General features: G+C 42.7%; 36 protein-coding genes and 5 non-coding genes across 50 annotated transcripts; 18 read left to right on the top strand and 23 right to left on the bottom strand.

Annotated features, from left to right (window-relative positions):
- Positions 1-3,605: 3,605 nt before the first annotated feature.
- On the bottom strand, positions 3,606-9,325 carry LOC102705408. Of its 2 annotated transcripts, XM_006648088.3 has the most exons (7): positions 8,981-9,325; positions 5,501-8,299; positions 5,359-5,412; positions 4,833-5,152; positions 4,611-4,757; positions 4,487-4,525; positions 3,606-4,250 (listed from the first exon to the last, which is right to left on the bottom strand). In XM_006648088.3, exons 1-4 carry the CDS (start codon positions 9,323-9,325, stop codon positions 4,898-4,900), a joined length of 3,453 nt encoding a protein of 1,150 aa, XP_006648151.1. In that variant the 3' UTR covers positions 3,606-4,250; positions 4,487-4,525; positions 4,611-4,757; positions 4,833-4,897. The 2 variants fall into 2 exon arrangements, with proteins under 2 accessions (XP_006648151.1, XP_015689531.1); XM_015834045.2 differs by lacking the exon at positions 3,606-4,250 and having other exon boundaries at positions 4,262-4,525; positions 4,611-4,744.
- A 600-nt stretch (positions 9,326-9,925) lies between these two features.
- Positions 9,926-11,522, top strand: LOC102701062 (xyloglucan endotransglucosylase/hydrolase protein 31-like). Its single transcript, XM_040521233.1, has 2 exons — positions 9,926-10,516; positions 10,948-11,522. Exons 1-2 carry the CDS (start codon positions 9,957-9,959, stop codon positions 11,315-11,317), a joined length of 930 nt encoding a protein of 309 aa, XP_040377167.1. The 5' UTR covers positions 9,926-9,956; the 3' UTR covers positions 11,318-11,522.
- Positions 11,523-14,890: 3,368 nt separating this feature from the next.
- On the top strand, positions 14,891-17,050 carry LOC102705136 (the record flags this gene model as incomplete). The annotated part of the gene is made up of 4 exons (XM_006648087.3): positions 14,891-15,022; positions 15,168-15,245; positions 15,949-16,047; positions 16,720-17,050. Coding segments are annotated over 4 exons (381 nt in total), but the record flags the coding sequence as incomplete, so codon positions are not given.
- Positions 16,947-19,428, bottom strand: LOC102700781 (nicotinate N-methyltransferase 1). Its single transcript, XM_040521221.1, has 4 exons — positions 18,841-19,428; positions 18,530-18,756; positions 17,463-17,527; positions 16,947-17,375 (listed from the first exon to the last, which is right to left on the bottom strand). The coding sequence occupies exons 1-4, from the start codon at positions 19,308-19,310 to the stop codon at positions 17,076-17,078; spliced, it is 1,062 nt and encodes a 353-aa protein (XP_040377155.1). The 5' UTR covers positions 19,311-19,428; the 3' UTR covers positions 16,947-17,075.
- A 1,840-nt stretch (positions 19,429-21,268) lies between these two features.
- Positions 21,269-27,670, bottom strand: LOC102704866. Of its 2 annotated transcripts, none has more exons than XM_040520586.1 (7): positions 26,527-27,670; positions 26,321-26,442; positions 23,183-23,782; positions 22,776-23,085; positions 22,287-22,452; positions 21,873-21,975; positions 21,269-21,786 (listed from the first exon to the last, which is right to left on the bottom strand). In XM_040520586.1, exons 1-7 carry the CDS (start codon positions 27,385-27,387, stop codon positions 21,669-21,671), a joined length of 2,280 nt encoding a protein of 759 aa, XP_040376520.1. In that variant the 5' UTR covers positions 27,388-27,670; the 3' UTR covers positions 21,269-21,668. The 2 variants fall into 2 exon arrangements, with proteins under 2 accessions (XP_040376520.1, XP_015689461.2); XM_015833975.2 differs by having other exon boundaries at positions 22,794-23,085; positions 26,527-27,669.
- A 5,072-nt stretch (positions 27,671-32,742) lies between these two features.
- Positions 32,743-35,596, bottom strand: LOC102704589 (aquaporin PIP 1-3). The gene is made up of 3 exons (XM_015834069.2): positions 35,510-35,596; positions 33,603-34,513; positions 32,743-33,199 (listed from the first exon to the last, which is right to left on the bottom strand). The coding sequence occupies exons 2-3, from the start codon at positions 34,371-34,373 to the stop codon at positions 33,104-33,106; spliced, it is 867 nt and encodes a 288-aa protein (XP_015689555.1). The 5' UTR covers positions 34,374-34,513; positions 35,510-35,596; the 3' UTR covers positions 32,743-33,103.
- A 483-nt stretch (positions 35,597-36,079) lies between these two features.
- On the bottom strand, positions 36,080-41,278 carry LOC102704310 (signal peptide peptidase-like 4). Its single transcript, XM_006648085.3, has 14 exons — positions 41,048-41,278; positions 40,050-40,208; positions 39,854-39,965; positions 39,243-39,359; positions 38,925-39,076; positions 38,661-38,843; positions 38,163-38,197; positions 37,867-38,023; positions 37,733-37,786; positions 37,549-37,641; positions 37,322-37,464; positions 37,031-37,101; positions 36,599-36,682; positions 36,080-36,512 (listed from the first exon to the last, which is right to left on the bottom strand). Exons 1-14 carry the CDS (start codon positions 41,186-41,188, stop codon positions 36,379-36,381), a joined length of 1,635 nt encoding a protein of 544 aa, XP_006648148.1. The 5' UTR covers positions 41,189-41,278; the 3' UTR covers positions 36,080-36,378.
- Positions 41,279-42,508: 1,230 nt separating this feature from the next.
- Positions 42,509-49,084, bottom strand: LOC102700503 (U-box domain-containing protein 33-like). 2 transcript variants are annotated; one of them, XM_040520961.1, is made up of 7 exons: positions 48,617-49,084; positions 47,094-47,215; positions 46,791-46,945; positions 46,524-46,628; positions 45,585-45,957; positions 44,408-44,551; positions 42,509-44,318 (listed from the first exon to the last, which is right to left on the bottom strand). In XM_040520961.1, the coding sequence occupies exons 1-7, from the start codon at positions 48,798-48,800 to the stop codon at positions 42,828-42,830; spliced, it is 2,574 nt and encodes an 857-aa protein (XP_040376895.1). In that variant the 5' UTR covers positions 48,801-49,084; the 3' UTR covers positions 42,509-42,827. The 2 variants fall into 2 exon arrangements, with proteins under 2 accessions (XP_040376895.1, XP_040376896.1); XM_040520962.1 differs by having other exon boundaries at positions 46,791-46,912.
- Positions 49,085-53,567: 4,483 nt separating this feature from the next.
- On the top strand, positions 53,568-59,541 carry LOC102700218 (acyl-CoA-binding domain-containing protein 4). Of its 2 annotated transcripts, XM_006649120.3 has the most exons (14): positions 53,569-53,900; positions 54,420-54,497; positions 54,593-54,712; positions 54,800-54,869; positions 55,609-55,670; positions 55,797-55,936; positions 56,023-56,149; positions 56,614-56,728; positions 56,824-56,912; positions 57,364-57,447; positions 57,684-58,013; positions 58,095-58,154; positions 58,261-58,439; positions 59,129-59,541. In XM_006649120.3, coding segments are annotated over exons 1-14 (1,566 nt in total). In that variant the 5' UTR covers positions 53,569-53,789; the 3' UTR covers positions 59,130-59,541. The 2 variants fall into 2 exon arrangements, with proteins under 2 accessions (XP_015689493.1, XP_006649183.1); XM_015834007.2 differs by lacking the exon at positions 59,129-59,541 and having other exon boundaries at positions 53,568-53,900; positions 58,261-58,440.
- Positions 59,542-59,808: 267 nt separating this feature from the next.
- Positions 59,809-61,105, bottom strand: LOC121053540 (4-coumarate--CoA ligase-like 3). The gene has a single exon (XM_040520812.1). The coding sequence runs from the start codon at positions 60,829-60,831 to the stop codon at positions 59,809-59,811; it is 1,023 nt and encodes a 340-aa protein (XP_040376746.1). The 5' UTR covers positions 60,832-61,105.
- Positions 61,106-62,753: 1,648 nt separating this feature from the next.
- Positions 62,754-66,024, top strand: LOC102699938 (50S ribosomal protein L9, chloroplastic). The gene is made up of 7 exons (XM_006649119.2): positions 62,754-62,913; positions 63,403-63,530; positions 64,766-64,811; positions 65,186-65,283; positions 65,365-65,412; positions 65,496-65,686; positions 65,784-66,024. The coding sequence occupies exons 1-6, from the start codon at positions 62,791-62,793 to the stop codon at positions 65,614-65,616; spliced, it is 564 nt and encodes a 187-aa protein (XP_006649182.2). The 5' UTR covers positions 62,754-62,790; the 3' UTR covers positions 65,617-65,686; positions 65,784-66,024.
- Positions 66,025-73,898: 7,874 nt separating this feature from the next.
- LOC102703841 (phosphatidylinositol 4-phosphate 5-kinase 9) lies at positions 73,899-79,902 on the top strand. Its single transcript, XM_006648083.3, has 9 exons — positions 73,899-74,185; positions 75,201-76,512; positions 76,981-77,148; positions 77,397-77,562; positions 77,717-77,827; positions 77,919-78,106; positions 78,499-78,656; positions 78,746-78,911; positions 79,077-79,902. The coding sequence occupies exons 2-9, from the start codon at positions 75,263-75,265 to the stop codon at positions 79,342-79,344; spliced, it is 2,475 nt and encodes an 824-aa protein (XP_006648146.1). The 5' UTR covers positions 73,899-74,185; positions 75,201-75,262; the 3' UTR covers positions 79,345-79,902.
- A 728-nt stretch (positions 79,903-80,630) lies between these two features.
- LOC102703556 (NAC domain-containing protein 53) lies at positions 80,631-84,218 on the bottom strand. Its single transcript, XM_006648082.3, has 5 exons — positions 83,534-84,218; positions 82,945-83,178; positions 81,786-82,460; positions 81,556-81,658; positions 80,631-81,411 (listed from the first exon to the last, which is right to left on the bottom strand). The coding sequence occupies exons 1-5, from the start codon at positions 84,011-84,013 to the stop codon at positions 80,993-80,995; spliced, it is 1,911 nt and encodes a 636-aa protein (XP_006648145.1). The 5' UTR covers positions 84,014-84,218; the 3' UTR covers positions 80,631-80,992.
- A 625-nt stretch (positions 84,219-84,843) lies between these two features.
- On the bottom strand, positions 84,844-90,026 carry LOC102703281 (protein BTR1). Its single transcript, XM_006648081.3, has 8 exons — positions 89,909-90,026; positions 88,054-88,292; positions 87,871-87,971; positions 87,414-87,607; positions 86,806-86,930; positions 85,688-85,813; positions 85,342-85,403; positions 84,844-85,253 (listed from the first exon to the last, which is right to left on the bottom strand). The coding sequence occupies exons 1-8, from the start codon at positions 90,009-90,011 to the stop codon at positions 85,166-85,168; spliced, it is 1,038 nt and encodes a 345-aa protein (XP_006648144.3). The 5' UTR covers positions 90,012-90,026; the 3' UTR covers positions 84,844-85,165.
- Positions 90,027-91,308: 1,282 nt separating this feature from the next.
- Positions 91,309-95,813, bottom strand: LOC102703008 (ubiquitin carboxyl-terminal hydrolase 2). Of its 2 annotated transcripts, XM_006648080.2 has the most exons (6): positions 95,685-95,813; positions 94,207-94,281; positions 93,705-93,751; positions 92,677-92,723; positions 92,492-92,594; positions 91,309-92,410 (listed from the first exon to the last, which is right to left on the bottom strand). In XM_006648080.2, the coding sequence occupies exons 2-6, from the start codon at positions 94,235-94,237 to the stop codon at positions 91,643-91,645; spliced, it is 996 nt and encodes a 331-aa protein (XP_006648143.1). In that variant the 5' UTR covers positions 94,238-94,281; positions 95,685-95,813; the 3' UTR covers positions 91,309-91,642. The 2 variants fall into 2 exon arrangements, with proteins under 2 accessions (XP_006648143.1, XP_015689294.1); XM_015833808.1 differs by lacking the exon at positions 95,685-95,813 and having other exon boundaries at positions 92,492-92,589; positions 94,207-94,251.
- A 693-nt stretch (positions 95,814-96,506) lies between these two features.
- Positions 96,507-99,983, bottom strand: LOC102702726 (silicon efflux transporter LSI2-like). Its single transcript, XM_006648079.2, has 3 exons — positions 98,233-99,983; positions 97,800-97,989; positions 96,507-97,170 (listed from the first exon to the last, which is right to left on the bottom strand). The coding sequence occupies exons 1-3, from the start codon at positions 99,337-99,339 to the stop codon at positions 96,902-96,904; spliced, it is 1,566 nt and encodes a 521-aa protein (XP_006648142.1). The 5' UTR covers positions 99,340-99,983; the 3' UTR covers positions 96,507-96,901.
- Positions 99,984-102,905: 2,922 nt separating this feature from the next.
- Positions 102,906-106,721, bottom strand: LOC102702256 (proline-rich receptor-like protein kinase PERK14). Of its 2 annotated transcripts, none has more exons than XM_006648078.3 (3): positions 106,494-106,721; positions 105,932-106,210; positions 102,906-104,672 (listed from the first exon to the last, which is right to left on the bottom strand). In XM_006648078.3, the coding sequence occupies exons 2-3, from the start codon at positions 106,040-106,042 to the stop codon at positions 103,497-103,499; spliced, it is 1,287 nt and encodes a 428-aa protein (XP_006648141.1). In that variant the 5' UTR covers positions 106,043-106,210; positions 106,494-106,721; the 3' UTR covers positions 102,906-103,496. The 2 variants fall into 2 exon arrangements, with proteins under 2 accessions (XP_006648141.1, XP_006648140.1); XM_006648077.3 differs by having other exon boundaries at positions 106,560-106,721.
- A 3,701-nt stretch (positions 106,722-110,422) lies between these two features.
- On the bottom strand, positions 110,423-113,415 carry LOC102701979 (ATG8-interacting protein 1-like). Its single transcript, XM_006648076.3, has 3 exons — positions 113,321-113,415; positions 111,729-112,537; positions 110,423-110,857 (listed from the first exon to the last, which is right to left on the bottom strand). The coding sequence occupies exons 2-3, from the start codon at positions 112,530-112,532 to the stop codon at positions 110,756-110,758; spliced, it is 906 nt and encodes a 301-aa protein (XP_006648139.1). The 5' UTR covers positions 112,533-112,537; positions 113,321-113,415; the 3' UTR covers positions 110,423-110,755.
- A 305-nt stretch (positions 113,416-113,720) lies between these two features.
- On the bottom strand, positions 113,721-116,749 carry LOC102701697 (rRNA 2'-O-methyltransferase fibrillarin 2-like). The gene is made up of 7 exons (XM_006648075.3): positions 116,661-116,749; positions 116,283-116,587; positions 116,009-116,104; positions 115,810-115,887; positions 115,550-115,726; positions 114,177-114,245; positions 113,721-114,070 (listed from the first exon to the last, which is right to left on the bottom strand). The coding sequence occupies exons 1-7, from the start codon at positions 116,674-116,676 to the stop codon at positions 113,894-113,896; spliced, it is 918 nt and encodes a 305-aa protein (XP_006648138.2). The 5' UTR covers positions 116,677-116,749; the 3' UTR covers positions 113,721-113,893.
- On the bottom strand, positions 114,839-114,913 carry LOC121053713. Its single transcript, XR_005811257.1, has one exon. It is a non-coding gene; the product is annotated as a small nucleolar RNA snoR60 (small nucleolar RNA).
- Positions 115,357-115,431, bottom strand: LOC121053712. Its single transcript, XR_005811256.1, has one exon. It is a non-coding gene; the product is annotated as a small nucleolar RNA snoR60 (small nucleolar RNA).
- Positions 116,750-116,858: 109 nt separating the features above from the next.
- Positions 116,859-119,987, bottom strand: LOC102699664 (protein DETOXIFICATION 35-like). Its single transcript, XM_040521056.1, has 7 exons — positions 119,187-119,987; positions 118,482-119,107; positions 118,345-118,401; positions 118,037-118,275; positions 117,802-117,920; positions 117,590-117,676; positions 116,859-117,485 (listed from the first exon to the last, which is right to left on the bottom strand). Exons 1-7 carry the CDS (start codon positions 119,640-119,642, stop codon positions 117,396-117,398), a joined length of 1,674 nt encoding a protein of 557 aa, XP_040376990.1. The 5' UTR covers positions 119,643-119,987; the 3' UTR covers positions 116,859-117,395.
- Positions 116,915-116,998, top strand: TRNAL-CAA. The gene has a single exon. It is a non-coding gene; the product is annotated as a tRNA-Leu (tRNA).
- Positions 119,988-122,875: 2,888 nt separating the features above from the next.
- Positions 122,876-124,725, top strand: LOC102701419 (calmodulin-binding receptor-like cytoplasmic kinase 2). The gene is made up of 3 exons (XM_040521181.1): positions 122,876-123,182; positions 123,353-123,769; positions 123,883-124,725. The coding sequence occupies exons 1-3, from the start codon at positions 122,885-122,887 to the stop codon at positions 124,593-124,595; spliced, it is 1,428 nt and encodes a 475-aa protein (XP_040377115.1). The 5' UTR covers positions 122,876-122,884; the 3' UTR covers positions 124,596-124,725.
- Positions 124,726-126,686: 1,961 nt separating this feature from the next.
- On the top strand, positions 126,687-127,268 carry LOC121053451 (zinc finger protein 36-like). Its single transcript, XM_040520367.1, has one exon. It carries the CDS (start codon positions 126,687-126,689, stop codon positions 127,266-127,268), a length of 582 nt encoding a protein of 193 aa, XP_040376301.1.
- A 7,586-nt stretch (positions 127,269-134,854) lies between these two features.
- On the top strand, positions 134,855-136,969 carry LOC102701143 (60S ribosomal protein L28-2-like). The gene is made up of 4 exons (XM_006648073.2): positions 134,855-134,930; positions 135,543-135,701; positions 135,801-135,967; positions 136,624-136,969. The coding sequence occupies exons 2-4, from the start codon at positions 135,554-135,556 to the stop codon at positions 136,750-136,752; spliced, it is 444 nt and encodes a 147-aa protein (XP_006648136.1). The 5' UTR covers positions 134,855-134,930; positions 135,543-135,553; the 3' UTR covers positions 136,753-136,969.
- Positions 136,098-136,189, top strand: LOC121053687. The gene has a single exon (XR_005811231.1). It is a non-coding gene; the product is annotated as a small nucleolar RNA R24 (small nucleolar RNA).
- On the top strand, positions 136,433-136,523 carry LOC121053686. Its single transcript, XR_005811230.1, has one exon. It is a non-coding gene; the product is annotated as a small nucleolar RNA R24 (small nucleolar RNA).
- A 364-nt stretch (positions 136,970-137,333) lies between the features above and the next one.
- On the bottom strand, positions 137,334-141,171 carry LOC121053538 (ethylene receptor 3). Of its 3 annotated transcripts, none has more exons than XM_040520778.1 (3): positions 141,096-141,171; positions 138,818-140,715; positions 137,334-138,686 (listed from the first exon to the last, which is right to left on the bottom strand). In XM_040520778.1, the coding sequence occupies exons 2-3, from the start codon at positions 140,687-140,689 to the stop codon at positions 138,144-138,146; spliced, it is 2,415 nt and encodes an 804-aa protein (XP_040376712.1). In that variant the 5' UTR covers positions 140,690-140,715; positions 141,096-141,171; the 3' UTR covers positions 137,334-138,143. The 3 variants fall into 3 exon arrangements, with proteins under 3 accessions (XP_040376712.1, XP_040376711.1, XP_040376713.1); XM_040520779.1 differs by lacking the exon at positions 141,096-141,171 and adding an exon at positions 140,756-140,836 and having other exon boundaries at positions 137,335-138,686; positions 138,818-140,634; XM_040520777.1 differs by lacking the exon at positions 141,096-141,171 and having other exon boundaries at positions 138,818-140,801.
- A 6,910-nt stretch (positions 141,172-148,081) lies between these two features.
- LOC102722352 (protein FAR1-RELATED SEQUENCE 7-like) lies at positions 148,082-150,491 on the bottom strand. The gene is made up of 2 exons (XM_040520656.1): positions 150,426-150,491; positions 148,082-150,334 (listed from the first exon to the last, which is right to left on the bottom strand). The coding sequence occupies exons 1-2, from the start codon at positions 150,489-150,491 to the stop codon at positions 148,082-148,084; spliced, it is 2,319 nt and encodes a 772-aa protein (XP_040376590.1).
- A 5,354-nt stretch (positions 150,492-155,845) lies between these two features.
- LOC121053571 (AT-hook motif nuclear-localized protein 19-like) lies at positions 155,846-157,514 on the bottom strand. Its single transcript, XM_040521103.1, has 2 exons — positions 157,250-157,514; positions 155,846-157,025 (listed from the first exon to the last, which is right to left on the bottom strand). Exon 2 carries the CDS (start codon positions 156,985-156,987, stop codon positions 156,178-156,180), a length of 810 nt encoding a protein of 269 aa, XP_040377037.1. The 5' UTR covers positions 156,988-157,025; positions 157,250-157,514; the 3' UTR covers positions 155,846-156,177.
- Positions 157,515-161,390: 3,876 nt separating this feature from the next.
- On the bottom strand, positions 161,391-164,785 carry LOC102700498 (bet1-like SNARE 1-1). 2 transcript variants are annotated; one of them, XM_006648071.3, is made up of 6 exons: positions 164,562-164,785; positions 164,411-164,461; positions 162,995-163,142; positions 162,048-162,104; positions 161,901-161,960; positions 161,391-161,827 (listed from the first exon to the last, which is right to left on the bottom strand). In XM_006648071.3, the coding sequence occupies exons 2-6, from the start codon at positions 164,422-164,424 to the stop codon at positions 161,738-161,740; spliced, it is 369 nt and encodes a 122-aa protein (XP_006648134.1). In that variant the 5' UTR covers positions 164,425-164,461; positions 164,562-164,785; the 3' UTR covers positions 161,391-161,737. The 2 variants fall into 2 exon arrangements, with proteins under 2 accessions (XP_006648134.1, XP_006648135.1); XM_006648072.3 differs by having other exon boundaries at positions 162,995-163,130.
- Positions 164,786-165,040: 255 nt separating this feature from the next.
- LOC102722654 lies at positions 165,041-168,787 on the top strand. The gene is made up of 5 exons (XM_015833443.2): positions 165,041-165,270; positions 166,818-167,101; positions 167,205-167,294; positions 167,426-167,829; positions 167,923-168,787. The coding sequence occupies exons 1-5, from the start codon at positions 165,045-165,047 to the stop codon at positions 168,185-168,187; spliced, it is 1,269 nt and encodes a 422-aa protein (XP_015688929.2). The 5' UTR covers positions 165,041-165,044; the 3' UTR covers positions 168,188-168,787.
- Positions 168,788-170,377: 1,590 nt separating this feature from the next.
- Positions 170,378-171,134, top strand: LOC102700213 (LOB domain-containing protein 16-like; the record flags this gene model as incomplete). Its single annotated transcript, XM_006648070.2, has 2 exons — positions 170,378-170,686; positions 170,817-171,134. Coding segments are annotated over 2 exons (627 nt in total), but the record flags the coding sequence as incomplete, so codon positions are not given.
- A 4,379-nt stretch (positions 171,135-175,513) lies between these two features.
- LOC102722374 (coumaroyl-CoA:anthocyanidin 3-O-glucoside-6''-O-coumaroyltransferase 2-like) lies at positions 175,514-177,205 on the top strand. The gene has a single exon (XM_040520989.1). It carries the CDS (start codon positions 175,667-175,669, stop codon positions 177,014-177,016), a length of 1,350 nt encoding a protein of 449 aa, XP_040376923.1. The 5' UTR covers positions 175,514-175,666; the 3' UTR covers positions 177,017-177,205.
- Positions 177,206-178,593: 1,388 nt separating this feature from the next.
- On the top strand, positions 178,594-181,360 carry LOC102699933 (protein KINESIN LIGHT CHAIN-RELATED 2-like). The gene is made up of 2 exons (XM_040520855.1): positions 178,594-180,306; positions 181,069-181,360. The coding sequence occupies exons 1-2, from the start codon at positions 178,670-178,672 to the stop codon at positions 181,283-181,285; spliced, it is 1,854 nt and encodes a 617-aa protein (XP_040376789.1). The 5' UTR covers positions 178,594-178,669; the 3' UTR covers positions 181,286-181,360.
- Positions 181,361-182,091: 731 nt separating this feature from the next.
- On the bottom strand, positions 182,092-183,468 carry LOC102699659 (RING-H2 finger protein ATL1-like). Its single transcript, XM_015834070.2, has 2 exons — positions 183,426-183,468; positions 182,092-183,206 (listed from the first exon to the last, which is right to left on the bottom strand). Exon 2 carries the CDS (start codon positions 183,182-183,184, stop codon positions 182,228-182,230), a length of 957 nt encoding a protein of 318 aa, XP_015689556.1. The 5' UTR covers positions 183,185-183,206; positions 183,426-183,468; the 3' UTR covers positions 182,092-182,227.
- Positions 183,469-188,583: 5,115 nt separating this feature from the next.
- Positions 188,584-192,363, top strand: LOC102699376 (serine/threonine-protein phosphatase PP1). The gene is made up of 5 exons (XM_006648068.3): positions 188,584-188,820; positions 189,012-189,234; positions 190,229-190,788; positions 190,875-191,069; positions 191,943-192,363. Exons 2-5 carry the CDS (start codon positions 189,057-189,059, stop codon positions 191,958-191,960), a joined length of 951 nt encoding a protein of 316 aa, XP_006648131.1. The 5' UTR covers positions 188,584-188,820; positions 189,012-189,056; the 3' UTR covers positions 191,961-192,363.
- Positions 192,364-192,946: 583 nt separating this feature from the next.
- Positions 192,947-194,787, bottom strand: LOC102722094 (lysM domain receptor-like kinase 3). Its single transcript, XM_040520995.1, has one exon. The coding sequence runs from the start codon at positions 194,609-194,611 to the stop codon at positions 193,298-193,300; it is 1,314 nt and encodes a 437-aa protein (XP_040376929.1). The 5' UTR covers positions 194,612-194,787; the 3' UTR covers positions 192,947-193,297.
- Positions 194,788-199,227: 4,440 nt separating this feature from the next.
- LOC102722931 (DNL-type zinc finger protein) lies at positions 199,228-202,448 on the top strand. Its single transcript, XM_006648067.3, has 2 exons — positions 199,228-199,395; positions 200,231-202,448. Exons 1-2 carry the CDS (start codon positions 199,308-199,310, stop codon positions 200,713-200,715), a joined length of 573 nt encoding a protein of 190 aa, XP_006648130.2. The 5' UTR covers positions 199,228-199,307; the 3' UTR covers positions 200,716-202,448.
- Positions 202,449-207,617: 5,169 nt separating this feature from the next.
- Positions 207,618-211,183, top strand: LOC102722649 (serine/threonine-protein kinase PCRK1-like). Its single transcript, XM_006648066.3, has 5 exons — positions 207,618-207,819; positions 208,506-208,885; positions 209,235-209,495; positions 209,653-209,775; positions 210,343-211,183. Exons 2-5 carry the CDS (start codon positions 208,508-208,510, stop codon positions 210,862-210,864), a joined length of 1,284 nt encoding a protein of 427 aa, XP_006648129.1. The 5' UTR covers positions 207,618-207,819; positions 208,506-208,507; the 3' UTR covers positions 210,865-211,183.
- Positions 211,184-213,480: the final 2,297 nt, after the last annotated feature.

Below are 213,480 nucleotides of genomic sequence, written 5' to 3'. Positions count from 1 at the left end.
TAGAGTGAGTTGTTTCAATTTTGTTGCCTAGCATCTCTGGCCTGTCTTTCTCAAATTAGTTGCTTGCCCTTGGATATATGTGAGTATGCTTTATTAGTTGGTTTCTCTGGCATCAAGTTAATTAATTAATTAATTAATTAATTAGAGCGGCATATGCATATGCAAATGCATATGCAAGATGCATGGAACAGGTTCTTTTCCCTGCAGATGAGCTTTGTTCTGTTTGCAAGCTAGCCAGCCGGCCAGTACACTAGCACTAGCATATATACATGAGCAACAAGTTAAGGAGATAATAACATATAAGCATATAATAATTTCATTAACCTCTCAAGTGGATCCCATATGCATGCATCTTCAATTCCCACTATAGTTAATTAGAGTCCTGGCCGATCATAATCTGCTTTATCGTACTTACACCTAAAGTCAGAACTAATATATTCTTGCTAGATATATAGCTTCCTCTCTCATCGATCCCCTGCATGTGTGTACTTGCAAATATCTGTTCTATTGAGAGTGCCAATTTTCCTTCTCTCATGCCAGAAGTCACTTGCTATTCCAAATTGGGCGTTTTGGATCACTGCATGCCCAACTATACACACACTGTTACACATGTCATCAGCATCCTCAAATACTGCAATTAATTATGTAGTACTATTAGCTAGTAAGTAACCAGATGATGGCATGGCTTCACAGGCTGCACTACAGCTACTAGCAAGATTAATCTGAACTGACAAATAAAACGTTAGCACAGGTGTTTTGCAAACTGAAATCAGATATTGTTAACTTTGCAGGCAGACGCAGGCAGCAAGTGATGCTAGCTGAGCCTGAGCTGCAGCTGCAGAAGTGCAGAGGTAGCTGAAGTGAAAAGGCAGGCAGCAGGCGATACTTTCCGTGACATGCACTTACTTTTAATTAATCTGACAGCAAGACGAACATAACACACATCGATCGGCCGGCCATATGAGATGAGAGAATAGAGATGAGCTAGCTCTAGCTAAGCTACATAGATCATGGATGGAATATATACTTACCTGCAGAATGCATGCATATCTGTATCGATCTATCTATACGGCATGGCATGATTGGCATCCAATCTATCTCTCACGTCTAATCTAATCTTCTACTGTAACTAAGTGCTCCTACTTCAGCCTCCCTGCCTGCTGAATAAACATGAGTTGATCGATCTAACAATCTAAGCTAGCTAGACAGAGATGCAACTCTATCGATCTGAATAAGTTTGCATGCATGCACCTGATGAATTTCTTCTTGCACATATATTATATATGTCGCTGATCAGTATCAAACTCTCAAGTTAGATTGATATGCATCAGTGATATCGATCGACTATATATTATTTGGATTTTTTTATCGTTCTCGAAAAATACCATAAGCTAAAAGGTAATAAAAATTTTGTACAAATTTTTTTTACCTCGAGGTACCATACTTTACACTAAAAAGAGTGAGATTTACTTTAGTCTTGTTTTACATCTTTGGATCTAGCTAAGTATGATGTGCACTGTTAGATCCAATAATCAAAAACAATTTGGTACCGTGAGATACTGGTATCTCACAAAAAGAGCGATAACTTGAGTTACTTTTTCTAGATGTAAAAAAGCTCATATTATTTCTGAAATAGATTAATTAGCAAGGTAGATTTGCTTGTGTCTAGTCCTTTACGTACCAGAGCTGTACGTCTTGTATATTCTTGGTAGACGTAGGTACATATAGTACATGACTGAATCAAATTAATTAATTAAGTGAGAGCTAGCAATTACTGACTTTTATTATAGTTTGTAACTTAACCAACCGGCTACAGCCAGCAACAATCGATGATCCATCTGCTGCAGTAAGATGGTGAAGTGCACGTCTTGTATATATATATGCAGTACTTTTGCTAGTTATATAGCTAGATGTTTACATATTAATTATTACTAGCTAGTTTGCGTAAGTAGACTAGCTAGCTACATGTAATTCAGTCTTACTCCTAATTAATTTCTGTCCTCCCAAAAAGAAAAGAAAAGAAAAGAAATTAAGAGAGGAGTCTTGCTGCAACAGAAGAAAACTACAAGAATTATTTAAGAGAGATGATCTATCTGGTTTGAGTTGGGAAGAGAAGGCTAGAACGTGAGGAGTTGACATTATCGCCACATGGTTTGAGTTTCTGGTGGTGGTTGCCCAAATTAAGCTTAATTAATTCCTTCTGATGGCTAGATACCTTACTTACTATACATCTGAAGCTAATAGTGCTAGCTTTGTACAATACATGGCTTAATATATATAATAATAATATGTTGCAAGAAGAAACACCACTAGTTAGTTTCAGCAGCTGATCACTAGTTCTTCGTTCTTCAGCTAGCTAGCTCGTCGATCGCGTGGGCTGATTTCGACCTCACTTAATCACGGGGTCTCCATGATTAATCCGGTGAGTTGTACTAACTAACCAGTAAGGTTAAGGTAAGGTTACCCTAGCTAGCTAATTAAGCAGGAGCTTATTGAGTACTAATCCATTAGTGTTAGCTGTTGGTAGTGTGCTTCTAGCCACTGTATGGTTTTTGTTAGTTGCCTTTGCAAGCTTCCAAGGTGGGGCCCACCCAAAATTATGGTAGGCAAGAGGAACATCAAGCATGTGCTAATAAGCTTGTAAATTGGTACTGTTAGTGGCAGCCGGCCATGCTACATCACCACTGAAGACTGAACTGAAACTCAAGTGCCGTGGCCACTCCTTTTGTGGTACTGTACAGCTCCCAACTTCCAACTCCAACTCCAACTGCCGTCCTGCACATCTAGCTGCAAAATGTCTGTGCTTTTCACATTCTTTTCCTCCTCGCAAATCACATGCATATGAATAATATTCTGCCCTCATCTAAGAAGAAATATATACATTTATCGATTAGTTTGTACTTGGATTTCCTTTCTTGATGTTCTTTTTCTCGTGAGATTGTTATTTGAGGATCTAAACGACTGAATTAACTACTAAATTATCGAAAAATTGTTTTAGAAAGATCATATAATAAACTTTTGTAGATAATATTCTCTTGCTCTCTCTCTCCCTCAAATAAATTTAATTTCCAACGAGCCTTCAAATCTTTAAGAGAGAATACGCAAAACCTTCACATGTTTTGTTTTTCAATGCATACTTTTGGTACTGGATGCACCTTGAGAGAGATAGATTACGTATATGAGTTATGGAGACGTCCCTGTCTTGAAAGCAGGTAAGATTAGCAAAGTGCTTTAATTAATTGAGTACTGGTTTCACTTTCTCCTTTTCAGCTTGCCAAGATGAGGTTTATCAAGTTGCCACAGACATGCATTAGTACTCTGCTGGCTCTCTTTCTCCTACGCATAGACAAATCGATGCCAAAAGCTGAAAAAATGTGCATGCTCTTTTTCACAGAGCTATGTGGGCATCAGGCTTGTCATTAGCCTGTCAGGAATAACTGTATTTGTTGTGTGCTTGCTAGGCAAAGATAATCTTCTTTAACAATCTTTAACATTAACAGTCACATCATTTGATTTTCTGGCTTGGTTTATTTTCAACCGTTGATTAACAGCAGAGACAAAATTCAGACCCAAAAAAAAAAAGCAAGCACTGAACTCGTCAAGCATAACTGAAGAAATTGAGTAGCTGCAAACAACTAGTTTCTGGAAGAGAAAGCAAAGGGCTCTCTCAACCAAAACTGTTGTTTGCATTTACTTCGACTTTGGTCGATTAGGCAGGGAAGTGTTCATGTCCAGATCAGTTATCGGCCAAGCAAAGGTTAGGCAGCACATCTGCTTATCAAAGCATCTGCTGATGCTCCACTGACGACTAAACAAGGGAGGAAAAAAAAAAACTCAACCAGGGCTGGAAAATGGTAGATGAGTATACAGATAGTGAAGGTAACCAACGTGTCAGACCTGGAACAGTGAGTGACAACAAGTAGCATTCTGGAATGAATGATTCTTCAGATCACGTGGAAACGGTTGTTTTGCAGGTGAAAAAAAAAGGGGCAGGCATCGTCGCACAGGCTTGGCTGCCTTGACTCGACTGTGATATCATCAACTTTCTGTGCCTTTACACTTGTCAAACAGGACTGGCTCATGCGTTTCCTTCCAGTTTCAACATTCTCCAACCTCCTGGCTGCATGAAGGGGCTGCTGCTGCCAACCTGGAGCATTCATATCTCCAATAGAGGCTGGAAAATGAACAAGTTTCTGGTTTTTTATTCTCATTCTCGAAGTTGATCCCTTGAATTCCTCAGCAAGAAATTTCTGTAGGACATATGACCGGTCAAGAAAACTATCTCAAACAAGTTTCTATAGCATTAGTTCAGTGACCAATTCTTTCTTTACAAAGACAAAGTAATATTTATTATCGTGACTAACAGTACAGAAGCATTTAGGCTGACTAAAAGCCTAAACCATTACATGGCTAAAATGGACTAACTCATAGGGCAAAATTCTCGCTGCATCAACAAACAAACATTAAATCAGCAGCGAAACTTTACCTGGCACCTGTTAATGTACAAGAAGTGATGTCCAGTTGCCTGCATCAATAACAAACATGCATTTACTAGCCATGCCATTCCATCTCGTGTATTACAGTGAAAGTTTAGAACTGCTATTGTGTACCTGCATCTCCAGTTCACTGCACGCACCCATTGTGCATCATTTATATTGTCAAGAGAACCTCCATTTCTCAATGCGAAAAGAAGCTGGAGTTGTATCCATAGCACAGCAACATAAATCCAAGAGAAGCAACATCTCTATGCAAGAGTCCTGAAATTCAATGCTGGAACCTGAAGAAACAGAAATGAATAAAGTAGATATAAAAAGAAGAGTGCACCTCCTTACCAATTACACATCACAAATGTGAATAGGATGCACCAAAACCAATGTATCTTTAGAGCCCACATTTTTCACTTCACAGTGGCTTCTTTCTCAGTAGCATGCCCTACTGATACAATCTGCAAAGCTGTGCCTCCAACAAGCCATGCTGTGAGTTCTGGTTGTTGCTCAAGGTATTTCAGGGGAGTTGTATTTCCATCTCTTGTCTCAACACCATAGACAAATGGAAGCCTCATTGTAAGAAAGCTCTCAGGTGGAAGGACGACTCGACAACCAAGACTGAACAATCCTTGTTGCTCATGATCATTTGAAGGCAAACATGAAGGCTGATGTCAGAAAGATAAAACAAAAACTGAGCTCACAGAATATAAAGAAAAATGCATGTAGTAAAAAGTTTTGATCCCATGATCCCGCTTTACAAGTGAGAGCTTCATTTTTTCAATACTAAAATATTGAGAAGAGATCCAAACTGTTTGATACTAGGACATTGAGAAAATAACATGACTGCAAGAGCAGCTATGATCATACTTGCCTCAAACTGTATGACTGGGCAGCTTGCCAGCAGGACCGGGAAATCAGGTGTCACCTGCACCAAAAAGAGTGGCCACACCATTGAAAAGACAATATTAAAGAATGGACAAATACTAGAAAGTTCAAAAGGGAGAGCAGCTTACAATAAATATTCGTTGAAGTTGTGAAACAGCAGCAGCAAACTTTGCATCTTGATTTCCCTTCATATCTGAACTCTTGCAATGTGGACAGTGCATATATATTGGCAGATTTTTGTTCAGAAGTGAAAATGCTTCTCCACCATCGTCAAGTGTAACATACTGAAGAGAAAGTCCGCCCCTTTTTTCATTCTGTGGATCTGAAAGCCAGTGAGCAGGCTCCAATGTCGCAGTGTCAACCTTGGGCTGAAGCAATTGCTGCTGGCTGTTTCTCCCTGATGAATCCGTTGGCCTACTATGCTTCCCTCCGCTGGTCACATCCATTGTTGCTGCTAATCTAGATGCATTTTGGTGCAACTTTTGTGAACCATGCTTGCTTTCTGCTTCATTATTTAGATTAGATCTTCCAAATGGCAAATAAGAAGAATCAATCTCCTTGAGATGTTTCTCTGACAGTAAGAAACGATGGCCATAGGAACACTCATGCTCAAATCCGACATATACTACAAACTGCTGTACAGGTGGATTAATTTCTTTAGTCTCATTTCCGACAACCATTGGCACTATATTGCTTCCTATCTGCAGAAAAGTCTTCCTGTCAGAACTTCCATTAGTCTTATCTCTGATTACTTTCTCTGATTCATTTTCAGCTATAGGTCCTTGACTAAGAGCTGCATGACCCTGGCCATTAGTTTGGTCTGTTATACTCACTTGCCGCTCATCTTTCCGGATACCAGGTTTTACTGGTCTCTTCTGTTGGAGAGCAGGAAACTCGGTATCTTTTGCTGTGTGGCCAGCAACAACTTCAGCAAACGGCTTCTTCATAGTAAAGTTTGGAAGACCTTTACCAAAATTAATAGAGTTGTTCATTGACTCGACTTCAGGCTGTTTTCTAGAACTTTCAAGTTTCACAGATTTAATTTCTGCCGTGGTTTGCGACACTGTCGATTTTACCTCTACAGAAACAGGGAGAGCCTGAGGGTCTGCATTAGATGCCATGGAGGAAGGTTTAGTGGTAGCACGAGTGCCGTGTTTACCATGTCCTTTCCCAAGAGATATCGTCCACCTTAAAAGATACTTTTCTTTAGAGCAAAAACCTGCTTGGAGCAGCCCTTTTGTTGGCTTGTAATATCTTGCTCCTCCAAGTCGCACCAAGCTCCAAGAGGATACTGGAAATGAACCAGCATCGGTCCCTCTTGGAAGCACGAGAGTAGGTAACAGATCTTCACAATTAGAGAAACAGTTAAAGGTCACGTTCGCCGTCTCAAAATCAAAGGGGTCATCCCTAAGGCGGCGCGACCGGCCACAGGCACATGCATGGAGAAAAACATATCCGCTAGAATGCCGTTCCACTGCATCTGATGAAGAGAATTTACCATGTCTCTGGTGCTTGCATGGTCTGCCAGTAAGACTGACAGCATCGCACTGCTGCCTTCCAGATTCCCATATTGCTTGACATTCATCTTTTAGCTTCTTGGAGAATACTTCGACAGCCGGTCCTTTAACCATTGAATGAAAGGATCGTAAAGCTTTCTGTAGCTGCACTTCATGCATGCTGGTTGGGTAAAAGGCAGGCATATCTTTCAAATACACCTCCTTAGCAGCTGGTAGCACCCTTTGGCACCATGATGAAGAAAATTTCATATTAAGCCCCTTGTTGCTTTCTAAGCAAGATAAAGCAGTTTGAATACCGTTGGATCCTGCTGAAGGAAGTTGATCATTCTTTGGGAAAGAGCTTATATGAGTAGGTGATCCCTTCTTGCTTTGAGAACTGCTCAACCCATCTTCCCCACTAATCAGCACAGACAAAATAGATGAACTTATAGACAACCATGTCTCAAAACTAGGGAGATCAGGAGCACCCATTTGCTTCCCGGATGCTGCTGATGCTGCAGCAGCAGCTGCAGCTGCTGCCACCATACCGACACCAGAAACAGAACCAGAAGTTGCATTGCTTGAGTGTCCCCCTCTCCCTCTCAGCCCATCAGATTGCCGAAATATAAAATCCTTGATGAACTGAACATCTTCATGGGTTGCTGGATGGCAATTGTTTTCCACTGAAGAAACATCCAATGATGATTTCAATGTCAAAGAGTCCTCAAACAGTCCTGCAATGATATCCAATGGCTCCCTTTTCTTATTAATTGTCCGGTCCAACAGTGCAACAACCCTTGATGTATCAAGTGAGAACAAAGGTAGATGGTTCGCATTGCTGGCACCCCTCGAAACAATATGGCCTGGCTCCAGACCCACAAGTGTCCGACACTTCTTTAGCAAGAAACGTATCTGACCTTCTACAGAGGAATGCAGCTTCTTGCTGAAACTACCATCAGATCTATTTGCTGGCCTGGCAAGCATAACCACTGAACTAGTGCCTTTTGAAGTCATGTTAGCTTTTGGCAAGCCATCAGTATTTGAAGCTTGATTTGATGAAGATGTGTCACTTGTATCATCCAGACTTGTTGCAGCACCTGGACCATCAATGATATCATCCTCAAAGACAAACAAAACAACAGGGATGCATAGTCCTGGCAACATAGAAGGATGTGAGCCGGTTCCTGACATCAGTGAGATTGCAGAGGGATGACGACCTCCACGACGTGCTGGAGGGGAGATGGATGAAGATCTGTGGGTAGGCTTTGTTGGAGTGTTAGAGCGAGCACCTTTCGATGGCATTGCAGGAGCTACTAGTGACCTCACAAACGGTGCAAAAGCATGCTTTGAGGATTGCAACAGACGAAATTTCTTCAAAATCTGTGTGTCGAACCGGAAGCCTTCTTGGAGAAATATTATTACATGGCAAACCTGGAGACATAGAAAATAAAAGTAAAACGAAATCAACATACATTGCCAAACAACTGAATCCTAAACTTTCGTTAGCTAAAATTTGGCAGTAGCTTCTAGGATCAGAGGAGCGCTAACCAAATGCTATTGCTAAATTTGAACCGCATAAGGATTTACAAGAAAGGTAATTTGAACCATATAAGGATTTACAGGCAAGGTAAGAAAGGCCCAAAAACTCTTAAAACCACAAGAGGTGAAGTTAATTGCTACAACTGGATAAACAACTTAAAGCATCATCTTAACTCTATCTCCCATGCAAATCAAGATAGAAAACAAGTGCATTTGGAGGCTAACCACTGAAAACTTTGCAGTCAAACAGTCCAGTTGAGTTAACATTTAAATAAATGATAACCCTATCTCCCACAAGATTGGCACTTTCACAAGTAACCGATCACGGCTGTCGAAGTTAAGCACCAGAAAATTTGAACCGAGCCACTAAATTACTGTGCCAAGTGTTGCACTGCTACTTTGAATCGGCAGCTAGATGGCGTGAGGCTGTAGAGCGAGATGATATTATACAAATGTGGAGACCGCTCCGAGTATGATGGCGCCTCATCACATCAAGCAAAACAAAGCTGAGACCTTCATGGCAGTTAGAATTATCATCTAATGATCTATACCGAAGCAATAGTAAGCACTCACGGAGAACATGAAGAGCAGCTCCCGTAGATCGCCGGCCCCCTCCAGAGGTGTCGGCGGCGACGGAGCGAGGTGCAGGAACACCATCCTCTTCTCCCCGTCGCGGTGGTACCTGACTCCGCCCGAGAGGGCCACAGCCGAGCCACCAGGGGAGAACACATGGCCGTCCAGGATCCTGTCGGCGAGGCGGGCGGTCCACCCGCCGCCGACGAAGCCGACGGCGACGACGCCGTCGTGCGAGGGCTGGGCCGCGGCGGGGGGCTGCGGGGAGGGGGAGGAGGTCGGCGGGGGCGTGCGTGAGAGGACGCGGACGGAGGGGGAGGGGCCCGCCTGAGGCGGCGGCTCCATCGCCGGCGGCGAGGTGGTGGTGGGTGGCGCCGCCGCAGCAGCAGCCTATGCGTCGGGGGCCTTCGGGTAGGGTGGCCTGGGATTTCACGAGGGCCCCTATATGGGCCGGCCGACTTGCTGGATATGGGCCGAAATGTAAAATGGGCCTAAATATCAAATGGGCCTCTGTTACAGTTGGATTACATGTTGGGCCGAGTTAATTTTTGTCGGTTAGTAGCTTAGTTTTTCTGAATCATCGAAAAGGAAAAGAATTACAGGCGTGTCGGCTTCGTTTCTTCGACGCTGTTAGGTTGTTTGTTGTTGTTCAATGAATGAACCAAGCAAACAAATCTCTCTCTAGTGTAGTAATAAATGGGCCTGACTGCAGTGTGTACGTGTTGTCCTCCATGGTCAGATCAGTGTCAAGCTCACCGATCACAGATTCACAGTGTAGCTTGGTAGCTTAGTTTCTCTGTTCATCTTTAAGTGAAAAAGATTTATGGTTTAGCTAGCTGATTAATTGCATTGCATAATCAAGCCGGCTGCAACTACTTATATATATAGCAGATGCCAGATGCTGCCTGCCACCCACGGCCTGGCAAGAACAAGAAGCTAAAGATTGGCAAGAACACTTAGCTAGGAACAGCTAGCGATGGCCATTCTTTGTGGGCGGCGGCAGCAGCGGGTGGTCGTGGCGGCGGCGGCGTTGATGGCGGTGGCGATGGCGGCGGCGCGAGCGCAGGAGGCGCCGTCGCCGGGGCTGTACCCGAGCAAGATGTTCCGGTCGCGGGAGTTCGGGCGCGACTTCGCGAGCCTGTGGGGCGCGGAGCACCAGCAGCAGCAGGAGACGGGGCCGCGGGGGGTGACGGTGTGGCTGGACTCGAGGTCCGGCAGCGGGTTCAAGTCGCGGCGAGCCTACCGGAGCGGCTACTTCGGGGCGTGGGTGCGGCTGCAGCCCGGGTACACGGCCGGGGTGATCACCGCCTTCTACCTGTCCAACGGCGAGGCCCACCCGGGGCGCCACGACGAGGTCGACATGGAGTTCCTCGGCACCACGCCGGGGCGCCCCTACACGCTGCAGACCAACGTCTTCGCCCTCGGCTCCGGCGACCCTCCCCGCTCCCTCGGCCGCGAGATCAAGTTCCACCTCTGGTTCGACCCCACCGCCGACTTCCACCACTACGCCATCCTCTGGACTCCCGCCCACATCATGTCAGTGCACCCACATCTACTATCACTTTCTCAATTATTTTCATTTACAACTTGATTTTATATATATTAGCTCACTAATTTCTACTGCGTACTACTACTAATTGGAAATGTCCGATGATGGATCTTGCTTCCCTGTCGGTGGCTATAGTAGGAAGAAATAGTACTATATCATGTCGATATTGTTATAATTTATTAATGCAAGGATCAATAGCATAAGGTACACGCCGTACCATCACTTTTAACACTAGTGCAGTGGTGACACGTGCACGATTGCAGTGCATGCAGCAGTTGATTGGCATGTAGCGATCAATGGGGTAGGAACCATCGGTCGCCGCCGACACTGCAAATATAAATGCACACTGATAATATGAATCTACGATGTAAATTAAATACTTTTGCATGATGAGATTAACTGAAATATATGGTCACAGCTTCTTCGTGGACGACGTGCCGATCCGGCGGTACGGGCGGCGGGGCGGCGGCGAGGCGGCGGCGGCGGCGTTCCCGGTGCGGCCGATGTGGGTGTACGGGTCGATCTGGGACGCGTCGTCGTGGGCGACGGAGGACGGGAGGTACAGGGCGGACTACAGGTACGAGCCGTTCGTGGCGCGGTTCTCGGGGTTCCTCCTCCGCGGCTGCTCGCCGCACGCGCCGCGGGGCTGCGCCGCCCCCCTCGCCGGCGACCTCACCGCGCGCCAGCTCGCCGCCATGCGCTGGGCGCAGCGCTTCCACATGGTCTACCACTACTGCCTCGACCCCAAGAGGGATCACTCCCTCACCCCGGAGTGCCGCCGCCACTAGAAAGCTACCCTACCCTACTCACTCACTCGACGACAAAGCTATACTAGCTCGACGTCATGCGTGCGTGCATCTACGTCACCCTGTAATAGCTACTAGCAATGTTGTATCTTGTCTACTATTAGCTGCTTGTACTCTTGTTTTAATAATTTGTTTGTGATCGATCGAATCATTTCTTTCTTCTCGAGGTTTTTATATGTACTGTATAATGAATGGATGGGATCAATATATCCAATTAAGTTAATTACCTAGTTTCTATGTAGTTTTTTCTCAAATGTTTGTTGCAATTATATTCTCTGATGTTTTCAGAGCCCTCACGGTCTGCCCGGTCCGTCGGTGATCCGTATATATGCATGACATATATGCATGGATGGTCACGTACGTGGCAATGGCGCGGCTTCTCTAGCTTGTGTCAGGACTTGTCATGCATCAATTAATGTTCAAATGATAGATACATGGTGCACAGTTCACTACAATGGCTATCACATCTATCAGCTGCTAGATCCGATAGATATGTTACGTTGTGGTGTGGTGTTGTCACAGACTCTCACACACCAACACAGTGCAGGTGCCTGCACACTAGGTTGAGCTTTTTTCTGGCTGAATAGAACCCATGCTTTTGTAACGGTAACCTGAAAAATATTGGATGGGAGAGAAATCTATAATCTCTCTTGTATCTGTTGTACTAGCCCTTACGGATCTACTTATAGCGTATATAGGAGATAGAAACTTGGAATACAAGATAAATATTCTATCGTATCTCTCTAGGATTTTATCTTTATCTCTAGAGTTTTTATTAGACTCTGTTATCTCTAACTGTATGTATCTATATCTCCAACATTCCCGCTCAGTCGTAACGGGAGCAAAGCGAATGATTGCGACTGGATTTGAAATCCTGTATTTCACTATCTTCTCTTCTTTCTTTCTCCATCATCAATTGCATCTTTGATGGGTAGTCCTCCACTTTGGTGACTGCGTCCCCCTTCTATGTCGTCTCGGTCCTCCACCTTGGTGACTGCGTCTCCTTCTGTGTCGTCTCTTGTCTCTCTCCTCTATTCCCTCCCGCAGTCATAACGGGAGTGGCATGGACGATAGGGATAACACGGACGCTTTTGACTGGAGTTGTCGAGAATGATTTGTTGTAATGCTTGTCGATGTAGTCGATCATGTGGTAGTCGTAGTCGTTGTAGACATGGTAGTTGATGTAGCCGCATATAGCCGAAGACCAAAAAGAATTGAAGACGGAACTGTGGTCATAAATGAGGCACCTTGCAGATGTCAGAGGATGCCCTTGGGTCATCTTGCAGATGTCAGAGAACTCTGTTGACGTCGGGTCAACAATTTTTGGTTGTACTCCATACATCGTGTAGGAGGTCACCACCATGGTGATGCCAGGTTGATGCAGTCTTTGCCCGTCGTAGATGACGCGGTCGTTGCCGTCGTCGATGAAGCGTCTTGCAGAGATTTCTGTCAGAGGACGCGAGATGAATGTCTATCGTTGTGGACGTAGCGGCATCATGTTGTTTCCATGTTGATGTAGACCATCGGTTATGTATCGATGCATGTTGGTGGCGGACGTGGAGACTTGGTGAAGGCGTCGGTTGCATGATGCAGTGTTTGCTTGTTGGTTGATTGATGTCGCCGCTCCTCTACTTCTACCGTTAGAATTTGTGGATTTTGTAGCGAGAAGAATCTAATCTAATCTAATTTATATGATGGCTAAAAAAATTGATCTAATACTAATAATAAAAAATCTAATCTATAAATAATATATGAGGATTACATAGCTAATTGAAAGAAAATAGATCCATGTGTAGCGAAACCATGGATGGATGTCGCATCCTTGCCGTCTCGCCGTGGAAAAACGACGATGCATGCGGCTGCTGTCCATGGAGGTGATCGATGGTCGCTGTAGATTGATGATCGATGCTGGCCTCTTCGTCTTGCCGTTGAACAGCCAGCCGGAAATTGATCGGGTGGGCTCGCCGGCTGGCGAGCGCCGCCGACGTGCCGGCGTTGACTCAAAATCAACGATTAGTATTGGGATCTGCTATGATACCATATAGAAAATATTGGATGGGAGAGAAATCTATGATCTATTGTGATCTATTGTATTCTGTTGTACTAGTCCTCACAGGTCTATACATTAAACTTGGAGTACAAGATAAATATTATATCGTATCTCTCTAGGATTTTATCTTTCTCTAGAGTTTATATTGGACTCTGTTATCTCTAACCGTATGTATCCATATCTCTAACATTCCCCTTCAGTCGTAACGGGAGCGAAGCGAACGATTGTGACTGGATTTGAAATCCTGTGTTTCACCGTCTTTTCTTCTTTGTTTCTCCATCATCAATTGTATCTTTGATGGATAGTCCTCCACTTTGGTGACTGCGTCCCCTTCTGTGTCGTCTCGGCCCTCCACCTTGGTGACTGCGTCTTCTTCTGTGTCGTTCCTTGTCTCCCTCTTGATACCATGTGAAAAATATTGGATGAGAGAGATTCTGTTGTATCTGTTGTACTAGCCCTTATGGGTCTATTTATAGCGTACATAGGAGATAGAAACTTAGAGTACAAGATAAATATTCTATCGTATCTTTCTAGGATATTATCTTTATCTCTAGAGTTTCTATTAGACTCTGTTATCTCTAACTATATGTATCTATATCTCTAACAGGTACATCAAATATTTAATAAATTCTTTAAGAGTGGTAAACTTATATTCTAGAGATAAAATAGGATATTAATAATGTATAGAAAGGCTATTTTTAACACAAAAGAATATAAAGTAGTTGATAAAGATAATAAAGTAGGTGGTGGGGTGACGGATCTACTGTCATCACTATCGTCTTCTTTTAAAGACTTATAGGTAAGCAGGAGAAAGCAGTACTCAATAATCATTTACTTAATAACTCATCAATTATCTTTTTCTTCTATCTCTCACTCCCAAACCTACCCTAATTAAGCTATAGAATGTATGGGCATGCACATTATTCATGCATGCATATATGCAGTAGTACTGTGCTAAGCGCAGTGCTGCAGGAGTGTGAAGATGATAGATGCATGATGCTTGCATCAAAATGGATTAATCTGACCTGCATGTAAAGGATTAAAAAAAAGAGCGAACAGAAGGATCAATCAATCGATCCGATGGGTCGACGCCGATGCGGTCACCGACGACACAGCAACAGCAGCAGTCAGCATCGCCAGTCAAACAGTCAACACGCTTTCCTGTCTGCCTGCACAAAGCTTATAAAAAATATTATTACTTATATTTTTATATTCGCACATTTTTTCTAATAATACGTACTGTCAAACTTATAACAAAAATTTAATGATATCGAAAATTAAAATATGCAGGGGGTATACCACCAGAAATCTCTGGCCCATATAATACTGGGCCGTCTGGCGCTCCTCATCGCAATCCCGTTCCGGCCCAACTAAAAATGGGCTGCTAAACAGAAAGCCCAATAAACCAGAGGCAGCCCAAGTCAATAAGGCCCAATATTGCAGCTCGCCTCCTGCTCCCTTCCCCTTCCCCTTCCCCTGCCCCTGCATCCGCAATTCCCTAATTTTCTCCTTCTTCTTCTCGCCGTTGCTCCCAACCGCGATTCGGATACGCGCAAAGCGAGAAGAAGACGAACCAAGTCAAGGGGCAAGGAGACGAGTTTCCAAAGCTTCGGAAGTCGCCTCGATCCGGCGACATGGTGCGTATGATGTTCTGTTCCTGTTCCAATCCACCGCGCAAGCTCAATTCTGCGTCTCGATTTCGAGCAGCTCGCTCCGATGTCTCCTCTCTTTTTTTTTCTCGTACTGATTTCGTGATTTGGTTCGTGCTCCATGTGCGTGCAGGTCTGCCTCGCCTGCTTGCTGCCCCTCTTCTTGATCCCCGTCGTCAACGCCCTCCCGCTGCTCGTCGATCTCATCATCGTACGCCCCCCATCTCGATCCCTATCTCTCCTTTTCTCTCTGTCAGATCTTCTCGCGGTTGTTTCTGTACCAGCGAGCGTTTGATTCAGTTGTCTTAGATTAAATTAGCCTAATCTGCTAGCTTGATTGACTTGTAGCAAGCAGAAAACCATTTATGACTTGAAATCTGCTGCGATAAAGCCTGCAATTGGAAACTATCCTACAGTACAGATCCAAAACGTGTCTTATACACTAGGATAAAGGAGTCCTGACAATTCTTGTGCTTTCCGCATAAAAGAGACAGAGTGATCGTTCTCTGTTACTACCATGCTATGCATTATGTTTCAATATTTTTGTGCTCACTGGAGAGCAAAATATCCTATAATTAAACTCCTCGTAGAGCCAAAAGATATAGGTAGTGCCAATTCATATTACTCTGGATAACAAATAATCGAAAAGCATTCTGTAGCATCTGAATGTTTTCTATTTGAGGGCAGAAAAGGTGTCAAATGGTATAATTTTCTCCATGTTTCAAACATGCTCTAGGCCATGCTTACCTTTTTTCTCAATAAAAACTGATGTATGCAGGATCCAGTTAAACCACTGCCAGAAGTAAGCCTTCATCGCCATTTTATCACGCATAATCGCTTATGTGGATACGCTCTCTATGGTCTCCTGTTGTTTGTATTCTGAAAATTGATTCATGTTCTGAATGATATTCCAGAGCAAGATATATCGGCTATTTGGATGGGAATACAGGAGACCTGAAAGAGCCCCGCCTGCTTGCCCATTTAAGCCTGCGGCAGCAAAGAAGATCGATGAAGTAAGCTTCCATGTTATTTCTACTTTTTTGCCCTTGTGCCAAGTGTGGACCATCTGATTATGCAAGACATTAAGCCCCCCATATTTTTGCTCATGCTTATAAGCCAAGTTTTGAACTTTAAAGCTTAAATTTAGAGTTGATTTGGGGTATTTTTATCGTAATTTATTTTTAGCCTATATTTTTAGATCGCTAAGAACGTTTATATAAAAGTTTTACCCATAAATTATATTTTAATCGTTAATAATATGTTTCGCTTATGCTTAAATTAAGCTATACAATTAGGCTAAAAGTTTAACACGCACACAGTCATGATTTACAGAGGCACATAGGTAAGAATAATAATTTACTTGCCTACTTGGTACTGCACTATCCTAAAATCAGTAGGTGATTTTGCAGCAACTCAGTTTGCAACATGCCATTATTTGCTGCCTTTCAGTGCTATTATATTGAAGGATAACCTTGCAGAAGGAACTTGAAAATATTAACTGCTCGGCTGACTTCTTTGCCAGTCTAGGTTATTATTGCAGCAAGCTACTATTCGTGGCCCTTATTCTTGAGAGAGATCCTTGCAAAAGAAACTTGAAAAATATTAACCCCTCAGCAGACTACCTCGCCTGTCCTGACATTAGGCTCTAATGTGCTTGGTTAACTCCTTTTCTTTTTAATGTACAGGGTGCAAGTGAATCAAAACCTCTGGTTGAACCCCAAACCGCTACTCCGGCAGAAGGCAAGAAAGAGGATTAGTGTTGTCGGTCGATGACCAGCGATTGAAACAGGAGTGTCGTGTCACTGTTTGTGATGGTAGCTAAGAAATAATTGTTATATGAGTGAAAATACATATGTTTGGGCAGTGACTGTTGATTCCCTCTTCCATCATGTACCCAAAACGTCGGTGATAGTGGTACGCTGCTAACTGCTGCTAGTAGTAGTAGTAGTAGCAGCAATCGTGTTATTGCAAATTGCGACACGTTTCCAGTTCATATATCATTCATGACATTTCTTATTGGATTGAACGGTATGAAAATGAATCACTTGGTGTACTCGAGGAGGGCGTAGAAAGGGTCGAGGTAGATGGCGCGGAAGAAGGTGAAGCCGACGGCGAGGCCGAGCTGCCGGAACTCCTCCTCGGAGCGCTCCCTCCCCTGAGTCCGGTAGGTGGTCATGACGAAGATGTCGTTCTCCAGCAGCGCCCTCGTCCTCGTGCTGCCGTCCGTCGTGTCCGGCACCACCGGCTCGCAGGCCACCAGCTTCCCGCCGGCCGGCAGCGCCGCGTAGCAGTTGCGCAGGATCGCCGTGCACTCGTCGTTGGTCCATGTCGTCAGAACCCACTGCACGCATGCAGTGCTTGTTTTGAATTCTTGGACAGGATTTGATGCAAGAAAAGAAAGAAAATGGGTGTATGTATGTATACCTACCTTCATGAAGATTGCATCTCCGGAGGGGATGGACTTGAACATGTCTCCACCAACATGTTTTACTCCTAAATCAATAATATTCTCATTATTGTTCATGCGTAGTGCATACTTTAGATAAAAATATGAGCGAATGCGTAAACTACATTGGTCGATGTGCACACTCGTGCTCCACTCAGCCACTTGCTCGATCATGTGTGCGCGTGCGCGTTCCATCTCGTGAGTCGTGATTCATGTCCCACATGATGTATAGTAAGATTATCGTGATTCTTGCCTACCTAAACCAACACTATATTCTACTCTTTCTTTACCACAGGATGACTTTTAGTTCTATATTTAACCATCTATCTAATTTTAAAAACTTTGTATAAATATATAAAATTATAAGTCTACTTAAATACATTTAATGATAAAGCAAATTATAAAAATTAATAATTATGTAATTTTTCAATAAGATGCATGTTAAAATTGATCCAAAGTTCAATAACAGAGGCAGTAGGTTTAGGGAATTATATTGTTTGTTTCTTTCCTGAAATAGATATTCTCCCTATATATTTTTAATAGATGTTTCAACATTCATTTTACTCATTTTTATGGAAATATGTAAAAATGTAAGTCATAATTTAAATTTATTTAATATTAAATCCAATCATAAGAAAATACTACATTTGTTTCATATTATAAAATTTTCTAGTCTCATCTAAATTCATCCATTGATAAATGTATATAATCTATATATATATATATATATATATATATGTCTAGATTTATTAACATCCATATGAATATAGAAATGGCTAGAAAGTCTTATGAAACGGAGGGAGTAATAATCAAGTAGGTTTTGTTTAAATGTGTGAAAAAAAACAAAGTGTCATATACTAAAATAAAAAAGCTAGTAAATCTGAATTGGTTTGCTCATGCATAGCTAGCGATTCGTGCAGGGAGGGCGAGCGAAAGGAATCCGTGTGGATGAATGTGCGTCACGTGCAGTGGGGTAGGAGTAGTAGGATGGGATAGGGCGGGATCGGGATCTTGTCGTATGGTATAGCAGCATGCATGGCGTAACGCACCGGGAATGGGCGGCGCCGCCGCCACGACGTCGGGGAGGTCGAAGTTGAGGCCCTCCCGGATGGTGCGGACCCGCCGCATGATCATCTCCAGGCACGCGCCGGAGCTTCCGCCCACGTCCACCAGCGTGCCCACCCCCTCGAACCCTCCGCCGTAGCCGTCGAGCAGCGCCTCCATGAACGGCTCCGACACCCCCGTCATGGCGCGGAGCATCACCTCGTTCGCCTCCCTGCAGTGTGGCAACCCCGTCATCCGAGAGAAGAATCGGAGATGCGGCTGTGTGCTGATTAATTACAAGATGAAGATTAATTACCTGTCCTGGCCGTAGTAGGCGTAGGCGGGGACGCCGGCGTTGGCGCGGGCGAAGGGCTCGGGGCCGGCGGGGTCGAGCACGGCCTCGTGGAGGCGGGGCCATGCGCGGACGAGCGCGTCCTGGTGGTGCTGCAACACGTAGTCGGCGTAGGACGCGCCGGAGGGGCCGGGCACGAGGGTGCGGCCGACGGCGGTGAGCGCGAAGCGGCGCAGGGAGCCGGAGCCGGCGTGCTCGGAGAAGACGCCGCGGGAGGCGAGCAGGCGGAGGAGGCGCTCGAGGACGGAGGGGTCCGGGTGGCCCATGGGGAGGAGGTCGGCGGCGGAGAGAGGGGCGGCCCCGGCGGCGGAGAGCTTGGCGGGGACGCCGAGGCGGATGACGGCGGTGAGCGCCATTGGGACGGAGATCATGTTGGCGAGCTCCATCATGGCGAGGCGTGCCTCCGCCGGCGAGAGGTCGTCTCCGGCGGCCATTTCGTCCGTCGACGACGGGATCTCAACGGCTGGGTAGTGGATACCGTCTTCTTCTTGATCCACTCCTATTGATTATTGGCCTATCATCTAATCTAATAATACCATTGTATTGTACTGCATGATATACTCTCTCCCGTTAAATATTATTTTCTCCGTTATATTGTAAGTCGGACTGATCTCGTCTAATTTATATACTAATAAATTTAGACATATATATTGATATATAGATAAATATATATAAAATCAAAAAAAATTTAAATTTATAATTTGTAATAGAGGAAATACGTAGAATATATATATATATAAACTCATTAGTATATAAATAAATTGAGACTAGAAAGTCTTATTATACAGAAAAAGAGGGACAAATCCAGATAAACCATCTTTGGCCAAAAGATCGAATGGAAGGAAACAAAGCACGTGCCTACGTGTACGTCTGCCAGGCTACTTCACTTGCGACCTCCTTTCAATCCTCTTCTAATCATGCTACTTCGGCGCCGTTTGTTTTCCTCAACTCTTTTTTTAAGCCTCTATCGTATCAAATGTTTGATACTAATTAGAAGCATTAAATATAGATTATTGATAAAACCCATCACATACTCTGAACTATTTCACGAGATGAATCTATTGAGTCTAACTAGTCTATGATTAGCGAATGTGATGCTACAGTAAACATTTGCTAATCGTAGATTAATTAGGCTTAAAAAATTGTCTAATGAAATAGTTTTTATTTATACAATTAGTTTTGTTATCGGTCTATATTTAATACTTCTAATTAACGTTCAAACATCAGATGTGACAAGTGAAAAAAAATCTCTGGATCCAAACAGCCACTTCGTTTACGTTTCACTGTATTTTCGTTGTCTCGGTCTCACTCTATCAAAGGATTTATGCAGTAATTTTGTTGGGTTCAAATTTATAGAATTCTTTTCATATGAATTTTTAAATAAATGGATTGGAGTTTCTCAAATCCTATATAATTTTATGAATGTTTCAATGTAACTTTAGTAAGAGCTCTAGTTCCTTGGATAGTTTCCTTTAGGGCCCCTTTAAATCATAGGAATGAAAAAACGGAGGAATAGAAAAAACGCAGGAGTTTGACAGGGATGTAAGTGTACAACAGAAGATTGCAAAACACAGGAAAAATGTAAGAATGGTCGTTTGATTGGTACAGAAAAAACACAAAAATTTGAAGAGAGATAAAGACAAAAGGATTTTTCCATGAGGTTCTACCTCTTGCTAAATTTTCTCGAAAACTTGTATAGGATGAGGCATTCCATAGAAATTATATAGGATTTCATAGGGTTAATTCCTTTGATTCAAAGGGTTTTGTAGGAAAAATTTCTATAGGAATAAGATCCTCTAAAATTCCTATGAATTTCATTTGAATCAAAGGAGACCTTAAGATTGTCTCTCTCGTTGATTTATGTTTTTTCCTCTCATACGATTTTTTGTGTTTTTCTTCTGTTTCTGTTCAAATGATTTTTCATATATTTTTCTAATTCTGTGTTCTTGTTTTCTCAATCCTATATTTTGAGCGCTCGAACACGTCAACTTTACCAGAACTTCGTAAGGAATAGTTCCTTTCTCTAAAATTCTCGTAAAATTCCTAATAGACCCTGAAGTTACCCAAGACGGCTTAATTTGACATTTTGTTTTGAAAATACTATGAAACTCGCCATCTTGCTTAGACTCACGCTTCAACTTAAAACAATATTGAAACCCTGCCTCCAAGGATCGTGACTCACCCTTGAACCCAAAACGAGATTGCAATGCCTCCAATCACTGATCTACTTCGGTACCATGCACATTGCATTAAGCCACCGACGCAACGCCAAAGCAAGGCGTTGGTCAAACAAATGCAACACCCTCGCCGACAATCTGAATTGCTACTGGATATAAAGGGTACACAAAGGCATGAGCATAGAAGAAGATAGATCACGATAAAGGGACACGAGTTCAGTCAAAGAGGTAGGATCAGATTAAGAATCTATATGAGTAACTGCCAGTGTCTCTTCTGTTCAGTTGACATAAATACAGGGAAAGAACTTACATTGGGTAGCCGCTCTCCTTTTTACTCCAGTCAGTCCTACCCAAGGGCAAACTCTTTCCAACAATCAATTAACACGCCCTTTGCTGTATGCGCGGCGACCAACAGCAAGGCAACAAATATGTAAACCTGTAGATAGATACACAGGAAGAAGACGAGAGAGGGCAGACAAAAATGGAAGAAGAAAAAAGAATGAAGAAGCAGCAGCAGAGCTCTTGTTTCCCCTTTTCCTGAACAAAGCTTCGTGCAGCAAAACTTCGCTTTCCATCAGTTTTATTATTCCCTTCCCTATTTGTATTTCCACAACTTTACATTACTGAATATGCCCGAACCACCTCCGCAATCGGAGCCCGGCATAATGGGCATTTGCCACCACTGCGAATTAGCTCATTTGCACATTTCGAGCAAGTACACATGTGCCCGCATCTGCAAATGGATTTTACATCAGACAAAAAGTGTTTGAGATTACTAACATCACCATCAGATCAGATATTTATAGCTGTAAAGCTGACCTGTACAATAGAGAATCAATTTGAGCATCACAGCACACACAGCAGGTTCCCTTCCTCACTTGATCCCATTTTGATCCATCGTCAGACAGATCTGTCGGATACCCTGACAAATAAAAGGAATGGATTGTTTCAGTGATTTGGGACATACATTTTCCTACCCACACGGAATTTTATAGATTGTCTATTGATGGCATAATTACCTGTAATAAAATTTAAACTAGGTAAATGCATAACTGCATCTTAAGGAAATTCAGTTTTGTTCCTATCTGCTGTAATTAGGTGTGGAATATCCTTTGCATTAACAAAGACAATCTAGTAACGATGCACGAATATCTCAGTATGGAATTAGCAAAGACAATCTAGTTATGATGCACAGATATCTCAGTATGGAATAAGGAGCAACGGGAGTACAACCTTCAGGTCCTGCAAAGCGATTCAAGGCTGCTGATACTTCTTGTCTCACTGAACGTTGCAGTTCAAGTTGCATGTCCATGCACGCCTCCAACATCCTCTGTATGCTGCTCATCCCTTGTTGAAGTCTACCCATGTCAGCTTTCAAATCATTAATGGCATCCCATTCCTGCAAGAATGAAAAGCTGAATAAATCCTCAAGATTAAAACTGTGCACAACTTATTCAACCAAAAGGGATCGGGGTTCATTTCTTAATCTCACAGTTCTGGCATCTCATGTGTCATGGAAGCTAACACAATTAAAGGATAAGATGAACGATAAAAAGGACACTTCTAAAGATGCCACAGGTCACAAATCGGTGTTAACAATATAAGTATACTTGCGGGAGAGAAAACAAATAACTGGATTCACAGAACATGGTTGAGATAGCATAAATACAAAAACCAATTATTATGCAATAGCTCCAAACATTTCATGAGGAGATAACGCACGGGATCTCTGTGATGTACCCTGTGTCTACTGCTCCAGTTGTTATTACGCAACTCTCTGTGCCATAAAGGCTGTCGTGGTGGCAAAGGTGGGGGAGGGATAACAAGCACAGGCCTGTTGACAGGAGCTTGGAATTGCCGAGTTTCAGCATTCCTCTCCGGTTCCTGATTTTCATTTGGTGAATTCACAGCTGGCATGGCTCCATCGAGGTTCCAATTGAGGGGTCCACGACCACGTCTTTGAACATATGACCTTATTAATCGCTCCAAACTTTCACCAAAACCATTACTAAGAAGATTGGATACACTTCGCCTGAAAAGTACAATCGTGGCCATTCCTTAGAATAATAACAGATTTATTATTAAAAGAAAATGTTTGGAAGAAATTCTGGGACCAAAGGTCAATATACCTGCTAAGTAATTCTCTCAGTTCCATGCTGTACACATTGTCATCATCTGGTGGGATGAATCTATTTTCAGTTCTAGGAATGGGGCCCATGTCAAGTGGAGAATCTTGGTAATCATCTTGCCAGTTCTCGGAAACATGAGACTCGTCATCATGCCATTCATCATGCTCATGTTGAAGATGACCATGTTCCCTGACATCCTCCTCCATAGTTTCACTTCGTAATTCCTCTGCATTATCTTCCCAATTTCTTTCAGCATCCTCTGCAGTTTCATTGGGCCACCTATCAAGCGAATCATCCAAAGATGGCTGCCAGTATCTTGCATCTCGTCCTGCCTCATCTTGCAGCCCATTGTCACCTTGAGTTTCATGCATCTCAACCATGTTGTCCAAAGCTACACTTGCTGACTCTATGCCCGCATTTTCTGCATCAGCCTCCGGTAAACCCACATTCTCAAGCATAACTTGGTTTGTATTCTCAGTACCACTTAGAACCCTGACCTCAGCCCCTTGTTGAGGTTCATCACTACCTAGTACTCCAACACTTTCAGCCACAGAAGAATCAGACGGGCTAACATCTTCACTACTTACAGCACTCTCTGATCTGAAAGAAGCATGTTGAGCCATTTTTCATTAGCTGGAAGGAAGCAATATCACAAACACTAAAGATATTTCTTACATGCAAAGAACTCAAAGACAAGGACGGGACAACGTTCTTTCGCTGATATTATTATCAGTACTTGTACTCGATACTGGGTTATTCATAGCATTACTATACCTTCCCTATTCATTGCGGGTTGGTTATTTGTCAGTACAGGTTTAGCTTATGACGTGTTTGGAAGTCATCAGCCAAACGAGTATTTCACAGAAAGCCAACAGGCATTCTTTGGCAGTTTGCTGTTATTTAGTTGTCAGCTTGTCTGATGCTTGATTAAACCTAACCGGCAGAGAACAAAATATACTTCCCATGCTTCATGCTGCATTATATTGTGAATTTTCACATCATCAGGTGCAAATCTGACCATTGATGCGTGTTATGTCAGCCAACTAAGACAACTACGTTTCAGTAGAAGCAATATTTCAATGCGAGTGAACTTGTACTTCATGTATTAGTGGGAAGAATTACAGATGCATGGTATAGCAATCAGGGTTATGTACTTGCCCTTCATTATGTGTAAGTATCATATGCAGCATGACACAGTTTGAGATTTGGCATTTGAAACTTTAAATATCACTCTTGTTCCATCTATTATTGCCAGATTAACTAGTTGGTATGGGTATGACCATATTAATTTCCTAGTGATGAAAAGCTCGAGATATAAACAAAGTATACACATCAAATGAAAGCGCCACTGTTTCACCTTTACAAATTACTCTAAATCACAAACAGCAGCAGTAAAAAAGCCCATATCTAGTGTTCTGCTAAAGATAATTGTTATATCATGTTGAAAAGTTGTCAGTTACATGAACGAAAGGAGCACTTGAGCAACAGAAAGAGATCACTAAAACAGCACCACTGATGAACTTACTAAGCAGTTGGGATACCAGCTAATAGATCGTACCAACATCTACTAGGACGGCTCTTAGAAGAAGATATAGAGAGGCTGAATTTAATTCAGGGGCCCTAACTTCCATCATGTGATACTAGTCAACATCATCAATACATTTCACAGTACCATTTAGGACAATTTGTTTGGTGAACAGTCACTAACGTGTAGAGCAAGACTGAGATGTTAAGGTAGGGACCAGTATAATTAGTAGAACTGGCACCTGAAATTGCTGTGATGAAAATACCCATCAGACGGTCTAGTGTTAATAGTAGTTTTAGTCCTACAGATTACAGTGCTTATGTAGGATTTAAATATAAAAGAAGCTTTAGCTTGATGATAGTGCAAAATTCTGAAGAAAACACAAAAAAACAAAACAATGTCCTGCTAAACCATAGCTTGCAAAGAGTTTCTCTTCAATGCATGGAAATGGTTTGATCATTTACATGAACAGGATTCATAATTCTGATAGAAGCTTCCTATAGAACCACTTCTACCACCACTATGGTTACAAGTACCTGCTGCTAACTGCCCAGCATTGCAACCCATTCCATATTAAACTTAACGGTCACAGATGTGACTAAACTCACCCAACCAGGCAGGATTGGCAGTAGAAACTAAATGAAGCCAACAGATGCGCCCATTTCGAAAGTCCTCAAGCCAAGAATGTACAATCAAATTTAAGCTTCTAAAAAACATAATCTTTCCAACAAAGGGAGCATGTGTCTTCAAATTCAGGATGTTGGGTATCTTCTTCTAGGCATTCACAGGTAATTACAAACAGAAAATTACTTGACACAGCAAGGGATCAACATGCAGATTTAACACTTCAAGGCTCGCCGAGGAAAACAACAAAATGTCTAAAAAGGGTTAAATTATTTTATATTGATCTCCGCTTAAGTATGTAAATGCACTAAGGGCCCCACACTCATCAAGTTGTAAATATAACTACAATTGTTCATAGATATGACTATGGGCAATCTTTGAAACATGTGTATGCTGTAATAAGGAAAAAAACAGCTCGTGTTCGAAACTAGAACACAGTCTTAAGAATAAAAGAAAGCTATCCTCCTTAAAATTAGAAAAATCTTAAATTAAGGTGGTTTTGTTAATAATCACACCAGAAGTGGAAAATGGAAGTTTTATGCCCCTATGCTCGAAACAGACAATGCCCCATCACCGCAGCTCAATAGAAGGAAGAGCAATGGATTAAACGAATAATGTGGCAGTGGGCGCATACATAATGTACCACACAAAAACACCATACAATACTAAGGGGACCACGGAAACAAATGAGCCTGTGCAAGTGGGGTCCTAAGCTACATAAGAGAGTAGCAAGTAGCAGGCGAGTCTACCAAATATCCAAGAACCAGATTTGTCAGAATAGAATAAATAATGCAAGTCTTTGTATAGCAACATTCTTTGTTAGATGTTGGTGGAAAATATGGCAATGGGATTTATACAACCAATAAATCCATTTGCACCGAAAGGATAGAACGAAAATCCCAGAAATGCTTTGCATTCATGTAAGAGCTATGCCAATCAAGATATAGCTACAATTACAACAGGGGGTTGAAACTCAGATGGTTGCTAACCTCAAAGTGGACACACGATGGCTCTGCCTCAACTGCCCGAGCTCCCTCGCTGCCACAGACGGTGGTCGCTCCTCCTCAACAGGAAGCACCACGTTCCTCAAGAACCTCCCCCTAAGCAACCCCTGCAATGCAACACATTCCTCAGAGCACCATCCTCGACAATACAGAAAATGGATTCCTGCATTGCAACACCAACAGCTTCCCACCTGGATGCGGTTGCGGCTGCGGTGAGGGAATTCAGACACAATGTGGTACCCTGATATCCCCTGCAGCTCGCGTTGCCGCTCTCGGGCCATCCGGGTGATAACATCCAAACGTGCCTGTCGGCCACGGAGCCGAGGAGGTTCCCCTCGCCTCTCCCTCTCTCCCGCGGCTGTCTCCTCCCTGCGCGAGGCCACACGGGAGTCGCGTGGCTGGCTAGCCATCTGCACCCACTCCCTGACAAGCCTAACCCTCTGCCTCTCCGTCTCGCCGAGCCACTCCCCGGTGGCCGCCGCGGCGGCAGCGGTTGGGACGTCGGTGTTGGCGGTGAGGCGGCGGGCGATCTGACGCACGCGCTCGCGGTCGGCGGTATCGGGAGAGGGCTCGCGGTCGAAGGGCTGGTCGGCGTCGGAGCGTCGGTGCTCGAGCTCCCGCCACATCTGTAGGAGCGAGGGGGGCGCGGTGGGCGAGGGCGCCTGCGGGCGCGGCGGCGGCGCGGTGGGCGAGGAGAGGAGGAAGGAGGAAGGGTCGAGGGTGGAGACCGGGTGGAGGCGCGCGAGCGCGAGGAGCTCGGCCTCCCGGTTCCGCCGCTCCACCTCGCGCTCCATGGAGGACAGCACCTCCTCGGCCTGGCGCGCGACCCATCGGCTGAGGAGGCGTGACTCCCGCCTCCGCCTCCGCGCCGCCGACGACTCGGGCTCCTCGCCCGCCTCATGGCCCGCGGCGCCCCCACCCCCCGCCGCGGCGGAGCACGACGACGACGAGGAGGGCGGGGAGAAGCAGCCCCCGAGGTGGTCGCAGACGAGGTCCTCGAGGTCGCGGCGGAAATCGGCCGCGGCGCCCATCCGGTGGTGGTACTCGTCCATGGCGCCACGCAACCCTAAGCCGGCGGTGGTGGTGGGACAGGATTAAACGGCGGAAATGGTGGCTAATGCGGGCGGGTTGGGGATTAGGGCAGGATTGGGGGCCGCGCGATTAGGCGGAGCCATTTCGGCGCGATTGATTCGCGGAAGAAGAGGAGGAGAAGGGATTGGATGGTGATCGCTAGAGAGAGAGGTGGAGGCGGAGACGCAAGTCACGGAGAAAGGGAGCAAACCAAACCAAACCAAAGAGAGGAGGAGGAGGAAGACGAAGAGGGGGAGGAGGAGGAAGAAGAAGAAGCGGCGATTTATGGATTTCCCCCTCCTTTTTTTTCTCTCTTTTTCTCTCCGTTGTTTTGGTCGAGGGAGAGAGAGGGGAAGGCGAACGGATAGCCAAGGGCCGGTGGTGTCGCTCTCTTTTTTGTTACGGCCACACGGATTCTAGCATTGGCACCTGCAGAGAGCTGAGACTGCTTGTATTTCTTTTTTACTTTTCAAAAACAAAGTAGTATATAAGCGTAGGAGTTCGTATACATGTGCACATGATTTATTTTATATGAGAATTTATACATATAAGCCTCACTCCTTCTTTCGCTTATAAGCTAAAATTTAAGGTTTCAGCTTTAAATTTAAGGTTGATTTTGGGGCTTTTATTCTTAGTTTATTTTTATGTATTGGCTTTTAGATCCTAAAAATATTATATTAAAATTTTATTTATAAATTATTTTTCTTTTGTAAGCCATCTACTTCGATAAAGTAAACCGACACAAATATTTCGTTGTCGACTAGTTACTCCTAGTCATCTAGTGTTTGCACCTGCAGGGAATGCAGTGCCAAATGATTTGTTGTTTTACTTTTTGAGTGAGAATAAGAAAAATTTTAACAAATTTTGCTCAGTGCATTTTGAAAATCACATGGTAGTTTCTCGACCTGTTCTTTCTACACTTATTTTTCTTATACACATGTACACTTTGTGGGGTATATACTTATGATAGCGTGTATTCCCAAGAAATACAAACCTGGGGCCCACTTCCAGGGACTGCAGATAATTCGACCAAACGTGGCGTTGTGCTCTGTCGTTTTGGACAGCAAACTTTCGCGGCAGATATGGCCAACGGCGGGGCCCACAAGGACACGTGGATTTGTCTTTTGCTTGCTTTATCATACTACTTTCCTGCCAATTTACAAGACTATATTATTGTATTTCCATTATAGACTTATCACGAGATTTTATATAAGGACTAGTAACATGTTCTACTAGTTAGGTTTTTTTTTCTCTGGAAAATTCTAGATTTCTTTTGCAATTATATTTATTATTTTTATTTTGTTTGTCTTAGAAACGGCCTGATGTAACGTTTGAAAACAATGATAATATTAATATGGTCTTAAAGTTCAATAGAGCACCAGCCAAATAGAAACTACAAAATACCAAAATGGTTATTTTCTAGAATGAAGGTTTGTCTACAAGAGGATTAGAGGAAGATAAAGGCTGTTTTCTCACTCTTACTCAAGAATTGATCTTTTTTTTGGAGGGAGTTGGAATGGCCATTTTCAGCTCTGGTGCAGCCTCTTGATTTTTTTTTCTCAACTTAACAAGTTTTTTAGCTGCAAAATGTTTCATTTCTTCATTTTTAATCAAGGAAGCATGTGCTACGTACTCTCTTGCAATTAATCCATGTTCTTTTCAACATAATGGGAAGGATTCCTCAAAAAATAAAATATATTTGCAAAAAAAAAAAAAGATGTGTCGGATTATAGCGGGTATATACTGGTACAATAATTCAGCTCATATCGGTGTCATTTATTCTGTTCCTTCTGCTTGTGAGTATTTTTCATGGCCAGAGTAAGTGATATTCATGTAGACAGGAGCAGCAGATGAACAGAGCTCAAATTTCACAAACTGCAGACTACAGCTGTAAAAACTGCATATGAGTCAGAGGCTTGAATTCCTTTGTCAGATCATCAGCGATTTCACCCTCTGTGAAACCTTTTTTTTTTATGCCCTTTGTTATCAGATAACAGTATCATGAATCTGTCAAACTTGAACAGCAGTTTTTGCCCTAATTACTGAGAGAGTATCTTATCAATCTATATTATGCAACAGTCTAATTGCACAGTGCATACTGCTCCATACAAAGTTGTTCTTAATTTTTGTGACTAATAAAGATGGGAGCGAAATATGTGGATCCTGAACCTGAACGCACCGACAATTCCGTGTTCAAAGTATGCACTTTTTGTTTAGTTCAGAGATCGAGTCCTAATCTTAAGGCATACGTAAAATTTATTCAAGATCTTGGAATCGTCGTATTATTATTATTCTACTACATCCTCTCGAGAAACAAGCTAGAAAAAATTTGTCACATAAGCTGGCAAACTTCAAATTTTTATATAGTTTCAACCATACGTAGGATTTCAACTGCAACTTCCATTTGCAATATCACACATTCTTCTGAACATGAAATTTTGCAGTTGAAATGTTCAGAAAGTTTGTCTGCAACAGAACAAGCCTGATATCTGATGACATTGCTTTATGCCCAAGATTGTCTGCAGTATGCATAAACTTCAACTAGCTGGTCCTCTGCAATATGAAACAATATAATGCCTCAAAAGACACTTCTTTCCGAATCATGAGCACTAATGAAAAAGAAGCCTAATCTTGCATCTCTTGTCTTGGGGAGAAAAAAGTAATAATAATCAACAAGGTGGCTGAGTTCTTAGACCCTAATCCACCTTTTCAACAAAGTGAAATGATGCAATGGACTTTTTGTTCTGCTAGGTATACTCTACTTGGAAGTGGCAGGATCATGACAAAAAAAAAGTGTGTTAATTTTTATATATCTTCTACTAATCGATTTGTGCGGATTTACCACTGGCCAGTACTGCCTTAGTAGTCAGATTGAAGGTAATTAACCTGTCCTAAATTAATGATGTAATCCCCAGCACTGTGTATATATGCAATGTTGCGTGTGTGCAGTTGTTAACAGTGATGTTGCACTTGCTACAAGGGTTGGTGTCCAACAAAAGTGTACACAGCTAGCAAAGCCAAGTAAGTTCGATAGATGGAAAATAAATATGAAGGAGAAAAAGAAATTCTAGCTATTAGGTCAACGGATTAGCATATGCAAATAAAGCTGCAATTTTCTTAATAGTGAAGTGATAACGCCTGTAGACCATTATAGTTGTTAACAGTGATGTTGCATCTGATCAAGGAAAACCCCAGAGAAGAGAAGGAAATCGAGTTATACTAGCTTGCAGTGACGCCGCACAGTTATGGTCCTTTCATTTTCTCCAATATAGCTTTACATTAACTATATCTGTATTTATATTGCAGCATTCTTAAGAATGTGAAGCTTATGGAAAATGCTTTCTAAAATTCTATTTTAAAATATGTGACGTTGGCTATTTTTGGGCATAAGATTTGACCATCCGTCTTATTAAAAAATAGGGCATAAACTCAACAATATGAAGTAATTCCTGAAATAATTTTAATGATAAAACAAAACATATACTTTTCTTGTAATAAGAGCGTCAAATGTTATGCGTAAAAGTTGAGAATGTTGTATATTTTAAAATGAATTAGTAGTACATATCTACAGTGCGAACCTATACAGTGGCGAACCTACACAGAGTTACCTGCTAAATTATCCAATCCTTACTAAATTATACCATATTAATTAGTGTACAAGTATAAAAATTAGATAACTAGTACGTACTGGATCTCCGGTAATTTCTGTTCTAGATTCGCCATTGCATATCTATGCTCCTATAAAAATGAGTACCGGTGGTGGTGCGCGGTGAATCTCCACCGCTCCATAATTCATACATTTTATTTTTTAAAAAAATGATTACGGAACTACAGGCCCACATGTCAACTGCTCTGACCAACCCTTAATTTCTTTGTTGACAGGAAAAAAGCTAATTAAGATATGATATATGCAAAAGAAATGCTAATTACGAGCTCATGATGATTTTTAACTAAAATTCCGTCGTAACGCATTGACAATATACATTAACCTCAAAGTGTTGCAATTCTATCCGTTAGCACTTGAGAGCCCACTAACAATATGGCCCAATACAGCCCATCAGAGCCATGGGATCGGAGTGCATCGGCCCACATTTGAGCCCACTCATCTCAAGATGAAGAATACCAAGCGTTGCCGTAACCGTAATCACAATGTAAGAGCAAGTAACTTCTTTTCGACTTGTTCTACTTTCTTTGCATTGTTCAAATCATTAGTCGTGTAGAAAAAAAAAGGCCTAACTTACATAACACGCTGTTTTTTTTGTTTTTCTTATACTTATATAAGCTAATATTTAAATTTCAACTTTAAACTTAGAGTTAATTTTGAGATTTTTTTCATAGTAATTTATTTTTCAGCCTTAGCTTTAAATCGTAAATAGCACGAATATAAAAGTTTTATTCATCAATTATTTTTGGTTTGTAAATATGCCGTTTAATTTTTTTCATTAAAAAAAAGTCAAAACATCACCCCTTAACTAAATGTGATGTGATCTAGTGCAAGAAGGTAGCTTGCAAGGAGTAGGATAGGTTCAGCCAGCTGCCCGATGACATTTTGGTGAACGTACCCAGAGAGGCTGGACACGCGTGATGCCGTCAGAGCGTGTGTCCTCTCGATCAACAAGCCATGGTCGACCATGCTCTCGCGATTCTGTCATTGATGTTACTTCCTTTGTGCCCAAGAATGCTGTTGGTTATGTCTCACAGCTTTTATACCTAAGCCTCGCCAATACTGCTGCTGTGCATTGGTTCGAGGCTGTCAAGTTAAGTCAGTTTCTTGGCCCAAGTCCGCTCCATAACTGATTCGCGTCTTAATTTCGAAAGTGAAAAGGTAATCTATACTGCTGATCACCTGATCAAACAAGTGTTATTCTCTACTTGTTATTTATCACATCGTTTGAGGCATTGTAATTAATTAATTTCGAGCTATATGTTGCAGATTTGGGTTCAGCCAGAATGCCCGAAGCTATTAGCACCCGTACGTATTCGACAAACTACGGTTTGTGAATCTGGTTGATCTTCCTGAAGGGTGTGATATCACTTGGACGATGTTCAGTTCATCGTTGATATTCTCTTTGAAATGAGGATTGTTGATTTGTTGTTAAGAAAAGTTATGCTGTTAGGTCAGCAGGTATACATAACCTGACCTGAGTATGTTCCACTTTGTTCTGTTAACATGTCTGTCACAGTTCACTCCTTGCTTTAGTTTTGCTTTTCTTCATGCTAGTTCAGGTAAAATGCGATGCATGATCCGGTGTAACTCATCTAGCCATATATGGGTGTGGAACTGTCAAGAAATTGCACTCGATCGCAAAGTGGACCATGGCGATAGCACAGCAATATACAAGATTAAAACACATATACGCATGCTTAACATTGTACTTCATGAGAAAGGGATCACATACCCCGTCACACTTAAAAGAGGTGACGATAGAAGGGGGGGGAAAAAAGAGAGCAAACTAAAAATTCACAGTTGGGTAGGGAATTGACACAAAGCTACGGTGCTCCCAACAACATCGCACACACATTTCACAAACATACATATTATACATAGATTTTGCAGTGGCATCATCGATCGATCACCACACCACATGGCAACACGTACATACTTATGGTGTAGCATTTGATCCATCTAGCAGCGACCTTAGATCGATTATTTCGGACTAATTTTCGCTGAAGATGATGATGATGATGATGATTAATTTAGTCCCGGCTCTTGAAGGGAATGGCCCTGATCACCACCACGTGGTAGATGGCCGCCAGAGCTGCTCCGATGAACGGGCCCACCCAGAAAATCCACTGCACAAAATCAATCCATTAATCAGTTAGGCTGTATTTTTTAAAAAAATGATTACTTCTCGAATTTTACAAATAAGTTTTTTTCTAAAATTTTTATATATAGAAGTAACAAACGTAATAGCTATAAGAATTTAGACAATTTTTTATGTTTTATGTCTGAAGTAGCAGTGGTGAAGCAACACCAACTCCCTCATATTTTTTATTGGAAAAATCATAGCACCACCACTGCTACTCTTTATAGAACCAATATATCAAACTATTTTTATTACCTCTGTTTTAATAACATGTTAATGATAATTTTTAATAAAATATTGTGGTAGGAAGAAAAGAGTAAAGGTTTTTAGTTAAAGGAGAGATTGATTAGCGGAGTAGGAGCAGGTAGTAATAAATGGATGGCGCATACGTGGTCGTGCCATGCGTGGGCGCGGTTGTAGACGATGGCGGCGCCGAGGCTGCGAGCGGGGTTGATGCCGGTGCCGGTGATGGGGATGGTGGCGAGGTGGACGAGGAAGACGGCGAAGCCGATGGGGAGCGGGGCGAGGATGGGGACGTGGGAGTCCCTGGCGTTGCGCTTGGCGTCGGTGGCGGAGAAGACGGTGTAGACGAGGACGAAGGTGCCGACGATCTCCGCGCCGAGGCCGTCGCCCTTGGTGTACCCCGGGTTCACGGCGTTGGCGCCGCCGCCGGAGCCCATGTACAGCGTCTTCTGGAACCCCTTCACCACGCCGGCGCCGCAGATGGCGCCCAGGCACTGCATCACCATGTAGAACACCGCCCTCGTCAGCGACAGCTTCCGCGCCAGGAACAGCCCGAAGGTCACCGCCGGGTTGATGTGCCCGCCGGAGATGCCCGCCGTGCAGTACACCAGCGCGAAGATCATGCCGCCGAACGCCCACGCGATCCCCTGGATCCCCACGCTGCCGCACTTGCTCGCCGACTTGCTCACCCCCATCACCGTCAGGATGCTGATGTACAGGAACAGGAACGTCGCCACGAACTCCGCGATCCCCGCCCGGTAGAACGACCACGACGCCAGCTCCTCCGCCTCGAACAGCGGCGCCGCCGGCGGCTCCCTGTAGTCCTTCTCCTCCGTGCCCTGCGCCGCCGTCCCGATCGGCTGCCTCTCCGTGTACCTGTTCGCGCCAAGACGCACGTCCTCCTCCTTGCCCTCCATTGCCACTACTACTAAACCTCCTTTGCTGATCTCGCCGGAGCCGGAGACGAAGAGGAAGACGATGGCTGGCTGTGGCTGTGGCTGTGACTGTGAGGAGAGCGAGCAGCTTCTTGGTGCTCTTTATAGCTCAGTCCAGTACACTGCAGCAATGACCATTTTTCTTCCTCTTTACTAATTAATTAATTAAGTGTTTATTAAGCGGCAATTTAGTAATTAGTGGACGACAACGATGATAATAGGGTTTTGCTTCCACTTAATTAATCAGTGGATGACAAGAAGCTACACTATTACTAGCTGATGGTTCATCAGTTGTTGTCAGTAAGATAAATAATTCAGAAGGTGATAAGATAGAATAGTATGGGTTCCATTTGCTACGGTGCAGGTTCTGGAAATTAAACCCTTTTGTTTTGAGCCGAGTTAGGAGGCATGGACAGACTAGTCAGTTTGGAACATTATCCTTGACATTTGAGCTCATCGAGCTGTCTCGAGTTGCTAACATTATCTTTTAGTCTGATGATCAATCAATCATAGCCACAAACCTGCCATGTTCCTAATTGCTAGCAGTAGGCAACATTGATAATTCAGCTTCGGTAACAACTCAACATGCATATATATTACCTTCAAATTAATACTATAATATATCTAATTTAATGCTAGGTGTTACAGTAATCCTCCGTTCATTCAAAGGAAAAAAAACCAATAAATCCCCTCTGCCTCTGAATTCAACGATCTAGTATATAATAATGTGCAATCCATTCCTATAAGTCATCGTATGTATCTAGACAATTTCATACGGAAAATACTGATAAGACTATCAAGGACTACAAGAAAAGTCAGCTGGTACGGGGGAAAATGGCCACTAGGGAAACAAGGGCAGCTAGCAGTGGGTCAAAAAGGAAAAAGGAGAGCTCACTCATTCACTCAGGCTCAGCACATTCAGTCACCACATCAATCTGCACGCAAATCATGATCAAATGGCGATGGAATCCAGGTGCACTAGCAACAAGGGCGACCAAACACGCCCCCCTACAACAGAAGCCGCAACCACTCACGAACGACGAAAAAGAGCAGCAAGAAACACAAGGAAAAACAACGAGCAGTACAAGAGAAAAAAAGGGGAGCATGGACGGTTGGACCTGGACAGCGACGCCCAGGCGTGGCGATATGGCATAATAGCAGCAGCCGCTGCTTCATCGCTGGCCACACACAAGCAGCCGCACCACCGCCTCCCCTCCACTCTCCGGCCTCACCTCACAGGCTCACATCACCTGCACACACACAAAAAAATATCATTTCAGAAAGGTGCATTAGAAAAATGGAACTTCCATTGCATTGCATGCATACATCAAAAGATAGGCAAGTGACGTACTGACATGGATAGTTTTGTCTTAGAAAAATAACTGGTCAGGGATACCCAGTAGGTTTCTGTATTTGCCGTTTGCTGAACAGGTCCATGGACAATAATAGTTGGTCGACGCATGATTCTTCTTCCTTCATGGCCTCATGCAATGTACACATCACCTGCACCGACAAAACCACCAGGCTCTCGCCACGTGTCTGCACGATAAGATGATACATAGGTCCAGAAAAAAAAACAGAAGATGGTTTGTAACTTCGTGTTCTTTTCCATCTCAAATATGACATGCAGAAGCAGTTATATACTATTACTCCAAAAGAATCCGTTCAACATGGATCAGATGCATAACTTTAAGGTTGGGAACCAGGGAGCTAAAATCTCTTAAAACTTCCCTCATTTTTTTATGTAACCACAAAACTATATAACCGATTACTATACAATAGATTGGTGACAGCAGGGAGTCACAGTTCCATACTAAGACGATGGCATTGAAAGACCAGTTACAAGTACATTACAAGTCACTGGAGTCGCGCTTCTGCCTCCATAAAGAAGATGTCATGTTACAATACCGTGAGTAATACAATTTCCACTGGACATATCAGTCGGACGCATCAGTGAGACTCTCCAAGGCCATGCTGATAAGCTTCATTACGAGCTTGCATCACAATTGGTGTCCTTTGGTGGAGGTTGCATGTGCATGTGCGTGCATACTCTCTCAGGCTGTCCTCTTGTCCATAGGTTTCTGAGTTCACCCCGTTTCCTGCCCAGTGCTATGAAGGTTCCTGCAGTATCACGGTGCCATGTAAAAATGGGGGCGCAAAAAACCCTCAAGATATGAAACTTGCCGCCAGGCACAGCCCTTACTTACCAAGGGTAAATGGCACAATGTAAAGAAGAGCTGGTTGTCCATGACCATCCATAAGATTCAGGGCAACATATGTAATCATAAGACCTAAAGAAAGGGGTAAAAAAACAGCATGTCAGGCTATAGGTCGATAACACCAACATGTTGCAGCACAGGTTGGGTTAGATGTTCAGTTGTTCATGCCTACGCATGAGAATCCCTTTCCTTTTGGTTTGTGTTAGATGTTCACATACACATATAAAAATCACTTTTATTTTATAATTTCCATCAACCGGCAGAAAATATAAGGTAAGTGTATACCATAGGTCCATTGTAATTTTGTTTCCACTATCAAAAGTATCCATTATAGGTAAATTTTGTTTAAGCTGCATCTGGCATACTGTACCTAGAAAGGTAAAGAACACAGGGAAGTGGATGTAATAAGTGATGTCTTACCAGAACCATAAGCAACCATTGACCACAAAAAGTAACCAGATTGCAAGGTCTTTTTGGCAGCCCAATCATACCTAAAGAGAGATGAAAAAATTATTGTAGAGCTCAATAGCCTACTGTGCTCAGACATGCTGCAAATCCAAAGCAATTGCTAACAGTTGTAATACATACAAACAGATAAGAAAGAAATTTAAGCCGGTTGTTCTCAAGCCTCCTATTGAGCAATTTATGATAGCCCACCAGGATTAGATAATGACTAATAGAGAAAACGGACGGGCAAAATTTAACACTAACCTTAATGCAAAAGCAATCAACAGCCCAGGAAGAAGTATATCACCAAAGCCAATGATACTGAATCCACCCCATGGATCAAACATTCGTGGGATTTTTAATAGCATGGGCACACCGTCTTCATCAGTCTTATCGCCACGGGCAACCTGCAAGTAGACTCCAGGATAATTAGCACCACACAAGCTGTGGAAGCAGAAGATCGTAGTATGAAAGTAGTTATCTGTACCTACCACAATCATCACACTCTCATGAAACCACATCTTGGAGATAAAAACCCAGAAGATATCATATAAGAAGGAACAACTGAGAAGAACAGATCCAACCTGATCATGATGAGCAACAGAGCAAGTAAAGAATTGGCATAAAAGTTCCCAACTATATTTGTAAGCATAAACAGAAGGGCAGAATAATTACCTTGAGGTTAGGTATCCTAACAATTTGGATTACAGTAACAATCAGAGCAATACCCTGAAGACAGGCACCATATTAATCAAAAATCAACCTCAGAAGAATCCCAATGGAGGGTATAAAAGCAAAACTTCACTTACAAGAATATCTTGCCCAATCCAAGCATAGGTCATCCGGCGATAAACAGCCCATATAACAGCAAACACAACGCAAAATGGACAGACTGCAATTGTAAGGTATGAAACTGCTCCAAAAAAGGGCACTTTGACGAAAGATTCTGCTGCAGGTTTAAACCATCTGAAAGATCATGTGATTGGTGGTCAGGGAAATTTCTTATGTTCTTTTGGCTGCAGCCATGATATATAAACGGACATATGAGACATGTCTGCAATATACATCTAATCCATAAAACAATTTTAAAGAGCCACAAATGTACCTTGACAACAAAGCTACCAAGCATGTTTGCAGGCCCTGCAAAAGCAAATAGTAAGAATACAAAATGAGAGAAATAAATGGAAGAACAAGTGAATAACGGTTACACCCACATAGATATTAGTTTTGAGTATTGACTAACAGAATCGAGGGTAATTTGTTCAATGGTTCTACTTGATAGACATTATCATGCTTGGTATTGAATAGAAATTCCTTGCACGATTTGGCATGATTCTTTCACATATGAAACTAAAAGTCACAGATATAAATGGAAGTGATTTACTGATTTAATGCTTGAAGAAAACAATTCTTAAAGCACAGTTATGTGTTTGATTTGCAATCAGCTAGTATTACCATTCTCCATATAGTACTGCTTCAAATTTGTGAGATTGATCATTTGGGAAGCATGCACTTTATTTCATTTCACTAACAGTATAAAAAACTTAGGGTCTGACATAAAGTTAATGAATTACAGTAGAAAACGAAATGGCATTGCACACACCTCTACACCACCAATGCAAAAGATGACCACCAGGAGCTCCACAAACCAATAAGACATCAGCTTGTAGAGCATTATCAAGAAGCAAGACGCGATAACAACAAATAATATTGCCGACGTCATGTTGATATCTACCATGCCACTAGAACCACCAGCCTCAAAGTTCAGTGAACTTTCATGGCCATCCTACACAAACCAAATGCCTGTCAGATTCTTTTCAACAAAACAAAATCCAGAGCAATAAACAAATAAGCTTTGGCTCAGAACCTTTAGAAGCTTCTCTTGTTCAGTAACTGCTTCTCGAGCACTCCATGCTGACCAGTATGATGCACAAAGAATGGTACCAACAGCCATAAGCCACAGAAACACCTCTGCAGTATCAACAAGAGGACGATCTGGAGAGTATAGCTGCACCGAAACTGAGAAATTGAAAACAAGATTCATATGTTAGCTATACTTTTTTAGATATGTTAGCTATGCTATGGCTAAACAACAACTTTTAAGACAAAATAAAATTCAAAAAACAAAACACCTACATAGGAAATGGGGCAATATTTCAGTTAGTGGGAGGTTTTTAAGGTTTACCTTTACCACTCTTGAGAAGCTGCTGCATATCATTGCCTGCATCTTTTGGCAGAAGAACTGCAGGTATATTTATGTCCAAATCTGTTTCATTTCGGTCACAGACCATCTTGTATAATTCTGCCAGTGAAAGCAGGACACATATTTATGAGTAAGGTCATGTGCCACATGAGTGTTCACCTACATACACAAACATATAGACTGAACTAATACACGTGTGTAAATACGACTAAATTTGGATTGATGCATATAGGTTAAGAATTTGCAGCACAGGTGACTTGGTGTTTATAAGAGCGCCTGCTGCAGGCATATGTTTGATCTGCCTAAGTAGGGAGAGAATAATGGCTGTAATCTTACAAAATATAGTGCATAATCTTTTAAGAGAGAACAATCACAAATGGTCAGGTAAGATGGTAATGGTAAACAGAAGAGTTATAGCAACAAAGCATGGAAATGGAAATGGATGGTAAGGTGGTAAGGCAGAATATTATGCCATTCAACTATTACAAGTTTCCAACATCTCGATCTGCTAACTAATTAGTTCCTCAACACAGGTCATAAAGCAAAGGGCATTGTACGTATAACTCACAAGGAATGTCGCATATAAGGCATACCATGGACATGATTGATGATTATGATAGCGGAAGCACCGGCAGCTTCAGCGTTCTTAGCTTTCTTAGTGAACTTACATTTTCCTCTTTGAACTAACAAAACATCTCCAGCAACCTGTATAAACGAATAATCAATCACCAGGTAGTAACTTAGATTGAGACATCACAAACAGTTAGTCATTATTTCCAATAAGCTAACCTTCTGTGTGGGGGGTTCACAACAGTCAAAAGGATCAGCTAACAATAGCCCTGTTCGGTTGGCATGCTTTTCTTTTGACTCTATAGTAGGGCCAAAACGAGCACCAACACCAACAAACTCGCCATCCTCTCTGTTATTGACCCAGGTTTGCACTTTTACCTGATAACACGGTAATGAAAACAGCACAGTTCAAAGAATGATCCCATGATGCGTAACAACAGTTTAATCAATAAAGTAGCACTGTAAACATTAAGTAAAGTAGCAAACTTCAAGCTAACGCCCTTGTGTTGTTGACCCTGCATCTCGCTGCATAGCTAACGCCCTTGTGTAGTGACCCTGCATCCCACTGCTTGCTAGGTTAGCAACCAAACAGACACCTTGAAGCAGATAGCCACAACAGATATTAGCCATCAAGACTTCAGGGAATGTAAGGACCATATCTCCCCGCATCAACGCTTGGTATTTCTAAAACCCGCCATTCTGAAACTTATACCAACAATCACCCAATTCCACAAGATTCCAGCAGGCCTAAAGTTTAACGACCAAACACTAACTGAATAGCACTAATAGGTCAAGGGTTGTTCAAGCCATAACAGGGACTCGTCGACTGAAGCCTCCAACTCCAAGCAGATCAGCCCTTATTAACCTACTCCAACCATAGACTGATGATCTCCAAACAAAGCCGGCATGCTAATTTTAGTCAATACTAGAACAAGCAAGTCCGCGACCTAGTTATTAATCACCTATTTTGAGCAGCAAATAACACCACTGAAGCGTCCAAATGGCGAATCGAACAGCCTCTATGGCAGGCCCATGATCTGAAACTGGTAAATTCTGAAATCAACGGCTCGAAACCCTAGCTTAGCGCGCGACTGAACTGATCAAAGCACTCCCGCGCGGTGCAATTCGGAACCGAAAACTGCGATCGCATCGATCGGGAGGAGGTACTAAAGAAGAGGAGAAGTCCCCGAAGTGGGGGGAAGAGGAAGGGGACGCACAAGGACGAAGTCGTTGGAGCAGCCGGGGATCTTGGGCGCCTCGTCGTCCTGGTGGACGATGTCGCCTCCGGCCGCGACGCCGGCCAGGGCCGCCATGACCAGCAGGAGCGCGGCCGCCATCTCCGGCGAGCTGGTGCCCATGACGTCACCGGCGCACGCGCTGCGCTGCGGGATGGATGAGGACGGACGAGCTCCTCTTTCGCTTCTAGACAGTCTTCTTCTCCGCTTCCGCTTGTGAGTGGGGGAATGGACTCGATCGGGTGGCGGCGGGCGGGGCCAGCTGTCAGTGAGCCAGCCACTCCCGGGGAGGTACGTGGGCCTCACATGGGTCTAAGGCCTGCTAAGAAATGGGCCTGGGCCTGGGCCGGGCTGAATGCGAAGCATAAAATTGTTATTACGCCATCGTAAAAAATAATTGACTAAATTTCAATTTGGAGAATCAAAATTTAGTCATTTTCCTCTTAGTTGAAATGTCGGTTCGAATTTGGTATTAGGTGGAAGCCATTCTTATACCAAGCAACACATTAAAATGTCATTTTCTACCCTTTTGTATATTAAATAAAAGAATTTAGCAGTATGTCACTAGATAACTTAACAAAATTACTACCGGCTCAACCTCTGTCTCACACAAAAAAGGGGATCGATCGTATCGAGTAGCACCATCTGGGATAGAGCAGCGATATCTACGGTTTATGTTGAATTTTCCAATAGTGTTGTTGCTTTTTTTTTTCCAAATGATGTTTTACCGTTATTGTTTTAAATTGTTCATATATATATGTTACTTCTTTTGTTGCTAAATTGATTTAATTAATATGAAATGTTCCTTTGTTCTGCTAGTTTTCTGCTGCCCCAAGTTTACTTGAGGTTGATTAAAACCACCGGTTTTTTTGAATTGTTTTAACCAGGAGTATTGTTGTCAGCAAAGATAGGGAAAATGGACCAAACCATTTCCATTTACAAGAAAGGAAGAAAATGATGTTTGGACAAAGTTCCTCTAGTTGAGAGTGACGTTTTGATGAATCATAAATTCGAAGTGGTGTTTTCAACCAAACACATGTTTTGATGGTGGTACAATAATAATTTTCTCAATTTCAGAACAGAGCCAAGTAACAAATACGGATAGCACTACAAAAAAGATAAATGAAAATGGAACTTGGGTATGAAGCGGCGGAGACGCCACTCATTGATGGTATCGCAGATAGGATGACTTATCATTTAATAATAGGCTAACTAGAGAGGAGAAAAGCATTAGCAGTTAGCCAAACCACAATCTAGCCATGGCTTCCAACGATCGCAAGACGTCTCCATCGTCGTTTGGCTTCTCCTTAATCGCCGATACAGTCATATGCTCAAGAGCACTCTCAAGCAGCATAAGCATTAAAACCCTACTACAAATTTCCTACCTAAATCGTTTAGTTCCAATGATATTTCAATGCGTAGGAGAGATTGAATGGTGTTCATCTGGCCTCACAACTTAATTGCTGAATTTGATGTGGTCATCCTTGCAGACAGTATAATTTCAACAGCAGCTAGGATTTTCCAAATCACATTTTTTTCCCAATCCATATCCGGATGCAAAAATGTCGGACCGCTAGTCGTGGCAGCGGCCCAAAATATGGATCAGATTGGAAAAAATGCACACAAAAGCACGGACCGGACTGTAAAAAGGAGAAGAAAATAATGTCCATTTTGCCTCCCTCAACTATGAACTGAGTCTGATATGACTCCCTCACCAATAAAAGCCCACTAAAGTTGGGCCGTACCTGTGCCAAGAGCCCATCTAGCGAGTAGCAGCAAACTTGGATCGCATGGCGCGGCGGAGGCGCCACTCGTGGATGGCGTCGCGGAGGGGACGGTTGGGGACGAGCTCGCCGCGGGGCAGCCTCAGGTTCGTCATCGGCGACGTGTCGTGCCCGCTGCGCAGCCACTCCCTGATCGCCTCCGCCTCGTACGAGAACCCGTCGCCGGCGATCTGCGGGTCCCGCATCACCTCCTTCAGTATCGGGCACAGGAAGTAGGACGGCGCGCCGCCGCCGCCGCCGCCTTCGCCGTCCGACGTCGACGAGAGTGATGACCATGACCTCCCCGGCGCCGCGCTCATCGCTGCCTCCAGCACGCCGCAGGCTTCGTCCAGCAGCCCGCGAGGTAGCCGACGCGCTCCCGCCGGGTCCTCCTCCTCCTCCTCCACGTCGCAGCATTTCAGCCCGAGGAGTGCCACCTCCCTGCCGACCTCCACCGGCCAGCCTCCGGCGCTCGCGCCCACCACCTCGTCCCACCCCTTGTTTCTGCGCGCCGCGTCCCGCGCCTCCTTCTTCGCCATGAACGGCGGCTTCCCCGTGACGAGCCGGAGGAGGACCACGCCGAGCGCGTACACGTCGCGTTCCGGGGTCATCTCCCCCGTTGCTAGGTGCCGCGGGTGCACGTAACCCACTGCCGCCCTTGCCAGCGCCACGCCGCCGGAGTCCCGCACCAGCCTGCGCATGCCGACGCCAGCCAGCTTGCTCGAGCCACACTCTTCGTCCAGGAGGATGTTCGCCGGCCGGACGTCGCCGTGCACCGTCGCCCGTGGCTGCGTCGAGTGGAGGAACGCCAGCGCGGAGCATGTCCGGTGCGCGACGCCGCACAGCGCGTGCCACGACAGCGGCGGCGCGGCTCCCTCGCCGGCGAGAGCGAGGCGGTCCTCCAAGCTCCCGCCCGGCACGAACTCGTACACCACGGCGCGCGCCTCCGGGCACGCGCCCACGAGCGTGACGAGGTTCGGGTGCCTCGCCCTGCTGATGGCTTCCACCTCACTGCAGAATCCGAGCTCGTCGACGGCGACGTCGCGACTGATCACCTTGACGGCGACCGTCATGTTGCGCAGGTCGCCTCTGTACACAGTGCCACGGCTGCCGTCCCCTCCGATCATGACAGACTCGTCGAAATGGTTGGTCGCCTCCTCCAGCTCCGACAAGCCGAGCCGCAAGAACGTCGTTCTCTGTCCGCCATCGGTTGCTTCCGCAGCGGCGGCCGCAGGATTGTCACGCCGGAGCTGGTGAAGGAGACCGTACGACTCCGACAGCTTGGACTTGAGGTCGCTCATCATTCGCTCGGAGCCGGCTATCTGGAGCTCGAGCTCGGCGGCGCGGGCGTCCACCTTGCGTGTCTGCTCGAGTATGTCGTCGAGCTCTCGCCTCTCCTGCTCCATGGCCGCGCGCTCCCTCGCCAGCCTCTCCTCCACCTCCTTCCGGTGCCTCGCCTCTCTCTGGTGCGAGCTCTCCGCGTCGTTGGCCTGCATCGATCGCATCGTCCATGGTGATTCGACATGAGCAATGGATCGAACACCCCATGACGCAGCTCGGATTCGTCTCCTCTACTTACGATTCTCGTCGCGGCGGCGAGGTCGCGCTCCGCCTTCTGACGCCGGCGAGTCTCCTCGTATGCCTCGTGCCTCAGGTTCTCGGCTTCTATCACGGCGTCCTTCAGCTTGTCGTAGGCGGCGTCGCCCAGATCACCAGCATCCTCCTGTCAAAATGGAATGTGGTGTTTACTGTCTGAAAGACTGAAACACAAGTATTCACTTGATGCTATACATGATTCTGGTGCACATCACAGTTTGTCAAAATCTTCAACTTTATGAAACATGTATTCAAAATGATATTTATGGATTATGGACAAAAAAGTTGTCATTCTAAAGATTATAGATTTTATAGGGAACTCTTTAAAATCCTTAAGAAGTAATAAAAAAATTTTAGTTGGGGAACTCTCCCCTCTCGTGACCATTAAGCAGTGGTGTATCCATGATTTTTATTTGGGTGGTCCAACTTACATAATTTTTAAATTATCATAAATATCACATATAATATATATATAACATAAAAATAATCAAAAGTGTATTTCACATATGTTAATAAATAACAATTTTCTTTTATATTTACTATACACACACTCAGGTTAAGATTTTTTGGGTGGTCCCGAGACCACCCTATGTCTCCGCCACTGCCGTTATGAGGTTATCCCTTTTGGTGTATGTCATTAAATGATTATAAAAAAATAAGATAGATTAATGTGATATATACCAGATAAAAGACATGACCCTGAATAAGCGTATAATAATCATAATTTTATTTATTATTTTTGTTACAACTTATAGACTAGATGTCGCATTTCGACATGGATGTCTGTGTTGATATATCACATATTAATATATCTTGTTAACTTTTTTATAACTTTTTTGTAGTAACAATTTGGATGACATGTAAAAACGAGAGATATCCCCTCGAGGGATTAGAATTAATTTCCCTTCTTCGCTGTTTATTAGGAGTTCAAGAACACACCAATCTGAAAAATAAAACTTGTTGCTGTGCCTTGATAATTGAAATATTATGTGGCACCTGAACAGGTAAAAGGTGTCAAGTAATCTAGAAAGTGACCTATAAAACTTCGATATTTCATACTGACCAGAAGCAGTCTTTTTCTCTTTGCAACTAATATGTGCTTTAAAACGATATTTTTCTGAAATTATTACGCTGTGTGGTTTCTGAAACATTGCACATACCGAACCATGCCCTGAAGGTGTTGGTGAGTCCTCTTCAATTTCTTGCAGTGACTGCACAGAAGCAGCACCAGCTGATCTCTGTACAGTCTCTACATTTTCAGACACTGGCACTGCTGATGAACTAGCAACAGCAACTGCTTCATGATGGTTAAAACCCTCAGTGCTGCGGTCCATAGCATTGTCCTCCCTGATAGGAGTCTGATCAACTGATGATGTTGTCGGTTCGGCTGAATCCTGAATGCTGAATGGTGGCTCGCTGCTTATGCTGTGCGCACGAGGCGAGGATTTCGACCTCGAGTAATCAGAAGTGCTCGACCTCGGACTTGTGCTAGTTGTCGATGATCCTGTTCTATTGAGTCCCTCGTTCACCTCCCTGTATAGGATCAGATAGATGGAATTAAAGGAAATATATCACTCTTTCTAATATTTTCCAGAAAAATTATGAGCTGTAACTACATGATCCCTGCTACAATTTGTTGTTTTGCATCAGATATTCTTCGCGTGAGAACAGCTAGAGAGAATATAAGAATATTAAAGTTCAGGCAGTGTCAGTGCTTCCACAAGTACTATTTCTGTTCAGGATTTGTTACTTTGTTATTCAGTTGTCACGAACACTATCATACTGATAATAGATTACTAGATGATTGCAGTTGATGATCGTGGTCTCATTCAGTTAGTCATATTTGTCTTCATGTGAGAACAGCTGGAATGCTTACAGAAGAACTGTATATTTTCAGACAATCATGTCAAGAACTGGCAATGCTCAGGTGTTGCCAACGCTACCACAGTTTCTATATGATGTACTTCAGTCTTCAGTTTTTATCAGTGCAACCATAGAAATCTACAGATACCTGTCTGTCCCACTTTGAGCTAGACAGGGAGAGGAAAACAAAAGGCGCAAGTTGCTATCACTAAGACTTTTGGGCCATGCATGCATACCTGGTGCAGATAAGGTTTCCTTTGCAGACAAACCAAATCTTGCAAGAGGGGCTCGCCTTCAGTTGCAACTTCTGTGCTTTCTTAGATCTCGGCGCCCGCATTCTCCTATCATCACACATTGTATCTAGATCACTGCCTTTGAATTCAGCAAAACCCACAGACACAAAACTGGTTCCAGCCAATTCTTGGATTGATTGATAACAACAGCAGCAGCGACAGCGAGAGCTGGATTTGTATGCATTAATGCCAAGAACAAGAGAGCCATACCTTGAATAAGACTTGTCAGATGCAGCACCCATGACAAGCTCAGTGATCCCATGATCATCAACGAGCTGGAGGAGGCCTCCCGCGGTGTCATCGCAAGAGAAGATGATCTTGCTCGCATTGACCTGCGAGTTTTTGCAACTTGTTAGCAATCCAGGCTGCGTATGGAGGAGAAGATGGAGATTGTCATAATAAGAACACAGCCATTAGGTGAGTTGGGGCTAGCATCTGATATTGACAGCAAGCAAGAGGGGATCAAATGTAAAACAATGAGCTCTTTTACATTGAACGGGGTCTGGTTTCAACCTTTTGACTTTTACAAATGTCCAAGAGATCATCTAAGACTTTGCTAATCTTCTCCTCCTCCAGCTGCCTGTATGCATTCACCTCCTCCTCTGCAAGCTGACTCACTGGGACCCATGCCCCCACTGCAAATCCACAGGTTCAAAAGATGTCACAAAAGATCACTTGGAAAACAAAAGTGCAAACTGTAATCTAAAGCCTTGTTTAGTTCCCAATTTTTTTTTTCAAAAACATCACATTGAATCTTTGAACATCTAAATAAATCATTAAACATAGATGAACCAAAAAACTAATTGCACAGTTATGGAAGAAATCTCGAGCCTAATTAGTCCATAATTAGTCATAAGTGCTACAGTAACCAACATGTGCTAATGACGGATTAATTATGCTCAAAAAATTCGTCTCGCGGTTTCTAGGCTAGCCGTGAAATTCGTTTTTTCATTCGTGTCTGAAAACCCCTTCCGACATTAGGTCAAACGTTCAATGTGACCTTTTTAGCAAAAATTTTTGCCAACTAAACAACCCCTAAAGATGCTGTAAAGGCAGGAACATAACAAAAGTCACCAACTTTCAGGTTGACAGATTTGGTGGAAAAGCAAAGATAACATAAACAGTTTAGCTAGAGTCACTTTTACAGAAAAATGCTATTACTACCAAGTGTGGTATACCTGGTCCAACATTTTGATTTCATCAAAATAACCAAATTAAAGGGAAATATTTTGCAACCTGATCAAGGTCAGAGCTTGCTAGCATTACAATTCTTAGACTGAAAATACAAACAGTGGATATGCTTTTAGTAGAAGATGGATATGCGTTCAGGAGAAACTATAGTAATGACCACTTGGCAGGGATGTATTTGTATAGGATTAAATTGAGCATTAGTTTAAGTTGTCCGAGAGATGTTGATTTAAATGCAATTTCCCCCTTAATATAATTGACGATAAGTCAGAAATCATATTCTTGCCTCAAAAGAAAAGGGAAAAAAAAAGAATGTAAGCAGTGCACGTAGAACAGCCGCAGCATCAAAAGCCCCAGTTTCCATGGAGGAGACAACAGCTTGAATTAATTCCCAGTTGCTATTTTCAAAAAGAAAAGAAAAGGATAAACTGCACAAAGGCATTTTGCAGATGATAAAAAATGAATATGCATCACAGTTCCATCTGAAAAAACAGAGAAAAATAAGTCTGTGTTAACTAACAGAAACATCTCATACAATTTAGAAATCCCTGAAACGAAAGTTGAATTCTCCACGAAGAAAGAAAAAGGACGGAACTGTCTGGAATGCTGAGAATGGTGTCATTTTCGCAGGAAGCGAATCAAAGCCTAAACGCAAGAAACAAGAACGCATTCCGAACCGGATTAATTAGAAGCAAAAGATGGAAGAGAATTTAGAACCCGTATAAACTTAAACAGAAGTAGCAGCGGCAAGAACGAACGAAGCGCAGCAAGAACAGCAGCAGTAGAAGAAAAAACAAATAAATTGGATTGTGATTAGCATCAAATTAGCGAGCAAAAGGCGTACTCACTCATATTGACCCGCGACGGGGGGCGGTGGACGTGGACGAAGACGAGGCGCCTGCTCCGGCGGAAGTTGGCCAGCACCCACAGCAGGTTCGCCCTCCATTCCTTCCCGGCCTCCTTCCCCACGGCGCAGTACACCGCCTCCTCCTCCTCCTCCTCATGCTCCTCCTCCTCCTCGACGGCTTCCATGCGATCGACGCCGGTTTCGATCGATCCGCCGGTGGGATTACTCTACCCTTGCGGCCCTACGCCAACCCCAAAGGGTAGACTAATCAAGGGCAAGATTAGCTGCTAACTACTCCCCTAGCTAGATCCTGGAGGAGATCGACGACGACGCAGGCATGAGCCACGCGCTAGCTAGCTAGTTATAACCTAGAGGTGGTCACCTGCTTAAGCATGGCGATGCAAGAAGCTACTCCAGTATATATGTGTGTGTATATATGTGAATATCTCGCGCCTGCGGCTTGGCTTCGTCGTCTTCCTCTTCTCTTCTCGAATGGTTTGCCCCGCCTCCAACTCCAATGGCCGTGGAATAAAAAGGAGGGGGACGGCGATGAGACGCTGACCGGTGGGCCCCATGCTGTCGGTCGGATATTCCCCGTGCTTTTCATGGGCCATGGATAGGAGGATCCGGATCCCCTGTGGCCATCCACCACGACGCCGTGCGCGCTGATTTTTTCTTCTTCACATTTTTAGATTTTTTTTTGGAACAAGTAGCCTCCGGTTTATATGGTAAGTCTTTTTAGCCTTGTTTAAATTTATCAATTAATAAATATATATATAATTTATATGTGTCTAGATTTATTAAAAGACTATAAAAACTTACATCGTGGAACGGACGGAGTATTTGTATTTTTGCAGCGGAACATTGAGTTATGATATATTATTAGTTATTTTATATATTCAATGGAACTAAACCCGATAAATAGATGCTAAATCAAGCAGAAAACAAAAGCTACTTATTTATTCTGTGTTTTATTTCTGAATAAAGATGTTTAAGTTTATTTATAAAAATAAATTAGTGCTAAAACGTGAAAAAAAAACATAAACAGCTGCACACGCGCAGCCAGTACTGTGCACACTTGCTACTTGCACCAGCACTAAAAGAAAGTTCAGAGTTTCAGACTTGTCGATACTAGTTTACATCTATCAATATCAAGATCAGTGATCGTAAGCCAGCTCAGCCGCTTTGTGCGACTCCATCCCAACTGTCAGTGTTCGTTCGTTCATGCATGAAACCAAAAACACCAGCCTCACCTTGTCATTCATGGGAATCAAATCAATGCTAGTACGATCGAGTAGCTATGTTTAATTCTACCATCTTTGGTCCAGCTTCTGAATCTGCATTGCATTGCATTGCATGTGGACTTCAATTCTGAAGCTTCGCTATAGCTTCCAGCTGCATGCTCTGCACGGTTTCAGTTCAATCCGACCTTAAATTCCATGGATTAATTGGTCGGTGACGTTGATGCATCGCTGATCAACGCCTGACGACCCCATATTAACTCTCTTTCTAACAGCTATTTACATACAACTATCGAGGGGGTGATTGTTACGTTATACTCCCTCCGTTACTAAATGTTCGAAGTCGTTGACTTTTTTATACACGTTTGACTCTTCATTTTATTTTAAAAATTTACATAATTATTAATTATTTTTATATCATTATATTTATTGTTAAATATACTTTTATGCATATATATAACTTTACATATTTGACAGAAAAAATTAAATAAAATGAATAGTCAAACATATCTAAAAAGTCAACGGCGTCAAACATTTTGGGACGGAAATAGTATTTGCAAACGAAGAATAATTTGTGTAAAAAATTATATATGTATCATTAGCGATCTAAAAAAATAAGGTTGAAAAATAAACTTAGATAAGAAAACTCTAAAATAAATTCTAAATTTAAGGTTAAAAATCTAAATTTTGGTTTATAATAAAAGCAAAAAAATTAAGGAGCAAATGTCCACTTAGCACACAAGATTAATTGTTCAGCTAACAAGCTAACGCTCTAAATATATCGTCTCTGATAGAGTACCTGACATGCTAGATTGTTAAGTGCGGATAATTAATTAAGTAATTAATTGCGAGGGAGAAGAGGTCGCCAACATGAAGCACGTACGGGAGACATTGCCGTATTTATACACACCGTTGACTAACAATGGATGCTTCTATACTAGGAATATCCCATCAACACAGATGGATATGCCTTATTCACCTGTATTTCTTTTTCCAAAAAAACTTTTAATTAACCATGTTTCTTAAGACAGAGGTGTACACGACAATCCAAGCATGATGTTTGCTGTAATACTATACGCCACCAAGCTAAGCTTAATTAACTAGTAGTTGTATTTTTCAAATGGCAGCACTTAAATGCTCAATGATACTAGTTACATTAGACCAGTGTATTATGAAAACATAGCTGCAAACCAAGTTTAATAGGTTGTCAGGCCACGGACATCGGAGCAAAAATAATTATCTGGGTGAGACTTGACCAATGGCAGCTGCATCTAGTGCATTCCCGACCTATAACGCTAGATGTAGTTTTTATAAACTCCACATCATCAAAAAAACTAGTACTAGACACTACTCTTCCAATGCAAACATCACTATTTCATACTTCAGTTTAATGTTACTTATCTCACATGATATCTTGAATGCTGTGTAGAAACCATGCAAGACATGGTTTCATTCTCTTTTCCTATTTATTCACTTGTCACATCATCTTTTATTCTAGATGACAAGTCATTTAATGTTATGGATACTATCCTAGTCATTGGGTTGGAAATGCCCTGATGACAGTCACGATGAGTCCTTTTAAGGACACACATGGGGCAAGGATGATCGATCATAGTCTAGCTAGACTCTTTGTTTTGGTTAGGTTTATCTACCTTCATTCTCATTATTCTGCAATCTGAATATAATTCTGACCAGTGAATTAATTCAGTTTTCTGGGCACCAGGATAAATGAACCAGATGCAAACAGATCATTGAAGAACTTTATGAATCTGTGCATGCTTCTTGGCTTCTTAATTTGGTCCAAGCTGATTAAACAAGTTGTTAAGTGACAATGCGAGATGTTATCAGAGCAAGTATAATAGCAGGCTATAGACTAGCTAAATACTTATGTAGAGGAGAGAGGAGATAAAAGAAAGTGTAAGCGAGCTGTAGCCAGCTCGAAAAACTTTGTGAGAGTGACATGTGGATCCTACATCAATGATAAATAGCTAACTAATATATGGATGGACTAAGAGCTAGATATAAAAAGTCTTATAACTAACTTATTAGCTATATTACTAGCCTTCCTCACAGGAATGGCCATCGGTGACAAAGAAACAGCAGAAGCATGCATCATGCATGGAAATATGGAATGCCAATTGGTTGGGAAAAAAAGGCAAGCTCTTCACCAACCCCTCCCTATCTGTTCTAACCTTTTCACTCGCATCTCTTTCTTTATTCCTCGTTGATAAACATGGTCTGTATTCATAGGATCCAATCTGCAGTTCAGGACTATCGTCTTTTGTGATTTCATGGTTGAAAGAAAAGCTACTTCCTTTCAGACATATATTTACCTACCTTCAGAAACAACAACCTGAACATCTGCACACCGACAGATCAGTGCAATTTCAGCAAATTAACCTGACAAGGCTAAACTATTTGACAACAGGAGAACTTATGCTGATGTATCAAGAGTTCTCAAACTGCACGCAGTATGTGCATCGATCACTGTGTGCGTGTCAACAGCCGGACAGAATCAAATCCGTTAGCTTAACCTAACTCATCTGGTTTCGATAAAAAAGGGTTATTTTTCTCGGAGCATTCTGAAGATCATTCTTCAGTAGCTTGCCTGTCGGTGTTAGCAAAACAATTCAGTCGCTGTCATCACTCGAGATGGCTAGCTAAACATTCCCAAGAGGCCCAGATTTCTAGAATTCACACTACTTTGCAGCTCATGAGTATTAGGTTAATGAATCTTACTTGACACCTAATCTGAATTTTAAACATTATTATAGAGAAGAGGGTGAGGATGCCTTGTCAACCTCAGCTCATTCTTCCGGAAGGTGTACGACGTCTTCGAGTTGTCGCATAAAGTAAAGTACAAGATATGTTTGTTGCATATTTATATACTAAAATTTTTGTACTTCATTCGTTTACGAAATTCTTGTCGGTTTTGATCGAGAATGCTAAACTTTGACCATCAAAATTTAAGCAACGTCAACCACAAAATATGTTAAATGTAATATATATCCGTAAATTGCTTTTGATTACAAACCTATGATACAATTTGATGCTAAATAATTAGATAACTTTACAGATATTGTTGGTCAACGTTGGTAATTCAAAGACAAAAACTATAATTATTTTTAATGGTGGGAACAGTAACTATGCATATTTGATTTTTGTATGTTTATAGAAGAAATATTTCAAAACAACTTACAACAATTCACAGCTCAAAAATGTTTTTAATCATTTCAACACACCTATGAAGGCAATGTTCATTAGAGCTTATGCGCTTAGTTCATGAGCCAGACAAAACGAGATAAACCATTAGCACAATAGGTAACTTTAGCTATTGCAAGCTTTTAAAAAACCAATCAATTTTACTTTAAAAATATTTTTCTATATAAATATTTTTTCTTAAGAAAAAACTCCATTGAATAATTTGGAAGCATGTTTATGGAACAAGCCCAAAAAACCCTCTGCCGAATTCCTCAGACTAGTACACTGAAATGCTGAATAACAAAGCACTCTGCGCATTCAGACTCAAAAGACGTAAAATCTTTATTCACGTCAGTAGGTCCCTGAAGCGTACCTCAGTAATACGCTTCCTAATGTGATAACACACATAGCTAAGAATACGCCTTCATCTGCCATTTACGTATTCTTTGTCACAGGGAGGCGTCAACGAACGTGATACGCAGAAACCAACGAGGGGGGAGTCCACTCCCTCCACTGTGATCCGCGCTCACTTGGAAAGCCGGGTCGCCTCCCTCCCTCAGATCCAAGTCAAATTCCGGGAGGAATCCAATCCGCCTTCCATCTCCATCCACCGAGGCGAGGAAGCTTCCGCCGCGCAGATCCCCAAACCGGAGCCGTCTCCATCCTCCAACCCCGCCGCCGGCTTCACGGCGACCCCGGTTTCGTTCGATCCCGTTCAGGTTTCGGGCGGAAATGGGGGAGGGGATCAACGGCGACGCCGGCGGCCTCGCGGCGGCGCCGTACGACCAGTGGCTCCCCTTCAGCACCGCCGGGGGTTCCACGCGCCCATCCGCGCGTTACAAGGTGCGCGCCGATTCTGCCCTCGGATTAGTTACGGCCTTCTCGCCTGATTTTGATTGTTGTAGCAGTAGTTCTCGTAATTCTTCACAAATTGATCAGCTGGTGTAGTACATGATGGCGTGTCAGTTATCAGGGTATACACATTTGAAACAAATGGGTGTGAGAATGTGACAAACCGCGCGTCCCTGTGGCTTTGGAAATGCCATGCTTGTGTTTGGTGCGACAATGCCGAGGGATTGGCAGTAGGACTGAGATGTGCCAGCAGAAGTAGTCTTCAGGGAATTTCACTACCATATTTGTGTGTGTGGCCACCTTTTGGTAATTTCCATACTATATCTATATCCTGGTTTCGTGGTTAGCTGATCGAGAGCCAATGAGTTTATACATATGTAGAATAATGTTGTTGTACCGTACTCCATTTGCAACATGGTGACATCCATGAAACCTTATGCTAGAAGATGTGCTACGGATCACATGAATGGTGTGATGCTCTTTGCTTATACCATATTTTGTATATGGCAGCATGCTGCGGAAGTGGTTCAAGACAAACTCTACGTGGTTGGAGGGAGTCGCAATGGACGTTATCTATCAGACATTCAGGTTTTTTCGAACTGCACTAATGCATTCTAATGATTCATGTTTCTCATGCCCTGTCTCCTTCTTCACCTATATCCTAACAAGGGCAAACTTTGCAGGTTTTTGATTTTAGGACATTCAAGTGGTCAGTATTAAGTCCTACTAGAGATTCAAACCAGTTGAATACTGAAAATAGTACCACAGACCAGTCATTCCCTGCAATAGCAGGCCATAGTCTGGTATGGAAACTTAATTATTTTTTTTATTAGCCGCTACTCTTCCAATCCAGATTGGTATTTCTTATGCTAACGTGTGTAACCTCTCAGGCCAAGTGGAAAAATAACATTATAGTTGTAGCTGGGAACACAAGAACATCAACATCAAATAAGGTTTCAGGTACAGTTATTTTTGTAGATACTAAAATATAGAGCACAAACATGTTTTATCATGGATCTTCTTAAGCCTATATATTGCTGCACAAACATATTTTATCATGGAACTTAAATATATAATTTTTTAAATGATTCAGTCATGGCCTTATTGGTTGCAACACAACCAGTAAACATGATCATTTATGACCTCACCTATTGTATGGATGCTATATTTTGAAGTGATCCATATCTCACATCATTAGATGGACCTTTATTTATTAAGATAATTATCTTCAATAGGAAACTGAAGTAATTTGTACATTAGTTCAGATTTCAGAATCCTTTCCTGATTTTCGTACTCACTGTTTCTACGAGCAAAATATTACCAACTACTCCTTATTGTATGCCATCTCATATGTCCCGGAAAAAGTTGAGATGAAGACAAAAATGCTAACTTAGAATGGGTATTAATTACTCTTTAGTTTCATGTGTTTAAAGGATGTTCGAATTGACTTCAATATTGTTATAAGTGCCGATTTCTTCCATTTTCTTATGTTTTGCACATGTACACACATCAATTTATCACACTGAACTGCTAGCAAATCATACATGCTTCACAACAAGTTCCACTTTCAGGTGCCCAAACTATCTTTAGCACTTGCTAGCATTTACCATCATCCTTGCAATTTTATTATTGATCTTTCTATCACAATTTGCAAGACCAGAATTTATCTTGAATGATAGTGCTGACTATTTGCATGCAGTTTGGCTTATTAACATGGAAACAAATAGCTGGTCCTCTGTTGATACATATGGAAAAGTCCCAGTAAGAATCTTTTCCTTTTGTATTTAAACAAAATATTATTCTTTTGAAATGATAGTGGTACTGAATGAGCAGATTACTTTTCTGCAGAATTTCTGAATACCGAACTTTTTTGTTTTTCTCAACCAGATATCCCGTGGTGGACAATCTGTATCCCTAATTGGTTCTCGATTGATAATGTTTGGTGGAGAGGATAACAAGAGGCGTCTTCTGAATGACCTTCATATACTTGACCTGGAGACAATGATGTGGGAAGAAGTTAAAACAGAGTAAGAATTTACTCACTGATTGCACAATGTATCATTTACATATTGGTATTGCTTAATTCACTGTTTTCTTTGCGATTGTGAAATAGGAAATGTGGTCCAGCTCCTAGGTATGATCATTCAGCTGCTGTTTATGCTGACCAGTATCTTTTAATATTTGGTGGTTCCTCCCACTCTACATGCTTTAGTGATCTCTACCTGCTTGATTTGCAAACTGTAAGTGCTGAACGCTCTTCATGTATCTTGCTATATAAACACACTTGTGCATTGAGTCATATATCAATATACCAAAAGTTTCAAAGGCAAACATTTACTCAGTATCTTGATGTATATGCATAATGCATTGATTGCTTATTGTCCAAACCACAAGTATTGGTAGTTTTAGGTTGTATTAGCCCTTGCAAGTTCAAAACTGTATCCGGTTAATAGAAACTATAGGTTTGAATTTTTAGTTGGTCCTATCCAATGTCTAAGATCCAACTACAGTATGTTATGGTCGACACTTAATATAGTAACTACTGATCTTTGCAAGCAGGTACGTGAAACATACTGTGCTTTTGAATAGAAGAGATAAATTTTGGTCTCCTTCCCTTATATCAACCCAAGTTATCACTTGACTAAGACTCCTACGAACATTGTTTTCTTTTCACTCTTGATTAAGTGAAGCTTAATGCTTACAGTTGGAGTGGTCTCAACCTGACACTCAAGGTGCACATATAAATCCTAGGAGTGGTCATGCTGGTACCATGATTGATGAAAATTGGTATATAGTTGGTGGTGGAGATAATGCAAGTGGTAACTCCTGAACATAGGATGCTCCTACTACATTTCTTTCCTTTTTTTGGCGCTACTCACACTGCTGAAGTAGCTAAGAAAATACAATGATGCAGGTTCCACTGATACAATTGTCATGAATGCTTCCAAGTTCGTATGGTCTGTGGTCACAAGTGTGTCACCTCGAGATCCGCTTGCTTGTGAGGTAAACAATAGAGCTATTAGTTCTACCATAAACTGTGTTCATATAAATTCTTATTTTAGAATTGTTTAAAATACATGGTTGGCATAGACAATTCCTTCCTGGCTTACCCTATACTTATGTAAAACAAATTATGCTGTGCTTCTGAATGCAAGTGAATAATAGTAAACTAGCAGATTTCCTATGCAGTTCCATGGCTGTATAACTCTTTTGCCTATTGCTGAAAATGAAATCGTATTTCTATAAACAATCCTTATATATTTCTGATCAATCTACACTGTCATAATCTGTACAAACCATAACTGTTGGTGTAGATCATTTTCTTTTTCCTCTGATTGATGGTGACAGCAAATGTGGATGCTTCTTTTTATACTGTCTGAACATAATAGCTCTTACATTTCTGACAATTTTTTCTTTAATTTTATCATTTCTTTTTCTTTCTGAAAAAATTCAGGGTCTCACTCTTTGCTCAACCACAGTTGATGGCGAAAAGTTCCTTGTTGCCTTTGGTGGTTACAATGGGACATACAACAATGAGGTAGGGGATTTAAAGGATTAACTTATAGTTCTATGCATATTACTTCACTTGAGCTTCGAACCGATCCATTTGCAGAAAAAAAATACTTTAGGCATCACATGCCTTATGCCTTCAATGCTGGACACACTTCCAGGATGAATTGCTCCTTTTCTCTTTTCGTGCACACTGTTCTGTTAGCAATTACTTAAGGTGCAAATACTCTTGAATACCCGAGTAAACTGTGAGCACTGCTGCAGATCTTTGTTATGAAACTTAAGCCAAGGAATTTAGTGCAACCTCGTCTTCTCCAATCACCAGCTGCCGCCGCCGCCGCTGCTTCTGTGACAGCTGCCTATGCTGTGATAACTGCTACTGATGAGAAAACCAGAGACATTCTTGCAACGGATGATTTAGATGTGAAGAGAGTTCAGCCTGCAGGTTTTTCCAAACAAATTACTACTCAAGTTGATGCACTTAATGGAGAGAAAAGCAAGCTAGAGTCCAGACTGGTAGAAGTTCATGATGAAAACTCAAAACTAAAGGATAGACTAGATATGGTAAAGTTGTCTCACAGTGAATTGACAAAGGTAAATGTTTCTTTCCATTTGTCAAAGTTAATATCTTAATTCATCTATAATAAATCCTCACCACTTTTCTTTCTTATGAAGGAGCTTAAATCAGTTCAAAATCAGTTAGCGGCAGAGGGTTCTAGGTGCCAGAAACTGGAGGTTCTGACTTATTAACTTATGCATTAAAATTAGATCTGAGCATCCTTGGTCCTTTTATATGCTTATGAATGCATGCTTACCTGTTACCTTACTCTCATTAATTTAGTCCCAAATAGCTGCCGCACATAAAAGGCTGGAATCTGCCGGTTCTTTGGAGAATGAACTAGAAGTACTGCGGCAACAAATATCTCAGGTGGAGCAAACCATGACAACTGCTCAAAGACAGAAATCTGGGGGTGTTTGGAAGTGGGTGGCAGGAAGTGCAGAGGCCTCAGATGATGAATAGTAAGTGCTACATGCAACATCCTGGAATCAAACTTCTGGTGTACTTGCTTTAAGCAATTGCCAAAACCTCATGTCATTTGCACCACTTTTCCAGTGGATCTTTATTTGAAGGATGATGTGGTTCGTGAGTTGCAAACTAGTATAACTCATTTCGGTATTGCTATTGTAACATTGACATAAAATGGTAAATATATGACGATCTGCACCATGAACGTTTCAAAAGTTATTGTTTTATTATATTTATTTGTATCTAGTGCCTTTATGAGATAACAAATATACAAAAAAAGTGGTATTTCTGAGATGTTTGATTCAAGTAGTCAACTAGTGAAATGAACCCCATAAAAGTTCATCTGGATGGTTAGCTTTTTCTTGGTCAAATTGTTATCTGCTACATATAATCATATGCAAGTCATATTTGCTAAAATACATGTACACACAGGTAATTTGAATTTAGACATGCATTTCTTCTGTACCTACACAACATAAAAGTTGTATTAAGTCCTGGAGGCTGAAGGTACAGAAATGCAAGTGCTGGCATAAATACTGCATTTTTCTCCTTTCGTGCATTATTCCCATTTCCATACAATTTGATTCAGACTATACATTCATAATTTGTTGCCACTCATTCAATTCGCTACCTCATAGTACAACTTTTGGCTATGCTTGTAACTCTTTGAGCATGCTGTCAGGTCCACCAACACTAAGACAAGCAGCTTTCAGGCACAGAATGACAGCATGCAGAGCTGCTACAGTTTTGAGATAACTTGTTTGCTGCAAGTTTCTGGGTGCTCCCTTAAGATCTTGCTCGTGGTTGATTTTGAGAGAATATCTCCCAAGACAGTCTTCTGGATCTTCCCAAGTGGCGGCACCTGGTAGAAATTTTCCATAGGCAAGTTAGACATTCAATACCAAGACATAACTTCATACAAGTATACCGAATCTTTTGTATTACATTCTAAAAATAATTGATTAGTTATTAATCTTGTTTTCATCATGGCATACTTTCCTGTGGTTGGTGTTACAGATATACAAAGTGTTCATTGGTTGTGGCTACTGAATGAATACATGTCTATGCCCCAGACCTGCAAATATGCTATCAGATGTATTTGGTTCAGGTGTCAGTACATATGTGTGCCCCATTCTTTGGTTGTGTTATTTATGTATTCGTAAATGATTTATTTTTAGTGGATCGAGTCATTGAGTCAAGAATTTTACCGAAGAAGCTGCTTCACTTGTCACTGATATTGAATGTGCCATTTCGCTGTTTTGTCTGCAAGAATTTTGACATGTAAAGAAGGTGAAACAATGCCAATTTTTTTTTGTCAGTGTCAAATATTTCTGACTGATACAATCTTCAGTAAGGTCGCACTTACTCCGAGGCTGCCTCCGTCCTCTTCTCCGGCGAGCCGGCCATCTCCGTCAGCTCGATCCACGGCAGCCTCCGGCGGAACGCCTGCCGCGCCTCCGTCGTCGCGAAAGCAGGCGCCACCATTACCCTCCTCAGAGCTTGTAGCGCCGCGGGAGCTGCGAGCGCTGCTGCCACGTCAGGCGTCGCCACGACGTCGGTGACGCCGTGCGCGGCTGCCGCCTCCCTGGCCGCCGCTGGATCGGAAGGCGGCGAGGCGAGCAGCACCGTGGTCACTCCGGCGGCGGGGAGCGCGAGGGCGAGCAGAGGCACGCCGTGGGCGCTGCAGATGGGGAGAGACGCCAGGCAGACCCGGCCATCGTCCGGCGAGCTTGCGCTTGCCACGGCGGCGATGAGGTCAGCGTGCGTCATGGCCACCGCCGTCTTGGTGGTCGCCGAGGAGTAAAAGACGAAGGCTACATCCGATGGGCGCGGCCGCACCGCCGTCGCCGACTCAGGGCAAGCCAACGCCGTCGGGTCCCCGTCGTCCATCAGCTCCTCCGCGGAGAGCGCATGGGGATCCATCGATCGTGACGTGAGCAGCACCGGCACGCCGGCTCCGGCCACCTTGTCAGCCACCTCCGGCGCGGCGACCACCATCACAGCACCGGAGCTACGAGCCACGAAGGCCATCTCCTCCGCCGTGGAGCCCGGGTCGGCGGTGACCACGACGCCACCGGCCGCAAGAACGCCAAGAACTATGGGCGGGAGAAGCAACGAGTTAGGCGAGAGCACCAGGACGGCGTCGCCACGGCGGAGCCCGAGCCCGAGGCGGAGCCCGGAGGCGAGGGAGAGCGCGGCACGGCGGAGGGCGACGAACGAGAGCGTCGCCGCACGGCCGGCGCCGGCGCCGGCGTCGACGACGAAGGCGGCAGCGGTGGAGGCCGCCGTGTCGGGGTGTGGCATGCGGGAGAGCACGAATGCCGCCGCGTCGCCGTCGCCGGCAGCGCACTCGGGGTGATACGCCGATTCCAAGATTTCCTCCATGGCGGTGCAGGTGCCCGTCTCGGAAAGATGGAGGTGAGGCGAGGTGGAAGCTAGGGTGCGGTGATTTTTAAAGGTGCCGTCCGTTTTGGCGCGCTAGCTTCGTGGAGTCCGCAGGTTTGGTTTGTCCGGTGGCGTGAGGGCCGGACGCCGGAGCCATGGACGGCTGCGCCGATGCAGCAAAGGTGCTCTGCACGATGAGGACGAGGACGAAATATACTCGATTTTATACCCCTCAGTTCGGATTGCTCAGCTCGTGGACCCAGCATTGTTCCGTCCATTTGTCATCGTCCTGCCTCTCTCTTTTGTGTTATTACTTATTACTCACCTCCATGTTTTAATATAGCTTTTATACTCGATGTTTAATCGTTCGTCTTACGTAAAAATTTAATGTAAATATTCACATATATATATATATTTTTTGTTTAAACTGCTTTTAGGGATAAAACAAATTAAAAAAAATTAAGGCTTTCAATGTTTTAAAAAATAATATGAATGTTTAAACTTCACGTTCAAAAATCAAAAGCGCCATATATTTAAATTAAACATAGGCCGCATTCGGTGAAGCAAGTTAGTTATCTTATCCCCTCTTTTCCACACGCACGCTTCCCGAACTACTAAACGGCGTATTTTTTACAAAAACTTTCTATAGGAAAGTTATTTAAAAAAATCATGTTAATCTATTTATTATTTTTTAATAATTAATTAATCATGTACTAATCTATTATTATGTTTTTCGTGCCAGGAATAAGTTAGCTTATCCCTCCACGCCAAACACGGCCATAGAGGAGTACCAAATTACTCTTCGATGTACTAGTAATTAAGATATTATCATTGCTATTTTTTAAGAACGATTTGCTAGGGATTTTTTTTTGATTCTTTTTAAAAAGTAAAACAAGTCATGTGGAGTTTGTTTTCCCTAAGAAAAAAATCTACAACACGTGACTTGATGATACGCGATGATACTGCACGATGCTCATCGACACACAATGATATTTTAGTGATACTCATTCACACACAATGGATATTGAATAATGTACCTGATGATACTCCATAATTGTCGATACTCGATACTCGTTCATGCACAATAATACCTGATGATTCTCAATGATACTCGTTGATATTTATTAGTTATTACTGCACGATGACACTCCATGACATTAATATATAATTAAGTTTTAACATAATTCTAAGAGATTTGTTTTGGTCCAACAAAAAGTATCTCGAGGTGCCGGTACCTCGTGGTACCAAATCATTTCTGATCGTTCTAACAGTGCACGTCCTATTCAGCTAGATCTAATGGTGAAAAACAATTTGGTACCTCGAGATACCGGTATCTTGAGGTAATTTTTGTTGGACCATAGCAAATCTCCAATTCTAAAGTAGTATCGCAAGACCGTGAGATATAAATCTCAGTATCACATGGGATTTTAGAGCATCTCTAACAAATGACTAAAAATTAGCCCCCAATAATATTAGATTGGGGTCACCAAAAAGAATTTAGCCCTCAAAACATGACTCAACTCCAACAATTCCCCTAAAACCAATTCCTAAAAATTTGTTAGTTGGCCATGTAGGAAATTACTGTTAGCTAGCTAGGCCAGAGCGTCGTCTCCGTCAGTCATTTGGCATTTCTCTAGCTAGTAAAAATTTCTAACAAACTGATCAACACATGCATGATCCTTCGTCACATAATAAGTGCGCTATTTTTTTTGTTGATGACTGGAAAAGAGATTAAAAATTGGCGGCAAATTCAGTAGTAAAAAAAAAAATCTAATCCAATCACAGCCCACAAAGCCTTTAATCTTGGGCCCATATGTAAAGGCCCAAAGCAGCAGAAAGCCCAAGAGAGAGAGGGCACCCCAACCCAAATCCGTTGGGGAAGTGGATAAGAAAGATGGCAGCAGCAGCAGCGCCCCCAAATCCATTCCATTCCACTCCACGCTCTCTCCAACGCAGGCGATGGCGTCGCCGTCGTGCGCCTCCACCCTCGCCTGGAGCTCCGCCTCCCCCGCCCCCTCCTCGCGCCGTCGTGCCCCGTCGCTCGTCATCGTCGCCCAGGGCAAGGTCAAGAAGTATCGCCAGGTTGGTTCTCCCCCACATTTGCTTGCAACCAGCAGCAAATTAGTCAGCAGTAGCACTTCACTTGCAGCGATGCTTGGTGATTGAACAATCTGTTGCCGGTGATGCTTTCGTTTCGCCTCTAGTGCAGCTAGAACTAGGCAAAGCAGTACTAGATCGCGATGCATATGCGCTTCATCCGATCGATTGAGCTGCAGTTATAAACTCAAAATTACTATGTGTGTGTGTGCATGCACACATGTGGGTGTAGGGAAATATACATTGCCATGGCTTCATGTTCTCATATAGTCCAGAGGCAAAACTAGGGAAAATCCAGCCAAAATGTACAGTAGCTACACCGAATTTGAAATTTGCACATGTACAACTCTCTAGAATTTTCCATAACCCATGCCATCATCTTCCTTGTCTATATAATATGCATCTCTATAATTTAGCGTCGAATGTGTGATGCCGTATTCTATTTACTTTACTTGAGTTTCCTCTTCTCCACAGGTCATACTGACAGATGACATAGCAGAGGTGGGGAGGAAAGGGGACACGCTGAAAGTGAGAGCCGGTTTCTACCGCAACTTCCTTCTGCCCAAGGGCAAGGCACAGCTTCTCACCCCCGAAGTCCTCAAGTAATCTTCAGTCTTACAATCATTTACCGCATCTCACAACGTCATAAGATGTATGGGCTATGCTTCAACCAACACGTAGGGATCCGCAGTGAAATTAATTGATGTATGCTTAGGTTTGATCATAGTTGGGTTTCACAGTATGCTGCAACTGCAAATTTGCACTGATTAATTTTGACCTGTGGCTCATTGCATTTCTTGCCTCCTAACGAAACCCTCGATTTAGGAGCACTTTTACGGTGCCCTCTACTATTAGTGGTAGTAGAGTAGTAGGACTAAAATCTAACCGTTGATTTAATGGGGTATTTTAGTTTTTTTATTAATGACTAATCCATGTTGGTAGGGGTATTTTTGGTTTTAAGCTCGCCTAACATGCGGCAACGACCGGGCGAGAGGCCGGTGCGGCATCATGATGAATGATTAACTGCCGATTACCACAGATTTGTTTATATATAGTTGCATTGGATAACCAATTGCAAATTTGTATTCCTAATTAGCAAGGATGTTACTCCATTGTTCAGTAGATCGATAAGTCTATTACTGATGGTTGGTTGATTAAGAAAATTTCTAGCGGAGAAAAGTGATTCTTTGAATCTTAATACTGTTAAGATATACTAAAATTACATATTTAAATAAAACCACATATATTTAGCTAATCCACCGAGGCAAGAATTGAAAAAGTGTTTCTAGTTGTCGTCTCCATCTGAATTCATGTTGTTGTCATTCGTTGCGCTGAATCAACAGCCTGATGCAAAGAATGCGAATCTAACAGAACTCAGCATGGGCTGTAGCAGACCATCAGAGGCACCACCTCCTATGACCATTTTCCCTTGCACATGCCAATCCGAGGATATTTCTTCCTGCAAATTAGGGTTCTAGCCAACGCAAGAACTGAATAACGATCAGGCATGTCAAACAAGGAACAGGCACAAATTACTAATATGCCCACGTGGACACATCCAATATTGCCCTCCTAATATTCCTACTACCTAATACTACCACAGGAAGTATAAATAATCTCATCCATTGGATGCGTACGATTGGATGGCTAATATTCAATTAGAGGTACATTAAAAATTTCCCGATTTAGATATAAGTATACAGACTTCTATAGATTGGTATCCTGCATTTTCTGGTTCAGTTCTAATGTGTCCAACATAGGCACTGTTCAATTTGCCTGTGTAAAAGGAAGGTGGGGAAGCTATTTTGTACTTACTTTCCTGTACTGCTCTCTGCAGGGAAATGCAACTAGAACAAGAGAGAATAGAAGCTGAAAAGAAGAGAGTAAGTAAACTTTTTAATCTAATTCTGTTGTAGACTTGGTAAGAATTGATGTAGTCGAAATTTATTATGCTATTTTCCGAGAAACTACTGTTGTAGTTATTACCTAAGACACTGGGAACGTGGAACTATGCTGCGTTCCTCGTCACAGGAACATTGTTCCCGTTCCTTGGTTGATTCGGGAACTTTGGTAACATAGGTTATTACTACTAATCCTTCCAAAGAGTAAAGTAGTTGTGTTTTAATTTATTCTATGTAAAGTCTTAAGCAAAACATGTTCCTGTCAAGTGTCAATGCTATTTTCCTTAATAGAATTTAAGTACTATCATCTAGTGTTGACATAAATCTTATCCTGTTGTGCATTTGTGCTTGAGTAGGTAAAAGAGGAGGCACAACAACTTGCCCGAGTTTTTGAAACTATTGGGGCTTTCAAAGTGCCACGTAAAGGTGGGAAAGGAAAACAGATATTCGGAAGGCAAGTTTGACTTAAGTGGATAGTCCATTTATCTACATTCTTTTTTACTGGCATTTTCTAACGATATCATATATTCTACAGTGTCACGGCACAAGATCTTGTTGACATAATAAAGTCACAACTTAATAGGTACACCCTTAGTTCTAAGTGTGTTATTTTTTTTTCTTAGAATGGAATGGTTGAGTTTGCTTGCCTGGAACTATTTCATGTAGGGATGTCGACAAGCGTCTCGTAACAGTGCCAGAAATTCGTGAAATTGGGGAATACGTTGCAGAGATTAAGCTTCACCCTGATGTCACAGCTCAAGTAAGGCTGACTGTGTATGCAAAATAAGTCCTCCAGTCGCCGATGAAACCTTTAGTGGATGCATGGTGGGCTTTGGGTGAAGTCTGATTCTCACCAGGTAAGGCATACCCACGGTTCGTTAGCTTTTGCTTCCTCCTTAAACTGTTTTAGTCAACCGTGTTAGCAGCTGAATACACGCAATGGTTTACCTGTAGAGATTTTGCTGAAACTCCAAGGAGTAGTGTCAGAACACAGGGCGTGGTTCTTTATCCATGGACTCTGTCCATCCACATGTAAAGTCAGTTTCTTGCACATTTTCTTTTGACAAATTTATTTGTATTAATGTTATGGGGTTAAATGGGCATGATGTAAAGAACGACAGGTTCACAATCCAGAGCAATTGATACTTATTGTAATCTTGTTTAAAGGTGCACCTTTTTTATAGTTATAATCATAGTATCGTAGAAGGTATAGCTAGTACTCCCACCGTGTTTTAATGTACTATGTTTTGGCATTTAGACTCGATACTTGACTATATGTTTTATTTAAAATTAGTGTAAATATTCAAAAAAAATTCTGCTTAAAGTAATTTTAGGGATAAAACAAGTCACAACAAAAAGTAATAATATTCCCTCTGTTTTTTTATTTAACATTGTTGATTTTTAATCTGCGATTGACTGTTGGTAAAGTTCTTTTATAACTAAATCAATCGTAACAAAATAAATATTCCATATATTCCATATTATAAAATTGTATGACTTTGTCTAGATTTACATGTATGTTAATAAATCTAAATCTAGTACATATACAAAATATGTATATTGATACATAAATAAATCTAAGTAAACTAAAAAAAAGTCTTATAATATGTATCGAAGAGAGAAATACTTATACAATTTTTTTAATAAGATGAATTTTGAAACGTTAACTTAAAAAGGATAAATAAAAAGAAGCGGAGGGAGTATTTTTCTAAAAGAGTAAATAAGATGAATGGACAAACTTATTATCTAATAGTTATATATTTAAATATGAAGGGAGTCAATATTTGTGAAGAGAAAAGGCCCCAAAACTTGGGCACTCCGGCCGTGAGCTGGGCCGCTTTGCTTGATGTATGATTAGGCCCAAACATACTACACAAACTATTTGGGTTAGAGTTGTCTGTGAATGAGTGTGGAAAAAAAAAGAAAAAAGGTCCAGAAGTGGTTGGGACCGTACAAGGTGGAGCGTTGGATGCTGAAGCTTGTGGTGGTCTGGTGGAGGATCAATCCGGCTGATCCGACTAGATCACATGCATAGACTGCTCAAAGAAAAAGAAATGCACAAAAGCAGATAGGTTGATGTTTTGATTAGACTCTAAATAATTAATTAAATCTTTAAGTACATAGGTGGGTGAAAGGATTAGGAGGACTATATCAGTCTTAGTCTTGGATGAAACAGTCAACAGATAATTATAGAATCTGCAGGCACAAGCTAAGGTAGCTAGAAGTGGGTAAGTGGAAAGTAGGATCGGTGCCGTCCGATTAACCAAATCCACACAATTTATTTGTCTCGTGGTTTATGTCATGTATCCATGGCCTTAATTCGCCATATGCATGGCAGGTGACGCCGATAGTTTTATACACCAACATGCTACCAATCCATCCATCTGTCTATTGAGAAATTGAGATTGAGCGCGACGGTACATATAATTGCTCCATTAATTTGTCATTTTAACAGTCAAATCGAGCAAAATCTCCATCAGCTGCCTTTGCCTAATGCGCGAATCACTTTGCTTGCATGCGTACAACCACTTGTAAAGACCCATCTCGTATACACTGTTTGTTTGACACCTGAAGTTTGTCGTGCTAAATATTAATATTAGACGTGCCATAATTTTTTAGACTATTAAGTTTTGATTGTGTTAAAGCGTTTACACTACAAGACACCATCAACAGTGATTTCTATATGCTCTATATTATGAAAAACGAGCATTAAACACTACTCTTTCAATTTAAATATTATTAATATTTAATTTTGATGTTACTTCTCTGCCATTAAATACTGTAAGTAGTGTATAAACTATATTTTATGCTAGACGAGTTTTCTTCTCTTCTTTATTTACTAAAATTGCAAAAAAAACTCCTCAAATATAACTTTTAATTTGAGATTTCTCCCTACAAGTTGATTTATTGTAAATACCCGCATCCTAATTTTCTATGGTTTAAAATTGCCCCTATTTTGGCCACTCACGCATTCTTGTGGCTATGCGCGTTTGCTAAGACGGTTTTTAACGGTAACCCAACTGAACTTGCAGAAGCTGGTGTAGGACGTGTTGTCATTTGGCTGAATGCATCAACTATTTTGTGTTTCTCAGCGAAAATAAAGACTAGCAAACAAACCAGAGATGACCATGGTTGTTCTTAGCGAGCTTGGCTCAAGTAAGCTAGGCAACTCATACTCTTGCACTAATAGGTCGACAAAGATGATCTATCTTAGTGTTATACCTGAACACCATGTCCGCAAATCGAACGTGCTAATGGACAGCGTCGCTGGACACCGGAATTGAACATAAGACTTGTGCAATAGTGTGATGAAGCTGGATCGTTCGGACATCACCATGAGAGTAGCTCCACGAACGTAATAGCCACATCCAACTCATGCAATAACTGCTTGCTGAAATCAACTGACATAGCAAAGCTTCGTAACCACGTTGATCATAAAATGCATGGGTATTCTTAAACCAAAGTAAATTAGGATATGGTATTTACAACCAATTAATTTACAGGAGTAACTCAAACTAATAGTGATATTTGGGTAGGTTGTCATAATTTTTCCTATATCTCATTTGACAAACCATCCTAATTGTAGATGTTCCGATAACTCACTCATAGCTCTTGTTTACATTTAGGACCAACAAATTATTGACATTACAAACGGTTTTCGGGGTTGTTATATCTTAAGGCAGATGCAGAGGGAGTCTTGTCTCTCAGGAAACAGAGAAAAAAAGAAAAGCAAAGAGCTATCCATGCATGGTGACAGCACGATGGTTGGATGCCAAGCAGGGTCGATCCATATGTTGTGCGTATTGTTTGCCTCTCATCACTTTTCAGATTCCGAGGGTCTCAGATGCATGGTTAACACGCACTCAGCAGCTGTATCTTCGTTGGCTGAGATTGAGAGCTGTGCAGTATTGCAGAGGGATGATGTGAAGCCCTAAAAAAAAAGCAGGTGCAAAGCGAGGATAGCACAACTTACCAGAGTTTTATGAGTTTAAATCAGTCCACATGTCACCAAGGTGCAGTACTGCAGAAATTTTATTTAGTGTTTTAGGTGATAAATTTGGCTTTTTCATGAAAAATATCAAATGTCATATTTGTGAACGAAAAATAATTTATAATAAAACTTTTATCTTAGCGATCTATATGTCAAGGTTGAAATATAAACCATGGCATTATTTTCTAAAATCAACTCTAAATCTAAATTTAAGATTGAAAAATCAAATTTTGGTTTATAGGTGTTATACTGAAACATGTCACCCAGGAGTTTATGTTCTAGATTACTTGTATTATGGTTTTTTTTTGGGAAGCGATATATCCGTCGACGCTTGGTAACTTTATCGATCTCAAAACACATTCTTTAAATATGCTAATAGGGTGTGCATTTATAGGGTTGGTGGGTGAGTTATGAGCATACAATCACTCTGTTTTAGAATAATATTATCTTTCATCACTAAGTTTATTCTTAAGCAATTATTGTATTGAATTTTGTAAATGTAGAAAAAAATATATTAGAACTAGATAAAGTATGTGTAAATTATTTAAGAATTGGTAAAATAAAATATATTATAATCTTTACCATTTTATATTAATACATATGAGATAAGTGAAAAAGAGAACAGATGAATTACATCGTAGTCTGTTTAGGAAAAAAAAAGAAAAAACATATAAAGCTGCTATTATAATTTTACTAAACTGGATATATCTCATCCCAGCCTACGTGTCATTGACTCATATGCGACTCACATGTCAGTGAGATAACAATGAAATATCTCTAACTTTATAAAATTATAACGACGCGGTTGTAATTTTTTTTTTAAAAAAACCACTACCACACTGTATCGCGTGCTAGAATATGTGCTCACTGGACTTGATCCACATTAAAAAATATATACAATGTTGATCAGCAAGTGGACACTCCATGTGTCATGGTATGTACATGTGCTGCAAAAATCAAGATAAAAAAAAATGATAGCATGATCATACGACTAAAAGGCACGGGCCACCAACCGCGCCTACGTCTATCTCTTCCGATCTTTCCATCCATCTGGAATAGCTTTCTGCTAAAGTACAATTCCAACTGATAGCGTACTTAATTTCTTAATTCGTTAACAAAAAATGGTCCATGGTTGGAAATGGCTCTCTACGTTGGTACATTGCTTAGCTTTTGTGCTCTGCATGTATGCCATGCATCCAGTGAAGCTATAATTAGGTGTGATCTTAATTGTTTTTTAACTACTTTTTTTTTTGTGCAGCGGTTGTTCTTTCTCTCCCTTATCCATCATTTACACGTAAAAATCAACCTCTTCTCTCCTAGAAATCCGTTAAAAAATGGTTTCTCAAAGAAAGAAACTATGGTATAAAAAATCGAATAGCCCAATCAACCCTAATCCTTTCAATAAATTAAACAAAAAAACTGTTAAACCCCACAGGTCTATAACTAGTTTCGGGGAAATGGTGATAGTCTTTTCTATCTTTTCTGAAAGTATAATTTCTGTACAACCAAACAATTCTTTAGGATAATTTCTCACAACAACAAAACAAGGAAATTTAGGTGATATTAGTTAATGCCAGAAGCTAGAAAGATAAAGTTGATTTGATTATTGATTCTTCCTTAGCTTGCAAGAATTTTCAGTGGAAGAAAACATATATACGTCCATGCTGTTCTCACTTTAGAATCAATCCATCCTACATTTCAACTTTCATAGATTGCCGAATATTGTTGCTATCTCGTTTTAAATTAGCTTGATCGCTAAAGCCGCAGCTTTTTTTCGCTTGTTGCAATTTTTGATCTGAAAGAAAGAAATATGCGTGTGCTCTGCTTTGCATCTATCTTTCTTTATTTGTATTTGATTAATCCATGGGCTTCGCCACCAGCTAGCTCAAATAATAAACCATTAACACAGAGCATCAGCATCTGATCTAGTACGTTGAACTGAACCGGACGGTGGATATTACTTATGCAAAGCAACATAATTAAAGATACATATATATGAGATCACCTCCATTTCCAACATGCAATTCGACCATATATATATATTAATACTAGATTAATTCCTGGCACATATTCCATGCCCATCAGTCCATAACATGCATAAATTATTCATTCATCTAATTTTGCTTGCATCACATATTTTTCTTTTACATTTCTCGGCAAGATGCATTCGATTGAAAAGGATAAAAATATAGTTCTTCATCCGTTCCATAATATAAGGCACACCCACTTTATTCCACGTGCATTAATTATATTACTATATGTATTAGTAAAATAATAAACTAAAACAAAAATAGATAGCATGCATTGATTGATTTGTACTTAGTAAATATATGATTTAATGTTTATTAGCCTTTGTATATAAGGTGATTATGTCTTATATTTTAGAAAGGAGTGAGTATTTGTTAAGTCTGGTCCTAACTACGCATACATAAACTTTGTTAATAATATTAAAAAATAAATACATGGCAGTACTTTTTGATTAATGGGAAGCTAGCTAGTTAGTGCAAAGGTCTTAATGGACCCAGAGCGTTTGATTTGACAATTAATTATTCTATCTATGTGAGTGATCTTAATTTGCATGCATACGTATGCACAATGTGCGAAACAAGTGGCAGATAACCGACCAACCGGCCGGTTAATCAGAGATGAGCTAATTAATAATAATTGGTGCATTATATATAATTAATGTCACTGTCACGATGTGTTGATTGCTGTGATCAGCTGCTATAACACCTGTGCTTTATTTACTTGCGTCTACAGTTCTAAAACATATCCACATCTACCATGGTAGCTATCTTGAACACATGTATACAGCCACAAACCATTATTATTTATGACATATCGTTTTCAATTTTTGGTTCATTCTGCAACAATATATGAGAAAGAATATTGAAAAAAATTGGAAAAAAAGAGATAGATGTTCAAAAGCAACTATATATGAGAATATGACTGATCGATCCATCTGAGGACAATTAACACTGTACTCTGCAGCTGGATATCTTATTTTATATATATTCACATTTGAATGAATGTATAATGTATGATGTTTAAAGTGACACGGAGCTAGCAAATTTTCTGCCCTCAACTTAATTTAATCGGCAGGGTATGATACTTCTTCTGCCAGATGCGCGTTAACTTGTCGGACAGCTAGCTAATTAGCTGGAAAATTCTACTAATTAATAACCGCACGACAGTGGCCGTCACTTAATTTGCAGGAGAATTAAGGCATAGTTATATATGTTGATGACATGACTGCCTTTTGCTTCGAGCAAGGCCCGGTTATTTATTTTTGTATGATTGCTAGCTGAGGATAAAGACGACTGAGGCCCCGTTCGGCACCGGGCATAAGTTAACTTATGTTTCGGTACAGAAAACATAGTAATAGATTAGTACACGATTAATTAATTATTAATTATAAAAATATAAAATAGACTAATATGATTTTTTTTAAACAACTTTCCTATAGAAAATTTTTACAAAATATACACCGTTTAACAGTTTGAAAAACGTACACGCGAAAAATGAAGGAGAGTTAGTTAACTTATTGGATGGCCCGAACGCGGCCTCAATTAGTCCGCAGAAATATGAGATGAGAAATTTTTATATAAATATTTTTAGACGAAACGTATAATTTATGAGCTTAGAAAGCGTGTAAAAAAAATCAGTTTCTCACTTAAAAAAAGGCACAGCCTAAATTACATGCATACATGTCTCTATATACGAGGTGCCACATATATATATATTAATTAAAATAATGCAAGTGGAGGCATTGAATGGTAATGTTGAACTAAAGACATACTTCCAATTTTGTCAATGGACTCGTGTGTTGAGACAAAGACAAAAAAAAAAAACATATATAATTTGTGATGTGTGAAATACGCAACTGATCTATGCACACTACTGTTTCTTTTAAAACGGGAAAAGAAAAAAAGAGAGAGAATAAGAAGAAAAAGGAGAGGAGATATTGGGACACATGAACAACCGACCGAACCTAGCAGCCAAAAATCGATTGGCTGGGCTTAATTAAAATCCTGCAGATTCCAGCATGACATGATGTCGATTCTAATTAAAACCGTGCCTAATTGTGACCCATTTGTTCTGGCCGGCCGCTCGAAAGCGACCTTTGTTGGTTTCTTCCTTTGTTTGTTTACTGCCACTTGCTGAACTGAGAGTAAGCTAACTAACTAACTATTTAGCTACTAATCTGCTTGCTTTTGTTGTGCAAGTTGAGCTTTGTTTCATCGTAATCAAGCCCGATTATGGAATTGTTCACCCACAAGATCGAGATGATGGGACCAGTGCTGGGCTGCAAATAATCTACTAAAACCCGTCTCAATTCATGTTTTATAAGATATCATAAACATTAAATAGGATATCGCGTCAGTAAAATTGCTGGCAGAGTTATTATATGAAGGAGTTTCATGAGAAGAGAAACTAGGTTTATCCCCTAAAACTTATCTGCCTTGGTTATCTAGTTTACGATCTTAGTAACTACGACATAAAACTATGCATTGGGACTAGGCTAATCTACTAATCTAATGGATCTAAAGATAATTAATTAGCAATAATAACTGCACCGGAGATCTAATCTAGCTAGCCATTCATGATTAGTGATCAAATTAGTCCTAGTAATCACTGTGGTGTCTTCCGATGAATTATTCAGATCGATAATGATGGCGAGTGACATGATTGGTGCACGTTAGAGAGGGTAATGAAAGGTTTGACCTGTGGGTTTGTGTTGAGTTGACCCCATCAGGATCCATGAATCTAGTTGCTACATGGGGAATAAAACAATCCACTTATTGGGAGGGAAAAAATATATTATGAAGAAAAAACAAAGATGGCTAAGCTATTAGGTTTTTCATTATATTTTATTTTACAGTCTTAACTTTTTAATTAATAAAAATATATATATTATTAATTAATAAATTATCTTTTGTTTTATATATATGTTGTTTGTTTTTATAAAAAATCCAAACAATCTCCCATCGTCAACGACGCAAAAGAATACGTTACTTTAAATATTAAGATTTGTGAAAAGGAAAGAAAAATAAAAGAGAGAGAGAGAAAGCTAATGGTCCCGTTGATATTAAGTGGAGTTTCTAAGTCAAGTGAGGGAGCGAGCAGAGTAAAAGATCTTGGGAGGCGGAGAGGGGACTCCACGGAGACGCCCCGCACGCCGGAGCCGGAGACGAAGCCGGAGGCGGAGGCGCTTCCACTCCCTACCAGTTCGAATCAACCGCACCCCCACCGCCGCCGCCGCAGCAGCAGCAGGAGGCGGTGCTTCTTCCGGATCGCCATTCGATCCCCTCCTCGTCGGCGCCGCACTCGGCCTCGTCTCTGCGGTTCCTCCCTCTCGGTCTCGGTACGTGCCTCGTCCTGGTGTCTCCCATCTTAACTGGCCCACGATTGGTGATTGTGATGATCCGGAGTTGATGATGTTCATCGGCTCTGCTTGCGGATTCCGTCACTCGCCGCCGCCTGCATACGTTTCAATCCTCTCTTTTTCTCCCCTCCCCTTTTTTCGTGAATCCGTCGCAGTTCACGCCCTTTTTTTTTCATTCTTCCATTTTTTTTTTTGGTTTGTGGTTGTGGACGTTCGCTTGCTGCGTGTACGGATGGATATGGTGTTCAGATTTAGGCTGTGCTATGCTACGATTTCCGGGCCGGTGATTCCATTCTGAATTTCGATCAAGCCTGCTTCATTTCGTGCACATGCTACCTCACTCTCCACCCCCAGCGATTTCTCTCAACGGAAGAAGGGAACCGATCTTCAGTTTCAGTTTCAGTACGCACATGTGCCTGCTTCATTTCGTATGCGAGTTTCAATTTCACTGCAAGTTCCTCAATGTTTCATGATGCTGCTATGCATGGCTCAGTTTAGTTGATGATTTCTTGATTGCTATTGCTTCTGTGCGTATAACCTCTACTGCCGCTAAAGTTTCCATGCCCAATTGATTTACTTTTTTCCCACCTTTTCACTGTACTGGATATAGAGCCAACCAATTGAGGAAACGATCGTGGGGTTTCAGCATCTGGTGCTAGTTTAGTGCTGCTGTTGAGTACTCGGTGTCCTTACTGTTTTGCCTTCACAACGATGTGATGACCAACAGATTGATCTGGACAATTAATAGCCGTCATGATCAAATTCCAGAGTTTCATCTCCGAGCAGTTAGGTTGGAGTTTCAAGGGATATCTTTCATCTAAATAAATTTCTCTACAGCTGATCTTGACTGTTTCTCACTTTCTTGTTAAAGCTGCACGGTCCATTCTTTGGAAAGGTGCTATCTGTGAATAGCAATAGAATAGTTTGTACATTGTATCCTCCTCACCGGATATGTTTACATAGGTTGCATTACTAATGTAAACATTTCTTGCAGGTCGTGCTTAGGACTATATCCCTCACAATTGTTGGTTAGTAGTCCTCCTCGGGGTTTTATGCATGACAGCCCCAGTGGCCCTTCCAAATGACTTAGAAGGGATCTCCCGTTCTCAAAGAGTTGAGCTATTCCGAGACACTAGTTGCAATATTGAAAAGGAGGTGTTGTCTAGTTTAGCAAATGGCCAAGATTCTCATGCTTCTGGAACAAACCCTGGCTTCAGAGTCGGAGAGCTTAGGCTCTCCAACGGGGATATTTATTCCGGCACGTTATTGGGGAGCACACCAGAGGGTTCGGGGAGGTATGTCTGGTCAGATGGTTGCACATACGATGGTGAGTGGAGGAGAGGGATGAGGCATGGACAAGGAAAGACAATGTGGCCATCTGGAGCCACCTATGAGGGTGAGTACTCTGGTGGCTACATTTATGGTGAAGGCACATATACTGGAGCAGACAGCATCATCTACAAGGGAAGGTGGAAGTTGAATCGTAAGCATGGACTTGGATTTCAGACATATCCTAATGGAGACACGTTTGAAGGTTCTTGGATTCAGGGAGAAATAGAAGGACATGGCAAATATACATGGGTGAATGGAAACACTTATATTGGCAATATGAAGAATGGCAGGATGTCTGGGAAGGGAACTCTTACTTGGAAAAATGGGGATTCATATGAAGGAAACTGGTTCGACGGCGTGATGCACGGATATGGAATCTATACATGGAAGGAATGTGGCTATTATGTCGGTACTTGGACTAAGGGACTGAAGGATGGGAAAGGCACATTCTATCCAAAAGGTTGCAGAGTTCCTGTTAGTGATGAGCTATATATCAATAATCTGAGAAACCGAGGTGTACTGCCTGACCTTAGAAGGCAGAATCATGGCTCACGTATAGTTCACTCTTCTTCGGTTGATATGGGGAACATGAAGGTTGGCTTAACTCGAGAATCTTCAGGTGCTTCATCTAGAAGGAACTCAATGGAGCAACCTCATTTGAAAAATGTATCCTTGGAAAGACGATGGAGTCTTGAGGTGGCTATTGAAAAATTCATTGGCCATGATGCAAGTGGAAGCTCTGGTCTAGAACGATGTGAGAGCATTAATGATTCTGATCTGCCTATGCTGGAAAGGGAATACATGCAAGGTGTTCTAATCAGTGAGGTAGTACTTGACAGGAGTTTCTCAGACTCATCCAAGAAGGCAAAACGGCGCCAGAAGAAAATGGTAAGGGAGACAAAAAGGCCTGGAGAGACAATAATTAAGGGTCACCGAAGCTATGATCTAATGCTCAGTCTGCAGCTTGGAATCAGGTAACCCCTTCTGATGTCGGCATTGTAGTTGCAAGTTTTTGCATGACATCAGTTTGTTATTTTCTTTGTTCATCTAGTCCTGAGCTACTCTCTTCTGTTGTTTGGCATCATAGTCTTTTCTTGACAACATATTGCGAAATGATAACAGAATTATTGCAGGTCCCTCTAGCCATCTAATTTGTGTGCTGCATACTAGTGTCCACGTTAACATTAACCTTTTGTAAGTTAGAATGCAAAGATTTGATTTATGCTGGTAGTGCTTACTGGATCTTTAAGATAAAGCACCCGGCCTTAGCTGGTAGTTTTGCAAGCAGTATTTTTTTTATCTCTCTTAAGAACTTTGGTGCAAAACATGCATATTTTATTTTATTAATTAAAATGAGAGTTTTCCTAGTGGATATAAGAATGTGATTTTGATACATCAGGAATAAGTATACCCTATAGTGACCAGTGTGTTATTGTGCTTAGGTACACAGTAGGAAAGATTACACCCATTCAAAAACGTGAAGTCCGTGCTTCAGATTTTGGTCCACGGGCAAGTTTCTGGATGACATTCCCAAAAGAAGGATCACGACTTACTCCTTCACATTCTGCAGAAGACTTCAAATGGAAGGATTATTGTCCCATGGTTTTCAGGTTTGTTGCATTTATTTAGCTTTCATGTCAATGCATATCTCTGAAGTTTGTCCATGCCCTTTTTCTGCAGATTTGCATGGTCTTTAGAATTGGCATACTCACCTAATGTAATTATCATCACTTAATTAGTCATTTGGCTTCTTAGTCTTACCGTGGAGGCGTGTGCCTTTTTTTTTTTCCTTTTGTTTAAGTTCTCTTTTTTCTGTCACATCCTAAAACTAATCGTTGAGCTTATTTTATTTATGTAGAAATTTGAGGGAGATGTTCAAGATTGATGCTGCAGATTATATGATCTCCATATGTGGAAATTCTGCACTTAGGGAGCTATCTTCTCCTGGAAAGAGTGGAAGTGTCTTTTTCCTATCACAAGATGATCGATTCATGATTAAGACTCTTCGGAAATCTGAAGTTCAGGTTCTCTTTTATATTTAGATTTTAAGAGATCATTTAAGCTGCGCCAAAAAATTCTGTAATGATAGATTATCGGATAAAATATACACTATGAGTACTACCATCCACGTAGCAAGTGAAAATCAAAACATCTCATGACTCTATATGATCCGTGCAGGTTCTTTTACGAATGCTTCCAAACTATTACCATCATGTCCGCACTTATGAAAACACCCTCATAACTAAGTTTTTTGGCCTCCACAGGGTGAAACCTTCTAGTGGTCAAAAGGTAATGAACTTATTTACACTTTTGATTTAGGTTTCTTTAGTTCCAATCCCATTTTTGCTCAGTGAAAATCCTTAATACTTGAAAATTGCAGTTCCGCTTTGTTGTAATGGGAAATATGTTTTGCACGGAATTGAGGATTCATCGAAGATTTGATTTGAAAGGTTCATCCTTAGGCCGTTCTACTGACAAAATCGAAATTGATGAGAACACAACCCTGAAGGATTTGGATCTTAACTATTCATTTTATCTTGAGCCTTCCTGGCGTGAGGCTTTACTTAAGTGAGCATATTTTCTCTGCAATCATCATTCTAAGATATGGTTTATACTCTGCTGAATCAACATATCTTTTTCTGCTGAATTGTTGTTCAACTTGTATAGCCTATAAATGCAAAATGCATGTACAATTTATTAGATGTATAATTTAATTAGTAGTAGGATGTCACTAAGTGGATAGTACATGTCTGATAGAAGATTCAAGAATGTGATGAGCAGCCATAAAATTGTCAGATTTTCCTCACAAAAAAGTCAGTTTTTTGCACTCTGCATTCTGATGGATGCCAAAAAGCTAAATACCAATTTTGGCGAATGTACAATGTTATGGTTCCATCTTTATTTCATATGTTTTCCTTCTCTAAGAACAGTAGATGACAAATCACTGTTCTTCACTTCAGGCAGATTGAAACTGATAGCGAATTTCTAAGGACACAGCGGATAATGGATTACAGCCTATTGCTTGGTGTCCACTATAGAGCTCCTCAGCACCTTCGGACTCGTGCATCTTATCATCGAAGCATGGCAGCAGATAGATTGACTGTTCTTTCAGAAGAAGGTAGGTAGATGCTCTTCCATGCTGGTACGTAACGTTGTGTCGACACAATTGAGGGGCTCATGTTTATGTTCAATAAACGATTTTTGCAGATGCTCAGGAGGATGATGCCTTTAACTATCCAGAAGGTCTAGTGTTGGTTCAAAGAGGTAGTGGTGAAAACAGTGTGGTTGTTGGCCCTCACATAAGAGGCAGCCGGTTACGGTCATCAGCTGCGGGGTTTGGGGAAGTAGATCTCCTACTTCCTGGTACAGCCAGGTGAGCATCTTCTTACCTTGTAACCAACCCTCTTAGAGCAATGGCTATGAGTTGCTTTCACTCCAAACATTCCATTACAGGGAAAAGTAGTTTTCTCATGTCACACTTTTTCTTAAAGTGGGAGGAGGTTACCTATCAGGTGTCTTACTCCCTTTTGTTTGCCAGGCTGCAGATCCAGCTAGGGGTTAACATGCCTGCAAGGGCAGAGCAGAACCCAAAAGAAGAGGAAAGCAAATCGTTTCGTGAGGTGTACGACGTGGTCCTTTACCTGGGCATCATAGACATACTGCAGGACTACAACATGACAAAGAAGATAGAGCATGCCGTCAAGTCGATGCAGTATGACTCTGTCTCCATCTCTGCCGTGGACCCCCACTTCTACTCGGAGCGTTTCCTCAAGTTCATCCAGACTGTCTTCCCTGCAAATTCATAGTTGCCCAGCAGCAGCGGCCATGCCGATCATTTCAACAAATCGATTCTTCCAGCCTTTATATTATGACACGAAATTCATTCATAGTGCCTCAGCAGCAGGTACAAAATATTTTTTTTGCCGAGCAGCATCCTGGTTGAATCGATCTGGCACTGCAAGCGGATGGCAGAGGAAAAAGCGCAGCGGCATCGTATTCGTTCTTTCTTCCGGCGTCCAAACTGAAATGTGCGAAAGGGAGTTACATCTGAGTGGATGGATGCGTTGCTCTCGATGAAAGGAAGGAAGGCACATGTCGAGGGCAATGCACTGTCGGCGCCACCACTCCTGCCATGTGCTTGTTTTGTTCAAAAGCGCAGCGCCTGCCAGAAATAGATGCATCTTCTTTTTTTAGCAACTGTACTTTTGTTTTGAGATCATACTGCTAGTTGTATAGGAGACCACGTGAATTGCCAAACGCCCACGCTAGTCTTCTTAATACCGTATTATGAAAGAGATTCACGTCCCCTCTGTCATAATGTTTTATTCGATGAAGATTAAAGAAATAACACTGCCCAACGTCATGCCTTCCGTTTCTTATGTGAACGTCACGCCGTACGTTTCTCACAGGCAGTTGTCATCTCCAACGCGCAACACTAGTTGATCCCTCCGAACTCTCGATTTTTTATGTTTAATACCATCGTTTTTTATAACCGATTCAAAAAAGATTTATGTAAGTATCATCTATCTCCGAAACTTTATGTTTAATATCATCGATTTTTAGAACCAAATAAAAAAATATTACTCCATCCGTTACCTATTATAACTTTCTGGATTTACCCCTATATATATATATATATATATATATATATATATGAAAAATTAGATCACACTATTAGCTATAGCTACTCTAACTGTTTCTGCTTCCATCCAAAAGAAATTATAAAGATATTTCTGCACCTTAGAAGTGAAAGAAGTACCTACACCTGGTAATATATATATATACATATACTAAATTCATTAGCATATATATGAATCTAAGTAACGCTAGAACGTCTTATAACGTGAAATGGAAAAAATATGTAACTATCATCTATTATCGTGATTTGTTTTATAATTAAAGAAACTTTAAATGTGAATTGTAATTTTACATCTTTACACAAAAAAGATTAAATAAGATAGGATCAAAAAAATCTTGAAGTTAAAAAAACTAAAGAAAACTAAAGGTAGTAGTACAAATCAAGCAGACCATGCTTAATTTATCAAAACGCCACAACTATCACGTACTCACACACCAACGCAACACAAATTCATGAGAAAATCGATCAACTTCAACTGCAAACAGAGCCTCTCGGTCCTTTGGATATGTAAAATGGAGAGCGCGCATTCGGGTTCAGATCATGCTTACATCGATCGGGTCAGAATTACACCCTCCCAGAGTTGGGTGAAATAAATAAAGAAAATATACAGTACATGCCACAAGAGAGTTTCAGCACCAAATTCGTGTCACTAGTTTCTCCAAGAGTTTATTGCTATGTATCTTTCGACAAAGTCAGAACGGTATACCAGCTAATAATGTAAAGAACCAACTGTCCAAATCGCAGTTCCCTCCAAGTCGAGGGAACTCTCTATGATTCCTTCAGTTTAACAGAGCCAGGGGGCAACAAAAACCAACTTACCTGCTGTAGATGCACAGCCCAACTTTGTAGCTCAACATGAGAATCATTGCCGAAACAAAGAAAAGATACATTCCACTGCGGAACACCATTGGCGTGGTACTCATCTGCCTATCTGGCTCAAAATCGATGGACTTTGTTGAGACATCGCCCTCGACAGTGAACGAGAGCACCAAATTGAAATCTCCATTCTTCTGCAAGCGCTCGGTGCTACCAGTAAAAGTGAGACTACCGAGCTGGATAATGCCAGCAGTGACACGGATTGAGCTATTCGGGTTGACTGCACTAAGTGGGCCAACAGATTTTCCTGTGCTTGGTGGGAGCTCTGAAGCCATTGCAGGTGGGGCTGGAATGGAACCCAGCATGCTCGCAAGGCGCTTTCCAAAACCTTTGTCAACAGTGTCATCCATCGGCATATCTGGACCAAAGATAGTTCCATGATATTTTTATACAGGAAGATATAGTTAAAATGCAAGTATGGTCACAGTTCCTAAAAGATACCCCCAAAGCAACGGGCAAACTTTAGTAAACAGTACCACTAAGCATACAGTAAAAACCATACCTGGTACTGCAGTGTCTGTATACTTCCCATGGGATCCAGATGAAGAAGCACCATAAATAGTATCAGGGATCCCATCCAATGTAAACTTATTGTTGTTATCATCCTGCAGAGAGTAACACAACAGTTGATTTGCAGAAATAATTCAAAAACAAATGCTGTGATCAGGAAGTGTTCTTCTGAATATATGTAAGATGACTATAGCACATAAATGTGACATATATGTGCTTTACCCTTTGGACAAAGTCGTTCGACATGTCTGGAAGTTGAGAACTAGAACCTTCTGTGCCCATAATATCAAACTTGAAATCATCCTCTGTGGCATCAAAATAAGCCATCAGATCATCCCCAATATCAAAGAGTGACTGATTTTCTACTGGCGGGTAGAGAAGGTCATTCAAATTCACATAATCATCCTTTCCATCTACCCATTTGTGATTAGATGATGCATCATAAAATGGCATGTTATCGTCCACTTGATGAGAAGTTCCCAAGCCATCATCTTGCAAATACAGGTTCTGGTTATCTGAAGGACAAATTTGTTGCTGTCCTGAATATGATATGGTGTCATTCCCCGTGTCAAAGAAACCATCAGCACTAAGTGTCCCATTGACATGGTTCTGAGTACTATATGCTCTCAAAGGCCAGTTTGCAGTATCACCATTTGAAGGGCCAATCCAATTCACAGGACCATTCTCGCCTACATAACCATCATCTTGCCTAGGGTATCCCAACTCTGCGATAGTGAAGTTATCATCAATGGCATTTTGCTCTTCATTTTTGCAGACATTTTCAGGTTCCTGCAAGATCTCGTCTAGAGAGAAAACATCACAGCTGTTACCACCACCATTTGTCTCTTTTGAATCTTGAGCTTTCAAAGGAGCGATCTCTGGCGGGCATTCTTGGGTCTGCAGTCACAATTGAAGTACATGTAGGTGTTACATCACAACAGAACACACATCACAGAGCACTTGATAAGATGAGTGGTTCTCTAAACAAATATACTATCAAGGAAAAAGCATGAAGGCATAAAGTCCAGAAAGAATTACTATTTTACAAATTTATCAGAACTACAGGGAATAGAACACAAGCAAAGCCTTGAGCAAAGAAAATAACTCTTGAACCATGATGGCAGAAGCATATACATGTATTAGAGTTAATTGTTTCAGCTACCATTGTCCTGTATTTATTGGTATAGCCACATACCAAGAAATGGTGTGATCCGGTTCAAATTGTAAGTTTAAACATTAATTGTATGCTTTCAGTTAAAGATAATTACATGGCCACTAGCATCCTCTGATGTTCATTATAGGTGTTGAATATTGACAGTACAACTTCAGTTTTAGATAAATAACATCTTGCAAAATACAAAAAGAAAATGACACCACTTACGTGCAAAGGCTCATTATTAGTTTTAAATGAGAAATTGCCGTCTTCCTCATTTGACTCCTCGTCTGCAATATCTGCGGCTGCAGCAATTTCTGTGGATGTGCCACTGGCAGGTGCATTCTCAATTGCATCGTCCTCCTCTTCCCAATCTTCCTCCAAGTACGGGGCACCATACTGTGCTCCATTCTGTGGCCCAGATCCAGTTTTCTGGAAGATTCTGCACACCACATACAGATCCTACGCACTCAACAGGAAACTAACATCAGGTATCGGAAAAAGATGCTACATCAGAGTGCCATACAAGTTTAAAACGATTAGTCCTCAGCAATTCAGAGTGATTATGAAATTTCCAATGCTAAAAAAGGCCCTTGCTAACATACAATTCTTTTTTTCCTTTCATATATAGAAGATTAAAGCTCATGCATCAACTTGGTTCTCTTTTTCTCAAGGCATGATGGTTTAGGCAAAAGGCCTTCACATACCGCTCAAGCATAGCAGGACAAACTAGTGGTCTCGAAATTTCTTAGTAGAAAAAGGTAGATCCTTGCTTGCGTATCTGAATTCAAGGATGAACACGGCATGCGTTGAATACCTGGGGGACGCCGCCGTCGGCGTCGATGAGGCGGTACTCGTGCATGACCCAGTTGGTCCTCTGGCCCTTGGGCGCCCTCCCGGAGTGGAAGACGAGCGTCTTCTTCATCCCGACTAGCTTCCCGCGGTGGTGGACGTCGCGGTCCTTCCCCGTGGTCTTCCAGTAGCCACGTGGCGTCGCGCGGTTGGTCCTGTTCCCGGGGCCGCCCCTGCCCCCGGCGCCGGCGCCGGTGACCTTGCGGTCGAGGCGCGCGAAGAAGTACCACTGCGCGTCGCGGCTCCGGATGCGGGAGAGGGAGGGGAGGTCCCATGGCTCGAGGCGGTAGAGGTCGACCTCGGCGATGGCGTCGATCCGGAGGCGGCGGCCCTGGATGCGGCGGCGGAGGTAGTAGGAGACGAGCTCCTCGTCGGTGGGGTGGAAGCGGAAGCCCGGGGCGAGGGGCACCGCGGCGGCGGAGTCCGGCGGCGGCGACTGGGTCATCGGGACGAGACGGATCGGATTCGGAGGTTGGTGGTGGGATCTCCCAGCGCCGAGGGATCAATCCCGCATAACTCCGCTTGTGCAGGGAGGGGGGGAATTCTGGTGGGGGGGATGGGGATGGGGATGGGGATCGGTCGGAATTAGGGTTTTGAGGAGGGAGGAAGGAGACGGCGAGCGCCGAGTTAGTTGGGGAGGAGGATACAAGTCGCAAGTCTGCCTGCGCGTCATGTGAAGATAGAAAAAGCCAAAAAGGAAAAAAGAAGGAAATATCCAATCGCCGCTCTGCTCTGCTCTGCCGCCGTCTCTCTTCTAGAACACTCCCGTCCGTCCGACTGACGTGGCTGACATTTTCACGTGAATTTTTCATGTTTTAGGTATTTCAATTTTACATATGATCTATTCAGAAATATTATTAAAAATAGACTCGTTTAATAGCATCAAGTAACGTAGCGTGGATTTAAAAATAGACTCGTTTAAATATGTGAAGTGATAAGAGTCTATTTTTAGATGATGTTTTCAAAAGAAGTTCATTTATGGAATGGTTAGAACGTCGAAATTTCAGCATTTACACCCTACAGCTGTTGGATCCGCATATCAACTACTGCATCCGACGAGCTGCGTCCGCATCTGCCTCGTGGCTCTCTTTTTTGCGAGATGCAAACTGTACATGTGTACTGTGCGGTTTCTTTGATTTGATGAGTATTCATCTAAACTTGTAATATAGCTTTAAATGATTTTCCATCTAAACTTTTGCTTATAAATTGCACCATCACCTTGGTAACTTTCTGAGTCATTAAACGAGTAGATTGAGACTTGAGAGACAAAAGACGGCCACCAAGAGGTCAAGGATAACCTAGGATCACAATTATCAAAACTAGGGTAGCACGCCAGTGTTGTTTGAGTTATGACAACAGCCAAACATGGTGAAATATAATCCTATTCCGAACAAAAATAAGAAATAAATAGAACAGCTGGTTGACCACTAAGTTACTAAGACTCAATCGGACTAAATAAGGAACAATAGATATCTTAAAAATTTTTTCTCAAGCTTTGCAGATACTGCTAAAACTAGAAAACACAATCTCCATCTCTCCTAATTTGGCATCAGACATTCTCCATCAGATGATGCCCCTCGTCTTCACGAGATCTTTATCACCTCTCAGAACTGGCCGACACCCTCTGCATTATCATAGACTCAGCTGCCTGAATAGCTTCAGATGTTCCGGTTATCGTCACTTTCCTGCATCATCAGCCACAGTCAATCAAGTTAGTGGTTCCGGATCATCATATAAGCATTATCCTATTTAGGTTGTGACCAAGGAAAATACCTGTCAGATGTGCCAGCTATGAAGTCACCCCTATCTGATATCTTGATCCTGGCACCACTAGCCTGCACCCACAACAAATTGCAATCTGTTTCAGTGAAAAGTGTAACATGGACATACTGGAAGAGAACCGTCAGTTTGCGGTCTCTAGATCTTTGTAGAATGACAAATGGTGATACATCTCACAAACATAGGTAACATGGTTCCCTAAGAAACTATAGAAACAGTACGTACGCGCGCGCGCACACGGAAGAATATGTGTTACAGTCATAGGAATGAGGCATTCAGCAATTGGACATCAAAGTGAAAAACTAGTTATTACTGCAGAATTCATAGCGCACGAAAGCACCTGAATGATCTCTGTAATGTTCCTTCCAGCACGTCCTACAACAGCACCAATATGTTCATCGGCAATACCAATAGTGAGCGAATCTTGGGCATCGTTGTTAGCAGGCGATCTCATAGGTGTACTGGGCTGTAAAATTTTCAATACCGAACAGTTGTTATAGTAATTTGAAGTTATCATATTTATACTTTCACTCAAATGCAAAAATACAAGAAAAATAGTCAATGATGCATGATTCGGTAGAAAACAGTACAAATTGCAGTTCTGAATTAGAATTCATAGCACTCCGATGATTTGCTTCTGATGAAAAAATATCATGCATGACACATGTGATACTTTCAATTCCTTAAAAGTTGTTCTATGATTTCCACTAACATTCCCTGCATGTACTGAAGCATATCATGGATGAACAAATGATAAACATGTAACTCATGATTAGTAATTCAAACATCACTTCATCGAACGATTCTTAGGGCCTGTTTGGGGAGCTTCTCCCAACTGCAACTTTTCCCAATAGCTGCCCTAAACGGTCCACGGCTTCTGAGAACTGTAGTTACAGATTCTAGAAAATGAACTAAGAATCCAAAAGCTGGAGAAGCTGGGTTTAGGAGCTTTTCCAGATTCTCAGAAGCTGACTACCAAGCAGCTGCTTCTCAGAATCTAAAGCTCCCCCAAACAGGCCCTTAGAAGTTCCCCCAAATGCAATATGTCAAGGTTGGTTCAAAACAGAACTATTGGACAACCACACTGTTTCATGCCATAGTTGCAGAAATCAGAGAACAGTATATCTATTATAAAACATCTAATAGTGCATGTGACTTCAAACAACTTTAATCTATTGCAGAACAAAATAAAACACACTGTGATTGGTAGCTCATACCAACACATGCATAATAATGCTGATATTGAATCCAAAAGCAAAACAGAGAACAGTATATCTATTATAGAACATCTAATAATGCAATATGACTTCAAACAACTTTAATCTAGTGCAGAACAAAATAAAACACACGGTAGATTGGTAGCTCATACCAACACATGCATAATAATGCCGATATTGAATTCAAAAGGTTTACTTTAGTGATATACAAGAAAAGAGTAAAGCACCAGCAATTACTAACCTTGTTGTTTTGGTACCTTCCTCCATACCCATTATTATTAGGTCCATAGTTGACAGGATTATTATATGGCACCTGGGGGATCATGTACCCTACAGGAACACCAGGGTAACTTGGGAAACTAAGGCCTGAATATTACAAAAGAAGGGAAATGTTTAGAGAAAATGATCATCCAGTAACTGGATGGAAAAAACAGAAGGCTCCAATGCTTGTATGGTATTCTTGGCCAAACATGTCAATGCCTGAATATTACAAAAGAAGGGAAATATTTACAGAAAATGATCATGCAGTAACTGGATGGACACACAAAACGCTCCAATGCTGGTATGATATGCCTGGCCAAGCATGTCAATGCATCCCAACATGTTCAGGAAAGCAGTCAGAAATAAATAACCATGCAGTAGATAAATGGACATTCAATTGGAAAACTCATGGCTGGTAAATGGCACGACTGACAAAACATGTCAATGCATCATAACATGTTCATTTGTTACTTGTATAATGCAATATATGAATTCCAGTAAAACTGACAAAATACAGTCTGAGAATTAAGACACCCCACAATAAGCAAGGTAGCCAATGGTAATGCTCAAATGTTGAAATTTGCTTACCTGCATATGGAAACGGGGAACTTAAATTTGGTGGGTAATGCACATCCTCCGATAACTTGCTTAATATCAAATAAATTGCACGCATCTGATGGTCCAAGGGTCCTGTGACAGTAACTAGTCTATCATGCAAACCAACAAAATTGTTATCCTGAGGTGAAATCTTAATTCCAGCATGTGAGTCTTCAATGAAAGACCTGAAAACAAAACAGGTGTCAATTCCCAGCATTCAAAGAAACATTAACCCAAGGCAAAGCAATAAAGAAAAATAACACATATGCTTGCATAATCGACAAAGGGGACCGTAATAACTTGGATGTGATTTTAAGAGAATAACCATGAACTTCCTACTCAGTTCAGATATACTTCATGGTATCCATACATTGTCACTAACTTAAGAAAACCAGCACAACGCAGATAAGAATTCAGAACCCAGAAACAATTTATCAATGAGACATACTTGATTGTTGCCCCTCCTTTACCAATGATTCCACCGCAAGAACTGTTAGGAACTACAAGCCTAACTTTAGGTCTAGCTTCAGCTTCATTGAATTCTTCCCCCTGGAAAAGTAACCAAAGAATATCAATCAGATAAAAGTAACTGGGCCCTTGATACAACTATTTGCAAAATAAAATAGTTTACCTCAGCTAAAAGCTTCTCAAGAATCAGCTCCATGGCCTTTATTACTTCATCAAACAGCCCAGAAACCATGATAATTCTGTCATTTGTACCAGGGAAAAACTCATGGCTACGTGATAACTGGATACGAGCCCCAGACTGAGACTGAAAATCATTAATGGTTGAACCACCCTTGCCAATAATACATCCTGCTGCCGTGTTAGACACCAGAAACCTCAGATGGGTTGGCTTCTCCTTGTCATCTGAGAAGGATCAATTGGGAATCAGGAATTATATAGGCAAGAAAGGAGAAAATAAAAAACTATGAAAGTAAGGAACATAATTATTTTTTTTATTTCAAATACTGCCTCTGTCCCAAAAAGACTTCATCCATCCCCATCCCACACATATCAATATATAACCAAAAAACAAAAATACCCTTCACCTTTTCAAATCCCAAAAGCCCAATGTGTTTGTCCCCAACTTTCTCAAACTTCAACAAACTTGTCCCCTCATTTTTCAAACTCCAATGCAATGATTACTCTAAAAATGAAGTCTTTGTGGGACAGGCAAAGTAGCCAAAGATGGAGTCTTTCTGGGACGGACAGAATAACATCTATGATGCATATTAAAAACAGCTAATTTTCCAACTAGGCCAGTTGACTATATGTTTTCTGTATAACTACTAGAAACTGCATCTTGGTTTCCCTAAGTATACACTTTACATGTTTGGGATATACAGTTGCATTATATATGCATGCTGGGAACAATAACAGGAGGGTTGCTGGGTTGTTGCATTATGACCAAAGTGCACATATGTTGGTATGTTCTATGATATTCTTCTTGAGCATATTAACAGATAAGTTATTATACATGACTAAGAAACAAGCATAAGGCAAGAATATATACATGAACTGAGTGGAAGCAGCAAAATCGACAGGATTGAGTTTTAATCTTTATACTCAAGCAACAATTGAAATGGTCCATCAAATTACTCCTAACTACTGAAGCATTAGAACAATCAAAGGTACAATGAGAACACTTAAGGGAAATAAGTGTCACCAAAGAAAGGAGGAAACGATTACTACAAGTTAACAAAGTAAATGGTTGTGCATATTAAAAAAATAAAAACGGTACAGGAAACTGTGAGACAGAAAATCAACATGTTGCTTACTGGGTTACTTATTTCTGAGCCGGTTCCATTGCGAAAAGTGTAAAACCTCAAATACCATCAGACCCAACCACAGAATGTTTGTCTCCTGCAGTGAACTTACGCCTAAAATTAAAAGATGAACTTAATGCCCCCCCCCCCTTGGTGCGTTTAACGGTGTTCAATTAATTGCAACAGCATTTCGTATAGCCAGATGTAACACCACTGTTATGTTTTATAAAGCTAACTGTAAATGATCACACATGCAGCCGATATTAGCCACGTCCAGCACAGCTAACTACGCCTGGCAATATTATTAACAAAGTAGTAATCCATAAAGGTATTTATGCATATGATGAACTCATCATCAGCATCTAATTGGCACAAAATCGCCCAACCAATAGACAAGTGAACAAACACCCAAGCGACAGCTGAATCGCGGATAAAACTAGGAAAACCATGGAACCGATCGTCGCATCTCTCTCTCCGCCGCACAAGGGCACGTAAACGCAGAGCAAGCAAGCCCAACCCAAAATCAAAATCAAATCGGCAGCAGTCTAGTGTAACCTACGAAACCCCGAACAGCATATTCGCCGGTGGCGCTTGGCAGATCCCGATGCCAGGTAGGATCCCGGAGGCCTAGATCTCGCGGATCCAGTCAAACCGGCGCGTCGAGGGGTCAGACAGCGAGAGGGAGAGGGAGAAATGGAGGTGCGCGGTGGGTTTTACCTTCAGAGGAGGGCGGGTGCTGTGGGGGCGGGGGGGAGGTGCGGGGGGCGCGCTTGGGGGCGGACTCCGGCGAGGAGGCGTAGGGGGAGCCCGGCGCTTCCATGGCGGCGGAGGCGGAGTGGGGATGGGGGGGAGGGAGCAGCGAGCGGAGGGGAGGGGGGGAAGCGGGGGGTAGATCGCGATGGGCCTACGCTACGCCATCGAACGAGCAACGAATCCGCCTCCCCTGCCTTCTCTCCCTCTCCCTTTTATCCCTCCCTCTTTCTCTCTCTCTACTCTATGGGCCTATCCATCCATCCATCGGCACCAACAAATACTAGTCGCGATTGGTCACGTCGCAACCGATTTTCTTTTCGTATAAACGGAGTACATACACACTATACCTGAACATGTATACGCTTGCGAGGCTAATATGTATTAAGATCAACGAATATAAAAGAATAATTAGTTATAAATGTAAACGTCCACAGGTCTAAGAGTTGCTCATGGATGCATAGGCTTAGTTCCTAATTGATCTTTTCTCTTTCTTTTTTTTTTTGGCAAAGCAATATAATTACTCTCTCCATAGATTAATCGACTGTGTCAATACGCAAATATATGAAAATGTAAGATATAATTAAATAAATTTAGCAATAAGTTAATCAGAACAAATAAATTATACTTATGCAAGTCTTTAAAATCAGACAGGGAGTGGTATTTTGTTTTCAAAACAAAATCAATCTCGTTTGGTTGAGAAAGTTTGTTTCTACGAATATCCGGTGAATTCAGTTGCATGAGTATACATAAGAAATTTCAATACAGTGGTGTTGGGTATACATCATTTTTCTTCAAATCGTGTTCAATCATTTTGGGGTGGATCGCCAATCTGAATAGGATCATAGTAACATCTGCATATAGTAAGTTACAAAATCTCCAGAAAAGCCACAAAACATTCGTGGTCCTGATGTTGGAGCAACAGATATATATGACAGTAACATCCTAGCTACAGCCTCATAGGCTGCTGCATATATACCAGATTGCTCAGCCATCATAAAAAATTATGAATCTTGACGAAACAAAAAACAAGTGTCAATACAGTATTATTCATGCCCTGTCTTTTCTGTTAACTGATCAACATAAGATGAAATCAGATGTTCTCCCCAAATAGCAGAATCACATAAACGTCAGATTGCCCACGCATATGGACTATTTCTTTAATCGGCCTAAATTTTTCTTATTTGTTTTCTTATCATGTACTCCTACAAGCCAATCCAAGCAAAAGATTTCACTCGGAAGGTCAACTCTACCATATCCAAGCTACAGCTCTCTTATGAATTGGATGCATTCACAGCATCTATCTAATTCAAGTAAGATTAGCATGTGGGCATTTCAAGACAGCATCAAGGCACAAACACTTCTCTCTTCAAAATGTATTTCTCTATTCGATAAACAATTGCCCTGACGCAAAATAAACAATGCCACCGCCCTTAAGACCCAAATGACCCCTTCTACAGTTCTATCCATCACACAAGGGCAGAAAGTCATAATAGATAATACAACACATGGAAAAAGATTGAAGAGAATGGACTCGGTTCATAAACTTAGTGATATCTCTATGCTGCCCAAGAATGTGCCGTATCAGATAGCAGAACGCATTCTCAGAGAGGGAAAATGCAACTAACCCCAGTACCCCACGAAAGTTTTCCTCAAAATGTAAACCAACGAATTTGATAGAGACAACAGCGGCACTTGGCCTCATCTGGTACTCGCGCTTGTGCTGGAAGCCTTTTGCTGCTTGGCCTTCTCCACCAATGGCTTTAGCTGCTTCTTTTCTGCCAGCATCTTGAGGAAATTGAATAGAAAGGGAATGTAGTTGTGCTTCCTCCGGATGTTCTCCGTCCTCCACTTCTTGAACTTCTCTTCTTCCATGATAATCTTCTCACTGACAGTCTCAATAGCTGATGCCACATTTACAAGTTCACTGTTTAGGGACTCTGCTGCTGAGGACTCATTCATCTCCTGCAAAAGCTGGTCTCTTCTCTTTTCCAGCTCCTCCAGCTCAGCAGTATATACATCTTTCCTATTCTTAATGATGGCCATAAGGTTAAACCTAATCTCGCTCTGTGAATAGCGCTCAATTCTTTTTTGTATAACTGGCTGCACCATCTGTAGCCAATCAAGGTCATCGGCTTCACCAGAACACTGCCCAAGGCTTATGGGCCCTTCCTTCAAGCCATCAAGCTCATAGAGGACACCTTCAAAAGGTAAATAGCTTATGAAATGGTAGACCTCATCATCCTTACCAGCAGCTTTTTGCTCATCTGAGACAAATGGCTCAGGCCTGGCAAAACTGTTGTGAGCTGTCCGGATAGAGTCACTGTTGTTAATAGCTAGGCCCTTCATGTCAGGTGCAAAAGCTCCTGTGAATTCCTTCAGATTGGATAGTTCTGGGCCTATGTCAATTTCCGGGCGGTTCATGAGAATTGACAGAATAGCTTGGGTAGCACATGCATTAGGGATGACCTGCCAATGATTGGTTTAGTTAGATCAACCGTTAAGCCCAATTCAGAAAAGAGATAGCTAAAGGAACAAAATGGAACTTACCTGGCTAGCAAAGAAAAGGTTCGGGTTTGGATCTTTGACGACAGGTCGCTCATCCTTTTCCCCAGCCATCCACTTGAATAGAAAAATTAGCCCATAAACTGGCCTATGAGAAGTGGAGAAGACCAATGCGTTAAGGCCATCCAGAGAGCAGAGACTAATGACAACAAAACATTGAATAGACTCACCGTAGTTCACTAATAGCGTCCACATCGAGAGAGTAAAGCTCTTCCACCTGTTTAAAGATATAATAGCAATGTAAAAGGCAGCTAGGAGTTGCTCCATAAACTGAAGTTAAACAGCAGTGTTTTTTTTCCTTGACAATGTCAGGTCCAAAGCCATATGCTGCAATTTTCTAGAAGTGCCTACCGCTAATAGGTTAGCACGATCTAAAAGGACAGGGCACCAAAGTGAAAGTATGTTAGATTAGCGAATATATAGCAATATGCCTAAATAAAGGTCTTTTCCTTTTGTAGCTGAGCTAACAATATTATAGATATATAATAATCCTCTGATTCCAGAGTTGTAAGGGGTGATTGTTTGGCTTTCTTATGGAAAAAACCAAATGGCATATTTGCAAAGAAAAATAATTTGTGAATACAACTTTTATATATGTATTCTTAGCGAATAAACTTTGGTGAAAAAACCCCAAAATCAACTCCAAATTTAAGGTTAAAAATTCAAATTTTGGCTTATAAGCATAAGCAGAAGCGAAAAGATGGGAGTGGTAATGTATATTCTTTTTTCCAACCCTTATTAGTTGCCCACCATATTATTCGTTTTTCCAACCTTCTTAGTTCTCCACTATATTACATTCAGAAATTATTGCTACCACACAGGTATTGTCCTACTCCACATACTTTGCAAGGGAAATGTTTTTTACAGTCAAATTGCAAAGTTTCACGGTATATGTAGTAATATGTGTACCCATAAGGCCATAAGCGTTGTTTAGTACACTCTGCTGTTCATACAGAGTTTACTTAAAAGTGAGTTCAGTCAGGTTGTGGTCAGCTTCACAACACAAGCAAATCAGATCTTCGGAAGATCAGTTTCATGTGTATTGCAGGATCAACAACAAATAGATCTAACCAAGCATTTTAGACCATCTTAGAAGTAATAACTGAAAGCCTAAGGACATAACAACAACACTTGAGTACTTGATATGAACTTCTAAAATATGTTCAGGAGAGGAAAGAAACAGGCCATGGAAGCTAACCTGCACACCTTTTACTTGCATCTCCTGGATCAACTCGGTGAAAACACCTGCAAGTCATACTACAGGTGAAACAACAGATATATTTTGTAATGGCAATGGTAGGAATGCCTGAAACATAAAAATAAGCAATCAACAATCTATGATGTACTCGGCTATTCCCAATGTATAATCAGACATGGTGGTATTTTGGTACTTCATATACAATACACATACCATGAGAAGGAACAGAAGAACCCCGAATGGATCTGAGTACAGATGATAAGTAATGAAAGAACTTTACACACCAATTAGAAACTAAGCCACAGCAAACAAATAGTAACAAAAGTACAATAATTTGCTAGGTCACTATTCCCCGCAGGGCTCAATTGATGAAGAAGCAAGACAACAATCATTGCCAATAAATAAAACACAATACTCCTACATTGGATGCACAGGAACTAGCATCCTCCGACGGACAACAGTGAACTAACAATACATAATAAACATATAAACTAAAACTCACCAGGATCAGACTCGATCGTGCACCACGACATCCTTGCAAAAACTCTGACAGATTCCGGTAATAGTGAGCAAGTTCCTGCACACAAACAGCACAGCACTCATGATGGTAACACAACAGCAAATCCCCCATCACAAGCAAAGCGCAAAACCCTAAAAAAACGAAAGGCAAGGACACAGCACAGCAAACCCTAGCCTATCAGATTCCGCTCCGCTCAAGCCGGGCCTGTTTGGTAGGGCTCCTGATTCTAGGATTCAGTGTTTCTGATTCTGATTCTCCATGAATCAGATTTAGGATAGAATCAGAATTAGTTTGGTTAGTCGTTTGGCTAGGAACAATAATCTTAGATTATAATATGAGTTTTTAAGATAAATTGTCAATATTACCTTGGGATAGCAAGAGAGTTATTTTTTAATATTTCTTTATGCGGCTTACTGTAAATTTTAATGATTATTATAAATAGCTCTTATCTCAGAGAATAAATATGTACATACAATATATCTACGTTTTATTTGGCATGGGCAATTAACAATAATCGTTTGATAAGGCAAAGAAATACTAATATAGTATTTAGTAAATAACATCACATCAAATCTGGTTTATAATGTTCTGGTAGCAGCTGATGTTGCTGCACGTGGTCTGGATGTTAAGCCGATTAAAACAGTTGTTAATTTGATACTGCAAAATAAATGGATATGCATATTCACCGAAAAGGAATAACTGGCCGTGGTTGTGATAAAGATGCAACTGCATATACTCTGATTACACAGAAGGAGGTGCTTTTGCTGGTGAATTGGTATATTGTTTGATTGCGGCAGGGCAAAACGTGCGTAATGAACTTATGGATCTGGTAATGAAGGTGGGTTTTTGCTAACCTATGCTGTTATTCATGAACGTTTTGTATTCTGTATCTTTATATGCAGAGTAAACCTGCATTCAACTTGGCAGACAGAGAATACCAGTACCGATTATACTTGCATTCAACAACAGCGTTGGCACTCCTGCCTGCAAGAAACGGCGGCGCGGACCAACTGTTCTGAGCCGGCAGCGGGGCGCGGGCAGCACAGACGTCGCCGGCGGCGCCGCGCGGGAGGGACGGGGGGCGAGCGCTCGGGACAAACCTGGCCAGCGGCGGGGCAGCGAGCGGGAGAGACGACGCCAGCCGCGGCGCGCGGTAGGCACGTCAGCGGCGGGCGAGAGATACAGCGCCGGCCGCGTCGCACGGGAGGGAGAGGGCCGGCGTCGCTCAAGGGAGACGGTGTCGGGGCGGCGGACGGGAGAGACGGCGCCGGCAGCGCCGCGCGGGAGGGAGGGAGAAGGGTCGACGGCGCTCGGGAGATGGCCGCCGGCGGCGCACACCCTTGTAAACCCTAGAGCGACACTAGAGCTCCACCGCCGCTCCCGATCCAAATCCAAGCGACACTAGACCCACCCGCAACCACAAGAATCGCAACGCCGCGAAAATCGGAAGCTTCCCTCACCTCGCAACTGCAAGGAGCGGAGGCCGCGGCGGGCAATGGGGCTGGGATTCGCGAAAAACCCTAGTTCCAGATTTTTTTTTTTTTTGTTCCCCCCGGCGCTGCTCGGCGGGTTCGTCTCGGCTCGTAGAGAGACAGCCACAGCTAATGCACGTGGCGGCGCACGGATCGGGAAGTAGGGGACCGGATAATGGGCTCGAATAGGGCTCAAGCCCACTTGGGCCCAATGCAAACGTCGCCGTTAGATATAGACGAATATTGCTTTTCTCGTAAACAAATCATTGATTGATGATATACTGCACAAGGTGCATAGGATTATAAATAAAGAAAAGAAAATGTTTTTTAATAAATCATTTGATATTTTAGCAGAAGCTGTGGTTTTATGTGATATATGGTGAAGAATAGGACGAACGACTCTGTTTTTATGTAACAGAGGTATGTAAACTGGTAAAAAAATAAATTGTTCTGAATACATTATCCATATTCAGAATTTATCTGTATTCGTGTTTTTTCTATAGTCTATGCAAACAATACCCTCAATTTTCATCCCTGTGAGGAGATAACAAGGTAGTATTTTTGCCCATAACCTCAGAGAAATAATTAACTTTTTACCACTTTTATATTTGGTTATAACAGATTTGCTGTATCCACATGTCATAGACACATGAGGATCCACGTGTCATAGATAGCGAGTGACAAATATGTTATCGTTTATTTTTAAGAGTGCCCAAAAGTTAAATGCCCTCGTGTTTTCCGTATTATCGTTTCCACGCGCAGAAATTAGTTCCCTACTTCCCATGGCGCCAATAAAATCACAACAAAGTGTTTAGCTGCATCGAGAATGGCATGCATTTCATTCATTTTTTTTCTCTCCTACCTGTAAAATAATTCGACTTCAAAACATATTTGGGATTGTTACAAGTAGAACGCTGGACCCAAAAAAAAATATACATTTCCACTTTTATGATTCTTGCTACTGCAACATGTACATCCTTTCTTCCCCCAATATAAACTAATAAAATTTACAGCTCAAAAGGCCTCCAAGCACCATGATATCCGTGCTTAATTACGAGGCAACGATAGAATTCTTATCCCACAAATTGAATCTTTGCAGAGATACAAGCGACCCTGACCTGAAAATTCACAATCTTTTCATCCTCCTTTTTTTGTACATGTTCATCGATCCATGTCCTGTGCTCATCTGTTCCTGCACCCTTCTTTCAGTTGGTTCTGATGAGCAGCAGGCCGATTCCGGTGACGATGAGCGTCGCCGGGAAGCCGAACTGGAGGTGGCTGAAGAAGGAGAGGGTGTACCCGTGCTGCTCCGACCGCCGCGCTTGCTCGCAGACGATGAGGTTGGCGGCGGAGCCGAGGAGGGAGAGGTTGCCGGCCACCGTGCTCACCCAGGCCAGGATGAGCCAGGCGTTCTTCTCTGCGGCCGGGGAGATGGCCGCTGCTGATGCTGCCACCCGAGCGCCAAGCAGGAGAACTGCAGGTAAGGATTGTCAGATTGTCAGATTTTCAGAGATATTGTCTGTTCATGGAAATGGTAGGTATGAATCAAGAAATCAAAAGAAATAGTAGCTCAAAACTGAATTCTGTACAGTTTTTTTCACTTAAGAAATAACAGTGCGATCTTTAACTGATAATAACTTCATGGTTATCAGCTACTACATTCAGACTTAGTTTTTAAACCAGTGCAAAGTTCTGACCATTGAGTGATTCTTTAATATCCTTTTCTGTTCTGACTGAAACCTATCGGAGGTTTTCGAAGTGAGAATTTCGCAAAGTGCAGGATGATATATAAAGCTTTCCTCATGTTTTCACATGTTGCCTCATTGTTCGACAACTATGGTGGTGCATATGGCACTGTGAGGTTCCCATTAAAAAGAAGCATCTTTCGTTGTTAGTACTGTTGACATCCTCAGCAGGGAAAGCTTGAAGCACATGTATCACCAAGTCTACGCTGCTTTCATGACTAGTTGTTGTTTAATCTGGATAGGATAGTGATTAACAAGGATGACAACAATTTCTTTTTCTAAGGCATGACTAGCGAATTTGCAACATGTGCCATGTGAAATTATTGAGCATGAACAGGAAGAGGGGGGAAGAACTAACCAGTTGGAACATTTGATGCAACATTTGAGAGGAGAAGAATAACCAGAGCAAGGATTACTGTCCCGCTCGGTGTATCGATCCGTGCGAAGGGTTCCATGAATTCCCAGAACGCGCTAGGAATGCCGGTCTTGTTGAATCCGTCGACAGTGATGAACATCCCACAGAAGAAGAGCAAAAGTGGGTAGGAAACCTGAAAATTTCATTGGACAACACCACAGTTTGGTATCCAAACCAACACAGATATGACAAAACAAATGGAATCCAAAAAATGTGAAAGTACAGTAGCTGGTACTGGTGTTGAACATGATTGGATCATCAAATAGCAAAACAATGAATTTGGTTTCACTGAGAATGCCAATCTAATTATGTTGCTGTGCTTGGAAAAAGAAAGAATTCAAGTGAGAATGAGAGATTGGTTGGTAATGGCGGTTACCTTCTCGAGGCAGGGGCGGGCATCCTTGAAGTCGAGGACGATGAGCGCGAGGGCGGCGGTGATGGCGCTCCAGGACATGTTGAGACCCAGCAGCAGCGCCACCAGCATGCTCAGGGTGATGACGTAGACGCACGTCTTCCACAGCGTGCTCTTCCACTGCTCCATCGCCTCCGCCTCCTTCTCCTCCACGCACCGGAACGACGGCGCGTCCTTCGCCCTCACGGCGGCGCCCCGCCTCTGGTGGATCCCGACGGCGGGGTCCGCCTTGGAGTCGCCGTTGGTGGTGGGCTTGACGGGCTCGTACACCTCGCAGCAGGAGTGGTGGTCCAAAGAATCCAGCTTGGAGCAGCCTGGCTGGTGGTGGTGGTGGTGGGAGGAACGGAGGTGGGACATGGTGGCCGGCGAGAAGCGGTGCGAGGTGACGTCCTCCTCCTCGACGACGTCGGTGGGCACGGGGGCGACGACCTCGACGCACTTCTCGTCGGAGAGGTGGCGCCAGTAGAGGCAGAGGAGGATGGCGGCGTTGACGACGGCGCCGACGAGGGTGGCGGGGAGGATGCCGAAGACGAACTGGCCGAAGGAGATGCCGCTCTGGACGGCGATGACCAGGTTCTGCGGGTTGCCGATGGGCGTGGCGGCGGAGCCGATGTTGGCGCTGGAGGCGAGCGCGAGGAGGAAGGGCTTCGGCGGCAGGTTGTTCTGCCGCGCGATCTTGAGGATGAACTCCGTGAGCACCACGCAGCAGGTGTCGTTGGTGAAGAGCGCCGACGCCAGCGCCGCCACGACGCAGGTGCGGACGAGCAGGTCCTTGCCGCCCTGGCTCCGCCATGACAGCACCTTCCCCAGGTGCTTGAACATGTCGGCGCGCTCCAGGTAGACGCTCACCACCATGGTGCCGAACAGGAGCCCCAGGATGGGGAGGTCCACCGCCGCGTACGCCTCGTCGGCCGACATGACCCCGAACAGCACCATCAGCATCGCGCCCAGCAGCGACCCCGCCGTCCTCCCGATCGGCAGGAACGGCACCGCCGGGAACACCGCCAGCACCCAGAAGATCCCGAACGCCGCCGTCCCCAGCGCCACCTTCACCGTCGGCTCCATCGCCATTGCTCCTCCTTCCTCTACCTCTTCCTCTACTCGATAAAGATTTGATCTTTTTCGAGGCCCCAACAATCTGGCAAAGAACAGACACCAGTACAATACAGATGGATATACTGCTACCTCTCAAGATAAGATTCCAGGCCTCTGCACTTAAGGATGGATATGGATCTAGCTAGGAATTTCACCAGCAAATCTGAAGAACAAAACTGATTGTATCTACAATGAATCTGACAAGAAGAAGATCTACAACTCTCTTGCTAGCTAGTAATCTGCAACATGGCTCACTTGGAGGTCAACTAATTGTACATGGAGCCTCTGAACAAGCAACCAAAGAGAACTGACCAATAATTCAAGCAAAGAAACTAGCTCAATTCAGAGAGAAATAGGGGCACACTACTGGCAGGGATGAGGAGGACAGAACTGTGCCTAATCTGGTGGTGGCTTGCTTGAGCAGATGAGCCAATGCTGGGAGCAGCAGATAATTCTAGATTTTCTAGCTCAGAATGGAACACATCGCATGGGATTCTTCCAATTCCAAGCAGGCAATGCTCACACTTGGCAAGCTCCACATGGCCTCTCCATGATCGATTTTTTTTTTTTTGGCCCTCCTCTACACCTCTACTCTTCTCTACTCATTGATGAGGATGATGTGTACGCCAAGAAGAAAAAGAAAAATACATTCTTGTTGTTTTTTTTCTTGTGCAGAAAAATGGTTGGCGCATGTGAGCTCTCCTCACCTCGCCGGCGGTCTGCTCACCTCATTTCTTTACATGAACATGATTACGTGGACTGTTGCAACGGGGGCGGGTGCATTTTACATGTATATTATACTAACTAATTTATCCCTCGATTAAAATGGGTAATTTAGGATAATGATGATATTAACCTCTTAAATTTCTATTACATCTAATATCATTGGTACTATAATTTAATCACAATCATCCGATAAAAACAGATTAATTAAATTTTAATACAATAAAATACGCTTGAGTCAGTAAAGTCGACAGACAGGTCGCCGTTGGATGCTAGCTGCACACAGAATAAAATGTTTTCAGCTGGGTCTCTATCTATTTTTTGACTGTTTCTCTTGGAAACTTGCCAGTATGATCATCGTGCTATTACCACAAACGTTTTTACAATTTTTTTTTGGACTTGGTAACGATGATTCACCACCACATGTAAGAATATTGTTTCCATGTCACTAATTTGTTTCATACTTTAATGTCACTGTTTTGATGGGCAACGTAGTACAGAGCTGGAAGCTTTCCGACATTATGCTCGATCTTAAAATATCATCAAATAAGTTACCCAGTTCCTCTTTATTACATGTGTTCAGAAGAACATAAAAATCATCTTAAAGCTTTGTTCGGTTGCCACTCTTCTTGACCCCTATTTGTTCGTTTTCCACACAAATGCTTACCGAACAATTTTTTTTTACAATTTTTTCTGTAAAAAACTGCTTTACAATCATATTAATCATTTTCTAAAAGTTTTTAGCTAATATTTTATAATTAATCATCCGCTAATAAATCATCTTGTTTTACATGCTTAGGGAGAGGGTTCGGAACTTGCTGTTCGGATGCAGCCTAATTGGCAATGTGAAAATTGTATTCTTTATTTTTTTTAAATAATGAATGGAAATTCGGCCTCTATATTCACACGCGAATAACTCATATATGAAGGTACAGTAAATTAACATGATACATAGTTATCGGAACAGTCGGTTTATTATCTACATCTAAGTTATAAAAGAGTGAAGTGCACTCGCGGTCCTTAAACTTATGTGTATGTGTCATCTAGGTTTCTGAACTCTCAAAATATATTTTTGGGTCCCCGAACTTGTCCGGGGGTGTCATATAGGTCCAATTGGGCTTCGACCGCTTCATCCGCTGACGTAGCATGCCACGATGCCGCCTACGAGAAATGAGAGAAAAGAATAAGGAGGAGAGAGATACTGACATGTGGGATCTACATGGCCCAAACAACATGTAGGCGCCACCGTGGCATGCCACGTCAGCGGATGGAGCGGTCGGAGCCCAATTAGACCTATATGACACCCCCGGACAAGTTTGGGGACCCAAAAATGCATTTTGAGAGTTCAGTGAGTGATCTAGATGACACATGCACACAAGTTTAGAGACCGCTGGTGCACTTCACTCTTATAAAAAATATTAGATCAATATAAACTTTGGCTCTTCTCTTAGTCCTTTTTTTACCTCTGGATTAGTCCAGTTACTGAGATGTTACCACAAGTTTGGAAGTTGATCTTGACTGATTCGTCCTCTTAACCATTTTAATTAGAGAGCATGATACATGGCCATGCAATGATTGAACAGCGAGAATATTAACCACGTTGCGGGGCCCAGCGACAGGGACAGAGGCCGGGCAGTCGTGGCCAGCTTAAGCTCACCGGCGGTGAGGCGACGGGGGCGAAGACAAGCTTAAATTATTGATTTGTGAGGTGAAGGAAGGGGCCACAGAGAGTTTGGTGATGGATCAACGTTATCCTCACCATTCTCTCTCTCTCTCTCTCAGCTATGGCCTCAAAATTTTCTGTTCCATTAATCTTCCTTGCTTAATAAAGTTTATCTCCATTCATGATGCTTGTTTTGACTGCAGATGCAATTTCTTATTTGGTTTTAGACCATATGAAATGCAGGGTTGAGATAATAGAGGAATATGGGATTTTGACAAAAACAGATGTGTAAAACAGATTCATAACACATTGGAAAAATATAGGAATGATCATTTGAATGTACCACATAAAAACAAATGAATTAGAATAGTAAGATAGACTTCAGGAAAATCATGCTACTTTCCAGCCATTCCATAGTAATTTTGTAGGATTAGTCCCTACTTTCAAAGGCCTAAACATGAATTTTTTCTGTGGGATTTCAATCCTACATATTTTTATTGTTTTTCTTCTAAATCAAAGGCCCCAAGAGGAAGGGTACTATGATCTTTGCTGTTTTCTGTTTCGTCTCCTCGCTTTCAAATGGACGTGGATTGATTTTTACCCAAACAAATACTAACAAATATCAGAAAAGGGCCTCTGTTTAGTTCAGGCTCTCTTTGGAATTTAATACGATTTTATTAAATTGCTGGTTCATATAGATAGTTTTTTTTCATTGATAATTATATGCAGCAGGCCAGCAGCAGGAGATTGAAAGATATGCATATGCTCATCTCTTGACGAGAATGCATGGAAAAATATGTTTGTTACAAGTGCGTCTCTTGACAAGCATTAGGGTCATTTAAGTGGTGATAGATATCGGTAATAATTATTGCTCGTCAGGTTTCTCTACATATTATGCATGATCAACATCTCGTGATCTTAGTGTAATCTCTGGCGGGCCATCAATGAATTTCGTCCAGAGTTCCAGACAGCACCAACGTGATTTCTTTTTCAGGTTCTTTTGTTCCTATCCATGCTCAGCAACTACAACAGAACAATCCCTATACATCATTAATTATGAAAAAAAATCAGGTAATCAAGTTCATGAAAACTGCTTCTGCCAAAGCAGCAAGGGTAAGATGCAGTACCATCTCAGAATGGCCATGGCCCATGGGGTATATAAGCATTCAGCACTTGGGCCAATTTAATATACAGATCACAAAATCAAAAGGTGTTGCTTACAGAATTTGTGATAAGAGCTGTTGCATCACATATGCCAAAACAGTATTGAAATTGTTGCTGAACTTGGTAAGCACAACAGAACAATATTTCCAAGTTTCTTCTGCTAACAGCAAAGCACAACTAATACAAGGGGGGATCAGAGTCATTTGCTTGCTCCAGTCTGACAATACTGCTGCAAGGAAGAGGGTTATACTCTTTTCGCTAGTTTATTATGTACATAAACAGCATCAGTAGTATCAGAACAGCAAGTCAGTTAAGGAGAATACAACAGACGCTACACCATGGAAGTATTATGGTTTTATAACAACAGGTCCCTGAATCTGCATCACCTTTAGTACCTTATGGTGATATTAGCTGGACACTGAGTTACTATCTAACTTCAACTTACCACTAAAACTGGAATGTTTTGCATAAGTTTGCATCTCCTGCAGTTATGGTGATGATATCTGGGGAACTGAGAAATAGCAGGAGCAAAAATAACAGAAGCTTAATTCTTCATCTTGTAAGGTTATGGTCCGTGCAACCGTTAGCTGACCCCTGGCTGTGCCACTGGGAAGAAGGACCAGCTTTTCCTTGGCTCTGATGTTATCCCAGCAACTTTCTCATTCGCCCACCAGTCTGATCCAACGCTCGGTTCCACACTAGTAGCATCAACATTGTTGAACTTGAATTCTTTAGCCTTACGAAGGGACAGAGAGCGCCGTGCTTTCTCAGGTAAATCATGGTATGTTTCATCAACACATAGCCCTGCTCTTGTATCATTAGATTCTCTGGGTTGAATGTGATCCCCGTTACTGGTGGGCACAAGGCGAAAAGAAGCTGCAGCAGACTCCCCAGAAATGTTGGTTTTCTTCTCAAGACAGCGAGCTACATCTTCTACTGTCAACTCAAATGACACCCGATGATCCATCGCATGATCATTATTTTGGAGTCGGGCAGAGAAGTCCACAACTGGCACAGCAGCAGAAATATGGCCATCTAAGAGGGAACCACCATTGCGCATATGGCGAGGTATCAACTTATGTGTTGCAACACTCTCTCCATCTAGTATCTTTGGAGGCTCACGTACTGGGAATGAGGGGAAAGTGCAACGTGAGGAAGCCTGCACCTCAGGGTCAGGAAACGGAGAGCAGGTCCCTGAACAAGCTGAGCTCGGAGAAATTAGGCGTCCTATCGGACTCTCAGGGTAAATCTGATATGACTGAAGCTCGCCCGTTTCAACATTTTTGCTGTTGTTGATTGATGTAAGCAACTTTGCATAGGGAACCTCTGGAGAGGAAGGGGTTGTCAGATGCACAGACTCTGGTGGGGGAGTGAAAGGAGCTGTTGAAGGTTCAGTCGTGAAGGCCGAGAAGACTGGAGGAGAGACTAACTGTGTCTCATGTGCATATGGTCCGATAGCAAAGATGGAAGGTGGCCCAGTGGGGGATGGAGAATTTGGTGAGAGAGGTGAAAAAGATGGAGCGCCAACAGGTGATTGTACAATAGAAGCACCTCCTGATTGGAGAAAAGAAGCGGGAGAGGATGGAGGTGCGACAAAGGGGAAAACAGGGGGTGGTGGATGGTTTGGAATCTCTGGCATAGGTGCATCTGTCCTTGGAGGTAAAGGCTCTGGGACAAGAACAGCATGGCTGATGCGCCGGCCATTTTTTTGTGATCCGAAGCAGAAGTACACACTCAACCAATCAGCCCATTTTCTTCGCTGCAAAAGAACAACATTATTTAGTTCAAATGGAAATTTAAATCCTCCTGAAATGTGATTTAAGAAGATTACAGTTACAGAATCAATATTTGGCACATAACCAGCATAAATATTGAGCATAGCCAGAGTACAGAAGCCTGCAACCCAACTTTTCTCAGACATATGTATTCTATATCGACTGTATTCCAGAGTCAGGATGACCAATAAAATGGAACATGTAAACTAGTTGACAATAGAAATATAGCATCGTCAAGCTTTTAGGCTCCGTGTAACCAAAATGAAAGACTAGAAATGAAATTCCACAAATCATCAAACTAACATCATAGATCTCGCATTAGCCAGTCAATGACTTCCAAGTTCCAATTCAAAATACAAGCTTTAAATAAAGTTTCATAAATGATCATAGCCACCAGATAATCTTAACTAAATAGACTGGAGAGTGGCTGTGATGACTCATGAGTACCACAGTGGCTTTCATAGGAAATTAATAATATACAAAGATGAAAACCCAACAGTGGGCCATGTAATAAAAAAAAAAGAATGACCGAGGCCTCAGACTCAGATAGTTAAAATAAAAGAATGGCTGGTTGCATATGGCCAGCACAGAGAATCTTTTGGTCCCATCTATTCCTCTGAAGTGTTCAAACTGACGGTTTCAACTATTCCCTTCTTCATTCTCACAGTATGCATAATGGTAGTTTATCGATGCATATCTTCAATGCTTTAAGGTGATACATAGGTTTAATTCAAGATCAAATATGGTTATCTATACTAGAGAAAAATAAATCCTAGATTGCTATAGATAGAAAAATCTACAGCAGGAATTAAGCCCAGCATCTATGTTACATCTTACATCGGAAGTGCTGAAAATTTCTCATGGATTTTAAATGTTAAAAGATAATGGACCAGAAATTAGTTACAAGTCAACAAGTGAAGAATAAGAAACAAATTTTGCTCCCATAGATCCACTAATGCAGTTTATCTCTCAAAATGCAAGTTTACAGTGCAATACATCAATATTCTAGCATAAAGCCACCTATAAGACTACAAAACAAACCTTCCCTACCAGTTCTTCAATTTGCCTACTAAAGGAAGCAACCTTAACTAAAGACAAACGAGTAATGCTTCCAGTAAGCAACCAAGAACCTAGGGGCAACAATAAAATCATTGAAATAAGGTACCTAAATGACTCAGCTGAATCACACACGGCAGATATCATATGTATCAAAGATCATGCAAGCAGGGAGTAAGGCACAAACCGGCTCTGCAGGAGGCTGTGTGCGGCTCTCGGCTGTAACAATGGCAACGGCAGCTGCGTTCACCGTGTCAACACTGTTGTGCACGGGTCTCATCCCGCTCCCACTTTCCATCTGAGGAGAGCTACCAGCTACCCCAGGAGCAAGCGATTATTCCCGCTCCACAGATTGAATCAAAGCCTCCGAGATCCAAACTTTATACCCAAAGAAGAAGCATGATTCCGTCTGCTTAGCCGATGAATCTCCGGAACCAGGGCGCTCCTACCAACGAGTCGAATCAACCTGCAAGTTTGGACCTTTTTAGTCAGAATAAACCAATCCGGTAAATGGATCATCACAAAAAAAAAAACTCCAACCCACGAACAGAATAAGGGAGGAGGACCTAACGTGGGGCACGGGGATTCCTTCTCCCTCTCTCAAAACACAAGCTTCTACCAGCGTTTTACTACTACTACTACTCTAAGCGCGATGAAATCCAGAAGAAACTGGACGATTTAATCGGAGGAGACAAAAATCAACCAATCAATCCAAGCCCCACCCCGATGGTACGCCACGTGCAGCTCACCAATCCAAGCAATCGCAGAAGGGGAAGCGCAAGCGCTAGGAGAGAGGAACACGCCACGAGCAGCACCTCCAATTCGATCCGAACCGAGGCCACCCCCGCGCCACCCGCTCCAAGCCTGGCCCGTGCTCCTCCCGCCGGGATCGGAGGCCTTCCGCACCTCACCCCCACGCGCCCCCTCGGCCGCCGCCCTCTCGCCGCAGATCGGAGCAAGCGGAGGAGAGGAGAGGAGTGCTCGACGCGCTGCCTGCCGGTGGAGGGAGAGGCAGAAGAGGGAGGAGGGGATTAGGGGTGAAGGGTATATTAGTCATTTCGTATTTTGCCCAAATTAAAATCTATTTATACTAATCCGGTAGAGCAAAAAAATATTTTTTCACAGCTCTAAAACGAGCGGAAAATAGGAGGAAAAGAAAATTTGGTGTTGACTTTGAGTGGCAGTAGAGTAAATTTCTCGGAATTCGGGAGGGTATTTTGGTCAGATCGGGGCCCCGGTGGCGCTATCCCACGTGTGCGTGGGGAGGCAGCCAATAATAAAATCGCGCTCGCGCCTATCCATACGCGCTATCCGTGCCCTCGGGCTGCTCCGGGCCCACATGTCAGTGAGACTATACGCAGGCGGGTAAGCGCGGGGAGGGGTAGCCCGCGACAGCGTGCCCCCTCGTGCAGTTGGAGATGAGTGGGGCCCACCTCCTCCTCCTTTTCTCTACGGGGAAAAACATTTTTTATCTTCCCTTTATTTTATTTATTGACGACCAACTCCACAGTATACCATTCGTACGCAACGCATATACGGAGAAATAAATCATATGTTGTATTCTACTATAATACGCCAAACTTAATTGGGAAATTCCGTAGAATTCCATCAAGTCGTACGTTGTGAAATTCGTATTTGTAGGATTCGGCGAAGATTGATTTCTTTTTTTATCTTCTGACGCGTGTGTAACTCAAGTCAATAAGTCAACCTGTTTGACGATTTCAAACCAATTTTGCTATTGGTGTAGGTAGCGAGGAGTATATAGATACAAAATAAAGTGATTTCTTTTCATTTGAGGGTGAGAGGAGTTTAGTGGAGTGGTCTTCTATTCTTCTCGTGTAACGTACGTATAACGTATTTTGCTCTGTTCTAACGACGTACACGACTGGTATTCTTGTGTTTTGTTTGTTGTTATTATTGGGGATAATAATAATAATAATAATAATAATAATAATAATATGGTGGCCTGTTTGCTTAAAAATAGAACTGGATACTGCTGAAGTGATTAACCAGATTCCAGTGCAAGCTGCTGTCTAATGAAATAGTACTAGTTGATCTATTTAAGAACCAGTAGTAATTGTCTAATCAACTTGCTAACATTTTTTTCCTTTGATTTATGTGTTTACCTTATTCCTGTAAATGAGTTGATTGCCACTAAATTCCAGCACAAAAGTTCACTTTGTTTCAACGTAGACTTGGTCAGCGCACTTGAACAAGAACATTATGTTGATGGTTGCATACTTCTTGTCTATCATAAGGATGACAAAAAATGGTAAGTGTGTGCTAATTTCAGTCACTGTAAAGTGATCACTGTAATTGGTTCTAGAACGCAACAACAAAAAACGAGATCTTTTGTTGCAGGTGTAACAACCATGATGGCAGTGATAATTGGAAGATGAGAGAAATCCAGCTAATGCTTTAGGGTGACACCTTGGTTGCTGTCAGTTGTTAGCATCATAATCCTAATTTATTTATTTTTTTCTTGCAAGTTTAGAGTTGGGGTTTGGTTGGTTGTCCCCATCAGAATCATCTGGGGATGGCACCAACATCCACATGTGCTGGGGCTGCCTCTAAACTCTGGTTTTTGGCTACTTCTAAGCCTAGGGAGCTATTAATCAAGGTGTCTCACTCTCCTCCTAAGTATACATATAATTGCTGGTAGTATCATATTATTATCCTCTAAGTAAGCCTGCAAACTTGGTCAGTTAACACTCCAAAAACGCGTCCATGTGGTTAGGATAGGAACATGATTGAAACAATCTTCTTAAAATCCATTGCAGCAATTTTTATTTAGGCCAGCCAGCCACCACGATTAGGACAAGATTATTCTATGCTAATACTAGCAGACAAGGAATAATCTCCAAACTGTCAGCCAATGTGTACCCAACACATTCCCCAAAAGGAGTTGTTTTGTCTCCTTCAATGTAAAAATTACTAGGTATGGAATAATTGTGTATTTTATTCATGATATATAAGTAATATACAAAATGAAATATATACTACAATATGCGGTCATCGGTTTGTTTGTTCTAAGCAGAAACAAAATAGCTTATTAACAATTAAAAATAATTTATGAGTAAAAATTTTATATACATATTCTTATAGACCTAAAATCAAATACTGGAAAAATAAAATATGACAAAAAAAACTTAAAATCAACTCTAAATTTAAGTTTTAAAATTTAAATTTCAGTTTATAACTTTAAGCCATTCATAATTCATTGACTTAGATTGCTTCTATAGAATTAAATAAGTTATCATGTATCATCAAAAGTGATTTAGCAAGTAGATAAAGAATGAAAATAAAACTATGTCTTAGCTAAGACATGGTTACTAATTTTCTATACAAAACCCAAAATATAATAAGAGATACTCCCTCCGTTTCACCATGTAAAACGTTTTAGCTATATTTAGATTTATCTATTAACCAATGTATATTGTTTATATATATATATATATTATTATCTATATATTATTATCTATATGGATGGATCTAGGAAGCTAGAAAGTCTTATATTATAAAACAGAGAGAGATAGATAGAAACTATTGCATCGTAAAAATGGTACCTAATAGCGTATATAGATTATAGCTAGTGTCTTCCTTTAAGCATAAGCAAAAAGACACGGGCCGGCTTGACCCATCGCCGCGGTAACTGGCCGTCCCGCGGAGGCTCGGTACGGTATGTACCGCGGTTTTAAGTTTGAATTTGAGGAGAATTTAAAGTGTTGAGAAAATTTAATAAAAAATATATGTTGTATAGGTTGATATATAATATAGTTTTGTCAAAGAAATTCATGAAAAAATGTGTATTTTTGACGCAATTAAAAATCATAACCAAAAATTTCGGAGAAAAACAATAAAAAATAGCTTATTGCAAATACTATTTCGTAAGAAGATAGTTAATAATATCTTGTTGTTGAGTCATTATTAATTTACACTAGACATACGTTGCATATAATGTTGAAATACAAATATATAGGAAAAATATGCATAGAGGAAAATTATATGTGCATGTTAGTACATACATAATAGTTTTATTCGTAATAATAGGTAGTAGGTATATTTGTGACAAAACAATTAAAATGAAGTTGTTGTTACTCGTTAAAATAAATTTGTGACGTAATATTAAAAATTTAGAAAATGTCATGTTAAAATTTTCTTGTTTTCCTATAACATATCCTAAATGTAACAAAATATAGTCACAAAATATTTTTCTTATTTTTCTGTATTTTTTTAGATTTTTTAAAGTTTTGTTTGCATTTGACATCTCACAAATTTTCTTGGTTTTAAATATTATTGCGGTTTTCGCAGCCGAAACTGTGTGGTTTTGCTTGGTTTCCGCCGTTTTCATGAATTATTTCGGCACACATTAGCTACGGTTGCCGTTTTCATGAATTATTTCGGCACACATTAGCTACGGTTACCGTGCGATACCACGGTTACCGCGAAAAACCGCGCGGTTACCGAATTTACCGGCAAGGTTTGAATTCAAATTTTTAATTTTTAAATTCATCGCGATTTTTACGATATCCACGGTTACCGTGCGGTAACCGTGCTCCACGGAGCACGAGAGGGATTTTCGCGGTAAGGTGAACCCTAGTTACTGCTGCTACTAAAATGTTCGTGAGGGCTTAAACAAAACTACAGTATCGATAATATAAGCAGGATCACACAGAAAGACCAAGAACATCATCAACCTAAATAATCATCAACATATATATACAAGTTTTCTGCAGCAACCTGAAAAGGTACTGCAGTTGACAAACCAGGAGCAGTACTCTCAAAAGAGCAAAACAAATCACACTAAACACATATATACAAATCCAAAAGGGGGGGGGGTTAAATCAATTACATAGCTTTTTGAGGGTATAAACACCCGGACGATTTGCGGCATTGAGTAGACAATCCCCCACTGCATTCATTCAATTCCCAGATGATGACTCAAGTGGGTACATATTTAGGATACGTCTCATAAAATGAGCATGTTGGTGGGACTTGACGGTGAGCATCATCAGCTCAATCGAGCATGTCCATGGATAGATGGAGCTGGGTGATTGCTGGCAACAAGGATGTCCTTGATGCGATTCAACGGTCCTACAGCTTCGTTAATTTTCTGAAAAGCCAACAGAAGTCTGCGTTAATTAGAACTCAGCTGCTAGCTATCACTTCATAAACAGCAAAATCAAGAATTGCCACAACACACATCAAACATGCTGGAAAACTTCTCAGCAATCATGGAGGCCAAAACAAACAGTCTGCACCAATGAAAATATCAATAGGGGCTGTGGGATGAAGCCCCTAGGAATAGGGCTGGAGTGGAGGATTTACGTGCCTCCACATTTTGGGGGCCCTAGTAGGGTCCCTGCTGGACCTAATTTGTTGGTCTCGACCCATAAAAACTGTTAGGGGGCTAGATTTAGGGTTCCTGCTGGCGATGCTCTAAGATACTTATCAGAACAGCACTCGCTTGGATGGGCCTCAATCCCAGCATGCAAGTATTGGCCAGGATTTTGGCCTATCCAGACAAGGCCTTAAAGTGTGAAGGGGTTGATTTACAGTATGTGCTATAAGACATCCCTGTGATAATAGCAATCTTCATATTGGTAAGGGGGGAAAGACCATGGCATACTTCCCGATAAAATATCTAGCCTTAACATTATCCTACAAGAGAATGCACAGGGTTCGGTTCTAACTAAAGATATCTGGTATTGGTGATGTATATCCTTACATTCCTAGTTTTCCTACCAACCTACTTCTTGACCACAATAAAATCCCTCACATTTTGGGAGGTGCGGCATAGAGAAAGATTATGGTAGAAGAAAGTGGCTGAAAATGGTAAATATCATGCGACCCAGTACCGAGAATATGTAAGAAAAGAATAAAAAATTAAGTGAGCCAACAGTGCCAATTCATCCAATATACAATCTGGTGGAAAAAGGAAGACATTTCTTTTCTGAAAAGTAAATATGTTTATTCGCAATTACCTCATTGCTGCTAGGATACAATTTGACCGGCTGATGCAGCAACTTGGTTTTCTTCCAGCGCCTCCCAAAATATGTGATTCCAACCAAAGCAGTAGCAACCACAATGATGGGCCAGAACTTTATACTTTTCCTCACATTCTTGTATTGCTTCCTCCACGAAGCATCACGTGGAGGTTCAGAATCATCGGGTTTGTTTTCGTCACTAGATGCAACAACCTTGGATGAATCAACGACAGGGTTCACATTTTGCAAAGCTGGCTCCTCAGTTTTCTTCTCATTTTTACTCTCTGTAACTGACCAACTTAACTCGTTTTTAGAATCAATTGGACTGTAACGAGATGATGAGAACCCGACTGGTTCCTCACCAACCAAACCCATCCCTTGGAAAGCTTTACCATCATCAAACTCCATGCCAACCAGGGAAAGGTTTTTCCCTTTGTCAAAGGATGGGATCCTGTGAAGGTCATCCTTCAGTTTATGCTCACAGGTTTCTTGGAATTTTCCGTCGTCACCTTCGGCAGAGATTGCATCTTGGCCACAAAGCTCCTTCTGTCGCTCTTTGCTGTCCGTGTCCCTGAGGAGAGTCTCGACCTCATTCCGTGAAATCGAGAAATGACCAGACATCAAAAGTGCCGCGGCTGAATCATCCCCTTTTGTGCCATATCCCTTGACCTCAGCCTCATCAGACAGTTCAGACATTTTTGGGCCAGGTGCAGATGCATACGTCGATGCAGTGAGTTGGACGACCTCCCAATCATTCCCACGCGGGGAGGTCTGCTCAGCAGCACTCTGGTCAGGTTCCATCTTACCTGGAACCAAAGTCAGTACACACCATTGTTGAAGACCATATATATAACAAGACGGCGAACTTAGATGATATTACGTCTTTGGGTTTTGTAACTTACAGCAGGTACTAGTAAAATCTCAAAACAAAAGACTGGACTAACTTTGGGGCAGTGACACGGTAAAAGAACCACGACAGGACTAATAAAGTACTCCGTTGTTGTGAGATGAGAAGAGTTGTAAAAATTGAAGCAACTAAAATAAATACAGAAAAAAGAACGAAGAAGTGCTATATTTCCAAACTGTGAGGTCCATCGGCAGTGTAACTAGGCAACAAAAGTACATAAACAAGCAATATTTAACTGGGCTTCCCTAAATACTACTCCAGTTTAGGAGGCGAAGAGGACAGAAAGACAACGTTTTCATTAGGGATATTAACTTAAGAGCAGTCCGATAATTACCAGTAGATGCACACAAGGATGATCACGATCCGACTGAATTAAATACAACTCAAGCAAAGCCATTGCATATACTCCACTCCACTAGATGTAAGCTAAAGTGAATGTGAAAAATCGGTACTCAAACGTAAACTAAAATCACAGCAACAACAAGAACAATCACACAGGGATTACAAGAAACAGATCGTCCCGACGCAAAAAGAAGCCCCCCACCCTGCCCACCCAGCGGTTTCTCCAGTAGCGGTTGCGGAGAAAGGGCAAAGAGAAACACAGCCACTCAAACAAACAATCGAGGCCTAATCGGCAGGGAAAAGGACGGGAGGGGAGGGGAGATCGCGGCGGCGACCGTACCGGCGGCGACGACGAGGTCGAGGGGCGCGATCGCGAGAGGGGAAAGCAGATCGAGAGAACGGGAGGCGAAAGGGAGTGGCGTTGCGTGCGGAGATTTTTCTACTACTACTCCCACTAGTCTAGCCGCCCACCCTACCCTCTCTCTCTCTGCTGCTTCTGAAACCGCCAATGGATCAGTGGGCCGGGTAGCCTTTTCTTTCATTTCGGCCCAGTAGTGTTTCACGTGCCCGGACAACCCCATTTACGTGTATCTAAATACAACTCAAAATAGATAGATTCCTAAACCGTACATAGGACCACGGTTTCATGGTTGACAAGGGAAAATCAAATCGAAAACAAATCAAATATTTACGTCGTACGAGTTGCTTGCAATGCAAATTAAGATGGATGGCTGCAAGGATAGATAAACGGTAACGTCGACTCAACAAATTTCAAGTTTTCTCCGTTCGCGATACACAGGTTGCTGTAAAACCAGCAGCAGCAGTAGCAGCATCACAACAGCATAAGCAAAATCCTAGCGCTTAAAATTGTTTCTTAGCTTACTACTACATTTGAGCACGCAGGATTTCTCTTTTAAGATGTGCCCTTTTGCTTCTTGGGCATCCTGTAGCCACCGACGACGCAGGCATGGTCACGCTCGAAGGGCTCCAGGGTCACCTGCTCCGATGGCTTGAACTGGTCTGCCTTCAGCTTCTCGACCTCGCTAGCAAACACGGCCTCAGCTGGCATCGTGGAGTCGATACAGTTCGCCTGTTCAAAAACAATTTGTTAGCTCAATGCTCTACTATCATCCTCTGTGTCTCCCAATCTCGATTCATTGACTTCAGGGTTCAGTGGAACTGTGGAAGTATGTTACCTTGATTGAAATGACAAAGTGTCCACCGTTCTTCAGGAAGTAGGATGCATTGAGGGCTAAGATCCTAGCCTGCGGGACACATGATCCATTGCAGAGGTTTCAAATTTGAAATCAGTGAATCTTAGACAGTTTTAATAGAGTGCACATGCCATACAGGGGATTTTATGTGTGACAACCTATCTCTTACTCAAACAGCATACTTAGGAGAAACTATTATGTGTGTTTATTCAATATTGAAATCTGAACTGTAAAACTTATCTTCACAAATATTGAAGCAAAAGCATATCGATGTTCAAAATTCTGGATACTGACAGAATTAGGAACTAAGTACTACAAGAGTATTGAAATGGTTCCAATTTACAATACCAAAGAGGCAGGCTAAAATAACAACAATAGGACATAATGCTATACCAGAAGTTCCTAGCACAGCTGATGTAGAACATAAAGAAAAACACCATATCAGGGTAATGAGTTTGGACAAAAACATGACTAAGCCACCAGTAGAGCATACATCAATTTATATACTAGTAAAAGTTATCCTGCGATACTAAAGAGAGAATAAACAGCTAAGCACAAGGCAAATTGCTGTAAACATAGGTAGCACAGTACAAATACATGCACAGAATACTCATAAATCCAAGCAATAAAATAATAAAACACAGTGCATCAGAAACTCGAATATGCATCATCCAATTTGATGTCCTGAAGGGGAATCCGAGTAAGCTCATCCTTTGCTAAGGACAATCAAAACATCAAATAATAAGGGGCATGGTATAGTGCTAGCACTGAAATGCAAATTATCCAGAGCAAAGCAAACCAGTAGGCATGCTCACTGTACAGACATCGAGGTCACCAAATACTACCCAAAGAAACCCATAACAAAGGTTCAACTTGTAAACCTTCAAAGCCGATTTCAAAAGGATGGACACAAAAAATAAGATGCAAACAACAGAAACAAGATAATAGAAATAATGCAGTTTGCTGTAATTATCTAAGTACTACAGAAGAATACATAAATAGTACTAAAATATGTAAGAATACAAGAGAATATAAAAATCTCGGACATAAGAAAACAAAAGCAATCTATTGAAATAGATTGCACAGAGCAACACAAGCCAACAACAAATTAAAGAAAGCAGGCCGAATCAGCACAGAAAAAAAAGGTGGTACTGGGCGTTAGTGCATCAGAAACTCGAATTTGCATCATCCAATTTGATGTCCTGAAGGGGAATCCGAGTAAGTTCATCATTTGCAGCCCAGGAGTAGCCAAAGAATGTCACAAGTATTGAACACAGTTAATTAATACTAACTAGCAACCATATTATCCCAGATCAAACTAAAGGTCATGAAATCACATTGTGAGAAAGGTATACCTGATCTGGTTGGGCAACATCAGAGAAGATAACATCAACCATTCCAACCAACATCCGGTACCTTGCCGGGTGCCTAGCATCCTCAATAATGGGAATCACATTGGTCCTTTTTTTAGCCATGTTGACAAGATCCCTACCACTCCTGTGTGAGAACTCGACAGCGTAGACCAAACCAGTCTGTAAAGCTACTCGATTAGCCGATAGCTAATTGTAGATCAAGGTGACTCAATATGAAATGAGAATGGTCCATAGGATCTCACCGGTCCAACAATATCAGACACATGAGACACAGTTGTTCCTGAGGCACCACCGAGGTACAGCACACGAGTACCAGGAGCCTGAATAATAACAAAGATTAACACATGACACTCTTCTGCACTAAAGTTTTAACATCCACAATGATTTATAGTGCTTCAACCTAGGCTAATGCACACTGGGATTCAAAAAAAAAATACTTACAATCCAGATGTTATCAACACCGCCAAGCACGGCAGCAGCCAGCTTAGAACGGAAGGGGTTCCACACCCTGTACTCAACCTTTGTTCCATCCTCATTCTGTTCACACAGAAACAATATACATGAACACATTTTGCAGTTCACACTACTCCATATATCAACAAAACAAACTTGGTTCTGTACACTACAATGGTGCAACAACATCTCGCAGTAGTATGAACTAGATAGGTAGAAAAGGGTGGCCATGAAATGGGAGGAAAAGGTAACAGAGATAGACCTGGACGGAGATGCGCTTCTCGCCGTAGACGGACTCGCCGGGGACCATGTTCTTGGTGCAGAGCGCGTCCTCCTTAGCCTTGGCGATGAAGATTCCATCGTGCTTGTGCGGCACCACGACGACCTTGCTCCCGCCCTTCATGCCACCCCTCCCACCGCGACCGCCGCCACGGCCACCCCTCGGCGTCCTGCCTCCCCTCCCACGGCCTCCTCTCCCTCCGCTGTCTCCGCCCCTCCCGAAGCCCCTGCCGCCGCCGCCGCGGCCGCCGCCGCCATCGCCTCTACCTCCCCTCCCGAATCCCCTGCCTGCGACGAAGCACAGTGTAAGATTGAATCTAGCGCGACGCGTGTGACCAGTCCTAGGGCTTCCGATGCTTACCTCGCGGTGGCCTCATGGTGTCGAGTCGACGAGGTGCTTGTCGCCGCCGCCGCCGCCAGTGAGGAGTGGACTGTGGACGTAGGGTTTTGGACGGGGTTAGGGTTTTGGACACGGGAGAGATTTTATAGAGGAGAAGACTAGGTTGACATTTGATCAGGGCCGTTGATCTGAGAAATGGCGTAATGGACGGTTTGATGTAATACTGCCATTTCCTAGTAATTATTAATAGAAAAAAAAATTAGAAATACATATAGGTCAGGATGGCCGAGTGGTCTAAGGCGCCAGACTCAAGTTCTGGTCCTCTAACGAGGGCGTGGGTTCAAATCCCACTTCTGACATTAATTTTTTTTTCAGTCATTTTTTGTTCATTCCCTATATAACTGTTGCATGTGTCAACGCCCATGGCGTGCATGTGCATTGCAAGCACCGATGGCGTTCTTTGTTGCTCTGACGTTGCAAACTGTGATTGAACAAGCAGTTCCATTCCAGTGCAAAGGTCGAACAAGCATGACTGATTTTGTCAGAAAGCATATCAGCTATGAAACCACTCTGAGCCTGAATGTATTAATCTTTTTATCATCCCAACTATCCCTAGTCCTAGACACAGTATGCACAATGTGACTGCAGACGAATTAAAGCCTAAAATCCCAGCGTACTGTGACACTCCTCGTTTCTTCTCATACTATTCCTCGCAGACTCACTATGAACTAACAAAGCAACACCAGTAAAAAGGAATTAGATCGTCTCATCCTGCTCCGACGTTGGAAGCTTCTCGTGCTCGTGCTGCCCGCCCCATAATCTCACCCTCTCCAACGCCTGCTCTGCCTGCAGGAAACCAGCATCAGCACGTTTTATGATCATGATCAATTGTAAAAATTATGATCGTGTTTATTATGCGTTATAACACAGAGTGGATTGGTGTGGTTTACCTCCGCTGTCCAGTCAGTTTGGCATACCATGTACATGAGAACTGCTGTCTGCATTGCCGTTCCACACAGCATGCCAGCCCAAATTCCCTGCAAGTTCAGTGATTTTTTCTTGCAAGGATGAGGTTTCAGCATTTCACAGGGCAATGTACATGATCTTGGACCTGGTAAATTGCATCGATTTGGTAAGATGATTCTGAACTGAATCGAATTACCTTCACGCCCCATCTGAAGAGGTAGCCAAAGATGAAGCCGAGAGGGAGGCCGAATCCGTAGTAACAGGCCAGGTTGATGTACGCCACGACGCCCTGCCATCCACCGCCGACCGCGACGCCTAAAGAACAGATCTTTGGGTGGTCAATCGAGGAGAAGAATCACCGACTCACCGTGACTGAATGATTGTGCTGGTAGAAAGATGCAGGTTGGTGTGAGATGTGAATCTTTGCTCGCCTGAGATGACGGGCTGGATGCTGTTGAGCACCATGGTGACGGCGAGGAGGTAGGAGATGTTGGCCACGGCCTTCTGCAGGCGCCTGTCGCCGGTGAAGATGACCGGGAAATGGTTGCGCGTCGCCAGGATGAGCACCATCGCCAGCAGGCCGAGCGCCAGCGACTGCACCAGCACCACCGCCACCGCGTGCATCGTCGCCCGCGGCCGCCCCGACCCGAGCTCATTCGACACGCGGACGCTGCACATGTCGTCGCTGTCAGATCCGTGGGTTGGAAATGGGAGGAAGAATCCATGGCTGCGCTGCTACCTGATGGCCGCGTTGAGGCCTATGAACAGCATCCCCTCCCATCCGTTTATGTTCATGCTGCGTGCAAGAATGCATCAAACACTTGATTTTGTGGATTGATCATATATGTATCGTTCGCCAGTGCGATGCTTGGTTACCAGATGGATATGGAGTCGACAGCGATCTCGGCGTCGTCGAGGTGGCCGGTGAGGACGACGAGCACCATCATGTACCATATCTCGAGGCAGAGCATGATGGCGGAGGCGAGCGAGAGCTTGAGGAAGGCCCAGAGCTCGTTGAAGGCCGCGCGCGACAGCCCCGTCCAGCCGTCGCGGCACCACCCGACGACGTAGGCCACCTGCGCCAGCGCGATCAGCCAGGACGACACGTCGTACGCCGCGGCGGCGCCGGCGATGCCCCAGCCGAGCGCGGAGACGAAGAGCGCGAGGAGGACGACGTGGGCGAGGAGCGCGGTGAAGCCGATCCAGGCGAGCACCGTCACCTTGCTCTGCGCCTGCAGGAACTTCTGCGTGGGGAAGTTGATGGCGAGCGCGAACATCTGCGGGATGATGCGCCGCGTGAACTCCCCGGCGGCGGCGGCGATGGACTCCTCCTGCCCGAGGAGACGCAGGACGGGCGCCGCGAAGGCGTAGAGCGGCGAGAGCAGCGCGGCGGAGGCGGTGAGGATGATCCAGGAGCGCTGCATGTAGATCCCCAGCATGGCCACCTGCCCCGCCCCGAACGCCTGCCCGCACAGCGTCTCCAGCGCGCTCCCCATGCCGAGCTGCCATTGCCAAAAGAAGCTGGTGCTGATCCGATCGATGTGGATGGAGCCATGGAGGGATGGAAGGTGTCGGACTCACGAGGAAGCCGAAGGAGAAGTTGGAGACGACGGTGAGGCCAATGGCGACGGCGGAGAGCTCGCGGTTGCCGATGTGGCCGGCGAAGATCTGCGTGGTGGAGTTGGTGCCGTAGAGGCAGACGATGTTGAAGGCGATGGGCGCGCCGATCGCCCACAGGCGCCGCGACTCCGCTGTGAACACCTCCCACGCGCCGCGCGCGGAGCGAACGACGGGCGCGTCGGCGTGGTCGTCCGGCCCGGCGACAGGGGGGCCATCGCCATCGCCATCGCCATCTCCCTCGGCGGCGACGAGCGCGCCGGTCTCGTCGTCCTGCACGGCGACAACCATATGGCCGTCCGCGGCGGCGGCGTGGCGGTGGCGGGAGCGGGAGCGGGAGCGGGGGCCAACGCGGAGGTGGCGCGGTGGGGTTTGGTTGGTGTGGCGCGCGGAGAGGAGGAGGGGTTCCGTGTAGGCCATGGCGATGGGAGGAGGAGGAGGAGATGGCGATCGGTTGGCGCGCGCACTTCACTCCCGCCCTCGATTTGCCGTTCTTGGCCTTCGCCGTGCTTCACGTCCACGTGTCAGTTGACCGTGATCGGAAGCTCACCTGTTCCCCCGACCTCTCAACTGATTTCTGTTTCTTGTCTCATGCAACAACCGAAAAAAAAACCTGAATCTTTGGCAAGAATGAAGAGGCCACTGCCGCAGAGTCGTGCGCGGCGGCGGTGATGGGGCAAGCCGGCGAGGACCACGGCGATCGCCGGCGGCAGCGACAGTTCAATGAATCGTCGTCGTGGCTTCGTTTCCGTGCCACCCCGGCGGCCGGCGCCGTGTTGTGTTGTGTTTTCTGGTCGTCGTCTATTTTAGTTGCGGCGTCCGTGTGGGCCATTTACTTCGGCCCGAAACTACATACATATTGGGCCGGAACGGATCTGTGGGTGGTTGGGCCAAAACCACCGACTGACTTCAATTACACTGATTTTTTCAGTCCAATCTGTTCTATAGCCGTTTCTAGGATCGAGGTGTGTGCATTGTGCACATAACTTGACCTATATATTGATGATAAATGTAAAGTATTTATATGGTAGTTTAATTTTTTCAGTTATTTATTTTAGTTTCGGTAAAGTGAAATATATTGAAGTTTTACCCATGGTTTTTGTGTCATTGATACAGCTTATAATATGCTTGTAGGCGAAACTATAAGAGCCATGGACCCTTATCATTTTACATTTTCAAGAAAAAACAAACAACATACTTATAAATAAAAAATAATTTATTAGTGAACCTTATATATATATGTTCTTAATGATATAAAAACATATACTGAAAAATAAAATATGGTAAACAAACCCCGTAATTAACTTCTAATTTAAGGTTGAAAATTTAAATTTTGATTTATAGCAGTAAGGGAAGGAACATGATGAAAAATACATTGAACTGATGAGGTTTTATTTTACCTTTTGGAGTGTCTTCTTCTTTGTACCCTGAGAATGACCACATGTTCGCTAGGCTCCGAGTTGAAACCCCAAAAATCTACTTGTGTGTAAAACTTCGATGAATAATCCATCAAATCTACTTTAAAAATAAGTGTAAAATTTTATAAGTGAAACTATAGGGTCACATTATCTTCAGTACTGCTCACAGGCCCCACACGCAGTCCTCAATCCTCGTCTGCCGTGAGGATTATATACTCTGTGTGTGTTTGTTTGGTCCAGTTCTTGTTCCGTCGGCGTCTGTCCTGTCAACGCATCATGCATCATCAGCCGTGCATTTAGAATTTTTTTTAAAAAAACATCGTAACAAGTATACGGACATAATCTAAAGTACTAAATATAGCGTAATATAAAATAAATTACAGATTCCGCAAAAATTCTGTGCGACGAATCTTTTGAGCGTAATTAATCCATCATTAGCACATATAGGCTATTGTAGTACTTATAGCTAATCACGTACTAATTAATTATACTTAAAAAATTCGTCTTATAATTTTCTCATAACTATGTAATTAGTTTTAATGTTCACATATATTTAATGTTTCGTTTAGATGTCAAAAAATTTGATGTGATGTTTTTAAAAAACATCCTCGTAACTAAACAGGGCCTTGGCTGACAAGGGAAAAAATGCTCTAGTCTGCCTGGTCCAAACTCATATCTCCATCAATTGTCCCAAGTCAGAACCAGATCAGCGTGCTTCTTGTCCGGGTCAATTGCTTCAGTTCAGTGCGTTTCACTTGAGTATGAACTCGTCAGTCATCATAGTTTCTTTCACCTCAATTTCTTCCCTAATCCGTTTCTTTGAATGCTAATAATCTAGTATACTTGTTGGAGCCGGTAGTGATTTATATATACCGGATGTTTGATTAAGTGCCTGCCAGCTCGAGACCTGGTTTCGCTGATGCATGTAAGCATGTTGTTTTCGTTGACAGGTAGAGTGAGCTCTCGAGTAATTGACTGCAAAAAAGGGTACGAAAAACTATCCAATTTTGTTGTTGCGTGTATGCCCATGGATTTGAACTTTGAACGGGTTAGAAAAGGGCATGAATGTTATATATGCAACAGTGTAACACGCTACTCCGTTAAGAAGACACTCCTTTAGCTAGGGCCCGTTTGGCATCTATAATTAGATCCATTAGCCTATCACAAAACGAATAATGATAAATGTTATTAGCATATAATTAATTGATAATTAAATACTAACAAGCTGATAAATGAATTTATTTGACTTTTAAATAATATTCTACTTAGTCATTTTTCACGGAACATATCATTTAACAATTTAAAAAGTATGATAATAGATATCGAGAGACTGGCTAATCTTATTTGATAGTTTATAATGCGGCCATAAACAAGTGGTTGTCCATGTTAATATATAAAAGTGAAGTAATGTTATGGAACAAAATTAGTTATGGGAAATACGAAAGTTGCTGGAACATAGAATGAAGTAACATACATTTATATAGTGGTGATTGTTTAGGTTTTTCATGAGAAATATCAAACAATATATTTGTAAATGGAAAAAAATTACAAGCAAAAATTTTATATACGTATTCTTAACGATATATTAAAACAACGTTGAAAAATAATCTCTAACAAAAAAACCTCAAAATGAACTATTTAAGGTTGAACATCCAATGTTGGTTTATAAAAATAAACAAAAGCGAAAAGACATGCTGGTACTGTGAAGCCGAAGTTAAGGATGTAGACTGCGTTCGACAGGTCGGATAGATAACCGGTACGAAATAATAGTAGTAGATTAGTATATGGTTAATTAATTAGTAATTATAAAAATTATAAAATGAATTAATATGATTTTTGAAAGCAAATTTTCTATATATTTTTTAAAAAATATACTGTTTAATAGTTTAGAAAAGCGTACGCAAAAAAAATTTGAATTTAGGTCAGTAGTAAGAGGTGAGAGGAAACCCGGCCGCAATCAGTTTAGTTGTCCGATCAAGATCACTACACCTCACTTTCACTAGTCCGAAGAACTAGTCATGCATCGTTTGCCAGGTCCAGCTCAAATAGCGAGTCACACTGGCAAGTGGGTCCCCCGAGATGCACCAGCCCCACAGACAGTGACACTGGCATGCGCCCGGGGCCCCACCCGCTCGAGCTCGCCGGCGTTGCAGCGTTGGACATGGTCGCGCCTTGACTTGCCGATGGCTAAGCTTAACTAGCTATATCTCCATACGCGCGTGCGAGCAGCTGGCCGGAGCAAACATGGAGGGGCGCGACCGCCGCCGGAGCATCTCTTCGTCGTCGTCCGGGCGGCGCACGCCGACGCCGGAGCCGGAGAGGGAGCGGTGGGCGTGGAGCCCCGCGTGGTCACGGCCGCTCTCCGTCGACGGCGGCGGAGGTGGCAGGGCGGCCTCGCTCAGGTCGCTCTTCAGGTCGATCGGGGTCTGGTTCAGCTCGCTCTCCACGCCCTCGTCGTCGTCGTCTTCCTCCTCCAGCAGCAACGCGAGGAGGACGAGGAGGAGGAGCAAGGAGGCCGACGACTTGATCAAGAAGCCGCCTTGTAAAGTCTTCTCTTGATCCATCGCCATCGCCTCGATAATTTTGAATTATCCTGTGTGCAATTTCTCAGGCGAAAAACATGATCCAATCTTGAAGCTTTTTCTAGGATTAATTCCGCAGCTGCAAATTTGCAATTCTTGATGGATTAGCTGGTTTGATGATTAATTCCAGTGCCGAGGCCGCCTGGCGGCGAGGGGAAGCCGCCGCCGTCGATGCGAGGGATGTACAACGGCAGCAGGGGCGGGGGAAGGGGCGGCAGCACGACGCAGTTCCAGAGCTCGGTGTTCTCCATGGAGGAGATTCTGCGGGCCACCAACAACTTCTCGCCGGCGCTCAAGATCGGGCAGGGCGGCTTCGGCGCCGTGTACAAGGGCGTCCTCCCCGACGGCACCCTCGTCGCCGTCAAGCGCGCCAAGCTCCGGACGCAGAACCCGCACGTGGACGTGGAGTTCCGGAGCGAGGTGAAGGCCATGGCCCGCATCGAGCACCAGAGCCTCGTCCGCTTCTACGGCTACCTCGAGTGCGGCCAGGAGCGGATCATCGTTGTCGAGTTCGTCCCCAACGGCACGCTCCGCGAGCACCTCGACAGTACGTACGTACTCCTCCTCGCCATTGGAGGAGCTCGCTCGTTTCTTGCTTGCTCGATCAATCATGCACGCCGTCGCTAATGGAGTCTGGCCGCGCCGCTGGCCGGCGAGCAGGGTGCAACGGGAGGGTGCTGGATTTCGGGGCGCGGCTGGAGATCGCCATCGACGTGGCGCACGCGGTGACGTACCTGCACATGTACACGGACCACCCCATCATCCACCGGGACATCAAGTCGTCGAACGTGCTGCTGACGCCGTCGCTGCGCGCCAAGGTGGCCGACTTCGGGTTCGCGCGGCTGGGCGTCGGGGAGGCCGGCGCCGCCGACGGCGTGACGCACGTGACGACGCAGGTGAAGGGCACGGCGGGGTACCTCGACCCGGAGTACCTCAAGACGTGCCAGCTCACCGACCGGAGCGACGTCTACTCCTTCGGCGTGCTGCTACTGGAGCTGGCCTCCGGGCGCCGCCCCATCGAGACGAAGCGGGAGATGCGGGAGCGGCTCACGGCGCGGTGGGCGATGCGCAAGTTCGTCGACGGCGCGGCGGCCGACGTGCTGGACCCGTACCTGCCGCGGACGCCGGCGACGGTGCGCGCGGCGGAGATGGTCATGGAGCTGGCGTTCCGCTGCCTGGGCCCGGTGAGGCACGACAGGCCGAGCATGGGCGAGTGCTGCAGGGCGCTGTGGGCGGTCAGGAAGGCGTACCGGGACATGGTGCAGGCCGCCGCCGGCGACGAGACGCCGCTGTCCGACCGGGCCAGCTCCTCCGCAGCCAGCACCAGCACCGGCACCGGTGGCGACCGGAGCGGCGAGCTCTGGAGGAATTAATCAAACTTTTTTTTCTCTGTAAATACGCAAGAAAGATTATATTTCTGTTCTTGTTGATGCTGTTGTGAATTGTGTGATCGGACTAATCGCTGACACGGTCGGAATGCGATTTCTTTTCTTCTTTATCTGTTCTTCTTGTTCCACGTGTCGTTGGCTAATGGGCCGTAAGCCACATCGATCATTTTCGCGCTGTTGGGCTAGGCCCTGGTATTTTCGCGTGGCGCATACAAGGAAGAGAATGGAATTTGTTTATTTGTATATTTTTTTAATATACATAGGTGTAATTTTGTTTTTAAAATTTACAAAACTACCGCCTCCGTCTCTAAATGTTTGACGATATTGACTCTTTGACACATGTTTGACTATTGGTTTTATTCAATTCTTTTTGTAAAAAAATATGAAACTATATATATGCATAAAACTATATTTAACAATAAATAAAATGATATAAAAATAATTAATAATTATGTAAAATTTTTTTAATATGACGAATAGTCAAACTTATATAAAAAAGTCAATAACGTCAAATATTTATGGACGGAGTGAGTATACTATTTGCATGTGGCAGCGATTCTAAAAGTTCATGGCAGTGATTTTTATATGAATAGGCCATGACGTTGAAGTTTTCTATGTATCGGCCTAAATGCAAGTTTAACGTATAGTTTGCCCTATAATATCTTAAAATTTTGTAAATAGGTCATACGAAGGTTTCGATGTCTAGATATTCGTTTAAATCTCATGCCTATATTCATAAAATATAATATACAAGTTAACCTCCAATGAAGACAAACACTATATAAAGGTTGTAGATCATGACCATGTCTCTGTAATTTCATAGTTGATCACTTCTTCATATAAAGGTATTCAGAGTAAATAGGTACAACTAGTTTGTAGCAGTAAAGGTCCTCTTCGAGAAATATACCTATTCACATTTAGACACTAAGAGACTCTGTTTCTGTTTCATAATATAAGATGTTTGACTTTTTTAGTTGTAACGTTTGACCATTCGTCTTATTTAAAAAATTAGTACAAACATAAAAAATGATAAGTTGTGCTTAAATTTCTTTGATAATAAAGTAAGTCACAAGCAAAATAGATGGTATTTTCATAATTTTTTAAATAAGACAAATGATCAAACATTACAAGCAAAAAAGTCAAATATCTTACATTATAAAACAGAGGGAGTAATAATGTGTATTTGACACAATTTTTTTTAATGAGAAGGTGATTAACGATAAAGTTGTAGATGTTCATGCCCATGGTTGCTAATTATCACATGTTCGCTGCCAACGTACACGATTTTACATAAATGTTTCCAGAATTAAAGTTTTGCAAATGAGAGTTTTACACATGAAAGTTTTTTTTAAGTGTGGATTGACAGCACATATGCGACAATTTTTTAGGGTGACAAATAAACAGAGAAGAATATGTTAGTGCCCTTTCAAGGAAAAGGGACTGTTTTTCCTTTTTGTAAAACCACATGATGACATGACTGCCTACCAAAGAATTGGAAACAATTAACGATCGACGTGGCCTTTTTATCAAATAAAATACCCAGTCAATAATATATGAGAGTATGGTACTATGTATAAGAAAAAGGTTGAACTTGTCGTCATATATAATGCAGCACAACATATTATATAGACTCTAATAACAAATGCTTCCAAGCACAAGATTACAAACTGCAGATGAACCAGTCCGGTCGTTGCAAATGCAGGCCGGCCAGAGACGAACAAATTAACTCAGATTAACTATTCAGCTGGTTTAACTAATCAAAATCAGAGAGAAAATTCATAAAAACAACTGCTGCGGCCGGCAGAATGACCAAGAGAAACATATGATAATGCCAGCGTCCACATCAACGCGCGGTAATCTCTAGCGCAGTGGTCATGGCAGCTGCACAAAACGCCATTGATTAGTGTAGCACTTGCGTTTCTTTATCTCTAGTTAGCTAGCTTGAGATCGTATATTTCGTTTTCACAAATCGGCTAAGCTAGATCCGATCCCATTAATCAGCTCACTGATGAATGAATCGTCGAGGAGTAGCTGATCGAGCTCAGTCATAGCAGTAAAACCCTAGCTTATTAGCAAATGAGCCAAGAAACCAGCAAGGACGAGCTGCTCGGTGGAAGGTCGCCGGGCGGTGAGCTGGACAAGGCGGAGGTGGAGATGCGTGAGGCCGGCAGCGACGACGACGAGGCCGGGACGAGGCAGCCGTACAACTGCACCTTCTGCAGGAGGGGGTTCCCGACGGCGCAGGCGCTGGGCGGGCACATGAACGTGCACCGGAAGGACAGGGTCGGAAGAGCGACACCGTCGTCGACGACGGCGGCGGCGGCGGCAAGGCGAAGCGTAAGCTACGATACGCTCGTGGGCTTGTTCGGTACTACTGGACAAGCTCGTCCGGCGAGCGGCGGCGAGGAGCAGGCGTCGTCCACGGCGGCCGGCGGCGGGAGGCTGCAGCAGCCTCGTACTGACCGACGGGCGCCGCAAGAGCTGCGGCTGTTTGGCCGTGACGACGACGGCGCCGACGGCCGCGGCGAAGGTGGCGCCAGAGATCGACGAGATCACCACGACTCCCAGGATGGAGATGGCAATGGCGGTCGTGATCGAGGAGAGGATGAATTGGATTTGGAGCTGAGACTTGGTGGCTCAGGCTCATGGTCTAATTGATACTAATCCATTGCATATTGTTCTTTCATCGAATTGAATTGAACGAGTATTTGCTACTTATATTATCACTTCATCACTTCATGCCATTTTTACTAGCTAGCTAGCTAGGCAGCTCTGATCTATATGTAATTCTCTTTTCACCCACAAATAAACTTGCGAACGAATAGGCCTTTTTTGGTTCAAATTTAGCACCGATCGAATAATGCGAATATACATTTTTCTCAGGGCTGATGGACATATTTTATCATGGATTTTTTGACGTTGTGTAGTGTAGTTGTCCAATACAAATGGTCATGACTTAAAAATAAATACAAATGGCCATGAAATCAACAAGGTGTGAAATTGCATTAGCACAGATACTATCGGAAACAGTTTTTAGCACACGGGTAGACATTCACCCGTGTGTTTACATGTCATTTAAATAGCCATAAAAATATGAAAATTTTTAATAAGATAGATTAATATGAGTTATATCACTCCACAACACTTTTATATACCAAGATTTTAGATATTTAATCACGAATACAATTTATGTGAGGAGCATAGAAGATACTGTTAGCTAGAATGTGTTTTAACTATAACTACATAGCTACACTTGCACTGTATATTCTCCACATTCTTAAGGAATCAGATGGACTCTGATTTCAGGTAATTGCAAAATGAAAGGTGTGCAACAACCTGAATCAAATTATAGCAAATGTGAAATGTTTTGATCCTCTGTTTGCCTTGTTATTAGGCAGAAATAAGCATCTCTCACCATTTTCCTCCTTAAAATCGTCAGGGTAGAGAAAGTTTGGTTTTCAGAAGATAAACAACAGATGACCTCTGGAACCAATTCATCCTATCTATGAGTCCATCAAGTGGAAGTATATATAGTACTGTGACGCGACTGGTTAGTTCAACCGAATCCTATGTGGGTGTTGACAAGTGTCTGATTTTAGTAGTAATTGCAAGTATTTGGGAATCTCTTTTGGGAATATATATACACGTTGAGACGCAGAGTAGTAGTCGAGTGTGGATGAAAAGGATAGTACTGAAGATTGTTCAGACATTCATGATGGCATCCTAATTGTTTGGAATAGTTGTTGAACCTAATTCGTTTGACAATTATCACTTGTGGCACTAGGCCCATCAATCATCACTGATATCCGCCCATTATGGTTGATTGATGTCACGCACAGAAATTTACACCAAATTTCTGAACAATAGCATTTATTAAATCTCGGTTCAGGAATCAGCTCGAGTACGCATTATGACAAATTAATACACAGTTCCACGACTTAAAAACAAATAAAAACAGTTATCTATCAAAATGCAGCGGAAAAGAAAACAAACTAAACCATCTAATCTTCAGCTTCAGCTGGCGATGACGGCTCCACACCACAGGCATTCTCAACGGCAGACTGAACCTCACTTCAACCTTGGGAATAACCTTCTGACTGGAACTCTGTCACTTGCTCTGGTGGGAGAAAAATTAAGCAAGGCTAAGTACAAACCACCATACTCAACAAGTCACACCCAAGAGAGGAAGAATAATGAATGTAATTGGGTACAAGGATAGGCTAAGGTTAAATTGCATAAAAGCGGCAGATTTAGCAATACGGTAAATAAAATAGACTGAATAAAAAGAAAGTAACATTTAAAATAATCATCCACTGTCCAACGTTACACCACGCTGCAACAGGCCCAAACCACTGTCCAGCGTTACACCACACTGCAACAGGGTCAACCGTCTGCCCAGCGTTACACCACGTTGCGACAGACCCGAACCACTGCCAATGTTACACCACATTACGCAAGGTCAAACCAGTTCCAAATTAATTAAGTTATTTAAAGGTTCACTAATCTCAGTGAACCTGTCAGTTCGCCCAATAACCGCGGGCACGTCTATTCGAATAGTTTTACTCTGCAGAGGTGTACAATTTTACCCACAAGACATGGCTCCTAAGCATGTTACCATGCCCCAACGTATCACCACGATACCTCAGTACGGAAACCATGATAAGACCTTTCAGCTAACCCTCCCTAGATAATCGCACCGCATTTGAGGTTTCACCCCCTCCTTTACACCAAGTCAGGCAGTCCCCTCTTGTGCCTTGGTGAATCCGGAAGCAGCAGAGGCTTTCGTTACACCACAATTGCCCGTCCATACTCCATTACGCTCACCCTTGCCTTGGTACGTCGAATAAGCTAGATTATGAGTCTTATCGTTGCCCATTCTGGCTTGTGGTTAGTACGTGTAAGACTTCCAGGGTTTCCTGAGAACCGGTCCTTAACTGCCATGGGCACGACTCTCAAAACCATGCACCCACAGCCCACCATATATAAGTAATATTTTAGTTGTCATTAATCCACATCGGGAAATTAAATCATGATCACAACCATTGAAGGTCTATCAAAGTCTAATCAATAATTAAATGATAATTGGTAAGCTAGTTGAACTAAGCATGGCTAAGCATTGCCTAAGCCTATTTCTATTCAAATTAACGCAGGGATAACAATGATAATGAGTGAGAATCAACGAATATAAAGTTAAACGCCCAATAGATAAATAAAATAAATAGATTTACATAAAACAATGCACGTTTGAATGTAAAGCGGAGATTTTATAATCATAGGGTCAATATGATCAAAGAAGGGTGTCACTTGCCTTGCTTAGACCAACGAGGAACATCGGCGACGACTTCGAGAACGAACGGCGCTGCGACGGGGTCAAAACCTACGACAAACAAGGCAAAATAAACAAAACAAGCTATGAAACTACTGAAACAGAGAAAGAAATTATTTTTAATGAATTCTTGGTATTTTTCTTGATTTAATGAAACTTGAATGGACCTAAACGGAGACTAGATGAATTAGCTATGAATTTTAGAAGATTAACTGTGTTTTTAAACGAAACAGAAAACCTTACTGAAATATTGCGCAATTAACCAGAGGCATGACGTCAGCAAGGAGAGAGGAAAGCTGACATCCGGGACCCACTAGTCAGTGACTCAAGGAGAGGGGAAAGCGTATGACACGTGGGGTCCATAGGGAAAGAGAGAAAGGGAGAGAAAGCTGTCGGGTAGGGCCCACGGACCAGTGAGAGAGAGGGGGACAGACAGGTGAGGCCCACGGTGGGAGAGAGTGATCGACGGGCCGGGCCCACTTGACAGAGGGAGAGAGCAAAGGAGGGAGGGAAGAGTGCAGGCGCTCGGCCGAACGGCGCGGCAGGCGGCGGGGCGGCGGCTGACGACGTCGGCGCGACAGCAGCGGACGATGGCGACAACCGACGGCGTGACGCGGTTAGGTGGCGGCCGAGGATGGGAGGAGGCACATGGCCGACGGCGGCAACGGCGCACGACGGCGATGGTGAACGGCGCGCGCACGGAGGGGAGGCGGTAAGGGCGAGGGCGTCGGCGATGCGGACGGCATGGCGGCGTGCGGCCAAGCGGAGGCAGCACGAGGCGGTGGGTGGCGGCACACGACGGCGACCAACACGACGACGGTGCCCGCTGATGGGAAGCGGCCACGTGGGATGGCGGGAGTGGCGCGACGACGGCGGAGGCCGGCGGCGTCTCGGCCACGACGGCCGTAGGCCCACGACGCCCGGCGACGGCGAGGGGCGCTCGGCGGCGGCGACAGAAAGAGGAAAACAGGGGAAGGAGCGTGGGGCGGCTCACGGCGGCGAGCCGAGGGAGAGAGGGAGGAAGGAGGAAGGGGAAGGAGAGCGGGAGCTCACCACGCGGACGGTGATGGCGGTGATGGCGCAAGCACGACGAGGGCGCACTCCGCGGCGGTGATCGGTGACGTCCTTAGGAGGCGGCGTCGACGCTCGAGCGGCGGCGGCGAGAGCCGGGTGACGCTAGGAAAAAGCGGGCGCGGTAACGGCGAAGGCCAACGACGAGCGGGACGGCGGAGAAGAGGGCGCGCGACGACGGAGTTCTGCGCTCGGTGGTGGAGATGCGGGGCGACGGCGACAGCCGAAAGAAGGAAGGCGGCGGCGTGGCTAGGGGGATTTATGGTAGCGGTCGGTGCGTGCGGGAGGTGGTTTTGACGGCCGGCGCGGGCGTAGAGGAGGCGGGGAAGTTGTTGGCGGTGGGCACGCGCATGGTGCTTGCGGCGGTTGTGCAGCGTGGGCGGGAAAATCGGCATGGCCGTTGGGCCGGCGTGAGCGGAGCGGCGGGATCGGTGGCGACCGTGGCGAGCGACGGTGCGACCGGGGAAAGCGGAGCGACGGTTGCGCGCGGGAGGAGGTGGCGTGGCGGTGGCACGGCTAGGCGGTCGGGGTGGCGGCGCGGACGGGCGCGACCAGCAGAGGCGCGACGCGGCGGGCAGGTGCGCGAGCGCGAGGTTGCGGAGAAGCGGGTACACGGCGACGCACGCGAGGCCAAGAGGGGCGGAGAGGCAGCCGGGCGCGACGGCGCAACGACAACGTGCGGCGCGAGACGGTGGTGGCAAGGCCGATGGCGCGGGCGCTGGCGCGACGCGACGCGGGGAGCAGGACGGCGACGCGGCTAGTCGGCCGGGCGATAGGCTCGACGAGCGCAGTGGTGCGAGGCACGGTGGGGCGGAGTGCGACCGACGATGAGGCGGCGCGTCGACATGGTAAGGCGACATCGTGGCGCGGGCGTGCAGCCGGAGGAAGACGACGGGGCGTCTGAGCGAGGGCACGGCGCGGCTAGCAGCGCACGACGCGGTGGTGACAGCCACGACGAGGCGGCACAGTGAGACGAATGCGGGGAGGACGCAAAGGCCGACAACCGAGCGGCACACGACCATGGCGGCGACGAGATCGATGCGCGGTGCAGCTAGCGCGCGCGAGCAGACGGACAGAGGAGGGAGACGCCTCCGACAGGTGGGCCCCACCTGTCGGCGGCCGGGAGAGGGGGAGGTGAACCGGACTTCAGGGCGCCAGTGGGCTACGGCCTCTGGGCCAGCCTAGCAGGAGGGAAGGGAGGAGAGGAGGGAGAGGAGGCCGGAATGGAGGAGAGGAGGGAGATGGGCCGGGAGGAGCTGGGCTGGCAGGTCGATGGGGAGGGAAGGAAAGGAGGAGGAGATGGGCCGAGGGAGGTGATGGGGACTTCGAGTGCAGGTTGGACCACGGCTCGGAAAATTGTGAACAGGACGTGCATTCGCATGACAGAACCGAAACGTGCACGAATCAGAGATTCGGACGACGAATTAGATTCAAAACGCGAAACCACGAACTGTTAGCGGAATAACGACAGGAGTTAACGACTCGTTAAATTGAGATTTAACGACTTGCTAAACCGGGTCTCACGACTTTAACGTAAATCTGATCTACGTGTACGAAATTGAATTTCATATTGTAGATCAATCTCACGCTAGCTAATAGATTGGAAAACCTAGGCAATTACATGGTACATTATAGATTGATTTGCATGAATAAAACGTATGCAAACCTGAGGTTTGGTGGAGAGATCAGCGATGGATTGCTGTTGTTCCTCGCTGTTCTGCTAGCAAACCTAAACAATTAAACGGTAGATTAATTTAGATTGATTCGCAAGAATAAAATAGATGCGAACCTGAGATTCGGGGGATGGAAAACCGGTGGACGGCTACACTGCTACTCACTGCTGGACAGGAGGTGGCAGGAGGGGCACGTGAGAGCGAGACGGGGAAAAGAGGCAAGGCTGTAGGGGGTATTTATAGGGGAGAGCTAGAGATAAATCTAGTTATCCATCTCCTATAAAAAGGGAATAGATAAAGTTTCAAAGGGATAAGAAATAGAATTTTAATTGATAGGAATTAATTTTACCGTGAGAGAGGAGGTGGTGGGGCTGCTCACGGCCGTGGTGGGGGGGGGGATGGGGTGGAGTACGATGGGGAAAGGGGGAGATCGTGCACGTGGGGGAGAGGGAGTTGGGTTCGGCCAGGAGGGAAAAAAAGGAAAAAAGAAAAGGAAAAAATGAGAAAAGAAAAAGGGAAAAAGGAAGGAGGGAAAAAAAGAAATTGTTTTCAATTTTGCCAATTTTTATTAAGTTTATTAGAGCAAATTTTATTGACTGTAATTCAAATTTAAATCCTGTTAATCATTTAAAATGCTTTCGGAACATTTTAGAACATTCCGAAAAGCTTCCAATTAATTAAATTAATTTATTACACTGAGTTTTTCTCCTGAACTTTAATTAACAAATTATTTTTAATACATCATTTAATTAATTCTTGACTTGGGTAAAACCCAGGACGTGACAATTGATCGCAGTAGGGGTCAAAACAACATCCATCATCAACAAATAAGAAGATCGAAACAGTGAACAATAAGACATAAAGAATGACATTTTCCCGACAGTTTCATCGGTTCTTGCTCTCCAGGCTCGCTCTCTCTATATATACTACATACCTCTACTGGGAGCATGCAAAAAATAAATGCATGTTTCTGATCTTTGCAGAGATGAATTCAAAGTTTTCAGATCAGTAAACACACTTGGGTCAATCTAAACCCTAGGCAAGACTCTTCGAAAAAAAAATCCTAGGCAAGGCTCTGATACCATTGTTAGGTTTTTATTTGGGATCACCTAGGTCTAGCATTGATCAGATATTCTATTGACATGGTAGAACAACATTTGCACGGGTTGTAAGAGGGATTAGGGTTTAGGTTACCGACCGGTGGAGCCACTTGCCGAGGAGGAGGAACCGGCCACCATCATCGTTGATCCGGGCTTGGTGCTGACGGCGGCAGCGGTGGTCGGGAAGCCCCGGCGAGGTACTGGATGTAGTGCTCTCGGCGAGATCGAGGCGCGGCGGTGGTGATTCCCGTCACTGGCTGCGCTCGCCCTAGATCGGTTAGGGTTTTGTGGGGGTGGAGTTGCGGCGACGACAAACTTAGTATTCCGTGCCGAGCCAGCCTCCACCCCCGTGTTTATATATAGCGCAGTGTGACAGGGGCCCACCAGCCTATTAGGTTGGACGCCCCCAATCAAGGTGTGGTCAAGGTTGCCCTTTAGGGCTAGAGATCAATTCCAACAGTTCTGTCAAACAGAATCAGATACTACGTATTACGTAATTAGGAAGTAAGCCAAATGTGGAGTTTTTCGCAGCTTTCTGGTACGCTGGTAGTGCAGTGGCTATATCATAGTCATGAGAAAGTTTTGTTCTGGTTTATTCCCCTTGTTCTGCACAGCTTTCACTACTATTTCTCAGGTTAGTTTTCAGTTCCAGCCTTCCAGTCTATCTCAAGTCCTGTGACTAACATTCTGTGAGATCTTTAACTTACTTTTACGTGCCATTTTCAGGAAATTGCTGCATGGTGTCTGCCACTAGAAAAAACTCAAAGGCCCCCTCTTAAAAGTGAAAATTATATTGGATTTTTAGATTATCTATTCTTTTATAGCTATTCAAGAGTGTAAACAATTGGATTTACTAACAAAAAGTAAAAACATTGCTTTGAAAAGATGCTGCTGTTGATCGAATTTTTATCTTGAGAGTAATCAAATCAAGGCGGGAGCGGGCCTTGTTCTCGGCCCGTTTATCAATTAATCCATGATGGGCCATGGAAGTATAGTATGGCCCAATCAAGCCCATCAAGAGCCGAGAGAACCTAGGGTTTGTGAGAACCGGTATAAAACCGAGCCTCCACGCCGCCGCCACACCGTTCCGCAGGCCGCAGCCACCCCCTCCGTCGCCCACCGGAGCGCCGCCGCAGCTTCGACATCTCCGGTGAGTCCACGCCCCTCTCGCGCACACCTCTGCTCCCTTGAAATCCTAAAATCTATTGTTCGATACAATGAAAATTGGTAGCTTCGATCGGCGGCTCTTGTGGTTAAATTCTGGGTGACTATTGCGCTTTTCGGCATGTAGTTTGTAAGTGTAATCTTAGTTTGAGTGATTGTTGTTAGATCACATCGCTATGTTCAAGTCGCCACCTCATCCGTGCCCTAGATCTGGTAGCTGATAGGACTGTCCAAGTTGATCGATTTGATGATGCAGGATGGATTTTAGTGGTGGTTCCATTTGCGATTGACACACTTGCTGTGGGACGTTGTGTTACATTTTTGCGTGGTCATGTTCAGGTCTGCTGGTCCCTAGATATTATTTTCGCTTATGCTTATAAATCAATTTGAATTTTCGTCCTAAAATTTAGAGTTGATTCTGTTTTTTTATCGTGTTTTATTTTTTAACCTTTGCTTTTAGATCAATAAGAACACATATATAAAAGTTATATTCACAGATTATTTTCCGTTTCAAAATATGATGTTTATCTTTTCCTTTTGAAAAAACCATACAATCACTCCCTTCCTTGGTGTAATGGTTGTTTTTTTGGTGACGTAGGGTATTGCGAAATGGCGACGGTTCCGGAGCCTTTGATCTGGGAGATTGTCAAGAAGAACAACTGCTTCCTGTTGAAGCAGTTCGGAAATGGCAATGCCAAGGTGCAGTTCACTAAGGAGCCCAACAATCTGTACAATATCCACTCCTACAAGCACTCTGGTCAGTAGTTGCTTCCTGTGACGTTGCAGCCTTTTCATGCAAACTAGGTCCATTGAGCCTTCGCAAAGACCTGACATTAGGGTTGATGTGTTCTGTAAGGCTTGGCGAACAAGAAGACCGTGACGATCCAGCCATCAGGTGGTAAGGACATGGCTGTGGTCCTCTCCACGAGCAAGACCAAGAGGCAGAATGCCCCAGCGAAGCTCAACCACAAGTCTGTGATGCGCAAGGAGTTCCGCAAGATGGCTAAGGCCGTCAAGAACCAGGTATAAGCAAGGGAAAAATGCTTCATTGCATATCCGGAAGTCCATGTCATGCTTTGTGATGCTAGATGCTTTACATGTGCTTTGGTGATTCTTTTGCGTCTTATATAGGCTTCATTATTCTTTTCTATTTACTGCTGTGATGAGCCTTAACATGTAAGAAGGCCCAGCAATTGCATTGGTTCTTCCGTGAAATACTCATGTTACGCTTGGCTTCTGAGCGGCGGCATTTATTCTCCATGTCCTTTTGATATGCACAGCTGCTTCATACATCTGGGGTTCAGAAATAAGCTTGAAACCATCAGACTTCTCTATGAAAGTACTTTTTTTTTACATCAATCGGTATAACTTGATCTTAAAATTTTCAGCAATTTGCCAATTAACCACAAACTAACTTGTAAGATCTCATGTTTGTTTTTTGTTATAGTAGAGTTTATGCCCTGTTTGATTACACTGCTAATGCGAGATGCTGCTGTGATGAGACGTAACACATAAGAAGGCCAACCGATCAATTGGTTCTTCGATGACAAATACTTGTTACGCTTGGCTTCTGAGCAGAATCTGTAGCCACTGTTTCCTCTGTAAAACAGTTTTCCAGTATGTCCTTTTCGAAGAAATCTCTGATGGTTTGTGCTTTAATTATTTGATTTTCTTTGCAGGTGAGTGACAACTACTACAGGCCTGATCTGACCAAGCCGGCTCTTGCAAGGCTTAGCTCAGTGTACCGCAGCCTCCAGGTTGCCAAGTCTGGTGTGAAGAAGAAGAACAGGCAGCCAGCAAAGCTCTAAACAGCTTTTAAGCTTGCCTTTTTTTTTTTGGGTCATGGCACCTGTTAGATGCTCATGTTTCCAGCTACCAATGTTCTGAAAGTGTCTGGACTTGAAGTGAGATCTCTGTTAGAATTGGATCAACCATGTTACAAAATGTAGTTTTTCTAGACTGTCTGCTTGGTGTCCTTACAATTGCATCTTTTGCACGTTATGATAGCAAGCTAATGTCGTCAAATTGTTGGCGCCGGTTGCAATTTTAGCGAAGAACAGTTGGGCCCAGCGAAAATGGAAATGCCATCACGGCCCAACAACGGAAAATCCGTTGGTCCAATTCATTATTGTTGGGCCGCACAAATCGAAATGCCTTCACGGCCCAAATCCAGTTGCAAAACCGTTGGGCCCAACAAAAATGGGCCGGCAAGTAAGGCCTAATCCCCTGAGCCCGTAATTTCACGAGATCGCCACCGGCTTCCTCGGCGGGCGGCGGCCGCCGGCGTGCAGCGCCGCCCCGAGCTCGAGTCCGGCGTCCCCTGCCCGGGACCGCTCTGGTAAACCGCCCCTCGCTCTCCTTCTCCTCCTCCAGGACGCCATCCGTACGTAATCGTCGAGCTCGTGGCTGGTGCTTCACTGGCGAACCGGATCTAGAGGTGGCGGAACGTCGCCGGCGGCGCTCATGGACTCCTCGCCGGGAAGGGATCAGCCCACCCCGACGTGGCGCCTGCTCCTGCGAATGCATCCGGTACGGACTGATCCTTCCTTGGAATCCTCAATCCAATCCTCCCCGTGATTCTCTGAGTGCAACGTGAAGGAAAAAAAAATCTCTCTCGATCATCGTCAACCTCCCACATGGCCACGCTCTCCGTCGCCTCGCTTCGAGATCAATGTCTCCTGATCTCCTCGTCTGTCTCTACTCGATTCGAGCAAGTCAACCATCTGGATTCTCATCTGATCAATTCCCGCGTCACGTGCAATCTGATTTCACCTCAAAATGTGGAGAGCCAGGACACATCTCATTCCAATTTTTCATGATTTGCTTTGATACATAGAGTCAAGTAGGAATTCCCTTTGGCTTCACCTGAATGCGCTGTACAGCTCGATCATCAGATCGTTAGAATGAGCAGACTACATTACAAAACTTGCATTCCTACTCACACTCTTATTACAAAATTTGTGTGAAGATTTGCAGGAGACGCCATCGCGTTGCTGCTTGCTGAATGAGCCAGCAGTGCTCACTGAAGCCTGAATAAGATGGTGGTTCATGGCCCTTCCTTTCATCAGAGATATTCCCAATTTCACCGTGAAGATCTTTCAAGTTGTTCATCCTGCAATGCTGGATGGCGAGGTCACAAGATTCACCAGTTCCACCAATTCAGAGTTCTTGATCAACAGGCCTGCAGCAGACAGCAGCATCATGTACTCTGAAGAACGCGCGCCAGCTCGTCTTTCAGTTCCTGCAGAATCACCGGCTTCTTGAGGATGCCATTGATCCCGGACTGAGCACACTTCTCCCAGACCTTCTGGTCGGACGCCATGGCCATGATGATCGGCCATCGACCGCTCCTATTCCTGTACTGGCTGATCCTCGTCGCGACATCAAGGGCGTTCGCCCTCTTCATTTCGAGGTTCAGCACGACAAGCTGGCATGATGCTGCTGAGGAGCCAACAGAGCTGAGAAATCCTGATCCTGAAGGTGGTGAGGAGACCACGCAACCGAGCTTCTCCAGGAGCTTCCGAGCAACCACAAGGTTGATGTCGTCATCGTCGTCGATGAGCAGAACTTTCAGGCCTGCTATCTGGCACGACGGCAATGACGGCGACGAGTTCTTCTGCTCGAATGATCCTCCAAGGCTGGATGATGTCAGTGGCGATTGGAGCTGAAATCTCAGCACCAGAGTCATGCTCTCCGGGAGGCCTTGGGGATCAAGAATTGCCCAAATGTTCCCTTGCATCATCTGTCAGTAGAATGAACAACAACAAGGCAGAAGAATCAGTGACTGTGCTACAATTTGATAGTAACATGCTCCCTTGAGATTGGAGTGCTAAATTTCATGTTCAGAGTTCAAATTCAGAGGAAGTGTACTACCTGCACAAGCTTTCTGCACATGCTGAAGCTAAGTCTGAGATCAATGCCCTTTCCAGTCGGCCGCCGTGAGAGCGGCGGCGAGCCGGCGTCGCTGTTCTGTTGCCGCTTGACCCCAATGACAAACTTCACTGAGGAGTAGCCAGTGGAGTAGGACGGCCGCCATGGATCCCACCTCTGGCCGGGCCTGTCCTCCGGCACGTCGTCGTCGTCAGTCCGCACCCGGAGCGTGACATGGCCGGGCTCGGTGCGGCCAATCAGGTTGCCGACCATGTGCAGAAGGACATGGAAGATCCTCCGTTCGTCGCCGACGACGAGGTCCGGCAGCATGTTCTCGACGTGCACGGCGAAGCCGAAACCCCGGAAGTCGCAGAGGCACCTGGCGACGCAGGCGGCGTCCCTGATCATGGCGTGCAGGTGGAACGGCCGGGTCTCGAGAGGGAAACGGTCGCGGCTGTCGGCCGACATCTCCATGACGTCGTTGATGAGGGTGGAGACGACGGTGGCCGTGCGCGCCATGGTGTCGACGACGAGCCTCTGCTCCGGCGCGAGGCTGTCCTCCTGCACCATGGACACAAGGCCGAGGATGGAGTGGATCGGGCGGCGCATCCCCTGGCTCATGACGCCCTGGAACGCCTGCCTCGCCTCGTTCGCCATGAGCGCGTCCCGCCGTGCCTGCAGCAGCTCGCGGTTCTGCTCCGCCAGCCGGTCATGCATCGCCCGCGACTCCTCCAGCAGCGACGCGTGCGACAGCGCCACGGCGACCTGGCCGGCGACCACCTCGACGATCTCCATCTCGTGCGGGCCCCAGGTCTTGCCGCTGGGGGGCACCAGCACCAGCACGGCGTAGCTCGTCTGGATCACCTCCGGCGTGCCGCCCTTGAAGTCCGACACCTTGAGCATCGGCATCCGTATCGCCGCCACCGGGCCGGTGCCCTCCTTGCCCCCGCCGCTCGCCGACCCGAGGACCGAGTCGGGGCCGAGCAGCTTGACGCCGTCGCTCCCCCGCACCTCGACGACGTCCGCGTCGTCGACCCCGACGACTTCGACGCCGGCGCCGCCCCGCCGGAGCTCGTGGGTCAGACACATTACACCCCTCTCCTCCGCCGGCATCCAGACGGCGCAGTTGTGGAGCTCCAGCACCCGGGAGAGCTCGATGAGGGTGGTGTAGAGCACGGTGTGGCGGTCGAGCGACTTGCGGATCTCGTGGGTGAGCATCCGGACATGCCAGCTCGCCTCCTCCTGCCGCTTCATGAGGACGACCTCGCGGTCGAGCTCGCGGGCCTTCAGCCAGAGCAGGCTCTCCCTGACCTTGATGCGGAGCAGCTGCGGGATGAGGGTGAGCAGCGTGATGGCGGTGAGGAAGGAGACCAGCGCCGTCAGGAACTTGGCGGTGGTGAGGAGGAGGACGACCATGAAAGAGTGGGGCTCATAGGTGAAGACGGTGAGGAGGTGGGTGAGCCCGCACAGCACGATGAAGGCGCCGAACTGGACGAGCACCCACCGGAACGGGAGGAGATGCCGGAGGCCGGCGACGAAGTAGAGGAGCTCCAGGGGGATGGAGAAGTAGGCGGCGGCGATGAGCAGGTCGCTCACCTTCTGCCACCTGAAGATGTTCTCCATGCTCCAGAAGCCGCCGCCGCCGCCGTTGCCGTCGCAGTGGCAATGATGGTACTCCACGTCGCCGGCGGCGGCCGCGACGGCGGTTGGCGCAACGGTGAGCAGCAGCGGCAGAAGGCGGCGCATGGTGGTGGCGGCGGAGATGGACCGGTGGTAATCCGGGCATCTGAATCTTGGAGGCATCATCCAGTGGACTAGTGCTGCGCCAATGCGAGGAAATGGACGAGCTTTGTCAGAAATAGGCGGCGAATCCATAGCGCAAGTTGCCGGAGCAAGGTAACCTAAAAAAATCGCAACTTTGGCATAAATTCGAGATAATACCATGTGGTTAGATATCTTTAACAAGATTTAGAGCCCTGGCAGCATTCACTTTGGTTGGCAATTGGCATCATCATCAGTTTCAGCCTCAGTCGTGTATTGTATTGGTTGGGGGCTTTTCCGGCTCTCTCAAATTACCGGAAAGATCAAAATTTTAGGGCAGAATTGGATCCAGCGATCGATTCATGGAACCGGGACAGCCGTCCTGAATCAACACAAAGTGAATACAGGATCAATCAAGCGACCCCGTGTAGCACTTGGATCCCCAAACAGGGCAGAGATGGAGCGAGCAAACCCCACAAATTCTGGAGCTGCAGACATGGGGAGTGGGATCAATCAGTACCTCAACTTGAGAAGCACCAGTTGCTGGCTGCAACAGTGAAGCTTTTGGTATTGGGTTCCACTTCCATGCAAGTGTGCCATCCAATTATTAATCTGCAACACAAACCAATGAAAGGTTCAGTCGAGAGGGGAACCGAGAAAGAAGAAAGGAGAGAAGAAAGGTACCAATCGGGATGAATTGGTCACCTGCAGAGATGCACCAAGATGAAGAAGAGGAGATTACGCCATGGGAGGGAGGAGGAGAGGAGCAGATGCAGAGGCAGCAAGTGATTTGGTCGCTGTTGTTAGGCATTGGCTACTGGTGGTTTTGGAGCTTCAGGCAGGAGACAGCGGTTGCCAGTGGTGAGCAAGTGGGGAGACAGCAGCGAGCATACAGCATCAGGTGGGGATCTTCCCCTGATTTACTACTGATTAATTTATTAATCTCATGAACAACGCCTGGGCCAATCGGTCGCTCCAGTTCGCTGCAACTGAACATAAAAAGAAGAGGAGATGGTAGCAGCATCAGAGAAAGAAAGATACGGTGTTCCATAAAATGTAATGTAATGGTACCCGATCAGTCCAGAAATGTCCTTGTGGATGGATATTTGCTGAGCTGATGCCGTTCCATCCAGGCGGCCATGCAGCTGACCCAAATCCAGGTCCAAGCCTGTGAAACTTTGAAGCAGCCTCTACAGTATTACATTGGTGCCAACAACATCTCTCACATTCATAGTACATGCCACAATGGGTGCATCCATATCGTTGGATAAGAATACAAGATTCCTGACCTATCCACTTACGCCCAGTATTTATTGAGTACATATATTTAGTAGGTCTTGTTGTTTTCGTATTATAGATTATAGAGCCCTTTTAGGTTTTTAAAAGAAAATGGTAAATGACATATTTTCAAACCGAAAATAATTTATGAATATAATTTTTATACACTTGTTAATAGCGATTTAAAAACTAAGGCTATAAAATAAACTTTGGTGAAAGAACCTCAAAATCAACTCTAAATTTAAGGTTAAAAATTTAAATATTGGTTTATAAGCGTAAGCAAAAGCTAAAAGATTAAGGTGAAACATGTTTATAAGCTTTCTCAAAGATGTGGCCTTTTAACTTTGTAAATTTCACCTTCCCTAGATTCTCATTTGTTCGATATTCATTTTCCTTATCGAAATCTTCATATTTCTAATTAAAGCCAATAATCTCATTTCGTGGTCCATAGGAAGGTCCCTATCTTTTAGCTTATATTTCTACTTATACACCAAAATTTAATTTTTTAATCTTAAATTTTGGTTTGCTTTTAGAGATTTTTTATCGTAGTTTATTTTCTAGACTATTTTTAGATTATTGAGAATACGTATATAAAAGTTTTATTTACAAATTAATTATTTTCCGTTTGTAAATATAATGTTTAGCAATCCTACGAACACCCAAAAATAACTCAAAACCTTTCTACTCTACGGTAAGATAATCAACGTCGTGTCGTCTATGTGTACTTTCCTTTCTCTCCGTCCTAGTCCTATTCTTCCGGATTTTTGTTGAAAACTTATTCTTCCGGATTAGAAAAACTTTGCACAGTACTCTATGCACAGTGTTCTATTGTACAAAAGTTAAATCGAACTTTGCATTTCAAAACGAACTGCACCAAACCAATCTACTACTACATCCGTTTTAAAATATTAAAATATAAGTATTTCTAGTTTATTTAGAATATACTAAGAAAACATTAAAAAATTCTCTTGTAGTCATTTCAGTGTTTAATTTTTAAATTTTGAATTGATTAGATTTTCTTTTCAAGCATTAGATTGGCTTTAGAACCCTATCTTTTCACTTTTATTTATGCTTATAAACCAAAATTTAATTTTTAATCTTAAATTCAAATTAGATTCTAGTGTTTTTTATCATAATTTATTTTTCAATTTTAACTTTTAGATTGCTGAGGACACATATATAAATACAAGTTTTATTGACATATTATTTTTCATTGTAAATATGTTGTTTGACTTTTTTTCATTAAAAATTCTGAACAATCACCTGCTAGAATGGTTAAAATAATTAAAATTAATATATAAATACACATATTGTGGTACATAATTTGGATCCCATAAATACTTACCGCATGTTATCGACTCTAGCAAAGTAGCAGGTGCCAATAGGCAGTTAGCTATCTGTAGCAACACTAATTAGTGACCGTACATCCTCATCAACGGTACGAAGAGAGAGATAAATGAAATGTTGATTTTTCAAAGTTAATTGAAATTTAAAAATTTAATTTTAAAGCTGATATTTTGTTTTTTCATCATAATTTATCCCACGGCACTTGTTTTTAATCACAATGTTATCCAAGTAAAAGTTTTACCCATAAATTATTTTTTATTACTAATATACCATGTGAATAAGCATAAACCTAATCACAATGTTGGCAAGTCATTTGCCGCAAAAGAAAAAGGGAAAAAAAATAAAGTACTAGTCGCAACTTACTCAAGGATGATTAGTATGGCGAGATGAGCAAGGATGAAGGATGATTATTATCTTAAGATAATATGCACACATCATGAGGAGCACAAAGTTAAACTACTCATGTTGTCTAAGTTAATAGAAATGCTAATAAGGGTAACGAATTGTGTTTTCTCTGTTTACAGAAATGCTAATAAATCCAAACATATGTATAAATAATATAATTGAACGGTGGAAGAATCTATGTATTAGAAAAATTGTACAATATAAAACCGAGAGAGTATTATTTAGTTGCATGAACACTCGGTCTCATCGGTTGGCTTATGCTGCTACTGATAAGCGTAAGTATAAGCAAGGTTTCACTTATTGTTTCGTGAGGTAAAATTATGTGTCAGTCATACCATGATTATTGGTGATAATCGTGATAATTGGGATAATCGGTCATACCTCTCTAGGACACCATAATAATATACCGTGACTTGCTTCGATAAATATCATGACAACTCAAAATTTTAAAAAAATCTAAAGAAATCCATAGTGATGTATCGTGATAATCACGATATATTTCCACGGTTTACACAAAACCGTGATATGAACGAAAACCGTCGTGATACCGCGATCATCGTTTCAACCAAAACGCAACAGAAGTAGCGTTCCCGTCAAGACTGATTCTCTATGGTTCTCAAGACAAAATTGTTCGGATTTAATGGGAAAAAACCTAGCTCCAACAGTAATCCCATACAACTTTCGAAAACTTAGAAATCATATACATGTAAAAGTCGTTATCTGCAACTTGAGAAATCGTGCCTCTCTCTCCCATTCCTTCTGTTCTCGCACGACATCCTGAAACCAACCAGAAACTGAAATTTCGAGATTTTGGCTAGAAACAAAGATAGATCCCGAGTGAGATTCTCAATGGTTTTCGAGAATTTAAATTTGAAACAACAAGATTCAACCAAAATTTAGAGAAGTGTCGCACATGCAGCTAGAGGTCCAAATGTAGTAGCGCTCAATCGAAAAGGTGATGTGGATTGAGGAGACTTTTCGTCTAAGAAACGCCGGAAAAGAGCAATCCACCGTTACTTAATTGCGCACTGCATGCCGTCACTAATGGCGGAATTAAATGTTTGAAAATTACACCTGACCACTGTTCACGTTTTTCTTAAGCTCCTTTTCGCTTTTACAGTTGCAACTACGTACTGTACCGTCGTAGTACTGCAACTCTGGTATGCTTTTCTTTTGATAAAAGAAAAAAAATGAACGAATATTTCTATTTTTAATAGTAGAATTACTACTTTAAACTAAAAATGGCGTCACCATCTTCATCCATCTATCCATCATTAAGATTTTCTCTTCTTTTTGAGTAAAATTTTCTTTTAGTCATCTTTATTCACCACAGTTTCACAATAGAACAAGACAAAACTCATATTTACTTTAACACCATATAAATTATCGCTTCCACTTAAAACTGGGGCCTGACAGGTTGTCACATCATGAACGTCTATCATTAGGAAGCTCGAAATTGTAAAAAACCTTGCATCTTTTTCATTGCTGTAATCTCGCGAATACATTGACATCAGATGAACTCTATGCATAAGAAATACCTACTGGGGCATGGTGTTAAGCACAAAGATATGTCCAATCCTATTTATGAAACTATGGCCAATTAATATAACTCAAGTAAAGTTTACCAAGAGGTTGTTTTCTTTAAGTTGTACCAAGAGGTTATTTTGGTGTTATACTTAGGTTGACACCATTTGTTATATTCGTATGAGTTATGGCTAACAAAAAAGTAAGCTACACTAGCAAAGAACTATTATGCTATATAATTTTTAAGTTGGTGACACATAGGACATGCTCCCTCCGTTCCTAAATGTTTGACGCCATTGATTTTTTGACACATATTTAATAATTTATTTTATTTAAGTTTTTTATAAAATATGTAAAACTATATATATGTATAAAAGTATATTTAACAATAAATAAAATGATATAAAAATAATTAATAACTACGTAATTTTTTAATAAGATAAATAGTCAAACATGTATAAAAAAGTCAACGGTTTCAAGAGGGAGTATAAGAACTAATAGAAATTCTTGCTACAGTATGGCTATAAAACCAAATGAGGTGCTAACTTTATCAAATTTGAACATGAGATGAATCAAACATAGGCTGCTATCCTTCAGATTCAGGTCGTACTACTGCTGCTGCTGCTTGGTCGATGGGCCGGAAAGAATTAAGCCCAACTGAAAGGAATTAATTTAATTGGGCCGTATCCTTCTGGTCAGCCCAACAGGAACCTTATTGACTTGGGCTTCACGGCCTCCTTTCCTTTTCCTTTTCCTTTTTTCTGTTCTTCCTTTCTTCCGTGCGCTAGCTAGCTCCTGATACATGAAAACAACTCAAAAATAAATAAATATATATATTATGAACCTATTTCTACCTTATTTATAGTATAAATATCCGGATATTTGTTTTGGCCAATATTTGCTCTGCACAGTCTTAATGTTTTAATATGTGTTTACCATTGAAAAAAAATGAAATAGAGTTTTATCTAAACTTCTACCCTGCGTACCAAATTAACTAACTTCCCCCCTGCGTACAGTTACATAATTTTCTCTCACACATAATCAGAGAGGTATAGAATATATAATTAAGTATCCAGGAGGCGAATTAGCAAATTATAAACCGTGTAACATACATACATACATACATACATACATACATACATACATACATACATACATACATACATACATACATACATACATACATACATACATACATACATACATACATATATATATATATATATATATATATATATATATATATATATATATATATATATATATATAGAGTTTTGCTACCCTGAGTTGCAACTCAGGGGGTCTTGCGTGCGTCAGGATCTGGGCCGTCCGCCGTGCGCCAAGATTCGTGCGGATGGAGGCTGAAAAATTGAATCCCGGAGGCGCCCCCTTCCTCTGCACCTCTCTCTCATTTCTTTTCCTTTCTTCGCACTCACAAGGAAGCCCTAGATCTGAAGCCTACCGGGAAGCCGCCGCCGCCGGCGGCGGCAAGGTCCGGTACAGCCGACGCTAGCTCCGGCGATGAAGCCCAGCTGCTGCCACCCCTGTCCCAGCCGTAGAAACCCAGCGCCTCCCATGGACGCGTCATCGCAACCCACCTCGATTTGATTTCGTCTTCCCATCCAAAAACCGAGCAAATCGAAACCCAAGCTCTGGTCCTCCCCTCCCTGCCTCATTCTTGCTGTCACAAACGGTGGGCACGCTCCGGCGAGCGATGCAGTGAAGTCGTCTGCCTCCCTCCGTAAGGTATGATTTTATACTGGGTATTTAAACTGCTCAATTAAAATGTGGGTGCAGTGTTTCAGTTAATTAAATACTTATTTAAACTTGGGATTTAAACTGGTTAATTAAAATGTGGCCCACGCCCCGGCAAGCGCTGCAGTGAAAAAGTGTTAATCTTTGCTTATTCAATTTATGATGAGAAACATATTACTGATAACCGTGAATACTTAAATCAAGTAATGAAAATTGTGCACATGTTGTTTACTTGCATCAAGTAATTGTCTTACTTTCTGACTTGCAAGGTGACTAGCAGTCTAACTTTCTGTATTTAAAATGAGTTATAATTGTATAAAAGTTGTAAATTGTGTTTGTTGATTCATGTTTATTGTTGTACTTGAATAGATAAAATGAGTAGCCAGACTAGCAGGAATCATGGCTGGAATACAGGTGCACCAGGCCCAATTTGCATGAGGTGCCGCAGCTATGCCACTGTCAGGATGTCACGAACAAAGAAGAACTTTGAGAGAGAATTTTTTAGCTGTCCAAACCCAACTTGCAATGCTTTCTTGGGATGGAGTGATGATGCCAATTTCAGTCCACTTGAACTTAAATATCAGCTGCAACGATTTGAAGCTAAAGTCGTTGGAATACTTAACAAAATTCTGGTGGTGTTGATTGTATTCATGGCGGTGAATGTTATTATGCTTTTTAAATAGTGTAATGTAGCTAGCTTAGATGTATTCTCTGCGTTTAGTTATGATGTAGGTGGTATCCATGTGTTCTATCATTTTCTGTTGAACTCCTGTAATTTAGCGCACGGAATTGAAACAGTGTTCAACATTTGTTTGTCCCCTGTCAGTCCATCACTGGTAGAGTATGGTTATACACGCAGAAAAACGAATTCAAACATTAAAATTGGATCATAATATCCTTAGTCGCTTACAACGAAAAGATAGCCTCAAAAACTAAAGAAACATAGTCAACATAAGTTCATGTTTCCAACGGTACTAGGAAATATTTTCAAAGCATAGTCTAATAAAAAATTTCACAATCCCCTTCCTCAACTTCGTCTTCGCTATCTTCACTGTATTCACTGTCTATTGCTTCCTTATTTTGTCCAAATCCTTTTAGTCTCTACACAACATGGCAACACAGTAATTAGAGGATTTCAAAAATCGATAAAAAATGGATAAAATAACTTTAACAAAGAAAGAGACCTGTGGGCAAGTCCTAGCATTGTGGCCTTTTTTTTGCATTGCAGATACTACAAGTTCTCATTTTTCTTTCCTTCTTGTCAGCAGGAGGCTGGAATCTGGTAAGTTTCTTCCTCTTGCCCTTGCATTGTGCGTCTGGTGGATCAATATACAAAGGTTTGCTTGACACCTCCTTCGTTCCATCTTCTGGCGGATCAACTGTCACTATGGTTTGTCCCATAGACATTAACTTTGCATCTTCCATGGTCATCAACTTCGCCATGCCATCAATAATTATCTGTTTTAAGCAATTGAATGTTTCAACAGATAATGCACCAACCTTGCCCATTTCCATCAAGCTTGACTTGATCGTAGCAAATCGCAATGCTTGTAATTCTATTGTTTGTCCCGTATCCATGCTTCTCTCACTTAAATGTTTCTTGGAGTTTGCATTGGCACCTTTAGTCCAGCGTGTCAAAATGTAGTGGGCAGGGAGGTGTGCCATGCCTATATGGTGCATTACTTTGATACTGTGAGGGCAAATAAGACCCTCAACCTCAAAACCTTTGCATGTGCAAGAAACTCTGGAAGTTTCTATATCAACCTCAATTTCGTATGACTCTGGCTTGAAATTACGAAACTGAGGATTGAAACTTATTCTGACATGGTACAATTTATCTTTAATTATCTCAGTGACAAAACCCAAGAAACTCTCCCGTACAATATCCTTAAACACAGAGAATACATTTCTGGTATATACCATGCGTGCCTCAATCTCCATTTGGTAGGGTGAATACAAGTGTGGTTGCTCATTCATAGACTTGAGATCCTCGTCGCTTTCTCTTTGCCATATGCCATCGGTCAACTTCTCAATTTGCTTCACAAACTGGTAAATCGATTTATGGCTGTCCACCCACAACTTGAGAATAGCATTCATACTTTCACTACGTTGTGTAGTTGACATATTAGCAAAAAACGTGTCTCTAAAGTAGGCTGGGACCCATTGTGTCCGAGTGCTAAACATCAGCTTGAGATGGCTATTGTCAGTTAATTTAAATTTCACTAGCATGGCTTCCCAATCCCTTTCAAATGCTACAACAGTGAGGCTTCGGTTAATAACAGCTTGTAATTCTTCTTTGAAACCCTCCATTTGGCTGTACAATAGACCAAGGTGATCTCTTGCCTTCCTCATCACATGCCACTGACAACATCGATGTTTAGTTTTTGGAAAAATAAGCACAATAGCTTTTTTCATTGCTGGATCTTGGTCAGTTATTATTGCACTTGGGTGCTTCCCATACATTGCCTCTAACCATGTCTTAAACAACCAACAGAAATTTGGTGCATCCTCTAGCCTAAGAAGAGCCCAACCAAAGGAAATTGTATGTCGGTGGTGGCTTACACCGAGGAATGGTGCCAACGGCATGCTGTAAATATTGGTTTGATATGTTGTATCAAAAGTGACAACATCCCCGAACTCCTGATACGACCTTCTACCTCGGCCATCAACCCAAAAAATATTCTTAACAGCACCATTCTCATCTAAGTCTATCGCATAAAAGAACTCTGGATCCTTCTCCTTCTTCTTCTGAAAGTAACACAATGTCGTATCAACATCAACACCAAGGAGACTGCGATTTTCAGCTGATACCTCATTGCTAACATCCTTCTTTTTGAATCTGATGTTTTGCTTACCCCCATATTGGACAGCCAAATATTCCAAAATCTGTGAAGGCTTCATATTTTGAGCACTCAAGTTACGTATAATCTTCTTATCCTCCTCTGACAAACATTTATGGGATCTCAGATTTCGCTTCTTCGATGGGCTCTTGATAACAACATGGTTGTGATTCTCTTCAAACACACTTATGCGCCAAACACCACTTTTATAAAGTCTAATTCTGCAGGAGGCCTTGCAGCCTGTCCTTGTCATCCCTTTCTCCTTCTCAGGCGTTCTCTGATCATTCACACTTCCAATGGGCTTTTTCTTCTTTTTCTGACTATCTGAAAACCCTTCCTTGTTACACACAAATCTAACTGACGACACACCGTCCCTATTTTTCGTCTTAGAGGATTTCCGCACACTAAAACCGACACGGTATGCATAATCATTGTAGAAAGTGTATGCCTCCTCAGGTGTTGAAAACTCCATGCCAACATACGGTTGAGATTTATCACCGTGAGCAACCTCGTCTGCGATGATTTCAATGCTATCTTCAATTTCATGTGGAGTCATGCATCCCACTAATAGCTCGTCCAAATTTTCCACATATGGGTCCGTGCTATCTAACTATGTCATGAAAAATAATCATAAGTGAACAAAATAATGAAGTAATTAAAATGCCCAATTTGTAACAGAGCTTAGTAGATAAATTAATTACCTGCCATGGAACTCTTGGACCATCTTCAAATGTTGGTGCACTAATATAACCATCAAATGAGGCCATGGCATCAATCTGCATAAGATGGATGGCAGGGTGCTGGACTCGATTGTTGTGTGTTGCTACGACTAGGACAAGGGTGGCAGCAGTTGGGCTTCACTGCACCCACATTTTAATTGAGCAGTTTAAATACCTAGTTTAAATAAGCATTTAATTAACTAAAATTTAAAACCCATATTGTAATTGTATAAAATCATACCTTACGGAGGGAGGCAGACGACTTCACTGCATCGCTTGCCGGAGGAGGCGCTGGGTGGGTTGCGACGACGCGTCCAGGGGAGGCGCTGGGTTTCTACGGCTGGGACAGGGGGTGGCAGCAGCTGGGCTTCATCGCCGGAGCTAGCGTCGGCTGTACCGGACCTTGCCGCCGCCGCCGGCGGCGGCTTCCCGGTAGGCTTCAGATCTAGGGCTTCCTTATGAGTGCGAGGACGCTGCAGCTAGGTGAGGAAGAAAGAGAAAGATGGGGAAGGAAGAGTGAGAAAGAAAGGAAAAGAAATGAGAGAGAGGTGCAGAGGAAGGGGGCGCCTCCGGGATTCAATTTTTCAGCCTCCATCCGCACGAATCTTGGCGCACGGCGGACGGCCCAGATCCTGACGCACGCAAGACCCCCTGAGTTGCAACTCAGGGTAGCAAAACTCTATATATATATATATATATATATATATATATATATATATATATATATATATATATATATATATATATATAAACCTGTTCAATAAAATATGAGCTGACAGTTGAGTTACATGTAAATTCTTCTGTAGTTCAGTGAGCCATGACATTTTTGCACTCTTTTTTGTTTATGTAACCCTTCATGTCTCCTATACAATACAACTAAAATATATACTTGCTACGCTATCTCATATATTTTTGTTGTGATCTTAGAAAACTATAGAATCCAGTAAGAGCAGTAATACTACTAAGGTGGTGTTTAGATAAGGCTAAAATTTTTTAAACCCCTGTCACATCGAATGTTTGGACACTTATTATAAATATTAAATGTAGACTATTAATAAAACCCATCCATAATCTTGGACTAATTCACGAGACGAATCTATTGACCCTAATTAATCCATGATTAGCCTATGTGATGCTACCATAAATCTGCGTCAATTACGGATTAATTAGGCTTAAAAAATTTGTCACGCGAATTAGCTCTCATTTATATAATTAGTTTTATAATTAGTCTAAGTTTAGTATTATAATAAAAGTCCAAACATCCGATGTGACGTAGAATAAAAAATTTTAGTCCCATCTAAATACCTCCTAAGGCTGTGTTCGGCTCTCCCACAAATAACCTCAGATTCTCTCGTTTTTTGCACGCATACTCTCTGAACTGCTAAACAATGTATTATTGTGAAAATTTTCTACAAGAAAGTTATTTTAAAAAATCGTATTAATCTATTTTATATTTTTTTATAATTAATAATTAATTAATCATGTACTAATATATGACTATATTTTTCGCGTCAAATTAATAACCAACCCTCGTACTACACCTGCCGAACGTGGCTGAATTCAGATTAAGTGATGGGTTCCTATTACATGCTGGATATACATATATAGTGTAGATCAAGATATATGCCAAGAACAAGCTGGATCAGCACACAATATTGGTGCAGTCATGACGTGTAACGATCCGGCCAGTGAAATAAACGACAACAAGCAAGCATGCTCATGCATGTGGTCACCTTTGTCAAGCTCCAGCTTTGACGTGGCATGAAAATTAACTCCAACATTTTTAGCTACCATTAATCTTCTTGCGTATGCATCGATCGCAGATACAAACAAGATTAGCTCTAATAATTAAGACAAGACAGACACGTCGTTGCACATACATTTTCTGCTCTAATTCGTGTCATAGTGGTCAATCACGTCACCCTTTTTGGTTCCATCCATCTCTGCATATATTATATACACAGTGCCCCTCTCATTCAAGTCAAGACACGGTGCAAATTTGGTGTTCACTTTAATTAGCTGGAGACTAGCTTTAATATAACCTAGAATTGGAACATTGTAGTGAACTTTACCCGTGTCTAATTAAGCTAGCTCTAGCTAGCTAATGATCGATCTGATCTGATCTGATCTGATCAGGCCAGCTGCAAAGAACTAATTATTGAGAGTTTTGGGAGCAAATTAAACTGGATGCACTTATATATTGTTATACATATACATGCATGCACAGCCTGATTAATTAGAGATGTGTACAGTGCCATGCATGTACGTGTGCACCCCCACACACATCAATAATCTCGATCTAGATCTGCCTGATCTCACTTGTGGCCATCATCTACCGATGACCATATATATTTATTATTTATACATTGATCAACTGTCTGTATATATATACTCTCCTAGCTATTAGCTAATAAGCTACATGACCTACACAACTGAATTACTAATATATATATATATATATATATATTAGTAATTCAGTTGTGTTTATTAGTAAACTTGTTAAAGCACTGCTAATTAACTAGTCTAGATTGTGTCCCCACTACATACACTGCACTTCCTTGAAAACAACTTTATGTAATTTAATTACTGATTAATACTCTATATATTTTTTGAAGTGGGATTAATACTCTATATTATACTGGCCAATTATTAAGGGCTAGCTATTAACTGTGTTCAGCTATAGCTATATAGCTATAGCATATTTAGCATATGCATGTGTAGCATAAAATCTGTAATATATAATCGTCATATACTAGGTTATCTTAGTTATATGTATTGATTTCTAAATTAATATTCACTACCTTAAATTCCCCTTAATTCATTTGCAGCCGTGGCCGCAGTACATCTCGCATATTTCGCCATCAATCTTCGGTCAGAGCATGAGTAAATTTAATTTAAGTAAGCAAGGCAAGTACAAGTGGATCGTCTCATCATCGGATGCAAAGTCAACAGGGACAAAAACTAATTAATTAAGAATTTATTAAGATATTAATCACTCTCGACAATGGCTTGCTAGCAACAGAGAACAAGAGCACATATGCAATATATGATCAATATATATGTACATAGACATCAGGAACAAACCCTAATATATACTTATATAACAATTCTTCTAGAATACGAATTGATGTCTATCATCAGACGTACGTACGCACACGTAATCACGTATACAAAATTAACTACCAGACAAGCTAGGGTTTTGATGATCCTAATTAACTATGGCAGTTTGCTTATGAAAATTAATATTAATGCCTGATTAATTTGCGCATGTGTGCGTGAAATCAATGGTATAATTTCACTTAAATTAATATTCGTTTAGTATTTAAATTAAGCAAGTAGTACAGTAATGATTAGAGCCATGCAAATGAAATTAACGAAGATATTATTGATTTAAATTTTTATCCCCGATCGAGATGCCGTTCGGTTAGGACCACGTACACTGAAATAACGCGAGCAAGCACATTAATTATATTATTGTGTCGCCTTTTACGGTGGAAATTAGTATTAATTGATGGATGCATGTAACAATATAGCGATACCAAATGCACATCACTCAACATTATCGATCCACTTAACTAGTAGCAGTAGATAGCACGTGAAAAGCGTAAACCAGTGTTTGTAAATGTTAAGTAGTACTAAATTGCACTTGACACCAGATAAGCTTTGTATCGTGCATGCTTAGCACATATTTTTAACTTCACATCAAGGTTAATTTATTGGCACAAATATCACTTAATACTAGGATACAATAATGAACCTATAGAAATTTCATAAAATTTGAATGAAACTAAATTAAATGCCATGAGACATGGTCTAGATTCAAAATATTCATAAATTTCACTAGTATTTTACAATATTTTCCTTCAATTAATAGCTAGTGCTTGAAAAGATCGACCGATCGACTGATCTAAGACAAACAAATGTAATACACATATTGCCTCATCTCTTCATGCATTTGCAAAAATGGATAAAATATGTATTCTCCCAAAAGGAGTTGCAAGTGAGGAAAGCCAGGTATCAGGTTTTGCTTAATTTGGGACTAATTTACACACAAATCTGAACTGAAAATTCAAACATCAATTTTTAGCTGGATGTTTGATGTAGGTATATGTTGATTTATTTCTATAGCAAATTGTGACCAACATTTACAAAATTCCTTGTGCTCGAATACATATACAGGTAGAAATAGAAATAAAAAAAATTATAGGGTGACTATCATACGGTGTATTGGCGTATAGTCCTTCAGCTCACCCTATAACGGCCAAACCACCATGCTAGGAGAAAACGTGCAGGTATACGACCTCGGGACAAAGTGTAAGACAACTGACTAAGCAAGGTGAAATGTATGGCTATGTGCCCCCGAGGGGAATTTATATGAAGTTGCAAGTGTTTATGATCGTTCTGTTGAAGTGTAAGAAAGATTTGACTCTAGGATGATAGGAGGGGTATTCGACCTTCTCGGGAAGGAACTCGCTCGACAAACACCACCACGAAAGAATATACCTCTAAGATATCTGGGGACCAACAATCAAATGCAAATAACATCTACGATCTATGGTATAGAACTGGCCAAGTTGCTATTCTACCCATATGGGACCATATTCATGCAAGATGTATTCTTGCATGTAACTTACACATGTATCCTTAAGGCTATAAAATTCAGGTTAAGTCCACTGTAATACAAAGATTACATTACGATGAATATTACAGTGGATTTGGAACATTACATATTTTTGTTTATCCCCTGTAAAAATAGGTGGGGAAAATCCCATTTCCGCCACTTATTTCATTTAGTGCATGCCAAAAAGTTCAGTATCTCATTCAGTATTCACCTTTACCATGCATTTGCATTTAGTATACAGATGTACGTAGCTAGCTCCTTAATCCCCTAAACTAGTCCTAGTTAGACGACATTATCTCATCTTTTTACTTGAAAAAAAACATCTTGAAAGTTGAAACCATGGAGTACTGCACGCTTTCATGCAAAGTACTGAAGTTTACTGAAAACTCAAGCTGCTTGTTAGCGCTTTCATGCATCTAAAAACACAATAAGCATATGCACGCTTACATTGAAACATTCAAACAAATTGAAGTTCAGATCATGCATGCTGGATTTATCTAAATTCTGCATCAGATTTCGAAAGATGGGATCGAGAAGACAGAGAGAAGAACATTAATAAATTTGCTCGAAGCAGTGCTAGATTTGGGACCAACAGATACTAGCTACACATACTATATATGCTAACACACTGCTAGATCGAACATGTACAGTAGCAGTTAAGATCTATGGGAGAAATTAATGATCTTTTCTCCTGAAACTTATATATTAAGTATGAGAAGCACATGTTGCACAGATCAAATTCCAAGGAAAGGAGCTAGAAAAGACCACAACTTGCACAATGTCAGACAAATTACCTCTAAATTAACTTAGAACAAGAAAAAAAACAACATCGATCAGAAACACCAAACATCGCATGCATCATCATCCGAGCTAGATTAGCTAGCTAGCTCAAATAAGTACAAATTAAACCACAAGCATCATAGATCACCTTACCTTAATTATTTCACCACAACAAATTAAGTAGCAGCAGTAGGAGCAGTCTAATCACCACTTCATCATATGTACTAACCTAATTAATGGCGCCACTGATCTTGCATCACTTGGATCGATCGATCATGTCGTCTCCCCTCCAATGGAACAGTAACCATGCAGGCCGGCCATTGCTGCCGTCGATCAGTACTGTTGGCGGGGGTGCGCCGGCCATGGGAAGCCGTCGCCGCCGCCGCCGCCGCCGAGCCCGTTGCTGGGAGGCAGGTTGAACATTGGCAGCGCCGAAGGGTCGGCGATCCCGTGGCCGCCGGCCATGAGGGGCTCGGCGCCGCCGGGCATCGGCGGGCCTGCGCCCTCCTCCTCTTCCTCCAGTGGCAGGCGCTCGTAGGTGGCGTTAGCGAACGTGGACGCGATCACCATGACTGGCCCCGCGGCGATGAGCGACCCCACGACGCTGCCGCCGACGACCTGGCCCTGGCCGCCGGCGAGGTAGACGGTAAGCCCCGTGGAGCCCGGTGGCGCGGGGCCCGGGAGGAAGGTGCCGGTGAGGGAGAGGATCTCGAAGCGGCCGTGCAGGGCGACGACGGCGCCAGGCGCGGACGGCTGGCGCAGCGCGACGTTGGCGACGGTCCCCGCGCCGCTGAGCACGCAGACGCCGCGCTGGCGGCGGCGCGAGAACTGCGCGATGGCGTCGGCCACGTCGGCGCCGCCGGCGACCTCCATGACGTGGCTGCGCAGCGCGTTGGGGCTGTCGCGCGTCACGAAGATGGGCGGCTTCGGCTTGTTCTTGGAGCCCGGCGGGCGGCCGCGGGGGCGCCGGTTGGGCGCCGCGACCACGGCGCCCTCGCGCGGCTCGCCGCCGCCGGATTCATTGTTCTCGTCGGCGTGGTCGGCCACCGCTCCACCCGTCGGGCTGGCCTCTGGCTCCTTGGCCGCCGCCGAGAGCTCCGGCTTGGGGCCCGACGAGCCGGACGGCTGCTCCGGCAAGCCCATAGGCCCCGTCCACCACGACCGGTTCGCCAGCTTGACGGCTGCTTGCAACCAGGAAGCACAATTAATGCTTAATTTCTCAGCTAATTTTGCTTTTCTTCTGCTGCAGACACATGTCACCTGCCTGCTGCTAACTATACACAATCTAATAGTATATGCAAGCTAGCAGTAGAACACAAGAAAGATTCACTCAAAAACACCAAAAGATGAGATTGCTGCATGCATAAATTTGAGGAGATCTGAACTTGAACACATATCTGCATACCTTGGTGCAGGACTTGTACTAATTGGTCTTGTAGAGGTAGCTAGAGTGATACACAGAGAGCTAGCTAGAGAAGCATGCAGCTAGCTCAAGTGATGCTCTCTAGCTCCCTTCCTCTCAAGCTGGCCAAGCTAGGTTTGGACCTAGCTTTGTATGTGAAGTGGGAGGCTTAGTAGGTGTAGCTTGGAGAGCTCAAGAAGAAGAGAGGAGGAAGAAGAAGAGTAGCTTCTGCTTAGAAGAAGCTGAGAAGAGGAGGCAAGTGGGTATAAGAAAGGAAGAGGGGGAGGGAGAAAGGTGGACATGTAAGCATGAAGACTTGATGGAGAGGAGAGGAGAGGAGAGAGACTTTGGGTGCCACTATAAACTAAGCAATTAACTTAATTAATTAGGTGGCCTTATTTTCTTTCCAAGGAGCACACACCTCTTCTTACCCCCATCTTCCCCTGCATGCTCCTCCCCAGGGTTATTTGTGGTTTTATTTTGATTAGTCATTGGTCCCCATTTGCCATGTGATTTCAAACGGGGGATATATAGTTTATGGTGTACGTTACATGTTAGCATATTACTTACTTCGGTGAAATCTTTATTTTTTTCTATATAAGATCATATGCTTAGATTGGTCCCCTGTTGAGCTGGTGGTGCGCTGTTTGGTGTGTTGATGACTGGAGTAAAAAAATAATCGTGCTCTTTAGTCATAAATGAGAACTAGTACCCGCATATTATTAATATTTATTAGAATGCGACGAGTAAGATTCTAACAGGTTGATCTGTGCCAGTGATAACCCTATCTGAAATAACCATTTTATCATAGATACCTAACTTTTAAGAAGAGATACATGTAAAGCATCCTACCGCTCCACTACTTTGAACTTATTGGTGTGATGTTGGCCCTGAATTAGGATGGTGATGAGGGTGTGGGTGGATGTAGTTTTGTTGTGGATGATAGTTAGGATTATGCCTGATGGAAATGTGCCGTCTCCATTGGAAGATTAGGGTTTTTGTGTGTGGGGGACTGTGTGCAGATGGCAGGTGGCCGGGGGCATGCATGTCCTTTTCTCAAAACTCCGACATCCCAACTAAACAAAACCAGCCCTAGCCTTGCATTCTTTTTTCAGCTACTTGCAGCCAATGAGAAAGCACTCCCCCTCTTACTTTTTTGTCCATCAAGAACAGTATTTTTCACATGAACTAATATATGTGTCTCCATCTTAAGTGGAACACAATCATTTTCTAAGAAATAAGGGGAGAAAAGGACTGTCAAGTTAGCCTTTACAATGTTGTCAATATATGTGAAGGAATGTTTGTTTCTGAAAAAAGGAACAGATTATTATTCAGTACTGTAATCTGCACTACATATATATATAATCTGTAATATGCTATGATGTAATATGCATGCAGTTTTGAAAATCTTAGTGTAGATATAATTATTGGCATGGAACAGGTTAATCAATTTTAAGTACACTCATGTTTCTGTCCGTATAAGTCCGTACTAAGATTAATATTGTTTCGTTTTGGTTGCAAATTGCAATATATAGGTTGTCAGCTGACCACTAACAAAGAACACATGCATGGTATCTTTCTTATCCGACTCTGCTTATGATCTGTTAAATTATTAGGTAAAATCCGTACGGTTTTGACCTATATATTGCAAAGTTATATGTTGTCTTATTTTTTTGTGAGGAACAACTTATTGTGTCTGATTTGCCGGTTCTTATAAATATATATGAAAGCCATGGACGTCAGTTCCTGAATTCTTCAATTGGGAGATACTTCTGAGAAAAAAAATAATAGCTGGGCTCTCCAGTCAATTAGCTAGTTGCTGCTTCTTTTTCCCCTTCTTTGTAAAGTAGTGTAAAAAAGGGGTAAAAATATGAACAATCTCCTAGCCTGTTGGAAGCTATAGCTTGAATATTATATATAAGGTTCCATTGATTATATATATACTATATAATTTAATTTATAAGCTAGACAGCATTATCTTTTCAAGAAGAACAGAATTAAGTTGATCTGCCAATTAATTCAATTGAAAAAAATGAATTAAGGAGATAGAGAGAATAAATTAAATTAAATTAAAGGACGACGGCTGTTGTAGCTGAAAATTCTCCCCATGTGTATATGAATGTCACCCTTCAACTAATTTTCGTTTAGTTTCTATCTGAAGAATGGCTATCTGAAACGCCAATAAAAAATTACATTTTCTTAATTATCTCCAGATTGACTTTGGATCATTTCAATGATGCACACACACGAGGGGCAGCCCTATTAGCTTCAGAGTTCAGAAAAAGGATGGACTTAATTTATGTCACTGACAATATGAAAATTTGAAGCTATGTACTCCTACAGTACAAGCAGGTATTGCTTTAATAATCAAGGTATAGTCGTTGTATAAAAAAAACATGTATGCTTTTTATGTTAGATCTCTCTCTCTCTCTCTCTCATGAGAGCGAATGGATGCATGATGTCTTGCGACCTTGATTATGTGCTCTAGGATTAAGAAGACTTTCTGACATAAGATTCCAACTAATAGTATCTTTCAGTAGATTAATAGTGATCAGCAGCCACGCATTAATTTGCTGGTAACGTTAACTAGGCAAACATGCAGCAGTAATATTGATTTCCATGATACAGTACACTTGCAATTCGTGGTGTATAAATAATAAAAGCCATTTAATTTAGCAAAACTTTCATAACAAAAATTATTTAAATTATATTTTTTATAAGCAATACTTCAGCCAAGTTTTCAGTATCATTGCAAAATTAACCACCAGAACTGCAATTATATTGTATTTTGCAACTCTGGATGGCAGTTACTTTGCACCGATTAAATACATATTCCATATATGGGTTGTGTAAGAATCTACAGGACCATGCCCATGCAAGCAGACTGAAATTTAGAGATAATAAATGTAAAAACCTCATGTGTAGATATAGATATATACCTAACTGATCTTGTGGTCCATTGCATCACAACAATATACATGCTATGGCTTTGCAAAGTACATCAAAGGCACACAAATAAAGATCCTGTCATGCTCATGCCTCCACTCCAGTCTAAAAAAGAAAGGGACAAAACAAAAGTTAAGTGCATCCAATTAAGTATATGAATCCCCTAAGCTAGCTTTTTTTTAATAAAGCATATTGCCCACTAATTAAACTAGTGGCACATCTCCCAGAGATGGATAACCTAAGCTTTGTCAAACATTGATGGGGTGGTGTGCATGACATCTCTAACACACCCCAAACAAAGCAGAATGCATGCACCAGATTGATTAATTAGTTGCATACTAATTACTAAACTACACAGGAGTACAGCTGTTGTACAGGTAGAAGATGGGTTTGATCACAAGAACAGAGCCAGCTCTCTTTTAAAAACTCTTTCCATAGTTAAAGTAAAGGAATCTTGCATAGATTCTCCCTTAGTAGCAAGCATTATTTGGAATATTATCATCGCCTCCAATCCCAGATCATCTGGTGACGAAAAATAATTAAGTCATCACTCCCATATCAGTATCAGGTAGTATGAAATATATGTCTTCTTAATAAATCTAACTGAATGAATCACCGTTAATATATAAAAAAAAACTATCCCCATATGTAAACACTTATTACATCATTATTTTGTAGTTAGTTCTACATATGTATACAGGAGGCAAGTTCTACATACTTGGATTATTAATTAAAGACATGGCCAAATTAAGTTGAATGATTAGAAAGAAAACCGACCAAATTGGATATTATAGCTAGTTCGAGTAAGACGGTATAGAAATACCAGCCATGAGGAGTATTGTATTTGGGGGGGGGGGGGGGGGGGGGGGGGGGAGGGGGTACATGTGATTAAGATCGGTTGACGTAATTATGTATGATAATTACAGGTGTTTGGTGCTAGCCCCCGCACGATTAAGGCATCTTGCTTCAATAATTGCATCATTGATAATTGCGTTAGTTGTGATCCCTGTGATTAATCAGCCGCTGACTAGCAGTCAGTCGTTAACTTTATAATATACAACACAAATGGCTTACGCTGCAGCCGCATTATTCCCTTGGTTTGGATTTGTTCCATGACAGGTGTCGACTTCACAACTGCCCATACAAGCTCAAGCTAAACAAGCCTACATGTAGTAGCATAGCAAATTAAGCACAATAGTTGTACAATAGTAGCATCTTATATTAGCAGTAAAGATTCAAAGTACCATCTCTTATGAAGTTTTAATGCAGATAGCATGACAGCATACAGAAGTTACAGAACACAGCAGCACAACATTTTCTGTGGAAGTATATAATTACAGCAACAGAGCAAACGACGAACACGTTGTAATCCACACACAGTGCAGAGCAAGCAACATTCGGGTCAACATATTTTGCATTGTGACAGCGAGAATTGGAGGTATAATATAGGACGCCACGGTAAATTGACACAAACATTTTTCAACGCGTTCTTGAGCAACCCCTCCACATAGCTTCATAACAGTAGATAACTAGTGATGGGTCCTTCTACCTTGTCAAGTAGTATATCAGCAGAAAAAGCGCGACGAATGATGCCACAAGGGTTCCCATCCTCCGACTTGATTTGGTCTCGAAAACCTTGATCACAGACACGAATTTTGGTCTCAGACGAATATATGGAACAAGTTAAATTGTAATATGGAGCGCTTACCATCTTGAACTTGTCCACTGTTCCAGAGAGGAAACCCCTTGACGAATCCATATCATTGCCCTGAATCGAGCATGGTGTTAAACACAATAGAACTCTAGACTGGTATTTTTCAAGGAAGCAAAGGTTAAAAGGATAAATAGAAATTACCATTCGGTCTAGCATACGGTTATGAGTCTCCACCTCTTCATGGATATCACCAGATATCTGCGAGCAGGTAAAAATAACCTCAGTAACCATCCATATATAATTGTCTGTAGATCTCTCCAAAGAGATAACAGGGTAGAAGATTCCCACATATATAAAAATTAGATACAATGAACACTGGAACGGGACCAGCAGTCAGTTGATCCATAAGTCTGAGCAAAACACCATAAACTAATGAAGATATTGTTACTCATTTCATTGATTAATTCAAGGTCCAAACCTTTAAAATGTCTAGTTTTCAAACCCGAGTATACCAAAGGCAAGACTACAAAGCAAAATGATTGGTGTGAAAAGGCTCACAGTCACACAAGAATCAGATCACATCATCTATCCAAAGATTTATTAAAATCTTGTATTTTTCTGGCTACTTGTAGCACCTCTCAAGCACAAATAATAGTTAACAGACCTTCTATAGTCTATTTTATTAGCTATAGCATTAAAATTTTTTGAGTTAAATCAGTTGCCTGTTAAAAACATGTATCGGCTGGATACCAAAAAGATTACAAAAATTCAAATGGCATTGGAGCTGCTTCCAATAGCTATCACAAGGCCAATTAGATTATTCAGATTCCTTCTTGGACATATTTAAGTGGTGATCAAAGCTGCACTGAAACACTTTCCAACATCCAATGAAAATGGTACTCGAAGCATATGGTTCACAAGTTATCTAATACTGTTGCCACAAATGAAGTCACAATCAACAATCTCTTTCGTTTTCTCTTATTACAAATGTAGAAATATTGGTTTCATGATCTATCTGCGCATTGTGGCTGACACAAGTATAACTAACACAAGCGCTCATGCCAATACTACAATTATTTACAAGTTTATGTTACTGACTAAATGAACATAGAGCAAATCAGAAGTTCAATCATTATGTGGTAACTTACCCGCTTGAGAATGCTGACTCGATCCTGCAATCCATCAATAGCTTGATCGTTCTCATTCTCATCTATCTCATGTGTAGAATAGGATGGTGCACGGATTCTGCCCTCCTCAATGCCATCAAAAAGAGAAGTTCTGGTGCTGCGGTAGTTGCTAAAATTTCCAGGAAATAACTCAGCGGATACAAACACAAATGCAAATTAAGCAAACCACTTAAATAAATGTTCAACATGTTTTCAAAGGAACATTTACTGTGGTAGTCTACATGGATATATCCTGAGCAACCATAGTTCGTGAAAGTTCAAAAAACAATAGCTTTCGACACATGCCAAAAAGTTGAAAAGGGAAAGAACATATGCCTTCGAGAAATTAACTGAAGAAAAACTATGCGCTGAAACAATCTCAAGCCATAAATGAACAGGCACATACTACTAGTTTCTATTCATAACTTCCGTAACACTACTCACTTCTATTCGTCCTTATAATGTTCAACTTGGATTTGTAGTTGTCAATATCATGACAGGTTACTATATCGATATCAAATATATTTAACTGATGTAGTTGCTACTGCATAGTTTTGACTTGGATGGGACAGAAGAAAACAAAGATACTGCACATTAGTAAGTCGTTAGTGCTAGCATGAAGTTGGCTGGAAACTACTGCATAAGTGATTGAGAGTAACAAGCTCTTAAAGCAAACGGACGCTTAAAGCTGGACATAAGCTCCATCTCCAACTGGACGTCAAGTACAGAACTAAGCTATCCCACTCTAAATAGAAAAATGATCCAATGATCATGGTGGTCAATCTACCAGGTGTTTTGTTCTCTTTCTATTCATTTATACAACAAGAGAGTTTTCTTCAATTTAGTAAACTGACAAAATGCAGGAAGTCGACTTCTTAGACCACAGATTCCTTGCTACTATAAGTATAAAAAGGCAGTACGATTAAATCGTATATATAAATAGTTGCATAATATTTAAGAGTAAAAATTCAAGTCCTAAGCTCATTGAAGGTAGTCTATACACATCAGAAAAGTAAATTTTACAGCAGTGTGGTGCATGCCTTCCAAAATAAACTTTTGGATACAGTACGTAACTGCAATTGACAAGCATGAGGCATTCTTGCAAGTTCAATCAAATCATCTTGGAGACAAAGGATGCAATCTCACAGAAGTTTATTGGCCTGCCTAATATACAATAGATTTTCTATAATCACATCGGTAATACCACCTTAGAGTTCTTTTTTCCTGAGAGAAATTCTCTTAAAGTTATAGCATCCTAGTGCAGACTCGCAAAATAGCTCAACAAGTTAGTCAATCCTAACAAATCATTCGTGGTCATCAACCCTAACCCAGTAACTCCATTCACCCATAGCATCAAAATTGAAAGCTATCATCGAACAGTTAATGTGCAGTACTTGCCTTCTGGAGTTCATGGCTTCCTTCTCCGACCTCCGAACCAAATCCACTGCCCTGCACGAGCAAACACCACGCTGATCAGAACAAATCCACAACCGGCCGTCAAAAACACACACATGGACATATGATCTGAGGTGGAATCGCTCTACTCTACCTCCCGATTAGCGCTGGATCCGCCGCGTCTCCAGAAGCGGAAGCGAGCGGGCAAACGCGTTAGGGGCCCGACGAAGCAGGTGGCGGCGGCGACCGGCGGACGACGGATGCGGTGGTTCTCCTACCTAAGAGCGGAGCGTAGGCTGGAGGCGACGCCGGAGCTCCTGGAGGCGCCGCGGCGGAGGAGATCGGCGGCGGTGCAGAGGAGAGGAGAGGAGAAGGAGAGGGAGAGCGATTTGGGGGAAGCGAATCGAACGATCGAGAAGTTTTGCTGCGTGGCAGTCGTGTAATTTCCCCCAACTCCCGGGGGCACTTCCACGAATGGCTCCCCGCAATGGGCCGCCGTTGCAACTTGGGCTTGGAGCAGCCCATTGGAAGCGGCCCATTTAGGCCTATTTAGGATTGGGAAATCGGTACGGCCCAAGAAGGCCCCATTAATATTAGGCCTATCGAGCAGTCAGAGGCAGACCACGGCACGCCGGCGATGGCTTCCGACGACCTCTTCGAGGGCCTGCCTCCGCCCGCCGCCGCCGCCGGAGGAGGAGAGGGCGCGGCGTCCCCGTCGCCTCCGCCTCCGCCGCCGCCGCCGCTGCCGCTGCCGAGACCGCCCGCGCTGAAGAGCGCTCTCAAGCGGGACAAGCCCTCCTCTTCGGATGCCGCCGCTGCTGCCTCACCCGCCGCCGCCACGGATGCCGCAGCCGAAGGACGTGGTGAGCTATCCTCTTAGGCTATTTTACTCCGTGCCGAGATTTGATGCTCCCCGCTGCTGCTGTGTCCCCTACTTTGCGTGGCCGGCTTCGGAATTTCGGGTGCATCAGTTCATACGACTGGCTCGTGTCCTCAACATTTTGGCAACGATTAGCTGTTGTTTTTTTTATCACCTAGGAGAAATTGAAAGGATTTTAGCTGGACCAGAAGTTCATGTCTTAATTGCTGGATTTGGTGTGGTGGTTCTGATGCGAGCTTTGCTGATAGGAGAATTTCTAGATCGGCTTTAGGGTTCGTTTTCCCTATTCGCATTTGCCATATCTGAGATGGAGATTAACGATAGCATACAGGGAAGTTCCAAATGGTAAGATTTGGTCTCTGTGGCTTGAGATTAGTGACTGCACCAGCCAGAGTATCTTAGCTTTGCGAATTACTTGTGCTGAACTAAGCAAAAATAGTTCAGGTTGTTAACCCTAAGGCCTCTGATGAAATCAAGAATGAATGTTTCCGTTAGTATAACAACCTGTTCGTTATACTCCCTCCGTTCTGTTTTGATCATTGTGTAAGCACAAAAAAAGCATTCCAAATTGATGGCCGCATACTACTGTGGATGTGTTATCTTTTCTCAGGTGGTATGCACACCTTAATTGCTTTGGCATACAGAAGGACGTGCTGGCTCTTTGATTGGATTAAAATCATTGCTCCTCTCCTCATGTTATGCATGCAAGGCTGCTTCTCCACTTCATGCTTATTTCTTCTCTGCTACCTGCTTCTTTTCATGTGGCATAGTAATTTGCTTCTTCGTCTTGCTGCCACAAACATATACAATGATCAAAACTGAACGGAGGGAATGTTTTTGGCTTAACATTTTTGACAAATATGGAACTCACAAGCAGCTCTGAGTATGTAAGACTTGAGATAGCTTAAAGTAAAAGATGTTATATTAGTACAGTTGTGACAAAGAAACATATTTAGCTCTAATTTACATAAACTTAGCTTGGTGTTTATTTTCATACCTTAGTGGCTTAGTGCTCGATATTTGGCACCACCTTGGTCCCTTGGAGTAACTCACTTGGGAATATAGTGAATACTGTTAAACATTATCACCACCAGGTCTTGTGCTCTGTTTGCAAGATTGCATCTTGTAAGGCTCCATGCTTTTCTATGCTATATGTTGCTACAGATGTTCACAGAATATGGTGGCATCTTTTACAATTCTGACTGGTGACCTTGTTAAGCGTTACTTTACACGAACCTGCCATCTGTCGGCTTCTATCCTACTCTACTACCTACTCTAGCATCAGATGAGATAACACTGAATGCCTAGTTCAGTGCCTATAACAAGATGTATGGATGAACTGATGTCATAATGACTCCTTTTATCTGAAATTTCTTTATCATTCATTATATTCCATGTGTTTCTGTTAATTGAAACCATCTTTTCTAGTACTATCATCTCACAATATAACTTATAGCAACACCATAGATTTTTTACTTGCTATCTGCTTGTACTCTAATCTTCTAATATTATTCTGTTTTTTGCTTGTAGCTCCTGAGAAGCGTCTTAGGTTTAGAACTACTGTTGATGCCTCAGAAATGCAAGTCATTGAAGCTATGCACAAGATAACATCACACATAGGGAAGCCTTCGAAATTCAGCAAGGCATCAAAACTAGCTCTGCAGCTTACTGAGGCTGGGAGTGTCAAACCCGGGACCATCAGTCACTTCTTTGCTATATTAGAGGCTGCAATGTCTTCACCAGGAGCTTGCAACGAGCCTTCTGTGCGTGCTGATTACCAGGCTTTGTTTAATGCTGCCCAGGGTGTAACAGAGGTGAATTTTCCAATAGTTGCAAAAGTATTAGTTTTTTTTATTTATTTGTGCAGTTCCATTAAACCATTGTAGCATGCACTCACAACTTGTGGTGGCTATGCAGCTTTTCAACCAACAACAGAAAAATCAGTTTAATATATGGATGCTGCATGCCGTGGTGGCTAATGATCTTTTCACTGACGACAGTTTTGTGGTGAGTATATTGTAGGTGGAACGCCCTGTTCTGCTTGTTTTCTGTACCAAATGTAAAAATTGGATTGTTCCTGTTATGGGATGGCAGCGCGGATTGAGTGCTCGAGTAACATACTTGCTGCTGTTTTGTAGTTCTCGAAGGCTGTAGGAAAAATCAAAGATGCCATCTCAGCACTGCCAATCGCAACAGTGGATGATGACAATGATGAAGCAGCAGCCCTGGCAGCTGTTGAAAGCAAATCTGGCACCACACATAATAAAGCAGATGATAATGTGCAAGCTGCAGCATCGAACTCGTTGCCAGATGATAGCACGCATGCTGCACCCTCCAATTCAAGAGAGGAATCCTCTGATCCATTTGGTTTGGATGGTCTACTTGAGCACAAGTCAAAGAAGTCTGAAAAGGCTCGAGAGAAGACAACCGCTACTCTAATTAGCAAAGCAGACGATAAAGAACCAAAGAGATTTCTGAAGTCACAACGAGAAGCCCTCCTGAAATGTCTGGAAATAGCTGCTCGGCGCTATAGGATCCCATGGTGAGTCCTGACAGAACATCATGTGATAAGGTGCTAGCAACACATATATTCTAAAATTTCCTGTCCAAATTATCTTCTTTTTTATGTTATCAGGACGCAGACCGCCATTGACATCTTTGCCAAGCATGCCTACGACAACATGAACCGGTTCACAGCGCAGCAGAGGGAGGCCATCACGAAGCTGTGGAATTCGATCAAGGAGCAGCAGATCAGACGGAAGCAGGGGAAGTCGGTGAGCGGGAAGCTTGATGTCAACGCGTTCGAGTACCTCCAGGAGAAGTACTCCCATGAGAAGATCAGCATCCGCCATGCTGTAGGCGGTGGCGGTGAACGGCGCGCCACTCAGTGGCTCGGCTGACACACACCCAAGTTCAGTTTCTCTCTGGTTGCTGTCTGCTGATCATCATGTAGTGATGTGAAAGAAGAAGAAAAAAAAAACTGCAAACAGCTGAGAAACTGCAAGAGGCTTGATGGTTCCACAACGACGGCGTTCATCACATCAGAGTTGTTGTTGCTGTGTACATGGACTTCTGTGTGGCATACTATACGGATGATGCAATTGCTTGGAATTTCGATGGCAAGCGTGCGGTTTATACTTTGATATCCCTGGCTCTGGCTGTGTAACATGGGGTACCTTTGTCATTGATCTGATCTCCATTCTTGTGAGCTCATCTGTCTTGTAAACTTGTACTAGTAGCTGATGAATGAGATGAGATGAGTCTCCATGAGTTTGCTCGTGCAACCGTTTGCACGTGTGGCTTGCATGCCAATCTTGTGTAGTCGTCGTCGTCTCGTAATCTGCACGGCTAGTATGGTACCAGTATTATACTGCTACTTGCGTATAGTTTTGGTTAATACGGTCAACAGCCAGTGACCACTTTCTCTGGATGTGCAACCTTTTCTCATGGACAATAACTACTAAGATCATCATATATAAATATGGCTCTAGTACCATCTTAATCTGGTGGAGTCAAGTCTGCATCATTCAGAAACCAGTCAATCGACGGTCGCAGATCATAAATATATATAGTCTTAGAGAAATTAAAGAGAGCTGGAATGCGGTTAAGGAGATAGGGGAACAATAACTGCTTGGCACTGACAGGAACAAAACACCACTGAAGAAAAAAAAAACACAAATTAAGCAGCAGCAACAGGATGATCAGAAAACGAGACGCGGAGAGGAGAAGCAAAAGCAGAATAGTAGTGGTAGCAAGCAAAGGGAAGAATCCAAAGGGAAATTAATTAACTAAGAAGGTGGGATTAGATTAGTAATAGCATATACTAATGGTGGCTAGCAGAAGAGAATGCCGGATAAATCCAGCGGCAGGTGGTCGAGAGAGAGGGGAAGAAGAAGACGACGACGACGAGGAGCTGATGAGATGGAGACGGTGCGTGCAAGGTGCGGCCGTTCGGCGCGAAATGGTTTCTTTTTTATGCAGCCCGCGTAGCGTAGCGTACGTACGTGCACACAGATCACCTCCGATTTAATTACTTGCATATTGCATTGCATTGCATTGATTGACTGATTCATGCTCATCACTCACTCACTCGCTATCTCTCTATCTCCTCTCTGCGACCAGAATGCGATCTCTGATCTGCTGCTCATTGTAGGGCTATACTGCTATGTACACACAAATCCAATACTGGAAATTTCTCAAGCTAGCTAGCCAAAGTATAGAAACTGGACTAGCAAAGAAGGTCAAGTGACACTGCAACCATTAATTAATTGGGTCATACATCGGATAGTTGAGTCGTACATATAGCAATTTCTATATATTCTTAATAGAGATGTAGATAGACTATGTGACATGACAACTGATCAATTAAGGAAGATCATAACAAATCACATGGCCATATTGTTACTCCCTTTGTTTTATACATCGTAAGATGTTTTAATGTTTTTATAAGTAAAAGTTCTTTAAGTTTTATCAAGTTTTTTTAAAACTTACAACATTTATAACACTAAATTTAACACTCTAAATATATTTTGATAGTATACTTATTTTCAAGTTGAAAATGTTACTAATAAATTAAAACTGGGTACGTAGTTTTGTCAAAACATTTTACCATAGGAAATGAAGAGTAAGTAACATGCGCATATTTTTTTTTTCCTGAAGGTGATAATGATATAGTACAGAGATAATTAGTTTAAGGTGCAGGTGGGGTTAATTAAGCAAGCAGGGCAAGTAAACCGGGACGTTGGCCTTCTATTCAACGCAGCATTAACACGTTTGCTCCCTTCGAACCAGACACCATGCCCTACTTGTCGTCTCCTCCATCGATCTCTACCATCTTCTTCTTCCTCCTCCTCCTCTTCTTCTTCTTCTTCTTCTTCTCCACCCACCTATAAATCCACCTCCTGATCTCAAGTTGCACCTCTACTATATAGCTAAGCTAAGCTACATATACACTTGGATCAGTGGAGCACGTACGTACGTAGCTAGAGTGATACAGTTTCTTGCTGAGCTCCAGCTACTGCTGCTATAGCTGCAGGTGGCAAGATCGTTTGATCGGTATGGCTGGTACTGCTGCTGCTGCGGGCGGCGCCGCCGCCGCCGCCGCCGCTGCTGCCGGGACAGGAGCGGGAGCGGGGTCGCCGTGCGGTGCCTGCAAGTTCTTGCGGCGGCGGTGCGTGCCGGAGTGCGTGTTCGCGCCCTACTTCAGCTCGGAGCAGGGGGCGGCGCGGTTCGCGGCCATCCACAAGGTGTTCGGCGCCAGCAACGCCTCCAAGCTGCTCTCCCACCTCCCTGTCGCCGACCGCTGCGAGGCCGTCGTCACCATCACCTACGAGGCGCAGGCCAGGCTCCGCGACCCCGTCTATGGCTGCGTCGCCCAGATCTTCGCGCTGCAGCAGCAGGTCGGTCACACCATAGATTTTTTTTCATCCATTTGCATGAATGCATGCATGCTCGTCGGCGGCGGCGTCTCGATCGCCTCTTCGATTTGCTAGCTGTTGCTGTTGCTGATCGATAAATGTTACTATACAGGTCGCGATCCTGCAGGCGCAGCTGATGCAGGCCAAGGCGCAGATCGCCTGCGGCATCCAGAGCAGCTCACACTCGCCGGTGAGCCACCACCAGTGGCCGGACAGCGGCAGCATCAGCGCCCTGCTCCGGCAGGACATGGCGAGAAGGCCCCTCGACGACTGCTTCGCCGCCGGTGGCGCGCTCCTGCCTGAGCTCATGGCCGCCGGCTTCAAGGACGACGTCGCCATGCAGCAACATTGCTCCAAGGCGGTGGACGCCGGCGAGCTCCAGTACCTGGCTCAGGCAATGATGAGATCAACCTCCAACTACTCTCAGTAGAAAGATCAGTTCAGGCGCCATGCATGCACTTGCAGAAGTTAGAGTGGAGAAAGAAATTCTAGACTGTACTACTGAACTTTTTTTTATCAGTGCAATTCCGATCCTAGAAGAACAAGAGTGCGTAATAGTGGCCAAGTCTGCTGCTTGATGACGATTAGTAGTACTAAATAACACTAGTAACTTCTTTGGAACAAAGTCTTGATCCTGCTCAATGGCCATGCATGTCAAACTATAATCTTGCTGACCTAGTGGATGCAAGCTTGTTGTTTTCAAATTTTGTCGAGTGTTTAGGTTAAAAACAAGCTAGACTGCTGCAGATGAATGAAACAAAGTTTTTAATTTTAGTATGTATGTCATCTGAGTCAGATCAGGCGATGAACTATTGTAAAACTGCACTAGAAACTTTCTATGCCATTGTTCTACTTCTACCATGAAAACAGTTCCCTTGTTTAATTAAATAAGTTCCGGTTCAACTTGTCTTCATATAAGATTTGAGACATTCTCCTGATTTCAGTATAAAAGGCGATCATGTGTCTTCCTGCAGAAACATACATGCAGCAATCAGCAAATGTCTGTTTTTTATGGAACATTGTTACAACTGCATCCACTGGAAACTTCTGTAGTATCCTATATTGTGCTCTTGTTATGGAAGCAGATTCTCACCACCTCATGTCCTGCCCAACATGTCTTGACAAGATTTAAAATGATCTTAGTCCTGGTTGATGTGCAAAAAGGTGTTCATGTCTCTTGTTACAGAAACACTGGCATCAACAATCGCCTTCTTTTAAGGAGCTAGCACTATTGTAACGGTCGAAGTAAAATGAAATTAGTTATTAAAAAAAATGTTTTTGATGAGAAACTTGAAGTTAACTTGAGAATGCCGAAAGTTGATGAAATATTTATTACATAACTTTGAGTTGTCACCAAGTTTTTCTTCTCTAGAGACCCTAAATCAGTTTGTATATATCCTAGACTGCTGCTGATAATCCTAGTTTTTTCATGACAAGCACAAAGATTGTCCCCTTGATTAAGGACAAGTATGAACTCCTCAGCCGCAGCTACCACTACCGTTTACTTTCCGTTCAATTTAATTTACTGGTAGGAGTATGTTCTACATAAATGTTGACCTTAGCACGCATGCACACGAACAGATACACGGTGAAGGTCCTGATCCCAATGGTTGATTAATTACTTTGCAAAATTGACTGTGTTAGGACGGTTGACCAAAGTTTAACAACTGCAACTAGCTAGTAGTTTACTCATGCTAATACATCCATGTTGTTATGCTAGGTAGGTATAAATCAAGGAGGACTTAGCACTAGCTCCAAACAAACATAATCACAGTGCCATTTTGGACGAACTGAAGAAATATTAGTTACAGGACAGTACCAGTAATTCTTTGGGATGGCAATCCCATTGCAATAATTGAGATACAAATATATTAATACACTAGTGTATATATATTACCGCTACCACTATAGTACTATTAGTGGTACATGTTTGTTTAGTTTAGTTATCAGATAAGAACAGTAATAGTGAACAGTAGATTTGTAGAAGTACTAGCATCTTGGGACTCTGCAATTTAATTCAGACATGTTCACTGAATCCATTACAAAAGGCTAAAAAGTTAAGGTCAGAAGATACTAGAAGCTAATAGCAATATCTCAAGCCAATGAGCAGCTAACTGGTCAGGCCATCAAACGGTTACATTATCTTAAGAAAAAGGTCATCAAATACTGCTGCAAGCAAACAAAACCCTGAACATATAGAAGCTTATTGTTTAGTTAATTTAGGGGCGCTGCTACAATCTGAAGAAAGCATCTGACTGAACAACTACGAATGCAAGCAAACGCAGCTGAATTAACAACTGGTATAGGCCACTGACTTTTGTGATCACTCGTCTTTATCGATTGGAGCAAAGCCGTAGATTTAACGCGTGATTAATGTGGGTAATGTATAAGATGATCTACACACACATGGAACATGGTTAGGTAGCCTAGGATGCTAGTTCAGTAATCAGTGATTAGATGGCCTAGCACTAGCTCAAGTTTTGTTCTTATTTAGTGTCTTGGAATCACTAGCTTCTTCAGCTCACCAGTTCAGCTTTTGTTTCTTCTGTGTTCTTTGCAAACCAGAGAAAACAAAATGTTTGCTACATGTAATTGCTTGGTTAATGTTGGTCAATGGCATGGGAAACAAGCACTTAAGTATGCAAGGATTGTCTGATAAAGCTAAAAGAAAATTTTCATTGTTTTTGTTTGCCTTGCCCCTTTTGTGTTTTGTAGTCTTGTCATCACTCATCAGATATACTACTCCATAAGCATTGTTTTTGTGATTGTTTGCATTGATCTGGTCAAGAAGGTGGTCACTGGTCAAACAAAGTTGAGCACAAAAAACTAAAGCATGCCAATTATGGCACTTGAGAGTAATTAGACCCCACTAATCAAGCAGTTGCTTTAGCACTAATCCCTAACCATAAAGAAACCAAAATGAAAAGGGAAAACTAGTGCTTGCATTGTGTGTTCAGTTGCTTTGTTGCAGTCTTGGATGAAAAGAAGAAGAAGAAGCAATTGGATGAGTCAAATTATGCAAAACTTTGGCCCTATCCATCATCTCCCAAGCCAATGTCTGTTCTGCCTGGACAGAAAAAAGAAGTTTGTAAAAGGAGAGAGAGGAATGAAATGGAATCTGATCAACAGATGCCTTGGAAATTGTGCATGTGGCGCCTCTCCATCATTTCAGTTAAGCCCTTTTTTAAAAAAATTTAACTCCACTTGAAGTGCTTGTTATTTGTTAGTTGAAATATTGGATTGCTTATTACAAAGTTCATAAGTTTATTGCCGTGTTGTCTACATATATCAAATGTTTTAGGCCCAAACTTGATGGGCTTTGGCTCCAAAAATGCAAGCCCAAAAAGGTTCGCTCTCGAGCTGTTTAACTGAGTCTTGGTGATTTGTAGTTAGGGTTTGCCGGTCTATGAACTCTATGCCGAGTTGTTTACCTCTGAATTTTTAATTCTCTTTGTTCGATAAATTAACGGCTTAGATACGTTTATTGTTTAGTCACTTGGAACTACGTCGATATGTTTCTTTGTAAATCCAATTTAGTTTCTGCATTGTGTGAACCTAGCTAGCAGCACGAACGAATTTTGCTGTATTGCATTCATTATCATCATCTTGTAGTTATTACATTTTCAGCATTTTTACAACTTAAGGCTAGCACTTGGTAATTGCATGACAAACCAAAAGGAATAGTTTTCTGGAATTAACAAGAACTAAGATTTACTCTCATGCTGTATGTATTAATGTTACGATGAAGGTAAGGGGGCGCTTGTTTGGCTTCGGCATATTTGCAAACGGAAAATAATTTGTTAATAAAAATTTTATATACATATTATTAACTATATAAAAGCGAATGCTAGAAAATAAATTAAGGTGAAAAAATCTCAAAACCAGCTAGGGGTAGGGTAGGAGGCAACCGTCGACGCAGCGGCGTGGATCTGAGCTCGGTGGCAGCGGGGAATGAGCTTGGTGAACGGTGGCCGAGTATCCCCAACAGTTCATCTATCTCATCCTCTATCATGAAAATAGAGAATAAATACTACAAATTGAGCTCCAACAGAACAACTATCCTATCATCTATTTTTAGATGTCATCCATACTAGGAGAGAGAACATTTATATTTAGAAGATCTCTCTCCATCCTCTAAAGAGATATAGGAGATGTCATATATGAATGATGATCTAGTGAGGTACACAGAGATATGAAGGATGAAACTAGTTTAGATGATCATCCAAATAAATATATAGATGACCAAATTTAGATGAGCTGTTGGGAATGCTCTAAGGAGCTCAGTTCAGCCGCTGGCGAAGCTCGGACAAAGATCTACGTGTTCCGCTCACTCTTTCCGCCACGATGGCTGGCGGCGAACTGAGACCACTCGTCACGTCTGCCACACTGCTAAATTGACTTTAGTAAGCCGTAACACTAGCCACGTAACTGCCTTGGATAACACGCAGCATGTGAAATAGATTGAGATGATGTTTGGATCCAGAGACTTTTTTATATTCCCTTGTCACATTGGACGTTTGACGTTAATTAGAAGCATTAAATATAAACTTATAGCAAAACTAATTGCATAAATAAATGCTATTTCATTAGACAAAATTTTTAAGGCTAATTAATCCACGATTAATAAATGTTTGCTGTAGCATCACATTCACTAATCATGGATTAATTAGACTCATTAGATTCGTTTTGTGAAATAGTCCAGAGTATGAGATATGTTTTATTAATAATATATATTTAATAGTGTCCAAATATTCGATGTGATCGGGTCTTAAAAAAAGTTACCTGTATCAAAGTCTCTGTGTGACAAAGAGAGCATTTTTTTCGCCCACACTTCCAACCACCAGTGGTGATGTGTTTGGTGGATCTGAAATTCTGAATCGCCCCCAAATCTGAAGAATTCTGATCTGCCCACCGCTTCTCTTCTTCTTCAGCAGCATCAGGGATCTCGAATTGTGAATTCCCATGGCCACCAAGGTTCTTGACAAGCTCACGGTGGCGGCCTCCCCTCCGGCCGCTGGCGGGGTGCTCCCACTGACCTTCTTCGACGTGCCCTGGCTCTTCACCGGCCCGGTGGAGCGCGTCTTCTTCTACCCCTACCCCCACCCCGTCGACCACTTCACCGCCCACCTCCAGCCCTCCCTCGTCTCCTCGCTCTCCGCCGCGCTGCACGGCTTCTACCCGCTTCTTGGCCGCGTCCGGCCGTGCCCGCCGGACGGCGGTGGAGGGTACGAGTTCTGGTCGACCGGTGGGGATGAGGACCGCGTCGAGCTCACCGTAGCCGAGAGCTCATACGACTTCGACGAGCTCTCCGGCGGCGGCCCGAGGGATGTTGGCCGGCTGTACTCGCTGGTGCCGCAGCTCCCGCGGCCGGAAGACGCGAGCTTTGCGCTCGCGGCGGTGCAGGTGACGATTTTCCCCAGCAGGGGGATCGCCGTCGGTGTGTCCATCCACCATGTGGCCTGTGACGATTCCAGCTTCATGCACTTCGTCAAGACCTGGGCCGGCCATTGCCGGGTGGCAGCCGGCGCGGACGCCGCCACGGTGCCGCCGGCGCCGTTCTTGGACCGTGGCGTGGTCGCCGATCCCGATGGCCTTGCCGCGAAGACGCTCGATCAAATTCGGCAACTGGCGGCCGGCGGGCCACCCCCGCCACCGCCGTCCGGGCCGCCGCCGAAGCTGGTCATGGCATCGTTCACGCTCACTCGCGACTGCATTGACAAGCTCAAGCAGCGCGTCACGGCGAGCGGCGGCGGCGGCGGCGTCCACTGCTCGGCCTTCACCGTGGCGTGCGCGTACGCGTGGACCTGCCTTGTGCGAGTCGACGCCAGCGCCGCCGGCAGGGAGCGAGCGCACCTGCTGTTCTCGGTGGAATGCCGCCGCCGGCTCACCCCGCCGGTGCCGCAGGAGTACCTGGGCAACTGCCTCCGACCTTGCTTCGTGGAGGTCGACATGGGCGGCCTTCTCGGCGCCGACGGCGTGGTGACGGCGGCGGTGGGGATCGGCGCGTCCATCAGAGGGCTTGACGACGGCGTGCTGGACGGCGCCGACGGGTGGTTCCACAAGATCTTGTCGATGATGTCGCACCGGCCAATGTCAGTCGGCGGCTCGCCGCGGTACGGCGTGTACGACACCGACTTCGGCCTGGGCCGGCCGAGGAAGGTGGAGCTGTTGTCCATTGACAAGACGCCCGGCACGGTGTCGATGGCCGAAGGCCGCGACGGGCAGGGCGGGATCGAGATCGGCGTGGCGCTGCCGGAGGCCGAGATGGATCAGTTCACCTCCTGCTTCTCCGATGGGCTGAAGCAGCTGTGAGGAAGAGCTTGCATTTCAGAAATTCAGAGTTTGTTCAGTTTGGGTTCTTATGTAATTCTAGCTGTTGTTCTTGCAGATTGCAATTGTTCATCAATCACATAAGCAATTGCAGTTGTTGTTCAATCACATATTCACATATGTTGTTAATTATACTACATTGCTACAATATTGGAAGATTGAGACTGTAAACTTCAGAGATAGAACCTGCATGTTCTGTTGGGTATCTTCAAAATCTCATTAGACGTCACATTTCTGTTATGATAATAAACAAGATGTATAGGAGCAGATGAAGGCCTGCTTCGATCACCTCCTGTTCTAAAAAAAAAAAAACCCGAATATTTGGCTATGCTGCATTTCTCCTTACTGTGAACGATTCTTGTCTGAAAGAATCTGAATCTCCAGTTTGCTTCAAAGAATCAAATCTACAAGGGCTTGTGACGAATTCGCCGACAGTGATGGAGCCATGAGAAAAACGATGTTTTTGTGATGATATGGATTGTTTAACCGAGTAGATCTGGTTAGTTCAACCCTTCTCATCCCTGATGCTAATGTTCAGAAGACTCAGAAGCTTGCAGCAGTGTGTTCAGGTTAAATTCTCAGCAGCATGTAGTGGAGTGTAAATGATATCTAAAATGTCATTCTGTTAATTTTTCTGAATACTTCTACTCCAATTATGAACAAGTTGCAGTGGCGACTGGCCAGTGAGTCAAAGGTCAGGTGGACGTTGTTGTCAAGTGAGCACGTCATATTCAGGTTAGGCAACAGCAATTGGTTTTTGTCAAGCTTTGTTCTCTCACCACAGCCTTTGAGCTGTTGTGAGCTTTCAGTGGTGCTGCCCAGCTAAGAGATGCCAATACCTTCGCATCCACTTATACCTTTTCGTTTTTCTTTTCTCCTTTTGGAGAAGATATTTTTAGTAACATTTACCAGATTAAAAGCACAAATTAATAGGAAATCGAAATGGGAGAAGGCCTGAAATTGAGAGGGTAGCTAGGAGGTAAGATGAAAATAAATTTAAATAAGAAGTTGTTTATGTGACAAGTATTCCGTAAATGTACTCGTAATATGTTTGGTAGGGCTTCAGTTTCAATGCTCTCTCTCCTGTGGAACCCAACCAAACGGTTTCAGCTCCATCTAAAAAAAAAGAACTGAGTGGGACTGGACAGCTGGAGTGATGATATGAGAAAAAGAAAGAAGTGAAGCGGGGTTGAGCTGCTTCCTAACTCCAATCCTAGACTTAATTTAAATGATTTTGAGTCCTACTAAATGGGAAATTATTTGGAGGAAAATTTAAATAAAAAATCATGATTATTGTGAGACAGAAGTAGTGCCAGAAGCAACAAAAAAGAGAAATAATCTTTTTAGAAAAAGAAAGAGTGAGACAGCAGCCCCACTGGTCTCCTGGGCTCCTTGCTAGCAAAATCCAAGCAGCAGCCAACCTGTACTTCGGCCCACTGAAACCTCCAAACAACTAGCCCACTAGAGCGTTAAGGCCTCATTTAGTTGGGCCAACATTTCGATTTTCGGCCCATATACCTAAGCCTAAGGCCCAGCACATCTACAACCCTTCTCAAATCACACTCCGCCTCCCTCGCCGCCGGTTGCCGCCACCGCCGCCGCTGCCGCGAACTTACAGTCAACCGCCGCTCCGCCATGGCTCTACGCCGAGCCGTCTCCCTCCTCCTCAGTAGACCACGCCTCCGAGCTCCCGTCCCGATCCCCGCACGCAGAACCCCAAACCCTCTCCTCCTCCCTCCACGCCGCCACTTCTCCCCGCGCCCGCCGCCTCCTCCAGCCACAGCCTCCACCGTTGCGGAAGCGGCGGAGGAGGCCTTCGAGGCGGCGAAGGGCACCAGGGACCTCCTCGACGCCTTCTCCCGCCTCGAGGCTGTGCTGCCGCCCTCCGACAAGCGCCTCGCCCTCGCCTGCCTCAAGCTCGGCCAGCACCTCGACGGCTCCGGCTCCGGCGACCCCTCCCGCGTCCTCTCCCTCGCCCTCCGCTCCCTCGGCATCCTCGAGGCGGCCCCCAACCCCACCGCCTCCCATTCCGACGCCGTCTCGCTCGCCATGGCTCTCCACCTCGCCGGCTCCGCCTCCTTCGACCTCTCCCGCTTCCACGACGCCCTCTCCTTCCTCTCCCGCTCCCTCCGCCTCCTCTCCCCGCTCCTCCCCTCCAAGGACGTCGCCGCCGCCGACGCCTCCGGGGAAGAAGGTGACGGCGACGTTGAAGGGTTCGACGTGAGGCCCGTGGCGCACGCGGTGCGCCTGCAGCTTGCCAACGTGAAGACGGCGCTGGGGCGGCGGGAGGAGGCTCTAGCTGACATGCGCGCGTGCCTTGATCTCAAGGAGTCCATCCTGCCACCGGGCAGCCGGGAGCTTGGTGCCGCATACCGGGACCTCGCGGAGGCTTACGCCACCGTGCTCGACTTCAAGGAGGCGCTGCCATTGTGCCAGAAAGCGCTTGAATTGCACGAGTCGACGCTCGGCAAAAACTCGGTGGAGGTTGCGCATGATAGGCGGCTGCTTGGGGTGATATACACCGGGCTGGAACAGCATGAGCAGGCCCTGCAGCAGAATGAGATGTCACAGAAGGTGATGAAGAGCTGGGGTGTGGCTGGTGATGAGCTCCTGCATGCGGAGATTGATGCGGCGAACATTAAGATTGCATTGGGCAAGTTTGACGAGGCCGTTACCGTGTTGAAGAATGTCGCTAAGCAGGTGGAGAAGGATAGCGAGATACGAGCTCTAGTGTTCATATCTATGGCAAAAGCTCTTGCTAACCAGGAGAAGACCGGAGACACAAAGAGGTGCTTGGCGATTGCTTGTGACATACTCGAGAAGAAGGAATTTGCTGCACCAGACAAGGTGGCTGAGGCGTATGTCGAGGTATCCTCGCTGTATGAGATGGTCAATGAGTTCGACAAGGCAATAGCTTTGTTGAAGAGGAGCTTGGGTATGCTTGAGCGGATCCCTCAGGCACAACACATGGAAGGGAATGTTGCAGCTAGGATTGGTTGGCTATTGCTTCTGACGGGGAAGGTGTCGGAGGCTGTCCCGTATTTGGAGGATGCAGTGGAGAGGATGAAGGACAGCTTTGGACCAAAGCATTACGGGGTAGGGTATGTGTATAATAATTTGGGTGCTGCGTATATGGAGATGGACCGCCCACAGTCTGCTGCACAGATGTTTGCGCTTGCAAAGGAAGTCATGGATGTTTCCTTAGGGCCACACCACTCAGATACCATAGAGGCCTGCCAAAGCCTTGCCAATGCATACAAGGCAATGGGAAGGTACCATTTCACAACTTTCTTGCTTTCATTCAAAGACACATAAAAAAGATGTTCTGAAAAATTACTAACAGACAAACATTTTGGATGTAATAATGATGATATTCGTTAGTTTCGGATCCAGTATAAACAAGCAGAAAACTGAATGAGCTATAATAATCTTCATGTTACCTATCAAGCCAGTTTGTTTCTGCAAGCGTGTTCTTTAGCTAGTTTTCATGATGTCCAGATGTTGCAGTGTACTACCTCTGTCATTAAATGTAAGGGATTCTGCGCTTGTCCAGATTCCTCCTTAAATGTAACTATGTAAGGGATTCTGGGACAGTATTCCTTACGCTTAAGGACATTGGTAGTAGTAATTGTTGCAAGAAATGCTTGTTGCACATATTATGCTAATGCTTTTGAAATTACGGAGTAGGTAATTGTGCTGCTTCCATAGCATTGCATTAGATCAAGAGCGAAAGGAATTAATGATTGCTTTGTTTTATATGCATGAAGTATGCATGCAGCATAGTGGCTGGCTGATATTGTAACCATATTATTCATATTTGCTTCTCCAAAATAGACTATATTGGTATTTTCAAATGGCAACAATTAAGGAAACTAACAATGCTCTTTCTACTTGTATTGATGTGTGAAATAATATTTTTTCCTTTGGCTGGAGTTGTGAGACTAACTGAAAATATTGCTTCACTTAAACGAAAGCAATACATTTTGCCTTTGAACTCTGAATAGATTGATGATATCACCTTGCTCTAAATGCAGCTATGCCCTGGCTATGGAGTTCCAAAAGCGAGTGGTTGATTCTTGGCGAAACCATGGTCCCAGTGCTAGGGATGAGCTCAAGGAAGCTATTCGTCTCTATGAGCAGATCAAGATAAAGGCCCTTGCATTCCTATCATCTGAAAATTCAGCAATTCAATTGCCTGAACCTCAAGAAAAGGAGGTTGATTCCGATTCTACCAGAGTTGCTCAACAATAACTTCGGAGTATTGTACGCATCAATTTCTTCTATTAATATATATTATCATGATATGTTGTTTAGTGGTAGAAGAAATTTTGGTTGTGAAACCACCTATTGTATGATCCTCTTTTGCTTATTACAAACTCATATCCTTTTATGCCATCTAATAGACTTAACAGTATATCAAAAGTAATCAGAACGGAATCAACATACCTTTTCAACATGACAGGAACCTTATATATATATATAATATGACGTTCCTTGTTATAGAGTCCAGAAATCAATGTTTGGTGAACTGACATTTTCCTGTGACAAGGAAAACCTGATTTGTCAAGCTATGATGTCATCTAAGAGACTAAGACAGAGGTTTCAATGTTAGATTATTAAGATGGTATTGGTGAGACATTGGGATACATAGTTTTGAAAGGTTTCTACCTTTTCCCATCCACTTTACGTTTTCCTTTTCTTTGGTTGGGCTCAGAAGTTTCACCTTCTAGGCTTGGTAACACATTTATCCTGTTATCAGCTGATTCACTTTCTTCCAAGTACTTGCATTACTTATTTGCCAATTTGAAACTTGATTATTTTTTATGTATTGTCTCCTCGCCCTCTCTCTCATCATTTTATTTGAGTCGTTGCATCGGTATATGATCATTTGGGGATCAATGCATTGCCAGTGCCTGAAGGAGGTACCTTTGACAGCTTCGACAAAGCCAGAGAAGCTGAAAAATACAGTAGCAATAGGTGCAACTTACGTTATTTAGCACAAATTTTTCAGAGGATAAACTTGCTATTCTGCAATCGGAAGTTTGGAACTTGGGACACACTCAAACCATGTTATAGGTGTCCATTAAAGAAAAAATTGGCATGCATTTTGCAGGAAAGAAAAGAAATTGGTGAACAAGATCACCAAAAGAATTTGCACAGGAATGGCCCAAGAATATGCAGGCCAAGTAATCCCTACAGTGTGATTGTGCTGCTGCTGTCACTGATATCCCCATGAAACTGGGTGCTCTTCTGCAGAATGTTCTGAACCTGCAAGTGTACCTCTCCCGCACAACCCAGTGAGTCCATGGAGAAGGACCTCCTCAATGGAAGAACCTCTCTGTCCCTCCTCTCTACAATGCACTCATCTCCCTTACTGATGCTGACATGAGATGCATCTTGGTTCTTCCTTTTCTTACTAATGACCTGTTGATCTGTAGTAGCATCACCTGCAGGATCAGAACCTGCTGTGTTGGCCTCCAGCAGCTGTACCTGATCGCCTTCGTCTTCCGCACCGGTTATCACCTGAATGACTACCTCCTCAGGTCTCAGGAGGTGATCCCATGGAAGCTGGCTGTTGTTGGTCGCTATGGCTGCCCTGCAGAGTGGGCAGTTGGCGTTTCCCTGGAGCCAAGTGTCGATGCAGTCCACATGGAAGACATGGAGGCAGCTGGGCAGGAGCCTGACCCTCTCCTCTTCTTGGAACTCGCTGATGCACACAGCACACTCGCTGGAATCAGCAGTGTCCTTCTTGAGGGCCTTCCTGTACCTGAAAGCCGGCAGGGACTGGATGGCCGCCTCCTCCAGTCCTCGTGGCTCGGCCACTGTAGGGAGGCCACTGGGGACTGTGCCGCGGCGGCGACGGGAGATGAGGCCGGTCACCGGCGTGTCGGAGGAGCTGCTGCTGTGCCAGTTGAGGCAGCAGCGGATGACGAAGATGTAGTACGTGAGCAGGAGGACGGAGGTGGTGAGGATGCCCAGCACGGTGAGCACCAGGATCGGGAAGCTCGTGATGGACGGATGGTGAGACACAAAGGAAGAAGACGACAACGAAGAAGACGAGTCGAGTGACAGTGGCCGGGGCGGTGGTGGCGGGAACAGCAGCGACGGCATCTGTTGCACCGGGAAGACGGGGTCCCTGTCTGCATCCATGGTTGCTTGCTGCAACCTCGAGCTGGGTACACAAGAAGATGAGCTAACTGGACCAGGTATGATGATGTTGGTGGTGCAACATATATAATGACTCCAGGTATGAATGGTGAGACCAAAACGGTGATGCACAGTAGCCAACAAGGTAGGAGGGAATGAATGAGGAGGCAGTAGCCGATCAGGTTGGAAAAATGAAGCAAAGAGTGAAGTTGTGAAAAAAACTGAGGAAGGAAAGAAACCCAACCTGCAGAGCAAGAGCAGCCGCCGTAGCAATGGTTGCTTGCACAAACAGCACAACACAAGGAAAATGAACTGTCAGTGCATGGCTACTCCTAACCTTAAACTGCAGCAGCTTTGCAGTTTTGCACACACATTACCTGCAGATGGAGATGCAGTGTATGATCACTGCACTGGTGGTGATGGCGGCTTGATGTTTGGAAGCGACTGAAGTGTGGGTGAGTGACAGGAACGCGGCTTTGGAGGCGAGCTTTTGCTGCTGCTGCTGCTCTTTTTTTCATGTGTGTGTGCAAGTGCAACGGACGCCGCACGCCGCCGGTGATCCCGGCCGGCCTACGCTGCTTCCTTGTACTGTTAGGCTTAGGTCTTAGTTTAGTTTTCAAATTTTTTTTCTAAAAACATCATATCGAATTTTTAGACACCTAAATAAAGCATTAAACATAGATGAACCAAAAAACTAATTGCATAGTTATGGAAGAAATCTTGAGACGAATCTTTTAAGCCTAATTAGTTCATGATTAGCCAGTAGTGCTACAGTAACCAATATGTGCTAATGACAGATTAATTAGGCTCAAAAGATTCGTCTCGCGGTTTCTAGGCTAGCCGTGAAATTTGTTTTTTCATTTGTATTCGAAAACCCCTTTCGACATCTGATCAAACATTTAACGTGACGCTTCTCCCAAAAATTTTCTTAATTTAAACACAACCATAGCAATTTCTTTCTTTGGTCTGATTCATGTCTAACCCGTACTGTATGTAGCTTGATAGTTGCGGTCAACTAAATCTGACGCTTGCTTGCTTTTGGTCTTGTCAGTACGTGCATTTCTTTTCGTCTAGGGCACGTTGGTGACTGACTGAATGACCGACTTAACATCTCCTGTTTGCTGCTGCTGCCCACACCCCATTCAGGGCTCGTTTAGTTTTCAAATAAAACTTTTTCAAATACATTACATGGAATTATGAGACACTTAAATAAAACATTAAATATAGATAAACCACCAAACTAGTTGCACAGTTATGAAAGAAATCTTAAGATGAATCTTTTGAACCTAATTAGCCTACGGTTAGCCATAAGTGCTACAGTAACCAACATGTGCTAATGACGGATTAATTAGGCTCAAAAGATCCGTCTCGCGGTTTCTAGGCTAGCCGTGAAATTTGTTTTTCCATTCGTCCGAAAACTCTTTTCGACATCCAATCAAACATTTGACGTGACACTTCTCCTAAAAATTTTTCCAATCTAAACACCACCTTTGTTAGGCAGACGTGATGCAGCCGTCTACATACTGGAGTGGGATAGTACTCCATTTTAGAGACATTTGCCTTGTTTAGTTCCCAATTTTTTTTTAAAAAACATCACATCAAATTTTTAGACACCTAAATAAAGCATTAAACATAGATGAATTAAAAAACTAATTACACAGTTATGTAAGAAATCTTAAGACGAATCTTTTAAGCCTAATTAGTCCATGATTAGCCATAAGTGCTACGGTAACAAACATGTGCTAATGATAGATTAATTAGGCTCAAAAGATTTGTCTCGCGGTTTCTAGGCTAGCCGTGAAATTCGTTTTTTCATTCGTGTCCAAAAACACCTTTCGACATCCGGTTAAACGTTCGATGTGATGTTTTTGCCAAAAAATTTTGGCAACTAAACACCACCTTTATGTTAGGCCTTGCTTAGTTCCCAAAAAGTTTTTTAAAAACATCACATCGAATCTTTAGACATTTAAATGAAACATTAAATAAAGATGAACAAAAAAACTAATTGCACAGTTATGGGAGAAATCGCAAGACGAATTTTTTGAGACTAATTAGGCCATGATTAGCCATAAGTGCTACAGTAACAAATATGTGCTAATGGCACCATAATTAGGCTTAAAAGATTCGTCTCGCAGTTTCTTACTGGAATCTATAATTTGTTTTTTCATTTGGGTCCAAAAACCCCTTTCGATATCTGGTCAAACGTCTGACATGACATTTGTCGTAAAAATTTTTACAATCTAGACGCACCCTTAGGTTAAAGCCCACTGGCAGGTCTAAATCTGCGTGAAATGAACAGACACAAGTCCAACAAGCACTAAGCACTAGTAATCAACAAGATGCTGCCAAATATACTACACACACTCACAGCCTGAACAAACTCTGCCATCAGGGAACTGACCAACATCTGACGCAGGAATTCAGGTGCACGTAGCTCTCACTGATTACACGGATTTGTAATTTAGGTTGTGATTAAGCTCAACATACTGGTAGTGCAGCAGTGGCCTGGTCCACATGTTGCTCTTCTTGTTGTTCACACGTTGCTGTCTTCCAGTTCATCAATGAGTAATTGAGTTATTTGCTCGATGAATGGGAAGCAAGGGGAGCTTGTAGCAGCAGATAAACCGAAGCTTCTTGTTGCTGTCGGTGGAGTATAGTAGAGCGGCGCCGGCCATCTTCTTCTCCTCCGGCAGGAGATCTAACGACCTCCTGCCATGGATGGTTGATAGCCTGCATGTTGCCAGTGGAGTTGCCACAAATGATCAGATCAGGATCCAGGCAAGAATATATTCTTTGGACTGATGCTCAATTCAGACAGGCCATGTTTGATTTTGCAACCAAGAAGTATGAAAAGAACTGATGGCCAGTTCATGGTACGCGTGGTCAATCTCGTCGAGATCTTCGGAAAGTGACTACCACTGAACCAAGCTACTGCAATGGCCGCCATGGATCGCAGAGAAGACGATGGCGAGCTCCCTGGCCAATAAGCCAATTGTGAGATTTAGGCACTGACTTTCATTGGATAGTGAGATCTGATGATTTTACTTTCTCTCTAAATAGAAGCCGACATATGGGCCCTACAATAATCGGACGTACATATCGGTCATCCGGTTAGGGAAAGTTAAGTCGGAGAAACTTCGTCTATTAGACATAGGCTCTCTCTGCCATCTGAAAGGCTTCCTCTACCTTGGGATGTTAATATCATTATCGATATCTGAACTTCTCTTGTGCAACTTTGAGCAACTGAGCAGAGGAGGCATTTTTTCAGTTCAGGGATTTAAGTACAACTAGAAAAGATCCACTTTGTCGTGGTATTGAGACCATTTATAATTTCACATCATACTCTGACTTCTAGTTTGTCTTAAAAAAATATCAATTCTTTGATTTGATCAGTGGGCTCGATGGTTAGTGCTTTCTGGTGACAGATTTGGATTAGTCATACGAATTTCATATTCTCTAAGGAAAAGAAAACTATATTTTATACGGTTTCGTTGATTCGTACATACTAATTTCTTTTTTCTGATCTGATTATGGATGATGGTATATTTTTCGACAGATTAGGACATGGTTTGGTGACTTTGCTGCCTTAAAAAATCGAATACGCTACAGGATTTTGCCTTCTTCAAAAGAGACCTGTACATACAATTTTCCTTCTATCCACTCATGCATCCATTAATCTATTTGGACGATTTACTTCCTGCCACGATCACGTATATATTCTGCTCACATTTTGCAGAACCTGCCACGATCACGTATATATTCTGCTTACATTTTGCAGAACAGGGGCGATATTCAATGTAATGAGGACTTAATATTATAAGAATCTGAAGAGCATCCAGATAGAATCATGCATATGTACATAAACAACAAAGTGATTAGTAAAATGTCAGAGGAGCGAATGGGAATTAAGCATCTGGGCAGGAAGCACACAAATACATGCAGATCATCCAGCTACCCCATGTATAAGTATAACAGCATAAAATAATTAGCAGATGCAACCTCTGAACTCATTTTGAATCTACAGAAAGGCTACCATATAACAAACTAACATCACATCACCATTGCATTTTGCTCATGCTACTGAATGAAACCGTGTGAATGATTTTATCTTCGCATGAACAGTATTCACAGATTGCGTATGGATCCATGCACAAGGATAGAAGACTCTTCTGAAACTGAGCAGACAAATTAACCAGCTGCTAGCCAGCTTTGACGATGGCTAATCCCAACGCAGTCTTAACCATCTCAGTTCACTGCAGCCAATGATCAGTGGGTCCATTCCATTCACTGACATGACTTTTCCATGGGCAAGCTGATCGTCCTCTTGTCTGAAAGATTCCAGAGGAGGAAGGAGGAGGAAGCCGCCGATGCGCCATCCACCACCCAAATTCTATTCTGCCCAGCGATAGGTGGATTTGCGTGTGCTGTGTTGTGTACTTGTGTTTGTGCGCCATGATCACTAAGCACCTACTACTACTTGTTTGAAAGCCCCAAGAGATTAGGTAAATCAAAACAACAGCAGGATACATCCAAACACAACAGCTTGCATCACTGAAAACAGTGAAGTGATTCATTCATCATTGGTTAACGACATAACAAATGTTACTACTACTTACAAGGATTGGATAATTAATTATGTTATGTGTTCACTGGGGTAGATAGCAACAGTCAATACACATCGCAGTAGGTACTGGTACTACTCTCTCCAATCTACATTGTCAGGTGTTTTAGTTTTATCTAAACTTCACTGACTTTGATAGAAAGATATTTTAATAGTTATAAAGCAAATAAATGTAGTATGGAGTCATATTTTATCGTGGATTTAAAATATAGCTACTTTTCTTAAATCACCGCAAACTGCCTCCTAGGAAATTTTTGTACCGTGTATGTATTTTATCGGTGAATATCCAGCAGCACTGAAATAATGTTATTTGTCGGTACATGTTGTATTTATGATAGTCAACAATTAGTACGGTATAAACAGAGTCATGAAATTGTACCAATCCGTATGAAGCTCGCAGCATTAAGGTTACAATCACCAATTCATACGACAAATGCAGGCAGGGAAAAGAAGAACAAGTCTCCCCAACACATAAATACATCCAACCATTTTTTTCTACAAACATCAGCATTGCACTTACTGTGTCCTTTGGCCGTCTTCAATTCATCCAAAAAAAATATCCACACTTTTCATGCAAACCAACAAAATTCAGACTGCATGAGAACAACAAAAAATGTCAGATAAAAATGGAGAAAGGGCCAAAAATAAATAAAACTAAGAAAAAAAAGTTGGAAGTAAATGTTCCAGTAATCTCCAACCAAGGACCCAGACAGAGTATGTGCCATTTTTAAGGGGTTTAATGCAAAAAAGCTTATGCTTTTATTCCAAAGTCCAATACAAGTCTTTGGGGAATTGGCACAGGCAGGAGAGAGAGAGAGAGTTAGAGAGAGAGAGAGGCCCATACTACCAATGCCAAGAACAAGAAATCAGAGAGCCCGAGCAAAAATCCAATCCGAATCCCCTCCCAAAACCCACCAAGAAAATCTCCCCCAACTCCAAGAACAAGATCAAGAGAGCATCCTAAAACATTAGGGAATAGAGAGGAGGAGACCACAAAGAGAGAAGAGACCAAGAAAAGGTACTACCTTTGATCCCTCCCTCCCCAAATAGCACTACTAGTCGTCACAATCCGAGAGCCGCCGCCTCCACAAATCCCCTCCTACCGAGAGCAAAGCAAGCAAGATTTTTGCTCGATCTCCGCTTCAGTTTTTGCTGTAAAGTTCGTCTTTTTTTTTTTTAAACTGGTTCTGCTCATGCGTTTCTGAGAAGTTTTCAAGAGGAGTTGGGGAGAGTTCAAGAACTGGGGAGATTGGGATGGATCCGGTGCTGCTGGACGACATCATCCGGAGACTTATCGAGGTGAAGAATCTGAAGCCAGGGAAGAACGCGCAGCTGTCGGAGTCGGAGATTAAGCAGCTCTGCGCCACCTCCAAGGAGATCTTCCTGCAGCAGCCCAACCTCCTCGAGCTCGAGGCCCCCATCAAAATCTGTGGTAATTTCCTTGTTTCTTGTCGTGCCTGAGCAATTTCTTTGTGTCGCCTGCCCCCAAAATGTGATCTTGGGGATTTGCTTGGGTGGTCAACGGGTAGCAAGTGACTTCGTCATGCTTTCTGGATGCACTTCCTTAATGTACTATGCCCGATCTTTTGATCGATGGCCAACTATTATCCAGTTTTTTTGGTGTTTTATGATTATATCGCTTGATGATCTGGTTGTTAACTGGAATAGAGGTTTACCACATACTGCTTCCCAATGATTCAGTATTACCGGGAATAGAAACCCTCATCTACTATATGTTTGCTCATAAAAAGCTCATACTTCGCGAACGATATTCATATCAAGATTTCCTAGTGATTTAGTATTGCTGGGACTGAACCCGTATCCACTATATACTTGCTGGTTCAAAGCTGCTATTTTGTGAAGCAAGCTATGGCATTGTTTAGATTTTGCTTTGTTTGTTGATAGAAAGATAAAAAGCTTCCAAGGTGGAGAGTCTACTGGGTAACTTTTGATCGCTGTAGAGTTATGGCAAAGTGATCTTTCCTGGTACAATCACATCAAGGCATTTCAAAATCTGGCAATCTGGGTACTCCATCCTGATATTGGTAGTTTGTTCAATTGTTCCCATCTCAAGAAAGAGAGAAAAAAAACTTCCACTTTCTGAGATTTCTTACTGGATCGTTTTGATAGAAAGATGCTAGTGTTTTTAGGCTATGTTCCGTTCAGGATTTGTTGTGTTACGAGTTAAGTAGAATCTTGTATCATACGTGATGGTAAGGTTGTATATTTTTCCCCCATGGCATCTTGTCATTATATTCCATGAGCGAAAATAAAATGATTCTCATAAATCAATAATATTTCAGCAAAATGTGGCAGTGCTTGACCTACATTTTTATGAATCTCAATATTGGTGTAGGGTGAACCTCGAGCAGCTTTAATAATAAATCATTAGAGTTTTCTAATCTTGCATAATTTCTTCTGATCAGGTGATGTTCATGGGCAGTATTCTGATCTTCTGAGGCTGTTTGATTATGGTGGGTATCCACCTCAATCCAACTATCTCTTCTTGGGTGATTATGTGGACCGGGGAAAGCAAAGCCTTGAGACCATATGCCTCCTTCTGGCCTATAAGATCAAGTACCCTGAAAACTTCTTCCTTCTCAGAGGCAACCATGAATGTGCATCAGTCAACCGCATCTACGGATTTTATGATGAGTGCAAGCGCAGATTCAGTGTAAAACTCTGGAAGACTTTTACCGACTGTTTTAACTGCTTACCAGTCGCAGCATTGATAGACGAGAAGATTCTATGTATGCATGGAGGTCTCTCTCCAGAGTTGAATAAGCTGGATCAAATACTCAACCTCAACCGTCCCACAGATGTACCTGATACTGGGTTACTTTGTGATCTTCTTTGGTCCGATCCATCCAATGAAGCGCAAGGGTGGGCTATGAATGATCGAGGTGTTTCATATACATTTGGGCCAGATAAAGTGTCTGAATTTCTCGAGAAGCACGAATTAGACCTCATTTGTCGAGCCCATCAGGTGTCCTATGTTCACAATTTCCTGATCTTTTTATTTCCTTACCAACATAATTGATTGATCAACTATTCTGGCCTTTTGGAATTCAGGTTGTTGAAGATGGGTACGAGTTCTTTGCTAACCGCCAACTTGTAACAATATTCTCGGCTCCTAATTACTGTGGAGAATTTGATAATGCTGGTGCCATGATGAGTGTGGATGATACACTGATGTGCTCTTTTCAAATACTAAAACCTGCGAGGAAAATGTTGGGTGGTTCCACGAATTCCAAATCCGGCTTCAAGGTATGTGAATAATTGTTATTTTTCTTGTTTATACAATATAGTGCTTCCCTACAGCTTCCCTTCCCAAAAAAAAGGTGCTGATATTTGTTCTCTCTAACATGCCACTGTTGCTTTGTATAGTCATTCTATTTAACTGTCTTTTATTTTTTAGAAAAAAATGTGAAAATGGTTTGAAACCAGTAGTGTGGTGTGTTCATGGAGCCGTTCTAACCAAACATTTGTGTGTTCATGTAGTATTAACTGAACACTTGTCTGACTGCCAGACTTTCTTCAAAATTATTAGTTTTACGAAATGAAGTGGCAGTTTTCAGTTGGCTGAGGTGATTGTGTGGTTAAGCTTATCTCCTGCAACTACCTAATCTACCAACAATTGACTTCCACTCTAGGAATATGAAACCCTACCAACACTACTTGGTTTTTACAGTTGAAATTCGTGCAAAATGTTTTGTTGTGATATCCTGCTGTTTTTGGTTGTATGAAAATCCATGAAGTTGTGTTGTTGATACAATCAGATAATTCAATTTCATTTCTTGGTAGATAATATTTCTAGTTTATTCCATGGCAATGCATGTCATAATCATTTAGGACGAAGTTGGTGGTAGACATTGACCTCACAGAACAGTTCAACCATATCTGATGTTACACCCTATTGCCTTTGACCTACTTTGTTTTGTTCCCCACTAAGTGCGCGTGGCAGTATCAGAACAAAGATATCAGTTGGCTGGGCTAAGTGCATGTCCACTTTCTGAGGCTAGATCAGATGTACAGAAGATTATATGAACACAATTCTGCATTAGAATATATATATGTGCTTGAATGAATCACACCAATGCTGAAATGTAACTAACCTCCATCTCTCCTCTGTTTGATTAGTCACTGAGAGGATGGTGACGATGAGCAAGCTGTGATCCAATCTGCCGGCGCATGTCTACAGCGGCTGCGACTAACCGGCATTTCCGCCTACAGCTCGGGGCCATAAACAGCAAGGCAGATAGATGTGTACAACTTTCCAGTCGATGGAACTGTACATCGTTCATGTTGGATTAACACTGTTGTAATGTATTATTGGTTTTACCATGCGGATCTCTTATCATATGAGAGGATGTGAATGAAAACTGTTCTCCCGTCCTCCCCCTCTAAATTCAGAAAAGTTCAGACAGAAGGACGCAAATAAAATAGCTAGAGCCGAGTGTTTTTGAACCAAATTTCCATCCAGTGAGCATCAGTGCTAACATAGTTATCCCGACAGGTAGCCCCGTTGAACCTGTTATTACTGAACTTTTATGCTTTTTTTCCCCTCTCCTGTGCCTGCTTGCATCTGAGCTTTGAGTGGTTGAAGAATCAGTGGGTTCTTTTGGTGAAACTGTTGTTTTTCATTGCGTTGATCTGATCTTCCGACGTCGTGTCTGAGCTGACTAGCTGAGCAGAATGAATGTTGATTCTATGCGTTGTAAAGTTCAGTTTTAAGGTTTCAAAAGTGCTTGGCTTTGATCTGAGATCGATTAAAAAGGAGAGAATATCATGGGCTGAATTGTGATCCTTCCTTTACCAGAGTTATTATTCTGGCTTTACACTTCACATGATGTGGGCTGTCAGTCTGATATTCGATCTTTTGTTAACGCATTAGAATATGTTCTCTGAAGTAAATGATTGAGAGTGAATTTCACAAGCAAGCAGAAGAAAAATCTTGCTGGGGATGAGAATCAGATTCGTGATATTACGACATGGCGCACTCAGGACGGATGATCAGGAGGCAACGCAAATTTTCTCTCCGTTGAAACGAAACACGACCAACAGGCCAAGAAAGCTGAAGAATTCCCAGACAGAGTACCAGACACATCCACATCAACGCTGGAGAAAAAAGAGAAGCTTTCTACGATTACAACTAATAAAGTACTCGTATTCAACATCCAAATCACCGGAGTATAAGATATATAGATATGGATGGAGATATATACATTCTGAAATCATCAGGCTCTATTTCAGTGTTAGCATTGTGCTTGCAATTCGATCTACCTCACCCACATTTGTGTCAATCATGTTAGCTAAATCTCCTATATTAACACTACTAAATCTGTTGTCACTGCAGATCAACTATAACAAGAAAAACTATCTATACATCGCCTGATTAACAACGAAACCACATGAAAAAAAATGCATCTTTTTTTACTGTCAGGATGCATGAGCCGGTGAGCAATCGTTCTCCGGCGAGCTGGCCTCACCGAACTTCACCTGGGGGCAATGGAGATGGAGATGTCGGTGGGGACGCGGAACTTGTCGGCCCAGTCCTGCGCCTCCAGGAAGAGCTTGGACACCTTGGCGGCGACCCACGACATCTCCGGCCGCGCCGCGCGGTCCTTGGCCACGCACCGGAGCGCCAGCGTTGTCAGCGCCTCCGCCGCGTCCACGGGGAACGAGTCCCTGAGCCTCCGGTCCACCCACCGCCGCATCGCCTCCCCTCCGCCCTCCGCCGCCGCGGCCTCCGCGCTCTCGATCAGCGACGTCCTCTCGTACTCCCCCGTCGCCTTGTTGTACTCGTACTTCACCGGCTCCTGCCCGGACACCAGCTCAAGCAGCACCACGCCGAGCGCGTACACGTCCGACCGCCGCGACGGCGCTCCACCGGCGATCAGCTCCGGCGCCATGTACCCTCGCGTGCCCTCGATCCGCCTCCCCCGGCTTCCCGTGCGGCGGTGGCCCTCGCCGGATGAACCCTGGTCCGTCTTGTCGCTTTCCGGGAGCTCGCCTGCGAGATCGGCGGCGCCGAAGTGGGCGATCTTGGCGCGGAGGTGCGGGCCTTCGCCGCAGACGAGGACGGTGGAGGCGGAGAGGCGGTTGTGGACGGTGTCGGCCTGGAGGTGGACGTAGTGGAGCGCGTCGCAGAGGTCGGCGGCGATCTTGAGCCGGGACTGCCACGACGCGAGCGGGGTGAAGCTTGGGTTGTTCGGGTTGCGGAGCAGCGCGGACAGCGGGGACGCGTCGTGGAGGAGCTCGTAGGCGAGGAAGAGGGAGCCGTCGGGCGACGCGGCGGCGCCGAGGAGGCGGGCGATGGCGGCGTGGTGGCAGTGGCCAAGAACGGCGAGGCGGGCAGAGACGTGGGCCGGGTCGCGGCGGAGCGGGCGGCGGAAGACGGCGGCGGAGTGGCCGCGGAGGGAGCAGCTGAAGGACGACGAGGAGGAATTACCCGCGGGGGTGAGGCGGTGGGAGGAGGAGAAGTTGGCGGTGGCGGCGGCGAGCTCGTGGAAGGTGAGGAGGAGCGGGAGGTCAGGGAGGGAGTCGCGGAGGGCCTGGAGGGAGGCGGCGGAGGAGGAGGAGGTGGAGGGGGCGGCGGAGGAGGTGGAGTAGTTGGCGGTGGTGCGCGGCGACCTCTGGTGCTTTCTTGGGGTGGTGGCCGCGGTGGCGGTGGAGGCCGATGCGGCCATGGAGGAGACGGAGGCGGCGGTGGCGACGGAGCTCTTGGTCTTGCACATCCGCCGATCCTTCTCCTTCTCCTTCTCCGGCTCCGGCTCCGGCTTGGGCTTGCGCTTCCAGAGGGCAACCATGGGCGAGGCAGCTTGCTCGCTTGCTTCCCCTTCCTTCCTTGCTACTGCCCGCCCAGATCGGAGGGCGGCCGCATGCGGCTGCTGCGAGTTGAATTGCGGCCACCTAATAAAGCTTGCGCCTTTGGCCTCTTGCTTGATGAGGAGGAGGAAGAAGAAGATGGTCGGTCAGAGACAGATCAAATGGATTGTGGCACACTGCATTTCATTTCATGATTTGCATCTCTTTTTTTTACTCCTAAAGAGTCTAAGAGGTTCTTTAGATGGGACTAAATTTTTTAGCCTCACGTCACATTGGATATTTGGATACTATTTTGAAGTATTAAATATAGACTAATTAAAAAACTAATTTTATAAATAAGAGTTAATCCGTAAGACGAATTTTTTGAACCTAATTAATCCATAATTAGCAAATGTTTACTGTCACATCATATAGACTAATCATGGATTAATTAGGCTCATTAGATTCGTCTCGTAAATTAGTCTAAGATTATGCATGGGTTTTATTTATAGACTATGTTTGCTATTTATAATTAGTATCCAAACATCCGATGTGACTAGGGGCTAAAGTTTAGCCCCTATAAAAAAACACCCCCTAAAGGCTCATCCGTTTTTAGAAGAAAAACAAAAGAAATGTTATTTGGTTTGTAGAAGTAAATTATAGGAAAACTAAATGATTTTTTCCCTTTTCTGTAGGTCACAAGGTTACATGGGGAGCATATGAAATTTTACTTTCACTAAAACCTATTGAAAAGTTTTGCATAAACTATTCCTTTACATTTCTATTCATGTGTATTAAAATTACTCTGAACAAAATGAGCCCTACTGGTTGCCATGTTTTTTTTTTCTTTCAGCATGATAGTTTCGCTGAAATTAAACATAAACAAAACGATATATTAACGATTAAAAATAATGTATAGATATATTTTTTATATATGTGCTCTTAAAGATATAGAAGCAAATGCTAAAAAATAAATTATAATAAAAACCCTAAAATTTAAGTCTATAAATTTACATTTTATTTTATAAGCTCTGCATAGGCAAAAAGACGAAGCCATTTGTTTGTTGGCGTGGATGGTTCATTCCAGTTGAAAATCAAAGAGGATAATCTATTTATCTAGTGAATGGTTCTTTTTCTCTCGTACATCAAACGATTGATCTTTTTTGTGTACTTTTCTTTAGTTTAAAGGATAATAATACAATAGTAGTAGCACCTAACTTTCGTTGCGTGAAGCCAAACACTCATTCCCCGTGGTAGATACTTGTCGTTTTACGTATACTTCTAGTCAAACATTTGAATCATTTTGTGTATTAACCTTTAAATATGCTTATAATTTCACTTTTGTTGATTATAAGCCACAAGGGTTTATCAACAACTAAAAATAACTCTTGAGAAAAAAATTATATAAAATATGATGAAAAAAACAAAAGCAACTTTAAGATAAAGTTTTAGGATAAAGTTTTAGAATTCAAATTAAGACTATAGCTTATAAGCTGAATGCTAAATGATATTGCGATTTGCATCAAAACGTATAAACGACTACAATATGATAACTTCAAGTATTAGTGCTTGAACATAAATTACGATATAAAAACAATATTTTTCACAACAATATAAGAATCCATAGGACCATAAGAACTCATACAAATTTGGATAAGAAAGAAAGAAAGAAAAGTAAACAAGATGAAGAAAGTCCAATATTTTGAGTTTAAAAAGGAGGGGGGGTATGTATTGATCCACCTTTATTTATTAGTAAGTGTTTATCACAGTACAGTATCACAAGCCCTTTTCATCTAACTAGCCTGTCTGTATTATTTTTATTTGATCTCGTTGATTTTTAACAATTTATTTTATTTAAAACTTTTTATCTAAAGATGTAAAACTGCAAAGCGTTTTAGTAACAAATCAAATCACGACCAAACGAAACAACGTAGATTCTTTTAATACAAACGTAAATCTAAATGGCGTCGAACGAAAAAGTTGGAGAGAAGAGACAATTGAATTGAGTAATCTATGTAGACTGTAGTTGACGACGACAACTGTAGTAGCCACTTGCAAGTGAACACAAACACAAACACAAACACAACTGTAGTATATCATACTGCTCCTACTAATGAGTAATTAATCAATGGTTTTAGCTTCTTTTTCAGTTGACTGGATCGAGCTCCTGCTGGCTTCCTGTACTGTCTGAAAATGCATATGTACAAGTGATCAGTGGGTGATGAGGCAGATTAAGCTAGTGGTTCATCCAATTCTGACCTAATCTAATCTCAGTGACACTGTGAGATCGATGGAGGTTATACGTACTCGTAGCTGTGTGTCCGGGATTCAGCTGAATTCATGGTCGATGACGATGCCGTCTCCACCAGGCAAGCATGCACCCGTCAACGCTTACCTTCAAATCGCACTACAGATGTGCATAATTGACTTACTACTCAACTATGGATTCAAAAAGCTCGAAGCTCGGGCTCGGATCGGCTTGGATCAAGCTTGACTTAGATAGTCTCGAACTCGTAACATTAACGAGTCTTTCAGCTTGTGAGCTTAATGAGCCAACTCACAAGCTGCCCCGTTTAGCTCGTTAGTACTGCATATTGCTATATTTTTATATATTTAGAACTTATTAACCGGTGCTTAGCACTATGATCACAATCAAACTATTATAATTAGTGACTAATTTGTTAGTTAATATCTATTCTTAGGTTAATATATGATAAATAATAAATTATAAAAATTATAAAGATAATTTAAATAAAACCTAGCTTGTTAACTATCCTAATGAGCTTAACGAGCTATCTCGTTAAGATAGTGAGCTCTAACGAGCCAAACTGGCTCGTTATCCACCCTATACTCGACTACTCCATTTATGTTAAAATATAACTATCCAAGATAAACTTTGGCCCATCTTAGAACTCTGAATCTGGATATGTTCTCTGTCTAAATTTATAGCACTATAATGGATTAAATCTCATCCTAGATAGCTATTTTCTTCATATTTCAATACATGATATTGTTGACTTTGACACGCGTTTGACCGTTTGTATTATTCAAAAAATTTGTGCAAATATGCAAAACTTTGAGTTATAAGTAAAATATATTTAGTAATAATTAAATCTAATCACAGTAAATTAAATAATAATTATGATATTTTTGTGAATAAGATAAATGGTTATATATATATGTACCAAAATATTAACTCCGAATATTGTGTTGCATCAACAACGCATGCCCAGTTAGCACTAGTTTGCACTGACTAGAGAGAGAGAGAATGAATAAAAAGGATTGATCGCTCGGTCGTTGACTCTTAATTGGCTGGCTAATAGAACTGCATGCGAGCTACGACAGCAATTAAATTAAACAGCACGCACGGTGTATACATTGGTGTACAGCGACGTGACTGCAGCATCGTCCATGCATCACACTAAACAATACATGATGCATGCGTGCGTCGTCAATTAGCTATGCAACTCCAAGACAAAAACGAAAACAACCTAGAAAAACTAATTAACAATCCACTCCTCCTTTGATTTTGTCTCCTCAGAGAACGGGAAACAAGGAGGGAGAGAAGAACAGCGACGCCTCTTTCGTCATGATCTGCTGTTCTCTGCATCAGCTGCTGCTGAATTAAGATGTGAATGAACATTGGCATTCACATTTTGGACCATATGTATACCTACCTCATCGGATTAAGATGTCTCTGTAGTTTAGTTCGTTTTGATCATCAATGATGGCCAGTTCGTCAGGACGATGCTCACCAACAACAATAATTCCAGGTCAAAATAATATAGGAGCTAGCATCAGAGGCAGGTTTTTGTGTTGAACCAGTAGTGCAGATCACCCTAGTTTTGCGTGTTGTTTTTGCTCAATCTTTATTTAGCCGCCTCTCCGGAGTCGATTGGCAGTTAATTAGGACCTGACTGTTTAGCACAAATTTTACTAAGAAGAGGATGGCGCACTGTCATTTCGTCAGAAATGAACAACTTGTTCTTCGCAACTGAAAAGATGGAAAATAACTAAGTCGACAACTGAACATGCATAAAACACAGCTCAAATGATTTAAGATAAAAGTACGAACGTCAGGACACCTACAAGGACTGTTATACTGTCTTCAAGTGAACAGTCAAAAAAGAGGCAGAGAAGGCTCAAAAACAACTTGCTATGCTCATTCCTTCCTACTTCGTCAGTGCACAAAAGTTCATTCAGAGTTTGTTCCAAAAGGAAATGTAGTAATCGTTTCGGTATTTGGGTTACTTTCTGGAGGAAAAAGTTTTCTTGTGCCTGGTACTCTGAAAGCCTGAATGTCTGAATCTTATTTCATCTTTATAGAACACATATTACTACCTTGTTCCAAAGGGAAAAAAAAAAGAGAGAGAGAGAGAAGAGAATGGTTTTGCATCCTGGGCTTAATGCAGTTTATATTACTAATAAGCAGTTTATATTACTATTGGGCTCTTGATGGGCCAGCCCTATGGCCGGATCTTGATGGGCCAGTTTGGATTGGTCCTGAGCCCAATAAAAAGAATTCAGGCCCATTTATAAAACTGGGCCCACTTTAAAACGGAGGAGAAGCCCACTCCTACTCTTCCCTTGTCTTGCTTGTTGCCTCTCTCCTCTTCTCTTCCGTTTCTTCGCCGCCGGCGGCGAAGCCGGCGACCAGCCAACCCCCGCCCTCCTCTCCTGCTTCGGAATATCTCCGCCATGGCCTCCAGGTTTCTTCCTCTGGTGCGCCGCCGGTTCGCCAGCGTCCTGAACCAATCGCCCGCGCGCGCGTCCGCGTCCACCCGAGGTGATCCCAATACTTTTGCGTTAGCTTCCTCTTTTGGCTCGGCTCGGCTCGGCCTGCATAAGCCTCGTCGTCGACCTTAGTGATGATTCTCGTGGCTGCGTGAGTGTATTCCTTGGAGAGACCGGTGATTGGAGGGGCGAATCCGGGGTTGCTTGTGGTAGTTTTGGGTACACTGCGTGTGCGCCGGCGCGGTTTGAATGATTTGTTTGCGAATAAGTGTTTGCTCAATCCTCCTAGCTCGTGGAATACCAGTTCTGTGCAAGCGAATTTGTAGCGAGGTCACCGTTTCAATCATACAAAGTGGCGTTTTTTCATGTTGTGTGTGCGGGTTGGGGAATTGGAAACTGAAGACAGGCGAGAGATTAGCTGGTTTTTGGAGATTAGTTACTGTGGTGGACATCTATTTGCTGTTTGGACTGTGTTACAACCTACATCAGCTACTCTGGTTTATGAGAACTGAAGAAATTTGGTGGCTGGTTGGCTATCTGTCTGTCTGTTTCAGTCGTAGCACATAGGCTACGTTCTTTTGTGGATGAATGATGAAATATTATCTGATTTTTTGATAGCTATTTAATAGTATAAATGATGAAATTAACTACTATAAAGCTTAATTTTTTTTACAAAAAACACACTGTTTAACAGTTCATGAAGCGTGCGTGCAAAAGCCGAGGAAAAATCTGGGGATAATCTGGTATAACAAACGCAGCCTTAGTTCCTGCCTGATTGGAAAATATGGACATCTTTTACAACCAGTACATCATTATGTATAACAGATATTTTCACCTTTGTGATAGGGATGAATTAAGCAGTGAATTGGAAAAATATGTTATTGCAGGGTTCTTGTTTCCTGCACCTGTCACCGCTGGCATACGATCTCTCCAAACGATCATGGAAGCGAGAAATAATGTGTCAGATGACGGTGCCCAGGACGTGGAGGATTCCAAAACCGACACCCCACCAGCTACTATCCCTTCCGTGGATTCCAGCTTCAAAGTTAGAGATACATCAAACTTGAAGATCTCACCAAGGCATGACCTTGCCATGATCTTTACATGCAAGGTTTGCGAGACTAGGTCCATGAAGATGGCGAGCAAGGAATCGTACCAGAAAGGAGTGGTGGTCGCTCGTTGTGGTGGCTGCAATAACCTCCACCTGATTGCTGATAGGCTTGGCTGGTTTGGGGAGCCAGGGAGCATTGAAGACTTCTTAGCTGAACAGGGAGAGGAAGTGAAGAAAGGTTCAACAGATACTCTCAACTTCACTCTTGAGGACTTGGTTGGCTCTCAGGTTAGTGACAAAGGCCCATCTGATCAAAATTAGGTTGCTCTGCAATATGCTAGAATTGGTTCAAGACAGTTTGAAAATGTTATCTTATATGGAAGTACACAATTTTTTTTCACAATGTCATCATGAGTTCTGAAAGGTGGAGTAGTCCAACTTTTTACACTTGTTGGTTATGATGTGATTGCAGTGTACTGGCATTGCTGAAAGTCATAACTCACAACCCTATGGCTAAGTACACATATCACACTGATAAAATCTATTGTAGTGGACAGCCCAATTCTGTACTAGGTTGTGGGTCAGCGTTTCATGTTCTGTGATGTTATTGACAAAACTAGTTATGGACATGTTTTCCTCTGAATATATACTAGATAGCCATGTTAACTGTCTCACTGAAAGTTGTGAAATGTTGCTACTGGAAAGAGCTTTAATCTCACAGTGAACAACTACAAGTAATCTGATATTCGCTTTTATGGTAGAACTTTACACTGAGGCAACAGTGAACTGGAGATGTATTATATGATATGTGCTCTCAGCTAGTCTGAACTCTGAACTTGGTTGTGCCTCTGTATGTATGGCATTCCTGAATCCTGAAAGTTGCTTGCTAGTATTAAAGAATGTGATCTCATCTACTCCTGGGGCATAACTAGAGAGGTTCTAGTGTACACTGTACTCACGAAGAAATCAATGAATGAATTTATGAGCTTCAGCTATATGGATAGACAGAGGGAGCATTACAGGATTACCTTTCCTTGATTCTGGAAGGTCACTAATCACCATGCAGAAGAATTTCAAGTCACTTATGTCATAGCCGCTCTTGACCAGTGAAATGTCATGGCCGTTCTTGACCAGTGAACCAAACTGTGTTTTATCAGGCACAGCCTAGTGACACTGTGACAGTAGCTGCGGCAACAGATGTAGACATGTTTGAGTAGCTTACACGTTGGAAACCAGAAGGATTGGAGTCTGTATGGGCGGCTGAGACCTGAATTCAGAGCATTGGCAATCACAAACTCCTTCCAGAGCTCACTTTGGGTCAGCAAAGGAGGCAGTGCTGTTCTTGTGTTGAGTTGCTACCACAGTCAAAGCGACTGGAAGCAGTGCAGACCGCTGCACATGAAAGCATGGGGGTGAGAGTTTGGCTAATAAAAATAATTTTATTTGTGAATAAAACTTTTATATGCATATTCTTAGCTATCTAAAAGCAAATGCTGCAATATAAACTACGATGAAAAATCCTTCAAATCAACTCCAATTTAAGATTAGAAGTTCAAATATTTAAGTATAAGCAGAAGTGAAAAGATAGGCCTGACGATGAATTGGTGATGATATACTTGATATTTGTTGTATCAGGAGCAGCTTTATTACATATTCTTTTTATTTTGTTAATACTTTTAAAATTATTTACAAAATTATTTGAGGAGTCTGATGCGGGTGGGTTTTTGAGGCAACCCTCTTAATGCTCTAGCATATGGTGTATTTTGGTTGCCCCCTTGACTTTCGTACTGAATGAAAATATATTTGATAGCGATTTTTTAAAGAAAAAAAAAGTAGGAGAGGACGGTGAATGGCCTATTTGCAGGTGGCTCGTCTCTATCTGAAAAAAGCATTTGCCTTGGCATTAAGGGCTTCTTTGAATCACACAAATGAAAAAATAAATAAATAGAAAAAACATAGGATTCTAACAGGAATGTGAATGTAAGTGCATGAAAAACATAAGAATGACTATTTGATAGGACCATAGAAAAAACACAGAAATTTGAGGAGGAAGAAAAGACTCGTAGGATTTTTTCCATGAGGTTCCACTTCTTGTTATATTTCCTCCAAAACTTGCATATGAACAGACATTCCATAGGAATTTCATAGAATTCCATAGGGTTTATTTCTTTGACTCAAATGTCTTTGTAAGAACAATTTCTATACGAATAAAATGCTCTAAAATTTATATGAATTTTCTTTGAATCAAATAGGCCTAAGGAGGCCATGTGTAAAAATCCAGCCGTGTCGGATTTCCTCCATCAATCAATCTCTTCTAAAAAAACATCTTCTGCCCTCTCAGAGAGCGTTGCTGTATAGATTACTTGAAATGAAAAATACTTTTTGTGAATATTTTAAAAAGAAACATACAATAAAAAAGGTCATTGCTTACAACGGAACGTAGAACAGAAATGCAGTCCGGGCCTGTTTACTGCGTTGGCCTTGGTGTTCGCGCTACAAACAATGGGCCCATCGTTTGACTTTTTTTATTTTGCAAAATCAAAGGACATATTTTGTAAATGAAACATTATTTATAAAAAAATATATACATACTTTTAGCAAAATAAAGATAATACTAAAAATAAATTATGATAAAAAAACTCCAAAAGCAACTCTAAATTTTAGCTTATACGTTCAACCAAAAGCAAAAAGATAAGGTAATTAGGCTAAGTTCTTTTGTTATATGATGATGAAAAATTTATGATAGCTAATTCATGTTGTAAATAAAAAATTAATCACTATAAAATTAAAAATCTACTTTTATAAATAGAAGACGGTCAAAATCTATACATACTCCTTTTATAAAAAAATATATTGTTTAACGGTTTAGAAAGCAGGGATAAACCGAGGAATAATAAACCAAATAACACAGCATTGGTGCCATTAGAAGAGCTAACAGGGCCATGTGTTGTTGTACGGCCTTAGCCTTTGCCGACGTCGAGGAGGGTCAAAGTCCAAGTCATAGTCAAGTCTCTCCACGTCCGCTTCACACCGTGGCCTCATCGACTGCAGCTGAAAGCGATGGCACTCAAACAAAAAATGGATGGATTATGAACCAACGATTCGAAATAGCAACACGCCGCTGCCGACTAAAGTTTGTAAGAGAGGCCGCGTTCGGCGTGAGGAAAAGAAGACTGAGTTAAAAAAACGTAGTATGATTAAGTAATTATTAATTATATAAAAAAGTAAAATAGATTAATATGACTTTTTAATTAAATTTTTTATAAAAAATATACCGTTTAGCAATTTAAAAAGTGTACATGTGACAAATTAGTCCATCTGGGTTAACAGCGAAGGGGACAGCCGAACGTGGCCAGAGTGAGGTGGACCCGATGCTAGTAGCATTAATGTGTATCTGTAGTTAAAAAATAATGCAGGTGGTGCCCCTACATCGTTGCATATATAAACAATATATATATATATACACGTTAATTCTACCGTCGAAATAACACGAAGTTGGTGTCCCATGGCTCGATCCGTCGATGTGCATTGTACAATGTACATTTTTCTCTTTAATGGCCAGTGGGCAGCCAGGTTGGATCATTTACACATTTCATTTGAAGCAACTGAGAAACATCCGGGGATCTTCTAGCCAACTCCACGAGACAGTGGGCTAGGCAGTCTGCGTTCAAAGCCTCGCTTCTACATATTTAATTAATATTAGATCTTTCCCTAATACCGAGCAAATAGGCCTGTCACCCTCACGGATTGCCTTTTTTTGAAAAATAAACTGGTCATGAAAAAACTTCAAAATTAACTCTCAATTTAATTTAAAATTTTAATTTTTGATTTCTAAACATAAATAAAAGTATAAAGATGAGACCCCCATATGCATGGGTCATGCCATGAGTGGTATTGGTACTGGTACCAGCACCCACGTTTCCTCATCAATGTACTTGCACAATTAACTTGGCAATATTCTTCTTCACTTTATAAGATTTGGGACCGCATAACGTCTGCCATATGTTGGTTATTATGTTCATACCATATACAACTCGATTCATCTACGAACAACCTTTTTTTTCATTTTTACTTATGCTTATAAGTCAAACTTTAAATTTTTAACATTAAATTTAGAATATGTTTTAGAGTCTTTTTGTTATAGTTTATTTTTCCGTTTTGATTTTTAGATCATAAAGGACACATATATATGTCTTACTCACAAATTAGTTTTCGTTCACAAACATGTCTTTCGGATCTTTTTTTAAAAAAACAAACAATCACCCCCCGATATTTAATTAACCACTGGATCCAACAAGGTCCACGTACTGTGAAACTATTGTCTCCATTGCTTCGTATGGTCATTCTTGTTGTTTATAGAATTTAAGCAAGAGCAAAAAAAATATAATGCATGCTTATACTTTTAACAATACAATAAATCATAATACTTCTTTTATAAGGAATGATAATATATATTTTAAAAGTAAATGACATTAAATATTTAAAAAAAGGGCAAAGTATTAAACAACTATGCACACACTCGATCCCATGAAACTTGATACCTGTTTGGCAAAACTCCGGCTCTACCTTTATCTCCTTTGAAGTTAGAGGTCTACAAAACTATTTTTAGCTAAACGTAAAATGAGACTATAGCATGTTAAAGTGATATGAGAAATTAAACTAAAATGGTAGAGTTGAGTTTAAGCAGATCTACTCCAAAGTCTGCTCATAGAGAGCTTGGAGCACTATCAATCAAACGGATTCTAAACCTAACAGATATCAGTAGCATGAAATCACGGATAGTGTCATAATTCAGCACGATCTCATACAGTCATCGATCTCTCCATCAACACATGGATGCTTCCATTAATTATCTTCTCCTCTCGAGTCCCTAGTGTCTCGAATCAACGCATATATATAGTAGCAATATTTTACTCCTCGTATTTCGTTTTTTTTCTTTTTTTCTGAAGTTAAGTATAGTATACTCCTACCAGTAACCTCTAATTCTTACGATGGATGCAAATGCAGTGTCAGGTTAGTTAAATGCTCACTGTCACTCACTCACATGCTCACTGATATGATCATATGATCCAGGATTGAATTTGTTCAGGAGTTATCTAGGCAATCATCATACTGATCTTGTCTTTGCATGTGACTAGCTAACAAATGACGATACTAACATAAAGTGTAGTAAGCTTGTGAACCCTTGCATAACACATCATTGGTCTTAACCACCTGACCTGACACGTAGACTCCTCCCATTAATTCTTCTCTACCCTTTTCTCTTTCCCTTTTCCTACCGCATCATTAGGGCTACTTTTAAACTCAGGATGGAAAAAAAAAGGAGAGCATTGTTGTTTTTTTAAAAAAACAAACGATTATTTGCAAACAGAAAATAATTTATGAATAAGCTTTTTTATAAACTTATTCTCATTGATTTAAAAGCATACGTTGAAAATATACTACGATGAAAAACCCCAAAATTAACTCTAGATTTAACGTTATTCTGGATCATAAGCATAAGCAAAAGTGAAAAGACGAGCACGTAAGGAATAAGGAAGAACCGAAGATTTTGATATGAATAAAAATGTAAAGCAGAGAATCCTTACATGGAAACATACAAAATTTATATTACTAATTGCTTAGTACGTTTTTAAAGGAGACAATAGCATGTGAATATAATTTTTTTCTAATTATTTTTGAAGCTGGTCATACCAGCCTTAAAGCAGTATGTACAGTGGGAAATTTAAGGTTTTGGATAAAGGAGTACACCAAACCGCAGTTATTATAGTTGGGGTAGTTGTTTGATGCGCCTGGCTGCTTCTTTGCTTTCCTAATCTCCACCAACCAAAGAAAAAAAAGCTTTTTTTTTCAAACTTTTATATCCAGTAAAGAGACCTAGGTCCTGTTCGTGACGCTGGATAATTTATCTAGATTCTCTCATTTTCCACGTCTATTTTCTCATTTTCCGCATACACGTAGTTAAACGATATATTTTTTATAAAAATAATTATATACAAAAGTTACTTTAAAAATCATATTAATATATTTTTATTTTTTTTAATAATTAATAATTAATTAATCATGTAGTAATCTATTATTATGTTTTTTTCACTGGTTTACCCTATCTTTAGACCTGCCGAACGCAGCCCTACTTATGCTGTTCCTTGTAAACTGAGAGAGATACTGTATATATGAACAATAAAAACTGTAATTAGAAATAATGAATCCCGTTCCGATTTTCAGTTTTGATCGTCACCAGGTCGTCAGTCCAAAGTCCAGTCTTCTTCCTATCATGCTGCGTTGCTTCCATCTGGTTCACAAAGTGAAAGAGAAAGACGAAGAATTCTTCTCCACGCTCCGATGCAAACGTCACAACCTTAAACAAAAAACAAAGAGAAGTTTAGTACTTTAATAACTTCTAGAATGTAAGTGCAACTGCATAATCCCTTACTCCAAAATATAAAATATAAGTATTTCATAATTCAAAATTCATAGCATAATAATATAACACTTTTAGCATTCATTCCAATTCGTAGAAAATATAGTCCCTTTTCTCTTCATTTCAAAATACAAGATTTTATGTATTCTTGGTAAAAAAAAAACAACTTATCATCTAGATATATATTACGAACAAACGTGCATAGATGCTTATATATTTGGAATTGGAAGTTACATTTTTTTAAGTCAATCAGGTGCTCAAGAAAAATCTAAACAATTTAAAATTCAAAAGTTAATAAAAATATTTTTCTTAACATTAAATATTTTCTAAACGACACGAAATATTTTAGAACACGACGGAATAGTGAATATGAAAGATAACACTGTGCTGGAGATTATTAGAGTATAGTAGGTGTGTGTGTGTGAGAGAAAGGAAATCAATAAGGCCTTATTTAGTTCCCAAATTTTTTTTCCAAAACATCACATCGAATTTTTGGACATCTAAATAAAACATTAAACATAGATGAACTAAAAAACTAATTGTACAGTTATAGAAAAAATGTTGAGACGAATTTTTGAGCCTAATTAGCCCATGATTAACTATAAGTGCTATAGTAACCAACATGTGCTAATGATAGATTAATTAGGCTCAAAAGATTCGTCTCGCGGTTTCCAGGCTACCCGTGAAATTCGTTTTTTCATTTATGTCCGAAAACCCCTTTCAACAACTGATAAAATATTTAACGTGACAATTTTACTAAAAATTTTCTCAATCTAAACACGAACCAAAGCTCCCAACTTTGACTGCTGCCTAGCCCAAAGTCCAAGTCTTTCTTCCTCCGACCCTCCCCATCTCCATCTCCCCGCTCATCCTCCTTCTTCTCTCCCCTTTCCCCGTCGCTTCCTGGCAGGATCAGACGGGCAAGGATCCCTCCTACTCGTAGGCGGGGCCGTGGCGGTGGTGCTTCGTCCTCGGATCATCATCGCCTCTGCAAGATTGGCAAGGTATGATCTTTTCTTTTTGTCGAGATGTTGTGTATAGTATACTAAGTAGGTGATAGCTATACCTGTTTGTTTGTTCGCGATTGCTGGCTTTGGATTCGTACATCTTGCCGATTTGTTGTCAGGAGTAGCAGAAGTTTTGGTGGGATTAAGGTTGGTTGATGATCCAGTTTAGTTAAGGCTAGTTGCGCTCTGGCCTCTGTGTAGTTTCAGCTATTCGCCTTGTCATACTGTTTGTAAATGCAAAATTCCCTCAGCACTCAATTTTTGTTCCTGAAGTGCAAAGGTCCAGTTTTGCCCTACCTAACTGTAATTGGATCATGGAACAGTGTATATGCACCCTTTATTTTTTAATCAAGATTTGCTTCAAGCAATACTTCAGTTCATGATAAGATCTTTCCTTCACACGTCTTAGCTGGTGCCATTTTACATAATTCAGGTTCCGACTTCCGACCTTTTTTTCAGTCCTTAATTCAGTACAGAAGTGTTGCTTGAAGCAAGGAGAAGATTTTCCTTTTTCCTAGTCAGGAATCTCAAGAAAGTAGTAGCTGATAGTTTTATACCTGTTCTTAGCTCACAGTTGTTGGTAGATGTTTCTACCAGATCTTATCGGTCCAATTTTCCATTTTGTGTTTGGGATGCATGGAGGAAGCATGAATTCAGTCCTAATTAGTTCCACTGCATTGCAGCAATGAGGTGCCTGCCTTTCTTCCATGGAGATTCCAAAGAGGAGGATCCCGTCAACAAGTCGGCCTCTGTTCGTTCGTTGAGCACAACATCGACAGAACGGGATGTCCGGTCTGGCTCCGATTTCAACTCCATGAATGTCTCCGACATGAGTGCTGAGTCAATACGGAGGACACAGTATCCCAGCTTCACTGACCGGCCTAGTAACCTCAGGGCGTTCTCCTTCTCTGAGTTGAAGAATGCCACACGCAATTTCAGCCGGTCTCTCATGGTTGGGGAGGGTGGGTTTGGATGTGTTTATAGGGGTGTCATCAAGAATTCCGATGAACCAAATGAGCGCACCGAGATTGCTGTTAAACAGTTGAATCGTAAAGGACTTCAGGCAAGTTCTTTCTCCTCAGAACTGTATTGATTATAAGATTTCAGTGCACATAGCAACTTCGTTCTACTTCTATAGTCGTCATTTCTATTTTCTTCAGAGAAGAAACCTTTCAGTAGGAGCACTTTCTTCAGGGAACGCCCATATAAATTTACACCATGCTTACTGCTTGCATGTTGTTATAGGGTATGAATATGAGTGCCAGCATATAGAAAACACAAATTTGCAAGTCAAGCATACCATAGAAAACTCCTTTAAGACCACCTTACTTGATGAGTCCTTTTTAAGTCACTTATGCAGGAATCTAGCCCTATCCTCTTATTTAGTTCTAATAGTTTGTTATGTTTTTCAGGGGCAGAAAGAATGGTTAACAGAGTTGAATGTGCTTGGGATTGTAGAGCATCCAAACCTCGTCAAACTAATTGGCTACTGCGCTGAAGATGATGAAAGGGGGGTACAGCGTCTCCTAGTATATGAATACATGCCTAATGGAAGCGTGGATGATCACTTGTCAAGTAGGTCAAATTCTACTTTATCATGGCCAATGAGACTAAAGGTAGCTCTCGATGCTGCTCGGGGACTGAAGTATCTGCATGAAGAGATGGAATTTCAGGTAACTCTTTTGCTCTCTGATGATAAAGACCACTACCAGTTGTATCTGAAATACTATGTGATGTTGCATCATTTGCAATCTGCAACGAAATGTCAAAAGATGCCCTTTAGGTTTTGTCTGCCGTATTTGTCACGCTAAACTTAAGATACACATGCAGGTTATTTTCCGCGACTTAAAAACATCTAACATTCTGTTAGATGAGAACTGGAATGCAAAGTTGTCTGACTTTGGATTGGCTAGGCATGGACCATCAGAAGGCCTGACCCACGTCTCTACAGCGGTATGCACATTTATATACCAAGAACCATTTTTCACTTCTGTATTGTGACTGTATTAGCCCATGTAGTTTTTAACTTGGTGAGTTGGAAAAATGAATGATGACCTAAGAGAAGATAAGATAACGAAAGTCATGATGATTTTGTATGCAGTTAGTAAGATGTTTCTGTTTCACATTTACAACAGGATCCACTTTTTATAGAAATGAAGGTGGACACTCAGTTGCTCCACAGCCAACTTTAGAATAGTCTTGGGTGGGGAATTGATCACTTGATTTATATACCATAGTTTCTGAAGCAGTCAAGAAGCACTAGCAGCTAGGTAGGCAGCATACATATATTTAAGCCAAATTAAAAAGGAAGACAGACCCCATCACTTGTTTATGAAAAGCCAACACCATGTAGTGAAAGTTCAGTTTAAAGTGTTGATTCTAAGTATGTTGTATAATAATATAATGATATAATATGTAGATTTTCTCTGCACTAAATTTCCAAGAAGATTCTCCCTGTACTAAACTTTGAAGCCTAATTTCTTTGCTCTGAGTTACTGAACTAACATCTGAAATTCACAGGTTGTGGGAACTATGGGCTATGCAGCACCTGAATACATGCAGACTGGACGCCTTACTGCCAAGAGTGACATATGGGGCTATGGCGTGCTCCTTTATGAGCTCATCACAGGTCGCCGTCCCATTGATCGAAACCGCCCAAAGGGTGAGCAGAAGCTGCTGGACTGGGTGAAACCATACATATCTGATATCAAGCGGTTCCCCATCATCATAGACCCACGGCTAGAGGGGCACTACAACCTCAAGTCCATGACAAAGTTGGCTAGTGTAGCGAACCGCTGTCTTGTCCGGCTACCAAAGTCACGGCCGAAGATGAGTGAGGTGTATGAGATGGTTCAGAAGATTGTAGAGAGCATTGAGACCGGCACGCCACAGCCTCCTCTGCACTACCATGGGTCGGTCTCTGAACCAGGTGCAAAGCGGACAAAGAAGGGGTCACTGAAGAGAAGGTTTCAAGAATTCAAATTCGGTTGCCGGCAGATTGTATGGCGGGGCTGGAAGCCTGAGATCATAAAGACCTGCTGAAAGACAAGTAGCTCCTGCCTGTAAGTATATAGCTAAGTTGTTCATAGGGATAAGGTTCTTCTTCCTCTGTATGCCTCCCGTCCTTGGAGTGATCTGAGCTCATCTCAGGCACACGGCTGAGTACTTGAGTTGCAGTGTGAAGCCTTTTATGTTGTAGTGATCTCGTTCTGTGTGATGCGTCTGCGTGCTGCGAGATAGTGATCTGTAGGTTCCTTGTGTTTTCAGTGAGAGAGACCCTGGCCTTTCTTCTTATGTAATGTAGATCTTGTTTGTGCAAAATTGAAAGTAAAAAAAAAAGGATCAGCTTTCTTGTAAAAAAGGGGATTGCTGGGGATGATGATTCAGATTGAGGCAAGATTGTGACCTGAATGATGGATTGCCGCCGGCCAATCGAAAGAATGAGCTTATCTCAAGCTCGATCTCAGAATGATCTGATGGTGTCGACTGCCTATGGCCGGCGCTGCATGCCAGCCAGCCATTCTTTTTTATTAAGACAAGACTCGGCTGCGCAGATTGAAAGAGACTTCTTCTTCCAGATGGGAAAACTAAGAGGGTGTTTAGTTGATGAAATGAAAATTTTTGCACGTCACATTAAACGTTTGATCGGATGTCGGAAGAGGTTTTCGGACACGAATAAAAAAAGGAATTTCACAGCTGGCGTGGAAACCGCGAGACGAATCTTTTGAGCCTAATTAATCCGTCATTAGCGCAGGTGGGTTACTGTAGCACTTATGGCTAATCATGTACTAATTAGGCTCAAAAGATTTGTCTCATAATTTCTCACATAGCTGTGTAATTAGTTTTTTAATTTATCTATATTTAATACTCTATTTAGGTGTCCAAAAATTTGATATGATGTTTTTGGGCGAAAATTTTGGGAACTAAACGGGGCCTAAATATGCAAATTTCACATCTGCAATTCAGAAGCTAAATACTGTAGTACTACTACAAGTCAATTTGATTTGTCGATCGAAACAGGCTGCATGATCGTTTCCTATCCAAGATGGTCCAATTGATGCTGAAGATTCTGTGCAGAGCATCCTGGCGTGGTGATTGCAAATTTCTCTGAAAACTTTCTGCTGCTGCCGGTGGTGGTCACCCTGTGGCTGCTGTTCCCAGGTAAGAAAGCACTGTGAGTGACTGGAAGCCAAGGAATTCTTCAGACTTTCCATTCCATGAAACGTCATCTTCTGAACTTTTTTTGTGATATGATATGATATAGCTGGAGCAGAATTTTGGCAGATTTTAGGTGGTGGGCATGCATTGTTGGGCACCTTTCAATTTTGACAAAATCCCAATACGTCTCGGTTCGCGTGCCGAACCGAAAGTATCTGTTAATTGCTACTCTCCTCCTTGGCTAGCAAAGCAAGAATTCAGGCTTGTATCCCACGTTGAGATGCAGAGAAAAGGAGAGGGTTTTCTTCAATACTATCATCTTCAGAGATACCTCACATGGTGTGTGGCTATCAGTCTAGTATCAAACTTGAGATGGTGTCACCCCTTGTTACAGCAGCCAAGATACCATCTTTTCAGCCTAATTTGACAGTGCAGCAGCACCTACTACTGCTTTCTTGTGGCAACAAAGTACTCAGCTGTACTATACTGCCTAGCAAAATTATTCTTCTGCTGTGTTTGGTTTTCAGGGAAGCAAACACATGCATGTTTCTGACCTAGAAATTCTCTGCCAAGGCACATGGTTTGCCTTGTCCTCTTCACACCCATCCATTGCTTGGTATTGCCAGTTGCAGCTGATGGCGAAGTCTGCCTGCATTGTCAAGCAAAGCCCATCTCCTCCCATCTGCGTATTTTGTGCTGCTACTTGTACTAGTCACTGTTATAGCTAGCTGGATTCAGAATCTCCTGTGATTTATACAGCTTGAGAACCCAACCAAGAAAAAAAAAACAGAAATTTCTCCCAGCAAACTAGAATTAACTTACTGTCACTTGCATGGATAGTTTACTGAAATTGTTTCATCGCTTGAAAATCAGGCGGCTGCAGGTTCTTTTTTTTTTCTGAAGGGAAGGAGGGTAAAGTTTCCCAACTCTGAATTTTCCAGCCTGTTCCTATCTGAAGATCGTGGCGCCATCGCCTATCACAGCCAAGGGTGTAACAACATTCATGCACCTTTCAGTTTTACCTTTCGGTTTTATCATACATACTTGGTCTCTTTTTCCCGCGTAAAAAGATAAAACCGTCCCAGCATCACTAGTTTTGTTATGTTCTGAAAAGTTCCTTTTTTCACATTGTAAACCCAGTCGTCATGTTGGTTGTTTCTTTCTCGTATATACTTTTACCCTTCCCTTTCTGAACCTAAGCTTTCAGGTGAATTGACATCAACGACAATGAAGAATTATTATTATTTTTATTATTATTGCAGCCGCTATAATTATACATTCCGGGCTCATTTGGAACACAGGAATTTCAAAGACGCGAGAATAGGAAAAACATAAGAACAGTATGTCACGCAATTCATATTCCCATACGATTCCCAAACATAGGAATTTTAAACTTTGGTCATTTGGATGGCTTGTAGGAAACAAAACAAAAGAATTTTAGTGGAAGTTTTTTTTTTTGAAATAGAGTGTTAGAGAGAGAAAGTGAGAGAGTGCACAGTA

This window comes from Oryza brachyantha, chromosome 2, assembly GCF_000231095.2.
Source record: "Oryza brachyantha chromosome 2, ObraRS2, whole genome shotgun sequence".
Lineage (NCBI taxonomy): Eukaryota > Viridiplantae > Streptophyta > Magnoliopsida > Poales > Poaceae > Oryza > Oryza brachyantha.
The sequence above is the reverse complement of the archived record's forward strand: the minus strand, read 5'-3'. Positions and strand labels throughout refer to the sequence as shown.

Coding starts and splice junctions, on each gene's coding strand:
- LOC102705408 (XM_006648088.3), bottom strand. CDS start 9,325: ATGGAGCCGCCGCCTCAGGCGGGCCCCTCCCCCTCCGTCCGCGTCCTC. Junction 5,413..5,500: donor AACTTCAACGAATATTTATT/GTAAGCTGCTCT, acceptor TTTTTGGTGCAG/GTGACACCTGATTTCCCGGT. Junction 5,153..5,358: donor GCCCAGTCATACAGTTTGAG/GCAAGTATGATC, acceptor TTCTGACATCAG/CCTTCATGTTTGCCTTCAAA.
- LOC102701062 (XM_040521233.1), top strand. CDS start 9,957: ATGGCCATTCTTTGTGGGCGGCGGCAGCAGCGGGTGGTCGTGGCGGCG. Junction 10,517..10,947: donor TGGACTCCCGCCCACATCAT/GTCAGTGCACCC, acceptor ATATGGTCACAG/CTTCTTCGTGGACGACGTGC.
- LOC102700781 (XM_040521221.1), bottom strand. CDS start 19,310: ATGGCCGCCGGAGACGACCTCTCGCCGGCGGAGGCACGCCTCGCCATG. Junction 18,757..18,840: donor GCCTACTACGGCCAGGACAG/GTAATTAATCTT, acceptor GCCACACTGCAG/GGAGGCGAACGAGGTGATGC. Junction 17,528..18,529: donor GGCGGCGCCGCCCATTCCCG/GTGCGTTACGCC, acceptor TTATTGATTTAG/GAGTAAAACATGTTGGTGGA.
- LOC102704866 (XM_040520586.1), bottom strand. CDS start 27,387: ATGGACGAGTACCACCACCGGATGGGCGCCGCGGCCGATTTCCGCCGC. Junction 23,783..26,320: donor CATCGTGTGTCCACTTTGAG/GTTAGCAACCAT, acceptor TGCTTCTTTCAG/ATCAGAGAGTGCTGTAAGTA. Junction 22,453..22,775: donor GGGTACATCACAGAGATCCC/GTGCGTTATCTC, acceptor TCATTCTTGCAG/GAATGGGATGCCATTAATGA.
- LOC102704589 (XM_015834069.2), bottom strand. CDS start 34,373: ATGGAGGGCAAGGAGGAGGACGTGCGTCTTGGCGCGAACAGGTACACG. Junction 33,200..33,602: donor CCCACGCATGGCACGACCAC/GTATGCGCCATC, acceptor GATTTTGTGCAG/TGGATTTTCTGGGTGGGCCC.
- LOC102704310 (XM_006648085.3), bottom strand. CDS start 41,188: ATGGGCACCAGCTCGCCGGAGATGGCGGCCGCGCTCCTGCTGGTCATG. Junction 38,844..38,924: donor AACAAGAGAAGCTTCTAAAG/GTTCTGAGCCAA, acceptor TGGTTTGTGTAG/GATGGCCATGAAAGTTCACT. Junction 38,198..38,660: donor TTTGCATTGGTGGTGTAGAG/GTGTGTGCAATG, acceptor TTGCTTTTGCAG/GGCCTGCAAACATGCTTGGT.
- LOC102700503 (XM_040520961.1), bottom strand. CDS start 48,800: ATGGAAGCCGTCGAGGAGGAGGAGGAGCATGAGGAGGAGGAGGAGGAG. Junction 46,629..46,790: donor TCTGACAAGTCTTATTCAAG/GTATGGCTCTCT, acceptor GTGTGATGATAG/GAGAATGCGGGCGCCGAGAT. Junction 45,958..46,523: donor GGAAACCTTATCTGCACCAG/GTATGCATGCAT, acceptor GATCCTATACAG/GGAGGTGAACGAGGGACTCA.
- LOC102700218 (XM_006649120.3), top strand. CDS start 53,790: ATGGGGGAGGGGATCAACGGCGACGCCGGCGGCCTCGCGGCGGCGCCG. Junction 56,150..56,613: donor ACCTGCTTGATTTGCAAACT/GTAAGTGCTGAA, acceptor TAATGCTTACAG/TTGGAGTGGTCTCAACCTGA. Junction 56,729..56,823: donor TGGTGGAGATAATGCAAGTG/GTAACTCCTGAA, acceptor ACAATGATGCAG/GTTCCACTGATACAATTGTC.
- LOC121053540 (XM_040520812.1), bottom strand. CDS start 60,831: ATGGAGGAAATCTTGGAATCGGCGTATCACCCCGAGTGCGCTGCCGGC.
- LOC102699938 (XM_006649119.2), top strand. CDS start 62,791: ATGGCGTCGCCGTCGTGCGCCTCCACCCTCGCCTGGAGCTCCGCCTCC. Junction 64,812..65,185: donor TAGAAGCTGAAAAGAAGAGA/GTAAGTAAACTT, acceptor GTGCTTGAGTAG/GTAAAAGAGGAGGCACAACA. Junction 65,413..65,495: donor ATAAAGTCACAACTTAATAG/GTACACCCTTAG, acceptor TATTTCATGTAG/GGATGTCGACAAGCGTCTCG.
- LOC102703841 (XM_006648083.3), top strand. CDS start 75,263: ATGACAGCCCCAGTGGCCCTTCCAAATGACTTAGAAGGGATCTCCCGT. Junction 77,828..77,918: donor AACCTTCTAGTGGTCAAAAG/GTAATGAACTTA, acceptor TGAAAATTGCAG/TTCCGCTTTGTTGTAATGGG. Junction 78,107..78,498: donor TGGCGTGAGGCTTTACTTAA/GTGAGCATATTT, acceptor TCTTCACTTCAG/GCAGATTGAAACTGATAGCG.
- LOC102703556 (XM_006648082.3), bottom strand. CDS start 84,013: ATGACCCAGTCGCCGCCGCCGGACTCCGCCGCCGCGGTGCCCCTCGCC. Junction 82,461..82,944: donor CTAATAATGAGCCTTTGCAC/GTAAGTGGTGTC, acceptor TTGTGACTGCAG/ACCCAAGAATGCCCGCCAGA. Junction 81,412..81,555: donor TACAGACACTGCAGTACCAG/GTATGGTTTTTA, acceptor TCTTTGGTCCAG/ATATGCCGATGGATGACACT.
- LOC102703281 (XM_006648081.3), bottom strand. CDS start 90,011: ATGGAAGCGCCGGGCTCCCCCTACGCCTCCTCGCCGGAGTCCGCCCCC. Junction 88,293..89,908: donor GCACCCGCCCTCCTCTGAAG/GTAAAACCCACC, acceptor GATCCTTCTCAG/ATGACAAGGAGAAGCCAACC. Junction 87,972..88,053: donor TTGAGAAGCTTTTAGCTGAG/GTAAACTATTTT, acceptor TTACTTTTCCAG/GGGGAAGAATTCAATGAAGC.
- LOC102703008 (XM_006648080.2), bottom strand. CDS start 94,237: ATGTCGTGGTGCACGATCGAGTCTGATCCTG. Junction 93,752..94,206: donor CACGATCGAGTCTGATCCTG/GTGAGTTTTAGT, acceptor TATGACTTGCAG/GTGTTTTCACCGAGTTGATC. Junction 92,595..92,676: donor GACGCTATTAGTGAACTACG/GTGAGTCTATTC, acceptor CACTTCTCATAG/GCCAGTTTATGGGCTAATTT.
- LOC102702726 (XM_006648079.2), bottom strand. CDS start 99,339: ATGGCGATGGAGCCGACGGTGAAGGTGGCGCTGGGGACGGCGGCGTTC. Junction 97,990..98,232: donor CCCGCCCCTGCCTCGAGAAG/GTAACCGCCATT, acceptor TGAAATTTTCAG/GTTTCCTACCCACTTTTGCT. Junction 97,171..97,799: donor TGCATCAAATGTTCCAACTG/GTTAGTTCTTCC, acceptor CCTTACCTGCAG/TTCTCCTGCTTGGCGCTCGG.
- LOC102702256 (XM_006648078.3), bottom strand. CDS start 106,042: ATGGAAAGTGGGAGCGGGATGAGACCCGTGCACAACAGTGTTGACACG. Junction 104,673..105,931: donor CACAGCCTCCTGCAGAGCCG/GTTTGTGCCTTA, acceptor GTTCTTTTGCAG/CGAAGAAAATGGGCTGATTG.
- LOC102701979 (XM_006648076.3), bottom strand. CDS start 112,532: ATGGAACCTGACCAGAGTGCTGCTGAGCAGACCTCCCCGCGTGGGAAT. Junction 110,858..111,728: donor TGTATCCTAGCAGCAATGAG/GTAATTGCGAAT, acceptor TTGGCTTTTCAG/AAAATTAACGAAGCTGTAGG.
- LOC102701697 (XM_006648075.3), bottom strand. Junction 116,105..116,282: donor AGAAGCGCATCTCCGTCCAG/GTCTATCTCTGT, acceptor CTGTGTGAACAG/AATGAGGATGGAACAAAGGT. Junction 114,071..114,176: donor ACTTTGTCATTTCAATCAAG/GTAACATACTTC, acceptor GTTTTTGAACAG/GCGAACTGTATCGACTCCAC.
- LOC102699664 (XM_040521056.1), bottom strand. CDS start 119,642: ATGGCCTACACGGAACCCCTCCTCCTCTCCGCGCGCCACACCAACCAA. Junction 118,402..118,481: donor GTCGACTCCATATCCATCTG/GTAACCAAGCAT, acceptor TCTTGCACGCAG/CATGAACATAAACGGATGGG. Junction 117,677..117,801: donor TCTTCAGATGGGGCGTGAAG/GTAATTCGATTC, acceptor CTGAACTTGCAG/GGAATTTGGGCTGGCATGCT.
- LOC102701419 (XM_040521181.1), top strand. CDS start 122,885: ATGGAGGGGCGCGACCGCCGCCGGAGCATCTCTTCGTCGTCGTCCGGG. Junction 123,183..123,352: donor CTTGATCAAGAAGCCGCCTT/GTAAAGTCTTCT, acceptor GATTAATTCCAG/TGCCGAGGCCGCCTGGCGGC. Junction 123,770..123,882: donor GCTCCGCGAGCACCTCGACA/GTACGTACGTAC, acceptor GCCGGCGAGCAG/GGTGCAACGGGAGGGTGCTG.
- LOC121053451 (XM_040520367.1), top strand. CDS start 126,687: ATGAGCCAAGAAACCAGCAAGGACGAGCTGCTCGGTGGAAGGTCGCCG.
- LOC102701143 (XM_006648073.2), top strand. CDS start 135,554: ATGGCGACGGTTCCGGAGCCTTTGATCTGGGAGATTGTCAAGAAGAAC. Junction 135,702..135,800: donor CCACTCCTACAAGCACTCTG/GTCAGTAGTTGC, acceptor GTGTTCTGTAAG/GCTTGGCGAACAAGAAGACC. Junction 135,968..136,623: donor CTAAGGCCGTCAAGAACCAG/GTATAAGCAAGG, acceptor TTTTCTTTGCAG/GTGAGTGACAACTACTACAG.
- LOC121053538 (XM_040520777.1), bottom strand. CDS start 140,758: ATGGTATTATCTCGAATTTATGCCAAAGTTGCGATTTTTTTAGGTTAC. Junction 138,687..138,817: donor TGTGCAGAAAGCTTGTGCAG/GTAGTACACTTC, acceptor TTCTACTGACAG/ATGATGCAAGGGAACATTTG.
- LOC102722352 (XM_040520656.1), bottom strand. CDS start 150,491: ATGGCCTCATTTGATGGTTATATTAGTGCACCAACATTTGAAGATGGT. Junction 150,335..150,425: donor GTCCAAGAGTTCCATGGCAG/GTAATTAATTTA, acceptor TTCATGACATAG/TTAGATAGCACGGACCCATA.
- LOC121053571 (XM_040521103.1), bottom strand. CDS start 156,987: ATGGGCTTGCCGGAGCAGCCGTCCGGCTCGTCGGGCCCCAAGCCGGAG.
- LOC102700498 (XM_006648071.3), bottom strand. Junction 162,105..162,994: donor GAGTCAGCATTCTCAAGCGG/GTAAGTTACCAC, acceptor ACCTGCTCGCAG/ATATCTGGTGATATCCATGA. Junction 161,828..161,900: donor CAGTGGACAAGTTCAAGATG/GTAAGCGCTCCA, acceptor TCTGTGATCAAG/GTTTTCGAGACCAAATCAAG.
- LOC102722654 (XM_015833443.2), top strand. CDS start 165,045: ATGGCTTCCGACGACCTCTTCGAGGGCCTGCCTCCGCCCGCCGCCGCC. Junction 167,102..167,204: donor CTGCCCAGGGTGTAACAGAG/GTGAATTTTCCA, acceptor GTGGCTATGCAG/CTTTTCAACCAACAACAGAA. Junction 167,295..167,425: donor TCACTGACGACAGTTTTGTG/GTGAGTATATTG, acceptor GCTGTTTTGTAG/TTCTCGAAGGCTGTAGGAAA.
- LOC102722374 (XM_040520989.1), top strand. CDS start 175,667: ATGGCCACCAAGGTTCTTGACAAGCTCACGGTGGCGGCCTCCCCTCCG.
- LOC102699933 (XM_040520855.1), top strand. CDS start 178,670: ATGGCTCTACGCCGAGCCGTCTCCCTCCTCCTCAGTAGACCACGCCTC. Junction 180,307..181,068: donor GCATACAAGGCAATGGGAAG/GTACCATTTCAC, acceptor CTCTAAATGCAG/CTATGCCCTGGCTATGGAGT.
- LOC102699659 (XM_015834070.2), bottom strand. CDS start 183,184: ATGGATGCAGACAGGGACCCCGTCTTCCCGGTGCAACAGATGCCGTCG.
- LOC102699376 (XM_006648068.3), top strand. CDS start 189,057: ATGGATCCGGTGCTGCTGGACGACATCATCCGGAGACTTATCGAGGTG. Junction 189,235..190,228: donor GGCCCCCATCAAAATCTGTG/GTAATTTCCTTG, acceptor TCTTCTGATCAG/GTGATGTTCATGGGCAGTAT. Junction 190,789..190,874: donor TCATTTGTCGAGCCCATCAG/GTGTCCTATGTT, acceptor TTTGGAATTCAG/GTTGTTGAAGATGGGTACGA.
- LOC102722094 (XM_040520995.1), bottom strand. CDS start 194,611: ATGGTTGCCCTCTGGAAGCGCAAGCCCAAGCCGGAGCCGGAGCCGGAG.
- LOC102722931 (XM_006648067.3), top strand. CDS start 199,308: ATGGCCTCCAGGTTTCTTCCTCTGGTGCGCCGCCGGTTCGCCAGCGTC. Junction 199,396..200,230: donor CGCGTCCGCGTCCACCCGAG/GTGATCCCAATA, acceptor ATGTTATTGCAG/GGTTCTTGTTTCCTGCACCT.
- LOC102722649 (XM_006648066.3), top strand. CDS start 208,508: ATGAGGTGCCTGCCTTTCTTCCATGGAGATTCCAAAGAGGAGGATCCC. Junction 208,886..209,234: donor TGAATCGTAAAGGACTTCAG/GCAAGTTCTTTC, acceptor TATGTTTTTCAG/GGGCAGAAAGAATGGTTAAC. Junction 209,496..209,652: donor ATGAAGAGATGGAATTTCAG/GTAACTCTTTTG, acceptor ATACACATGCAG/GTTATTTTCCGCGACTTAAA.